General features: G+C 38.6%; 4 protein-coding genes and 1 pseudogene across 8 annotated transcripts; all 5 read right to left on the bottom strand.

Annotated features, from left to right (window-relative positions):
* Positions 1–35320: 35320 nt before the first annotated feature.
* LOC147164691 (histamine N-methyltransferase A-like) lies at positions 35321–39577 on the bottom strand. Its single transcript, XM_086091925.1, has 6 exons — positions 39387–39577; positions 37661–37713; positions 37383–37490; positions 36998–37119; positions 36708–36801; positions 35321–35814 (listed from the first exon to the last, which is right to left on the bottom strand). The coding sequence occupies exons 1-6, from the start codon at positions 39527–39529 to the stop codon at positions 35462–35464; spliced, it is 873 nt and encodes a 290-aa protein (XP_085948051.1). The 5' UTR covers positions 39530–39577; the 3' UTR covers positions 35321–35461.
* Positions 39578–40633: 1056 nt separating this feature from the next.
* LOC147164690 (histamine N-methyltransferase-like) lies at positions 40634–45360 on the bottom strand. 3 transcript variants are annotated; one of them, XM_086091922.1, is made up of 8 exons: positions 45346–45360; positions 43710–43810; positions 43492–43632; positions 42611–42663; positions 42249–42356; positions 41925–42046; positions 41643–41736; positions 40634–41177 (listed from the first exon to the last, which is right to left on the bottom strand). In XM_086091922.1, exons 3-8 carry the CDS (start codon positions 43626–43628, stop codon positions 40825–40827), a joined length of 867 nt encoding a protein of 288 aa, XP_085948048.1. In that variant the 5' UTR covers positions 43629–43632; positions 43710–43810; positions 45346–45360; the 3' UTR covers positions 40634–40824. The 3 variants fall into 3 exon arrangements, with proteins under 3 accessions (XP_085948048.1, XP_085948049.1, XP_085948047.1); XM_086091923.1 differs by lacking the exon at positions 45346–45360 and adding an exon at positions 43917–44112; XM_086091921.1 differs by lacking the exons at positions 43710–43810; positions 45346–45360 and having other exon boundaries at positions 43492–43643.
* Positions 44368–48507, bottom strand: LOC147164689 (histamine N-methyltransferase-like; annotated as a pseudogene). The gene is made up of 6 exons (XR_015096739.1): positions 48226–48507; positions 47867–47919; positions 47517–47624; positions 47218–47339; positions 46934–47027; positions 44368–45651 (listed from the first exon to the last, which is right to left on the bottom strand). The product of XR_015096739.1 is annotated as a histamine N-methyltransferase-like (transcript).
* A 137-nt stretch (positions 48508–48644) lies between these two features.
* On the bottom strand, positions 48645–54949 carry LOC147164688 (histamine N-methyltransferase-like). The gene is made up of 7 exons (XM_086091920.1): positions 54863–54949; positions 53707–53853; positions 53268–53320; positions 52576–52683; positions 51638–51768; positions 51412–51505; positions 48645–49601 (listed from the first exon to the last, which is right to left on the bottom strand). Exons 1-7 carry the CDS (start codon positions 54925–54927, stop codon positions 49240–49242), a joined length of 960 nt encoding a protein of 319 aa, XP_085948046.1. The 5' UTR covers positions 54928–54949; the 3' UTR covers positions 48645–49239.
* A 2822-nt stretch (positions 54950–57771) lies between these two features.
* On the bottom strand, positions 57772–211778 carry thsd7ba (thrombospondin, type I, domain containing 7Ba). 2 transcript variants are annotated; one of them, XM_086091736.1, is made up of 30 exons: positions 211663–211778; positions 207983–208123; positions 173494–173819; positions 169129–169305; positions 138496–139342; positions 136795–137043; positions 134684–134853; positions 129405–129563; positions 120631–120828; positions 115329–115520; positions 113454–113682; positions 108737–108852; positions 106467–106599; positions 104504–104607; positions 100343–100534; positions 96133–96399; positions 95672–95850; positions 80935–81068; positions 80252–80405; positions 75978–76122; positions 75033–75148; positions 73644–73761; positions 72262–72407; positions 71102–71270; positions 68360–68533; positions 66085–66180; positions 64265–64347; positions 62406–62595; positions 61588–61675; positions 57772–61286 (listed from the first exon to the last, which is right to left on the bottom strand). In XM_086091736.1, exons 4-30 carry the CDS (start codon positions 169286–169288, stop codon positions 61205–61207), a joined length of 4890 nt encoding a protein of 1629 aa, XP_085947862.1. In that variant the 5' UTR covers positions 169289–169305; positions 173494–173819; positions 207983–208123; positions 211663–211778; the 3' UTR covers positions 57772–61204. The 2 variants fall into 2 exon arrangements, with proteins under 2 accessions (XP_085947862.1, XP_085947861.1); XM_086091735.1 differs by lacking the exon at positions 211663–211778 and having other exon boundaries at positions 207983–208286.
* Positions 211779–213935: the final 2157 nt, after the last annotated feature.

The raw sequence follows: 213935 nt of genomic DNA, 5'->3' as shown, positions 1-213935 counted from the left end.
CCTTTCTCAACATGCGTTGTCCACCGTCACCAAAGGCTTGCCTCACGTCAAACCCTAATATGACTACAAAGAAGGTGCACATAGGCTACCCTCAGAAAAGTTCTTGACATACAATTAATACTAACGCACGTCTTAAAAAAAAGAAAATATTTTTTTTTTTATCAAAATAGTTATTTTTCATTCTAGAAAATATCTCAACTCAACTCAATTTTGTTTGGATAGCACTTTGAAAGGCATACAAAGTGCTTTACATAAAGTAAAGATCAGTTCTGCAGTCAAGACAGGTACAACAAAATGAGACAAAATAAATAAATAAATTAATGTAGTAAATAGGTAAAAAAATTAAATTAATAACACAAGAAGCAGATATGTACTGTATGTGTATTTGGCCTCTCAGTGAGAAAACCACAGCCAATTGACTCAACCAACAAACCAACACAATGTGACTGATACTAAATGCACAAACTCTGATTTCTTTTGTCTCACAATGCTGGACAGAAGGGAACATGGCCAGACATAAAAGGACAAAATATATCATGTTACAAAAGTTCTGTAATAAATGCTGTGAGTCAATAGTAACTGAAATTGTGGCATGGGAAGTAACAATTTGGAATGCATTTATGTAGTACAATGTAAAATAAACTTCAATCTGCGATGATTGTTCATTGTTGGTTGAAGTAGTGAGTTTTTATTATTTTGCACAATACTGGTCTGATTGCACCAATGTTTTTGATTGAACTATGCCAACTGTGCTGGGTTGTGGTGAGGATAGGGAAGCATCAATTGTTTTGACTCACCTTGGGCACTTGCAAGCCATGCTATACCACTTAATAATCAGTATGACTTGAAAAGAAAAATTGCATCACTCCTATGAAGAGGATAAAGTCCCACTGAAGTGGCATTCTGCATCTTGGTTTACTTCATAAGTGTCATGAGTATCCAAGAAGTAATTTATCAGTTTATCAACCAGTTGCCACGTGTCCTTGATTGCTCTGGATAAGACGTTTGGCACCTTGGAAGTGACAGCATGAGCAGCATGCACATCCCTGCTGACAAGTCTCACATGTGTGAAGAAATACTGTAAACAGAGAATGAAATACCTGTAGGGGGGAGGAGGGGGGTGGCGTCTAGACCATATCAAATTTGAGGCATCCCACAGGCGCATTGAAAGGTCAGCACTTACGCAGCATCAACAGCAACAGTTGCTAGCTGCAAGCTTGAGAAGGTTAACCAGATAAAACAATGATTCTCTACTGGCCTAAACTATCAGAACTGACCTACATCTACAACTTCAATTCAAATATTTGTTCCATCAGTTTATTCTTTTTATTTCATAGCATTTCTCTTGGTGAAACTGCGTCCAGTATGTGTATCTGGATGTTAGATTTTCCAAATGGCATTCATTTGTTCCAACCTCTCCTAAAAACCCAACAAACATTTTTTACAATGTGTTTTGTCAGAAATTTGGGTTGTGGCAAAAGTGGAGGACCAATGCAAAAAAAGCAGTGAGGCAAGGCTGAGTACAGGATGTATAAAGGATTTATTACAAAAAGCAAAAAACAAAAAGTACAACAGCCGAAATAAAATTACCGAATTAACAAAGACCAAAAAAGGTTCAAAGTAACAAAACATTCACCACTACAAGCTACATGGGAACTTGACATGACCGAAAATAGCGATTCATTCATCATGATTAATTCATTGTGACTCATCCTGGTGTGCAAAACTTGGCCACCAGGGTGCAGTGTAATAGATGACAGCCAAGATACAGCCAAAATCGAAGAAGACTTTTACATTGGGAATTTTTAGGCTTAATACAATTTTGGAACCTATCATCGAGTAAAAAAAAAGAAAAGAAAAAGATAATGATTTTTCTGTCCTGTACTTGGTTGGTCAGAGCAGAACAAATTCAACCAACAGAACATGTCTGTAGCACTCTGCACACAATAAAACAGTACATTCAATAATCAGCATTACAGGCGAGTATGAGGTATTTAATTAAAAGCTTGATGTTTTTGTCATGTTATTATATAAATATTGATTTTTAAATCCACCTTATGATGTCAGTGGCACAGTTAAGTCTTGTTATATTGCATTTTTGTAAAAATATTGATGGTTTTCTATGATTGCAACATGGTTGTGGTGGTATTAAGAGGTGTATTAAGTCAGGTAAGTCCCCAATGAGGGTAACAAATACACGGCCGTCACTTTATTTTATGCTGGCTGCAACATCCTGTAACCCTTCACGGTCTAATAAGCTCTAGTCTAATACAAGAACTAGCAAAAATTCAGAGTAGAAACAGTACTTCCTACTTGTGGTGTCATAGCTGTATTATACGGTGTACTGGTAAACATGTAGCGCCCCTTGTTTTTTGGGGGTGAATTAAGACCAGGGTTATTATAGTTTTGGAATTTTTTATTTTAGTTAGTTTTTATTTCGTTTTTTAAATTTAGTTTTAATTAGTTTTCAGGGTGTTTCTGTTAGTTTTTATTAGTTTTAGTTATTTCATAAATGCTTAGTTGTAGTTTAGTTTTAGTTAATTTCACTATTAGTTTTAGTTAGTTTTGTAAACATAAAATGTACTTTCAGTTAGTTTTCGTTTTTTTTTTTTTAAAGGATTTTCGTTTTTATTTCATTTCGTTAACAAAATTGTTTTTGGAATTTTTGTTTTTTCGTTCGTTTTAGTTAACTAAAATAACCTTGATTAAGACTTGTCATCTTGTGCTCAGTGTACCTAGACAGTCTAATTTATTTATTTATGGTGCTTGCCTCTCAAGTGTTCTCACTGTGATTAAGGCCCTAAATGTTAGAACGCCATTCCGGGTGTGTACCGTGTCTCTTATTAATTGTCAAGGTTTCGGATCCTGTCTTGATTTTAGATTGAACTAAGGACTCAAGGTGAATGTGTCAGAGCACACATTGATCCACTATTGCATGTGTTCACTTTTGTATGAAACGTGTCAAGACAACTCTTGATGTGATAGATGAAAACCCCAACTGTAGTTAATTCTCAGCCAGCCTTCGCATTGTCTTTCCGTGGGCCTCTCTGATGTTTCTCGTCTAAGGCAAACACAAAAGCGGCTCGGGTTAAGCCATTCACTGAGACACGACTCTATAATGGCTCCCTGTAGGCCTGTGATAACTAATTCCCCTTTAAATGGATGGACACAATTCTGTAGAATGAGCGATAAAGTTTCCTATGCTCCAATCAGTCTACATTCATACGCGCCCGCCTTGAATGTTTGTACAGTAATGAAGATAAACCCCTGAAAAACTGCGGGATTTTTTTTTTTTGATCTCGGTTACATATATTGCACATTTTGATACGGAAGCTCATATCAGGTATCGTAGAGATGATTCATTGACCTGTCTTGAAATGGAGGGGCTGGTAGATAAGACCACTAGACAAGAAGATTCAGGGATCCTTATCAGGGATTTGAATCTCTTTAATTTAAGGGCAAGGAGACTTTACTGCATATGTCAGCAGGCAAAATGCAAGACGGCTCAAGATCGTATTTTGAATGATTTTAATATCATCTATGAGGTACAGCTGGGCACCTCACACGCCTTTTAAAATCTGGAGGGGGAAAAAAAAATTCTTATTACTTTTGATACATTTGATACCAGAGGGAATAACTCTATGACCACAGTAGTGACATGAATCTATTTTAGTCTAATTAGTGGACCTTCAAATAGTATTAATGTTCTTCCTGGCAAGAATTCAATGGCCTTAGTGATGAAGACAGATAGAGACAGAAGTTATAAGGTAGGAGAAAAAGGCCACAGTGACAAGATGAGCCCCGCTGACCTTATCAGAACTTGGTCATCGTGAGGTTGAGAGCAAAATTGAGTGTGACATATAGTCTAACTCCTTCTCTCCCGGCTTTTGGAAATAAAGTCATAACATTGAACAAAAAAGTCATCTGAAAAGATTCCAATTAAGTCAGATTTGGATTTAAGTAATAAAATATATGGTAATTGCCAAATATGAAAAGTGGATGTATTTCAAAGAAGGGATTACAGAAGACCTGGATTTTTTTTTTTAATGTATTGCTCCATATTTTACCCTCACAGGACATTTGGTAACTTGATGTGACATATTTTATTCAACCTAAGTAAGGATAATCAATGCTAATTTGTACCTCAGTAAATCCATGTTAAGAACGCCTGTCAACCACGAGTTCAAAAATAAATCTGGGCCGTCATAATTACAGTGCATGGCATCTTGTTCGGCGCATTCATTGCAATCCAGGTCTATAGAGAGGCTGTCATTTCCACTGCTATGACCATTGAAGTTTGCCATAAAGGCACAATTTAAAAACATATGATTTGCTGTAGCTTTTTGTCTGATTCGAGTGCCTAAAGTATTTCCCCCCCTTGATTTAAAAAAAAAATGGAAACAGTAAAACGAGCTGAAGATTGCCGCCATTTTCCATTATTTATTTATTTTGTAGATTTTTTTTGTTTGTAGCGACGTAATGCCAATTTAGCTTAGCAAATGCCATCCATCCATTTAATTTCATATTCAGTTTGTCCCCCAATGAAGGCCTGTACCCTACCCAAATGATTCTTGGTAAGAGGCAGGGTATACCCTGGAGTAGTTGGCAGCCAGTCGCAATTATGGTCATACTGTATCAAGAATTTACACTCAAATTGGCACCTCTGGACCATTTAGAGCAGTGTTGTCCAAACTATGGCCCTCATGGGACCATTTGCGGCCCGCCATCTTTTTTATTTTCCAGCAGCCTACAGCATATTCTAAAAACTACATTCTACTACACTAGATATGAAAAGATACAATTTAACTATTCACAAGTAAAATTGTGATATTTCTCTTAATAACACTGCAGTGGTGTGAATAATGGAATATTCATTTTGAGATTTTGCCTTCTGCTCTGTGTCAATCTCCAAATTGTCAACCTACCATAATAATGATTTCAAAGTAACCTTTTAAAAAATAATCAGATTACGACAGATTGCTCTTGTTTTGGTTCGGAATATACTGTAAAGATGGGATTCGGCTGCTGTATACAGTGTTGAGTGCAGGGGCGGCCCCACTCTAATGAGATAGTTGCAGACCACTCCAATATTTTTTTTGAAAAAAAAAACAAAAAAAAAACATTTGCCTTAACATGTTTTATGATATAATATATAATAATATATAAATTGATTAACAGATTTTGATGTTTTTAATAAATTCCAAGGGGCCCTCGAATCCTTCAATTTGTCAGAGTTAAAAGTCTGGACATCCCTGATTTAGAGTTTTCAATTACCTTACTTGCATGTTTTTTTTTGGAAGGTTTATCACATCAAACAGTCAGAATAAAAATATCTGGGTTATTTGACCTATGTTTTTGATTGAAGCCCCCACACCTCTCGTGAAGGAAGTACAAACAAGTAAAATAGTAACCGACTCAAACAGCATATCCACAAATGCATCGTGATTGGTGTTGCAGTAAACACTGCCCCTGTTTGAATAAAATGTGACATGACAATTCAAATTGACGCTAACAAAATGTGTGCAATGAGCCAAATATCTCCCGCATACTCGTTGCTGCAAAATAAACAGTGAAAAGAGAGCAAAAAGCTTTTGTCTAATGAAACGCCAAATAAGATGAAATTGAACTTGGTTGCGGTTTTTTTTCCTTTAACTAAGTGATTCCCTTGTTTCCCTTCCAACCAATCTTTGAGTTTTTCCCTCCACAATGCTGACAGGGCTGATTGTGCAGCACGAAGCAGCTGCTCTGTTGCCAGCATGGCCACGGCCAATTATTGCCATTCTTCATAGCTCATCTCCACAGAGCAGTGAGCGAAACACACCGGATCCATTATTAATATGCCGCTTGCTATGAAAATGAGAGAGCAATTTAACCAACGTCCATCTTCTAAAGAGTTTGAGTCTTGAACATTATTATTATTATTATCAAAATAAAAGAAGAAACGATGAAGCCAATGTTTGTATTCTTGCTCGGGAGCAACAGCAATCCATTTTCTATGCTGCTTTACTGCTGCTGTTTAATAGTTTGATCCTATAATTAAGCCAAAACCATATCTGATAATAGTTAAGTTAAGTGCCTGGCTTTTTAAAAGAACTTATTAGGGTTATCAGGAAAATAATAAAGATAAAAAATTAATACAGTTTATTCAATGGAACTCTTGGAAAATTACTCCCCACCCCCTAAAACACCAAGTTGTTAAATTCATCGCAAAATGACGTTGCTATGAGCAACAGTACAGCCCTCACCTATTTGTAAACAATGAGGCACCTGTCATTTTTGAAGGGGGTGCAAACAGAGGTAAGAATAAGACATCAGCATTTGACGGCGACACAACTCATTTTCTCATGCAGCGGGCTGATGATAACCTGTCGTTCTTCTGGTCCGCTTCACAACCGCCAGGAGCCGCTTCTTTTTGACAAGCTCCTGTCTTCTCCAGCCTTTCATCTGCACGCCGCACAAAAGAGAGTTTAGAAGTCTTTTATCTGTGCCTGGGGCTACACTTCCTCGTCAAGAGAGAAATTCATCCAATTAAGCCTGTGGTACGACACTTATGAAGCGCCCAAAACAGGAAGGGGTCCAAATGTTTTTCAATATTTCACTCTGCATAATTTGTGAGTCACCAAAAGCTTAAAACTGTACTCTTGAACTCGGTTTTGTTGTTTTGCCGATGTGGATCTGGTTTTGTGGTCTGGAGGTTACTATGACGACAAATATAAACAGGGTATCGGCTGTTAATTGCCATTTTTGTAACGCTCCAACGATGCCGGCAGATATGATTTTTGAGTGGAAGCTTCAACGGGGAAATGTTACTTGAAATGCAAACAACTGCTTCTCTCTCTTGTATTCTCTCCTTGTACATCGCATTTGCAAAGCACATAGCGGTGCAGGAAGAGATACCCGGCATGGATGCATTACTGAGAGACTGTCCGTGAGCAATTGCTGATCCCAGGGAGCGATAAAGACAGCCGAGCTTTCTGAAGGCTGGGGGGAAAAAAAGTGGTTGGTGAGAGTCATGTATAGCACACAGACTAGGAAGGTCACCAGCTGCCAAGGAAGGGCCAGATGATCTCTACAACGCCCTCGACGTCTCCTCTTTTTACTGCCATGAACAACATTGGTCACATGCAGTGGAGTATTGGTGCAAGGAAAAACGTGCGATGGGCTCCAAAAGACATTGATCTTGGTCTATACCCATCACTGCATGTGGATTGATTGGAAGATAATCCTCCCTATCGCCACTTTTGCATATGGTCGTTTTAAGGACATGCTTATCTCTCGCTAGGCTAATTTCCCCACTCTGCTTGATAATCAGCATCCAGCGCATTTGCATGTGTGATCAAATCAAGAAGTTACATTTACTGAGGAGTTTTGGGACCTTTGAAGATCCTGTAAGGTGAATTCAGACATTTGTTTCTAAATAATGTTAGAATAAAAATGGTGAAAAACCTGCAAAGATTGAAAACTATATAGAATACAGTTGTGGAGAGAAAGCATTAAACTTCCACCATTTTAGTCTTCCTGATTATTTTGGGTGTGGCTAAAATGCACGAGATGCCCCTCTCCCCTACTATATCAGAACTTGAGTTTACATGCCGTCAATATTTGAATTAAGGTCTAAATTCCGTTTTTTGAAAGATTCAGAATAACCAGAATAGCTCGGACAGTATAATTATGCAAATAGACACCATTTCCACTTCGTATTTACTACCGTCGATAAAAGACATTCTTTTCATGTCACTCCCCACACTAATAAAGTAGTCGCTTTCCTCCTGCGTCGAACTTTGGCCATTTTTGTTTATTGTGTATTTCTTGAGGCAAAGGCAAACCAACGCCCCATTCATTTTTGATGACGAAGAATTTGGATTACAAAAACGGTATAACACAGGGGTCTTTTACATATTTGTGTTTTTGCACATTTACATGGCCTTTTAAAACCCAAATATTGGCAAAATGTGTGTTTTAAAAGGGTTTTGACTGCATGTATCTGTACTGTAAACGTATTCTCAGTCTTTGTTAACACTAACCCTTAGTAGGCCCAAGCCCGCTAGCTCTCAAGCTAGCTGGCGGCTAGCGCCGCGACAAGTGGCCACCTTACTATTATATATATATTTTAAATTATTATTATTATTATTTTTTAAATTATTATTATTATTATTATTATTATTATTATTATTATTATTATTATTATTATTATTATTATTATTATTATTATTATTATATTATCATTATTATATTATTAACATTATGTATATCAGTTAAGATTTGTTCTATAAAATGTATGTATGGTTAAAAAAAAGCTTTTATGAAGAAGAAGCTTCCACTGTAGTGCCTCAGCCCAAAAAATTTATTAATATTGATTGCGATTCCATTACCCTTTTTCATTTATTTTCTTGGAATGAGGAATAAAATCCAATTGGCGCTTTCATTTAATATTGCCACTTAGCAACCGCATTCCTAGCTGTGTTTAGTCACTCATTCCCCTCCCCTGTTCTGGGCAGGTGTGAGGCGGCCCTCTACAAATTACCCAACGTCCCGGGTAATTTCACTTTGATTAATGCAGATGCGTTCGTCTTGGCCCGCACGCCCCACCTACAGTCTATTTGGTATAAATTACGGAAGCTATTTTGTTGCACAAATCCAGCCCTCTCCAATAAGGTGCTGGCTCATGTGTCGACTGGGGCCTCCAAACTACCCCTTTGCCTGCAGGAACCACTAAAGCTTTTAATTGCCTTCTGTGCAAATGGTCCTTATGCACTTGATAAAGTATGTGGAAAGTCATGCACGGGTGGGCTGACTCGCTGCGTGAATGAGGCAGCATGCGAGAGGGAGGGAGAGAAGGACTATCCATGATATCACAATGATTAAGAGGATGTTGTTTGGTTAGCCTCCTTATACAAGACTACCTGCACAGCTAGTAGCCAGCACGGTGGCTTCCTTCCTGTGTACATTCACTACCAGACGAGTGGCTGATAACCCCCGAGTTAAGCGATAAACAATCAAAGTGCAACTTCAGTGGAAATGATTGCATTCTGTACTGTGCCAGAGAGATGCGGGCCATTATTAATGCGATTCTTGTCCTGACAATGCTATTTTCTAAAAGGTAATTGCAGATTCAGATCTCTGAGAGGGCCTGACTGAGAGTAAATGGCACCTCTTTAATTACGGTCTCCTCCACGTCTCCTCTATCGAGCCACGGAGATGTTTATCGCTCCACGGGATTGTGGGGAAAATGACTCTAATGGGAAATGACCAGTGTCTGGGAAGCTGACTCAGATTAGAAGCGACATTTCTAATTGATGGCTAAAGAAATCCCCGGCCGGATGACTGGGAAAAGTCACTTTGGTGAAAATGTAATTGGAGTGATTGGAGTTCTAACAAGAAGCGGTTTATAATCTCTCTTGATGTAAGCTTGTGTTAGCGCAGAGAGCAAGATGTAACAAAGCACAAATGAGAAATTCAGGTTATGATGACGAGATGAATGCTTTGCACTGTGGTACAAGGTGATGCGTGGAATATTTTATTTAAAAACAAATTCTTACCAGAAAATTATGCTTTTACTGTTAAATTACATTTATTTCAGCCTAGTAGCATAGAAAATGGATGGCTGGACCATCCTCCTCCATTATTTTCATTTTTACACTATACTCTAAATCAATCTCTATAGTCCCTCTCTTGTGGCTCCTTGTGTATCTCTAAAATGATTTTGTTTTTTTACATATTTTAATATTTAAATAAATATTCTTTAAATTAATTAATGATTTAGATTTAAAATAATAATAGTTAAATATTAAAAAATGCCAGAGTCCAAATTTTTAGGTTGAGAGGGGCAAAAGGTAGATGAAAAAGTTAAAATTATTACCTAAAAATGTCCAAAAAGTGACCATAAAAAGTCAAAAAATTTAATTACAAAAAAAAAGGCAAAAAAGAAAACATTTAAAAAGTTGTGTTTATTTATTATATATATTTTTTGTATTTGCTGTATTTCCCCATGCAGTAGGTATTAGTGTAGCAGCCCATGGTGATCTATGCACTCCTGTCTGCCATTGCTGGTTTGTGGATGTTCACAGCTGTTGCATCCATCAGTGCTTTCTGTCAGCGGTAACAAATTCGCTGCTCTTTTCCACCTGTCCGCTCATTAGTTGACATTCGGGCACTGGACAGCAAAATCTGTGAGGTACTCCAACTGATGTGAAATGTTGAAATGACAAAATAATAACCACATCTGTCTTGTGCACGGGGGTATTGACACAACATTACTGCTAGCAAATTGTTTGTGTGTTCCAAAGATACTTCAAGCTTATGACTTCTAAAACTCCTGACATTTGATGGCTGATGGGGTGCCACGCAAAATGGCACAGTTGGAAGTGGCAGCTGAGATTTGTGAAGAGAAGAAAGAACCGTTTACCGAGAGGGGATAACAGCAGCTCTTGTATTGAGAGAGCTAGCTTGATAGCAGTCCTTCCTTTGGAATAAATGTCGCAAAACTCCATAAAATGCAGAACACAAACTCTTTGATGCTTAATACTCATATTTTTTTTTCAGATTTTGATAGAATTCTACATTGAACAACCCATGTAGTTCATTCAATCATAACTGTACTGTAAATAGGCTAAAGGTTATATAAAGTCTAATGAGCATGATAGCTAGCCAAGGCTAACTGTGTGAATAAGATTCAAACAATGCAGCCTAATAAATTTTACTTCTATAAATACCACAGATTCATGGAAAACCGAAATACAGATTGACTGAAGAGCAAGAATTATGGATAAAGTCAACCCAAAAATGTTCTTTACAATAATACAACATTCTGAATAATATTGCGTTTGTGGAATATGAGTTAAGCAGCAAGGTCAACTCATTTTTATCCATTTCTTGGATGGCCATTTTTCCACTGGCTGTTGACGGAAAATGACCAATTACATGTTTTCTGAAGCTGTGCCGTGATTGGTCAACACCAAGCGGCAAACTGGCCGCCCTAAGATGGATAAAAACGGCTGAATTTTGCTGCTTTTCGGGTTGACTTCCTCTTTATGTAGATATATATAATGTAATTTTTTATATTCTAATAAATCTGATTGGTATTTTGATAGAAAGTCACTATCAGTTTAACTGGAAAGGTCTTTAATCCCCCCCCCCTATGTTATTAACTGATTCAAATGACATGTTTAGTGTGCATTAAATAATAAATGCAAATCACCTCTGAAAATACTTCATCCACTGCTAAAAATGGAATATGAAAACACTTTCACATGCAGCATAAAGAGTATACATACACGCACGCACGCAGTCAACTCAAACCTGCTCTCAAAGGTCAACATTCACATCTCATTCAGTAGCTATTTACTGACCTTGTCACCTACTTTGTATTGCATGTGGACAAATGAATTAAGATTCAAGGGCCCCGGTAATGGAAAAGTGTTTTAATTTCCCCCTGACATTAAGACATTGTGCCTCATAGGCATGCGGTGGCACATTACTCGGCGCCTGCTCCCTGGCGTCGCCGCTGCGCCCCCCGCGTTCCACTTAAACACTTCAATCACAGCAAAAGATCAAAGGAGCTGTTAAACTAATCAAGTGGAGACACAGGAGATGAAACTGCGCCTGGATTCACTGTTTTTCCTATTAGCACCCGGGCCCGCCACCTCTAACCCTATTAACCAAGTGGAACGTTCATGGAGGAGCTTTGGCGGCTCAATTGCCTGCAACGTATACAATGATCCTAAACAAATGGCCTTGTATCCTCTATGAGCTGCATTATTGAACATGGGGCAAAGATCCTCATGGGAGGGTTCTCAACAGCAACTCACTCCACCATACTGTGTAGTATATTTCCATTATTGCCGACATTCCCATTAGCACTGTTAAGTGTTTTAGTTTTGCAAGCACCCCAAATTGCGTTTTTCGGATTAAAACAACACTCCTATGAGGTTCTCATAGCGCATCATCTAAAAGCTGGATGGAAATAGGGCAATAAAGATGTGAAAAATATATGAGGATATTACATGAATAGCATTCTGATTCGTATCTCCTCCGTGGCAACAAGCTGAAAATATGTCATATATTCACTGCAAAAGAGGCCAAACTGAATTTGAAGCTGTGTGCTTTCCTTGTAAAACACTCCAAGGTTGAAGGAGTGTCGAAAGCGCTCCTTAAGAGTCCACACAGCAGCTTAATAACAGCCCCGCACACGGCGACTCTGCCACTTTCCAGTAGCTCTCAAAGGGCCGCTGTATTGGATAATAACTTGTTATCAAGTACCTTTAAAGCCAAGTGAGCTTTTGAAGGAGAGGTCACCGGGTGAACTCTTTTTTTTTATTTCTCCTCGAAGAAAACAATCACGTACATCTATCACATCTCATTCACTGTTAATTTACAAAAATAAAAAGTTTAATCAAGAGTTTAAAAGACAGGGGGGGGGGGGGGGTGATGTGTCGGCTTCTAGCAAGCCAAGTTGACTCCAGTTCAATCATGTCACGAGCTTCTGAGTATACTGTAATGTGCAATGTAATGAGGCAGGAAATGTGTATTTTATATGTCATTAATGAGCTAAATTTGATGACACATTTGAACCTTTTTGAGGGTTTCATCAAGCCTGTATTCATTTATCATTATATGAAGTGTACACTCCTATCTTGTGCAAACATACGACTTCATTTGGGTTAAACGCGCGGATGTAATGTAGTGGAAAAGAGGTTAATTTGACCGATCTTTACACGTCTCTAATTAAATGTAGGAGGCTAAATAAAGCAAACAATCAGTAAAATACTTGCTTTGCAAATATCTGCAGTTGAACTAACATGAACCAATTAATGGAGAAAGACAGAAACTCATTAGTTTAATGGGAATTGCTAAATGTATGGAGCTGTTTTGACACTATTATCCATTTGTTTGTTAAACATGACAGCATCAACAACGTGGACAAAAAATTTTTTTTGGGGGGGGGGGGGCATTCAAACATCAGCCAATTTGCAGCAGTTTTACACAAGCAACCACTGGCCTCATTATTTATTATATATACAGTGTAAATCTATACAATAACCTTGCCTTGCCCCTTGACTTGACTGTGTGAGTTCCTTTCACTGGGATTGCCGTTCACGCTGTACACGACTTGGCCACTTAGGGGCAGTGTGGTGTAGGTCATTGCATTGAGCTACATCTTGTAGTTTGATTAAGGAGTAAAAGAAGAAAGTAGCGATCGAGTTTCTTCAATAAAACTTGTTTTGTTTTTTTGCAGCGTAGGAATAGCATTGAGATACTTGTCCGGGTACATTCCTGTAACGTTTGTGAGTGAATACCGGTTGTTTTTAGGGATTTAAATACCGCGAGTAGCGTGCTAATTTTCGCTAGCGTGTTAATGCATTTTCCGTTGTCTATTAGCGTTGAGCTAACTATGTTGGGGAAAGACAACAAAACCAAGTGTGATTGATATTTGAGTGTGCTCTATGTGTAACTCTTCGTTTAGTTTTACAGTTAACTTCTGCTGGAATGTAAACATTGGACTGTTTTTGCGTGACTTTTAGCAGATTAACTCATTCACTGCCATTGACAGCTATGGACGTCAAAAATTCATTTGAACTATTTCTATTAGTTTAACATTTTTTCCCATTTTTGTTAACAAGAGTATGAAAACCTAGAATTTTTTTATTGTACATTTAGAACAATATAAAATGTGTAATTAATTGTGAGTTAACTAGTGAAGTCATGCGATTAATCATGATGACAAATTGTACTCACCTGACGCCCCAAATTTTGTATAATGTTTTCTTTTCTTTTTTAAATTCATTCATTGCCATTGACGGCTACAAACGTCAAAAATTAATTTAAACTATTTCTATTAGTTTAACATTTTAATCGTGAGTTAACTAGTGAAGTCTTGCGATTAATTACAATAAAAATATGCAATCGCCTGTCGCCCCTAATATTTAAAAATCTTCTTTTTTTTTTTAATTATGAATTTATGGCAGTGAATGAGTTAATATTATATTATATTAGAAGAAAGGTAACTTTCAATATGATTACAGAGGAGAAAATATAACTGGTGACGAAGCAAGGAAACTTTGTGGAGCCTTGTTTGGAGTCTCCCTCAGCCGCTCCTTTCACAGGGAAGTTAATGATGCTGGCAAGAAGATGAATCACCTCAAACAACACGCAGAGCAGCTCTGACAAGTGTGCACCGGCGAGTGTGACACCTGCAAGTAGCTGAAGAAAGACTAATAGTCATGTCAGCTGCTACCTGCAGGAGCTGAGCTATGTCTGCAGCAACAAACTGTACCCGCGAGACGTCGAGTCTTGTTGCCTGATGACAGTAATGCCGGCTGACATTTGAAATGGCCTCACAAAGTAATTAAAGGGGAAAATGTCTGTGTGGAGTAAATTTCATGTCATCTTAAAAATATATATATATAAATTAATGGTAACTTTTAACATTCATCCGATTTTGCAGAAGAGTGTCTGGCGAGGAAGGTTGCACAAAGAAAATATATTTTCGCACATCGTGTCTTTTAGTAAAGTGCAGACGGGTGACATGAGAGCGCTGCCATTTATCTTTGTCAGCCCCGCTGGGCAACCTTATCACACGCAAGAGTACAACATGGAACGTTATTACACATTTCATTAAAGTGTTCAGTGTGGGGATTAGTGAAGACGGCACCTTTGCACTGCACGGGTTACAGGTTGGAAATTAAAGTGTACACAACACGGTTCACAATTTCAACAACACTCTCAATATAACATGTTTACCAGGCCAAAAATAATTAATTTGTCACCTAAAGTCAGTTGGGATATGCTGGAAAATGCCATCCAGTCATCCGTTTTCTATAACGTTTGTCTTCAGTAGGCTTATCTCTGAGCTCACCTATGGTTAATTTAGAGTCTTTAATTAACCTAACCTATATGTTTTAGACAAACATTAAACACAAGAAAGTGAATACGAAAATCCACACAGCATGTTCAGAATTGTGATACGCTGGTACTTGTTCTCCCTTTGTGCTACTGGGGGTCACAAAATAAGCAGCTGGGGACAGCTTATAGCTCATAAACAGCTTAGAAGGCTTTGTAAAAATCAAGCTACTATCGTGTTAAGTGTCATTTTCAGACACTTTACGGGAGCCTCTTATCACACGTCGCAAGTAGGATATCGTGAAAAAAGTGATGTGCCTCATTTCATAGAAAATTGTTTTTTGAGGTTTTTTTTTATTATTAAAAAAAAACATTTGCATCTTTTGTAGGCACATAGTAAAAGTAAATGCCAAGTAAATATCTCAAATATTTTATTCTTGACTTTAGAACACCGGTGTCAAACATACGGCAGGCGGGCCAGAACCGGACCCTCAGGGGTCCCAATCTGGCCTAAAAGGGCAAAACACAAACTGCAGTTTTTCCACAATAATGAACTGTTGTTGCTAATTTTGTCCACTGGAGGGCGCACTGACAACTACTTCAATGACATTCGGACATTACTCAGGATTTGATGCAAAAATGTTGCACTCATTTTTCTTACGAAATGCCAGATTACGCTTGGAAAAAATAATAATAAAAATTATTTTTTTTCCTTCTCCAGAATGTACTTGTAATTTTTTTGCAAAGAAGAAAACAAGAAAACACAGATATACTGCTCCGGCCCACTTAAAATCTAATTTGGGTGAAAGTGAGTTTGCTTTAGAAATCAAGAAAATTCAAAACTTCAATGCTCTTCAGAAAATACTGATCGGCTGAAAATAACTTGACCGGCCCAATTTCTGATCACAAGATCATATTGGGACAACTCTAATTTAAATGCACGAGTAATCATTTTCGGCCAGGTGCACTGATTCCGTTTGAGAAGATATACGCGTTATCTGTCGATAATAAATCAGATTGTCACAGTCAAGAGAAAAATACGACATATTACTTTCCATCAATTGCATTTTCAAACGACCGATATCAGATTATAACTTCATTTTTATTAAACACATGAATCAACACGAATGTGCCAAATACATCCAAACAAGTACACATTTGTCAACCTTGAGCAATGACATGAATCAAATAGAAATATTAAACATGACATATACTTTTTATTTCGGCTTGGAGTGATTCTTCCCTCCCGAAAGTTGCAAAGTCAATACCTCTGCATTACTCCCTTGGCCACTTTCAGCAATCATTTTCTTTATTTAATGATCTGTGTACGTAGCATATTTAGACTATATTTAATGGTCTATGGCAGGAATGGGCAACTTTTGTTTTATCCTACCCCCGAGGGCCCGTCTGTGAAAATGCACACCCTACTTCCCCCAACAACACAAGAGAGACTATTTGTTTTATTGAAAAGCTAAAATATGTTTTCCGATATTTGACATTTTTTATTATTATTGATTGAAATGCATAACACTAGCAACAATACATTATATGAACGATTCATTAATGAACAAACTAAAAATGTTTGTGAACTTTTTTTGATGTCGTTTTGATTTGTGTTTCTGTTTACCGCGGGTGTATTATTTCGGTAGACATCATCAACATCAGGCTTCCACTGACAGGTTACATCGCTGAAAGGGTTTGTCAAATAGGAATTGTGAACCATAAAACCGCCGCCAAGGCCAAAACATTTGTTTTCTGTGAAAGTAAAATCAGTCAAGAGACATGATCTGGATGAAACCAGCTCGATCAATTGTCAAAAAAAATGGAAGAAGTTTCTTGAAATCACACAAATAACCCACGAAACAAACCCACACAAGTCACAACACAACTTTGTAGGTGGAGGACATAACATTATTTTAGAATAGTTCTAGGAATCATTTGTAAAATAGAACACTTTATTTGATCTTAATTACAGTTGGACAATTGACTCGAGTCGATGTTTCTTTCAGCCTCACACTGCTATAACTCCCTCGAAGCCACAACGGGTTAGCTGTGGGACCCATTTGTGTGTCTAGTGCGTGAATTACATCGGGAGTATGTAACGGGTCTAAGAGGAAAAGCAAGACTGTTAAGGGAAATTGTCCCTTGGAGAATGTAGTATATAATTATTATATTACAAAAGATGCTGGAAGACACAATGTGATCAATCCTGTGAATGATGTCACCTCTGCTATTGCTTCATGCGCCGAACGTCTTATTCACTTGACTTTTATATTGATCTGTGTGTGTTCCTTAATCACGTCATGTTTATAATGGAGGCAAATCTACTCTTGACACACAAATGAAACGTGTGAACGAGGGTGCCTATTCACATTTGACGCTTACGCTCTCTTGATACTAATAAGATTGATGACGCTGAAAGTCAGACAGTTAGTGTCATGTTGATTTAAACAGCGCTTGTACTCACATGTGGCTCATTTGTGACTTGTGTGTGTATTGTTACTGAGCTTGTAAAGCGCACTTGTGACTTCCTTCACATTCAACACCTTAGAACGCCATGAGAACGTATCAGATCCCATGCATGTTGATATAGCTTTACTGTACTCATTCAAAATGGGAGTTTACCACTCATCTGAATATATGACTGGATAGCCGATAGCCCAAACACGCCCGTGCAAGCCGTTGAAGCCACAGGGCGGCCATCTTGCTCCTCCCATCTCGCGAGCAGACTACTGTATAAACTATATGGTATACGTACAGATTTAGTGTTCACAATTTTTTTTAACAAGTTAAAAAAACAAAAACAAATAACAAGTGGACAGTGTGTGCTGCTTTGAAGACCCCCTTAGACAGTTATAATTCTTTAACAAAAAAATACAAAAGTTTCCTCCTGTAAACCTTACTAAGCATATAATTTATACATGTATTTAAGGCAAGTTGTAAAATGTCTGATTTGAACAAATTTAAAACATTATAAATCATGCTGTTTATACCAAGTACTGTCTAAAATGTTCTCCAATTTAGATACTGTAAATGTAAAGGATCGTATACTGAGAAACGTTTCTTGGGAGGAGCAATATGGCGGCCTCGCGGCTCCAAAAGTCTTGGCCAATCGGCTATCCAGTCATATATTCAGATCAGTGGAGTTAACCAAAGCTGTAATGTATTGTTGACTGTCAGTGAGAGATTGATAAACTAATGACTGATTGACAATTTGTTTTTGTATGCTATTGTTACATCATCATAATCTGAAATGCTAAGCAGTTGAAATAACTGTTTTGAATCACGGGGCGTGTGTTTGGTTTTGGCCATTGTATTGACATTTCAAAGCGATACCTAAACATAACAAACACTATAGGTACTACGTTTTCAAATGTCAGCTCATCTTTTAAAAATCACAAGACACCAGCGCAAATCCAACTACTGTATAATCAAATGAGCAACATGCACACCGTGTATGACCCCCCCCCCCCGAATCACCCTTAACTCTTTTACTGCCACACGTTATCCCAAAAATCTAATTGCTAGCTGGCGTCTATGTTTTTGTCATACCAGAACTAGAACTACTTCCTGTTTCTGTTTCTAAGAGTCATGGGAAATGTAGTCCTATGCTAGTAAATGCATGTGTACACACGGCGCTACCCGATATAACCTAGCATAATAGCGCTAAATCTATCAAATAAACATACGGTACAATTAGAAGGAACTATTTAACATACAATGCTTCACAAAAATAATGCGACTTCTAACCCGGAGCGTCTTCATGTATGAAAATATGTTCAAATAGACCAGCTCATTGATAGTGCACCTAATGATACGGTGCGGCCAATGGTACGAACAATACGGTAAACAATTATTTTTTCTTTACTGTGCTTTTAAATCTTTTTAGCTCAGTTTGTAACTGCTTTTAAAGTATACTTTTAGTTGTATTATTATTACAGGATGTGAAGCATGCATCTTTTAATTTTTTATTATTATTATTATTTTTTTTACAACACCTTAGGGACTGCCGAGGTACTATTGGTAAACGTCTAAACAATGTAAAATATTTTTATTTCTTATAATACTGCTTCCCCTTTTTTTGTTTTGTTAAAAATGAGCGTTAATCATGGGACTTTACAGTAATCTGCATTTCTGAGGTGTGAGGCAACAGGCCAAGTCACTCGTTGTCAGTTGCTTTCAATGATTTTGACATGACAACCCGGACTGTTTGATAAATGTTTTATAAGTGACTCAAGCCCCAAACTCAATAAAAGTCCACATGTATTAATATGAGAGAATGTCATTGCAGCGCAGAAATTCCTTTGTTCCCATCATCTTTTAAGGGGTCCATTATCAAAAGCAGTAAAACAAATTTGACAGTCTCGAGAGCGTCCTCTCTCTCTCCCCGGACTGTCGTAAAGTCCCCACGGGGATGTTGTGATGAACGATTCAAGGCCAGCTCTGGCCCAGGGATGCTTCACTGAACCATGCGTTTGATCTATCATCCGGCCTTCCCATATTAATGATGAGGTCACACTATTGAGGGTCACGGCATTGCTGATAAAAGCGCAAAGCTGGCTATTTGTTACGAGCTCATCTTGACTGATCGTAAGTCTTTTGATGAAGGGGGACATGATTTCACACCCCAGTGCTGTCACGCCTGAGACAAGTCCGCATGTTCCATATAATATAATGTGATTTGACGATCACGGTGAATGAGCCCTATCAAACTCAATGTGGAACTAAATGAAGTGGCTGTTATCACTCATAGGACAATCATTATGGACCAAACTGATAAAACATATTGTAGTCTATTAACTTTTTCCCGCTTATGCTTCAGAGGAGTTACCGTTGGAATGGCGAGAGCCACTAAACACATGGCACATGGCATAGATTAAGTACATTTGGGCCCTATGCCGACATTTACTTCATCTATTTTCTGCAATGCTTCCCCATACAAAAAAAAGTGCCTTTGTGGAAGTATCTCCAAAGTGGCACCACTTTGGTCTCTACAAAGGTAGAAGTCCAGAAATGATGGCTCTGTGGTGTGTAGATTGTACCTTATGAAAAGAAACCGGCTTCTACTGAAGCTTTCCTGACACTCAAGTAAGATTGTCAACAGCAGTTATGTACTATAACCGTCTACAATTACATGGGATATTTTCTGGGGACTGAAACCACTTTAGTACTTACATTCCAGCAATGCCGATCAATCTGCAAATGTGATGAATATTTCATTGTATCAAATCTTACTAAAAAAAACAACTGAAAATGTATATTTTCTTAAACATGGCATAATGAAGCGCTTTTTAGAGTAACAACTTAATACTACTGACATCTATTTTGAGTCTTGCCACACATTTTACCTAAATGTGGCCTGCAACACTGACTAGGCACTTCAGTTATGCAGTGTCTCAGACTGAACACTAGGGGGCACTATGTAAATGCAGTACATTCAGTACATTCAAGATGAAGAAGAAATAAGCGTTAAACAAGAATCTGCTTGGATAGGCTATATAAGGACGAATAAGAATGCCAGGTTAACTCTGTGTGCTAACTACAAAAAATAATGTGAGTAAAAAGAAATATAAGACGAGCACCAGTGCATTCCTATATTTTTCTATGCTAACCCTCTTAGGTAATAAATTATTTTCTTTTTCTTTGGCTATATGTTGAATCCTAATCTTAGCATGTTTTTGACAAGTAAACGGTCACTGGCAGATCCAGCAACAAGCACACTGATGAGTCTGCATCCCACATCTGTGTTAATACTCAAACATCAAAGCAATGTTTTCCCAACCTCTCAAGATGCTGACAAATGCCGCTAAATAGGATTCAAGCTCTTCTCAAGCTCTTCTCAACCACTTCAGTAGAAGCAGCTGTAAATGAGATTATGTTACTTTTGATCTAAGGCGATCATTTTTTCCCCAAGTTGTACTTTTTAAACAGTGGGTCACTATACTTTCACTGCATTTTAATAAACCCTCACCAGCCATTTCATTTGATCAACTTGATCTAATACAAGAGAAGAATCGGTCTATTTTTAATCCCTGCTTTTCTTTATTTAACAATATGTTTATTGTGTATTGCTTACGGTGGTACAATTGCATCATGAGAATTATTTTTTACCTAAGTAGAGAGAACATTTTTATACAGAGTAGTTGGAATTGTGTCTACCATTGTTCAGAGTAATATTACAAACAAATGAAATGACAAAAATCACATTTTGTTCTTATGCAGTAATGTAAGGCAACTAACTCGCTTTAATATCCTACCGTGGAAACCGTCTCACCTTCTCAGTGGTGCAGCTGTCATTTTTTTTTTCTTTCTTATTGTGCATCTTCATAGCCTTATCCAGCCAATTGCACCAAACTGACCCTCCTTTCTTTGTGCGCACAGTAAATGCGATCTTTTGGCTGAAATGAAAAATATAACAACTGGTCAGAACACATGCAAGCAACAGAATTATATCCAGATGATACCTTGAACAATTGTAATCTCATTAATTTACAAATAATAGCCATAGGCATCAATGTTTTTGTGAGTGTGACAGACTGAAGTGTTGCCAATGATGCCTGCAGGTATACAGGTTCCCCGCGGTTTTCACTTCGCTGACTCGCCAACATATGGCTTCCTCGTCACTCAATTTAAACTCACTCTGTTTCGTAATGAGCTTGTCCAACATAACGATGTCACCTATAGGAACAACAGCGACTCATGAGCCACAATGCATAAACTCGACTGAATGAAAAATGTTCAGTATCAACAATGACTAATTCATCACACTTATTTAACTGTACTTATCTGAATTTCAACATTAGATAACCCAAACATAGGAAGATGAGTTTTACAAATCAATACGGCTCAAGAGGTTTGACATTTTCGGTATCTTATGAGAATTTTGACGATCGACACTGACAAGAGTCAACGCAATACATGCAGCAAATTAAATCCTACTTTCTCAACTGATAAGGAATAAGTTGTGGACTGTTGTAAAAGGTCTGACAATATTGAGCTCTTCCACTGGATGATATAAAAGGTCAAACTCAGATAACAACTGTAGGTTTCACTATGTGTGCTAATGACAGGATGCTATTGCGGGTTCTGTAATGGCTTGCCGCGAACACCAGCAGATGCAATAAATGAAGCAGTGACGTGCCAATTGAGTACAAGCACTAAACAGGCTCTTTGCAATTTGTATTTGCAATTATCACTTTGATGTATGAGCCATTCAGTGCTCGGCAAGTTAGATGTGCTGTTCGTAAGTACTATCCACTGATCTGAATATATGACTGGATAGCTAGCCCATACACGCCCGTGCAAGCCGTTGAAGCGAAATGTCTGAAGTCCTCTTGTTTATGTTTAACAAATTTAAAACATCATCAATCTAAAAAGTACTGTCTCAAATGCTGTCCAATTTCGATACTTTAAATGTATTGGATCGTATGCCAAGAAACGTTTCTTGAGAGGAGCAAAATGGCGGCCTCGCGGCTTCAAAAGTCTTGGCCTATCGGCTATCCAGTCATATATTCAAATCAGTGGTACCATATGTGCCCTGACCTTTCACCGTTGTGAAGACATAAACAAAATTACAGAAAAGGATGAGCCAACAAATATAATCTAATTGTTAGGATGATATGAAGTGAGTGTTTGATCCAGTATCTTCAATTTATGAGTTTGTGTGTACTGTTATGAATGATGGCTGCAGCTCTCAAAGGAATTTATATATATATATATATATATATATATATATATATATATATATATATATATATATATATATATATATATATATATATATATATATATATATATATATATATATATAAATGGCAGACATATAAAGAACATTCAAAAAGTGTTTACATAAATTGTTTAATATTTTGTGTCTTGTCTAATCTAATCTAATGTTTTGGTAAATCCAAAATTAAGAACAGTACCCTTCCAATAAAAACCCTGAGTCTTCGATTACATTCAACAGTCTTCTGCACGTCCTGTTAATGTACGTGTGGAGCTAAATAAACAAAACTATATTTTTAACATGGTGTTTTCTCCTTTTATCATCCAAATTGTCCTTCAAAACACGGAGTACTCTCTCTTTAATTAGATCACATTTCCGCCATTCATTTGACATTGTAGACATGTGAAAACACACACATAGATGTGAATTTTTTTGGTTGTTTTTATGTTAATATTATGACCTTGGATAAAACTATAACCACTGGTTTGACGGTTAAAACGCGGTTCCTAGTTCCTTTGGACTGACTTGCTAGGAGGGTATATTATTCATGGCATCTTCTTTGTACTACAGCATAATCCTCATACATACTCAACCCCCACCTTTCCCATCTGCCATAATAAACCTTTCTCCATTGGGGTCTGCTGTGGTTCATTGAATGATCTTCAAACATCCGACCCATCACTGTCTGGGCTCCCGTTCTAGCGGCCATGTTCTGCTTCATTTGAGCCAACATCCGGCCAGAGAATCATCTAAGCTGCCCAGGCATTTTGTGCGCGTCTGGACGTCCTGGGCTCCTCTGTATTCATTAGCAGGCCAGTCACAGTGGTGCGATGAGGCATATCCTCTCAGGAGCCTGCAGGGACTGTCAGCAGAGTGACGGAGATGGATCGCAGGTGGACCGACGAGGAGACCTGCCATAGATTAACTCGTCTGCCAGCAGGGGGACTCCGGCGCCATTTGTTTTCGGCTCAACAGATAATTTTTCCAATTAACCTTTAAGTGCATTGCTTGATGTTGCATGCACAATGCGGAAAGAGCACCAGGTACCCGCCGGACCTTTCTTTTATTCTGGGATAATGGCAGAAAAAGAAATATACTCCTTCTGGTCTGTCTAATCCCAACTGTGTACACCGATTCAAATTATAATTCAGTTTTATGTTGTGTATGTTAGACCTTAACGATGCTGATGAGAATACACTGTATTTTTTTACAATATAATAATAATAATAATAATAATAATAATAATAATAATAATAATAATAATAATAATAATAATAATTCCCGTGTCATTCTGTGTCAAACTGGCCCCCATGGCAACTGAATGTCTCCTCTACAAATAAATCCAAAATGGCTATCCCAAGAAGATTTCCCCAAGCGTGAGGTAGTCCATGCCTTAGATTAAAGAAAAGTGTAATTCCATAGCCATCTGGTTCGGGAAAGGGAATTTAAACGCTTGCGAGGATGCCAACCCGACGCCACATCATAGAATGGGCTATTGCTTTCCAAATGACTCTGGGCTGTGTCCACTTTCTACTGTGCATTTTTGCAACAGCATCTTTTTTTCCTGTCTGCCCCCCCCTTCTCTTCCCAAAGTTTAAAAAGTAATCTATTTTTCTTTTCTTTTCTGAGCATGGGTGTCTTTGATAAGGAATCTAAACTAGGTCAAGGACTGCAAGTAAAGTCATTGAAGAGTAATTAAAGCACCCGGCAATGCTACAGTTCAAATTGTCTCCACCATGAGCTTTGGAGATAGAAATCCATTCAAGGATTTGGAGAACCATTGTCTCATTTCCCTCTTGAGTGAAATCTTTTCCTTGCTATTTTTTTTTCTCTCTGCCGAGTCTGTAATTAAGTGAGCAGAGTTGTTATCAAGCCACTGGAGAGACTTGGGGTGCAATGCCTGTTCAATGTTACAAAAGTGACAGCATGCTTGAGATGATACAAGCAAAAAAAAAAAAAAATAGAATAATGTAACAAATTCGCTAATCCTGAAAAATAACCACTATTTAATCAACTTTATTGTCATAGGCCACACCAAAATAGCAAATAATAATTTAACTGACAAAATTCCTTAAATCAAGTTTCCCATTGCAACATTTCATCAGTTGAGCTAAGCCGAACGTACCTTGAAAACGGGTAGCCGAGTGAAGCCGAGCAATGCCGAATGCTCACGTCAAACCGTGAATACATTTAAATTTTTCCACGATAATTTTCTTCGCCATGGACCCAAAGAAAGACAACAGTTCCAGTGAAAGCAAAGAAAAGCATACAGTGCTACGAACCACAGTGGAATTAGGAAGGAGATTATCACGCCGTTGTAACTACCGTGACTACTTCTGTAAATACTGGCACGAGGACCGCCCCCCCCCCTTTAGCTATTCAACAACGTGCCTGACGTTAAACAACGCACGCAAGGACCGCTTAGTAGTCTAACAATATGCCCAATGTAAAATACACAAACTCAGCACTGAACTAAAGCTAGCATTAACATAGCATTTATCATCCACTGATGCCATCACACCGCAACAAAAAAGGTAAGGTATTTTTTATTGTTTGAATACTGTACTGTACAGTAAATGTAAAAAAAAAAACCCCCCATAGAAATTAAGATAGGAATTTCATGTTTTTGGAGCTTGGGAACGGATTAATTGCATTTACATCATTTCCTATTGGAAATCTTTTTGGGGAGGTTGAACAATTCGGACCACTGTGTGTGTGTGTGTGTATGTATGTATGTATATATATATGACAAGAGTTCCTAGTAAGTGCTAAGAACTAAACTACGAAAAAGTATGCACACACATAGATTTGGACAATAATATGCAAACTAATATACGCACCAACGGGACTACCAGTGCCTTATGAAATGTCTAATCCCTTTCTGTAAGAAGAAGATATTTGGCAACCACCTTCATCCACTGTCACATTGTGCCTGTGGTTTTTTTGTTTCTTTCGCAGAGCCTCTGGCAGAGCATTTGAAGTTTTTAATCTGGTGCTCCAGAGACTAAGGTCACCTTACACTACCCGTCTTCCTCCCCACTTTTATTTGCTCTTCTGGCAACCTTGCTATTTCACACACTATTAAAAGAAATCTGCTAATGCAAGGAGTGGGGTCCTTGGCTCGTGGAATGGAAAATGATGGCATTTCTGAATGCTGTCTCTCTCGAAAAAAAAAGACCCCAGGCGTCTTGTGCAGGGTTTATGACCCAAAGATTAGTCACTTTTTGGAGCTGGATGTACTGCCCTGAGCTATTTCAGCCAGAAACTGATTTTCATATTGATGTGCGACGTTGAGCTTTCTCCAGTCCACATATTGGCTCATGCATCACCTGAAGTCTGCAGCTGTCAAGCCTCAGTGATAGCAAAAGTGAAGCAGACAATTCCTTTGTTAATAAATAAACAAGTGAGGCACTGCAGGTACATTATATTTGTTAGGCGCGAGGCATTTCGGCTACAGCCTCCACATTCCATTACCATTAACATTGCATGTTATTCAGTCTCAATCTGCTCCTGATTTACTTTCTCTAACCATTATTATGACATCGAGACTGTATGCATTACTTGCTATGTTATCAACAATGTAAGCTAATTATAGGGGAAAGGCTTTCTATAGACTGTTGCTTACCAGAAACATTTGGCTTCAATGAATAGGCAACTGTGGCAGTGTCTCAAGTATATTTGGTAGGGAGGGACAAACTGAAAACAATGGCAACGACATCAACACGTTGATTTACTTCATCATACTATCGTGATGTCTTTGACCTCGTCAAGAGTGGAAAAAAAGAACAGCCGGGGAATTACATGCGGCGGGGCTTTGCATGTATTACACAGGAAAAGACTAAGGAGAGATTATCCAAGGCCAGATGTGTCTCTCAAAGGAATTTTTTTAAATTTTTTATAAAGAATCACGCCGTCGTCCGCTAAGAAGCTGCCACATTCTACTCGTAGAAAGCAACTAGCAGCAGCAGGGCGTTGGTGCTCGGCTGTCTGCGCCGTCACTTCCACTGTCTCGGAATAAGCAAGATTTCAGGTTTAGGGCCTCTTTTAATGCCGTCATCCATCATACTTGAGACAACAACAACAACAAAAAAAAAAAAAGCACCAAGTTGACCGAGTGATGCTAATGCGTCATGAGAATGCTGTTCGCTCAGAGGCAAGCGTTTGTATAAGGGAACGGAGATGTGCACATTTGGCGGTATATATAAGCACTTAAGCCAAGGAAGAATATGTTACACATGACACAAAGGAGCACGACACCACCAATGTATTAACTATTACTCTCAGTGATTTCATACTAGGAGACCTTCACTAACTTTGACTGAATCTGATTAAAATAGGATTTTCTCTTGCGCGTGGGAGTGACTTACATACTAGTGGTGGGTAGAGTAGGCCTATACAAAATTGGAATATGGCTCAAGTAAAAAGCAGTCCGCCAATTAATTACTTGAATTGAGTCAATTGTCAATTTAATATTGCTCAACAATGTAACTGCTGTCAAACGATTACAATTCTATACTAATTTTCTATAGTTATTCGTGATTAATCTTTTTTTTTTCTACTACTGCATCTACTTTTTTTCTTCAAAGCTTGTAACAGATATTTACTTGAGTAAAATCTTGAAATTAATGCATTTAGAATCAGAAACTATTCTAATCGCTTTCTTTGATCCTTGAATAGAATACTTGTTCTGTAAAATACAACTTTTAAAACGATCAAAATGGCCTTTTTTTTTTGTTGCTGAAACAATTCTCCGAACTTCTAGCTTCCGGGTTTAGTTGTGCCCACAAGCAGCACACTTCAGAAGGATTGATTTGTGAGGCCCCGTGGAGGGAATTTGAGCAGGGAATTTTGCTCTCAGATGATAGGCCAAAGACGTACAAACAATATGCAATTTAAATTTGGCTCTGCAGGAGTGTGCAAATTACTTTAGAGTTCTCCAATAAGCATCAAGCAAGTAAAACAGAAAGCTTAAGGCCCATGTTTATTCATCTTCCCGCCAGTGACTCCTCCAAGTTTGGCTGCACACTGAGTTAACTTAGTTGTTGTTTTTTGCGAGTTTTTTTACGCTTTAATGGAAATTTAATTTACGGTAGAGGATTAGGGCCAGTGAAGAGAGAAAAAAAAGTTTGGCAAGATCCTCACTGTATTGTCAGAATTCTCACTTTAAAGTTAAAATTCTGACTTTATTTTCAGAATTCTGACTTTAAAGTGACAATTCTGACTTCTAATTCTCAGAATTCTCACTTTTAAAGTTAGAATAATAGTACCACTAATAGAGTCAGAATACTGACTTATAGTCAGAATTCTGAGAATAAAGTCAGAATTCTGACTTCAGAATCTGACTTCAAAGTCAGAATTCTGAGATTAAAATCAGAATCCTGAGAATAAAGTGAGAATCCCGCCAAACTTTTTTTTCTCTCTTCACTGGCTCTAATCCTCTTCCGTTTACGTTAATCTCCAGAGAGAACGCTTTAATTTTGACAGCCCTAAATAATATACAGCTTTAAATGATATAAAACAACAAAATAAGGCAAATTCTACTATTTTCCCCTGCCTCAAAACAGCACAGAAAGAGCATGGAAATAAAACTGAATTCCAATCAATATTCTGTATTCAATATAAGATATACACCATTTCTAACCACAGCTCCATGCTTTGGATCTGGCTAGGTACTACCTTAATGGAAGCATCTATCTAAGACAAAATTGCCATTGCCTCTGAAAAGGTAAAGTGTCAGTGAATATTTGTTGAGAAACATCCCAACACGACAGCGCTCAGGTCGTCCGAAGCCAGGACTCCGAGATACCAACACACTCATCTACAGTTTATATTGGATTTTCATGTCAGCACTTTTGGTGAGCTGGTAAAATATAATTGTCTCATCCTTTATGAAGCAGTGTTGAGGTGACAGCGCCCAGAGAAGCGTCATTACTCTGCTTTTTATTAGGGAGCGAGGACGGGACATTTTGTTGGTGATGAATAACGTCTCCCTGGCGCAACGTCACTGCGGTGGTTGTGTGCTCCGCTGAACGTGCATGGGTCATTGAGAATGAAATCAATTCCAAATGAAGAATTAGATCTGTTCACCATAATGGGTTTTATTTGACAGCCATCAATACCCGCATCGATTTGCAAGTCCAATTGAATCTTGTGAGACACAAATATCGGCAGAGCCCGGCAACAAATGTAAGGAAGGTGTAGAGCGGCAACTGTTAATCAATCATGATTTTCTTCAAACTGCTGCACAGGAGTACATTCAGATAAATGAGGCCAAGTATCTGAAATTTAAACCTCTTATATAATTTGTGTATAGTCTCCATTTGCTAATAATAGCAATCGAAAAATGAAACAGTGACTCATTATTTTGTCATTTGTTTTTAAATCAAAAAATCAAACAAATGCTTGATTGTAGGCTCGGAGCAATAAACAGGAAATAGAAAAACAATCAAAACTGAGTTTGATTTTAACTAAGTGGTCGTGACTTTGATAGTTGGTAACTAGCATCAGTAAAGATACAGAACGCTAGCTTGTTAGCTTCCACAATCAATCTGGACTCTGACCACAATCCACCAAATGATCACTTAGTCATATTATTAAATGGAGAATTGTGTATTGTTTAGAAGCGTTTACAACCTTTATTGAGCCAATAATGAGGCTATTTTAAGCTTAACACTGGTTTAGAGGAGCAAAATGTGTACTCTTTGGGAAGAAGCCATGACAACTGTCTTCACCGCTGTTTGTTTGTAGTCACATTGTTTTCAATTCATTCATATCCACATCGAATAGCATTCGACACAGTTAGTTGTATTCTTCTTTCGACCACTGTGCAATGATATGTGAGGAACTGTAAGTATATCTCAGTTGATTGTGGCGGCTAACAAGCTAACATATTTAAACTAATGCTCGTTACCAAAATTCCGGTTGGCGTGCCGTAAACCCAACCACGTAACTATGACAGAAATGTTAAATTCAGTAACATTCTGTTCTTTATTCACATTTGCCCCAAATATATATATATATATTTAAATAAAAAGACTAGAAGAAGAAAAGGACCAGGGGAATCTAATTGTGACTTATGAAGGCAGAGGGGTCACTCCCGAGAGTCACACTCAAAATAGAGCTCCAAAGTTTCCTTCTTAATTTCCTATGCACACTCAAGCCGATGCCCACGAGACAGAGGATATTTAAGATCCCGCGAATGAGACAGAAACAGCATTTAATAAAGGCAAAAGATGAGATACATGTAGATTAAAGTACTAAAGAATAATAAAGTCAGAGCAGAGCTGCAGGGAACTGTAAGGTCCTTATTTTCCTTTTCTCATAACGGGGATTAAGTACAAATATCCCCGCTGCGGGTATTAACTTGTGGCAGGATTGTTCTGTGTTATGATCACTTCTTAGCGCTGCTCTCTAACAGAACAGACAGAATCATCCTCAGTAATAAAGCGCAGTGGATAAACATCTGTAGCGTTCACTTGGTATGGAGTTTTTCAAATCCTTTGCCAATACTACGCTTTGTAAGCTACAAAGTGACCATTTTCGGTATTTTTCATTTGGCCAATTTCAAGCTCCAATGCGCTATAGATTTGTCGCTCTTCCACTGGAAATGCATCAGTAAATGTTTAAATGTTAACTTACATTTTTTGCAGAAGCTAATTTTCTTCTTGAAGCACCAGGTGACAACTGATCAAAATATAGTTTACCATTGGGACGATGGTAAACACACTTAATCGTAGAATACATTTGTTTCCAACTTTCCATACTTTTCTCAACATTAAATTAGCACAAATTTTGCTGATTAGTAACATGACAATCTCATCAGTTATGTGAATGATTATGAGCACATCAACTTACATGGCACTTGCTTCTTTCTATATTCATTTCCTTTTTTAAACGCATCTCGACGAGACTAAATGACAATCAAACCCGAAACGCACGTGAGGTGTAGGTCAACTTGACTGCATAGGAGAATCTTACCCTCTGGCAATTTCTCAGCTAACATAGAGGAAAATTTGGACAGCTTCTCATTCATTCACATTAGAAAATGGTATGAGTGGTAGAATCGCACACTGTTTGTTTCTTACACATTTAACCGTGTTATTTACCAATAAGGTGAATAATAGGTAAACCTGTTCAATATAATATAGTTCGATTTACACATTTGAAATGTTCCCATATTTCCTTTATGTTATTATTATTATTTAAATTCATCAATGTGAAGACACTGGATGTAACCTGATATGCAAATAAATAAATACATAAAATGCAGTGAGGTAAAAAGATGCATAAAACTCAAAATATAGAATATTAAGTTTTTTGTTGTTGTTTTTTTTTTAAACAATAACAGGCTGATTTCATCATATTTATTTATGAAATGTGTTGCTAGAAAAGCATCAGTGAACTTCAGGTTGCCCAACAGAAGTCACGCAGTGGTCCTGGGCCACGGATTCCAAAGTGTTAGGTTCATCAACAGTTGGAATGTTTTCTGAAATGTCATAGCTATAAATGACAAAATATGGTAAACATTTGTATTACACAAACTTAAAAATAAATAAATAAAAGAAAAACGAAAATATCTCAAGAACCTTATGTGCTGGGGAAAAAAAAGTAAAGGCTTTTAAAATCTAAAGATATTCATTTAGATCAGGGGTGTCAAACTCATTTTAATTCAGGGGCCACTTTCACCTAAGTTTGATCTCAAGTAGGCTGGACCAGTTTGTCAGTGGCCGAGGTCAAAATATATATATTTTTTTTAGGTACAAATAATTACACGTATATTCTGAAAATATTCCCATTAATTTTTTATTTTATTGCAGAATAATTAGAATGTTCTTGAGCGCACAATATTTGCATAAAAGTTCGAGCAACAGCCAAATTTCACAATGTCATTTAAGTGGTTGTCAGTTTTCCCTCGAGTGGACAAAATTAGCAACAACCCTTAATTTTAGTGAAAGCTGTAAGGCTGAATGAAAACCTGTGGAATTATTTGGAATGATATTGAATGATGTTGAATGATATTGAATGACATGGAATGATATACAATCACCTGAACAAGTTGAAATAGTTTGAATTCATTCAGAAATCTAAAAAGAGTTGAAGGAAGAAAAACAGCACAAAAATAAAAACTAAGTAGCAAGAAACAACTTGATTTTAGTGGAAATACTACACCTTGTGCTCTGTCCTCACGGGCCAGATTGAAATCCTTGACGGGCCAGTTCTGGCCCGCGGGCCGTATGTTTGACAACTCCTGATTTAGATGCATATCAAGCCATCTGTGACTAAAATTTGCTGTTGCACAGTATAATAATGCACTTTGACTATATGAGTAAAGTGACATATCAACTCAACTTAACGCCTCTCTTGCTAACATCATGCTGTTGAATGAATACTCTGGCTGAGAAAAAAAGCGACCTGTTTGGATTCATTCATTGTACAAGTGTACCTAATGTAATGACCAGACAGTATAGAGCGCCAACTGTGCTGACGTGAACCCCGAGGGTCAATTAGTGGTATTTTTGTGTGCGCGCCTGCCTGACGTATCGTTCGGCGTACTTCTGGTTCAATACGTGGCACGTTGAATAAAAACAGCTGCTTATCAGCGCAACTTGTCCACATTCATCCCCACGGGAGCAGTGGAGAGGATAGGACCAACAAGGCCTCGAACCACTAGATTAATGAGACAGACAAACAAAAAACGTGATTAGAGCCGAGTCCCCACTTTCCAACCCGTTCTGATTTGCGCTTAACCGGCTCAGATTGATTTAAACCGGCAAAGTGTACACCATCACCGACGGAAATATTCAACCCCGCACCTTACTGTATTCACTACAGTGCTGTTATCCAGCGGAATTAAATGGAGGAGAAGTCGTCAATCAAGCGGCCATATTGTGCTGGAGCGAGTCCGGTGGAGGACAGCTGCTATATAACAGCAGCTGCTAAACAGGACTAATTCTCCCGGATGAAATATGTCACAGAGGCCAGCCATTTACAGGACTGATATCAGAGCTATATTTCAAGGCCCCGGCCGCAGCCTCTGCCCATTAGAGGGTGTGTGATGTATTTTAGGGCCACTTTACGTGCTGCTGGGTCTCAGAGAGCGACTCTGACATGATAGCTGATAGAAGGAGACTCTTGGTCAGTGTGGCGAGGAGAGAAGCCATATTAAAGAAGATAAACATCTAAAGAGGGAATTTGGTCAAGCGCTGAATACCCTAAGCTCGGAAAAATACTCCGATGCCATCGACGGTTTGTCCTCCAAGATAAGTGGAGTCTAGGCAGTTTATGACAAATGTGCAGACAATAACCAAGTGGAGTGAAAAAGTTGAGAATGTTGATAACAAACATTTTTAAAGTAAAAACTTCAGCTTTTTTTTTTTTTTGTGGCTACAGAAATATTAAAGTAATACTTGACTAATTCAGCTATTTTCCACACTAAAAAGTCAATATTTTGTCTATAATGAATTTTATAATTATTTTTCATATACAGTTAATACCTCTAAAAATACATTTTACATCACAGGTGGTCAGAGCTCAGCTAACGACCAATCAAGACTCACCTGTTTTCTGGGTTTGGTCATGTAATGTCAGCAAACTGAGCCTTGATTGGACGTTACCTGTTTCCTAAGCACGCGTGATGTCATCTTCAGTTGACAGCAAGTGGCATCATGTGCTTTAATGGTATTAATTGTACATGGAAAATAATATTAGACAAAATATGATCTTCTTACTGCTGAAAATGACTAAATGAGTCAAGTATCCCTTTAACATCGATTATATTGGCTAAAGGTAGAGTTTGCGATGATAAAAAACAAACACTGTTTGTAATATGTGTTCAAACTGTATGAAGTCGACTATTATTAAATTGTTAAATGTTTTTTGGGAGAAAATAATCAGGTCATCAAGAAAGTTGATCACTTCTCATGTTTTAATAGAATGTACATTCAAATCAAACAAAAACAAACCGGTAACATTTCATTTGTAGCAATGCTCCATCATGAATAAGTCATGCTAGTAATGAGAGGAGGGAGGAGCGAAGGGAGGCTCCATTCAAATGTTGCTAGTGGCTTCAAAACTACACACTCCAGCTAAGCTAATTGATAGCATAGCAGCATATTTGCTGAATCACTTCCAACTCACTGACGGTGAGAGTGAACGGTTGTGAACGACTGGCGACCAGTCCAGGGAGTAGCGAAGTCAGCTAGCTAGCATAGGCTAAAGCTTCCCGCGACAGGATGTGATCTCACATGCGGCTCCAAGTGCGATTTTACACACATTGCACCAAAAATCACATCAAATAAACCTCCTCATAAAAAAATAATAATGATGACATTTGCTCATTAGGCTGAGCCGGAGGCTGAAGGTTCATCTGTGATTGCCGGCCAGATGGAGTGAAGCAGGTTGGCTTCTTTTCGGATGAAGAACTTCACCTAAAGGTGTCTCAAAATTAGCGTGCCGGCACGTTGGCAACATCTGACATGCTTGGTGAATATAGTTGGATTTCACACTTCATTATCATACAACAGGGACAATTTTAACAAAACAGCGTGCATGTAATAATAACACCATAGTTTGAGATGATCTTTGAAAATGTATTTATCCTCTCTGATAAGACGCGGTGTCGCATTGTTCTTGAAGAGAATTAGCGCCGGTGTGTTGAGGTTGATTATCTCAGTGACTAATGCTCTGTCACTTGGTGGCGTGCGAGGGCCCAGTGAGGACCTCCTTTAATGAAGCCTGAACAGGTGCTGAAAATCCACCGACATCGGCAGGGGATGGAGACGGGGGGGGGGGGGGGGGGGGGGGGGGTGCAGAGGGGAGTGCATGGACAAGAATTTCTGATGAATTTCAATTACTGATCTATTAAAGCTAATGAGGTAAATGAGCAGCCAGAACACATTTACTAGATAGCCTGAGACAAGACCTGAGTAGCTTGACATGTGTCCTGAGTGTATGGGCGTCGTCACATCATTACTAAAATGTTACCTTTCAAAGTCAGCCGTAAATATTAGCATATAAAACCTGTTTGGTTGTGTTGAATTTTAATGTTCATTTGTGTTTTTCTCTATTTGTTTTGTCTGTTGTCTGAATGTTAAGTCATTGTGCCCTCTGTTGGAGAATTTACGAAGCACACAGGTTTGGTTTGTGCCATTCTTGCACAAGCAGTGCCATCTGCTGGCGTTATAGTGTACACAACTTTTACAGCAGAAATACACTTCTGTTGAAATGCCAGTATTTTTTTTATACAAAATAAATTAGACAAAGGTAAAACATTACAAAACGTTTTCTTACCCCAAAAATAAAATAATAAAAAATAAATCTCTCTCTCTCTATAGATTTCAAGACAGGAAGTAAAAACAAACAAACTCTTATAACTGGGATGTGGTTGAATTGACTCCCATTTAGTTATTGTGGACATATTCCCAACTATAAAATGTGTCTAAAATCTCTCCCCCTCTCTTTTCTACCTCCCTCCCCCCCCCTCTCTCTCTCTCTCTCTCTCTCTCTCTCTCTCTCTTTTGAGTTGAGTTGTATAGGTTGTTGGAATGATTTATCTTGTATACATTTTCATCCTTATATAAAAAAAAAAATTAAAACTCTTTTTTAATCTACTGTATAACGTTACAAATGTGATCTTGTAATAAGGATTTTGTGCTGAAGTCACACTGTAAAAAAAAAAAAACACAAGTCATATTTGTTTTTACTTGCTTTATGAGACAGAAATCCGGATACACATAAAAGTACATTTCTACTTTAATGTGTGTAAAATGCATGTTAGTTTATCTTATTTTAGATTAGATTAAACACATTTTTTGAAAATTAATATTAAAGAAGGATTAAAGCACCTGGATCCGTTTTCTTAACTGAGCTGATTAACAATGCTGAGCACTCCAGAGGACGTACTCATACATGAACAAATATGCAACTCACATAACTGTTGAAATATACCTTGCCCTCTTTCTCAGTGCTACACTTGGTCCTGAGAAAGTTCAGCATGTCCGCTCTTATTTGCGGTGTGAACGACTGAGCGAAATCATCATTGCCGGTTAAGAAACGAAGCAGAAGTTGTCCAGTCTCGCTCTTTGGATCAAAACACTCGGTGATGTCAAAGGCGTTGGGGATGGAATGCTCTTCGTATTGCAGACCCAGAGTCTTCACGGAGGCCAGGACGTCTCCGGATGAGCGATACACGGGGATGCTCTCATTGCACAGTTGCTTTGAGAAAGTCCTCCACAGAAGATCCCAGCCATCACCGGCTGTGTAAACATGTATCAATTGATACCCCAATTGAAACCCCAAATTACAGTATAAGAAAGATTGCTTTTAGAGTAACAAGGACATTGTTAGTCCAATATAAAACGAAGCTGGACCTTTGATACATCTTTTAACTCATTCACTGCCATTGACAGCTATAGATGTCAAAAATTCATTTGGACTATTTCTATTAGTTTCACTTTTTTTCTTCCACTTTTGTTATCAAGAGTATGAAAACCTAGAAAAAAAAATATTGTACATTTAGAACAGATGTACAATTTGTGATTACTAGTGAAGTCATGTGATTAATTACAATTAAATATTTTAATTGCCTGATGGCCCTAATAAAAAAAAAAGATTATTAAAAATTAGGGGCGTCAGACGATTACATTTTTTAAATTGTAATTAATCGCATGACTTCAATAGTTAACTCGCGATTAATCACAAATATTATATCTGTTCTAAATGTACGATAAAAAAATTATAGGTTTTCATACTCATGTTTTTCGGCATTTAGCATACAGGTACATTTGGATGTATTTGCAAATACATTCTAATACATTTGCAAAAATGTTATATAAATATGTTGCAAAATGCAAATAATTTGCTTGTTGTTTCCATACAAGCGTGATTGACATATACCGAGTTGTTTGCCTCATTATTATTATTATTGATATTATTATTATTATTATTATTATGCCCAGCAACAAAGAAGACATGTGTTCATTCATGTCGATGCACCTGCTTGTGAGCTAAAATGTTGTTTAGCTGCGTATCTTTTTATCTATATGGTGGAGATATTGGAAGTAATGACACTGACAATTAAAAACAAATGTCGAACTACAAAAGGTTGACTGACAGTGACTTGACAGTTACTCAAAAAGGGCCCACTTACTTTTGACTACGGTGATCATAAGGCTGCCGTTCTTGTTCAGACAGCTGTGATAGAATTTGATGGTTTCTGTCAGGTTGTCAACGTAGTAAATCATCTGCAAAGCAAAAAAATTGGAAGGAATGTTTATTTCACAAAACAGCAGTTAAGATTGTAATCCCATTGGGATATGCTGTTATATTGAATAATTAAGAAGAAGTCACATAACATATTCTTTAAACTTAGTAAAATATTTCACATGCTAACCCCCCCCAAAGAACAATTTAACAAAAAATAGTTGATATTGATAATACCTGAATCATGTGAATGAAGTCATATTTCTTCACGTCTTTGACTTGCTTTCTGTAATCCTCACTTAGCATGACATGCCAAGTGAACGGAATCTTCTCGAGGTTATCAGTCTTTGCTACCAATGCTGAAACATAATAGGGAATATGAGACGATAACACGAGCTCGTGTGGACTTTTAACCGTGCACGCGCTTGAGAAGGTACAGTACAGTACTTACTCCATCTAAAACCTCAGAAAAAAAAAAAAAAAAAAAAAAAAATAAATAAAAAATAAAAAAAAAATAATAATAATAATAAAAAAAAATAATAATAAAAAAAAAATAAAAAAAAAAAAAATAAAAAAATAAATACAATAAAATAAATAAAACCTCAGTGCGTGTTGTCCGTACCTTTGAAGTTGGCCACCAATTCAGTGCTTCCCTCGACAACGTCAGTACTGATGGGAAGAGTGGGGCACACGGACTGCAGGAGAGAAAGCATCTGGACGTCCATCGTGCCTGCACCAAGTTAAAAATAAAAAATAAAAAATAAAAAAATAAATAAAAAGGAAAGTACAAAGTTGTCACCAAGCAATCGCAGGACATAATCAATAATAAGCATCACATTTACAGACGGGCAAATAAGAGCAGCCGCGAGTTGCATTTCACTCGTCACATGGGCTACGTACCTTCACCACTTCCCACACCGAGAACAGCCAGATTGCTTTTATCCACTGCGATTCTGCACCAACACACACACACACACAAAATAAAGCTCATGATGGAATGAACACACACATTGTCAAGTTACATAAGAACTACACAATTTTCTGACTACAGTATTTATCGATCAAATGAACAATAGAATGTACAGTAGAATAAATACTATACAAAAAATAATAAATGATAAAAAAGGAGTTCTTTTTAACCTGTATTTCTTGTACAAAAAAGTCCATTCAGATATGATGATTGAATTCAAATATGAAATCAAATCCACTTATAAAAAGCTGAACCAATATCAAATCAAATGAAACAATGTGATCATCAAAAATACATTTATTGTGTGAACTTTGACATCCGACAAGATGCCAAACAGGCAAAGAATTCTTGAGTCCTGTTTACAAACACAAAAATAACTACAGCTAATAGATTTTACCACAGGAAAAACAATGGAGAGAAAAAAAGTCATCTTTTGGTGAGGTAAGGCTTTCAACATAGTTTTTTTTTTTTTAATACTTAGTCATGAATTTCGCTCTTCGGTTTTCTTTTCTACTTAGTGTGTACAGGTCAGTAACTGACATTTGCCTTATTGCCGCCAAGTGGCAGAAAGCTTTATTGTAAACCGAGCAACTCATTGACAATTGTAACAGCTCCAACGCATTGAATTCATAACATATTCTTTTATGCAGCCCACTCGTCTGCACTCGCTGCATGGTTAAGAATCACTTATTTAGACATTTCAGGTACGACCTTATGGCCACCCCTATATGAGTCATGGTTTCACCCTGGCCACCCCAATTAATTTTTTTTGGGCTACGCCCCTGGTCCCAGTACGCATTCCCCTTAGGCTTTTCTGATAGTCATAATCAACTTCTGGAAAAACCACAAAGCACACATAGACTAACTGCCAATTAGTAATGAGGCAAACTTTGATGCAGCCCCGAAGGGCCTGCTGAGGGTGTGGCGCTGTTCTACTGTTTTACAACCAGGATGAAAAGAACACTTTGAATATGAATACTTAATCAATAATGCATCATACATGATATCATTTGCAATGTGTATTTTAACACAGACTCATTAACACTTTAAAACCAGACTCGAAAAAACACATAATTGGGTCCGCTTATTCACTTTAACATTGCCCATACCATTGACTATTTTTAATTATGCATTATGTTCTGTCATTTCATTGTAGGCGCCTATAAATTAAATAAATTCTTATTATTTTCCTTTTGAAATCTTAAAATCTTTAACATTGATTTTCTTTACTCATTTTGTTGGCACTGAAGTGAATGTCGTCAAACCCCAACATCATACATTTAAACAGAAATCATTTACTAAAGTTTGCACTCGGGTTTCCCCAAAATTGCGGTCAGTTTTTTACATTATGAGCTTTGAAAATTCCATACATTATTTTACTGCTCCTCAAGTTTGGCATAATGAATGCATAATAATACGTCCCCCCCCCCCCTCCCCCCCAACATTAGCTCATTTGCAAAATATCTTTTTATGACAACTCATGTTGTAGTTCCTTTTGGTAAGTTTGGGTCCCAGGAAGAAAGCTCATCTTTAAAGTGATGATAAACCTCCTTTAGACTAGTCAGCAAGAGACCCTAAATTCAGTCTGTTGCATTAAAGAGGCCGAATTCAGTAGATCTGTCAATCATCAATATTTATGAAAAGATGTTGTCGTACCTTTTGAACTCCCTTGGCAGGTACTCCAGGAGAAAACGGAAAACCGTTGCGTACTCGCCCGAATGTTGCAGATAGAACAGAAAACTTTGGACCTCACTGCCTTCATACGAGCTTTGGTGCGCCTTAGTCTCTTCTGCCATCATTCTGTAAAGTATGAAGGTAACAGTAACAATAGCAGTACAGCCCTGAAATCGAAAATATGACTTTGCTGGTCTGCTCTCTTGCAGTGCAATTAAATAGTCGCTAAATGTGTACATAGCCTACAGTATACTTTTATGCAAAAGGACAATCCGGTTTATAATTGAGTTATTTTGCTGAAACAACATATAAAGCATTTGATATTTTAATCTTCCATTAATGGAAAGATTTTGACGAGAAGTAACAAGACAAGCGTTTACTTTCACTTCAGAACACTCTAAAAATGGATTGGTTAAGAAAAAACTATCAATCTAGTAGGTTTTGCCCATGTTGACTTAATTAACCAATACATTGGTCAGACATTGAGCATTCCAAGTGGTTACGGGCGTACCAATTTTATTGGTTAGCCAAACAACCAATGAAAAAGGTTACAACAGAAAGTAAGTCTAGATAGATCACTTGGAAATATATTTATTGTATCAATTTATTGTATTCTAAATGTATTTATTAACTCATTCACTGCCCTTGACTATAGATGTCAAAAATTCATGTGAACTATTTCTATTAGTTTAACTTTTTTTTCCCATTTCTTTAAAATGTTATGAAAACCTAGATTTTTTTAATTGTACAATTACAACAGATATAAAATCATCATGTGATTAATTACGATTAAACAGCCCTTATTTTTAACATATTTTTTTAAATTAGGCCCGTCAGGCTATTATTTTTTATTGTAATGAATCATATAACTTCACTTGTTAACGATTAATCACAAATTTGATATCTGTTCTAAATGTATAATAATTATTTTTCTAGATTTTCATACTCTTGTTAGCAAAAGTAGATTTTTTTTTTAAACTAATAGAATAATATAGTATTTAAAAATGGAAATGTGTGTCTAAAAAAAAAAGTATGTTGTGATGATATTTTTGCCTACTGAGTTTTGTCAGTCATACATGGACACCAAATAATCATCAATGTATTTAATTTAATTAACATTTGGCAACACTTTGCAAGGTTAATACAGTTCAAGTCATCAGATTTATTTAGCTGGATATAAAAACTATTAGAAAAGTCACACTGCAAGGAAAAACAAGTACAAATACAAGTACATAAGACTTTTTTATTTTTATTTTTTTACTTGCTTTATGGGACACAGAAACCTGGATACACATAGAAATACATTTCTACTTTCAACCTTTAGTTTATTTGAGCCTATTTTAGATGAGTTTAGTTTTTTTTAAGCGCCAAGTCTTAAGTGAGCTGATTAACTTTTCTTTTTTTCTCAGCAAGTACTCAATCAAGCATGAACAAATATACAGCTCAAACAACTGTTGAAATATACCTTGCCCTCTTTCTCAGTGCTACACTTGGTCCTGAGAAAGTTCAGCATGTCCGCTCTTATTTGCGGTGTGAACGACCGAGAGAACTCATCGGTGGCGGTCATGAAACGAAGCAGACGTCGTCCAGTCTCGCTGTTTGGATCAAAGCACTCGGTGATGTCAAAGGTGTTGGGGATGGAATGCTCTTCGTATTGCAGACCCAGAGTCTTCACGGAGGCCAGGACGTCTCCGGATGAGCGATACGCGGGGATGCTCTCATTGCGCAGTTGCTTTGAGAAAGTCCTCCACAGAAGGTCCCAGCCATCACCGGCTGTGTAAATAGGAAGCCAAAATCATGCGCTGCAGAAATAATAATAAAACCATAAAAATTACGAATAAAACAATATTTACTTACTTAAATTTATCATTGGTTAATGCTAAAAATAAATAAATTATTAAAATGGTTTATGGGGGGGGGGGGTTTGTACGGAAACGTGGAACTTTCAATGTGAATGGCAAACTCGTTTGTATTCATATTTTGTAACATATGTAGCGTCTTTACCGACATTCAAACGTCTTTGCAAAGTTTTGCCCAGCAACAAGCGGCTGTACAAAGCAGAAAATCAAGTCATTCATGTTGATGCACCTGCTTGTGAGCTAAAACGTTCTCTCGTGTTTTTACTATGAACTCTGTGTATTTTTTGTCTATGTGTTGGAGATATTGGAAGTAATGACACTGACAATTAAAATCAAATGAAAAATTACACTTGACAGTTACTCAACAAGGCCTGCTTACCTTTTTCTGCGATGATCATAAGCCTGCCGTTCTTGTTCAGACAGCTGTGATAGAATTGGATGGTTTCTGTCAAGTTGTCAACGTAGTAAATCATCTGCAAAGCAAAAAAATTGGAAGGAATGTTTACAAAACAGCAGTCAAAATTGTAATCCCATTGGGACATGCTGTTATTATCGTATTAAATAATTAAGAGCTTAGTAAGATATTTCACTTTTGCTAAATCATGTGTTTTTTTCCCCCCCAGAGAACAATTTAACAATAAATAGCTGATATTGATAATACCTGAATCATGTGAATGAAGTCATATTTCTTCACATCTTTGACTTGCTTTCTGTAATCCTCACTTAGCATGACATGCCAAGTGAACGGAATCTTCTCGAGGTTATCAGTCTTTGCTACCAATGCTGAAATATAATATAGGCAGAATCCAACAGTCAACAAAGTTGCTGTTTATTTGAACAAGGTATATGAGACAATTACACAGAGGTTGTGTGGACTTTTAACTGTGCAACAATCTCTGAGTTTTCTGTGTAAACATGGCCGCCCAATTTAAAAATCGACAAATGACTCCATCTTTTCTAAAACCTCAATATTTGTCGTCCGTACCTTTAAAGTTAGCGACCAATTCAGTGCTTCCCTCGACAACGTCAGCACTGATGGGAAGAGTGGGGCACGCGGACTGCAGGAGCGAAAGCATCTGGACGTCCAGCTCGCCTGCGCCGAGGCAAGAAATAAGCTCCTCAATGTGAGATCGCGCATAGTTGCATACGAGGCGGCGAAGACGCCAGAATGTCATTTGTGAGTGGAAAAGTCGACCTCATGAGTCGCACTGGCGAACTTTAGCCGACTTTGGGCGAGATGCCAAATTGGTCACCAACCCATCGAAGGGCATAATAATAATAATAATAATAATAATAAGCATCATATTTACAGACAGCTGCATTTCACTCGTCACATGGGCTACGTACCTCCACCACTTCCCACACCGAGAAGAGCCAGATTGCTTTTATCCGCTGCAATTCTGCACCAACACACAGACACACACACAAAATATCATGAATGAATGAACATCCCGGTTTACGAATTTGAGAAACTTTTGTGAACCGAGGCAAAGTTTTCCAGAAATCATATCACTGTACAGCATTTTATTATTTTTTGTCGCACTGTGGGATGTGGCGGACATTTTGTGTGCATGTTTATAAAATTTTATTTATTCTTATTACTGTATTTTTTAAATAGTATTATTACAATAGTGCAGCTGGTAGATTTTGCTAAACCTATATGCACAACAAGATCACAAACATCAGTCGCATGTTTAGCTAATATTTCCACAGAAAACCACAAAGCGACTAACAGGTAATTAAGTCATTTGGGCAAACTACGATGCAACCTCGAGTGTACACAATGCTCCTTAGGAACCAAATCACACCAGCTTATATCATTAGCCTTGTGTATTTTCCTTTGTGAAATCTTATCTTTAACAACATTTTTTTGTACTACTCATTTTGTTGTCAATGAGTTTAATTTCTCCAAACACCAACTCCATACATTTAAAATGAAAGCAGTTACTTAAGTTTGAACCTGGGTTGTCCCAATGTTGTGGTCAGTTTTTAAAATTCAATTAAATTGAAATCAATTAATGATGTATTTTGGTAAGTTTGGGGTCCCAGGAAGGAAGTTCATCTTTATTTCGGATCTTATAGCCTATAAAGTTATGATAAACCTCCTTGAGACTAGTCCACAAGATACTCTAAACTTGCATTAGAGGTTGATTTGTTTTTGTTTTTAAACAGTAGACGTGTGAATAATCAATATTTAGGATCATCAATTCCAAAATACGTTTTAGTACCTTTTGAACTCCCCTGGCAGGTACTCCAGGAGAAAACGGAGAACAGCTGCGTGCTCGCCCGAATGTTGCAGATAGAACTGAAAACTTTGGACCTCACTGCCCTCATACATGCTTTGCTTATTGGTCTCCGCCGCCATAATTCTGGAATGCATGAAGATAACAGCAACAGTAGCAGTGCAGCCCTGAAATCGAAAATAGTACTTCGCTGATTTGTTTACCTGTCTGCGGTGTCGTACACAACAAGTTCTGTCAGCCAAGTCAAAACTTCGCGTGCCGTCCTCTATGGTCAATGCTTTTTAAACCGTGGCTAAACTGAGCACTACGGTAAAGTTCAAATAGGCGATTTCAAAATAAAACCTCAAATTTCATTTATCATGTTTTCAACCATAAATGAGGGCTATAATACATATATATCATATTTTTACCTTTAAACTTTAAGCTTGCTTTGCATTCAATTCTATAAAAGCGGAACAGTAAAACACAATTCAATAATTTTGACGTGCCGGTTAAATGGATTTGACCGTAAGGCTGAAAGTAAACAGCTGTTGCCTCACATCAACATTCAGACAAGCCCCCATGAGGTTTTGATGTGCAAGTGTAACTAACTTCATACACTTGCCAGAGTTGTGTAACCGAGTTTAACCGGATTTATACAGCAGTCCATTTCTGTCTTGTTAGCTAGAAAACAGTTGTGACAAATGTGGGAGTGTAATCGTGTAGCTCATTATTGTGACATTATGCAGACTATTAGGAATATTTGTTTTCCTTGTTTGTTCAAGCGGAAAAAACAACACTTTGGAGATCAAATGTGGGAAATCTGTCATATTTATTATGTGCAAAGTTCACAATGACATTTAGACATTAATGTTAGAGAAGCCTTCAATTTTAACCTTTGCCTTTTCAAAAGAAGAGACAAAATGGACTATTCCGAGTCAAGTTTAAAGACGAACTTCAACGACGTTGACGCATTTCACCTTTCTGAAAGTGACTTGACGTACAAAAGCGTTATTTTAGCAATAAACATCTCGGTCTGCGTAGTAATATTTAGACATAAGATATAAACTACGACAACGCTTAAACATTACAGGTTGTCAAGGCGCTATCCAAACCCGGAAAAAAACAAACCAAGAGGGCGCATTTTGAAGCGTGCCATTGGACAATAACCACAAATACGTCATTTTATGACGGACCCTGAGCATAGCTGCCCGCTCAGTTCGCCGGAGCCGGTAACCCACGAAAAATTAACCGATCAACACATAAAATGCAAGAGATAAGAGTATGGAGGTAAATATGGTGCAAAAGTAACTTGTACATTTTTTTTTATTGTACCTGTAGAAAAAAGTATACATTTGTATCTGTAAAAGTCGTAATTTGTATCTGTAAAAAAAATAAATTGTACCTGTAAAAAAATGTGGATCTGTAAAAACAAATTTGTACCTATAAAAGTCAAGATTTGTACCTGTAAAAAAAAAAAGTGTACCTGTACAAAAAAGTGTAACAAATCACAACTTTTACAGATACAAATGTACACTTTTTTTCTACAGGTCCAATTTTTTTTACAAGTTACTTTTGCAGCATATTTACCTCCATATAAGAGTGCCAACAATTTTTGTTTCATTTGTTGATAAATGAAGCTGATGTTAACAAAAAAAAAAAAGTCTAATGCACGAAATCGGCCCTCGGCCCACCGCTTATGTAGCTTCCACACGGCATCAAAAGAAAACATTCACCACCCCAAAAAAAAGAAGCGCTACACATGCACACAAAAAACAAAGAAGCGCCACCCAGTGGAGCGGTGCCACACGGTACTCAAGCATGAACAAATATATAGCTCAAGCAAACGTTGAAATATACCTTGCCCTCCTTCTCAGTGCTACACTTGCTCCTGATAAATTTCAGCATGTCAGCTCTTATTTGCGGTGTGAACGACAGAGAAATCATCGGTGGCGGTCATGAAACAAAGCAGACGTTGTCCAGTCTCGCTGTTTGGATCAAAGCACTCGGTGATGTCAAAGGTGTAGGAGCTGGAATGCTCCTCGTATTTCAGACCCAGAGTCTTCAGGGAGGCCAGGACGGCTCCAGATGAGTGATACTGGGTGGTGGTCCCATTGGTCAGCCACTTTGAGTAGGCCTTCCACAGAATGTCATAGCTACCGCCGGCTGTGTAAACATGAATTCTTTTGAACTTAAACTCAAAAATACAGCATGAGAAGGATTGCTTTTATTTGTTTAGTTAAGAGTAACAAGGACGTTGATAGTCCAACATAAAACAAAGCTGAACATTTGATACATTGTTTAATGTATTCATTATTGATTTCACACTGTGCATCTTATTGTCATCGAAGTTTGCAGTTGCGTAAAACTAAACTGCTGTTTTTAACTGTCATTTTTGAAACAAGTCTTTTTTTTGGAAAACATTGTACAGGTACTGTAGGATATACCTAACGTTTTGTCTAAATCGCAGTTCAAAGGTATGGAAGCATGGATCTGCCAAAATGGAGTCAACATTTTCGACTGGAAACCTCGTTTGGACATATTTATATACATTCGAACGTATTTGCAAGTAGGTTCAAACCTACATGCAAATAGGTACGTGCAAATGAACTTGCAGGCAAAATGCTAAAACAGAGCATTTTCTCCCATAATGTTACCGCAAGTCAATACCCCGTGGCATTATGGGGGGGGGGGGGGGGGGGGGGAAGCGCAGAACAGAAATCCTGCAATCCAAAAATAATAGCAAAAGCGTATAAACATGAACAAACAATATTTACTTAGTTAGTATTAGCATAATGGAAAACAAATTAAGCATGTGCAAACCATTACCCCGTGGTACATTTGGATATATTTGCCAATTGGAACATATTACGTGTTACATATTACTGCCGTCAGCCGAAACCTCATGAGTCACAATATGGATTTTATTTTGTATTTTTTTTTTAATCTATACTTTTGGTCAGCCCACATATGTGGGTGTCATTTTTACAAATGAATCTCCAATCTAAAGTCTTGAAAATGGCTTGTTCTCTTTGATGATGCAATGTCATTTTGGGGTCTCCTGAAAAGGGACGATTTTGGAGGTACGAGGTTTTGGCCCAACGCCAGCGATATGTTGCAATCAATAAATGCAAACAAGTTTGCCTGTCCAAATATTTTCTCCACATTGGCAGTTCTACTTTTCCGTACAAATGTGATTGACATATACCAATTTCTTCACATTATTATTATTATTATTATTATTATTATGCACAAGCGGCTCTGCAAAGCAGAAATTTGTTCATGTCGATGCACCTGCTTGTGAGCTAAAATGTTGTTTAGCTGCGCATCTTTTTGTCTCCGTGGTGGAGATATTGGAAGTAATGACACTGACAATTAAAAACAAATGTCAAACTACAAGAAGTTGACTGATAGCGATTGGACAGTCACTCAAAAAGGTCCCACTTACCTGCTCCTACGATGATCATAAGCCTGCCGTTCTTGTTCAGACAGCTGTGATAGAATTTGATGGTTTCTGTCAAGTTGTTAACGTAGTAAATCATCTGCAAAGCAAAAAAATTGGAAGGAATGTTTACAAAACAGCAGTTGAAATTGTAATCCCATTGGGATATGCTGCTATTATCGTATTAAAAAATTAAGAGCTTAGTAAGATATTTCACTTTTGCTAAATCATGTGTCCACCCCCCCCCCCCAGAGAACAATTTAACAATAAATAGCTGATATTGATAATACCTGAATCATGTGAATTAAGTCATATTTCTTCACATCTTTGACTTGCTTTCTGTAATCCTCACTTAGCATGACATGCCAAGTGAACGGAATCTTCTCGAGGTTATCAGTCTTTGCTACCAATGCTGAAATATAATATAGGAAGAATCCAACGGTCAACAAAGTTGCTGTTTATTTGAACAAGGTATATGAAACAATTACACAGAGGTTGTATGGACTTTTAACTGTGCAACATGGCCGCCCATTTAAAAATCGACAAATGACTCCATCTTTTCTGAAACCTCAGTATTTGTCGTCCGTACCTTTAAAGTTAGCGACCAATTCAGTGCTTCCCTCGACAACGTCAGCACTGATGGGAAGAGTGGGGAACGCGGACTGCAGGAGCGAAAGCATCTGGACGTCCAGCTCGCCTGCGCCGAGGCAAGAAATAAGCTCCTCAATGTGAGATCGCGCATAGTTGCATACGAGGCGGCGAAGACGCCAGAATGTCATTTGTGAGTGGAAAAGTCGACCTCATGAGTCGCACTGGCGAACTTTAGCCGACTTTGGGCGAGATGCCAAATTGGTCACCAACCCATCGAAGGGCATAATAATAACAATAAGCATCATGTTTACAGACAGCTGCATTTCACTCGTCACATGGGCTACGTACCTCCACCACTTCCCACACCGAGAACAGCCAGATTGCTTTTATCCGCTGCAATTCTGCACCAACGCACGCACACACGCACACGCACACACACACACACACACAAAGATTAAGAAACATTTCTCCAACCAACTCCATTCATCTAAATGAAAAGCAGTTACTAAATTTTGAACCAGGGTTGCCCAAAAGTTTGTCAAATTCAATTCACAGTTCATCTTTATCTTGGGTTTAAGTTATGATAAAAGCCCTTAAGACTCGTCCACCAGATACTTAAACTCCGTCAAATTATTTTAAAATGTAATTATGTGAATATTAATTGATAATTAGGAGTATCAATTACAGTACAGAAGACGTTTTAGTACCTTTTGAACTCCCTCGGCAGGTACTTCAAGAGAAAACGGAGAATATTTGCGTGCTCGCCAGAATGTTGCAGATAGAACTGAAAACTTTGGACCTCACTGCCTTCATACATGCTTTGCTTCTTGGTCTGCGCCGCCATCATTCTGTAAAGCAGGAAAATAACAGTAACAATAGCAGTACAGCACTGAAAATGAAAATATGACTTTGCTGATTTATTTACCCGTCTGCAGTGTCATACGCAACAAGTTTTGTCAGCCAAGTCGACTTTCCCTGTGTCGTCCGTTGCCTAACCGAGTTGACATTTCAACGAAAACGGAACATTAACTAGTCAAGTGTGCAGATCACTTGATGTAAAATGTAAATAGCCTGCAGGGCAGATTATTATATATATTTTTTGGACTAGTCACACAAGGACACCAAATAATCATCAATGTATTTAATTAAATTAACATTTTGCACAAAAAAAAAGAAAGAAAAAAGGTTGGAGTACATACAGGTCAAGTTATCAGCTTTTTACCGATATCAAAACAATTAGTAAACATTAAATAATTGACAATAGTGCAATCGATCAAAGCCTACATTTGACCTATTGACACAACATGAAGAGAACACGCAAACGAAAGGTTGATTCGAACCCGAACTGTAAGGTAGACGTGCAAAACAAAAGTACTGGACCCATCACTCACAATTAAGACAATGTTGTTGTTTTCCCTCTTTTTATATGTTCATGACAAATAAGAATGTTTCAATGTGACTCAAAATAATTATTGCTTGCACAATCAATAAATGTTTTACGATGGCACTTTGACCCTGGATTTCCCATTCTCATTCCAAATGAGAACAATTGTGTTCCACGGTTAATGATATAAAACAATTAGAAGCCGATTACAATTGCACAATATTAGGTACAATAAGTATTTAACTTGATGACTAGAAAAGGAACTTTTGCTGCTCAGGTTTCCTACCTGGAGAGCTTGAATCGTTATTTTTGCGTATTTTGCACACATACTGAATTTTTATCTGGGTGAATCAACAACGATCACTTCGAGGTTGTTGTTGAAGACAACTTTGCCGTCGGCCTCCAGAGAACAGGCCGGGTCTCGCAGTAACTTCACGACGTCGGCTCGGAGTTGCGGCGAGGCCGTTTGGCTGAAGTGATCCACCTCGGTGAGGAAGTCGAGCAGCAGCTCCCCGCTCTCGTCGCCCTCCGTGAAACACTCCGTGATGTCCATTTGGGAAGGCAGCACGTAGCTTTTGTACGGCACTCCCCCCGAGTCCAGGATGCTTTTGACATCTGCTGTGGTTATGCACTGACTTATTTCGCAGGCACAGATCTGACCTCTGAAGGTCCGCCACAGCTTTCCCCAACCGCTCTCACCTGAAAATCGACCAGACGATGTCTTTTATCTCATGTCTCATTCATCTTTTGATGTCTGGGTTGCAAACATTGGGGAAACTTCCCATGGGAATGAAATAGAAATGCATAAAAATCTCAGTAGGATACGGGCTGAATATCTAACTGAGCTGCGAGTGTTTGCGCACGTGACGGATGTTGGGTTTTCTTCAGGGTTCCTAAATGTTTGCTCAAAACGTTTTTCTCGTCACAAACAAGTGTAAACGTGTTCAATTGGCGACGACTCAGATTCTTGGTGGATGTCTGCCAAACATCGATGCGACCTTAAACAAACCCTGATGAAAAAAGCTGCTAGTGTTTGTGCACGTTTTGTCAGGGTTCTTAACTCATCTACTCCCAGCCATTTTCACTGAAGCAATCCCCTTTGCTCCCGGCTGCTTTACTCGATTTGGATTTTTCAAGGCCCACAGAATATTGTGGTCTATTGCTATAAAAACATGGAACCTACCAAAAAAGATTTGTTTCTTCTTTCATCAGGAAAAAATATATTCCTATCTCTTTCCGTTTTGCAGCAATTAGCATTAGAATATAGCACAATGCAATCATTATTCACAAATTTGTTTAAAACAGTGGGTGAAACAGCTTGTAGCAACATGGCCCTGGTTGATCTCTTATACTCTGATGCCACCTGCTGGCCGTTTTTGTAATAACTACTATTGCTCCATGCATTCTCTTCAGTTCGGAGGCTGCAGCAAAGCCTTCTGTATGCTCTAGCATAAAAAAAACATAAATATGTCTTTAGGAGCATGGTAATGTTTCAAATAGAACAAATGAGGATTCCAAAAGGTTGCAAACAGTTTTTCTTGTCATGAACATGTTAAAAATGTCTTTGCGTCAAGAAAAACTGTTTGCGCCTGTTCGAACTATTTGGAATATTTCCACAATTCCTAACCTTGACTTCCATGGAAAATTTCCGTAAAGAGTCCGGAAATTTACCGAAAACGTTCCCCCCCTTTGTAACCTAATGTCCGACCCAATATTTTTTATATGGATGCATTTACTACAAACAAACAACTGACAGTTTGGTGATTGTATTTTTATTTATTTATAATTTTGATGACTATAGTTTTGAGCTAACAAACTTAAAAGTTTTAGTCTTATAGATTATAGTTTAGAGCAGGGGCGGGCAAACTCGGTCCTCGAGGGACAGAGTCCTGCAGGTTTTGGAAGTGTCCCTCTTTCAACACAAGCTGATTCCAATCAATAGGATCATTATCAGGCTTATGCAGAACTAGCTGATCATTTATCAGCTGTGTTGGAGAAGGGAAACCTGCAGGACTCCGGCCCTCGAGGACCAAGTTTGCCCATCCCTGGTTTAGAGCTAACAAACCCACAACTCACCATCTCCAGAAATGAGAAGATTACAAAAGAAATAATGACAAATATTTTTGATATAGGACAAGGGCAGAAATCGGCTTTCTGAAAAATATTTTCATATTGTATTGCTGATGTCGGGCAGAATCCTTGCATATTCAAAAAGTGGAATATATATTATGCATCATTAAAAAGATCAAAAGTGTGAGTATTTTTTTTGTTTTCCTTTTCACATGTGAGGGCATTACAGTTTGTATATTGCAAAAAAAAATCAAAAATCAATAATGATCACTGAAAAATGTTGCAATATCGTGGGAGTACAAATGATGAACCCCAATATACTAGGGGAGTGCTGTAAATGAACCTTTCTACAAGAGTCTATATTATTGAGATAGCTAAGTCCTTTGTGTTATAACAGGCTGAAAAGGGACACAGAGAGAAGGGAAGAGGGATCCCTTACCAGACACCAGAATAATGAGAAGCTTCCCATTCTTGTCAAGGAGACTCCGGAAGAACCCGATGGTCGCTTCAACATCCTTGACATAATAGAGCATCTGTTGATTTCACCACACATCAATGAGCTTCACATTTGGATTCATGGAATGACATCACAGCACACGAACCGATTTTCCGATGGTGTAGCAGAAACCAAAGAACGGCAACTTCAGAATGTCCGCAGCACTCACCTGAATCATGTGAATGAAGTTAGCCTTCTTTGTCATCCCCTTTAACTTCCATTGCTCCTCAAACTCGGAGGCAGTCATCTTGTTCCACTTAAATGTGATGTAATCCAAATCGGACTTCTGTGACACCAACACTACATCAGCAGATGCAAAACGGACAGTTGAGAAAAACGATATTTTCACTTAGCACTTTTCGTAACGCTCACAATTAGATCATGGAAGGCAATTTGCATATAAATTTGAGCTTACGCCTTTGTAGAAATGAGATATTTAATGATAACGGTAATACCGTGATATTAACTCATTCACTGCCATTGACGGCTATAGACGTCAAAAATTCATTTGAACTATTTCTATTAGTTTAAATTTTTTTCCCACTTTTGTTGAAAACCTAGTATATTTTTTATTGTACATTTAGGACAGATATTAAATTTGTGATTAATCGCCTGTTAACTAGTCAAGTCATGCGATTAATTACAATTAAATAATTTTATATATATATATATATATATATATATATATATATTTTTTTTTCTTTAATTCACTCACTGCCGTTGACGGCTATAAACGTCAAAAATTAATTTGAACTATTTCTATTAGTTTAACATTTTTTCCCACTTTTGTTAACAAGGGTATGAAAACCTAGAATTGTTTTTATTGTACATTTAGACCAGGTATAAAAATTGTGATTAATCGTGAGTTAACTAGTGAAGTAATGCGATTATTACAATTGTAAAAAAATAATCGCCCCTAATTTTTAATAATCTTTTTTTTTTATGAATTTATGGCAGTGAATGGGTTAAAATGGCGGATGTGACATCATGTGCGCGCTGTGTACGTGAAGAAGGGAACATGCAGTTTATTTTTTCGGCCACAGACGGCAGTAGTGATTTGAAAGTCAATATTTTAACTGGCAACGTTATGAGAGAAAGCACAGCTACCTTTGTAGCTATGAAGCTGCTGGCTGCTGGGCTCTACCACCTCGTAGTCCATCATCACCCCAGGATGCTTCAGACGCAACTCAGAGAACATCTCCAGATCAATGCGACCTGCAGGCACCAGCCCCGTTTCATTTTCAAACACTCACGGAGGAACAAAACCATTGGAAATTTCATGGCAAAATTATGCAGCAACGGCTGAGAGACAAACGTAAATATTTCAAATTGCATATCCGTATGCATGTTAAAAATTGGTATCACGCTTCAGACCGAGAAATGCTTCGCAGCAGGATTTTCAGTTCATTTAACTTTTATTGTCCTTTAGAGCGTGTAACATCACCACAGCGGGTCGGGAGTAAATAGTGCAGGTAAATGAAAAGGATTGGCTTCCACATAAATACAAAGTAGCAGCACCACTTGAGAACTTAAAGTTGTGCTGCCGCGTAGTGAAAGAATGACCCGATCCGGTCTGTGACAGAGGTTAAAGATTTATCAGACAACTGAACAGATAAATAAAAACTCTTGGGAGTATTTTTTTAGTTTGTTGCTATGGCAATTAAGGACACAACAGTGTAGTTACTGATACAAGAATGTGTCCTCACCTTTGGTGACCGCAACAGAAGTTACTCAGTTATATAGCGTGTCATTAAATGTGAAGTTGTATCGACGATAAGAAAGCTAATGTGGTCTCTTACCGTCACCGCTTCCAACTCCAATAACATTCAAATGGGGCTTCCCGTTTCCAATGCTGTGGAGAGAGAACAATATAATAAAATAGCATTTTGTATCCAACCAAGCACATGTGATCTTATCATTAGAATGTCAAATATTGAGATCAATTATTTCTGTAACGTAGAATATCTTTCTGTAAAATTCATCATGGAATAACATTAGAGGCGCGTTTAAATATGACTATAATCCAAAACACAAATACAAAATAAAAAAAGAGCAATGATGATGACATGTCAAATCGGTAAAATTACCGAATGAACAATACTGAGCTCTCTTGTGAAAAATAAAAATAAATACAAAAATAATAATAAATAAATAAATATGACTATAAAGAGTAGTATTGGTCTCAATCCAACCTTCCACCACAATATTATTACTAAACAGGTGTGCGAGTTGGATTACCTGGCCACGATGTCCGGCAGGATATTGTGAATAAAGTCGTTCATACACTGATGTTCAGAGGAGCGCTCCAGGAAAAGATGGAAGGCCTTCTGGTACCGGTTGTCATCGTAAACCAGACTCCTCAGTGGAGATGTCATGATGCAATGTCTGGCAAAAATTATCAAAAACAAAATCAGTATCAACTCACCAACATTAAATTATATTTAAAAAAATCTACATATCGCTGTGATGTTGTGGAAGCTTTCTGTTATGAGATCTTATGCTGTAAAATGTGATGACAAATATGTCAGGAAAACATTATTTTTTTTTATTTGGGGTTAATCAGAGCTGCTATAAATGGTAGAAGGTATGTGCTGACTCAGATATCAGGTGTGCACACTTGTGCAACCACATTTTCTCTTTTTTTTTTATTCATTCGCCAAAGTTACAAACTACATTTGTGCTGTACAAAAAAAAAAGACTTGGTTTTATTTAATTTATATCACCATAACCTGGCATTTTAGCAGGGCATAGTGTGTTACATAGTTCATATGTATTATTATTTTATTTCTATTAGTATATATTGATTTTATTTGAATTATGGCGAACTCATTACACTTCACTGGCCCTATACATAATGCACTGTACATGAACTAGTATGTACTATATTGTACTCGTACATAAAAATATGAACTGTAATCCAATAAATCGACCTGTCAATTTATGTTCGTCGTGCGCATGTGCAGTGATGATCAAATCATGTAACTAGCAACATTACTTTCTCTGATTGTAGGATGTTATATTACTTCGGCGTTACTTTTCAGAACAACATGTATACAGTATTACAGTTTTATTAGTAGCTGGATTCAAGAGGAGTAAGAGAAAAATCACGCTTTGGCGATGACGTCACCATTTTCTGGTTTTGGACGATCAATCGTCAATTTGCGACCGGATTGGGTTTCTTGATCAATCCAGGCGAATCGAAATGTATTTCCCGTGTGTTAAAAGAATTTGGGGGGAAAATGCTTGCAATGCACAGGGCGGAAGTAGAATGAAAAAGGACCTAGTAAAGCACTTGTATGCAACATGCAGGTAGGTGAAAATGGCGTTATAGGTGCCATGCGTAGCACATTCCTGTTTGTTGAGATGAAATCACATTAAATATTAATGCACTTACTGTGTGGGGCTGTGTGCAGCAGTTCGTAGTCCAAGCGGGGAATGAATGTTCACTGATTGCAGCATGTTAAAAAAGAAAAAAAAGGAAAAAAAAGATCCTCCCACCTTTGACGCACTACTCAGGTTTCAGCGCTAGGGGGTGCTAGCTCCCCTTGGAAAAACAGCAGTGGCGACATACGGATATTTGCAGGACGGCTCAATTTCAGAAACACGAACACCCACTCAATATTTACTTGTTTGTTTGATTTAACATTTTATGGCTGGACAAAGACTGCCAAGACCCAACTATTTGTATTCAAGCAATGAAAACATACATTTGGCGGGTTCTTTAATATTTCAAATGATTGGATTGAAGCAATACATAAAACTGCAGATTGTTTAAAGTAAATGACATTTGCAAACAATCTAGATTAACCTCAACATCATGACCTTCTTACCGTCCTTCCGACCGTCTTATCAGGCTGTCCCTAAGTGGATACGGTATTTATCGTTTCAGTCACTTCTTCGTCTGTGGTTGGTTACTAAAGCAAACTGTAAGCAACAAGACGTCCCAGTGCTCATTAGTAGAAATAACTACATCCCCCTGACGACATTGTTTTAAAGCAATACAACATCAAGTAGATATACAATAATGAGCTGTCGCAATAAGCTGCTATACTGAAAAATGGAATTGCTATATTACAAATGAAGACAAATATAATGCATACAGTACATTGTTTCACAGTGTAAAGGTCAAGCCTGGGGAAGAAAGGAGTAATATTTCACAATATGTTGTGCCTTTTGCTACATTTGTAGAGCTTGTTATACCGTACTTTAATGCCAAATCAAGAATTAGGGCCCAGCACCCCAAAATAGATAGTTCGGTTAAGTCGCACATCCATGTAATAGGATTTGAATTCAGGACTTGAATTATGGAAAGAGGGTGTTTGTCAGATTCCCAAAGCCTGACCCTATTTGAGTTTGAAGACTACAGCAACTATGGGAGTTCTTTTCAAGCCAGCCTCTGTATTTTTTTTTCCTTTTAATGACCATGCCCAACAGCACAAGAAAGCTGTTTTTGAACCTCCCTTGTCTAGTCAGCGCCTCAACAATGTTTAACACACACTTTTTTTTTGGCCTTTCTCTGCTTTAAAACTTGTACTTGTCAGCAACCAGACCCTTAACTATGACACAAAAGCAGAACTGTGTTACAACACTTTTTCCTCCCTTTATTTGTGAAGTCCAGCCTGACTTTCAAAGTCTTTTTTTATTCATTACGAGGGCTTGCACAAGCTAATCTGTCAACCCTCATTATTGGATAACAGTATGCAAACATTTCGCTGACTAGTAATACAAAGCAATAAAAGTTTATTGTTGCCAATCCTAAGGTTGCAAGTCAGGACTAAGAAATAGCTTCTTTTTTGGGGGGTTTGGTTACCAACGTGGAGAAGTTGGCATCTCTTTTTGAAGAATTGATTGCCAATTCGGCCAATTGATCCCCATTGAGAGTCACAGGAAAAGACTCAAGGTTGACGAAAATTATTGTTGGCCTTTTCCCTCAATCGTCATTTTAGATTTTTCTCCTGGATGTTGGAGCCAAACTTATAACACTCACCTCCTTACTCTCATGTGCTTCGTATTCCTGATTAGGCCAGCCGAGGCTGTCTCCACGGCAACGAGATGAAGGCTTTGGTATGGGACAAATGACACCGATTTATGCAGAAACAAGAGAGGCTGACATTTGAGAGGTCCTGGGGTTCCTGTGGGACTGGATAAAAAGGTCACTGGAGCAAATGGGAGCGGGGTTATCTTCTTTTTTTTTCAAGGGCTGATATGAGGAAAAGGGGTCACATTGTTTTACACATGGAAAAAGTCAAGTATATGTATATAACTATGGGAGAAATTCAATGAATGGATGATTATGTAAATATCAGTATAATTAACTCATTCACTGCCATTGACGGCTATAGACGTAAAAAACTAACTATTTCTATTAGTTTAACTTTTTTTCCCCACTTTTGTTATCAAAAGTATGAAAACATAGAATTGTTTTTTGTATTAGAACAGATATAAAATTTGTGAATAATCATGAGTTCACTAGTGAAGTCATGCGATTAATTACGTTTAAAAATTGTAATCGCCTGACGCCCCTAATTTTTAATAATCTTTTCTTTAAAAAAAATTATTTAAAAAAATAAAAAAAATAAATGTATTGGTTTAAAAAAGAAAAGATTATTAAAAATTAGGGCCGATTAAAATTTGTAATCGTAATTAATCGCATGACTTCACTAGTTAACTCACGATTAATCACAAATGTTATATCTGTTCTAAATGTACCCAAAACAATTCTTGGTTTTCATACTCTTGTTAACAAAACTGGAAAAAAATAATTCAACTCATAAAAATTGTTAAAATGAATTTTTGACGTCTATAGCTGTCAATGAATGAGTTTAAAAAAACAAAAAAAACACTTGTTTGGATGCTTCCAGAAAAATATCTCTGCAACAATCCATAATGCATTATAACATAATGCTCACAGATGGACACTCTGCCATTGTCAAATTGTTCACGTATCGCCATGGAGACCCGCAAATATGCCCGCGGAGCCTCTAAAATGAAATTAATTTAACTTGACAAGATTAGCCCACAGCTTTGCCTCATATCAGATGGCCGCGACACAAGCATTTGAATTAAACCTTGGCTTAAACAAAAGTGACAGTTTAAATGAGTCAATTCGATATGACCGAAGATTTAAACACATTTCCCCACATCCGGCACAACATCGCGAGGGTGATCAGTATTCGCCATTCGCCCCCACCGTGAGAGCCACAAAGCCGATTACGATCACAGGTGTGGCCCTCAAAAACAAGCGGAAAGACAACGTGAGGCTTTTGTTTCACAGGGTTCCACGATTTATTTGCATTAGTGTTCAGATCTCCAATTACACACAATAGTAACACAAATAGCATGGGACTTGAAAACAATAAGGGGCTACTTTGGGGGGGGGGGGGGGCACAAGCCAATCCGTAGTCATCAAATTCCTAAATGAAATGTCAGCAAACCCGATTCGTTCACCGTCGTCGGAAATGATCCAAAGTTCACAGTTTGATCAAATTTATGACTGCATCTTTTTGAACTTGTTCCACGACTATTAAAACAGCACATTTTTCAAGGCCACTTGGAGCACTTTCTTTTTTCAGAACAGATCAAGCTTACCTGCACACAATCAGCTGCTGAAATACAATTGCTACAACGAGTAACAACCATAGGTGATAGTTATTGGTAATACATTCAGAAGGAGGTCAGATAACACCAGAGCAAATATTCAGATTGTGGAGGCAGGGGGGAAAAAAAGAGAGCGTACACTGTTGTCAGCTGCCTACTATTACTGCATACTCCACTCCGTCATATGAATAATGCACTAAGGGTTGCATGTGGAAATGGAGGCGTTGATCTTGATTCCAGGATCTATCAAGGTGACGGTCTGGTGTTAAATATATATATTTTTTTTATTTGCAGAAGCAAAAGGTGGATATAAGAATAAAAGGAGATATACTGAAAATAAATCACTTAATTTGTGCTTTCAAATATTTGGTTTTTATCGCCGCTCATGTCACCCGGCAGAGAAAACAGTCAATTACATGAAGCTGTTTCTGTCCTTGTTGTTGGTCACCTCTGTGCGTTTGCTTGTGAATGCGTGATGTAGAGTAAGATGCCTTGTTCTGATCAAATTCATTATTTGTATTTGATTGAAGATGAATGGACATTTGTATTTGGAAATGGACAGTTTTCATGATTTTGCTTTTATACATCAACACTTTCGTGCCTAGACAAAGTCTAGCGCCAAGTGCAGTCTGATTGTGCGCAATTAGAAAGTTGCATTTGAGCCGTTGTGGGAGTGAACACACTTGATTCCCGGCCAGTCGTAGCGGCTACATTCCCTTTAAATTCAGCGCAGCAGAGGAACAGGGTCTACAGAGTGGCGCACACCAAGTACCTTTATAAGGAACTGCAGGACCTCCATGTGCAGATGTAAAGTTAGCTGCTGGAGACTGCCTTCAAATCATGCACCTTTGTTGTTCAACAGTTGCATTTTTACAGGAAAATAATCATATTTAAAAAGTCAAAGCAATTTAATAGAACTTTGATACAAAATATACTTTGTATGTGATGATTTTATAAAAATTCCAATATTTTATTCAAGCAAATATCGGTGACAAGCTTCTTCAAAAATAGTAGTTAAAATATGCAATTAAGTGCGATTAATTACAGAAAATTTTGCGCAGCACAAATAATAATTTTTCAATTTCAATTAATTGATTTCTACAATGATTGAGTGTTCAGTGCAAATATCTGTTATAAGCTCTGTAAAAAAATTGTAGTTGAAATATGCAATTCATTGTGATTATTTACAAAACAATTTTCAATTAATTAGTTAAAAATTTTAAAACGCTTGACAGTACTAATACAAATAAAAACGTTTTAAATTTCAATTAATTGATTTCTATAATGATTCAGAGATTCAATGCAAATATCTTGTTACAAGTTTCGTAGAAAATAGTAGTTGAAATATGCGAATAATCGCAATTAATTTTTGAAAATTTTGCAATTAATTAGTTAAAAAAATGTAAATCACTTGCCAGCACTAATAACAGTAATAAAATGCTTGCAATGAATTTATTTCTACAATGATTCTGAGGGTTCAATGCACGGTGATGTCATACTTGTGAATGAAATACAATGATCATTTCACTAATGTACTACTGTCAGCTCATACTGACAGCTTGAACAAAAATGACAATAAGTGACTTATTTGGGGATTTGCAAGCAATTATTTGAATTAAATGACAAAAAGAGTCCTTGATGTGGATCCACATTCATCTGCCTTTCATTGCAGCTGAACAATGACTCAAAAGAAAAGAAAATGAAAACTTTTTGAAGGTTGAGAAATTGAATATTTGTCAATGCCCTGAATGCTGTCATTTCTTAACAGTAAATTATATTTCTGGAAGACCTCTCTTTAATAACTCATTCACTGCCATTGACGGCTATAGACGTCAAAAATTCATTTGAACTATTTCTATTAGTTAAATTTTTTTCCCCACTTTTGTTCACAAGAGTATGAAAACCTAAACATTTTTTATTGTACATTTAGAACCGATATAAAATTTGTGATTAATCGTGAGTTAACTAGTGAAGTCATACGATTAATTACAATTACAAATTTTAATCGCCTGACGCCCCAATTTTTTTAATAACGTTTTCTTTTTTTTCTTCATTCACTGCCATTGACGGCTATAAACGTCCCAAAAACATTTTAACAATTTCTATTTAAGATTTGTTTTCCACTTTTGTTCACAAGAGTATGAAAACATAGATTTTTTTTATCGTACATTTAGAACAGATATACAATTTGTGATTAATCGTGAGTTAACTAGTGAAGTCATGCGATTAATTACAATAAAAAAATAAAATAATCGCCTGTCGCCCCTAATTTAGAATAATCTTTATTTTTAATTTTTATGAATTTATGGCAATGAATGAGTTTAACGCAATTTGATTGTATAAAGGCAAAATCATGATCCATCGTGTTATCTCCCATCCAGCCTTAAGTGTGTGCGTATGCATTACCTTCATCTTCCTGACAATGTGTGTTTTGTATGTTGTCTCACTGAAACGTTCAACATGTTGACATTTCTTGGCTTCTGAGTGTCTAATGACGTTTGGGGGCGGATGCATCATGTTGTTGAACTCAAGGCAAGCCTGCATTTGGTTTCCACATCTACACAACATATGGCATCGTCAACAAAGAACAATCCAACAGCAACGACTTGCATAAACATTTCAAACACTAGAAAAGTCATTTCAAAGGAAAAGGAATAGTGATTCAGCACTAATGTAGTGCATAACGCTTTTTTTGTTGTTGTTTATTCTCAGAAAAAAAGGCTGTTTACACAAAAAAGTTGTGACATTTCCTTTTACAAATTCCCAACGAAAAGCGTCCCATGTTCGGTCTCTGCATGTCATGAATGTGGGATATGTCCAATAAGAGACGACGAGCGCAGCTCCGTTTGGTCCGTTCTCATTTTCAACACACACATACACGATAATAAAATAAAATACAAATGCTTCAGCTTTTACAAGCTCCGATGATTTCAGGTTTGCATCGCTGCGTCCATGTTGCGAGTTTGGCTTCTTGGCTCTTCTTTCGAGGAGCAATTTAGCATGTGAAAGTGTCGAACAGCAAAATGCTATTTGTGCGGCTCGACCGGAGCACCTTGGTCCGTTCATACCGCCTGTGGCGCCTGGAGAGTCCCCGGCCGAGAGGCAGAGCAGGGCGTCGGGATGAAGAATCCCAACGTGGTTACATATCTATGTCACCATCATAGGCCAGGGTCAAAGGCTTCTGTGGCGGAGGTGACGTCTTTGTGATTTTGGCTGGGTTACTGTAAAAAAAAAGAAAAAAAAAAAAGAAGCAAAACAAAAAACAAGATAAGCTTGACAGTGCGTCTGATTTGTTGCCTCAAGGCAGCCCGGCATGATATCAGTCTTTACGTAAACTTCCATTCTGTGATAGCAGCAGCACACTAGTGGCGAAATGTTGTGATGTGTATACAAGTCATCCTTTGACAGCATGAAGAACAGACGGTTGCGAATTTTCATGGCTTCTCAGCACTTTGCCTGTTTGCATGGACGGTGCATGCAGTGAATAAATTGCCGCTCTTGAGCAAATAATATGGTACGTACCAGACCAGGAATGAGAATGCAATAATGAAGAGTATTAAGATGAATCCGACGGCAGTCACGGCATAAACCCACAGCTTTACTCTTCCATCTGTGCAATGAAAGTCAACTTTTAGATATATGTATATTCACGCTTTGTGAGAAAACATTCACATATTATTTTCATCATTTAGAAATAAGCTCAGCCTCCATTAAAACTCTTTCACTGCCATTGACGGCTATAGATGTAAAAAATTCATTTGAACTATTTCTATTAGTTTCAATTTTTTTCCCACTTTTGTTAACAAGAGTATGGAAACCTAGAAAAAAATATTGTACATATAGAACAGATATACAATTTGTGATTAATTGTGAGTTAACTAGTGAAGTCATGCGATTAATTACGGAAAAAATTACGGCCCCAATTTTTAATAATCTTTTATTTAAAAAAAGAAGAAGAAGAAGAAAAAAAGAAAATATACATTTTTTAAATCATAATTAAATCGCATGACTTCACTAGTTAACCCATGATTAACCACAAATTTTATATCTGTTCTCAATGTACCATATTTTTTTCCCCTAGGTTTTCATACTCTTGTTAACAAAAGTGGGACATTTTTTAAAACTAATAGAAATGGCAGCGAATGAGTTTTAACACATCCTTCTGCCGTCTAATGGTTCAGCCATTTTTACAGCATATAATGATGAGCCCGGTGGAAACATCGCCCTACAATGAATTCCACTCCTGGCTTAGAGATTCTAACTCTATAAAGGCACCAGTCAAAAGTAATGATCTCGGGCACAACGGGTCAAAGCAGCACAGTTCATTTCCATTTCAGTACCGGGGCCAACGGGTCGTAAGGTCCACTCTGTGAGACGGTCTCGGGTCTGAGATGGTTTTAATCTTCCAGAGTTGGTTTTCACGTCAGCTTTCTTATTAGTGTCTACGCCAGGGGTTCGGGTACAGTAATCCAAGAAGCCGTGTGTGGTCATCACTTCGGTGTAACCCTTCTCACACCCACACACGCCGCTCTGCATGGAAAGGGAAGGCATGACACGCAGGCATTATTTAGCTAGCACAAGGCAACATATTAGTTCTTATACTACAGTTTTTCACAACCTATAGTGAGCCGAGGCATATGTGCATTTTCTTTCAGAAAAATTATATGGCACGTCACACCACACAAATGTCACAAAAAGGACTGCCACATTGAATTTTTCCATTTGGAGATTTTTTGTTTTGTTTTGGTAACCATCCTCTTATTTGAGTAAAACCTTAGCTATTCCTTTTTTGGGGGGTAATATGGCACAAACAAAAGTCTGATACTGGCAGGGATGGCAATCCCCTTCGCTCACGGCTGTTTTACTGGATTTTGACTCCTTTTGTAAACCCACAGAATATTGTGTTCTATTGCTACAAAAACATGGAACCTACCAAAAAAAGATTAAAGTCTCTTCTTTCATCAGTTTCAGTTTTGCAGCAATTAGCATTAGAATATAGCAACGTTTCTTCATTATTCACAAATCTATTTAGAATTGTGAGTGAATGAACTTTTTTTTCAACATGGGCCTGGTTGATCTCTTTTGCTCTGCTGCCACCTGCTGGCTATTTGTGTAATAACTACCATTTCGTCAACCGCTCTTTGCAGTTTAGAGGCTGCATCAAAGCCTTCTGTATGCTCTAGCATTAGGGAGAAAAAAAAAAGGGGAAAACGTATAAATATGTCTTTGGGACACTTAAAACATTTAAAATAGAACGTATTTATACATTTTTGGGAGCAGATGAGTTAATTAATCAAAAATAGATACATAAATAAATAAATACAATTTGTAAAAAATATTAATAGAAAATTAATAGATTTTTTAAAAACAATATTTATTTATACAAACTAAGGAGCCCCTTAAGTGACATGGAGGGGAAAAAAAAGAAGTGAAATATGTTTTCTCATTAGTTTTTCTCGTCCTGACGAGAAACTTTTCTATTTGGATGAGAAATTTCTCTCAGATACAACATCATGGTGATGAATTGCAAGTAAATGTCCTTATAATAAAGTCCCAGGTGAAAATATAACCAAACTAAAGTCCTGCCTTGTCATTTTCACTCAGAAATGCAAACCGGAATGTAGTTATAGGCTCTCCCATGCTAGCATGCATACTACTTTCTCATCTTAACGAGAACGTGTCTCAATTAAACCGCAAACTTCCTCATCCCAACGATAAAGTTCTCCATTCTTATGAGAAACGTTCTCATTCTAAGGAGAACTCATCCTGATGAGAAAGTATCTCGTTAGAATGAGAACATTTTCTCAACCTCATGAGAACCATATTTAAAGCGCACTGAAAAAAATCTCCATTTGAATGTCTTTTAAGTGAAGTCTGGTTCAGCATTGGATCTTCTCAGCGTCTTGTAGTGGCGCGAAGGTTACTGCGAGGGGCAGTAAAACTTCAAACTTTAGTCACGTCCCCTTGATTGCTTTTTGATTTGTATGCCTGCAGCTCCCTCGCCTTCTCCAGGTGTAGTCGCTTCCCTGGCATCCAGCCTGCATTTATTGGCATTAATATAATTATGCTTTATGGCCTGTTCTTAAAAACTCAAGATGTCATCATTCAAAGTCCATTTGAAAGGACCACGATGGCAAGAAAGTGGCAAGACGACAAGAATTGATCACACTTGCATGACGACGGTATTGTGGGATCTTACCGACGTGCAGTGTGAGAAGGGCTTGGTGCACGGCGGATGGCAGTGGCGGATCATGCTCGGTCTTTTCTGCGGGAAACACCCCCCTGGAGGCAAAAAAAAAAAAAGGTTTCACTTCGGTGCCTGCACTCATCGATCACTGAATTAATGTAGTGTCACCACTGATTAATGGGCTTAGTTGCCTATCAGGCTCCATGATCAATCTGTGAACATTTTAATTTCCAACATGGAAAATTACATGTCAAAATATCAAAGGGTGTTGGGCTTCCTCAGGAGAGGGAGGTGATTCCTCCTGGGCTCATATTTGCCAGAAACATTTCCTTTAAAGCGATAAGATCACATTCAGCTTCTATTTACAGCACGCAGAGTTCACCCTAAGCCTCCATTCCCACAGCAGCGCTACCTTTGTTCCATTTCTCTACGCCTGCTTTTCTTCCCACACATACAAATGCATGATTATATTTATATGGATTGAAAGTCTCCCAGCTCAGCCTCTGGCTTATTGATTACTTATGCTAAGAGTGAGAGAAGAAATCAATGAAGGCCGCACTGAGAATAGGCACATCAGATAAGGTGGTAAATTCGACTAGAGCACTATACTAAAATTCGTCTTCTCATGTGAGATGTGCGAGACGTGTTGGCACCGCGGGCCGTTATTTGCTACTATCAGCTAGTATTTTGAAATTAATGCCTTGGATTCTACCGGGGAGGATTAAATAATGTGTTTTGCTGAAAGATCCCACATACATTATCGTACAAAAGTTAAGTCGTAGGGTGGGTGATTTGAATTTAGATGCCAAATAGCCGTTAAAAACAAATGCCAAATCGGAATTTTCGGATTGGAGATCGAATGAATCATAGCTTGTTGTTGCGTGTACTCGTGCCACAAGTGTAATATATGAATTAAAACAACATTAAATTGTTAAGCAATCTGTCAGCCTTTGTCGTTAATTTGCTCTTTGTCTCTGATGGATTTCGCAAACTCGGACGCTGGACCGTAGCGACAAACCCTCTCGCAGGTTAGCTTACCGCTAGCTAGGTAGCTAGCTACTATGACAGACAACACGGATGGATTTAAAACTTTACCAAAAGGGAAAAAACACCCTCTATCTATCTATCTATCTATCTATCTATCTATCTATCTATCTATCTATCTATCTATCTATCTATCTATCTATCTATCTATCTATCTATCTATCATCCATCCATCTATCAATCAATCAATCGTCCATCCATCCATCTATCTAAAAGCAATACACTAAAATTGACCATATTTGCTCCCCGTTTACACCAAGAAGACTAGCCAGTCACATGACACCAGGGAGAGAATATTGCAAATTAGGCCCAATTGGGACATTTTCACTTAGAGGTGTAGTCACTTTTGTTGCCGTCGATGTCAACTTTAATGGCTGCGAGTTGAGTTATTTACACTGTCATATAAATTGCACACTGACTACTTTACATTGCGGTGACGTGTCATTCCTTCAATGTTTCCCATGAAAATATGTGATTAACCCTTCACAAAAACGTGCCACTTTTGTGAGACGCTGTACATTGTAAAAGATGTCACATCTTTTCCCAGTTGTCCCCTGGAAAACATTCTCGCATAAAACCTTGATCATGCATATTGATGCGCTTGCCGCTCACACCGCTTCACACCAGCGCGAGGTGCATAAAAACAGAACTAGGACACTTAAGTGTCTGCTGCATCCGCGCAGTCATCGCGCAAAGATATTCACATTTATGTGCAGCTCTGCATATTTCTATACCAACGCGGCTTCAAGACCCATCTGGGGCGGTAAGCTGACAGTGCACATGTTCACCTGTGACAATGACACCATCCGAGCGCTGACACCACACTGCTCTCTCATTATTGCTCCATCCTCCCGTCCTCCATTGGTAACTGTAGCATAAGCCTCCTGTAGCCGAAGCAGAGAGGCAGATGATGCTCATTAGCAGCTCGTATCGACCATCCAGCGCGGTTGTTAGGCTACGGTGGACATTTACCAGAGATGTACTACATTACACGGGAAGATGTCATGTGGGTGGAGGAAAAAGGGGTACCATTTACCACTTTGTGAGGATTACAGGAAATGGGATGGCTGGAATTGGTTGGAAGTGAATTAGAGAGAACCTTCTTCCTAAGTACATTTTTTGCTGGGAGGGAAAGTCTGGTGAACAAAACATTCCATTCAGACTTTTTCCATCAATAAAAAACAGGAATAAAGATCAGACTATTTAGATAAGACAAATTTGCTAAGACAGGAAGGTGGCATTAAATTAAATGCCAAGTACTTCGACGAATGGTTTTAAAAGTGGCTAATTAATGAGGGAGTAAGAAGCCTGTGGTTTATTCTGAATATCAAGGTATGAACGGAGGAAAGGGCAAGTCTATTTAATGAAACACACACAAAAAAAAACACTTTGAGATATGTGGTTAAACGAGGCCACCAAACTAAACTCATAGAAAATACAAGCTTGTGCACACAGTATATCTGGATCTGTAAAGTTAACTGGGCCAGGCAGTAACTTGATGCGTCATCCTCAATATTTCATAAAAATTGGATACGTGGTGGGACACTTATGACCTTTCCATGCTTTCCTGACCTTTTAATAATGGTGTGTAACACTCTTTCAATTTGACATTAATATGATAAACCATCATTATTACAATAACTGCATATCGAGACGTGCTCTATCAGTGTTTAACCTTTTTGCCTTAGTTTAGTCAAACCCACAAACAATAATTACAGTACATGAAGATGTGAGCTGTGTGTGTGTGGGGGGGGGGGGGGGGGGGGGACAATTGCAGCACAAATTAACGTTAGAGCTGTCAAACGATTACATTTTTTAAAATCAGATTAATCACTTTTTAGAATTTTGATTAATCACGATTAATCGCTTAATTAAAAAGGCTTTTTATCAACATTTTTTGCCCGCCAAATTTATAACCTACGTTAATACGTGATTATGCGATAATTTTTTGCAATGAATCAATGGGTTAACGGTTTACCTTTGAACAGCACTAATTTATTATTTATTAATTGTCCCACATGTAAGTAGAATACAAAAACTATGAATGAGCCAGTGGTGTAGTGTGGATGTGTAAAACAGGGTTGCTGGATGTGGTGGTTGCAAACTATAATAACAAATAATAAAATAAAATAGTTTTGGAATTTTAATTATAGTTAGGTTTAATTTTATTTTGAGTTTTTTTAATGTAGTTAGTTTTAATTAGTTTTCTAAACGGGTTTGCAATTTTTATTTATTTATTTATTTTAGTTTTAGTTTATTTTTATGAATTTAGGCGGTTTTAGTATTAGCTTTAGTTTTTTTGAAAATGTACTAGTTCGTTTTTAAGTTTTCATTAGGATTGTAAATGTAAAATGTAGTTTTGGTAGTTTTTGTTTCTTGTTTTGGTAGAATAATTTCTGTCTAATTTATTTATTAATTTATTTTTATTTTTATTTTAGCTATGTATTGAGTTTGTTTTTGTTAACTAAAACTGGATGCTTTGGAAGTATTTAGAACTGTTCTCTCGACAATTCATACTGAAGAAAAATCATGATGTTCCCACCACTGTGTAATTTGAGCTGTTTTATGCAAAACAGAGGGCAGTCAAATATCTTGACTACACTTGTAGATTCAAGCAATCACCCATTACATTTTGTTGACAAAGAAAGCATTTTTCTTATTCCGTTGCTTCTTTTAACAGTGTGCTGCAGCTTTTTGTGTTCACTCAATGGATTGAAAAACTTTCCATTTCTCTGCATGAATATCAAAAGGGAGATCATGGCACAGCAGTCACTGGCGTGACTTGCGTTCAGCCAATGTGGGTTTATTTCCCATTCAGTGCTGCGTGAATGTGAGCGTGAACGGTTTTCAGTTTTTATGTCTTGTGATTGACTGGCAACTGGTCCAAAATGTTGCCATTTTGGCTCCAGCTCACTGCAATCCTGGAAAGAATAAGCGGTTATAGAAAATTAATGGATATTTAATTGTCTATTATGTTTATTTTTGTAAAATATGGTTTTAAATCGATACTATCGAGCAGCGTTTTTGAAAGAAAAATGATCTGATCAAATGTTTTCCCAGCACCTTTACACGGCTGCGTCTCAAAGACTTGCTGTGGGCAGGTGTCCTGGTTCTCCGTAACTTGAATGATCACCGCTCTGGAGCGGGATTGACGTCCTGTGCTTTCAAAGCTCCGCCCCTCCACACAAGTCAATTGGCAAGAGCTCCAAGATGACCACTCAGCCAAATGGCAGTCTCCTGAAGACAGAAAAAAAAAATCACTGCCAAGTCAATAACGCAACACACACACACCTGTACTGGCAAGCGCTATTTCAGCGATCATTTTATTGGCGTTCCCCTGACAGTGTCTGGTACATTTAATCGAGAAAACTCCTTCTGCACATCTGTGACTGATACCAAAAGCGCAAACAAATTACTCACAGCCCAGTGGGTATTCAGAGATAATAGACCAACCACTGTCATATATTATAAAAACGTATAACTCGATAGCCAGTAGTAAAATGTGTCTCGCGAGGGAGCGCCAAATTTATTTGATTTGGGAAGACATTTTTAGCAGGGAAAAGTGGTTGATTTTTTTGGGGTCACGCTACAAATAGCACTTTTGCTTCCTGAAGGTCTTTGATGGGGTCATTTTTGGCAGTATAATAGATAAGTAAAACTGCACACACATTTGTGACTCCACATGTATTGATGAATTTCTATTTGAAGTGAGTAGCTATCAAGAACTCGCTGGAGTGGCTAACAAGAGCGGCTAGTGAGAGAAGCTAGCAAAAGCTAGCAAGAGCAACAAGCTGCGGGACTCAGCGACGACCACCTGCAGGCCCCAGCTGTGGAAGGTAAGCGGCGATCGACCCGCTGGGTCTGACACGAGCACCACCAGAGGCCAACTACGTGTGCGAAGTTCTTCTCCTTTGGCAAAGATGGCGGCGAAACATGTCAGCCTCCCACCATGGTGCGACCTATGCAATATGATTACGAGACTAGACCTACGATTATATAAAAAAATGCACGTTGATGTGATATAACTTTTTTTTTGTGTGCATATTATTGAAATTAATAGTCGCTTTTTTAAAATGAATGAAAATATTAGTTCACCACTAGATGGCACTAAATCCAACAGATGCAACTCAAACCACACTGAGTGACACTAACTCACCGCATGAATTGAATGTCATTAGCTTTTTTTTTCTTTTTATACAGAGCTCCTCATTCTCTCCATCTCATGATCATGACACACACTTTATGCTAACACATAATCTGTATCATACATTCGCATACAAGTGTTGAAGTGTCAGGTACCTGATAAACACATATGGTTTTCAATGTGTTGCCATTTCTCTCCCTCATAATAAACAGGAGAAGAAGTCTTTAAATCCATCCAACTACACATGCTACATTGTCAACACCTAAAATAACCAGCAAGTATTTAAAAATAATCGGGGATTTTGCATTCTTCGGCTGCACCATGGCTTTTAATTCAGTTCAAGTCGCACCTTTGTGCTCAATCTGACTGTACCAGCATTGTACGTTTTTTTCCAGTCATAGCTCATGTTGTCACGATGTAGTCAACAACACATCAATCTTGTGTGCTGTACCACTCAGTGTGTGCGTCTGTCACTCTTTTTACCCAGCATACTTAATAAGGTCAAGCATGGTATAGAAAGAACACATGCTATTTGTCATCCTCTGCAAGTAGGCTATGGCATCAGGAAACAGTGAGCTGGTTTATATAGCAAGTGAACCCCAGGTTCAATTCCCATGGCCAACTTAGGCATCAGCTTTCATCTTATTTATAGTACAATGTAGATATTCCCGGAGTTCACTTTTGGTGAATTGGTTGTAAAAATGTGCCATGGGAGAAGCCATGGTGTTACAGCAGTGACACACTTACTGCCTTGCACACATTTGAACAGCCTCTTCGCTGGCTGCAGCAGTTCTCACCAACTGACACACAATCACATCAAAAGCCCCTGATCCTGAGCTGAAGCTTGCGGCAGCAGTGTGTTGAGTGAGGAATTAAGGCAAACATCAGAGGCGCACTGCAAATTGTGCGTCTTCAGAGCAAACAAGAGACTCTGGGTCGGAAGCCGGTAGCCGGAACATCACCATAAATATACTATATGGGACACATACTTGCTCCTGTGGTATTGGAATGAACGAGGCAAATTCAGATTTTCTTTATTCATCCTATATGTTAGAATTTTGTGATATAAAAATAGCTTTGACAATAGACAATACAGCTCAACTACAGAGGAGGTTGAGAGATGACATGCTGCTCTGTATTCATTTTTGATCGTGCAAGAAGATAGCATGACAATATCCCACGTTCCCCCATAAAACAATGCTAACGTCGCACCTTTCTAATTGACCTTCTTACCCCTTTGGTAAGAAAGCGTTGTCGTACGCTGACTGCATCAGTAAATAATGCGGTTAGTTGAGCAAGCACGTGGAATCCAGAGGACACTTTTAGACATGGCCAGTTATAGATAAATGGCTAATTAGTTATTGTAGTAGTTTATTGACTTGGCAAAAGCATCTGTTTTCAGCAGCAGCGGAAATGTCAATGAGTTGGGGGGAGGTGATGGATTCCAGCAAATGAATGCACAAGTATTGACGATGTGGCATGTAAAGCAGGGAAATAATTATCGGTGTTACGAGTGCAGAATGAATGCATAATACATAATTCATACAGGCAAAAAATAATTACTGTAAAATGAGTGTGTTGCTGGAGAGCTCTTCATCGCTTGTGAATTATGTTGACGCATTTGAACGGCGAAAGAGTATTTGAAATAAGGGCAGCTTTACCTTGGCAGGGAACAAAGCAAGGCTGCGCCACATCCTGTTGGATTTCTTTCCTCAATTTGTCGCCACAAAGTTCCTCTGCCACTGGCAGAGGAGGAGACTCGGTCCAGTCGCCTTTGTGAACCACACACGACAGGTTTCTTCTCCGGACCCCCTGGCCGCAGTCTGCACCCTGCACAGGCACACATGCTTGTATAATTAGTGGTGGTTTCTAGTATGTGCAATTGCAAAACCCTCCATAAGAAAATGCTATGTGGAATGGTTTCATATTGGCATTATAACATGTAAACCATTGCCATTTGTATGGGACATTTGGGCACCCTTTGTAGAAGAGATGCAAGAGGAGATGATGGCTGAGCTGAAAAAACAACAACACATTCTTGGCCCTAATAAACAGGAAACTTCTTTTCAGAGCAAACTACATTTGAAAGTGAAACTATGGGCTTTATTTTTGTAACAGGCACACGTGCATGCAGCAGGTGCATTTCCATTTTCGTGCCGGGGCAAGTTTGTTTTACGCACATCTGACAATGAGGTGACAGAAAGTAGACTAGACTTTCGACCAGGTGAAACCAGGTCTAAGTTGGGACGTAAGTGTTGTACTGCGATTTTGGGTGGATTGGATTGAAGTGCAGGAAGTCAGATTCTGCGCTCCGTTTATATACGTGTGTGGTGGATGTCATCATTTCTAAATATGACAACACTATCTTATCTATCCATCCATCCGGAATGAGAGGAGCTGCTTTGATTGGCTGTGTTCACTCCCACTATGGCGCTAATTTCTAACTGTGCCTATCTACGAAAATACCAAAAGAAATGTGTACATATGTACAATATGTACAAAAATGAGAATCTTACATTAGACTTACAGTCTTAGTCTGTGTTTTTGATAGGATTATTAATTCTGGGTAAATAAATGGGATTTCTTCTTTTAGTTATTTTTGAAAATTTGGCAAGGAAAATGTCAAAACCACCAGGTGCCTAATTTTGAAAGAAATGTAAAAAAGCAGAAGAGAAACAAGTAAGGATTCAGGTAACATAACTTCATTGTGTTGTTATTCTATACGGAATTCAAACTAGCAGTTGAAGCTCCTAAATGTTCTACAGTTAATTTTGGAGTTGAACCAACTTCAAATGTGAACTTTTTTTTAAGACAGTCATACCTCTATGGTGCAGGGGGACCAGTCGCTGAGCAGCCACATGTAGCAAGGCCTTATGGGACACGCCTTTGTCTGGATGAGCTGGTTTGGACAAGGCCGACCTCCCTCGTGAGCCTCCCGCAAGGTTCTCCGAGTACGCACAGACTGCCCTGCGCAACACAACACATCACACAGCATTCCACAGTAGAATTATTCCTCTAGTCTGCTTCTGTTAACACGGCAAACTGATAAACAATTAAAAAGTCGCGTTCACGCGCTAAAATAGCTCACACACAGCGAGCGGCGTGAAATGGGCGTCTAAAATTGATATAATGCATATTCAGAAGAAAGAAGGCAGCTGTGCCCACGTTTTCCCTCACGACACATTTTGCCAGAGACAAAGAGGAATTAGTTCAACAGCACTTTTCCTCTGTTTCATCATTAATGCTCATGTCTAGCAGTCTCCTAACACAAGTGTTTCGTGCGAGGGACTCATTAATAATTTGTGAGCGTAAAAGTTTGGGAAATGGCTGAAAAGAAAGCAGTGGCCCAAGAGGGTTTGCTAGTTAGAGAACAGTTCAGTATCTGAGCAGGACCTTCATCAGTGGTGGGGTCAAGACAGAAAAAAAAAAAGTGGTTGTTAGCGCCGCAAGTTCTCAAAAACAGAAGAGACAAGCGCTCCAATGGCATCCTGATCATCACACCCTGAAAGAGAGATGACACAAATCCCTCGTCGAGGCCGACAGATTGGCCGGAAGCGGCGGCCGAGTCGCGAGACGGACTTGACAGCCTCAGCTGCGGCATGCTTGGCCGGGAACCTCTCCGAGCGAGTGGAGGCAAGAGCAACCAATGTCAAATTAAAATTAATGAACTTAGGAAGATGCAAGTGAGTCTTTCCAATTAAAAGAATAACAAGGTTTCTCTCCTGCAGAGCGGCTTTACGAAGCCCTGGCAAACCATGCATGGATCCAGGTTAAAATCATTACCTTTTGGTTAATGCATGAGCTTATAACACATCTCTTTCAAAGGAAGCCACAGGTTGGTGATCTCTAATTGCATTTTTGAAACCACCCTGCAAGAATCTGATATATATTTTATTTAGTCGCGCTGAAATATTAAAAGCGCTTATCCTGTTATGGCTCAGGTGAGCTCTATAAACCTGAGATGCAATCAACCTGCTGTTCTCTCACTATGACCTCTGGAAGCAAATTTGTAGGTGACAGTTAAAAATGGGATACACGGTGCCATATTGCAAAAACTCCCTCTGTCTTTTAATTGTTTCCATTTTAACACATTAAAATCTATTCATGCAGGATGCTGGGGAATACCCGAGTTGAGGAGATAATGAAGCCTTGCAAATGTAATCAGTTACTGGGTTAAGTTTTTATTTATTTATTTATTTTTACCTTGACTGCCGCAGGTATGCGAACATCGTCCCCACGGCGACCAATCTGAGAGGACACAGCTGACCGGACAGTCGACCACGCAGTTCTCCACCAACGTCCAGTCCTTGACCAGTCCAAGCTGTACAACAAAAGGGCAATAAGCACCGAACTCTGCTACCAATTAAACATTTTAATACACTTTTTTTTTGTAAAATATACATTTCAAACTTTCCATTGAGGCTCATAAATCCTTTCATTTTTGATGCTGCACAATGCATGAAAAATGAACAGTGCATTTGGGACCAAGAGCCGTTTGCAATTTATTTTAAACACACCACTGAGAAAAGCAGAGGCTGCTGCAGATAATTTAGCTTGAGACCAAATTGCCTTATGAAACATAAATAGATGCAATATATATAAATTATTGAAAGCCCGAGCACCCTGTTTGTTTGAAACAAAAGGGGGGGGGGGGGGGGTATCAATTTTGCTAACACTGATCTTCACGTGAATTGAATGTGAATGTACCCAGTGGGCAGTTTTATGCAGTCCGTTATCCATTTTCTATAGCGCTTTTCCATATTCGGGCCGTGGATAGACATGGGCCGGCCGGTATTAGATTCTGATGGTATGATGATCGTGAGCAAAAATGAACAGCTTGAAAATGACCTTTAAAAAAATAAATAAAAAAATGCTAAATAAAACTAGCATTTATTTACATTGAACAATGTATTTTATTTTTAAACAAAATATAGAATACTTGGTACCGTGTTAAGTTTAAATAAATAAATGTTAACATTGGTCTGTTTTAATTCTTCAAAATAAGCTAGTGTCCCGTCCCATAACTGGTGCGCTATTTTTAGAAAAGGCCCATGGGCAACTCATGTGGTCCTTGGGGCTAACTAGCACCCACTGGCATGTTTTTTTTTTTTTGCACTTTAATCTGAGAGAAAATACATTTTGTTTCTGATGTCTTACGCCCTCTGAAGAAGGAGAAAAACAAGTTAATTGGTGGCAATTAACTTAAAAAAAACAGAGACGTCCCCTCAAAAATTAAAAGAAGCGCTCATAACCGATGATAGCCAGTATTAAAGGTTATTGAAATTGAAATATTGACTTTTTTTTTACCATGCTAATCCAATCAAACCAGTAATCGGCCCATGCTTAGTTGTGGATGAGCTGGATCTTATCCATGCTTTGGGCAAGAAGTGGAGGGAACTCCCTGGATGGGAATCCAGCCAATCGCAGGGCACAGATAAACAAACAAATAATCAGACATGAACATTTTCAAAACGTGTGAGTACTCGTAGAAACCTCCACAAGCTCAAAGTGTGACAGTATGATTAAGTTAAAATGACAATTTTCATATCGGATTGAATAACATGTCATTAAGAATGACATGTTAAAGGTTACCTGCTCACACTTTTGCAAGTCCACAATCTTTCCATCACTTTGGACGCAGTCGAGAAGCCGTTGCCTGGCACCTCCACCACAGATGGCATTTTCGCTCAGCCGACATGTACTCCATTCTGCGGTATACACACACACACTTTAAATAGATGTCTACACAAAAGCATGTGCAGAAAAAAAAACTGTCCAAGACAACCTTTAGCTTTATGTTTTAGCAATGCTGTATGACTACAATGTCTCAGCATTGACATTCAGCCAGGTTGAACAGTTACTATGCCTGCAAATATTTTCATTCACCCAGGTCACCGTTTTCTCAGGGCAGCGAGTCCATCAAAGCAGAACTGCTGGTTGTCTAGTCATTCTCAAGTGGTCGGTTTCTTAATGTCTATAGAAGTGGGTCGCTACTTGCCGACAATATGAAGATGCGGGTCCCTTGGTGACAACAGTTGGCAACCACTGAGCTTAGAAGATGTTTCGTCTCTCATCCGAGCTCATTAGCTTCATGCACAAGCTTAAATAGAACAGCTGTAACCTCAGCGCTTGGTGTGGAAACAAAATCATTTATCCTTGAAGTTGGAGGCACGCCACGGCCACAAATGGTATCACTCTTTTGGGATGCAACACAACAGTCGTTAAGCTCATTGGAGAGCGGCCTCTGCCGGCCAATGACGGTTGTTTGGGCGGAATCACTCTCTTGAATATTCTATTCAGCTGTAACCATGGTCATGGGGGTTATTTGTTAGAGGCTAAATATTGAATCTTGGGATTAAAGTACTGTTAATTGAATTGAAAATACGAGATACTAGAGTGCGATATGTTTTGTCTCTCAATGTCATTAATGATAACTTTTGTACAATACTGTAAATTACCGCTATTTATATAAAAAAAGTTAAAACATTAAATATGTCCTGTACACTTAGCACAGTTGTACAAATAAAATCTTCCTACCTGAGACTTGGTACTGGTAAGTGAAGCAGGTGCTGTTGAGGGTACAACTTTCCGACTGCACCATTTCTGGGCAGGCTGCGCTTCCCAGGGCATGGAGGCGGAGGATATGTCTGCTCCTGTTTCTCTCAGAGCCTCGGTCACATTGCTGCATGTGCGGAGCACAAACAAACACATGACATTACGACAGCACTTGACTTACATTTTATGCTATTCTTTGTTTTCGGTATCCAGCATGTCAGATGGAAATGCTGCACTTTCTGGCTGTTTCAATGATACTACTACTACTACTAATAATAATAATAATAACAGCAACAATAACTAAAATGTATACATCAATCATTGCTCAAACACATTTAAACTGACTCACAATGTCTATGGGTTAAACAGACATGTTAAATAACATTGGTGAAAATGCTATACTGTATATAGACCAATTGTTTGAATAAAAAAATAAATAAATAAATAAATAAAAAATAATAATAATAATAAAAAATATATATATATAATTCTAAAAAGCTAATTAACTTCAGTGATATTAAGTCAAAGTTGACTACTCCCCAGTTGGATTTAGTTTGACACGGTTCAGTCCAGCGCTTCCGATCCAAAAATACAAAAACTTTCACACAAAAGAACGTCACATGATCATTCTAAACACGTCAGGCCTGCCACACACTGAAACTAACGGACCTGTCACATGGTATATAGAGTTCGCCAAATGCTTCATTAGCGGTTGACCATTTCAAAATTACATTAAATACACATGACCTTTCACATTAAAAATATATATTTGTGCTCCAAGCCTAAGCGAGTTGCTGTTGCTATATAGTACAGGCGCACTATCTCCTTACTGTTGCCTGTTTTGTCTTTGTAGTCATCCACCTCTTCCTTGACAATCACACCATGTTTTTATGGTTCAATGAAAAAATAAATACAATATACTGCACGTGAGCCTCACTACCCAATGCAGGGTCACTTTTTTTCTTCTTTTTGTAGATGTGTGTTGCTCAACCACTTGGTTCTGTTATTCTTATCTCATTGGACAACTTCAGTCACCCGTGGCCGACTTACTCTGTGCGATGGGCCTTACATGATTTAAAATATATATATTTCGCTATGTTAATAATCTCTTTTGTAATTTCAAATGTAACTGATGCTTGACTGTGAGGCCTCTGCTGAGCCCCGTTTTAATGAGGTAACTCTTGTTATATGCTCTTACATAGGTGAAGAATAAAGAGGATTGTGCAAAAAAGAAATACTGTTGGTCTTTTTTTCTGCGGACTGTTTTTCAAGAGCAAAAGCTAGCATGATGGCAATGAGCAACCCATTAAAAGTAGCACTACAAACCCGTTACCAATAAACGAAGTGACTACGGTATATGAAATGCTGAATATGGCAGACCTGCTCGGCAAGTCTTTCTCGGGAGAGTGGCAGGAAAAAGAAAGCGTCTTTGCTTCCAGCTTTATTCGCCCCTGTGGTCCTGATTCATCAGAACATGCACTTCAATCAATGTCACTTCCTAATGAGGCTCATCACTGGGAGGCTCATTAATCAACAGCGGTTTTCACACCAACTGTCACTGAAACACACAAATCTATTTGTACATGACAACGCCACGTCCTCCAATCTGGCTTTTGTTGTTGACAGATTACGAGCTTTCAAAGAATAGGCCTGCTCACGCAGTTTCTGAATAACATAGAATGATTAAAGTCAAGTTTCGTACAATTAGGCTGCAATATAAACAGCGCCCTGTTAAAGTAGCATCACTCTCAGACACAAATCTACATTTAGCTCATTCTATGGCCTGAATTCAGACAAAAATGAATAGGGAATGATAGAAAAAAAAGTGCAATTACGTTAAAAGTGTGAGCTATACTAAACCAAAACTACCAGAGCAAAGATTGAACCCTATTTTACTGAACAAAAATCTAAACACTTTTTTTTTCCTGCAGTTTTGCGCTAAACTCAAACGTCCAACGCCTAGTTCTGTCAAAATGTGTTCACAAACACATCTATTTGTGAGCACTTCTCATTTGCCAGGATAACGCATCAACCTGAAGATTGCTGATTAGACAGCATGATTATTTCACTTTGACAGATTTGTGAACAATATTTGAGAGAAATAAAACTTTTGTTTTGTTTTAATAGAAAAAGTTAAACACATTAAAAAACTGTGTTGTGCTTATATTTTTGTTTAGTATGTGTTCATTGGTAAAGTATTATACCAATACCAAGACAAGAAGCAGCAGGATTGGAGAATGTGGAGTAAGGAAGTTGGCATATTTGTTGAGTTTATTGCCCCATCAACCAAGATAGCACATTTAGCCGAAGCGACCGCCGTTTTCTCCCACAAACAAAAACATGCGAGACACGCGGAGCGACGCAATATTTCTTGTTCGGTCTGAACCTAGCATAAAAATTGTTGCGTAACGCCACGTCCTCTTGATATTGTTGAAGCCTCGCAGCATGATGTCGCCTGAAGAATAAAAGTCGGACAAAAATTTGTAAAAAAAAAAAAGTTACGTTTCAGTAAGCCAGTATTGTTGAAAATCGATAGCTGCCATGCTTCGTTGTAGAAGGATGTCCGTCAGCCTGAAGCTATATTTGTGTGCAGATTCATTTCCACCTATTACACAGTCTTGTCAGCTCTTTCATTTTTTTTTTATTGCATCATTCTCAGCTCTTAGACCTTTGAAATCAAGTTTGGGAAGATGATGTAACCGCAGTCGTTAGTTTTTGTTAAATAAAGCCTTCTCTTGTCGGTGGCTCGGCGCGAGCGCGGACTTTGATGACACGATTCGTGGCTGCAAATCAATGAGAGTAAATTAGCACTATTTTTTGTGAATTGAACGATTGAACAGGATTATGGGGAACTTTGTGTAAAAAAAAAACCCAACAACCTAAATGTTAAATAAACGTACAGTATACATAAGAATTTGTTTCCATCCCGGCACTTTCTGTAACCTTCTGGTTTAGGAACAACTGAATACTTGGACAGCTGGGACCCAGATATTGAACACACACACACACACACACACGCACGCAACAAAAACAAGGAAGTCAGAAGAGGTAGGCATTACAATTACAAAACTGTTGCCTTGCTCATTCAGACCACATCTAACACACTCGACAGCTGGCGAAGACACGGGCCAGGAGAGGAGCTAACCACAGTTTGAGTTTCAAACAAAAACAAACACAAAGGAAAACAGTCAAAAAATGAGTCAAAAGTCCAATCACCAACGCCTACATTGGGAAATGCTGTTAATCTTGAACTCATTACATAGCCTATAATGGTCGGCTTCTACCAAGGCTCCATGGTGGTATAATATTCCACAGCTAAACAGAACACATTGTACACATTCGCACCAGTAAGTGCAAGCCTTAATGCGCAATATGCAATGGCTTGAAATGTTAATTTCATTCCAGACACCCAGAGAGGAGAGCGTGATCTAATTCTATAGCATATTATATTGCAAACATTTCCCTGATGTCTAATTAGAATGTAAATGCGTTGTTCAGCTTTTTTATTTGATTGTACATAATTACCCTATTACAAAAGATCCAGCTAAAACAAACTCAATATGTAATTATTTGGGGGACAAAGTGCAGCTTACTATTATTTTATTTGATCATTATATCAGGAGAGCTGTCATTTTTTACTTTCAATACAAATACTGTATATTATAAATCAGATACCTAAACAAAACAAACAAACAAAACAGCTAATGCTTATTTCCAGTCCATTAAGTTGACTTACACAACATCTGTATTTGTGACGATGACGATCATGCAATATGGTTCATATGATATTCTCTACCAAGCAAACTGCAACGTCTCATCCCTCAGAAGTACTTTAACTCATTCACAGCCATTGACGGCTATAGACGTCAAGAGTTCATTTGAACTATTTCTATTAGTTTATATATTTTTTCCACTTTTGTTAACAAGAGTATGAAAACCTAGGGGGAACAAATGGTACATTTAGAACAGATATAAAATTTGTGGTTAATCATGAGTTAACTAGTGAAGTCATGCGATTAATTATGCTAACAAAAATTCATCTCTCGATTAATCACAAATTTTATATCTGTTCTAAATGTACAATAAAAATAATTTTAGGTGTTCATACACTTGTTAACAAAAGTGGGGAAAAAATGTGAAACTAATAGAAATAGTTCAAATATTTTTTTTTTTACGTCTATAGCCGTCAATGGCAGTGAATGAGTTAATATGCATATGTAGCATATACGTGTATGTATTCCATTCTGGTTTCTTACCCATGGACAGTTGCTCCAGGGTTCCCAGGGCGACATGACACAGTCGTTGTGGCAGGCCAGAAAGCAAACTTGGGCTCTGGGTGGCATTTCCTCTTGATCACACTGACTGTCCTCCACAGTGCTGACCTCCCCACTTGTTCCCTTCTTCACACACCTGGCAGAGCAGCAGATGTAGAAATATTACGATAGTCTCCCACGGTACTCCTAACTAGCTCTTTCTGGAATACATCTACAAATTGCTCTCCATAATATAAAGGAGGTTTTTCATTGGCTCTCAGGTTCAGTTAGATCTTTCAGAGATCAGTTTGTAAAGCAAACGCAAAACATCCAATGCGCATGTACGGCTTTAATGAGTGTTTTCTTGAATTAGTGTCAACCTACTCATTCATTGAAGCACTTTTTTTGTTGAGATTTTAGGATATCTGAAACAAATGAATTAGATTTACATTAGAACCTAGCCTTGTTAAGGGTGCATAGTCCAATAAATAAAATCCGTGCATATAGTCACAGTGGATCAACACTTAACTGCTTTGCCTATTTTAAGTACCACTCATTAGAAGGCAGCTGTTTGCGCTGAATGTTCTCTCTTGGCACAGTGAGCGCCAGGACCCGAGCCAATCCAAGCAACCCCCTGGTGGGTGTTGCCATTCCAACACTCTGCCAAGGCTCACTCGTTCACTGACCTGATCTTGCGGCTTTGGACTCCCTCCCCGCAGGATGGCGAGTCGCCCAGCGTGTTGATGGTGCAAATGGACCAGGGCTCAATCCGCCACTTGTATTTGCTGCATTCACTGTGGCACGGCACTGCTTCGTTTACCTGCGCACACACAAGGACAAAGACAATGGAGTATGCGGTGTAGCACTGAAATCCTTTCTTGAAAATGGTTGCTGTCCTGTGAAAAAAACACTTATGTCCATTTTTGACATTTTTACATTTGAGGGTTGAAACTAAATGCAAACATCCCAAAAACATAAAAACAAAACAAAAAAATGGACATGAGTGTTTTTCACAGGACAGGGACGTCCTTTAAACCGGTAACACTTTTTCAGGATTTATATTGCTCTAAACTTTAATTAACCATTTTACACTGTGCCAGAATTATTTAACAACACTATGGGAGTAGAGAGTTAACAGTGGGAGCGGTAACAACGCTGGAACTCTGATGTAACAGTAAACTTAACACATCTTGGATTGTTTGCCAATAAAACATGAACAAAACATTATTCAATAAAAAAAAGAAAAGGTACATTTAACAGTAACACTTAGCACTCCCAGAAGTCATTGCGGCACATCAAGTGGGCGGAGCTTACTTTGATTAACTCTCTGCAGAGTTGGTTTAACACTAAATAAATAAACGCTGTTGAATTACTCCAACACTGACCTCAATCAGAGTTTAAAATCAACACTGGCATATTTAACACCAACATTTTAACGCTCTGATTTTTGCTGTTAATGTACATACTGTATATAACAGTCTTAGATTCTCAAAACACAAAATGTAAAACTTTGGACTGAAAATGAACACATATTACATTATCTGCAAAAATGTGCATGATCAGTTGTGAGGAAGAAAAAAAAAAGACCCACCTGAAAATGTAATAAATCCACAATAATGTAATAAGGTATTCAATTATCTGTAAAAATGTTACTACAATATAAGTCAGGATTATTTATTACATTATTGGTGAAATGATCACGTTTTATTACATTTTTGATCAAGAGCAAATTTTCAGGTGTTATTACTTTTTCAGGAAAGGGGACACCCATAAGATATAATCAAAGTCAACTCCCCCTTGAGAAAGGAGCAATTCCTGGATGGAATATACAAAATGATAGGCTTGTTTACTCCATTGAGATCAATAATAACCACACTCTCGCATTGCGATAAGGTTAGGTAGGTTTCAAGCTTCATAAAGAGGGCCTGAATGCAGATGAACGTGTAATAGAATATAGAGTAAGCCCATCCTACAAGCGTATAGGAAAACATTTAGCTCGCTCATGGGTGAATTTAGAGAATGAGAGCGCTACTGCGGTGTGTTAAATGAATGATCACGGTAAAAAGCACCGCAGGTGAGGGAGAATGTTGTCTATTCACTTTCAAGTCGACTGAGACAGCAAGTCAGGGACGTTGGCGTAACAGACAGAAGAGCCGGCGCCATGCTGCTGTAAACACGTTTACGCTCTAACCGTGTAATAGTCGGCTGCAGTGGAAGGTAGACTCCAGAGAACAATTTGTGGCAAAGGCTATATGACAAGCTGTAGTAGGTGTGTGTGTGTGTTTGTATGTGTGTGTAAAGTAGAGAGGGGATGACTGTTGAGCATTGCTTCCCCCTCCAGGCTGCACAGATGCCCATTATGCACCCTCATCATCGCCCATCTGTCCCTGCAGATGCCCATGCTGTGTAAACTGGCAAATAGGCTTCACATGCTTGCTCCAACACTTCTGTGGCAGCACATCGTTCCACGGTGTCACCAAGAAAAGAATGACTTTCAGTAATGCGAGTATTGTTGACCATTACCATTTATTTAGTGTGAAATCACGTCAACCGCACGGGCAGTACCACAATAACAGACGGAGCAGAATCCTATAGAATATGTTCCCAAGTAGATCTGGCATGACACATTTATAATGATTTTTCACTGTCGATGGAAGAGGAACATATGGAGTCCGGTCTGTGTTCATTTTCTCTTTTACACGCTATTGAAATGACGTACATTCTTCAGATAAGCAATACACGAATAACATAAAGCACTTAAGTCACTTGAAGCTCACCCCGGAATGCTTTACCGGCTATTCACAAGCGATCAAAGCGCTGCAATTCTTTAGAAATGTCAGACTGACTCCCTCCAGTGGAAAAGCAGGCGGAGTATTACCCAAACGGACGCCACATAAATCCATTCCAGCCGACTAGCAGCCCGCCCTCTGTGACGAAACTATTGTTCTTTCAAAAGACAGCGCGGGGTCACAGGAGCATGTGCGAGTTGGACAGATCTTGCATGCACTTTGTCTTCATTAGCTAAAGCAAAGTTTAAGTACAGAGTGAATGGAACTGACCTGAGCCTGCGTGGATGTCCGTATTAGCAGTGCATGACAAGCCACAGGTTGGGAAGGGAAGAGAAAAACAATGATATGAGCATTAGTTTACTAGTTTACAGAGATGTAGAATTTTGCCTCAAGTTCAATTGATGTCACATAAAAAAAAAAAATACTACTAATGGTCAAAAGTTTTTTAGCACCCTAATTATTTTTTTAATTGAAAGTTAAGAATTTCAAATCCGACGAATAGCTTGAAAAGTAGTGAACTGCCAGAGGTACCTGAAAAATGGTATGCATTTAAAAACGATACAAAAAGGCACATTCTCCAGACTTAAACTCCATCGAGGTGGTTTGGGATGAACTACAAGACAGAAGAGTAAAAGCAAAGCAACCGACATGTTACATCACTTACGGACACTTCTGCAACATAGATAGGAAGAACTTATTGAACAATATTTGATTTTCATTGTAGAAAGAATGCCACAAGTGTTGAAGCCTTGTTTTGTGCCGGGATTAGTTCAAGGTACGTTCAGCAACAGTTTTAATGGTTGCAAACAGTTTTTCTTGTCGCCATGAAATTTTGAACACGTTCAAAACTTCCTTGCGAAGAGAAAAACTTCACAACCATAAAAGCTGTTGCTGAACGTCTGGCGAACGTCTTTGTGACCATTTGCGACTTCGAACGAACACTGGCAAAAAAAATAAATAATAAAAATCAACATTTGCTCCCTACGTGGTTCAGTTTTAGTTTCGAAGTAGCTCTGTAGTAATGTGAACTGCATGATTTTTTTTAAATGGTAAAAATGAGGGTGTTCCAAAACGTTTGACCGGTAAAGTACACTAGCAGCTCGATTTATATGTCATATTTGAAATTCCCATTTGAAACTGAGGGGGGACGTGTGGACAAGCAGGACACAGGTTTGTTTTGCATTTTATCATTCAGAGAGCCATTTTTATGATTTATGTAATTATGTGGGCCGTTTATTTATGACTTGCTCATATAAGAGAGGCAACATATCGAAAATATCTGTTGCAAACTGCCTCAGCGTAAACTCCATTTAATATGGATGGAATCACCTCACACATTGCATTTATTCTACGCCAGCATGAATGGTAAATGGAAAGACAGCTACCGAGAATAAGAACTGTCCCTCTAAGTGATCTTATCTCCAACTATTTGTTACTTCAATTGCATTGCCCTTCAATTGCCATTTTGTATGCCCTTGCCTTTAAAAGGAAAAGTGAAAGATCATTTCTCTAAAAAAGGCACTTCATTGTTTCCCAAGGAATCATTCAACTACAGCAATTGTGATGATTCCGCCTAGGAAATGAGAAAATGCCACGTGTTCATCTGGCAAGGCTTTTGAAGACCATGGCACGCCGGCACCTAACGGGTGTGAAGTGAAACATGCAGGTATGTTTAATGTGGCGCCGCTAAGCAGCTAACGAGCCTGCAAACTGTCAAACAAAGCTCTTTTTTCCCAGTCAATATTTGTTTGGTGTGTTTTTTTTTTCTTTCAGCAGCTGGCTGGAAAGACTAGATAAAAAGGCACCATACTAAGGTGGTAAATATTTAAAAAAAATTACTACAATGACTTCCATACATAATATATGATGGATCATGCTTGAGTTTTTAATGAGGGTTAAGAATGACTGAGCGCTCATTTACTACGATTCAAGCAATCTTGGATAAAGTGTGAAGATGACTTTTAAGCTGCTGCAGTTGGTTGCAGCAGCTGGGCAATGGGCTGAGCACTCGGCTAAACTCGGAGAAATTAATTTATGTGAAGACGGTCAAGCCAGAATGCATGAGCATATGTTTTTCGAGTGACTGTGTGCACTGTATATAAACAAGGTCATTAAAAATGAAACTGTTGATGGATGCCTCAACTAAATGAAAATTGACGACAATGAGCTAATAGTGCAAATATTATTTTGCATGTTAACCCGTACCAAAAACAAACAAACAAACCGAACTCCAATTAAAGTTACGTTTTTTCATATTTAATAATTAATGCATGAATACACATTTGTGATGGACTGCGAGTTGGAAACTATCAGACGTCACAAGAAATCCTGGGGTGGCATGACTGGAGATGAAAGACCTCAGGACATGAACCACAGAATGGAGACACTGGACATGAGGGATGAGTGATGTGACACAGGGTGATGCCATATAGGACATGACACACAAAGGACAAGAGACATTTTTCAAACTCTGTTCTAATGTGAGTGTTACCCCACTCGTTAGAGGTCAAAGGGCGAAGTCAGTAATTGGCTAGGTCAGGTATACATACAGAATACTATAATGCTCTAAGAGGGATTACTATTCTACTTAACTTTACTTTGCTCATTGAATCTTCTGACTCCAAAATGTTACTTACTTCAACTATGCAATTAGCAAAACCGTCTTCCCTTAGGGGCAAAAATAATGTACAACTGAGTGCTGTTGTGGTGACATTTTATTGTTTCGCATCGCCTGTGAGTAAATCCTAATGCAAATTTCCGGTTGGATAATCAGTGTTCACTTTGTAGTGACAGGTGGCATATGTCATGTCGGATCCCAATAAACTGCACTTGCTTGCTTGCTTGTTTGTGCGGTTCACTTGGTCAAATGTGAACGTTATCATCCGAGCCGCCCTTGTGTGCACCCAAGAACAAAAGTGCGGTTTGGGTCACTTCTCAAGAGGACACTTGAGGCTGAACTGCATTAAATTGACAGAAAATCTGAAACATCCTAACAGGAAAACCCTGTTCAGTTATAGTAAGTGATGTGTTGTTGGAGCTTTTTGCTCTGTTGTGTGTGTTAATGGAAATAAAATGTCTACATAACCCTAATTCAAATGCCAATTTTTTTTTACATAAAAAACGAGACCAAGATAAAAAAAAATTAAAAATCCAGTGGGCAAAGGGATGAATAACACCAGAACAAGCAAATTTATTTTCAGATGTATAATTGTTTTATGACAATAAGAGCATTGTACACTAGAAAATAGAAATGAGACAATTTCAGTTTCAGACCTTGACCAACGTTGAACAATAACAATCCCGTCATAACATTGCAGCACGTACAATAACACCAAGAGTGCAATCACACCGCAACTACTTTTGTGTCTTCTTCTGTGCCCAAAGCCCCAACCCTTCCACAAAAAAAGATTAACTGCTTAGTGGAGATCCCAACAGAGACCCTTGCTCAACTTCCAGCTAACGTCTATTGTCAAGTGAAAACTGAAAACATGCTTCAATCAAGAAAAGCCCTTGGGGATATTCTTTGGTATGGTATTTGCTCCCAAAAACCTATATAAAAATATATATATTTTAAATATTGCCATGGTCCCAAAAAGGTATTTATGGTTTTTTTTTTTTTTATGCTAAAGCATTCAGAAGGTTTTGATGCAGCCTCTGACCTGGAGGTCGCTTAAAACAATGGTAGTTATTACAAAAAACGGCCAGCAGGTGGCAGCGGAGTATAAGAGCTCAAACAGGGTCAGCTCTTATCCCCAGTGTTTTAACAAGTTTGTGAATAATGATGAAACTTAGCTATATTCTAATTCTAATTGCGGCCAAATGGAAACAGATAGAAATCTACTTTTTTTCCCCTGATGAAAGAAGAGACACTAATCTTTCTTTTGGTAGGTTCCGTGTTTTTATAGCAATAGAACACAATATTCTGTGGGCCTTGCAAAATCTGTCAAAATCTAGTAAAACAGTTGGGAGCGAAGGGGGTTGCTTCAGCGAAAATGGCTGGTAGTGAATGAATTAAAGAAATAGTACTGATAAAAAAATTCAAGTTTATCTCTTCAGGTACTACTATTGTTTGCGATTTTACAGCTTTTGGCAGAAAAATATGCAACTAAATCTACAGCTGGCACATCTTTCTCATACTGAGAAGGTTTTGATTGAAGCTTGACAAGATGGATTTGTGAGACCACACGGAGACCCGCTGAACCATCTTGCCAAGACAGATTTCATATTGATGGAGGGGCTCGAAAAATGTTTGCATATTAGCATATGAATACATCGTTACAAGTTTAATTTATAATCTATATGCCCATCGGAGGACAGAAATTACTTGACTGCCCGGATCATAAAAAGTTCAGTCCTGGCTGGACTGTGTAAATCATTTTGAGAAAAAAAAAAAGGTTTCTATCTATTTAACAACTCATTGCTTGCCGTAGATGTTTCTGATTGTCAAACGAAATCTGACCATTTACTGCCACCGAATTATGTCATTTACATTGTATTTATGTTTTTTTAACTGTAACCCATGAAATGAGTTATTTTTTTTAAAAGGAACCTTTTTCTACAGAATTGGGTCAACATGACTTTTAACCGTCTTTTTTTCTGGCGAAAAAAAGAGTGTCTACTTTTTGTTATGGAAGGTTTGCTGCTTATATTGTCACAGAGCACTTCTTATATTCTGTGGGTCAATCAATAGGCTCTCAAACAGCTGCAAATGCAGGCAACCTCTGCTTGGAAAACGGCTGGCAGTCAGTGAGTTTTTAATGAAATAGACAGCTTTGATAATGTAGCCCTTATTGAGTAAAGTAATCATATTTGATGATAGTTTGGTAAATGGTAAATGTAAAGTGTTCACTTCAAGCCAGTAGAAACTTAATTTAGTTTTTTGATTCCTCTCAGTCTTTTTTTTTCCTTTTGCATTTTTGAAATTATTATTATTTAGAGCACTTCTGCCTTGACTTCCAGCTTCCCAAACAATTGGGTTCTCAACCTTGCCAAACTGTAGCAGGATTGGCCAAATAGGGCAGTTCTAAGACAATTAAAAATCAGAACCCCGCCGAGATTGACCTGCGTATCAGCCCGTGTTTAGCTCTTTGTGCTTCAGTCTGTTCTCGTGAATCAGCCTCAGAGAATAAAACAATACAATGATTGCTATTGCTTTCATGACTTGTTTTAATTTCATGGGAGCAAACTTGCTCTGAGGCTTCCTGGCATCCACGTTTTATCAATAGAAAGCCTTGACAGAACATGAAAACCGTGTCACACCTTGAACAGAACGTGAGAAATGGGAAGGACGCTATTATGGGTCAGGAGGGAACACACAGGCATCCAAGGTAGAGCGCCACCCAGGGTTAATTATTATGTATAATGTGACAAAATTCAGCAAGATCTAGCAACATTTGAATATGAAGACTAAAATGTCCAAACTTCCAAAGCGCTTCAGTTTGCAGGCAAATAGGACTAGCATGGCCGCAGGGAACATTGTGTAAATGTAGCTTGGCATTTCATTGAGAGCAAAGGAAACTTGCTGTTAAAGATAAGTGCTCAGCCCTTCAAGTCTCTGTCAACATCTGATTTCACCTAAAAATAGACTACACTGTTATCAAGGAACTAAGGCTTTAGTCACAAGTGATGTCGACTTTCGCACAACAGCTCACCTTTTGAGATCTTTTACTCTTTTAATTTATGAATCCAATTGTAATCTTATTGACTTGAGTTGCATTTTATGCATGCAAAAGGGCTATAAAAATAAAGTTTAAGTTGATGTATAAAGCAGCACTGTATATAACACCGTTTATCATTACCGTAGCACCCGTATATAATTATTATAAAATAATGTTTTTATTTTACAGTGTTGAAAGTATATGGTGGTGGTGACTAATAGTCACATACTGGTACTTGATATACAGATAATGAATACAATACACTGCAAAATGTACATGTTGTTGCTCCCTTAACCATGAATACTACCTATAGTTGGGCTACCGGCTACATTTTACAGCAAAACATTCTCACTCACATTGCTTTTTTTTTTTCTTGATAAATCCAAAATATAGTCATGATTAATGAATGATTCGGAAAATGTAGCCCTACTTTGGAATGACTTTCTGTTTACAGTTATAAGTCACAAGATTTGGCTGCCAACAACACAGATGATTTTAGATGAGGTTGAAATAGACTGAGGGTCTTCAATACAATGTTTTGCTTTTACTTGTATACAACTGGCATATGCCCTGTCACTACCATGGGTAAACTCATGTCACAATATTGTCATCAGTAAGCTACTTGCCAACTCTTGGGTGGCCAACACAGTTTAAGAAGAGCACTTTAGCAAAAAGCAAGGTCTCAGAGGGTGCACATATTCCAACTCCAGTTGGTTACACCAACTTACAGCAGTCATATCAAAAATGCAGAAAGACTGACAAGTACTCAACTGAGCTTCATTGAGACATTTCTGATTCTCTGAGCTGAAATTCTGCGTTCATGTAAACCAACGGTTTCATCACATGTCTGGGAGGCTCGCTCCGGTGGAGATCTGCCGTTGTGAGGGCTGCTGAATTCTCTCTCACAAAGGACGTATGGTTTTGGACCGTGCCCAGTTTGGATGATCCACCATTTATGCATTTCTTTGCTCACAGTTTGATGTCACATTCAAAACCCACAGAGAGAAAAAAAAAAAGGCCTTGTTGGTCAAACATCTTCTGACTTCTGATTTTCATGGTATATTGCAGTGCAATCACGTGACTCAATAATTACATTATTTAACCATCAAATACTATATTCCCCTGTGAAATGAACCATTTTCTAATTTGTTACTTATTACCAGGACACAGTTGAAATGCATTAGCACTATGTTCCACAAGCATTTAATCCCTGCGACGAGAAGCAAACAATCAGACCAGCTACACTATCTAGCTCGTAGTTTGAGTAATAATCTCTGATTAAATGCAAATTCACCACGTGTATTTATGAAGACACCTGCAGACCCAAGTACTTTAATCTTCCTTCTTTTCACAGTTTAGAATACTGATCAAACAATGTGAGAGTAAAGTACCAATGTAGGACAAATGATGGCAAATTTGATGGGAGGTAGTTGTGGCCTCATGCTGGGAAAAAACCCCAATTAATTTCTTGCTTTGGAACTCCAATGCAGTTTCTGCATTCTCTGAAAATTACAATACAGTAATTATGTGTTTAATTTTGTGTTGTAACGGCACAATATAAAACTTGAAACTGGGAAAACAACAGTGGCGCAAATTCAATTTTTAGATTTTAACAAAAAATCATCTTTTCAATTTGATTAACCCAAGGATGGGCAACTTAAATGCTGGACGGTGGGCAGTGGGGTTACATAGGATCGTTAAATATGGGCAAAATACGTGCAAAAATATATCTGCTCTTAATATATATATTTTTTAAATAATACATTGCTCGATGCACGTATAAAATATCCACTATTAAAAAAACAAAGCATTTGAAGAAAAAAAAAAGTCGACCTCTGCATACTTATGTTTCAGCACCCGGCAATTGGCATTTTCGCAGATAATTTTTTTTCTGTATTTTTTGTTTTATATTTTGGGTAGTTTCAGTTTTGTCTCCCCAGTTAGCATTTTTGAAGCTTCTTTTGGGTTTGTTTAAATTTTATTACATTTTTTAATTCAAGCAAAATGCCACATGTGGCCCACGGGCCGCCAGTTGCCCATCCCTACTAAGCGCTACTCACTTTATGTAAATTTTACACTGACGGATAACACTTTCCCACTATGACTCTCAAACTGGCCACAGCATTTGGAGCAGATGGTTTCCTGAATAACAACCAATCAGACACCTTGATAGTTGTGTCACCCAGTTCACACAAGCAAAGCTACAGTATAGCAACCATGCCCCAATTGTCGTATGGAGCAAAATTAGTTTCTTTCAGAAATACATGTAATTTCAGCAATTCAATGTGTAAGCACTAAGCACTCCTGAAAGGTACTTATCTATGCACCTGACAGGCTGGAATATGTTTATGACCTTCAGAAGAGTATACAATAAGCCTGTCTGTATAATCGCATATGTCTGATTAATTCAAAGGATGAAATAATTAAAAAAAAGACACAATTCTTAATGCTTTCATCTTGACATCCACTTAACATTCTCTCACGACTCAAAAGTTTCCTGCTGCTTTGGCTCCTTCAGCTCCACACATCAAGACATTTTACCTCACACCCAAACAGAGACCTACCACAAAGTCACCGTGGACAAACAAGACTCAAAATGGCCTGATCATTAAAAGGTTGAAAGAAGACAACCAGCTGAATTATAAATTAGTCAAACTGCATTGGATGTGCACTCACTCCTCATTACAGGTGATGCTTTGCCAAAAATATCTATCACCCAGACAACAACAGACTACACAGGTTTACATACTCCGCAGTTCAATATTTGCGTTTTATTAAATTTCACATGTGAGCCTCAAGTCAAAGCCAAAGAAAAATTTCCCATATGTATTGAGCTGCAGGTACAAAAACCACCATTGGTTGACATACGCTATGAAGAAAATCTACTTTACAACAGCCAGTTAAAGAAACCAAATGACAAGTTGAACCCAGCTGTGATTGCCTCATTTATGATGTAGGAGCTGTCATCAGCCTCAATAGAGAATGATCAAAAAGTCATGTCCTATTTTTATTTAATACTGCAAAACAGTAAGATGTGATTACAAGGCGAATTTCACAATATACGAGCAGTTGATGATTCCAACAAAACAGGGCACAAAGAAGCTCGACAACCCCCAGGCAAATGCCATAACAAACTACGTCAGCACACTGCGCCACAACAGCAGGTGATGCAGTAAGATGAATATGATAATTAGCTCCACCAGACTGGCGCTTAAGATGTTTTAATGACAATAAGTATGTTCGTCAACTATGAAGCACAGTGTTATGCATGTGTATCATCAGAAAAAATGCTAAATAAAAAGTGTATACCAATTTAGTGCGTGAGAAATAATCCAGACCCACACACAATAGGTGGAAGTCCATGTGAGTGACCATATTAATAAAGCCTGAACCATGAAATAAATGAGAGAAAATTGTGATTCTTTGTAAATAGAGTATGTATTGGTCCTTTTGAACAAACAAACAAAAAAACAAAGAAATGTCTTATATTTACAGTAATTTTTGGACTATAAGGCGCACCTGACTATATAACATTGGGGAATACTCGAGTTTGTTACACATATAAGCCGCACCCGACATTAAGCCGCAGGTATTTTAATGTTACCACAATGGTTTATAACGGTTCCCGCTCCTTTCTTTTCCATAATGAGGGTGCAAATTGTCTCTCTCGTTCTGTCTCTCCTACTGGTATGTTTTGCGCTGCCTGACGCCACCTTGTGATCCTAAGAATAAGCACACCTTTGTATTAGCCGCAGGGTTGAATGCAAGTGAAAAAAGTAGCGGCTTATAGTCCAGAAATTACTGTAATATGATACGCTTGGCGTTATACAGTAGGGTTAAATGACTTGTTTCATGACTTACCCCTCCTACTTAAACGTAAAAGTATTACTTGGCACAAGTTTCTCACTCTCCTGCTGGCACAGTGAAATAAGAAACATAGTGTGCTAGCTCAATGCTAACATAATATAGGAAATGTCATAAAAGGCAAATACTGTAAATACTCCTAAAAAAATACATCTTAAAAATCTGCAGTATACTGTAGATATGGTGTGATGAATGAACTGCGACATAGGCGGAACACTATGCATGTACACAAATCAAACCAACTGACAATATTGGGCATTTGTATTCGTATGACTAAATATATGCATACTGTACACACACCCACACACAAACATTTGCCAAGTGTAACTTGTTTCCTTCCATCAGATTGTATAGGATCAATGAATATGTAAAAAAAAAAAAAAATCATTCCAAAAGTTGAGCAGCTGAACAAACTTTCTCTTGGGCTGGTAAATGCTCATTGCCAATGGACTGGAGGCTTTAAGAGCACACATTATGCACACTAATTTCCATACGGGCGCACGACAGGCTCTCGCACACTACAGGTACTCATAAAATTGCTCACATTTCATAAGCTTCCATTTCTATTCAGCGCACTCGCCCTTAACACACACACAGTGCACAATGAAGCCATATATATATATATATTTCTGCTCCTTCTATATGTTCAGACTTCAGAGAACCGTTATGAAGGGTTTATATTTACCGTTGTAAGCACATAACGCTTAATTATTATTATTTTTTAAGAATTATATGTCTGTTTCGAAAGGGAACAGATGTAGTGACCTTACAGCAGTAGCTCTTAACTTTTTTTTCCTTTAGTGCAAACATTAAACTCATTCATTAATTCCAATCTTACAGCGATCCAACTTATGCTACAACTTATATATATATATATATCCCAAATTCCCAATTATTAACATAGTCAATGTGTTAACTCTTGATCTACTCTTACTGTAAAGTGGTACTTCGATTCTAAACTCAATCAACAAACTCTGTGATTTCCCCCTTGACCTGCTCTACCCACCAACACATCCGAACAGTAAATGTGGAGGTGACACATTGAGTCTCTCCCCATCACTTTTGCTCAGTCAAGCATGGGATGATAAAATGAAATGCTCTGTAGTGTAAATTTCATCTCTGTCAAGCCAGTCTCCTTTAGCCCTGATGGAGAGGAAACATCTGCTGGTGTGAATTTGACCATATTTGGTCCAGAGTTCAGTTGATACGGATGAGGGAGGGGGGGGGGGGGGAGGATATTTATGATTTACATATCACAAGTATGGCACTCGTAAAATAAAAAATAAATAAAAAGAAGGTATTTCCAACTTTCCATACATGCAAATGCAATTGGAACACTACAAGTTGTAGTCCAAATCAACAATCAATTTTGTCATTCCTGATTTTTTTTTTTTTTACTTATAAAACTAAATATTAGTTCAGAATTTTGAACTTGATTCACTTTCACCGTGATTCCATACATATTCCGTAAAACTAAGTACAACAGGGATTAATTTACTAAGCCAGACTAGTGCTTACAATACATTAGCTTTTTAGCCACAACTGTGACAGATGTAACTAAGCTTTACGAGGACCCATTTGGTAACATTAACAGCAAACCCAGCTGTAACCCTAGAATAAATCTGTGAGGGCCTTGGCAACAACGGGCACCAGTTTAAGTGGCCAGGGTTATTTCAGGGCATTACAACCGGGGCCGTAAAGACCTTGTTAGCGGGTACTTAACCATCTGTACACAAATCTCCTCTTGCGAGTCGCGCCTCATCTCCATACTGACCTCAGCAAACTACAGTGTCCTTTCAAAAGCATTGAAGCATAATGGCAGCATTCATAAAACACATCTCCCCTTTAAACCGTGACCTACTAAGACATGTACAGTTCAAAACCACAAGTAACACCGAACAGAGGTGGGCAAACTTGTGTGCCCAAGGGCTGCACTGGATTTTTTAAATGAACAGATGGGCCCGGTCATTGGCAAATATGATCCTGTTTTTATGTCAAGGAGAGTTGAGGATGTAGAAGTGAAAGTCCCACAAGCTGCATTCATGTGACACCGTCAACATTCAGAGAGCATCCAGAAGCTTTTTACGACATCGCACCAATTTTCCTACAGCATATGAGAACAGGGCTTATCCGCAAATGTGCAGTGCATATGCCATTAGCGCAATTTGACTTCCAGTGGAGCCATGCAAATTACATGTGTAATGGTGGTGAACATGAGTGGACTGTAAGTGCAAATTGCCCTCATTTGCATTCAATAAAAGATATACAGAACCTTGTGGATGGGTGAAGGGTTAACTATTCTTTCCACATCTCCATAAAATTTGAAATGCATTATTCAACTGCCTATTGAACAAGATGACTCACAATGGTTGGAACAATGCTAGCAGTTAAGAACAAACTAACTGCTGGTTTTTTTGTGCTTCACGCCTACCATCCACACCGACTACGTTTAAATGCAGTCCATAACCCTTTCAAAACACAAATACTGGCAATAAGTAAATTGACCACCATCCAAGAAGTTAAAAATGTTTTTTTTTATTAAAAATATATTTGAAAAGATAAAATAAAACGTTTTGCGACCAGATATACCGCATGTAATTTTAGTTGATCGTCACTTTGTGGATCGTGAGGCTAGAGGAGACGTAGTAACAGGACTGAGAACCCCCCACCCAAGCCCGCCGGTGTCCACCCACCCAAATAGATTTTAAATCTGTGACGTCAGGAAAGTATGTTTTCCGACTGTCCGTGAAGTGCACATGAATGTGATTGGCGCGTATGCAGTCAAGATGGTGACCACCGAGTCAAATTCAAGTGATTTCGAAGCTGAAGAGATATTGTATGTTTTGCTACTACGCCTATAAAGATGACTGAGGGACTACCTGTATATCGTAATGTTTTACCGTAGAAAGTTAGAAGCATGAATGGCGCCTATTTGCATAATGATGTTGTCCGTGCGTCGCTGTTTAGATTGGGATATGTATAGGGGAGTAACTCTGTCCATTTACATGTAAACGGTTTATCGCAAATGTTTCAAAAAGCGTAATTTTGACTTTAACCCGGCATTGACTGCATGTAAACGTAGTCAAGATTGTCTGCAGTGGTGTTGATCGTACCTGGTTCTTCAGATCCAGTTTGGGGCATGGACGGCCCCCGTTAAACGCCTTCTCCCTCAGCCACTTGGATCTGACCTTCAGCCCGCCGCCACATGACGAACTGCAGGCCGACCACGCCGACCAGTCACTGAGCTTGCAGTCTAGGGGGCACGGGATGTGGCACACCTCCACCATGTAGCCTGTGAATGGAACATTGGCAGACAGGAGACAGAGGTCGGACTCGCACTTGGGTGACAGCTTCATTACGGGTCACATGAATAATTTCCCACATTGGCCTGCGCTCTGCCACACTTGCTCGCTGTGACCAAGAAGTAATTATCAGGCTAATGAGTGTTTTTCTGCACAACCGTGCCAGCGCGGAGACACTTTCCCTGGGTTTTTTACAACTGACTCTTACTCTTACACAAACTATATTTTGTATGCAGTCTTGTATCCAAGGACTGTCGTCCGTCAATCCTTACCGGCGTCCGTGCACAGCGTAGGCTCAACCAGACGTCCTTGTTGATCAATGCAGGCCACAGCTCTGGAGCGTAGACCTTGACCACATTCCTTCACTTCCTGGTGGCTCATCCAACTGTGCAGCGACCCCGCAGTGGAATGTTCAGGGAGGATGCAATCAGACCAGTTCCCAAAAGGTTGGGACAAGAGCTCCTCACAGGGACAAGTCTCTTTCTCTTCCAGAGGGTACAGCGCCTCATTCAGGCATTGTTCCTTCTTTTTACTGCGACCTGATGGATGATAGCGTGATGAAAAAGATGAACAGTTATATAGGCTCGAGCTTGTTTCCTCACAAATTGGATAGGAGGTTGAGAAGGACATAATCAATGAATCATTCACTTTACAAGAAGCATTAAAGCTTGGGCTTAGTTCTCCCACGACACACGTACATTACTGTATATAAATTGTACATACTTTGTTCATTTATAACATTTTTGACAGACTGTGCTTTTCATTGTAACTTCTTATATTATTGGGAATAACCAAACACGTAAGTCATTAAGGCTATTCTTTTGCATACTGCATAACATAAGAGTCAATTTTGTGTCATTTAAATTGCAGGAAAAAAATGGAAGAAGTAAGTGCGAAATTTACTTTGAACCCTTTTGGAGGCATAGCAAACAAATGCTGATAATGTCCATATTGAAAGCAATGATGCTCCAAAAATATACTTTTATATCGATATTTTCAGTGTATAGTGTATTCTTCATTTGCATTCATTATTAGTCTACAAAGAGCGTTTGTTGTTAAATTTGTACTTTATGAACATGACTTTTTTTTCTTTTTCTATCTTTTTTCATATCATCACTTTCACTTACAGGATTTTACTATAATCATGATCCCATAGGCTTTCGAAATATTGGATTACATCTCGTTTACAAAAAGTTGGACTCATTTGAAATAATCTACATCTCACGGGGCTGAGTTGCAGGTAGATGAAATGAGGCTAACAATTAAATATAACACAATCAAAAATAAACAGTTGATGACAAGGAATTTTTTGTCATAGTTGGCAACACTTTCATTTTCTGCATTTCAACACACAAATGAAAGGAAATACAACAAGAGTAATTCTATGAAACTTCCATCCTGTCCTAAAATGTCCTAAATTCAAAACTGACAAAAGAGATTATTCTCGACAGAGTTGATACCCTAATATATCATTACGCAAATCACAGTTAGTCGTGATGGGTTTAAACGTTTCATTCTTTTTGCAGAAGTAAAATAATGCTTTTTATGAAACGGCATATTACAGTATCGTCTATCTCCTTCCTCTTAAATACCATCTGCTCTGTCTGAAACACAATCATTTCAATGCAACTACTCTCTAAAAGTTAGATAATTGTTGAGCCAAGCTGTCGATGCAAATACACTACTCACAAAAAATTACATACAACGGGCTTTTGGGTAACATTTCAGGATGAATCTAAAATGTGCTATACGCATTCCAGCAGAACTTAAGACCTTCTCAAAACTTTTGAGTACACATATCCAACTGCTCAATGTTGCAGTACTTTTTGTGCAACTTTAAGTTCTATAACAAGCACCTAAATGACGCGTTTGATATATGATTGGACCAACACATTTCCTAGTACAGTTAGAATTGGTATGCAGCCCTTTTCATTATGCTGTTCACATTTTGTCAGCATTAGAGCAAGACATCGCCTACCTATTCTATTGATCAACAACATCTCGCCATTGTGAGGCTTTAAACATGAAGCAGAACTGATATTTCTGTCACAAGTTGAAGGGTTTCAAGGTGGAGTACAGCAAAAAGCTGAATGATCCAAGTGCAGGCAAGCAGAAAGGCAAGGACTGCAGAAGTCTCAAAATACAATTATTTTCCAAAACAAAAAGGCAAATTAAGCCTTTTTCACACTGCACTTAGCACTCAAGTCATTCATTGTGTATGTGGTGAAGGCCAGGGACCACGGAATGATGAGATGCGGTAAAAGGACTTCTTCCACGACGGCAAGACGTCTTGAATTGGAAAATCTTCTCTTCAATGGCAGAGGCGGCGTGAGTGACATCAGACAAGCTCCTCCAATTGCAGAGGAGCTGGAGGAGTGATTTAGTGTTATTTTGGGAGACTTATTTAAGTATTATTATTATTATTATTATTATTATATTATTCCTCTGCTGCTCGTGTTTTCATCCTCCTTGAAATGAGCAAAATCAGGGACTTCTTTTGCAACAATGAAAGATATATCTTATGGAGGTGTGGTCTAACCAGCGGTAAAATCTCAGTTTTTACTTCCTGGTAGGTTGCTACATCAGTACAGTTTTTCCTCCAAATTTTTAACTTCCAAATATGAGCGTTGCCGCACGACTTTTGGTATTGAGCGAGCACAGTGTGAAAAGAGTTTTAGTGTCTCATCAGCAGGTTGCAACAAAGATACAGATAGACTGGAAAAAAACAGAAAGGTATAGAAGTCGAGGTCTATGAAAATGAAGAAGCAAAAACCAAACAGCTGTTTTGAATTTTGCCATTTAGCTCCTTGTAAGAGAACACAAGGCTGTGCAAAAAGCACTATCACTAGTTGGTAAAGAGTGTACTTGGCTCAAGAGCTCAACTCCACCCATTTACACCATGAACGGCTCTATTATGTTTTACAACACAGATGCAGCAGTCTTCGACACCGTTGACTTTATGCTGTAGTTTTGCCAACTTCAGCATTAATACAATCAATAGCCATTGTTACATTGGCTCAGTAAAACATTCATACTCACTCAGTTGACAGTTATTGTACAATAGAGCAACTCTATCTGCCTTACCACGGAATATGTCCACATCCATATAACAGTGTGTAGTAGTAAAATCCATCTGCTGTAATATAGGTGTCTAATAAATTTCATCTTCTCTCCACATTCTTTCCTAGTCCCTTATGTAAATTAATGTCATAAAATAGCCTTACAGTGGAGCAAAAACAGGCATGAAATTGCGCCATAAAATTTATGCAAATGCATTAAAAAAACATTACTTCTATAAAGATGCACTAAATGTGACTTTGTGATTGATCATCTTACTTGAAGATGAAGCAGTTCAGAGTCATGTTCAAAGGAACCAAACTGGAGGTTGGGTACACACACTGGCCATGAATGCACCAGTCAATTAAACAATCAGCCTTTCACTTTCAAACAGAAGATTGACATGTTGACATGGTTGTTCAGCGATGGATACATTTATCAGACCAGCAGGCTGTTATTGACTTTTCTTCACTCCAATCACCAAATTGCTAAGGAGTGACAGCACATTCACAGAAAGCAAGCGGACGCTTTGCTTTACTGATGCATGACAGAAGCTTTGAGACATCTATTATTTGGTGTCAACCTAATTGTACTGTAGGTACTCTCAGAGGATCAATCAGTCTAAAGATATGCTGTTATTTGCCACTGAAGCAACAGTTTACTTTTCAAGGAAAACGTCAATCAGGGGCGACATGGCTTAAGTGGAAGAGTCTCCCAACCCGAAAGTTGTGGGTTCGAGTCTAAGACCTTGTGACAATGTTGAAGTGTACTTGAGCAAGATACTGAACTTCCGGTTGCTACTGCTTCATCAGTTGGTGAATGAGGTGACAGTTTTTAAGCACGGTAGGATTGACATTCTCTGCATTCAAATTGTCATAGCTTATATAATCACTGTGTACTGTGTATTCACATCCATAGAACGAAATGTCTGCTATTAAAAAAAAAGTAACCATTTCACAATCGGACGATTTTTAGAATGGCTTTCCTGACAATGACCTTGAAGTCTCACAATTGAATGAAGAAATAAAGTCATGACATTTAAGTAGATAGAATGGCCCCTAAACCGTGACACATGTATACAGCCCTCAGGGACGACCTACCACTGAACTCGGGCCCATTTGAATGAGTTGGGTTCGAAGAGCATTATGGAAAGAGACAGGGTGTGTTTACTACGGCCCCTGTGGCACCGGCTCAAATATTCATGAAGACAAATAGTATCCAGCCTGCTCTGCAAACACAGCATGTAAATTCAAATTCGGCCATCTGTGTTGAAATCAGGGATTACATGCTATGTAGGACCCAATTTAGACCCGAGACTACTGGGAGAGTCACAATTAAGTCACACAACTAGACAGATATAAGAGGGAGTTAACATTTTTCATACTTCAATTCAGTCCAACCTGCTTTCAAAGGTGACGCTCTTACCTGCAAGTGAGCGCTTGCGACTTTGGAAGCTGCCACATCCTGCGCACTCGGAGAACTTGGACCAAGTTGTTAGAGTGCAGTCATCCCTGCACGCCACTCGACAAGCTCGGGTCTGAGCAGGCAAAGGACCAGCCCAGCGCATGCACTCTGTCAGGTTGGCCGCCTCGTCGTTCTCCTCAGCACAACTGAGTCCTGCCGATATGGAGTAGGAGAGGAACCGATCACATTTGACAGAACCTTATGTAATTCGTTTATCGCCACTTGAGTCTCTAGCGTCTACCATTTATCGTCACTCATGGCTTTTCTGCTTGCTACGTCTTGAAATATTCATACAAGTTGGGACCACAGGATTCACTGCGAGGAACAAGGGCAGCCGGCAAAATGTTAACTATGATACGAGTGTGTGGAAATATTTTTCCAAAAGTGAAGCGGTTAGCACGGTCACTTAAAATATGCAAAATATGCAAGTTGATCCTCAACTGGATGCTGATCGCAAATGCACAGATCATTTGAATTTGAATATGATGTGTACTTAAGGATTTTCAGCCTGCATGCGCACCTGCGCACCACTCACGCGCACCACTTTCTATAGTCCAGATAATGTACCCATCAATCCCATCCAAGCATCTCTGATCAAATTCTGTTTTTGTCGAACAGATTCACCGGCGTCTCATCGTCCAGGTCAAAGGCTATGTTTACAAGAATTGTAATAGGCTTAATCATATTAATGCAAAACACTGAATATGATTGGGAGGATGCCAAGGAAATATTAGATACACAAGTCAGTGGTATAGTATAGTAAATTGTAAATAAATTAAGACATGCAATATATATCTGGAGCTAAATGTTCATACAGTAAAAACCTTTTACTGTATGTTATCTTGATATTAACAAGCATGTTAACGATAGGGATATCGATCTCCATAGAGAGCTGTGTCATTTAGTCAGAAAAGGGAAATCAAGCTTTCCTAAGGCATCATACAGCAACTTATTAACATGAATGGATGAAACCGTTTAGGTGTACAGTACTGTATATATTTTAAGAGTAAGTCACAAACAAAAAAATACATGGATGCGAATAAGGTTTAGGTCAACTGTGGATCAATAAGGAAAAAAATCATAGCTACACAGGGTATTACAGGAAGAACCTCATTAGTATGCACATTTATGCAGCGAGGTACGCTGCAATCTAATCATCGGCTTGACTGAGGAAATCCGTGTGAAAGGAAATCATCTGAAATCTTACCACGTGGTTTGTAGATAAGGCACACTTCAAAACATCAACAGAGTAAAGAGAAATAGCCAGCTCTTATTTCTATTTTATTAAAATTTTTGACATTAATGGTCTCTATAAAAATATATTTTGTAAACATGGATTAATGGTGATAAGGCATGTGTCCGCAGAGCAAATGTGGGGTGCTTATCTGGGCCACAATGACTCCATTGCATTAGACATACATGATGAATTCAATAATTCATTGCAGGAAAGAAAATAATGATTATTATTCATTATTATTATTATTATTATACCTGCACCATTCAAAAACATTCAGAAATAATTGTATAAGGGTGACATGTCAATGTTATTCTTTAACTTAACTATTTAATGTAACATGTGGCTGCTATCAACTGTACATTTTCAATGGTGAGAATTGAATAAACACATGTTCAAAAACAATTGAGACGTTAATGATGTTGCTTTTTCACCAAATTATCATGACTGTGGGATTATTCATATGTGAACATTTAGATTTACTGCCTTCCACTTGACCTTGTCTTTTCCATGATGCAGTACCGTACCAGTCATTAGCCCACTCTCTCAACCCCAAAGTCCTTTTGTTGGCAGATTCCAGTGCTGGAAAAAAAACGGAACCCTCAACTCCATTTTTAATGGAATTTGTTCAGCCTCAGGGTTGCCAAAGTCCACATGTGTGGTATTTCACATCATCTCACCCGGACAGGGATCATCTTTAATTATACATAAATTCAGAAAGGTGATCAATTTGGAGGAATTGCTGAAAGGACACTTTTTGGAAAGGCTCACACTCCACAGTTTCCTCACGTTATAGAAAATGGGGAAGAATCATATGGAACGACTATTTTTAATGAAGATTTTTTTTTTCTATTTATAGTCTATCAGCCAAAGCCAGAACCAGTTACATTCTCCATCATAATGTGTAATAATAATGGCTATTCTATCTAAATTAAGTCCCATTAAATTTCATCTTCATGTTAATTCAACCATACCACATTGTGAACTATGTACTGTAATAAACGGTCATCAGTGTGGACTACGAAATCTCTTGTCATAGATGAAACAGACTTATAGTCTACTCTAGTATACATATAAAAGAAAATCAATGCGGTGGCCCTGTTGAGAGATGCATATATATACGTGGCGGCCATGTTAGTAGAGGCGACTGCCCCATGGAAGATAATTGAAAGCGTGGACATTAGCTTAGCATCGCCATAAGCACGCAGCTCAAAAGGGGTGTAACAAAATCTGAATTGAAAAATCCGTTTTGATTAAAAATATGCGAGCGCATTGAGTCAAACCGAATTGAATCGTTCCACTTTGAAATACATTGAGATAAGTATCGAATCGTCTTTTATTCGAGAGATATATCATTCAAGTAATGGAATCGTAATCCCACTAAATCATTCCACCTGAGAATGAACTATTCTTGAATCATATTGCCCCCCATGTATCAATACATCTATTAAAATGTATTTTTATTCAGGTGCTAGTCATGAGCACAAAGCTCTTATCAATGGCATCTATTTGTAATGGGGGTGAAAAAAACCGTTCAATTATTTATATACTATAATTTGTATTATACCGGGCATTTTTAGGCTACAAAAAAGTCAACAACAAAAAAAACTATTTTGTACTATATTGATTTCACAAAAAAGTAATTGTAGCGGACAAACAGACGACCCCAATTCAATCATAAACTTGAGGTTTCACTATTACAAAATCAACAGTACGTTAAAAGTAATGTATTCAACAATGATAAGAAGCGTAACCTTTGGCATAAATGAATTGTGAGGAATAACTGTTATATCATTTCATAGTATGAATACCCTTTATACAGCCTACTATACACCATTATGCATTTTATTTTCATAGCATATGACTTTTTAATTCTATCGGAGCAGCCCTACACTCAGTTATATTATTTTTTATATGCCTGGTAAATTCTAATTTGGCTCCAAGTATCTGAAATGTCACAGGTATTTAAACAGACATTTTTAATCATATTGAAAAGGTGAATGACTAAAGGTCGAGGAGGATTGCTTTACACCTGGTGATGCTTCATTCCTCTTTCCTTACTGGAAATGATCGCATAGATTCACTTGAGAAATGTCGATCAATTATGAGGTTAAGTGGAAGAGAGCAGCGACGGCAGCCGAAAAAAAGTTCTTAAAGCCTCAGACAGCGACTGGAATCGTCGTTAGTGTAATTGTCGGCCCATTTCTTAGTGAGTCCACAATTACACCATTAATGACATTAACTATAGGACGAAAATAAGTAGTGGTTGTCATTTTGACAACTCGATCTTCAGAAAACTGCGGCATACTTGAAGCGCTTTGGTGCACAAAAGTGTCTGGCTGAATGACAAAGGGTTCATGGCTCACATTTGAAGGTCACAATTAGTTCCGCACAATCAAAGTATAATTTGTGTATAATGAAAACATTTATTTTAGTGGTAAATTAAGTCATTTTTAATGCATATATCGAAAGGTGGAGTACAAATCTATGTTTGACCAAAATTAGAGTGTATTTATAAATCTGATTTGCTTAAATTCATTTATAATAGCCTGCATGAGTGTTTTTTTTTTTTTTTTTTGCTACAAAGGCTGTTATCTCATGGTATGTAATGTGCCTGTGGCCGTCCGGCTTGCTCCATTAATAAGGAACCAGTGGCGTGATGAGATCGTCAGGACAACAGACCGAAAGATTCATCTTAGTACACTCCCAGGACAAATTGCCTCTGTGTTTTATGGCTCCATCAGTTGTTTGTTAAAGGAGCCGTTATGAAAGGGCCGTTAGGACTCATTAAATAAAGACAGTTAACTAGATGGAAGCTTAAAATGGGCTAACGAATGCTGAAAGACAAATACTTGTGGAATAAAAAAAATAAATAAAAAAAGACTCGCCTCTTGTTTCTAACCCATTTCCACAGGATTCTGCTGATCGAGATAAGCTACGTTGGACAGAATCGGGAACCAAGGTACAAGCGTGCCACTTGTGTATCCTCCACCTTAATGGAAAAACAACAAAACAAAGACATGAGGATTACTGCTGGCTTGTAAACCCTCAAGCAAAATCACAGGCGTTCAACATTTTGTTGGCTTAGAATTGATTATCTGGGCCCATTTTTCTCCCCCATGCAGAAAACATGAGCAAGACAATAACACCAGGCGTAAAAAGGGAAAGCTTTCTCAAATGTATTCTGTGTCAACAAAATTGCCATGTGGTATACACTTCTGAATTTGTGAACACTGCAGGAAATAAGTAAACACAAAACCTCTGTGCCATGTTTAAATGATTTTTCATTTTGTTGTGCTTTCAATTTTTACATGAGAATCATTTACCTTTTTGTTGGTTCACAATTGATCTGGGCCACTTGTTGCCAACATGCCAAACACGAATAAGACACAAAATAAATCTTCCTACGTTGCTGGAAGTAAAACACAAAATATAGTCTTTGCTCAAATGACTTTTCAAATTTGCTTGTGTTGTCCTAATAGAGGTTGAACCAATTAGTCGACTTAACCACACAGTACGTTTGCATGTAGTCAAAAACCCGTTTGAAACCCAAATGTCGGCAATATTCGTGTTTTGAAAGGCCGTGTAAAAACAAAACAAACAAATATACTCTTAACCGGGTTTACTTTATTCTGTCTACTCAGACATGTAAACGGGTTATTACGAATCTTTAAAGGTGCATTGTGCCGTTTAAAAAGGTCATGTTAAAGCTTTTTTCTACATCATGCATGCTCCACCAACGCCCAGATGAGTATGAAGAGCCCTGACTGTTTTACTCTGACTGCATCTATCAGCTTTTATCTTCCCTTTATAGTAGAGTGTGCAGACCCGCACACGCCACAGTTTATTTGGGGAGGGGAGGGGAGAGGTGGAGGGTGACGTTCATGCACGTCCCCGCGGAGTAGCGGACATGTGGCGTGCACTTAGGATCGTGCACGTACTCGCACGCGCACCATGAACGAGACTGACACAGATGCTGCAGTTAGGCTTTGGGCCAGAGGTGGCAGTCGCGAGTAAAATAGTGACAAACTGCACAAAGATCCTTTAAGTAACCAGAATTTTTACCTTAATGGGGTATATGCCACGGAGGAGGCGGGACTTCCGACTTCCGGGTTTCACACAGCGCTGTTTCCGTTTCCTGTTTGCGACGTGTGGGCCGCTTCCCAGTGCTTGCGCTTCCGTCCGAAGCATTCAGAGCGATGAGACGTTAGGAGTTTGGGGGAGGGGGGGGGGGGGCGCAGGGGTGGGGGTGCGAGTGTTGGAACGTGGCCAGAAGTAGCTGGAAACGGCGCTTGATGTGTGAAACCCTGAAGTCGGAAGTCCGTACCCCATAGTGTCGACATATTGTAAAAGTAGTCACTGACAATGACAGAGCTTGAAGTCGATTTATCACCAATCATGTGTTTTGACATTAACGATATGGACGCCTCACCAAGGTTACTTTAGTTAATGAGAACTATGAAAATAACTCAAATTTAAATTTTCAACCAAACCCTAACTAGTCTAAACACAGCATTCTGATTAATATTGTGTTTGTGGAATATGAATCCAGACGGTTTTATCCATCTCAGGCGGCGGCCATTTTGCCACTTGCTGTCGACTTAAAATGATATCACAGTTGCTATGGCTCAGGTAACGACCAATCACGGCTCACCTGGTCTCTGAACCTGAACTGTGATTGGTTGTGAATGTGTTCAACTCATTTTATATCTAGGAATAAAATGCGGCAAGTTCAAAACACATTATACCATAATTGAAAATCACACAATTTTCTTTTTATAAAATGCTATTTACCATCAGCCGTATTCGGTCCTGCTTACTCATAGATAGGAAGCAAGAAAATTGGTTTACCTGTAAATTGGACATGCTGGAAGTGATTCACACTCCCTCTCTTCATAAAGAGTGTCGGGGCACTCTTGACCTCCATTAGCAGACTTTTGAATGATAGTGCGGTACCGAGACTGTGTGGCAGAGGTGGAATTCTCTGTTGGAAATAAAAAATAATAATTTTTAAACGGTCTGACACTGGAAAAATTCAAACCTTATTGTGTTGAGAAAACATCAAACTTAAAAGTTACATTTAGTCAAAAATCATAATGAGTACTTGAAAGTTAGTCCTCCCCATTTTCATTGATCAATCAATCATTTGCACAATGTGCAACCTTTGGAATTATAACGAGAATAATTTTGAAATAAGTCAACCACATTCTTTAAATGTACAAAAAAAAAGAAAGAGCTCACGGACAATAGAGAAGAACTCAGCGCCATTTTTGACGGATTCACACTATATTTTGTCATCCAAACGGCACTTTATCGACTCACTTTTCGACGCAACCCCAAATTATCTTGTTGAATACCTGAACAGCATCCTTTTTCCAATGGCAATGTTTGTACTTTGCAATAGAAGTCACTTTCTGAAGGGAAAAAAATAATTACATTGTGTTTGCATGTGTTTTCCTATTCCTCCCCATTTTCAGAGTCAAAACTTTTGAGTGCATGTCTCGAAATCAAGTCGTGTCAAAGCTGATGAGATAATGATTAGTGTGCCTGTGTATGGCTATAATTTTCTGCAACACACAGCCCTTAATTTCTGGACATACGACATTGTAATGACCACAGACTAATCACCTCACATTAAAAATGGTAAAATGAAATGTGACTGCATCATCAGCGGACCAATGAGCCACAGAATATTTATAAAGATGAGTTGCTGGCGCTGGCGCAATTGTTTTGATTATTTATTTTTCCTGGAAGAATTTTTTTTTCCTCTCGGAATGCGTGAGCCAATGTAATATATTTTATATTAGTGAGAAAAAAATTAATGGAGCATGAGGCACAGTAATCTTTTAGACTTTTGAACATTTAAATATCAATTTTTAAACTTGAGAAGCTATATTAGGTTGGATTTTCACTATATGGTTCAGAAACAGTGGTGCCTTGAGATACAAGTGAGTTTTTTTATTTTATTTTATTTTTTTAGATATGAGCTACATTCGCTGTTCGGATCGACATTGGCCACAGGAATCCAAATCAACTTGAATGGGTTACACAATGTATTTTTGCCGAAAAATACATCATAGTTCAACAAATGAAAAATTCAATTTGATCAAAATGGTAAATGGAGTGCACTTATATAGCGCTTTATCATCATGATCAAAGCCATATTCACTTATCTCATTCAAACACCTGTTGATGCATAGTAACAATACAAAGGTTAACCTTTTTAGTTTAAAATAAGCTCCAGGATCCCGAGCTGTATCCAAGCCAATGGCAGAACAGAGGATGTTTTTTTCTCTTTGGTCCCATTTTAAATCTATCTATGCTGCTAATAACCTCATCCTAGTTAATCCTAAACTAGTTTGTCTCAATGTCCGGCATTCAAGTTAGCTAACTCCCTTTTGTTTGTTGCTAGCACAGCGTTAGCCAGCCAACAGCGAGGCGTTAGCCCGCCAAATATTCCTGTTACTAGCACATTAGCTAACCAACAGCGAGGCGTTAGCCGTCGGGTCAAATAAAACCTATAAAAAAAATTCTAATGTAGGAAATTATATAGTGCTATTTTTTCCTGAAAACTAAAACATGTTTTTTGGTGTTTTTTTTTTTTTTCCATTGTCAATGCCATTGCTATTCATCCCAGTTGGGAAAAATGATATGCGAATGTTTGGCCAGGTCGTCTTTGCAAATAAAGTTCTCAACTGTCCTACCTGGTTAAATAAAGGTGAAACACATTTAAGGTCTGGGATTGAATTAAACTCATCTCAAGGCACCAATGTATGAGTCTTAGAATCATAACAAACAGGAAAAAACACACACAAAAATCAAATATCCTTTGATCAAAACAAACACGAATACAAATGTGATGTGAATTTGACGTCAGTCAACGTGACGGCAGCATTAACTATGAAAACTACCCTGAAACTGATGTCATAAAAATGCCACCTGATGACACGTCTGCCCACACACAGCAAATGTGCAGTGCACACAATCACACAAAAAAACAAAAAGGAAGCAGCGGTAAATCAAAAACTACAGCAAAAGTTGACATTTTCCACACAAAATTGTATGTGTAAACACAATCTTACAATTCTAGAAGAGGTTCAGTAATGTACTTTCAAGGCTACCTGGCATGCAGTTTGATGGGCAGGCCGTCCATTCACTGAAGGGTGTCACAATGCAGTCTTTCATGCAGGGAAGAACACAGGGCCGGATCGTTTGTGGACGAGCAGAATCTGGGCATCTACACGCACACACAAACAGTGGTCTTATATTGTACTCATCCCTCAGGCGATGAGTGATAAATGTCCCGAGTCTTGCTGGTAACGGGACAGTGCAGTGAAACAGGTGCCCTGTCCTTGACATCACGCACGTCCCCACAGGAAACATGATTGATTATTTGTCCTGCTGCGTGTACGAGACCAGGCAAAATGTAGACAGATAATAAGAAATAAAATGAAATAAAAATACAGTTGTCTCACACATGCCTTTAAGCAGAGGAGTTTTTGGACCACGCCAAAGAAATAATACAATAAACCAGTTGTAGCATTAAGATAAACAGTCATTTTATAAGCAAAGCTTTTAGGAATATGAAATAAGTGTAATTTTTAATGGAAACATTTTGGTCCGACTTCTTTAGCATCAAGGTGTTCAAGAGAACGAAAAGAGGAAAGAAGTAAGGGTAGGAACAGATGGAGGCCTATGTTACCTTAATTGGGAAAATGTAAGTACCTTTTAATTTTGGTATTGTATGTTTAGTTGTTTTTTTTTCCAGTCAGGCCCAAATACTCCCTTGTAAGTTGCCACTGAACATTAAAAAGGAAATGAGAAAAAGTCACTGTAAAGAAAACCTAGCAAGAATATAAAATTAATCTTAAAAAACACTCTCTCTACAAGTGAGTACTATATAGTACTCAGTCTTTGTATAAACAATTCTCTTCAAACACATCGGGTTTACAGATCTTAAAAAAAACAAAAAAAAACAATTAGAGATAATTAGTTTAACACTACTGTGTTTTAGAATGGAAAACATGCTTAAATTGCCAGACAAAGCTTTGCCTTTTATTTATTTATTTATTTATTTTTTGTACGTTTAAAAAATATATATATATGTATACAGTATATATATTATTAATAGTCAATATGTATAAGTTTGGCGTAAGAAAATGAGTGGGTGGAACAAAAATGGTCTGATTGGCTAATCAATCAATCCATCCATCCATCCATCCATCCATCCATCCATCCATCAATTGTCTAAAGCGCTTGTCCTCATTAGTGTCACGGGTGAGCTGAAGCACGTCTCAAGCACGTCTCAGCTGACTTTGGACGAGAGGCAATGTACACATTAGACTGGTCAACAAGCATTCACACTCATATTAATGCCACCATACTGCCTAATGAAATATTTATGATCTCGACTCCATTTAGTCACAAGTTGACTCATGAAATCTGGGCCAGTTTAGTTGAACACAAAGTATATACCGGTGCTGTATTCTGTTGCATGAAAGCAACCAGTGGATATTGGGGTTAATTACCTTCTGCCATCTAACACTAAAGTATTTAATTGTTCTGACTGTCACTATACGTTAATAGCAAAGATAGATTTGTAATTCACGTTTTTTCCCCTGACAAATTAGGTGAATTTGATGATCTCTCAAGCACACGAGTTAGGAATCACTGGCTTAATTATCCCAATAGCATCCTAATGAGGTGATAAAATGCCAATGTGTCATTGGTGGAATCTAATACCTCCCTAAGGAAAGCTTCAGTGGTCATCAATATGGCCATTTGATTAATTATATAAATGCAATCCAAACAGTTATGGCAAGTTTGACTAATGCTTAATAAACATGATTGCCCGACAGTATTGCGAAAGTGTGTTTGCTTGTTTACAAGCATAGAGTCAGCAGTCCACTATTTGCAACAATAAGACCCGAGGGACTCCCGCAGCAAAAATCAATTCAAGTTCACAACATGCCTGCTAATTAAACCTGACAAAAGGAAGCCTATGCAAACTATTCACCAACAAGGACACTTTTAAAAGCACATCACTAACGTTTAATCAAAGTCTTAATGGCAAATCATTGTACTGTGCATTCCCTCTGTTTAAGCTTGTGTCACAAATTTATGACAGGCCGCTGGCAGTGTTTTGTCAATTCTGCAATTTTGTATAATAAATAATTCACAGGGCTGTGTACAGTAAATCATACGCTTTGATGTCTTCATCCACCAGGAGCGACACACACATTTCTCTCACACATGCACCAGGGGCAGACCTCCCCGCCCCACTAAGTCGCTTTACCCGACCGAGCAACCGAGATCCAGGTCTCACTTGAGACTCGGCGTGGTGCCACATTCCGCCAGTAGCAGAAAGTCAGCAGGCGCACAAGAACCTGATCAAAGTACACCCGAGTACAAGGAGCATGCAACTTCCCTTCCTCAATTTGATCCTCCTTCCCTCTTTGCAGTGGCGCATGCCAAAGGGCACAGCAATGCAACTGGGCAGCTGTAGAATATTGTCAGCTACTGAGAACTACTGTATAAAACTGCGATGTGGAACACGTATTCCAATGCATGAAAACTGTAAAAGAATGGACAAATTGAATGCATTTATTTTTTTTTTTTAATGTATATCACAGTTTCGTGGTTTTGGCCATTATATTTTTTCGATATAAACCCCTCGTTATACCCTCAGTCGGTGGCCATTTGGCTTGGCTTTGGAGAATAGCTACGCACAAATATTACCGCTGACCAAAGATTAACGCTTGTTGCTGGAGAGGTGCCAGTTTACTCTCCAAGCACAGCCAAAGTGCTTTCAACTGAAGCCCCAACTGCTCGGGGCGTTCATTTGTGCATGCCCGAAGGATGCCGGATTTCTGTCCAAGTGTATCGCACGTGTTGAATATAAAACAGTGTAACAATTGAATTTCCCCTTAGGAGGGCTAACAAAGGGCATGTCCCACAGACATTTGTGAAAATGTGTGATGAAAATTACCACCATTGAACAACAAGGCAAAATATTCTTCGTTGTGGCTGACAGCCAATTGCTATTGTTGGCTTCTTGAAATGTTATGACAATTGTGCATACAAGTATAAAATAATCAAAGAAATACACTAGAGGCAAACACAATTGAAGATTCTTTAAACTGAGAACCGTGTAATATTCATATTTTTTAAGGGTTAAAACATAAGTCGCCCATCCCCTACTTTATAAGAACTTGAGCACCATTAGTGTAGTTATAGGATACTCCGCTTAATATGGTCACTTTAGAGCGCCTCATAGCTGGCTGCAAATGTGCGCATATCACGCAGAGAAAGTTTCAAGAGCAAGGACAGTATTAATTAATTAATTTATTTTAAAGTTAGATTTGAAAAGCAGTGTGTGAATCGGGACTTTGAGCTGGTGCGGCTGCTTTAGAGCGCCTCGTTGTCCACTCAGTGTGATTTTTTAGGTTTTTAGTGGATATATTTTCATGGTTCAAATAAATAGTAAGCAAAAGAAAGATGCTAGCTTAAGTGGCATCCATTTTTCAGTTCTGACAGTTGGGCAGACGTAGTTTCAGTGCAGTTCATGATTTAAAACCAATTTTTTTTTTACTTGGCAATATTTTTTAAATCATTTAAATTTGGCCAGGTTGTTAACAACACTCTTTGTAGAGTGTCGAATTCCGAATATTTTTATTTTCACTTGACAGAGCTGGTAGGGAGATCCACCAACTCAGTGTGAAAGAGCAACAACCATGAACCACCAGATGTTTCTGTCTTAAGATTCCCATCATCAAATATTAAAAAGAGGCACCAACTTCTTACATGAGAGCAATTTCTAAATATGAAGGGGGTTGGAGTCCTATATTTCAAATTAACAGATTTACTCTGAATTTAATTATTGATCAAATGAAGTGAATAGTTTATCTAAAACAGGGAAATAAATGATCTGTAGTTTAGATGGACCCAACAACAGTCAGGTTTAAGCAGACGATAATTCCATTGTTTTAATATAGCCTGTATAAATAATCCAACAACAAAAAGCAATGCATTAACAGTGATTAATGAATAGTGATGAGTAGCGACCGCCTGCTCTGCTAAAGGACAACCTGTTGCCACATTGTCGACTTTTGTTACAACCTCTATATTTGTGTGTGAGACAGGACAAGGGTAAGCCTTCTATAATTCAGTTTAGAGCACTGTCAATAATATATGGAGCTAAGGAAGAGCAAAATGCTATGAATTATTTATGCATCTTTCTGGTGCCGGCATTAGCATTGTTAAAATAACAGCGTTTGGAATTGTGTTGTATAGACCAGCAACAATGGTCAAAGATAAAGTTAAACAAGATCACATAGAACAAAAAAGGCAAATATACAAAAGTCAAGGAATTCAATTTCACAACTCCTGTGGGAATGTTCTAAAATTGAAATTCTAAGAACGAAACGGATATGCTAAATATCTCAAATGAGCAAAAATTTATCTTTTTGTCCTCACATAATTTACCATTTCACTTGGGTTCCACAATCTAATACTTCAAACTTGAAACTAAAACCCCCAAAAAATAATCAGCGAAAAAAAAAAGAAGAAGAGATTAAATTCCCCAAAGCATGTGCTGGATTTTGACGAACTATTTCTTTGTTTTCTGATTTGTATGTTTCCATTTTTGTTATATTTTTTGAATTATCTTTATTTTGCAATTAAAACATGCAGACCACTTTACAATAACCAGTACAAGATAACAATTTATTTAATAATCCTATTTTAAACAAAATTCCAAAATCTTAACTGTGACATGTAAAATACAACAAATACTGCATACGAAACAATAGAACAGAAAGAAGAAGTTGTACAACATACCTTTTGCTCACAGCGGTTCCTCCATTCATCTTCATGCAAGTGACTTTACGAATTTGAACTCCCATAGTGCAGGTAGCGGTTCTATTCCAGAAGTTGGTTCGGTTGTGATCCATAGTATCGTTGATGCAGGGCCCCCACGTGGAAGCCTCCCAATAGAACACCAGGCAAGGATGGTCATTGCAAACTCTCCACTCCTCCAAAGCTGGAGCGCTTGGACACGCTTTCCCCTCTGGGCCAAACAAACATATACACAAGTTGCTTTACTACACACAAAGTAAATTAATTTCAAGGCCAGCTAAACTACTGACTTGCACATCGGGTCCAGATGAGGTCCAGTGTTTTCTTGATATACAAGTTGAATCCGCTATGTGACCATAATCGTAGCTCAAATCATCTTTCTCCATTGAAATGAATGGAAATGACAATCTGTTCCAGCTTCCACCCAAAAAAAACACAACTAAAACTAAACACTAACAAACAATTGTAAATGTGTTTTACTCAGGAGAATAACAATCTATAAGACTGTACTTTATGAAAATTACTGAGAAATAATCAGTTTGAAAATCATGATTAAATAATTGTGACTCATTCTGGTGTGCATGACATGACCACCGGGGGGGGGGGGGGGGGGGGGGGGGGGGAATACGGTTGTGAAGATACAAACCAAGAAGACTTTCACAACTAAGCCTACTGTATGTGCTAGTCAGTGTCACATATTTTACATGTATGCTTGTTTGCTGAGAATTTTTTTTCCTCTTAAAGGGTTATAATACTGTGACTACTGATGCAATTGATGCCCATTTTGCATTGTGTTAGGATTAAGCAAGAGGAAGGTAAAGTTGTGTGATTTAAATAGACAACGTGTAATTGTGTTTATTTTTAACTTAGTAAATATCAACTAAGAGTAGCAATAAATAACTTCAAGCCACTTTTTTGAAGAACTGTTCATTACCTGCCAAACAGTTGCTTGTTGTTCCACCATATAGCGCTTGGATCTAAAAATATTTAAAAATAGATGTCTTGTATCATAAAAAATTCAAATCTTGGGGCAACGCTGCATGTATTTTCGCTTAGCATATACCTTAGGTTGTTGACTGACATTATTGCATAATTGTCAGGGATGGATACAAAATACTTAAACAATAAAAAAAACTTGTATTTATTTTTTTCAAATCTGAATGAGAAAATCCCGTTTTGATGTTATAATATGCCTGTTTTTTTTACGTTTCCCAACCACTGCAGGTCTTCAGAGTCATAATGTCACAGCTTAAAAAATGTTTTCTGGATATTCCGAACATTTTGACACAATTAAATGTTCCTTCCATCCATTTAAAATATTCACTACACTCAGGAGCCTGAATTTGTCAGCTGTCTGCTAGTCACTCAGTCCATCGATATTCCAGTTCATTCATTTCGTGGAACTTCTTTCTCAGAAAAACGACACCATTGCCTGTTTAAGCGATCAATACTGAAGCAGCCGCCGATGTGTTTTTTTTGTGTGCCCTTGACACTTCACATCTTGGGAACATGCGGTTACCTGTGTGGCCCCGGCAAAGGGACCAACCGTTACAATGGAGTCCAGCAATTAGCCCTACTGTAAGGAAAGTGGAGGATCCAGACAGGGCCATATTATCACAGCGAGAATTTCACTCATGACAGAATGTCAGACGCATTCCCAGTGGGTTTTTGGCTCCACCAGCCAGTGACACATTTAACATTTTCAGCAGCATCTCAAGGTGTCGTTAGGGCTAAGCGGTGAAGGTTTAGGGGACAAAATGTTCACCTCAAAGCTTGTTGCTGACAGATGGACAGTATTGGAAAAAGTATGCAGAAGTCTGGCAGAAAATCTAATCATGCCTAGGTGAGCAGCATTACCTTTCCCTGGGAGGGCCAACACGGTGCGTGTGCGACTTTGCCGACCCTCTGCAGTTTTTGCGGCACAACTGTGTGAGCAGGGAGACCAGGAGGACCAGACGCTAACAACGCAGTCGGCAGGACAAGCCGCCTCGCAGGGTGCCTGGTTCGGTGGTGGGTCTTCTGAACAGTAATTCATTGGCACGTCCTCACCTGGGCAGAAGTATATGAGTTGAATATGTCGCATGAACTGCGTAATTTGGATCCAAATGCAGACAAGACGCGGAAGTTGGGAAGCAGAGTCTTTACTTTTCTATACAAAAAATACAAAGTAACGACAGAGAGTTGGATTCAGATGGCCTCGAAGAGAACACTTGATGGAGAAACTTGACTAAGAGTTCGGGACTGGATACATAGAAGAAAACTTGCAAGGAAGTGTATGGATATAAAACCTTGATGTGCTGATGTCATTCAGTAACTCTCGCTAGGGCAATAAACAAGTCTGTATGACAGAAAAAATGCCTATATGACAAAATAAGAGTGTGTAATATATATCAATAGCAACTGCATAACATCTAACATAATCATTATCACAAGGGACATAGCAACTGCATAAAAACTACAAAATAAGAGTGACTAGGCAATACAAATACATTGCCATCATAAGAGAAATAGCAACTGCATTCAGACTACAAAATAAAAGTGACTAGATAAAAACTGAGGGACATCGTCATCATTAGAGACATAGAAACTCACATAGCAGCTCCAAAATAAGAGTGAGTAGACAAAAAAAAAGGGTGACAAATATATTGTCATCATTAAATAGCAACTGCATAGCAAATACAAAATAAGAGTGACTAGACAAAAACAGAGGGACTAACTAATACATCATCATCATCATAAGGGACATAGCAACTGCACAACAGCTACAAAATATGAGTGACTAGACAAAAAAAAAACTGTGACAGATGCATCATCATCGTAATAAGAGACATAGCAACTGCATAGCAACTGAAAAGAACATCATCATAACAACACAATGACCGAACCCAAAACACAGTCACAACAGCATAAAAATCAAATGGCCACCCTTTAACTTCTGGGATCATTCTTACAATATGAAATGAAAAGAAATATTGAAATGTTGTTTAAGATCTGATCTACTGAAATAGTCTTTATTCTAATCCAAAGACTAATGAGTGTGCTGATGTTCTGCAGTGTGTCCTTCTTCCTTTATCTTCCACGAATAGAATATTAATAACTGCTGCCAGTAAACTCTTGGCCATGAAAAAGAAAATGGCGACTCATTTTCACAATACAGCATTTTTCCCAAAAGTATCCACATTTTTTTTTTTTTAAAGATCCTTATATCAGATCTATTCAAGAGTGAAGCCATCCCAATAACATGAGCCATCATGGGACGTACTTTCACACAAAGCCGCATCATTATCTGATTTGAATTCTTCAAAAAACATCATAGAAAATGGTTTTACAATAACAACCCAAGGGCAGATTTGACACCAATTTGTTGTTTTATTTCCTCGGTGCAAGAGAAGAACAGTTTAGAGAACAAATGCGGGGATCACTTCATTACAAAGATATGGAAGACTCCTTTGGGGATTTTGGAAACCTTTTGTCCATAAAGCGACACTGATCTCACTACGGCCACTAAAATAGCTGCGGTGTTTACAGTGGAGCCATTAGTCTACTGAAGGCATTGATAAAAATCCCACCGGTGACATTGGGCCAAAGGCTTATGGCAATTATATACGGAACAACAACGTCTGACCAGTTTAGAATTGATTTTATTGTGGCTAGTTTCACAACTACCAAATAAAATATGTCAGCTCATAGTGAAAACAACAGTGGATTGCTTGAGGCTTATTATAGGACTTTGCATGTAGGTATGTTAATTTGCTAAATAAATGACCCAATAATGCCTTTATGTGGAATTGACGTGCATACAAATAAACACCCCACTAATATGCAAACATCGAGTCACAACTTTTGTGTGCGCGTCTGTGAAAGACAGAGACAACATGGGTGGAAGAACTCTGCAAATAGATGGCTGCCCTGAGGTCCTTTTGAAATATTCATACAGGGAATGGTAGTTGTGGCTTTTTCTCAGATAATACCGCTGCTACCCCGCCTGCCTATTGAAATGATTTTTGTTCTGCTCGCCCACCGACCGATAAATCTTTTAACCGAGGTAGTTATGGATAATCCTCTCACCTTTGCCTGAAAGCCAATAAACACATCCAATCCTCTCAGATGGCCTTTAGACAACGCTATATAAAAACAAGGCACTTTAAAATGAACTGTGGTTACTATCAAAAGGGTTCACAGAAAATCTATCAAGAATAACAATTTGGATTTTTTTTTGAGCTGGGCTTTATACTGGCACTGTCAGACCTGTATGACAATTTTCACAAGTTGCATGATTGTTACAAACTGGTCCAAAAGAGAGTTAGCTCAGGCACATGATAAAAAGCATTCAGTTGGATTGGGCTCAAAAGGAACACATTCCTGTTAAATGTCTATGTATTTGTATGACCAATTAAACGAGAAGGAGCTTGATCAAGTAGGCTTAGGGTGATCAGCAAAATCAAAATCAGAGCCACACAACTCATATCGGGCATGTAAACTAGCGCACAAAACATCCAGTAATGATAAACTCGCTGAGATTTGAGACAATGAAGGTGTCAGTACTTGAATTGGTGAGTAATCAGTAGTAGTCAACAAAGAGGCTTTGATGATCTGCGGTACAGCGAGGACAATGTCTCGTATGTGGAGTGGATTCAATTGACAGCTGGCGAGGCCAAGAGAATAGATGAGACACAATGTAATTAGGAGTATGTTCAGATTGTAAATCGCTATGATTGAGGCATTCTCCCGTCAAGTATCCCGGAATAACCCTGAAATGACTGTCTTGGCTGGTGCACAGAATCAATTTGAAGTCTGTGCCGTGAAACGGTGGATGCTTTTGAAATGAACACTGTTTAGTAAACAATACAAGTAGAGATTTAGTTGACAGAGAAGATTCTGATGGTTGAGCAAGCCAATGTAGTTTTGATTAAGTAAAGGCTGATCATTGCAAGAAGGTAGGGTCTGACTAATATGGATGTTGTTCTTTTAAATATTGATTCTGATATTTGGCAAAACACAATTACATTTCAATAACTGACTTATTTTTTAAAACTACACATTACATTTTGTAGAGTATGTTTTACTCCACACAGAGTAAAATTTACACTTGGAAGAGAGTAAAATATTACTTAAAGTATTTGTAATGTGTATGTACAAGAGAATTGGCCTATCAGACAAAAATCGAGTAAAGTTTTTTCACTCACAAATTTGAGAGGGATTTTTTTGGTACAGTTTACTAGTTTATTAAAAAAAAAAAAAAGTAAGTTACACAAGTGTTGAGGAACAAACTCACGACCTTCAGTTTGGGAGACTGCCACTCTACCACCTGAGCTATGCCACTCCTACTGTTTGCTATATCCAAAAGGTATTTTTTAAACAAGCTAGTGAAATTTAGTCAAAATCTAATTTACTTAGAATTTCTGAGAGTAAAATATTTAATAGGTTTTCACATGGGATAGGCAAATTCCATCGTACACAGTAAACATACTATATTTTACTATCTACTAAGAGTAAATTTTACTCTGTTTAGAGTGGGACCAAATAGACTTTGTTTAGAGTTAAATGTAATCTATAAAATTTATTGTGAAAAAAAATCTGCAAAAAAAATGTTTTTTAGGGGAATGTTTGTCTTATGTTGTAATGAGTAAAAAAAAAAAAAAAATACGGGCAAAATATCTGCTAAAGAAGAAAGAAAAATATTTTACAAAAGGTATATTTATTATAAGCATATGTCACTTGACAAAGACAAATTTAGATTTTCCACAATGACACAACACACAAACTTTACGGTTTCCATCATTGTAATTTATGACTTTATTGTTTTTGCAACCTATAGGCTATATAATATATTCTATTAATCACTATTATTATTATTATTATTATTGTTTTTATATATAATTGCACAAGGACATCTGTAAAGTCGTTCACCTTTGGATTAGCCTATGTTGTAAAAATGTTACAATAAACAGTGGCAAAGTTTGACCCTGCAAAAGATATGTTGGTTGTTTTGGAAATGGGAAATCTTTTCACAAATCAGAACAAACAGTAGTTCAACGAGCATCCCAGAATTCAATGTGTTCGGCCTTAGCACTTTCACTATTTGAAAAGAAAATGTAAAAAAAATATGGTAATATGTTGTGAAAGCTCCTAAGGGTGGGTGGGGGGTGGGTGGGGGGGCACCAGAGTTTCCCATTAGAGTGCGATTGTTATGGTGCCCTGACTAAGCGGAAAATGGAGGTGCTGGGTGAGCCCTAGTTGTTGTAATAATGCTGTTGCAAAGGAGATAATTTAACTTGCACTCATGGTCAAAAGCTTTGGTAAGAATTAAGAATATCTTGGGTGAGGAAGTCGAGTCAAGCAAGGTGTCAGCCGAGGTGATTCAGCCAACTAATTAGAATGCCTCACTGGTCCTTTATCTTATCCATTTTCCATTATTACACTGACTTGGCTCTGAGGTGGCCCTGACGCTGTGTGGGAGCAATTCATTGCACCTGGAGGGTCTCACAAGTCAATCAAAAGTGCACCGGCGATCAACATGTCAACATTCTGTCACAAGAATTCGACAGCAGCTAATTTCATTCTTTTTTTTCCTCATATCCTCCACGATGCCTTGCCTGTCAGCCTGTCGAAACGTATTAGAATCTGTAAGTGGGTGATGTAGGACAATTAGTTAGCGGATGGGCAACTAATGAAGGAAAGAACGGAGGATGGGAGGAATTAAGGATGGAGAGAAGGAAGCAAGGATACAGAGTTTCCAACCTTTTGAATCTTTTCTGTGGCTCTGTATGCAGTGATTGCCACTTGATGAATAATTAATGGTATCACATTATACATTTATTACAACATTGCACAAAATATGACTTGTGCAAACTCTAGTTTAATTGTGTTTTTAAAAAAAGAATGATTCATTTTTAATTGAGCTCATGCATTAAAAAAAAGACATCTACATTTTGCTACACAGTATACTTATCTTTCTTAATTGTTAACAAGATCAATACCTAACGGAAAATACACCCTAATTAGAGCAAAATATATGTAATAACAATTGGTGCTCATTAGATCATTAAACATGGAGCCAAGTTGTGAGCAGCCCCATCAAAATGTTACCATGGAAATCAAACAACAACAACTCCCCTAATTAATGTCATCATTTTAGAGCTAAAGGAAGAAATCGTACCTTCAGCACTGATACACTTCACACTTTGGACCACAGTTCCAGGACCACAGGTGCTTTTGGAGGGTGTACATTTGCCTTGCTGAACTTGCCACAGGTAGCAGACAGGGTCCTCGCAGGGAATGGAGTCTACCAGATGACGGCAGACATCCGGCGAACTGCTGGATGCCCACAACACCTCTCTCCTCCTTTGTATGAAACCTGACAGAAAAGACCAAAGGAGAAAGTTGTAATACATTAAAAGCATATCCTCCCACATGCTTTAGAAACTCTTAACTATTTCACTCCCATCCATTTTCACTGAAGCAACCCCTTTCACTCCCGGCTATTTTACTTGATTTTGCAAGGCCCACAAAATATTGTGTTCTATGGCCATAAAAACAAGAAAGATTAGAGTCTCTTTTTTTCATCAGATCAGGAAAGAAAGAAAAAAAAGCATATTTGTATCTGTTTCCGTTTTGTAGCAATGAACATTAATTAAAAAAAACGTATGAATACGTTTTGGGGACCATGGCAATATTTAAAAGAGAATGTTTTTATATGTTTTGAGGAGCAAATGAGTTAACGAGTTCAGACTTTCTTATCCTGGCTCAGCTCCATTTGTCTGTGGTTTGATGAGACAAAGAATGAGTTCTTGGCCATTAACCAGACATTGATTGATTGATTGATTGATTGATTGGCTGGCAGAATACATCTTGGACAATAAAGATATCAAAGGGGCGACTTCAGGACATGAGTGGCCCAGCCAGCCAGAGTATAAATTTAAATCAGATTGATCATCTCTGGAGAGATCTGAAAATCGCCCTTGCACTGACGTTTCACATCCAACATGATGGAGCTTGAAAGGTTCAGATTAAAAAAAAAAAATAATAATCTTTAACATTACTGTTAAAAATGCATTTCCAATATGGCAAAACCAGTTGTCATTTTTTTTTTGTTAAGCAGGGTTATTGGCGTCACTGAACGTAACTTGTAATCTAATTAGTTACTTTTAAAGTCAAGTAATCAGCAAAGTAACTATGTTACTTTTTCAAAGTAACTATGTTACTTTTTCAAAGTAACTGTGGCAACACTAGGCTTGGCACACTCGGTCACTTGCCGGCCATCTCAAATAGTACTTTGTGGTACAAGGTCCAAAAAAACGTTAGGATGATTGCAAATACACCCCCGCACAGGTCATAATAGTGTACTATTTTTCCTCTTTCTGCTTTGTGTAGTAACATCGACATTCGACAAGAACATTCGCTCTTAATGCCTACTAGATATGGAGTTTGGGGGGGGAAAAAAGCATAAAAACAAGAACCTCGCCTCTTTAACCCATTTCCAAATTAGCAGAGAGATAGAGGGCAAGTGGAAGAAGGAATGAGCAAAGTGGTGACGCTTTAGGCAACTGGATGGTGTCAGTGATTGGGGTCACATTACAACATTACACTTCGAGTCTCGCTAAAATGTAACGGCTATTAATTGTTTTAAAATGGGTTTGCCTGGTGAGGTACGCTGGATCTCAGGAACAAAATGTGGGCACGGCGGACAGACAACAATAAATATCATTGTACCTCAGGGGTACAGCGGACAGCATTATCGGATACTTTATTTCTAAAGTTCTCATTATGGAAAGCAAATTCCGAATAAATCCCTTTTTGTCCATTGAACTAGATGTACAGCGGATAAAAAAAGAAGAAGATGTAAACACACGTTAAAAAAAACGAGGTTTTTCTGATCTTAAAAAAATGACCACGATTTTTCCAGGTTGCACAAGTATGCACACCCTCTTCTATTTGGGATAAGGCCGTGTTTAAAAGTGACCAATCACATTCACACCCTTGTTAAATGGGACTCAGCACACAACTGTCACCATTGAGAGTGCCTCTGATTTAGCCCAAATTAAGTTCAGATGTTCTAGTTGGCTTTTCTTGACGCGTGTTTGCGTTCTAACATGAACCTGAAGGTTTTGTGCTATTTAGAACGTCTCATATTTGCGTCCACCTTGTCTAAATCCCCAGCTCCAACTGAAATCAAATCTGAGCATGATGCAAACATACATTTTACATTTATGGCAAAAAGTTTAACCTTATTTTCACGGGACCATAACAAAACACGTGGGAAAGTGTGCCAGCCAGCTCAGCTTTTATTAGGAAAAAATAGCTAGTCATCAGTTTTGTCGCGCTTTTATGACAGTTTCCATGCATGAAGGTGTCTTGTCTCCTTTTTGTGTGTATGCCAAGAAACAGACATGAAACATAATGTACTGCAAAAGCATAGTGGGTTAGGTCTTTCTATAGAAATGTGTCAGATAGTGCAACTTTTATTTAACCTTTATTTAAAAAATACCCCAGTGAAGTCTTTCAAAGGAGTCCTGGCCAAGGGGAACTAATAAACGTAAAATAGTTACATAATGAACACAAAATTTGACAAACACCATATGAAAAAAACAAGTGCATATTGTGTAATTTGTCTCAATAACTTTCATTTTGGATTTAAAAGGGTTTAAGAAATTAGACCAGTTAGCTTTCATCCATTTTGTATATTCCATGCATAAGGAGTAGTGTAAACAAAAGCTCTCTTATCCAACTCCGTACAAGCATAAGGGACTGAAAACAACAAATAATCTAATGACCAAAGAGAACAGGATTTTTCAGAGTAATTAAGGCACAATTATATAAAGGTAGTAAGTAGTCCCAATATCGCCTTATAAATAAAAGTGTGCCAGTGACTGGCCCTTCGAGTGGCCAGACCAGGCCATCCTACTTGAGACATCTTAAAGTTAGTAATGAACCTCAAAGAAGCGTGATAAACAATATCAATCATCCAAAGACATTTTACAGCAGCTTTCATATATAAAATATCCCCATAATTCAACACTTATAAAAATGTTGCAGCAACAAGACAGGAAGAACACAGCTTGTTTTGAAAATAAAAACCCACTTTCAGCCTCAGCTTTTTCACAAGATCTTCTATATGTAGCTTGAAAGTGAGTGAGTTATCAAATGAGACACCATTTTTCATCGCCCTCGAGAGTGGACACAGTGGGAATCATTTGAGGCCACTTTTTATAGTTAGAAAACAACATGAGCTTTGTTTTATCAGTGTTGAAAATCTGTTTTAAGTGAATTAACGACTACAAAAGCTTTCCGCAGAGATTCGACTGCTTGAAAAAGATTTGATCCATAGCAAGAAATGCACATTTCTATCAGCCACATTTAGACCTAGCGGTAAGTATAAATGACAAAAAAATCAAACCCAATACAGAGCCCTGTGGCACTCCCCAGAGCATGTACCATCATATTTAACGCACTGAGACCTATGGCTTCTGACATCATGTACCCTCTGCTTTTGAGTTGTTATATGATCACCTTCTGAAAAATATCACACACATGAGTAAATAAATGATACAAATTTTGAATTATGTAATACATTTTTTTTTTACACCATTATTATCAAGGATCACCCTCACCTCATAACTCAGGAACTTGCCTTTTTGAGTTTGTAATCAAAGTAATTGTATTTTAAATTAAATAAACACACACTTTGCTGAATGGTTTACTCAAAAATAACTAACTTTAGTAATGAACTATTGGGGGTTTCCAATTCCTTGATGACAAAGAGAAATGTTGGCGATTAAATAATGTAAACTTGGCTCTGACCACCTCCCTGGGGCATTTTCCACAACACCGGAGCAGCAGCCACATTCATCTTCAGCTATACTCATTTTAACAAAGCCCTGACATTTGGCACAAAGGTCCTACGTTATTTCCTTGTGTGATTTCACATGTGGAACATCTAATCTCCAGGAGGGTCAGAGCCTCCACAATACATCCTCCAACAATCTACTAATATGACCCACTGGTTCAGGAGGCTGATCCGAGTTGTACTGTCCATAAGGTTGCTTAGTGTGGATCGATTGCAGTAATGCCCGCTGCACTTGCTGCTGCTGAAATCCACACCACGGGAAAAAGAAGACAACAATTTTGACATGGGTGTAACGAAGAGATGTTAATAATTGATATGCCTCTTGGTCATGCTGGTTATTTCAGGCAGGTGAGCCGCAGCACTGTGTGAAGATACAGCACTCCTGTCAGCCCTGTGACCTCAAGTAAAAATAATTACAGAAGCGCTATTAAATAAACCCCATAGTTAAATGCATTTACATCACATCACAGTCAAATCTGATAAGCAGGGAGAGTCGGGTAAAACATGAAAAGTATTTACTGCAGGGCAAATTCACAAAAAGTACGCAGCTGACACAGCATTGATATCTTTAGTTTTTTTGCTGGAGACTAGGATCACTTTGATTTAGGCTTGATGTTACGTCTACGTAAAAAGGGATTTGCATGACTACAAGACAATTGTGGGCAATCAAATGCTGTCAGAAAGTCAGTAGAATTTAAATCAATGAATGAAGTGTTAGCATGTTAAATTCTTTGTCAATCTGGTTGTTAGCCAACAGTCTACTTTTTGTGGTTCTTGTAGAGAGACAGTGTTGCAATTATGATTCTTAGCGTGGCTTCTCACTGTTTGGGACTATTGTGATATCATACAGAGGATATTAAAAATGTGGTTTGTAAAGATTTGATTTATTCCTGGCTACAGTTTACCAAGTCAAAATAGAGTCATTTACGGCACAGTGCTTTACCTGCCTGAATTTGATGCAGACCGCATGGGTTCAGTTCCCACTCAGTGATGATGTAAATGTACGTGTAAATAATTAGGTGTCAACTGAGATAGATTACAGCTCCCTGTGACCTTGAAGCAGGATAAGCGGTATAGATAATGGATGGAGGGGTAGTTTGTGTCTGGAGGAACGGCTAAAATGCATCGAAAAAATAAGTCCTTAAATTACCCCATACATACCAGTTGATGTTTCGGTAGTGTTAGAGTAGACAATATTAAGTATTGTACTCTTTGCGTGTTCAATTAACTGAATGGTGAGATCCTGGTGAAGAAGTCCCTTTGCAAAGGTAAATAATTATCAGAAGCTTCTGATGACAAAAGGCTGACGACACTGAAGCCGTGTTCTATCAGGTTCTGTGTCAGGCTCTCCGTCACATCCTTATTTATTAAAAAGTGGGCGAATACGAAATGTCTCCACCCATCAGCCCACAGTACATTTGGTTACAACTCAGTGAATACAAGAGAATCTGTTCCCATGGGTATAAATCAGATTAGAAAAAAACAATAATAATAAGCCTGTGACTCCCTTCTTCCGACCGGCAGAGACCGGCCCTCCCATTAAAGATAGCAAATGTACAAACCCGTTGCCCTTTCTCTCATGAAAGTAACACAGATAAGAATACAATTCTATTCATTGAGCCATACTGCTATAACTAAATCCAAAACGGCTAAAATATAAATTAAAACTAAAAAAACAATGTTAATAACTCATCATTAGTAACGTGTTAAATTTGCAGTGGTTAAACTGCTAGCAACATTTTAATGTAGCCTCATTTCACGAATCCGTCCCCCTCCTTGATTCTCTGACCAAAGTCATACCTCTGCAGCGCGAGCAATAATAAGCTGGTATTAGCACACAAGTTGGCGTTAGCCACAGCTGCCGATATATTCCTAATGTTGTTTTACTATAACACTAAGGACTCTAATTCCATAACTGGTGTAAATATGCGCAGAGGCATGTTTGTTTATGGTGTATTTAAAAAAAAAAAAAAAGTGGGCTTTACTCCGTTGTGGGCTTGAACACAGCCAAATGTATTTGCTGCCAATCAAAGTGGCTCCTCTAATTCCCTTAAGGCTCTTCTGTCTCTGATTGGTTGCTTCTCCTCAGGTGTGATCGTTTCTTAAAATTCTAATGTTGGAACAAAACGGGGCCAGAGAGGGCACTTTTTTTTTTACACACACACACACACACACACACACACACACACACACACACACACACACACACACACACACACACACACACACACACACACACACACACACACACACACACACACACACACACACACACACACACACACACACACACACACACACACCATTTCACCCATGTTCTACGGTGAGGTTATAATGACAGTTTTTTGGGAAATTGCAATCTCCTCCTTTGGTCCCCCGTTGCATTCACACCAAAACCAAAAAGGCGATCCGGAATGCTACCTTCGCAAGTTTTTTGGAACGATTGCCGCTCATTTATGCATTCGCGCACACCGGAGAGGAGGAGGCGTGTCCCTTGGTGAACGACTGTAGAGCACTTTAAGAGTCAACAAAAAGAGAGCACTGCCGACTACTTCCACTTCTTTCCTGGGCACCATTTTCTTTTTTTTTTTGAGGTATGTGATAGCACTTGCGCTTTTTTAGTGGCAATCCGGCATGGATGATAAACACTGCTGCTACCTCGGTACAGTTCAACAGCAAGTAAATACACTTTCCAGCAGTTGTATGCTTCTTCCTTGCTCACCATTCGGTCCCGGTTGGCCGTGTTGTTGCGCTCAGGGTGACAACAGACAGAACGCATTTTGAAACGTTGGCGAACGTGCCGGATTTTCGTCACGAATGTGCGGATTTCGCTGAGCCGCACCACGTCCTAGCGCTCCAAACGCGTCCTCCGCACCGCACCGCGAACGCAGCATTAGTCTTTACCAAGTGATCAATCAAAAGGGTGCAACATTCCAAGAACCTCAAGCAAAATATATTGAATGCATTTCACAGCAGGGCTCACTTTTTTTGGGATATTATATTGGTTTCATTCATGCGCTCTGGGTCTACTAAAGCCTAAATACAATGTGTCACGAGAGAAGGATGTGCAAAACAGCAGATGCTGCGTCTTCTACCCCTTGAAATATATTAATGACACTGTCTGGGAGACGAGCTGCCGCGGTCCCATGGAGACCCGTGTGGGCACTGACCTGAACAGTCCACACTTCAGTCGTTCCCTGGGGGGCTTTCATGCACATTTACGCACGACAGCGATGAGGTCGTGCTGCCCTTTTAGCAGAGCGCTAACACACCGACAGCTTTGGCACACGAACACATACGTGAGGTGTAGCTCACACTGAATGCCAAGCCTGTCTTGAAGGCTGTGACACACCTGTTCACCTGCTCGCAAAGGCAGCGAGACAGCACCATCCTGCTGAAGGCTTGTGCATGCCAGCCAAGTGCACACATACACACACACACACACACACACTCGGAAGGAATCTTATCCATCTCTTGCAACCTCCTGGGGATGGAGAGCCGAGTCACCGGCGTGCTCTCTTTCTGGTTTTCATCAGTCATGGCTTGTTCGAGGGTTGCTTTTTTTTTTTTTTTTTTCATGGCAGACTTCTTCTCAGCCAGTCACTTATCGACCAGAAAAAAGTACGGTGATACAAACGCACATTATCCCGCCCTTTCTGCTAATCTAGCATTCTTATCTACTCTGCTTGCTGCATTACCACGGTTATAGCTATTGTTTAGACATTGAAAACATAGCACGCCTCTCAAATGAAATAATTTGTATGCGGAGCAGCTCTCAGGTTTGTTTAAATCTTGTTGAGTACGCTGAAAGTACTCCGCTCAGTTAGCGTGAGCAGCTGGTTGTAAATATATAACATGGCAATCTGTCGTGAAACTCGGCGGTAAATAGATATCTTCCTACTGCGTGCTAATTTCCACATCGTGCCCATCTGTACAATTATCAATTTCAACTCATATGAACTACTTATTGAATGAGGTTTTGTTTTTGTTTTCTCCCAGCTCTTATCGCATCCAATATAGGGTAAATACATTTTATTGCGAATGTGACTTTAACTCATTTGCAATAATGTATCACGTATCTGATGGTGGAGTAAAGAAACACACCAATGATTAAATTGATGAAAAAGCAAGGTTAGTGTTTTTTAGAAAATTACCAGTAGGCTACTATCACTCAACTCGAGTAGTCATGGACACCGATCCCAAGTACTGATACCACTAGTACTTTTGTTAGATAAATGTTCTCCCAATTTTTTTTTAAAGAAAGACCTATATATCCCAATATAGCATTGTTCTTTAAAATTGCATGAAAATAATGGCAATTTTCTATATTTCTAATTTCTGATCGCAAAACAGTGAGGTGGCAAGCACCTTGAAATAAGGCCGGGAATCAGCCCGATACCAATTGGCACTCGCCCATGCCTAGTCCAAAGGCAGACAAATGTATGGATAGTTCCAAACTTTCACTAAATTCATGTAAAATAGAAATACAAGAATATTGTAAAAGTAAAACTCTAAAATAGTGGTAACAGTAAAAAAGTTAAGACATGAACAGTCAAAAGTTAAAAAATTCAATAAAAAGTTAATTGCGTCTAAATCTTTTCAACCAAACAAACAAGAAAATAAGAAAATGTGAAAATTGTAAATGTGATCTTTGTTTGTAGTACGATAGTATGATTCCAAGACAGCCAAGTTGAACACATTCGGTGAATGCTTCTTGTTTGGAGAAATTCGATTTACAAAGGGAGGAAATGAAAGAAAGAACGAAAGAAAGAAAGAAAGAAAGAAAGAAAAAAGAAAGAAAGAAAATAAAGAAGAAAAAAAAGAAAAAAAGAAAGAAAGAAAGATAGAAAGAACGAAAGAAAGAAAAAAGAAAGAAAGAAAAAGAAAAAAGAAAGAAAGAAAGAACGAACAAAAGAGAGAAAGAACGAAAGAAAAAAGAAAGAACGAAAGAAAAAAGAAAGAAAATAAAGAAAAAAAAGAAAGAAAGAAAGAAAGAAAAAAAGAAAGATAGAAAGAAAGAAAGAAAATACTTATCAATTACCATACATGACGATGGCTATTTGTCCACCTTTTTCATAATCCAATACCTTTCTTTCCTTGTGGATCTTTGCAGCTGTCATGTATGCAGGCACCCCAGGGTGACCAGTGTGAGAGCAGGCAGCGGTGCTGGCAGGCAATGAAGCAGTTCTTGACGGCCAAGGGAGCTTCTTGACCCGCACACAAACTGGCAGTCACAGGCCTGGACACTGTGCAAACACAAAAGACGCAGCAGGTTTAAGCAAAGCATTCACGCGAAGCAATGAGTGCTTTTATCACGCCGCTTGTGAGGATATAGCGTAACACCTGTTTCTGCTGTTGCGTGCCTGCGAAAGGTTAAAACGGAATGAATGTGATTTTGTTTTAATTGGGACTAGCTGCCAGTTTATGAGGAAAAGTTGTTTAGCTACAAGTGCGGTGACATCTGTTATTACTGTACGATGCCTGTGTGTCTGTCTCCAAGGAGACAGACTGGTTTTCATCAGTCTTGGGGAAGGTTGTAGCATCGGTACAGAAGAAGAACCAGTATTAAAATTCAGAATATATTCCAGCATTTTTTCAAGTGGAGATTTCTCCAGCCAGAGTTGGGTGACCAGACGTCCCCTTTCCTCTAGATCAGGGGTGTCAAACTCATATTAGCTCAAGGGCCGCATGGAGGAAAACATTACTATTAATTATATTAAATATATTGAATATATTATTATTAAGTGGGATGGATCGGAAAAATAAATAAAAAATTTTAAAAAAGGTATGCAACTTAAAAAATTGCCGTCAATTATATGCAGATTTTCGCTATTTGTGGGCCAGCCCTAAATTACGGAGCTCGACTGTAATCATGTAGTTCCAAAAAATAACACAAATGCAAATTGGACGCGGCAACACTTTGCCTTTGCCTGTATGAGTTCCGAACGTGTTAAAGCTACCTGTTTTATATATTGTTCCCAGAATGCATTGTGTGACGCAGTTAATGAAGTTATAAGGGAGTTAATCCTTGTCATATGTATTTGTGCTTCTCGTAATTTAATTTGAGTCATATTTAACACGTTTATGTCGATCTATTTTTTAAACAAACCGTAACTTCAGGTTGTGTGTAAAATAATGACATCCAGGACGATTCCGTGTACAAATTGCATTGCTCATCTGAGGACTGCTTGTGTAATTACAATTTTTTATATGTTTTGGTTGTGGCCGGGTGATTAATTGGTCTGACATTACAATTTTTTTTTTTTACTTTCCAAAATCGTTTCAAGCAGGTGGCAAACATGATTCATGGGATCCATGGTTTATGATAGCAGTGATAGATGACATTTGTTTGTTTTATATTAATGTTTTTTTTCCATAAAAGTACTGTACACTGAAAAAATGGGGAGTAATATTTACTAGAAAAAAGCCTAGTAAAGGTTGATGTACTCAAAAATTCTAAGTCAATTTTACAAGGTGTTTAACTAGAATTACTGATGTGAAAAAACTAATTTTTTTCAAGTAAATATCAATCCCCATGTATTTACTGTCAATATAACTTTTATAATATGTTACATACGAGGACTTTGTGAACAGTCAAAAATATTACCTATATTTTTTCGTGTTAATTTTCTTTTGAATATATTAACATAGGTAAACAGAGTTGTCGATATTTGCTGAATGTAACTATTAAAGTAACTCGTAATCTAACTTACCGGTAGTTGCTTTTAAAATCAAGTAATTAGTAAAGTAACTAAGCTACTTTTTTAGCATAACTGTGTGTAACTGGATGTTATTTGTCGACAAAAAAAATCATAAACATCAGTTGCAGAGTGTAGGATAATTCTTGACAACAAAGTGACAATATTTTCTCCCTGCCCACAATACAGGAGTTTTTATTTAATCTAATATTCCAGTTTGATGCACTTCCACACATCAATGAATATCGCATTTCCATTTAAATGAGAGCCCAAAGAGAGATTCAGCAAATGTCCTTCCTGCATAATGTTTTCTTGCCCTGAGTCATTTTTACATGGTGTTTGATCTTCTGTGTAGAAATAACATGCATGCTTAAACACGTGGATAAAGTGCATATTACACATTTAGCGGCTTTGTTCCCTTAACTGCGGGTCACAATTACGGGGCCGTGGACATCCAACAGCAGCAAATTGTTTTCCGAATAAGTCGCGCAAGAGAAGCGTTCCGCATTGAAGGCAGAAGCCGCATCGGTTTACATCACCTGAAGCCGTGCCAGGGTTGTAAACACAGCAGCTTACGTATTGATCTTTGTCCCACACCGCAGACCACAAAGTGCTTCGTTGATATACTACATACCGGGGGTGGGGGGGGGGGGGGATCCTCCGACCTCCAAGCGCTTCGGTTATGATATGGAACGACGCTACTAGAATGTATCTTTATCTTCCAATTGGACATGTTGACTTGCCACCAATCGAGCGGAAATTGCAGGGCAAGTTTCTCAAATTCAAAATAATCAAAATTTATCAGAGGATATAACCCAGCGGGAACGTTTTGGAATGAGAGTGGACCTGCTCCTATTTCAAATCAATTTGCTCCAGAAAAAAATAATGTGAAAAGAAATAAAGGATTTCATCGTCAAATTATCACCAGGGAGAATTTCACTGTAGAGGAAGTAACATTGACAAAAAAAATAATAAAAAAAAATAACAGTGCAATCTTAATATATTAAAATACTTTTTGTTACTCCTAACTTTAATGATAAACAACAGAGTCCCATTGCAGATGCACTTCATGTGTAATTTTCATAAACATAAACTCTTCCGTGATCATGCATGTGCTTCAAAAGACTCATAACTCAAATCATCTTTCAATCCGTTCCAGCTCCCGCAAAAAACACGGTGCAGTTAACCCCCCTCCGCCGTATGCTATTTTGCAGTTTTATTTTGTACAGTTTCTAATTCTATTTTGTTCTAACGCCCATTTAATTTGGATGTAATTTCACTGTCATCCACTAGATGACAGCAAACTGTTTAGTTTGACACAGTGTAGATTTGAAAGAAGAGGAATAAAAACAGGAAGTACTTCACCAGCCTTTTTTTTTTTGCTTAAGATTATTGAATGTCTCGTACTATTCCATCCTGATTTTTTTTTTGCCTAGAGAAAGCTACACTGCACTGTAGGTTCATTTGATAATGTCCATCTTTGGCCATTATTATTGACGTATATTGTCTGACGATTAGTTAATTTGGTAGTCCGCAAAAAAAAAATATATATATTTTTTTTTAACGGTTAACACATGTAGGGATCAGTACACTGTTACAGTATATGTACAATATTTTTGTGTGATGAAGTGTAGGCGAGTCTGATAGCCGAGGGGAAGAAGCTGTTAATGTGGTGGGAAGTTGTAGTCCAAATGGACCGTAGCCTCCTGCCTGAGGGGAGAGGGGTGAACAGGCTATGCCCATGGTGATTCGGGATCATTAATCCGACCTGAACGCCCCCCGTTGGGACCTAGAAACGGACAGGTGAGATCTTACAGTCCGACCACCTTCTCAGAAGCACGCACAGTGTGCATCAACATCTTGGTTGGCAGCGTGAGTTTGAGACGAACATCCTCTAATGTGTAGGTGTCAAAGTTCGGTCCTCGAGGACTAGAGCGCATGTTTTAGAGATTTCCCTCTTCCAATACACCTGATTCAATGATCAGGATTGTTAACAGGCTCCTGCAGAGCTTGCTGATTAGATGATCATTTGATTCAGCAGTGTTGGAGGAGGAAATCTACAGGAGCTGGAGGAGTCTGTGAGGGTGACAGGTTGCCGTGAGGCTGTGACTTTCCTGAAGTCCACCATCATCTCCTTTAACTCATTCACTCACAGACATTTTCACTGAAGCAATCCCCTTTGCTCCCGGCTGCTTTACTGGATTTGGATTTTTCAAGGCCCACAGAATATTGTGTTCTATTGCTACAAAAACATGGAACCTACCAAAAGAAAGATTAGAGTCTCTTCTTTCATCAAGAATAAAAAGTATATTTCTATCTGTTTTGCAGCAATTAGCATTAGAATATAGCTAAGTTTCATCATTATTCACAAATTTGCTTAGACCTGTGGGTAGGTAAATCAGCTTGTTTTCAACATAGCCCTGGTTGATCTCTTATACTTTACTGCCACCTGCTGGCCGTTTTTGTAATAACTACCATTGCTTCAACCGTTTTGTGCAGTTGAGAAGCTGCATCAAAGCCTTCTGTATGTGCTAGCATAATAAAACATACAAAACATATTAATACGTCTTTGGGACACTTAAACATTTCATTCTTATTATTATTTTAGAAAATCTGGGTCATTTTCCGAATTGTGCAACATTTTGAGCATTGGAATGTTGAGGTTCCTCTGTAATGTCAATTGAGGAAACAACTATATTGATGGTTGGTCAATTTTTCAAATTATTGTGAAAGTGTTGAAAATGGCATGATGCAATGATAATGGCTCAACAAAGGGTCTCTTTACTTGCTGGCAACCTACTCTATTCTACTAATTCAGCACTGTTAAAGGCACTAAACATGATCGTCTAATAGCATTGTGATAATTTGGCGTGTAATGACTACAATGGCTCTCTTGACATGAACATATTTTTAACCTAAATAATGTTTCCGCTGGTTAGGGCAGAATTGCTTGCCAGCATGAATATGTCAAGGTGTTGAATGGTACTGTTTGTTGTTGAACTATATTCACCAATGTTTCCATTTTCCCTTCAAACATGCATCATCACACCTTTGCCCGTGTGAATAATTGTTTCAGTGTCTTGCTAAATTGTTTTCAGAGCTTTATTGTCTCGCCGGGCCACTAGCTTGGCCTTAGATGTTTTATTCTCCTCACAAACATGCTCCCTGAAGACTGCTGTTTTTACAACAGCTTATCCAGTGAGGACAGAGTGACACTTTAAACTGCTGTGGAAGCAACGTTTGTACAAGATTTGTCAGGCTTTCCTCATCCCCTACATGAACAACTGACACCACGTTGCCATAAAACACTTTCAAATTGATGACAACTACTTAGTGTTGTGGTTTAAATGCTTACAGTGTCAGCTCTGTGCATTTGCTGTATGGCGTAAACAACAAGGCGAACGTCTCACCGCCATTTATCTATTTTCACACCACACTGGTGTGTTCCGTCTCTCAATGCGGATTAAGTTTTAAATGAAACTGCTTCGCCAAATAGTAAGGAGCTCCCAGGAGAGTCTACTGTAGTTGAAGATAAGCTTTGATATACTTTGAACAAGCTTAAGCTTCACCATCACTGCTCGCTCTTTATTCTTCATGCCTGCACGGCCACGATGTCTTTGTACTTCTCAAAGCGAAGCGCAGCTGTGATGACGGTGGTTTTCTCTTACCCTCCTTCCTGTGATGTGGAGTTGAGTCATCAGGAACTTGAACACAGTAGGTCTTTCTGGTCTGCACCCCCCCTCCGCAGAGACTACTGATGTTCGCCAGACGCCGGTCCAGCTTGCTCAGTAAAGGGGAAACCAAGCATTCATCCCAGTCAGTGGTCCTCCATCCATACCTGAAAGGGACCAGAGTATCTCACTCCTTATTGAAAAATAAGAAGATACAATGAAACAGCAGAGGCCCCAGAATTGAATCCTGTGGAACACCATAAGTTCCGTTATACATTTGTACACATATTGTTCATATACAATCTGCCATTTTTTTTTTTTTGGGTCGACTTAGTATGAAAGGATTACAATAATCGAGAGATCACACGACTTGCCATTGCAATTGCCACAAGTCGACTACTGAGCGCACCAAATTCCCTGCAGCACAGATAAGCCAAGCAATGAAGCATGATCACCTGCAGCCAATGATGGCCAAGCGGGGCAAATCATCATGAATGATTTGAGTCAGGTGTGTGTCTTGACCTCCACCAAACCCCTGAGACTGACTCACTGAACTCCTGGGGTTTACTCGAACCCAGGTCTAGAGAGTGTCTGACTTCCTGTTACTGTTAGTGATGTTCAATACCTTAGCATTTTGATACCGAGTAAGAATAATGATGTTTTTCCGATTTGAACTCATAGCTATTTGTTGAAGCATGTATTTAATTAATTGCTAATTCCATAGCCGCATTTATTAACATCAACAACTCTAACAGCAACGGTGCCCAGTTGAACGCTTTTCTTCCTCTGTACCGGCAGACCTCAGAGACGCCTGAAGCCTCTTGTGTCCGTCTTATCATAAATGCCTCGTATTGTGAGCTGTGGTTTAACCTGCGGGGTTTCACAAGGTTACACTTGTTTTGCCACAGCTCCTGTCCACAAACGGCATCTTGCCTGTTTGTAGAGCTGAAATACAGTAGCTCCACAAATGACTCCATTTACACTCGGCAATTTGTCTACGTCTGAAACCCGAATCATTTTGAAAAGATCTCTAAACTATATCTAAATTATTGATTCTTTGATTTGAGATTGGCTTTAGAGCATAATTATATGGTATCAGAGGAATCAATATTTCAGTATCAAGCCTGTCAGCCCAATAGTTTGCAATTTCAAAAGCCAATGTTTTTTGTTGGCCAATGTTTAATTCCAATTACACTCATACTAAAATGAGGCTGCTAAGCAAAAGTTCAGCATTCAAGCAATTATTGTATGTTGATAACACTGTGACTGATAGTTAAATTTCTACTTTTAATTCCATTTCTCTTATGAAGTTGTATCATGAATTACAAAGGATTTGTGTTGTCTGAGCCATTTTAATAGTGCCTTTGGAAGAGACATTACAATTTTCATCAGATAATAAGAGAGTGCTGTCTTAACCTAATTAAATGGTTGGTGTTCTACCAATGTCTATTTGTATTAAAAAAAATTAACACTGTTTGTAACAGGGGGGGGGGGGGGGGGGTTGAAAAAGGACAAAAAATGCAAATCAGTGAGAGGAAGGTTGCATAACCTCTAAACAAATGATCAGTCTTTGTCATGAAAAGTGCACTGGAGCAAAAAGCAATAACATTTGAGGAGTTCTTCAAAACAATGGCCCTAAGTAATCTATCAGATGCTTCTTATTTTCTGTAATGAGTTTTTCCCTAATTATGTGAATCCTCCACTTTTATATAGCAAATAAAACAAGATATTCCGGCAGGGAAACAAAGCTGACTACATTATTTACCGAATGTAATTACCTTTCATCTAACGTTACCGTACAACCCGAAAAATTGTGGCAGGCCCTGTGGACCACAGACCCTTTAACTGCTGCAGGAGTTTCTATTAAATTAAATTAAAGTCAATACTTAAGGTAGAGGGACAAATTAAATGAACAGCAACATCATGAATATCTGCAGCCTTTGGGTATACTCTCGTAATCATTCTGCTTAGAAAGCTTGGGAAATCAGAATGAATTTTGAGTGAGCTTGAAATAGCGTGTATAGATTAAATATGAGCCCAGCTTTTCGTTCTGAGGATAGCGAGCGAGTGAGTGAGTAATGATCAGAAACATGTCTCCAAAGAAATACCTCGGACAGTTTGGAAGCAAATCCCCGATAATGTTGCAAGCTTCTTTCTCCTCAAGGACGGGACATTGTTTCCCGCCGCTCAGCGGGATCTGTGCCACGACTCGTGACCGCAGACGGTAACCAGGAGATAGGTCGGTGGACCGGCAGGTCTTGGAGCAGGGGCTCCACGATAACCAATCAGAAGTGTGACAGTCTCTGGGCATCACGCATGCTTGGTAGGTCACGGGCGAGTTGTACTTGGTGCAGAGGCTGCAGGTTGAAAAGAAAGGGGATGCAGAAAATTAAGCTAAAAATTGTGACACATTATGAAAACTACACATCATAACACTACCAGAGGTCAAGTAGGTACTAGTAGTATCTTCCTTAACGTCCTTTAAAATCTTCTAAAAATCTTAAACTGCCCTTATATATTTTTGGGGAGATGAATTACAGAGGTTGACATGAAATTCGTTTTTTGCGCAAATGCCGAGTCGATCAATATGAAACAAGCGGATTAGTCATGTAATTACCGCTTCTATTGTTCAATTTAGACTGCGAAATTAGGTTGCTTATTAAGATGGGGCTACAATCCTGATTTAATTTGTTAATTAGGATGTAATTAGGAAAACAGAATGAAACTGAGCTCAGTTGGGAAATCTCCATTCACCCCAGTTTAACCAGTCTCACACATAAACGCAACAAAAGAGTCAAATATAGAGGTTTAAAAAAATATGCAAATAATTTATTCCATCATGACACGCCTGGTAGATGTGGAGAACATCAGAAAAAAAAAATGTGCATGTGTGTGTGTCTTCTATTCTTATCAAAAATCCAAATACCAAAGTGAGTTCAAACAGCAGGGACAGGAGAGGAGCAGTACTTGACATTTAGCCCAAAAGTGCTTTGCCGCAATGTTAATGTGGTCAAACACCATCTATTACAGCACATTTTCACATTGAAAAAAGACCAGCCAATAACAGAATCACTCAATTCTAGTATGCACAATGGCATGGTGGGATCACGCAAGGGGTGATCACTGATTTGCCGCTTTGTACAATGGCATTGCAATATAAATAGGACGTCCTTGACCACTAGGCTTACCAAGTTTTCTGGGGGAAACCCTGATAACTCTACAAGAAACTCCTATTTTAAGATAAATGGTGGCACTACACATGTAGACAAACAATATAACAATACAACCAGGCATATATTTATCATCTCCAAAAATATATGATGTCTAAAAAGCACCTTTGTGTACTACTACTGTATATCCATACGTCTGTATTAAGAAAATGGATGGATGAATGGATGTATTATACTGCCCCAAGTGGCCAAGGTAGGCAGACCAGAAGGAGCAGCACAATAGTGATTGAAATGAAACAAAAAAGTATAATTCCATAATAATAATTATAACGGCAACAATAATAATAATAGTTAAATAATTCTATTTAATTCTTTATATGATAGTTAATTACTTATGTTTGGATAAAGTACAATATTATGATATTATTTGTATAGGCTTGAACCAACGAGTAGCCTTTCCATTAATTTCAATGGCTAAAATGATTTGAGATAAGTGTTTTGTGTTAAACATGTCTGAACTTGTATTTTCTTTTGATTGTATACTGGTTTCTGACAACAAGTACTCTTTGACATTTGCAACCTGTGTCCCCCATTCTAATTTGATTATTACAGTTACATGTTCCCATTTTCTTAGCTTACCTCAGCATTGCATTTTCCCCATCACTGCGCGTGCAGCGAGTTTGCCGTGTCTGGTATCCCACCTCCAGCTCCCAGGACACGGGGTACTTGCGATGATGCCGATGGTCATGATGATGTTGACGATAGTGAGAGGCGTGTCTGTGTAACATGACTGTATTGTTCTCCTTGTGATTGCTGAAATCCACAGTGGTCCGACCGTTTAATAGAGTGTCTTTATGATGGGGGAGCCTGCACTCGCTCCAGGCTCCTACTTTAAGGCTATACTGGTACTCGTCCTCCCCAGCAGGGCAGCCAACAGAGCCAGAACAAGTCCTGGTTTCAGTCAAATTAGAGCAGCTTGCGCCACCGTACATCGGCGTGGTCAGAACATGTCGAGTCCGATGCTGCAGGCCAGTGCCACATGTCCTACTACACCCCGACCACGAGGTGAAGTCCGAAACGACGCAGTCCTGCGGGCAGGGGATGAGACATGCCTGCTCCACTGGTGGTCTCTGGGAAAAGAAGTCACATATCCTTGAAGTGACTGTGGTGCGGTTGGACGTGCGCACACACTGCACTTTGCGTCTCTGGAGTCCATGCTGTGCGGTAATGCACTCTGTGGTCCGCAGCTTGAGCTCATTGGAAAAAAAAGGGACGAGAACACAGCCCTCCCAGGCGGACAGCTCCCACTCAAAGAGGTCCTGGTGCCAGTCACACACCTTGAAGCAATGCCGCCGACTCTCGGGTTTGTCCATGTGGTTGCAGTGAGAGTGGTGGGTGGTCCAGCCCTCCCTGTGGACACACCATACCATCCTGGTCTGAACCCCGCCGGAACCACAGTCTTCCCCCATACAATGACCCCACTGGCCTGGAGAGGAGACACCAAACAAGGACATTTTCATTATAAGCGAAAGTCTAAACAGGGTGATTTAAATTGCGGTTATATGCCAGTTTGCAATCAAATACAACTGAAGGCCAATCACTTAACCTCCATGATTGCTTTATTCATGAACAGAGGAAGGATGGAAGCAAAAGCAATCAAGCCAGTGGCAAATCAATGTATAGAAATAAAGTGCAAGTTTCTTATCACAAAGGATGAATTCTCTTAGTTGCTCAATTCCAAACTGGTAATTTACTCGAGGCCTTGTGATTCCTGACCAGAAGGTCTTGTAACTCTCAGGTAAATGGTCAACTGTTTGAGAAGTGTTATAAGACATAGCCTGACTGTGTAGAAGCCAGATATGATGTCAAAGTCAAGATGTTTTTTTAAGACGCGTGAAAAATAAGAGTATGTGTTAAAAATGGATGGCTGTAATGCTTTTTTGTAATGTTTGTTTGGGAAGACTCTTAACATACAAAAATACAAAGTAACAACAAAGAGCAGGGCTGGATTCTGATGGCCTCAAAGAAAAAAACTTGATGAACAACCTTGAGTGGATGTACTGACAAAAGTGTCATACAGCAAGTCTCGTTAGGGCAATGCACAATTCTATATGACAGAATAAAGGCCTCTATGACAAAATAAGAGCAATGAGACAAACTAAGAGTGACCAGTACAGGACTACAGCAACTGCAAAGCAACTGACCATTCACATCTACGGGTAATTTAGCATCCTCAATTAATCTAAGAAACAAGCTTTTGGAGTGGAAAAAAAAAAGGCTAGCACAAGCCAACGGAGGCCAAAGACTGGATTCAAACCCCCAACTTCAGAACTGTGAGGTGGTACGCGGCGTGTTTCTAGTATGTTGAAAGCGCTCTATAAATAAAGATGACTTGACTAGATAGTCTGCTCCAAGGTAATACTGATTATACAGTATAAAAACTAAAATACTCAGAGTGATCAAAATAATAATAATGGATGGGTAAAAGGATTAACGAGTATGTCATAATTACAATTTACAACTAAGAAATCATATACATGACCATGTTGATACAGTTTATACTGCAAATTGTGTGTATCAAATAAACGTGATTAATGAATGTGAATGCTCTGTTCAGATTGTTTTTGTGAATTGATATGTTTGATTTTCTGTCAATGGGCATAATCACGGGATTCTCGTGTCGGCTAGTTGTTGTTGTTTTGTTGTTGAATGAAGGCTTTATTTCTGGGCCAATCACCAACAAGACAACACTGCTTTGAAACTGCTGTTTTATGCTTAAGGGAGCAATATTTAAAATTGCTGAATTATTTCATAGTTCATTGGAGCATTTGATTGAGTTCGTTTGTCTTGACTTTGTAATGTTCATTTGAAGCCGTGTTTATGGGATCTTTTCAACTTACACCCTCTCTTTATTCTTATTTTTGAGAAAGATGTTCAACAAAATTCCAATAAATTATGTATTTATTGATTGTTAAATGTATGACTCATTCAACCACAGTAGATGCAATCATTTTCTGCAAAATTAATTAGTTATATAAGCCAAAAATAGGGAAAAGCCAATTTAAAAGTTGGGCAAGTAAATAAGACATAGAACTATGACTTATGATGGCTTTAATGTGAATAGTAAACCAATGACGTGATGATATCGTGAGCTTTGTGTAAACCACGGTTATTACAGTTAACGGAAAAAGAAGGAAAAAAACTCAACTAAAATTGAGAAAAATGTAATAAATAAAAATGAGTATGCTTTAAATGAATGATAAAATACATTTGATGTTTGTAAGAATAATTCAAATTAGCTATAATTATAGCTATAATTAAATATAGTCAATTAAGTTCATGCATGAGCTGTCATGTGTTAATTTAAATAAAGTATTACTGTATGGGCGTACAGAGAATTGTACTATATTACACAATACTTACACTTTAACCTTAAATTTGACAAATACTTTCAATATGAAAAAAAGTAATACAAAATCGAATTTAATTTTAATAAAATTAAAACTAGTAAACATTAACAAACCCACTCTACTGAATAAAAAAAAAGTCAAAACAAAATAAACATATGAAAAATCAAAAACTATTAAAACCCTGCTGTAAACATGTCATTTTTTCTCCTACTTGTCATCAAGAAGTAAAAAAACAAAAAAAAAACTGAACGTGCAGTTCATAATGTAATATTATTCTTAAACAGAGCGAAAATCACCCATACAATTTTCATGTGTTTCAAAGTAAGCGTTAAACAGCAAGACTTTGATTGCCAGGAAAGCGCGTTCTAGTGGTCACTGATGGCGTCCCACACTTTTAACACAGTCATTTTGAAACGCTGCCAGGATGGGTACGCATGATTTATGGAAGTGTGATTAGTAGTGATTCCGCTGCCAGGGGAAGCAGTGAACACACGCATTAGCTCGCGCCTAAGCTCTGAATAATCTCTCACTCGATCTGTCAGCATCAGCACGCGTCCATCTCTTAGGAATGAACAAGTTGGCCTCGGTTCCATCGTTCATACAACACTTAGGTGCCATGCATACACTTTTCGACTTTCTTAGTATGGAGCTATGGTCTGTCTGCGGTCCCCTTGGGTCCCCCTCTACTGTATTATCTACTATTCCATGAATGTCCTGGAATAAGATCGCAGCACTGCCTAATGTTACGGACTGTCCATATATTGTTAGGGAAATCACTGAACTCATTTGTCCCGCCCGTAAAACTGATTGTTACCGATCCAACATTAGCATCAGTATGGATCAAAAATTAGAAAAAGACTTGGAAGATAAAATTAAACAACTGACGGATGAGTACGCAATAAACCCAAATAACCAAATATGGACTGACTTACAAAATACAAAAATACAGTTAGACGATATGTTAACTAAAAAGACAGAGTTTATAATACAACAATTGAGATACAACAACTTTGAATATAATAACAAATCAGGTAAATTTCTTGCAAACCAACTTCAACGTAATCGGGAAAAATCGCTTATAACGGCTATTAAAGGTACAACTGGTGAATGTACACAATCACCAGAAGAAATTAATCAAATTTTTTATAATTATTATCACAATTTATACTCAGAAACTAATAAACCTAACCCAGAGCATATTGAGGCATTCCTCAGTAGCTTAAGTATACCTCAGGTAACTACTGAATATAAAGATATGTTAGATGCACCACTTACTATAAACGAGTTGTACAGTGCTCTAGATAGTATGCCAAATGGCAAAGCACCCGGCCCTGATGGTTATCCGGCTATATTTCTAAAGCACTTCTGGTCAATGCTTGCTCCACTATTCTTAAGAGTAGTAACAGAAATTAAAACTAATGGTCACATACGCCCACACATGAATACAGCAGCAATTAAACTTTTATTAAAGCCAGAAAAAGACCCCACCCTTCCATCAAGTTACCGTCCGATTTCACTAATTAACACTGATATTAAAATTATCACTAAGGCTTTTACATCTAGATTAGAAACAGTAATCCCGACAATCATTCATAGCGACCAAACAGGCTTTATTAAAGAGCGTCACTCTACTAATAATATTAGAAGGCTCTTTAACCTTATTAGTATGTCACAGCGGCATGATAAAAAGGCAGTTATTATATCATTGGATGCAGAAAAAGCTTTTGATAAAGTTAACTGGTCCTTCCTCTTTGCTGTTTTAAATAAATTTGGCTTTGGGAAGTCATTTATTCACTGGGTGTCAGTATTATATGATTCTCCTAAAGCTACTGTTACTACTAATGGGATTATATCTAAGAGTTTTACTCTACAGAGAGGCACAAGACAGGGATGCCCACTGTCGCCTTTATTATTTGCAATATTTATTGAACCGCTTGCATTAGCCATACGCCAGGAAAGAATGATTCAAGGAATTCACTCTGGGGTAACAGAACATAAAATTAATCTATATGCCGATGATATTTTACTTTATTTAGAAAAGCCTGCTATTTCATTAGGGGAAGTATTTAACTTAATAACTAAATTCTCACAGTTATCAGACTATTCTATTAACTGGACAAAATCAACACTTCTACCTATTACAGAAAATTCATGGAACCCTGCAAGCCAGGACCCATACTACTCATTTCCTATAGGTAATTTAAAATACTTAGGCATAAAAATCTCACCTAAATTAACTGATTTAGTTCATTTAAATTTCACTCCACTTCTGGATAGCATTTATAGTGACTTGGAGCGCTGGAATAATCTTCCTATTTCTCTAATAGGACGAATAGCCACTATTAAAATGAAAGTTTTACCCAAAATAAACTATTTTTTCTCAATGATTCCATTTAAACCTACGGCTAACTGGTTCCAGTTGTTGGACTCAGCCGTTACAAAATTTTACTGGAAAAAAAAAAAAGCAAAGATTAGTCTATCTACTCTTCAGAAAAATAAATCCAAAGGAGGTCTAGAGGCACCAAATTTTATGCACTATTATATAGCCAACCAGCTACAATATATTATTTTATGGGCACAACCCAATAGAGATACTAACTGTTGGCTGGAACTAGAACAGAAGGATTGTAATAACCTCAGACTCCTAGATTTACTCTTTATTACAACATCGATTAAGCGCCATAACTGCTTTAAAAATCCAATGATTTCCGCCACCCTGACTGCCTGGTGGAAGGCACTAGAAATGACAAAAGCCAAAGTGGAGCCCAGCGGGCTTTCTCCCCTATGGCATAACCCCGACTTTCAAATTAACAACCAATCGTTTTATTTGAATGTGTGGGAGCAGAAAGGAATTACACATCTCCACCATCTCTTCTCAGATAATATGTTTATATCATATACATCCTTGCTCCAAAAATATAAAATAAAAAACGGAAACTTTTTACATTATTTGCAAGTTAAAAGTATGATAAAGAAACAAATTCCAACACTCCAGGGTACGCTCCAACCGCCTGTTTTAGCTAAAGATATTACCAAGCTTTCTCCAACAACAACAAAAAAACTCTCAAAAATATATAAGTTACTTTCATATACTGATAAAACGTCTTTACCCATCTCAAAATGGGAAACAGACTTGTCTATAGCTCCGGAATCTGTCTTTTGGATTCAAGTTTGTGAAAATGTTTTTAAAATGACAAAACACACAAATTTACAACTTATCCAATATAAAATTATTCACAGAACATACATTACTCAATATATGATGAAGACAATGGGACTCTCAGACTCCGACATTTGTCTCCAGTGTTTACAAAACACTACAGACACTTATTTTCATGCTTTATGGTTATGTACTCCGGTTATGTGTTTCTGGACTAAAGTCTTAGAAAAACTTTCCGCTGTCTTGGACTGTAGGATACCGTTTTCTCCAAACTTGTGTTTGCTAGGTGACTTAACAACAATTGACTTACCACATAAACAATTTCAATCTATACTTGTAGCCCTTACTATCGCAAAAAAAACAATTCTTGTTAACTGGAAAAATAAACAAACTTTGAATATCGACCAATGGTCTAACCTCCTCATAAATCATATTTTAATGGAAAAAATATCTGCCTCAAATAAAAACCAAATGTCAAAATTTAAAGAAACATGGTCTACGTATATAGAATTTTTTAACCTAAACTTGGATTTTAATTCTGCCTGTTAGCGAGAGCCACAGCAGCGTTATAACTGGCATTGATGTTTCTGTATTAGGCAATTTGTAACTAATGGTTGTGTTTCCATAGTCAGGAACCCGGCTGCTGCCAGCGGGATCGAGCGGATTCACCTCCGATGGGCACCAGGGGTTGATATTCGGATTCACGGCATGCCAGTGGGTTAATTCTGTGGGTGCTGTCCCCCCTGGCGGGGAGTGGGCGGGTCTGCCCCTCTGTTGGCTGCTGGGTGGCGGCTGCGTCTTGGCCGTTCCCTGGGTCTCTTGGGGGGTGCTGCGTTGCGGGGCTTTCCCTGGTGTCGGGGGCGGCGCCGTTCCGGCGCGGTCCGTCGCTCTGGGCCCGGCGACGCGGTTCGGGGCCTGTGGGCCGCCGGGGTGCCCGGTGGTTCCCTCTCCCCTCCCCCTTCCTCCCCCTTGCTGCCTCTCCCTCCTCGCCTCTCCCCGCCCGTCCTCCGCCTCCCTGTCCCCTCTCCCTCGTCGCCCTTCCTCCTCCTCTCCCCCTCTCCTTGCGTCCCTGCCGCTGCCCCCTGCCCTTCTTGTCGTCCCCTTCCCTCCTCCCTTCCCCTTCCCCGGTACGCCTTCCTTCCCCTCCCCTGGGCCGGGGGCTCCATCCATGGCCCGGGTCTCGGTGCTATGGGGGCCGGCGGGGGTGGCTGGGGTTTGGTGTCGTGCCCGCCCCGCTCCGGTGGGCGTCCTGACACCTCGGGCGGGACCCAGTATCCGGGGGGCGAGCCCTATCGCCCCGCCGGACGGGTCCCATATGCCCGCCGGGGTCCTGGTGGGGTGGGTGGGGGCTTGGTGGGCCGGTGCGCCTCCTGCCCCCGCCCGGTTGGGGGGGGCCCCGCTGGTCACACCTCTTAACTCACTACACTAGGTTTGCACAATACACTTTTATAGACATATAGGGCACATAACACACTTTGGGGGGTGGGGTAGGGTGGAAACACCGTCTTCACCCTACAACTCCCCTCCAATTTTAATACACCACACAACTTGTGGGTGGGGGGGGGGCTTGGGGGCTTGTGGGGGTGCCATCGGTTGGGGGCCGCAGTATAGAGCAGTGCTGCGGTCCCCTGTCCGTGTCGCCACCCCCCCCCCCCCCCCCGCCCTATCTATTTTTTTTAATGCACCACATACACTCAGCAACATGCTTGGGTGGCGGGTGGATCGGAGCGTGGGAATATCATTTCCATCGGCTCCGGTTCACCTGCTCCTAATTTTAATGCACCACACACACACACTTGTATATACACTGGGTGGGGTCACATTCACGGTTTAGGGGTAGAGTTCGCCAGTCCGCGAGCTGGCGGACTCAGTAACAGGGGTTAATTTTCACAAAGAACGCTGGGGTGACGACCGGGGCCTTCCCCCGCTGGGCCTGGGGTTCGGGGGTGTCGGCCGCCCTCCGGTGCCCCCATCTCCCCCTTCTGCCCCCGGTGTTCCGTCCTTCCACACGGCGGGGGGTGGGGTGGGCGCGGCTGCCCTCTCCGCTCCGCTGTCCGGCCCCTCTTCGGCGCCGGTGCCTGGGTGCGGGTGGTCCCCGGGGGCTGGGGGTCGGGGGTTGGGGGGCTGCCGGTTGGTCGGGGTGGGGTCGGGGGGGGGGGCGGCTTTGTTGGGGGGGGGCGGTGGTGGGGGTTGCGGGGTGGGGGGGTGCTGGGGGTGGGGGGTGTCTGGGGGATTGGGGGCATGGGGGCGGCTGGGGCTGGGTTGGGGTGGGTGGCGGGGGGTGGATGGGGGGCGGGGGGTGGTGGGGGGGCGGGGGTTGGGGGCCGGTGGGGTGCCTGGTGGGCCTGCAGTGCCCCGTCCTGCTGCGTTGGGCCGGGGGCGCGGGCCGTGTTGGGGCGGGGGGCGCTCCTGCTCCTGGGTTTGCTCTCCGGCCGGTGGCCCTGGTGGGGCCCGGGGGTCGTCCTTTGGCGCTGCCGCGGCCTGGGGGGCCCTGGGGTGTTGCGCTTGCTCTGTTCCGGCGGGGGTCGACGGCTCCCCTCTTTGGTGGAGATTTTCATGCATGCCAGATCCACCACACCAGCATCTACCGAAACTCAGACACAATCTGTTTCCTCCTCAGGTTATTGAATCGGTGGAGGCTGGTGTCTCGGATCTCACGCGGCTTCGTCTGTCCTTCCTTCCTTTTCTCGGTCTCTCCGTTGGTCTCTTGAGGCCTCCCTGACTTTATGTTTTTTGGATTTGTTGGGGTCTGGATGTTTCTTGGGCTGGGGAGGAGTTCTGGTGGGGGGTGTCTGGTCGGTGCTGGATTTCACCTTCCTTGGTTTTCTTCGGTCCCCTCGGGTCTCCTGGTGTTCGATTTAGGTGAACGGTATAAGATTTTTTTTTCTAATAGGTTTTCTGGTGAGCTAACAAACACACGCACGCACGCACGCACACACACATACTCACCCACACACACAAAAAAAAAAAAAAAAAAAAAAAAAAAAAAAAAAAAAAAAAAAGTATGTATGTATGTATGTATATATGTATATATATGTGTATATATATATATATATATATTTAAAAAAAAAAAAAAAAAAAAAAAAAAAAAAAAAAAAAGAGCAATGATGATGACATTTCCGAATGAACAATACTGAGCTCTTAAAAAAAAAAAAAAAAAAAAAAGCATCAGTATGGCGCTGCGCCGGGCCACCAAGACAGTGGACAGTACACATTTCATAAATGAATGCAAAGATATTAACATTCATTGCCATTGACATGTATACTTTAGTATAATTATGTTTTTTTTTCAATGGGGATGGATTGGGGAGCGTCTAATTCTGTTCCACTGTAAACTTTAAACTTGGAAACAATTTTTCTGATGCACTGAATTTTGTGGACCAACCATTCCTCTACTGCTGATTATAAAAGAAGGGGAAATGCAGAAAAGAGAGAGTCTATTATTTTATTTAGTAGATTCGGTATATACATACAATCATTGAACACAATACCGTGTGTGTATTGAAAATGGCAAAATGCTCTAAAATTAAAAATTACCGTCCGTAAATTACCGAGCCGTATTTTTGCTCCAGTATGTCCCTGCACTACAATGCTATAAAATTTAAAAAAATGGGGGGGGGGGGGGAATTATCTTGAAATTATCGTCTTTGGCGGCACTCATTTGGATTTTACTAAACGTTATTAAACGTTTTTGGCGGTCAAAGAGTTAATATCAAATAGAAAGTATAATTAGATTCAAAGACTATTCTGAAAACTCTCTTTGATCCTTGCTAAAACTGTTCAACAAAACGATCAAAAGTGACCCAGCTTTACAAGCATCTTTCTTATATTGTTCTCATCCAAAGAATTCTCAAAACTTTTTGCTTACAGTTTTAGTTCAGCTCACGACTTTGGCTTTGTAAAGTGCACAAATAACTTTAGATTTCACTGACAAGCATCACGCGGCTTGAAAGTAAAAAAAAAAAAAAGGAAATTCAGACAAATTGCAATGGAATGAATTTCTGTAGGTTGGCATCTCCGAGATTGATAAGAGGCCAATTACACCACAATACTTAAAAATGAGATACATTTAAAAATCCAAGTAACTTGAGTGAGCCAGAATTTTTTATTTATTTTTTTCCCAGCAGCCTTCACTTGAAGTCAGACAAAAGATAGCAATAACAAGCTACTCAAAAGCGTTCTACTGTGCCCCGGGAGCTCACAGATGGATACAAATTGGGAGCAAACAAGAGCAATACACTATCTCATCAAAAGCAGCAGGCAGCAGTCAGTCAAAAAAAAGAAAAAGAAAAAGAACTGAGCACAGTGGAATCACTTTCCTCTCTGGTCCATTTAATTACATTCGTTAAAAGACTCTGGTCCCTTTAATTGCATTTGGTAAAAGCTGCACTGGGCAAGTTCAGTACAAATTTACTGGACATTTGGGTGCACAATTGTTCACCCTGTGTGCAGTTTAGAAGCTATTAATGTCCAAATGTTTGTTTGTAATGTAATATATCATTCAAATTTATTGGTTACATGTTTAAGCCTTAGTTTATGTTTACATTTACATCTGCCAACATTTAACGGCGTAATTGATCAAGAAACTGAATATGAATTTTTATTTGCGTAATTTTGCCTTAACCATTTTGAGCCTATGAGACTTTTGATCCCCCCCCCCCCAAAAAAAAAAGACATTTCCTAGGGTAAGATTTGAGTTTCACAGTGCAGAGCAGCTGATCCTCCCCAATCATTGCTCCAATGTACCATAGAGTTCACTTAAACTGCCAGTGAAGTCTTTTCCAAAAAAATTATTTTATTTTATATTTCTTACCGTCCTTATCTGTGTGCTTGCTAAAATTGGGTTATGCAGTGGCGATAAAAATACAGCAGGAGGGCTGTCATTACTCTTTGTCATCCTGCCCAACACCTTTCACACTTGAACATTCTTCATTTGAATAAACACACTTTCAAATACTTCCTGAGATGACATACTGTCACTCACACAAAATAAAATCCCGTCTTACCTATAGCAGCGTTTGATGTTGTTTATCTTGGCAAAACATATGTTCATCAATGCAAGATTGAACAGGTGATTAACTACAGAGGGATGACAAATAATTCTTAGGATTAAAAATAGGAGTCAGACTTTATGGAGGAGTAGAACGTAATTTCCTCTCGCGTTCATTTCACTCACTGACAGCTTTCCCAGCATCCATCTTCTACCTCCCATCTTGAGTTAAGTTGGACTGTTTATAGTGTGCGCCACAACACTTTTTAATTAAATGGTACCTGTGCCACCTGGCCACATTATGCATCGACATCCCCCGTGCCACGCTTCCATCACTTGGCATTTATGAGTAGTGTGACACGTCTTCAGTTACACCGTTTATATATGCAGAAAATCCTCACATTATCATTAGGTACTCAATCAATCGCTAAAAGGTCCGACTTAAATGCGATGGGAGGAACTAGAAAAGTGATGAAATTAATTAGAAAAAAAATTGCCAGAGGTCAAGTAAATGAAGTTCTAAAATTGTCTTTTTCTTTCTCCTCACATACTTCCGCGTATTCCCTTGTTTTACCTTGGTAAAGTCAACAGATCGAATGTGACTTCCACATACTACGGCAATGAATTCCATACCCCCAGGCTGCTTTTCTATATGCTTGTGGACCCAGCGGACTGTTGTTGAGATTCAGCATTCATCCTTACAGCATAAGTGCCAGCTCTACTTGCATGCTAAACAATAACCACAAAGCCCACGACGGTAAGACGAGACGAGAGAGGAAACGCATGTTGCTGGCCGATGCAATCCTAATTTTAGCTAACAACAGTGCTGTAAGTCAAGCTTCTGCTTTATCCAAACCAATTACTACTTTCCTCCCATTTAAGGAAATGTGAAGAGACTAAAGATGGTTGAATTCATTACGTGTCGACACTGTGCAACTGAAACGCAGCCCCAACAACCTTCTCTAATCTGATGAAGAGCGTCATTTAAGGATATCAGCATTAAGAGTTAGGCATTTCTAAGGAGTTTTTGTAGACTGTTGAGCGTGCCGGTCGATATGTTTTCTAAAAAGTGAATATGAGGCTTGGTACAACATATGATGTAGTAAAAGGTGTTATATAAGTGCACTCAATTTATCATTATGATCAAATTAGATTTTTTTGGACTATGATATGTTTTCGGTAATTAGTACCCTATACATATTAGAGACAGACTGATGTGTTTTTTTTCCAGGGCCGACACCAATTCTTTCGAGTCAAAGTGACTGATAAGCGATTTTTTGAGCTGATATTCAATTTCAGTCAAACGGAAAAAATATTGGTGTCCAAAAAATTTTAAATACAAATTTCAACTCCTAACTTTGTGGCGATGTTTAAAATAATATTTTAGCGAACAACTTTTCAGATTTGCAAAATGTAGATTTTTTAAATTTATTTATATATTTTAAATCTTTGACAATCATCGAAAATAAAAATATTTTTAAAATTCTAACAAAAACTCCCAGTGTCATCAGTATGTCTACTAAATGAAAACTTAAACAAGTAAATATCATAGCGACTTACAGTTTTCTACAGTAAATAAGTTTTTCCCAAATTTCTGAATAACTGAAATGGTAAATTATGTTATATTTGTTTTACTTTCAAACAAAAACAAAAGATGTAGAGAGTTCCTAGGGTCGATCAGCAGCATCTCTTATAAAGTTAACTGAAAATCTAAATAAATAGTTCCCTGAGGTCAACACGGTTTTAAATGGCTGTATTATCGACCGTCAGATCGGCATTCAACTGATAAATACCGCAATATGAGTTTTGGGCCATGTCACTAAGCCATACAGACATCAAACCGGTGGAACAACGTCCAATAACAACTGTCAAGAAGCAATGCTCATATTTGTGCAACGTGTTCTCACTACAGCCCCAGTACCAAACAAAATACTGTCCAACAGTGTTAGATTACTGCCTCACTTCCACTGACCGGCGCACCATTTGTCATCATGAGCCAACACACCGGTGGCAAAATAACAAGATGACAGCCAGCAAAGGTGCACCGAGCTGTAGCAGAGAGTTTGTGTGTGTGTGTGTGTGTGTGTGTGTGTGTGTGTGTGTCCTTTTAAACACTGTGCTCTGATAAAAATGATAAAATGAAAATAAGGGTTAAATCTGGGAAATCCATGTTTACTTCTTACAATAACTGGTCTCCGGAGGCCCGTTAGTTAATCTAACAAACAGCCAATGTATTTCCCTTCAGGTTCTTCTCCCCATATACAGTACATGTAGATCCAACTTTGATTTCAAGGTGGGAAAAAAACCCCGCAGGGTTTGCCGGAATCAATGTGTTTATGCTTTAGTCTGTAACGCTTTAAGACATGGTGACTCGAGCCGCGGGAAGCAGTAAAAGCTGTGCGATAGCTTTGTGGTGATCTGAATCTTTTTCCGTGCAATTGCTTGTCTTATGTGGATCCCTCAAGTCCCCGCAGCAGCCTGTGCCGAGGTGACAAGTAATTGGATAGGATGTCATTCACTCCTCTTTCTCGCTGCCGTTCACTGACCTGGGATTTCTCTCCTATACGCACAGGACCAGAACTAATGGCCATATCTTCTAACCTGCAGAAGGGCCCAGGTGTTTGGATGATGATACGGGCCATTGGGGCCATGGCGGGACAAAGTGACCATTGTGAGATATCAGATGGCTGCTTTGCTCTCCAGCTAAGAAGTTGTTGTTTTTTTAGCAACTATGTAACAGCTAGAAAATGGTTTAACATGGTGAACTTGAACATAAAAACATGACATAAATGGCAACAAGGGATTCTTTAAACGGAATTCTCAACGAGGCAGATGTTGGTAGGTGCGGCGACAGACCCCGCTGCGGAATAAGTGGGTTCGATTTGTATTTGATCTATCCTTCCGGTATGGTGCATGTTTGCCTTGACATTCCGTCATGGTTGCACATGTGCTCTCATCTGTTCAGAGAATTTCCCTGAGCTCCTCTCAGAAGTAGGATAATGTTCCGCTTTGTTTCACCTCTAATACACTGTGAGAGCACTTCCAGCTATGTTACATATCAACTTGGCAAGTACTTGGTCCTCAAGTACTGACAAGTGAATCAACTGAAGAGTACAGCTTTTTCAGCATTGATGTTAATTTACTGCTACTCTGCCTTTCACCACGAAAACTATCTAAATCAGGGGTGTTCGATTTGTTTTTTTACTGATAGTCGCATCTGGAAAATTTGACATTCTTCACCTTAAGTGTATCAAACACACTAAAAGCAATCCATCAGTTGAGGTAAATATGTATATGCTAACTTAGCCATTAAATAGAGATCAAGTGAAGTAAGAAAAAGAGTCATAGTTGGCTTTTACCGTATTTTCTGGACTATAGGGCGCACCTGACTAAGCTGCGCTAGCTAAATTTGTGGAATACTCGAGTTTGTTACACATATAAGTGTTTTAACGTTATTGCACACGGTTCCCGCTATTTTCTTTTCCATAATGAGGGCGCAATTCGTCTCGCTATTGTTCTGTCTCTCCTACTGTATTTGGGCTCACTTGGTTTGTTTTGCTCTGCCTGACGCTCTTGCGCTTCCTTTATAGGCTCTGATGGATAAGCCGCACCTTTGTATTACTCGCAGGGTCGAATGCAAGTGAAAAAAGTAGCGGCTTATCGTCCAGAAATTACTGTAACCGTTTATTAAAGGGGACAAACAGTAAAACACATACATAAAAAATGTAAACACTCGCAAGGAGGACAATAGGCCAAAATTCACATCTGATGTTGCTCAAATCGGCCATGCCCTTTAACTCATTCACTGTCAGCCATTTTCAAAGCAGAGTTCCCTATATTGCCAGGTGTTTTACAGCCTTCTGATGAATCTTTCAAGACCCAGAGAATACTGAGTAGGTCCTCTTCAACCTGTTTCTGTTCAGTAGTAATCAGCATTAAAACATGATTTCACCAAAAACATTTTCTGACCAACAAGCGGAAAAAATGAGTTTCCGCCTCCATCATAATAGTATTTATAGCAGTTTACAAACTGAATTTCAAAGCGTATGTTTAAAAATGCAGTCAAAAACCATTTTAAAGCTCAAATATTCCCAATATTTGAGTTTTGAAAGGCCATGTAAACACGCGCAAAAGAACCCAAATATGCTCGAATAAGACCCCTGCGTTACCCCTTTTGTAACCAAAATTATTTTTCATATAAACGTATATATGTGTATATAAATCCGTGCTTCTGGGGTGCAACCCACTGGAAACACTCAAGGAGAGGTAAACAAACATGACGACAGCAAAAAAAAAAGACACGTTTGGAAGGAGCGTGGAAGAAACAGACTACTTTATTCAGCGGGGTGAGTGACATAAATATAATGTCATTTATTGAACGTAGAAAGGTAAAAAGCGGAAATGACGCGTAATGGCGTTGCCCGTGCATCGCACTTTCCAACAGGATATTCCAATTGAGCACACATGACCATGTATACAGGAGGAACTCTCCACTCAAGCATATAAACAGGTTTTCCTGAATGTTTCAGAAACCGGAATTTTGACCTTAACCCGAATATTGACTGCATGCAAACAGATAAGGTGGGCGAGACCCTCATCCATGATGCCTACCTGATGAAAACCGTACTTGACGTATACTGTACATCTGTTGGGCTAGAGCCCTATAAAAACTATATATATATATATATATATATATATATATATATATATATATATATATATATATATATAAAACTATATGAACAGATTTCATAATCGCAGCTGAGTGTTTACTTGGAGAAATATTTCACATACTGAACCCGCACAAGATACGGAAAGTGGCACAAATGATCGTGAGTCACACGATTTGCTGCCATAATTGGATTATCATTATTCATCAGGGAGTTATGAATAGACATTAATGGCAGGCTGCTGTGCACAACAATGGCTGTCCCTGTCGCTGTCCCTGCTCCGAGGGTTGACAGAGCAAAGTTTGCCGGATGAGTGGCCGGCTGGAGGCCAGAAGTGTACATGCAAGCCATTGGGTTTATTACAAGGAAAGCAAAGTCATGTTCAGATATAGTATGTGCTTTTGCCGTTTTTCATTCCACAGACCCAAACAAAGTGAGTTGAGAGTTGTCAACATTCAGTCAATAGCAATATGTTCGGACACTTTAAATCCTTTTTATCTTTCAGAATTATAGGAAAAGACAAGAAGCTAATGGAATGTTTGGGAAATATGATATAAACTGGAGGTTTCCCGACAGAATCAATGATGTTCTCTTTATAACTGTATTTATCTTGAGAGCTAATATTTAAAAAAAAAAATGTTTTACTTTGTGCTTTGATGGCATGAAATCAATGATTGGATTTTCTCTGAACAAGTTCTGCGACATAGCACTGCCAAGGCAGTCTCAACTCCAGTTTATTACCTTTGCTAAGCGTGAAAGTGGAAATGTGGTACCTCACGTGCATAGCAAGAAACCATCACATTTTGGATGATATCGTATGTTGATATCGTATGTTGATATCGTGTGATGTTATGTGACTTATGTCCCATATGAGGATATTGAATGATGATGATGATGTGTTGGAGCCACTCTTAGTTTGTCTAGTCGTATGCAGTTACTATGTCCCTTATGATGATAATGTGATAATGTTGCCAGTTGTATTAGTATTAGTCGCTCTTTGTCTTGTTACTCCTCTTTTATTGTTTAGGGCTTTATTCTGCCATGTAGAATTGTGTATTGCCCTAGAAAGTGTTAATGAATGACACTTTTTTTATCAGTATGGAAAGGTTTCCTCTCCCTTTCCTTTTGCTGTGTGTGTCGACACCATCTTAACATTTATAGCACACATTTTATGTTTGTTTCATTTTTAAGAGCTTACTTTTACCCTAACTTGACAGTGCATTCATATTTCTTTCTTTATGAATACGCTTTAATTTCTTATTTTCATTTTTTTCTGTCTGTTTCATTCCTGTGATCTTTTTGGATTTCCCATAGAATTAGCACACATCTAATACTTATCGCATCTCTATTGTGCCATTGTGTTTTATGTCCTTGTGCACCAACTCCCACGAGTCAGCATAGTCCATTGACTTTTTTTCATTGAACAGACCGTTCCTGACTTTCAACACATCTTATTTAGCAGTGTGCTGCCACACTGATTTACAAGTCTTTGAATGTTCAAGGCCCATTAGAATATCACATCAACAGTAGTCTGCATTTCCAGCCAAAGATCAGAATTAAAGTCCGCAACCAACAGAGCAGGAAGTTTTATGTGTTGGAGGGCTCATTGACTAGGACCTTCTACAGCATCACGTACATTCTCTGGCTGAGGCCTTGTGCGACCAAATCAATCAGTCTGAGAGCATGATCCTGGATCAAGAAAAGACCCCCCAGCACCCCTTGAGCGAAACCCAGCAGCACCAGTTTCCCAACACTGCCTGCTTATTAAGTACTGTATCTTTCCTCGAGTTACAATGTATTGAAATGCAGCCTTGTCAGCTCATCCTGGAAATATGCAGCTCAACTTTTTTTCAACAGAATCAAGGCTTAAAAGGCATAGTTCAGAGGGAACGTCACTTTGCTGAGATATAAAATAAAAAATGGAACATTTGTTGGCAAATTCTGAAACAATCTACCAATGGAATCTCTCAGGGTCTCAGATGCTGATCGAGAAATGGATATTTAATAAATCTGTTCCACTTGAAACTTGTACACTCAAAAATTCCTTATGAACTGTACAGGCACAGGCGCATCTTTACCTTTTTAACCGTTATAGTTTGTAGCATATGAATGCTAACCATTTTGTTAGTGGCTTTTACCATAAGACTGTATTTTACTCATAGATTGTATTTGTAATGCACAAGTCCTATGTTTAAAACTAAACAAAAATTGTTTCGGAAACTAAAAAGGTGTCAGCACACAACTAGTTAAAAATCGCAACACACTTGGAGTACAAAAAAAAGGCTTAAAAGCTCATAAGCATTTAAAAAAAAAAAAGGCTTTGAGTTCCTTTTTGAAGGTCTTCAAACTTAAATCAAACTTACTGTATTATATGCAGTATTAAGCAGACAAACAAAGCAAACATGGTGGAGCAGCATTTAGCTGTTGTGCTACATGCAAACGGAATAAATTGCCAACAGAAATGACTCAACCCTGGCTGACTTCATACTTTTAAATCCAGGTTACCCCCGCACCCTAATACCTTAAGTTGTTTTATTAAGCATGTCAATGTTGCCATGTACATTCCTTTAGTAATATTAACAAGCTACTTCAGTTCTCTTTGCTTTGCGAATGTTTTCAGCTGTCGCTTTGTAAAATGCTTGCAGGTGATGTACTTGGCTGTGTAAAGCACATTGGAGTTGCCTTGCGTATGAAATGTGCTATAAATATATAAATAATGTTGGCTGGCAAAGCGAGGTTTTGATTTTCCGAGTATTTCTCAAAACTCAGTGAACTGTTTATTTTGTATGTGAATCTTGCGGCCAACAATCTGACTATTAAGTCTACAATGTTTCTCAGCGCTTTATTCTCATTTAAAAGCACTGTATGAGGTGGCAGCCATTTTATCGCACGTTCCAGATGAGCTGCTCCGGGAGGCAAGTTGTCTTTGCCTAAATAAATCCAGATTATGAAATTAAAAAGCACCCCAGTAAAAAGTGTAGCTGCCTGTCAGTATTAGCGCTACTTTATAATGTGTAACAAGTTGATTATGTATACTCAACGCTACATTTGCCGTTTGATAAGTGACACGGTGATCGTTCCAAATGTAAACACAGTGCATCCGCGGCAAGCACTTACAGTATATCTGGCCGGATAATTCTGCCACTCGGCATTTCTTCCGTCAGTGTTCCGCCTCCCTCTCGGATATCCTCTCCCTTGACTTGACTGTTTCAGCACAGCAAACGATCAAAGGATAGAATAAAGCAAGCACCAGGATCAGTAACACTATGCATCCTAAATATGACTCATATGGGAGTTTGCGAATAAAATCCATTTTGTTTCACCTCCTGGTCTCTCCGGTGTGGTTCCCACTGGGTCAAATACACGGTAAACAGCAGGCTATTTTAACGGGTCTCTATAGATGCTGCTGTTCAAACACGGAGAACATCATTAGCATTCCTTTCCTCCTCACAGTGCGTATGACTCAGTTAAGACATCTCACAAAATTTTTACAGAGATCTTTGAAATGGCACAACCACCCCTAGGAGAAATACCATGCTATTAATTATCAAACTCAGGAGGGAAGAGTGGGAGAAATAACATGCACATTGACATAAGAAATATTACCAGTTGCTAACCTATTTACTTCCAACACAAGTCTGCTGTTGGGGGTGGAAGCGCTTGCGCTGACAAAGACAGAGCACTCCAGCATGGCGGAGTGACTTCTGAACAAAACCACTCCATTAAGGGAAATGAACATGAAAGGTTTGAGGTTGTTTTACTGCTTGAATTTTAGATCTTACAATGGGCACCCAGTGGCGTCTCAGGCTGGCTCAGACCTTCATGTATTGTTTAGAAAAGCCACGCTTGTGTCACTTTCATCAACCGCCCATGCTTGGTTTACGCCAAATCAGGCAAACAAAACAAAACAAAACAAACAAACAAACAAACAAAGAAAAGTATTTCTATTGAATTTGCACTTTTTAAATACAGTGGTACCTCGGAGTTTGAACATAATTCGTTCCTGCGAAGTGTTCAAAGTCCGAATTGTTCAACCTCCGAAAAAATGTTTCCCATAGGAAATAATGTAAATGCAATTAATCCGCTCCCAAGATCCAAAAACAGAAAATTCCCATTTTAATTTCTATTTATGTTTTTTACAGTATTTGAACAATAAAACAAAATATTTTACCTTTTTTGTTGTGGTGTGATGGCATCAGTGGATGATAAATGCTATGTTAATGCTAGCTTTAGTTCAGTGCGGAGTTTGTGTATTTTACATCGGGCATAATGTTAGACTACTAAGCGGTCCTTGCGTGTTGTTTAACATCAGGCATGTTGCTGAATAGCTAAGGGGGGTCCTCGTGCCAGTATTTACAGAAGTAGTCACGGTAGTTACAACGGCGCGATAATCTCCTTCCTAATTCCACTGTGGTTCGTAGCACTGTATGCTTTTCTTTGCTGCCACTGGCACTGTTGTCTTTTTTTGGGCCCATGGCGAGGGAAATTTGTGGAAAATTCAAAATGCACTCGTGAGTATGGAGCACCTCCGGGAGTATTCACGATCTGACTGGAAATGAGCACTGCATCGTCTCAACTACCGCAACGTGAGCATTCGGCATTGCTCCGTTTCACTCGGCTACCCGTTTTCAAGGTACGTTCGGCTTAGCTGGCTTTGCTTGGGTGTTCAAACTCTGACAATGAGTTGAAACTCCGAGGCATCAGATTTTTTGGTTGAAGTCCGATTTGTATGAGTTCCGAGACGTTCGAACTCCGAGGTTTCACTGTAACTAGGATTAAAATTGGAAGAGAAGTCTGATAAATGAGCAAAAATCTTATTCAAGCCTAATTGAGTTTGTGGTTTTGCTCCAAAGAATAGCCAGGATTTTCAATTAATTCCAGACAGCCATGAAATATTTTTACTGCATTTTTATGTGGCTGACCTTCACAGAGACATGCATAAGACACATGTCCAAGGGCAACACCATGCAACTCAACACTCCATTGTCCCAATTCTTGAAAAAGACATCAAACTTGACATTCTGATTAATATTACAGTTGTGGAATATCAGTTATGAAGCAAAATCCAGCCGTTTTTATCCATCTCAGAAGGCAGCCATTTTGCCACCTGCTGTCGACTGAAGATGACATCACATTTGCTCAGTCAGGCAACGACCAATCACAGCTCACCTGTTTTCTAAAGTCGCCAGCGAACGACCAATCACAGCTCACCTGATTTCTGAAGCTGAGCTGTGATTGTGTCTAACCTGAGACCTGAGCAACTGTAACGTCATCTTCAGGAAACAGCAAGTGGCAAAATGGCCGCCTTCTGATATTGATAAAAACTGCTGGATTTTGCTGCTCAACTCATATTCTGCTAACACAATATTAAAGGGATACTTGACTTATTGAGCCATTTTCAGCAGTAAAAAGTTAATATATTGTCAAGAATGAATTTGATAACTTAATTATTTTTTATGTAGAATTAATATCTTTAAAAACAAAATTTTCCACTTGTTATTGACTGAAGATGTCATCACCTGTGCCGACCTGTCATGGCTCAGTTTGCTGATCAAACCCAGAAAACAGGTGAGCCATGATTGGTCATTACCTACTTCCTCAGCACAGATGATGCCATCTTCAGTTGACAGCAAGTGGGAAAAAAATAGTTTTATAAGTATTAGTCGTATGCAAAAAATAATGTCATTATGAAATTCATTCTAGACAAAATACTAACTTTTTACTGCTGAAAATGAGTCAAGTATTCCTTTAACCAGAATACCGTATTTAGACTAGTGGGGCTGTATTACTGTCAATAAATATATTTTTGGGGGGGTGGTTGACTTTGCCACTCTTTGTGATGAGTCAAAACTAGAAGGCTTATTTATTTTCACTTTACAAGGATTTTGCATGAACAAATGTGCTTCGTATACATTTTCACACAAGACGGATGTTATCCAAGTTTGAGTTATTGCTCCATTTTGGGACCACTTGCTTGAAATTTGACAGAATAACAGAAGAATGAAGAACAACGCTGCAAGGTTACGCCCCCTCAGATGCTCCCTTTTGATGCTCAATTTGTGAGGTTAAACACAAAATGATAGTTTCCACCCACCCACACAGCCAGCCGCCTCACCTCTGCACAGCCTTATTGCCTGCCTGCGAATGTGCCTTTGTGGAGATAAATTAAAGTGTTCAATGCACCAAAAAGCCGATTTAATTAAAACAGAAATGTGCAGTTCATCACACAGTTGACACCCACCCACCAAAAAGAGATCATAGGTGAAGCTCAACGCACTTCAGTGGCTTGATGGCAATAAAGCTTTCATTGCATCATTCTCTAAATGTTGCGGGCACACCATTTAGCATTCATGCCTGTCTGTAGAAGTTAAAAATCGTTATATGGTGAAGTCAATTTTTAACTCCGCCGTCAAAGCTCGAAAGACTTTGTTCTGTGCCGACTTACAATGAAGTGCAACAAAGAGAAAAGGACAAGGTCATTAGTGAATATGCTGCCATTTTTGCTCACAGTGAAGTCAATAAAACAAGTTTTAAATTAGTACTGAAACAAAAAGGTTATCTGAAAAATGAAAAGCAGGAATAAACAGCAAATAGCTTTATGCCAAAAAATCATTCATTCCGTCATTTTATTCTCATTTTTACTTTTTGTTCAGTAAACGATTCTTTGTATTTTTGAAATTAATACAAACTCAAAACACGTTTTCAGTGTAGCAAAATAGTGGTCTTATTGCTATACTGGCTTATTTGGCCAGTATTTTTTTTCTCAGTTTTTATTTATTTATACATAGTTACATTGTTAGTTTTTATTCCATTACACACACTTATTCAAATGTATCTAATCATACTATTTTCACTCATTATTGTCGAAAACACATCCGGACTTTCAATCTTGAGGTGACACAATGCTGCACGGTTCCCGCAGAGTAGTGAAATGGTGGAACTTTTATGATACTTCTCAGACAGTAAGTGTCCAAGGGAGTTAGTACATTTGTTCTCAAACTAATTTTAACCTTTTAAACGGGTTAATATTGCGTAAGAATAACAGACGACTGCAAATAGTATGGATTTGAGAAAAATAATGACACCCTTCCAAATGCAATTTTACTGCAAAGATGTTTGGTCAAGCAAAGAAACACAGGATAAAATATGCAAAACAAGCCACCCACCATATTTTCTATAATGTGAGCAAAAGAAACACTAGGATGCACCTTGCGCTCACAGGCCCCCCCCCTGCTCAAATTGGCCAGTACTTCTTCGCCATGCCTTTTAGAAATTACTGTCAACGGGCCCAACCGCTTGCGTCAAAGCACAGCATCAAATTTGCATAAGTGTCGCTAAGTAAGCGCTGACAGTGGGCTGTTTTGACATGTTGTTGTGCATGCCCTGAAAGAAATAAGCTTTCGGTTGTTGTGTCGTCTGCTGCTACTGAAGCATTTCAAGATGGAACACTAAGTGCCGCAAGCACGGCTTAATCCAGGTTGTGAAAAATCCCCTCTCAGACCCTTTTAATTATTATAATAAGATACCTTATTTTATAAGTAGAACAGCATTGAAAGTAGTGGGGCTACTTTTAACAAGCAAGGGATTTGAAAGTAAAGACAAAGAATAATTGTCCTATTCTTTTTAACCATGCCATTTTGGAGAGCAGAGAGCTCAACTAAAATGAGTTGAGCGGATGTTTGTTGTTGTTTTTAGTTTAGTACCATGTCCACAGACCTTGCGGCATTGCAGATTCGATTTGCAAACAAAGCCGTCTGTCTTTAGTTTCTTGTCCATGCTTTTCCACCAAATATGCAGCAAATAATATTGTAAAACCCCAAAAAATGTAAAACATTTAAAACACTTAAAGCGTCACTTTAACCTAATTTGACATTCTTCCAACTTTCTTCACACAAGAGTCATTCGGCCATATGACCTTCCCTCCTCAGCAACATCCATAAAGATTCTTCTGCATGGATATTTTTTATTTGCAACATAAAGATCAGCTATTTTTGCCCCATGGCCTTGTGTTCCTCCTGCTTCCGATCCAACAACTAAAATCTAACAGCATCACGATATGACTCTGTGAGAATACAGTCTGGAAATTGAGGTTCTAAGAGCAAGAAATTCATTGGTTTGGGATATTTGTTATGTTGACAGTTTATTTCTATAACCCCTCCAATTTCCTCACAGAGGGCAAAAACTAATTCAACCGGAGTGCTCAAAAGCTTCTGGGGAAGCCCATCTTTATCAGCTAAAAAAGGTTGGTCAGTGCAGCCTTAAATGTAAGTGGAGTTTTGTGAATAGTGCGCTATTTAGAAAAGATCACTCGACTAAAATATTTGCCATTCCATCTAGTCAGAAAAGAAGAAACATTTTCAAAAAATGTCAACTTGTTCGCATTTAAAGGAACCTGCTGGATTATTTTGGTTGCCTCAATCATTTCTGTTATACAACCCGAACAAGGGTTAAAGCTCCACAAATGCCAAAAAGAAAACATTTTTAAAAATCTGTCACATTAGTTGAAACTTGAGTGATGAATAGATGCCCTTCTAACATCATGTGCTTTTGAAACGACTTCTATAATCCTATTCAGAATTGTGGTTAGTCAAAGAACAAGAACATTAATTATTTGCTGTTGAATAAAAATTGCATCGTAAGGAAGGCTAAACAAGAGAACTATACTTGAATAGGAAGTATGATGATTTTTAATTCTGGTGTTGTTGCCCGACTAGCTTTCCAAAATCTAACAACTTCACCATTGCGGACGATATTGTGCCAACAAAGAGTTCGAAATCTATTGGGATAAAGCGGATTTTCAGCTTTTAAAGCATTTTTTCCTGCTTTACAGGTCAGCTTGTTAGCTGTCAGATCTTTCCAATGTCATAATTTTCTGTGATGCCCTTTCGCTTTGGCAAGGAAGCAAAATTCCCTCAAGAGTTTGTTTTTCTCTCGATGAAGCACATGCTGCATTTGGATGGAGCGTACAACTCGTGTGCTCAGTGCAAAATAGTTCAGACTTTTGAAAACAATTATGTCACTTACACCATCAAAGCTCAAACACACACAGAGACAACAAGGCTAAGGCGCTATTACGCAACATCTTTTGTATAAGACATGATGCATATATAATTATGATGATGATATACAGTGTAAGACATGATTGTTTCGCATTAGGCATTACTAATAGCATGGATTAAAAAAAAAAAGTGGACAAACCCCTGTTCTAATGTCAGGTCTTTGTGATGTTGAAAAAAATTAAATCAAATCATTCACACACACAAAAAAATGCTACCACTAATGTAAACTGTAAAGCATTATACGGGTAACTTGTGTTTTTTTGTTTTTTTCCAAAAGGGAAAGTAAAAATAGACAACTAAAATAATCTGGTTGCACAATTGTGCACACCCTATTCCCACTCATGTTACAGTTAGGGTGTGTACACTTGTGCAAAGATGAAAACATATATAATAATACATTTAATTTGACAGATTTTAGGTCAAATTAATGTTAGACAGAGTTTTTGAAATGATTTATCTTGGTCTCATTTTCTTTACATTTATTAGAACAGATGTGTAGACTTTTTATATTCACTGTATAGCTATAACATCATAATTGCGCTGCAGCTGGCCGATAGTGTTCCACTTAGTTCCTTTATGTGGTGTAACGAGCATTCGAAACTGGGTGCCAATTGTAAAAATGCAATGCGATTTTGATATGGTGGATCACTGCTCTACATGGCCCCAGTGCAAGTGGACTGTAAAAACTACATAAACTAATTGCAACCAGAATGAACTTTTCTCAATGAGCTTCTGATACTTGGTGTAGGTCAAGATGCTCAGTTTTGATTAAGAGAGTTAGAGATTTATTGATTACCTCTGCCAAGGAGTTCAAATTGTCTTATCTCTAGGCCACCACTTAAGATACTAAAACTGTATAGTTTCTGAAAATATTCTGTTGCATATTGGTAGGCTTGATGAATAGAATATGGTAATTATTGTCATCAAAAAATGTACTTTAACCACTTAAAGTCAGTCACATTTGTGGATGTGTTATTGTATGTATATGACACCGGAGTTCCATCTTCCAAGACATTCCGGTATAAAAGCCGATCTACGACACGGCACTTCTAGATGAAACATTCAGGTGATCCGAAGGACGAAGTGGTTAAATCTGTCATTGATAACAAGATGTTTTATAGCTGATATCCGCGTTTGAGCATGCAAGGCTGTTTGGAGTTTAAATGTTTGCAATACACACTCATCATCATAAAAAATTTCATTTGGAGATGTTCACTGCACGCATCTTAAAATGTCAAAATACAGATATCACAGTGGCAAAACAAAGAATAAATAACACATTGAAGCCACTTATCGGCCCCACTTTTACTGAAAATGGGATTATGAAGCATTTTATCAATCTCATTCTGAACAGTGAATCTTTACTGTAGCATTAAAATTGTGTCAACGTGTTAACATCCTTTTATCATTTTATTTTATATGTATTAATGGATTGGGAAAAACAAGAACACATAGTAGCACCAAAAAAATAAAAGACAAATTCCAATGTGTAGCCACAAAGTGAGAAAAAAGCAGACCCAGTTGGAGGAGGTTAGGGGGGGTGATGTAAGTCTCTGATTAATGTTATAACGAATGCCGAGTTGGACTATATTTGCCGTGATCCTCAAAATATTACCGTCTGCAACTTTGGTTGGTACAAGACAGCACAACCTCCCCTAAGAGAACAAAGCTCTAGAATCAATTTCATGTGGTTGTAGTTTATCATACCTAAATGTTTACACTTTGTTTTCCGTTTATAGACGTGCAATTTTGGGACAAATGCTCATATTTGAGTGTTTGTGGAATGCTTTGGAAATATATAAAAAATGTAAATTATGTTAAAATTATTCCTTATTAAATGTATTTGAATGACATTAAATAAAATAGAACTTGGGTGAGAAGCTCGGTCATCCAGCAGGGACTCCTCCACGTTGAAAGGAGCCAGTTGAGGTGGCTCGGGCATCTGGTTCGAATGCCTCCTGTACGCCTCCCTGGAGAGGTGTTCCGGGAATGTCCCACCGGCGGGATGCCCCGGGGACGACCCAGGCATGCTGGAGAGACGATGTCTCTCGGCTGGTCCGGAGGAGCTGGTTGAAGTGGCTGGGGAGAGGGAAGTCTGGGCTTCCTTCCTAAAGCTGCTGCCCCCGCGACCCCGGATAAGCGGTAGTGGATGGATGGATGGATGGATGGATGGACAGTTAGAGACTGAGTTCAGAGGGATTTGAACTACAGACCATTTAGTCACACGACGATCCAGTTGTACTAAGCCACCATAGCAGCATCAAACACCTGAGAATAATGAAGAGTGATATGTAAGAGAGTGGAATGCTGGCTGTCTGTCCAAAGAAAATGAATGTAAAAATGTTCATGTAGTTTATGTGTAGAATAGATCAACAACACCACGGTTGGCCTGAATTTTTTGAATATATTGAAATTTGAATGGTATAAATTAGATGTATCATGTGGGAGTACAAACGGGACAAAAAGCAGGTAAAAGAATAAAGAATAAGAATAATATAAGTGTTAAGCCCCTTAATTGTTGTTGCATCATTACTGCCAGGCAAGCTTGTTCCTTTTTTTTTTTTAAACAATGTTATCATTAAGAACATGATTCACTATAAAAATAACAGCTGACAGGACATTCATGAGATATTGTTCAGCGTATACAGTGACACAACCTATTTAAATCCAACTATTCCATTCGTTTCTTCCTCCTCCACATATCACAGGGAAAAAGCCATTTGTAAAGCAGCCAGCGCATTGTCATGGAAGGCTCTAAGCTCCCCTCAGCTCATTGTATTGCCGTACTCATCTTTGATTTCAGCTTTTGAAGGCACGCTACTATAAAGCCAGACTTTGAAATGAAAGCTTTATATTATTGCCCGACTGTATCACTGCTGAAATTAGTTTATTTTCCCCTCCTTACACTTTGGCCCTGTAAAATTCCTAAATAATCTGTCAAGAAATGAGCCTCTTCTCATTATGAAAATCATTTATTGATTTCTCAATATTTTGAAAATGATTGCTCCTTCACTGGCTGTTACAAGTAAAAGTCGCCACATCATTTACAATGATGTAAAAAGTGTTTAATTTGATCCCACAGCTGACAAAAACATTCCAATGATACCGTTCACTAAATTGTGTTGTGCACTAGAGTCGACCAAAGTTATCACTTTAGCCCTCCTGTAGTTTTTGTCTGAATGTAAAAAAAGAAATAAATAAATAGATAAATAAATGTATAAAATTGTTGGACAATATCTGCACTTAAAGGCCATCTGCCATTTATTCAGTCTTTTAAAGTGTTTCAAGACAAATGCCAACTTTTCTATATACAGCTTAAGATACTTACACAACGGTGGTACTAAAATGAAATCAAGAAAATAGGCTACACAGTGAACTACAATATTATCAGCGATGAAAAAAATATATTATTTTTTTCTTGAGGCAGCTACCACAAAATTGTTCTCATATTTAATTTGATTGAAAAACCTTTTCACTGGGGGAAAATATAGAGCCTTGCCCCGGAGGGCGATAAATCCCAAGAGTCCACTCAGCACCTTACAGTCCATGCACATTTAATAGAGGAAGTCAGGGTCAAATATAACATGTGATCAGAAGGTGGATGGGACTTTTCATATCAATAGGTCACTGTGTCCTTGAGCAAGACTGCTTCTTTAGCATCTTTGTCTGAAAGTGACTGTGAGCGAGCAGTGCAACACTGAAGAGCCGTAATGGAAATGCACGCTTTAACCTTCACCCATTCAACTGTTCCTAGGCTAAGCCATGTTCAATTTTCAGTGGAGGTGAAGAGGGGAAATTATATGTACGGTCTCTCGCAGTGCAAATGCAACCATAGACAGTAAGCGATAATATAAAATGTGGCGTGGGATTACATTCTTAAAACTGCTGGGTCAAAAGTAACCCAAATTAGGTGAAATTGCCAATCTAACATTGGGTCCAAAAAGGACTGAGTCAATGCTGGGTTATTTATACCCAGCACATTGTGTTGAAGATTTGATTTTGATCCAACAAGGGGTAAAAAAAGAGCTACCAAAAATGGGTTACCAGGTTATCAGTATAGCTGTGGTTATAGTCCAAAGTCAGCTGTGTTAGCCACTGAGCCATCGAGCCATGAATGTAACATTAAATTAACTCCAAATTCAAGGAGAAAAAAATGGTGACCAGCTTCAGCACTTCAGCCCGTTTAAATCCAATCTCCAACTCAATCTCCTGGGTCAAAATAATTAATCCAGCCTTCCGTAAAATGTACTCAGTCTGAGCGGAATCTAGTGCTTTCTCATCATCGCGTCACATTTATATCTTGTAACATCGTTCTATTGTCTTTTTGTCATTTTACTACATATCAACAAGTAAATTTGTCAAGGATATGAATAATCTTGGTTTTAACTGTACATTAATGCAAGTCTTTTGGGAAATAATTGGAAAATGACTTAAAATGGGTGGGCTTATAACTGTCAAGAGACTTTCTTTGCACAATAATTGAATAATTATGCCATTAGCCACAGTGTTTCAGAGCTATATTCTGCTCTCCATGGTGCTGATGAAGGTCAAGCTTAAATGGATCCAGCTCTGTTTGACTCCCAGCAACTCACAAAAGATTCACCCCACATTGCTTGTGGCCTAGATAGACTCACTTAATAGTGTGGTTCTGCATAACTCAGGGTAGAGACTTCTTAAAATTAAATGTTAAATTATAGCGAAAGTTCCCAGCCCAATAATTTATGTTTAAGACCACATTTTGGACTGATGGCTACTGGACATGACAGAACCTTTTTTTTTTGCCATGTTCTCACTGTGTTTAGGATTTTTCTCCGGTTACATCTTAGTTGCCCAAATCATGATACGAAGACCTACTAAAATGTCACGTTTTTTATCCAAAGACATATCCAACTATCTGTTATGAACGTTTAAATTGTTTATGGAGCAGTACAAGCATTTCATTTGGCACTGAACAGAATATCATTTGGATATTATTCCAATATATCGTTTTTAGTGTGAACACCTAAATGATCGTCAGCCAACTAACAACCTTCGACTAATTCATGCATCATGCTTCAACAATTGATCCCTTTTCCCTTGGAGTCGAACACTTCAGGGTGACACATTCTGAGTCCCAAGTTTGAGATGTTCTTTACAGGGTCTCAAATAACAAGACCTAAGCCAGCAGTGACTCACAAACACTTCAGAAACTCACCCGGGATATTTCTTAATTTCCGTCCCTTTTGAACATACGTTCTTTCAAGTGAAATTAATCAGCCTCTTTATCACTTAGGCAGTGTCATTACCCAGACACAAAGTGTGAAGTGAGTGTACTAATGGCCCAGCAAGTGGCGGCCTTTTGTCTGGGAAAGCCACATATTCTACCTCAAGCTGCTTTGCAATTACATTTTCAATTGAATTTGTGAAGTGAGCTAAAGATGACATGTGAGATAAATTGTTTTTTTAAAGGTAGAAACTTATGCCATGGAGGTTATGCTTTTTGACAAGGTCCCAAACACGTTCAAATGTATGGCAATAACACATCTTACAAAAAAACAACATATAGAAAACCCCATCACAGCAACGCCATTTGGGTATTATGTAGAAAAATTGAGCTGCCTTGGTCGAGGCGCTCACTTTCCAAATGTTGTCTCTTCAACACGCATTAGTGTAACAGTCCAAGCCCAGCATGTAACCACTAAGACAGATGTTATTTCTGGGCCTACAGTGTGATGATGAGCAGTTATGATGAACACGTCCCCTGCCACCACTGTGGCACTACTGCTCCCACTAGGATAAGCCTGCTCAATACAACAATTCAATCAAAACCGGAGTGCAGAACTTTCAGAGAAATTCTCTCATCCCATTGAAAGAAATATGATCAGTTGATCGATTCTTCCTCGACTAGCGCTGCACCGAATTATTAGTGATGAGATCGGACGATTCACCAGAAATCAAGGCGATTTTAGCGATAAGCCCTTAACAAACAATGTAAATTCTTTACCTGTTTTCCACGAGAACTGATGATCCATATGAAACACTATATCTGATCGGACATGGATGAGTAAGAACGACCAGAGGACGAAGAAACAGAGGTAGTTCCCAGTCCCCCGTGTCCAGGCAATGACCCCAAAGGCATCCTTTAAAGTCATAGTCCAGCCCATTGCTTCCTCTCTTACTCCTGGGGGGGGGAAGACAGAAAAGTCATCAGTAATTCACTTAAGGCGCAACAGAAGGAGGTGCACATTGCGGGGCTTCTCCCTCTCCCTCATCTTCCAACACTTTTACGTCGTTGATTCATGAATCCTAACATACTGGTTTGACATATGGCCTGCTCTTCCTTTGTTAAAAACCACCATAAATAATTAGTCAAGGCCTCTCAATGTACAATACAAGTGGAAAGGTGTTGAGGAGACTTAAATCATGGTGTAATAGAAGGGATGTGTGCCTTTTTTATTGCAGCTTATTTATTGCTCTCGGCTACTACATGGATTTTGGTCCTTATAGTGTTAAGAGGGATTAGTCCAAGATTCACAGGACTTCAATTGTGTTCCACTGACCGATATGACAACAGAATTTAATCCGTATGACCCCAAATTACTTAAACATTTTTTAATTTAATTATAGCATTTGAAAATTAATTATTTGTTAAAAATGTATACACTTGTGCATTATGACTTATTTGTTGGTTGGTTGGCTTGTAAATTAATAAGATTACACTGAAACCAAAAGATTTCTGGATGTCAAGGGTTGCAAGAGATCAGGGCAGGGAACGATACAAAACATCTCCTTTAGAGGGACCAGACGTCCCGTATGACCGGGACAGTTTCATTTTTTAGCCTTGGGTGGACTTCGCCAACCCTATTGTTTTGCCCCAATATTATGTAGGTCCCATCCCAGTGTCCTTTTTTTCTTCTTTTTTTTTGCCATGTGCATGTTAATCACACAGTTGTCATTCATATGATAAACCCATTAAAATGGAATTTAACTGCTAAATTCCGTCCTATTTACTTCCAAATCACCGTTTGTTTTCGTTACACCGGAACGAGAACTACTTCCTGCTTCTGTGGCTAGGAATCATAGGAAATGTTGTCCTACTGCTGCGGTCATTGGTGGTCATTAGAGCCAACGCAAGCTGAGCTTTTCTGGCGGTATGTTTCTAATGCGGGGCCGATGTGAGGTAACTACACAGCCTGCTTCCAACAGGTGCCGAGGTGAGTGCATTGAACTTGTTTAGCGCTGTTGAACAGTTAACCAAGAAAGCGTTTAGCATTAGCTAAAGTAACGAGCCACCAAAAAGGATTCCTAGCTAGCTATCGAGTTAGCTATACAGATAGATAGATAGATAGATAGATAGATAGATAGATAGATAGATAGATAGATAGATAGATAGATAGATAGATAGATAGATAGATAGATAGATAGATAGATAGATAGATAGATAGATAGATAGATAGATAGATAGATAGATAGATAGATATTCTGATTGATCTGATCTTGATAGCTAGCTAGGGAGAGAGAGAAAGAGACATGTCTCAAAAATCCTGAGTGGAAAAAAAAAGCACTGTTTAGGATAGACTGCATGGCCTTGATGGAGGTCTGTACTCCACTGAGTGCCATTATAGACATAAACATAAACATTGATGACATTAAACATGTATAATGTCACTGTTGGGAGAACTCTTCTATGCCGACATCCTGTCAACTTCATATTTTCTCACAAATCTATACTATACTATTGCTCAGTCCCCCCTCTGTTATCTTTACACGTTATCGACCAATCTAAAGCGTTAAAAATGGATTGCTATCTTTGACGATGCAATGGTAATGTCTCAACAAATGCAGTTTTTTTTTTAAAGTTTCCTGAAAAATGATGGTTCTAAAATAAGATTTGGCTCAACGCCAGTGATACCTAATTAAACGGCTGAAGAGTGTTCCCACAGTCATGTGTGATAAGCATCCCGTCCCGATTTAAAGAGCTACATATGGTGTGACTGAAGAAAAGAAAACAAAAAAACGGAATATGCGCTTAATTTGACTCAGGTAAGCGAAATTGGATGCTTGTTAAGTTGTGTTTAATGAGGAGTCTGTGAGAGTACAGATGGCTTGTTGCCCAGATGTGAGTTTCCAGATGACGGCTTGACAGACTGTTCAATTTTCCTTTGAATTTGATATGACATTATGCAGTCTGAGCTATCATTGGCCTTGTATGCCTTTAAAATGGATGTAAACAAAGGATTTTGATGTTTGTATGATCTTATTTTGTATTACAAATTAAGCAATTCCTCATTTTAAATCCATGGGAGAGTAGTTTTAGGATATTTGTCTATTTTAGTAGTTGATGACTGGTGGCTAAGGGAATATATTTTGTTGAATGAGTTTGGCACCACCATAACAACACACCAATATGCAGTACATCCAACTAATGTAGATTGTCGGTTCAATGACAAGCTGCATATTTCAATGCTCTGACCTCTACCAAAAAAAAAAAAAAAAAGAGCAAATCTTGACCCGGTTAATATTTCAATATATTTCAAGGGGACAGATGTATGAGATAACCATAGGGGCACGGTTTATAGGATAAATCAAAATCTTGCTTTTCTTTAAGCCTCCTATTTTGGAGCACTTACGCAATTCAAGCTTGGGCTGCTGCCGTCTGCCTTCCTGTCAGTATCAACACGGAATACAGGCTATCATGAAAATCTGTGAAAAGAAAAGCTCTTAACTGCTAAATATCTGGGTCAATGGAACCGTGCCAAGCACTCAGTAGCTCCAGAAAACCTGGCATGGCTCAGATGCTGCAGTGCCTCCTGTTAGATACTCCATGATCTGATGGAATGCAATCTGCCTGGCTGTCTCCTGCGGTACTTGTTTGTGGCTCACTCGCTAGATTTGGCGTACACATCTTGGATCTATCATAAGAGGACAGATGAGCAATGCTTGACCGAATTCTCCCTAACAGGTGGTCTCGGTAATGGATGTTTGATTCAACTATTATAATGAATGGGAAAGGCTAATTTGATAAGAAAGGACTCCGAGCAATCACCAACCTCTTTAAGTTATCCAAAGAGACGGTTATATCTGATGTGACAAATCTTTTTGGTCTTTGTCTTTTTATTGGAAAAACTGCCCTCTGCCATTTAGACATCATTTAGCTCATTTGGGGCCTTCAAATTTGAAGGAATGATCTTTACAGCCTTAAAAATGCAATGCAAAATACTGCACTCTGATTCAATGTTCTTGGTAGATATACTGTTAGTCACCGGCCTGCCATGCCAAAATTGACTGCCAATGTAAGTTTTGTGTTAAGTGCACCATGCATTTTTGCAATATATTCTAGTTTTGGAATGAAAATAAAATCGTATTTAAATATTTTGATTGGAAATGGCTTTTGAAATGGTGATTGCCATGTTGTTTCTTTGCGTGCATAGCAGTAAATGTTTGTTTTTACTTGTGCCATTAAACAACCTGAGCAAAGCCCACCTTATAACATTTGTTATTTTGCCAGTTTACGAAATTACATTGCAAATGGTCTTCTATGGCGTGCTGGAAGTCATCAATTCTTCCACAGCAGCTGGAAGTGGAATACTCCTCTCAAATGAAGAAAGGAGCAAAAGTAAAGGAAAAAAAGATTACAATTGATTTTTTTTTGTTTGTTTGTTTGTTTTCCCCCAAATGCAGACACTAATAATCGTTGTTCGGATACGTCCGGGTGATTCAAGTCAAACCAGTTTCGTCCGAAAAGTTGCTATGCTTGGATTAAAGCTGTTAAAAGACCATTTCTACCCAACATCACTTATTTTTTTTACTTTTTTGATGTGTTTGCTTCAAAGACAATTTCAGATAGCAGACTGTGAGCTACTGGCATTGTGCTTTTGGAAGCTCTGATCTTTCCCCTCAAACTATCCCGATCTGCTTGCTTTTCTCGCATTACTGCATTTTGTTGTCTCTAGCCAAGAGACAGCAAAATGATACAGAGTAAGTTGTTATTGAGCAAAAAGGAATCAACAGCCCTTTAAAGTCTGGAAAGGTGTTAGAATAAAAAAAAAGACACAAAAAACAACCAAACAAGCACAAGCACCCATCTTTAACTATTTTACTTATAGCTCAAACACTGCTTTAATTTCAGCAAATAGATTTTACATTGGACTGAAAGTAGCGGGCACATCGGCCAGTGGATGCCTGCCTGGAGACCAAACTAATCGGCATGTAATTGTTGACTTTAATGTTTGTACACCTCCCTGTTGTCCCTGCCCAATGTCACTTACAGTTGGGCATTGCTGTGTTAAATGTACAGAAAGTAATATCAGCTATTAGTCACTTAAAAGGCCTACGTGACCTGCAATTCGTAAATAGATAATCAAAGTACCTGATCAAGATGATTGCCAGTCATCCCTTTGGGCAATGTTGTTGGTTCAGTCAGAGAGCAGCCCTTGTGTGGCTTTCCCTAGCAAGGTAGAGGAGGCCTCCAAAGACGTTAAGTCTGACAGGCGGAGTAAATCAAATGTATCAGGTCCTCCAACTCCAGCACCATGCAGTGGCTTAATCCTGTGAGTCAATGTGTCGAGGGCCGGGATGGTGTCACACCTCCAGCTGCACCTACTACTATTAAGCCCCTGGCGTCGGATCTGTCAAGTATCCACCCGCTGATGTTGCTGCCGAGTTGGGCACTGGAGTCAGCAAAGAGACGGAGGTCTGGAGGTTGGGAAGAGACAAACCACACAGATTGATAAATATCTGAATCTGCACATATGACCAAGTTTATAGAAGAATTCATTACATTTCTATCCATCAATGTTCTAGATGGATTTGATTTCCACTTAATTATGGAGGCAGGTGAGGTGAAGTCTAGCCCAGCCGACTTTGGACGAGAGGCCAGACACACCTTGGACTGTTACCAACCTGTCCGATTTTGACAGTGATCATCAAAGAGAAGAATGCAGTCTTACAGCTCATCCAAAGGAAAGTGATTCTATCAACACCGACTGCCCTTGTTTCCCATCAAGTCTCGTTAGCTTCATTTTAAGCACAGCTCACAAGTTTCACTCTGTCATTGACCTTCCTTTCCCTCCTCCTGAAAGCCCCAAGATCTCAGTCGCCTCGACTTTATTTCCCTCGGTGTTTTGATGCTTTAGTTCCACTCAACCTTCAATAAGCTTGGCTCTGCAGGAACAACTCTCTTCTGACAACACAGTACATAAACCTCAAATGCCACAAAGGCTCTGAGCCATATTAATTAGACATGCAAATATCTGCCTTTATTAACACTGCAAACGTCTAGTCTAGATTTGATTATTGGTTTTGTTTAGCGCTGCTGCCTCACGTTAATAAGGTTTGGTTGCAGTCTGCATAGGAATCGTTGTTGGTTTAGGATTTTTGCATTTTCATCTGGTGAAAACATGTGAAGTTCTCTGTCAATGATAACTTGCCTGGAACTGATGATGTGACAAAGGTTTTCTGTCTCCGTCTCGTTTCAGTATTTGCGACAGCTGTACTTTCCAATAAAAAGAAGATTAATTCAGTTGCGTCTGGGAAACTGATCTGATGTCACATGTCTAAAGCATTGATACATCAGTCAAAGAGTAAGATGCTAACAAGCATGGACCTGATTTACTAAAGGTTTGCACATGCAAAACTGTACTAGAGCTGGTACAATGGAAAAGTGGCTTTATTATTCTAAGCCCTAAATGTTGTAAAAGTAGACTTGTGATTTAAAAGGTGAAGCCACACAGCATCCCGATTGTGTTCCGATCAATATAAAACAAACTGGACCTTGTAAGTTGTCTGACTTTGCAAGTGACTCACTGCAGCAGAACAATGATTACATTAAACCTTGAATCATATTAATATGTATCAGTTATTTCTGGCCATCACTCCTTAAATCTGATCGGTATACTTGTGAAAACCCACTGGGTATCCATCGCTCGCACACTATCAGGACATCTCACTTGGAGCCTCAACTAACCAGAAACAACAAATTGTACCTCATGGAATCTCATATTGCCTGATTTTAACATTGGAAATGCATCAGTAAGCAATGTGATGGGGCGAGTAGCGATCATGTAGTAGAAAATGGGTTTATGTGTCAGCCTGTGATTGAGTGGTGATCAAATTGTGGAGCAAAATCTTGGCGTGACAGACGCTCTCAATGGTATTACTGATATATTGATAAGAATGCCCATTGAGCCATTTTGTACAGTCTATTTTCTGAGAATGTATTATTTACGTTGAAAATAAAAGTGTAGCTGCAAAAAAAATATTGCTTTAAACAACTCGCAGTTTAAAAAGTCAGTGATTGTTTGGGCCTATAAAAAGATTCAATTCAAGAGCTAGCTCGCTCGATGTGGTGTTGTAATAGCAGGTCATTCCACTGCTCAACTCCAGGACACTAATTTCACCCTCAATTGTTACAGACTGACATTCGCCACATCTTTCTCAGAAACGACCATTTTGGATAACTTTAATTTTTTTGGGTGGCATCTGAAGAAGAGGCATATCTCTGCACTGCCAGCAAACAGTCGGACATACGAGGCGACTGCTCTTGAAGCAAGGGTTGTGAACTCAATCAGCCACTTGTTTATCCTTGTGGCATGGAAGTACTTTGGTTCGTTCCGATTGCCTCCCTTTGCGGTGGTATGCCTAGATAGGCAAGCCAATGGGGTCAAAGCATTGATAACAGCAGGAGCGTATTTTTTTTACTTAGTCCTGACCTCACGGCCTCCAGCTTGGTACCACTATATGACCAAATAATATAACTACACAAGCTTGGAGCATATATTGCTCACAAGTTTGTCTTTTCTAGGCTGCATTATACATCTCATTTACAGCAAATCTCAGAAAAAAAACAAACACGAGCACACACAATGTCTTCCTAAAGATCAACACAGCGATTACAATGATTGCCCAAAAAATAAGATGCATGATTGCTCAGAAAAGTCTGATAAACTGATTTTGCTTGATTAAATATAATTACATAAAAATGCTCCAAGCTTGTTGCAGTTGTTATTTTTAAGTGCTCCTCAAAACAGCACTGCAAGTCATTTATTTAGTAAAATATGCTTCCAAGCTATTAAGTTTCTTGTGGTCTCTCTTTATTTTTAGATTGACTTGGGTTGGACTCATTTGATTAGCAGACTGGGATGGACATCTTCAGAGAATTGCATTGATTAATTATAAAGTAAATGTAATGAGGCTGACTTCGTTTGAAAAAGGCAAATGTGTGTGTACTCCAGAAAGTCTTAATTGAATTAGAAACATTTTATATGATTGGACATTTTTACTTTGGCAAAGTCTAAACTAATATGTCCAACTTTTCTCCCTGAATGACTGGCAAATAATATGGCCATGCATCAACAACTATCATACTTATCATCTCTCTATATTTTAACGATATTTACTCACTTTCCTCCTTCAACAAAAATCTTTAGCTATCTTTCAGATAATAAAAAAAAAAAGCCTCATTGCAGTGTTATGCTAACCTAATCAATCTAACTAAAAACATGTCTCACACAGTAAATATTGTATCCAAGACATGAAAAGGGCTCTCTGAAAATGTAAAAGAGTCAATAAAAACACAAAAGCTGCCAAATGATGAGCTCCATTGGTGTAAACATGCCTGATAAGAAAAAGATTAGTCTCGGAGGAATAACATAGACGAAGCTGAGGTTGCTGGAGGTGAAAGGACATTTCTTATCTGTCTTTTCCGGAATGCTAATTGGTTGTGTATTTCAGGAAATTAATCATCAGAGGAGGTAGGGGATGAGGGGACTACCGTGGATCCCGATGAGAAGTTATAGCAAAATGTGAGAACTGACTTTGAAGCACAAACAGACAAAAGGAAATGTCTCTGAAATCATTCCACAAAAGGACAAATGATAGGGTTAGAGTGGCTGAAAGAGAAACAAACCATTCCTGGATAATCGGATTTGTTGTGTGTGGCTGTTCCGCCCGCCTGGCCTCACAACCCCCGCCTCCCTTCATTAAAAAAAATATATAATCAATGCAGAACTGGCTATAATCCTGGTGCCGCCGTCCCTTTTTCAATTGAAAGCAACGTCTTGTGGGACCGGGATATGCAGGTGAGCGTATCTGAGTCCTGACTATAGAGGACCCGGAGGGAATTGTTGCACTGCGAGGGAGCCATCACAGTGAACGAGAGGGTGGCGTGACGGCGTCAGGATTAATTTTGAGAGTCGGGTAGCTGAGGCAGGCTGATAACATGGGTCAGTGGCTGCACAGACACCTGGACTCCGCATGCTCCTCTAGAAAGCGGCTTTAATGTACTGTGAGCCATGTGGTCCCAAGAATTTGGCGACATGTGTCAGAGGAAGATCAGCTAATTGATGATGGACAAAGCAAGACAGGCGAACAAAAGAGCAGGGAAAAACAAGAGAGAAAATGTGAGCCTGGCTCGTACGATAAGCAATTTATTTTTTATTTATTTTTTTAAACAATGCTGTGTGCTCGACTCATCATTACCAGTAGGTATGAATGTAACTGATCCTGATTTTTCGTGCCGACACAAGCCTCGATGCATTTGTGAATTTGGTTCATCTCTCTATGTCATGCTGGGCGTATACCAAGGGAATTTCCCTTTGACCTGCGCCCAGCACACCAAACAATTTGGTGGCTGTACGTAGACTAAAGTCTGCTAGAACTAGGTCTAATTATTGGCACAGGTAGTGTAATGTGACTTTTGTGAATTTGATCAAGGTGCAGGCAGACAGATTCTCTATGGTGGATGTCATCGTATTTCATTGGAGAAATCAATTCTTTGAACGCATTATTATTACCATCTTTATTATATATATTTTTATCCCACTGGCAGCGGCACAGCTAAGAAATCTCGAATATTTTTTTTACACTTGAAACTTTACCTACATAACTACAATTGGGAAGAATTTAAAATGTACCTCAGATCCACATGCTAGCCGTCAGAGTAGATTATAGTGTATTGGTTGTGTGAGAGCATTTCCCACTATGCTATGCAAAATGTGCCATGTGATAGACTGTCACTGAGTGAACCTAGCAGATGGTAAAAATTACAGCTCTTTAAGGTGTTTCAATTTTGTATGAACATGGTTGGCAAATCTTTCAAAAATGTGTAAAGAAACAAGAACTCCTACAAAAAGCAAATCAATAAAAAAAAAAAGTAGGAAGGCTCCAGCTACCTAGTGACTCTAAACAGCATTAACATTTAAACCGGACTGATGGCGATAGGAAGACATTTCTGAGCGTTTGTAACCAGGCCTACAAATGCACCAAAAATGAAATCCATTCTCAATGAATGTCAATTTATTTTGAATCCAGATGTGATGAATTACGACCACAATTACGGTGATGATCCAATTTTGTGATGGCATCATCCTGTACAATATGCTTTAAAACATCCTCATCAGAGTGAAGTGTGCCCATTTGTTTTCCATCAAGTCACAATTCTAAAATTTACATTAATCAGAAAACCTAATGATTATTTTTGCCATTCTCTCAGTTTCAAATGTCAGAACATTGTGTTCACTGTTCATTGACCTTTTCCAAACCATTAACACAGCCAGCAGCGCTAATAACCAAATTTCTATCTCACAATGCGCTATCTGCAGATTCAAAACAATGAGCCAGTTACGATACAACGTTGTGCTTAATTGCGTGCTAAAATATGTGTTTGTGACATTATCAGTCTAGGAATAGTGGTTAGATGAAATGAAAGCGCGACGGAGGGAGAGCAGATGGTGCGCGTCAAAGATGTAGCCATCTCTCAGGGCTATTTCAGCAACTGCCTTATTGGAGGTCTTAAGCAAAGCCATTCCACGCATGCAAATTATTCGCTTTTTAAGCCTTTCAAGGCAACAATTCTACCAAATGGGCATAAACACAAACACACAAGTGGTTAAAAGACTTCAGATTTTTCATAGTAAAGGCTAATGTGAGGATTTGATGACATCATTGCCAAAACGCATACTTGGCGACCGATCGACCTGAAGCTATAACCACCATTGTAGTACTAAAGAATGCTGAAGTCGACTAGTTGGTTCAACCCATAGAATGCACATATACACACACACACTGTGCTTGAACCCTACTCATATTTTCAAAGGTGTGGTAAACGTTGTGCTTTTGGATAATTTAAGGGTTGAGTGCAATAGAGAGAGGGTGCCAGACAGGGCGTGATGCTCGATATGTGGACATTGGGATTATCAGAGTGAAAGGGAAACAGAGGCGAGAGGACAAGGGGAGACTTGTTCAGCATTTGTTAGTAGAAATAATGCTTCCATTTTGAGAAAAGGCACTCAAACGGGTGACTTCCTTTATTGATTGAAGGGTGTTCCAGGGTCTAAGCCCTAACCTTGTATTGATTCAGTTCAGTTGCAAGCATGGGAAGGGAATAATGTGCTTTTAGATAATGCTGGGAACTTAATCTGACTCCTGTCCTATTTATTTTTTTTTTGTTTCATTAGTATACTGTGCTTAAAATGTATTTTTGTATGCATGATTAAATGCTAAATGAAATCCATTAAAAGGTAAATTAATTGTGGTGTCAAGTAAGCATCAAATATAATGTCTGACATGCACCTGAGAGGCAGAGAGGTGTTTTGTAAACAAAGCAGCTCAACAGTCAGATAAGTGATGTCCCGCACAATTGTGGATGCTGATGAGCTCGAAGTGAAGATGATGGGATGCAATTCGTCACTCACTCTGAGGTGTTTTATCTAAAGTGCTGCGAGACAGACACACACTGAGAAAATGTGCCTCTCCTTCAGCTTGTTATGAAGGCGCAGTTTTGGCAGCTCCAATTCAGGGCCATGTGAAAATGTCATAATTTGATGAGAAGTGTCACTGCTAATTGCGAGCTGTAAAGGAATACAGTACGCATTATTTGGGAAGATGATAATGACATGTTGAGGCACTGTCAAATTATTTGTTTACATCTATCACTAATTCGTTAAACTTTAGACAACGTTCCCAGGGTCAGAAATGTGTGTAAAAAAATACATTTAATTTGTCATCTAGGTATAATGTTTTGTTGTTGTTGTAGGCATAGCTTGCTAGCTGACTGCACGGTGTAATGGTAGAAATGGTTCAAGTTATTGTGTGAATGCTCCAAGCATTCACTCTTATGTTATCACTGATCATGAATGGATGAATTAATGAATTAATGGTTTATTTTGACTTTATACATAACACAGAAACAAAAACACAAACATCCTTTCAAATCATCTCACTTTTTGTTCTTTCAACTCCACATACAACATCCGATTTATGCCGTTCAAATTTCAACATGCTCCAAAAATTCACACCTCCTGGGACATTATTTTTCTCATTTAACATACTTACTATTTTAGCACAATTTAACACCTAATAAAAAAAATAAATCCTTTACTTTCAATGTCAGCATTCCACTCCCTTAAATGTCACTCATCATCATTTCCAGGTGCACCCATTATATTTAATGTTATTTCAAATTATATATTTTTTCAATATCATTCCATATTTTAATATAATAATGCATTCATATATTAGTATTCAGCTTTCAGCATTCACACGCAATTTCTCTAGAAGTTGCACGTCACGTTATTATGGCAATTGTGCCAGACAACCACTGATGGAAGATGGTGCGCAGTACTTTTAAAGTGGGGGGATGTCTGAATCATGGCCCGCCCAAAAAAAAAATAGTACTGAAATGATGAAAAAGGAAAAAAGTGAAAAAGAGGTACAAATGCTTTTCCCACCCATCTCCATCCTTCATTTTCTGTCCAGTTGACACCATGTCCTCCAAAGTTGAATCTATGTTTATTTGTTATCACCCCCTCATTTTCCAGAAAGAAAATTTGAGTCTAACACATTTAATTGAAGACTCCAAAGGGATTTTAAAATTTCAAATATTTGACTTTGTCTTTCCAACAACAATGGGGAAAAAAACAATCATGGCATAGAAACATTCATTGACTGTTTAAAGAGAGTGCAGCAAGACAAGTTTGTTTTTCGTCTTCGTGTTTGTGTTGCCATTTCCATATAAAAGACGACTCAGTCACTGGCTGACTTTCTCTCATTGGTTGCCATTATATAGTTCTGAGCTCCTTACTTGAGAAATGACAAGCTATCCAATTTATTTCAGGCCAACCTGAGTGTAGGTGAGTGGAAGAAACGTAAAAAAATGTCATGCAATAATACTGTAGTTAACTGGCTGCCGGTTGGGTTTTGAGCTTCTTGAACACAGCATTGTATTGCTTTTGTTTTCTCATATGTTCTTCAGTTGCTTGTAGTAGAATAATATTTTTGTAATTTTCCATTGACTTGTGCTACTTTTGGGCGTGTAAGAGCTTTATTAAAAGTTCCTCACCACCGGTTCATTTCTGCTAGTTACCCCTCAGTGCACAGAACAATCTTTTTCCCTTTTCCTCTAAAGCCTCGGTTAAAGAAGAAATTAAATGGATGAAGTTCATTCTAAAGTCATTAAAAGCGTTTCAATTCTAAGAAAGAAAGTGATAAGGAGCAGAACACTCCAGCCTGCTGACGAATCACAATTCAATGGTCCCTTTGTGTTAATACTGATTTGAAGGTCCTCTGTTGACATAAATAAGACTACTTCAATTATGATGATTTTATAAGTTACTTATGACTACTCAGACATCCAGTTTCTATGGTGCTTGTCCTCATTCGCGGGTGAGCTGGAGCCAATGCCAGCTCCAATTATGAGCATTTATCTGAAACTGGTGTAAAGATAGAGTACTGTATGTCATATATATATATATATATATATATATATATATATATATATATATATATATATATATATATATATATATATATATATATATATATATATATATATATATATATATATATATATATATATATATATATATATATATATATATATATATATATATATATATATATATATATATATTAGTTTTCACCATTATAAACTCTAATGCACATATAATACTAGTACTGCTACTAAAAAAAATGTGGCTCAAGGACATCACCAATGTTTTTTTTTATTTTTTATTATTATTAAGTTTAGACTGGAATACGTTAGTCATTCATCATGAGTTCCATGTGGAATACTGTACTGCTAACAGTATTTGTATGTCACAGCCTATGAGTGTTTTTCTTTTTTGTAGTCATCTTGTGTGGGCCTTAAGAACAGATAAGCAATTTTGAACCACAGTTTGCGTTATCAAAAAAACATTGAATATCAAATACGATAATCAACCACCGAGATGGTCCCAAAAACCTGAACTGGGATCACCTAAATCGATGGAATATCTGTGCTATTTAGAGCGCAGCAGCTAGCTAGTAACAAGCTTAGGCTGGCTACTAGTGCGCCTAAACATATTGCCAAGTTTCTCCCAAGTTGGTAATCATCGCCTTCATGGCAGGCATATAAAAGACATTTCTGACAAGTATCCGTGATAACGAGATGACGAGAAAAGACAGACAATCCATAAGATAGACTCAGCTAGCATATGTAACATTGAATTAAGTGCTCGGGTGATCGAGGACACTTTTAAGTTGAAGCGCAGAATAGCAGGCAAATTACCGGTAATAGTGTCTGGACTCTGAAGAATTTTTTTTTTTTGTACTTTCGTTTCAGTGTACATAAGCCAAGAAGAGTTGCCTTTAAGGTCAAAAGTATATTAATATATAATAAAATAATTCTATCAGTAATGTTATTTGTTTGTTTCCACAATAGAAATCAGAGTTTTAGTAAACTGCTCAGCAAAGATAAGAATATATATTTCATGCCTTGCAAAAAAAAGCATTGGGGTGTGTACATGTCTACAATGTAACAAAGAATGCTTTGTTGACCAGTAGTTAGTCTATTCTATGATTATTATCGTAATTGGTGACATGTCCGAAAATATATAAGAATAGAAGAAAGAGGAAAGAAAATAGCACAGACCAGGAGTCAAGGGTGCAGCGCAGTGATCCCACAAAGGCTGACCCAAAACAGGAGAACTAAATAGAGTGAGAATAATTGCAGCGATGAGACACAGCTGGATAGAGTGTTTGGGCAGGCAATTATTCAAAGGTCTGGTCAGAGAACGAGTAGCAACAAATTAGTAGTAAGTAATGAAATCCATTTCTAAAATGAACAGTCGAGAACCTAACTTTATTTTTCAAATAAAGTTCCAAGTATTAATAATACATTTTGGCAATATTTCTTATTCCTCTCTCTCTTTTCTCCTTCTTGTGAGTCATCCACCAAACCGAGCCACAGCATACCTCATTAAAGCCACTATGTAGAGAGGGAACAGCATATAAAGATGTTATCAGCTGGTTCAATATTGATTGAGACCACCCTGATGAGTCTCAAACTGTTTAACTTGGATTCTGATCATCAACATTTTACAATTCTTGCCTTTCATTTCATAAAAAAAAGAAGACCGTTTTATAGCCTAAATAACCTCCCCACCCACACACCCCACCCACAAAATAAATAAATAAATAGGTGAATCTGTGGGTGCCAAATATTGAATATGCGGGATCCAATGTTTAGATTCTATTTATAAGTGTTGAGAGCATTCATTGACTTGGTTGCTGTCATTTGTGGCCATGTCATTGTTGCTTAACAAATGGATGTTTACGCCTATCGATTTGTATGAGCAATTGTGTCTTATAAATTAAACTTAACAACTGTAAGGCAGGCTCGGATCAAAAATGCAAAGGAGGGTGGGGTGGATCAATAGTGTGCCAGAATTGGTATAATAATTTGATCCAACACTGATTGAAAACTGATTGATTTGGCCTTCAAAGCAGTCCAACTGCTTATCTAAAATATACCGCGTAAGGCATTCAACAGAACTAAGCCACATTATTTTTTAGAGGAGATGTGTTCATTTTCATAAAACTTTCAACTGTGTCTTCTACAAAAGACACATTTTCTCTGTACTGTTTCATTGCAATCCCCCCATCCCCGGAGCAGGCAAGAGGATTTGTACTTCATTTGTATGAGATTTCTGCCATCAGTCTGGTGCAGACATGAATACTGTCTTTTTATCCCAAGGACAAACAGAAGAGACATTTCAGGCAGATGATTAAACTGAAATGTATCTTGTCTAATCTATTTATATCCAATATACAAGATTCAGTGATCGTCTTTAAACACAAAGAGGAGAGACGTACCATATGACTGTGGTTTGTGTAGTTCAGAAACTACATAATAGTTTCACTTTCAAACAGAGGAATGTTATTTAATCATAGCTGCGTCAAGTCTTACTTAAAGATCAAGAAAGAAAAAAAAAGATATAATTTTTGCCAGCAAATGCTGTCATCAAGGTTTTTGTTTGTTTGTTGGGAGTTAAAGGTCTGTGGCAAACAAAAAAACAACAACTGGACATGTTTATTGAACATGTCAGTGTGGCACCTTTAAATGCGCCACTGTATCATACAACAGCATCAGATGAGCCTTGAAAAGTATAAACGCACACATTCGCCATCTACATCTACACTACACAATCTCATTTAACTTCAACCAGCGCACCCGTCGCAACATCAATATTTCACAAGATGTGCTTTAACAGTGCAGCCCCAGCAACATTTCATGAGAGCAACACCTCATGGTATGCTTCGGCAAGGAGACAAAATGAATCCACTAGCGAAATAACGCCTGCAATAAAAAGGTACCAACCTTAATATTGATGTCATTTTTCAACTCCCAAAACTGACAGCAATGACCTGAATGTACTGTACCCCTCAAAAGTATTGGAACGGCAAGGTTAATTCCTGTTTCTGAGGGTTTCTCCCTTCAGGCCCCTTTTTTCAGGACAGCATGCTTTGAGTTATGGATGCTTTTAAATGGGATTTTATTTGGATTCACAAATTTCACAGAAATCAAATTAAACCAGGTGTACTCAAATGTTTGTGGTAAATGACTGGCTAGAATGTTACACCCTTCCCTGCAATATTTGGTAGCCCACTGAGAGCTGAAGGAACAGCTGTTGGGTCCACATGTTGGTAATTCAATGAAATTCTCAGACAGGACGAAGAGTGAAGGAAAAAATAAAACTGATCCCGCAGTCAAACGCATCGAAACACAAGGGGACACAACATACCGACTCAGTGTGAGAGCCATGATCTGGACCCTATGGGGCTTTTTACAGCATTTAAGTGCTCGCTGTAAATATCACTGATCATTGCCAAATGGGTAATTCAATTTCATGTTCAACAAAATCTAATTTGTGGCTCCTTTATCGCCTAATTGATACACTTAGTTTGAATTACTCTAGACACTCGTTTCATTTTCTTTGCCCCTTTTAAAAATCATAAATGCACAAAAGCACAGGTTGAACACACAAACTCTGACAACTATGCTTGCTTCGTATTGGTTTTCCAAACCAAAATTGACAATATCGAGAACAACCACAACCACCACGGCCAACCATTATCCCGCCACCCAGAGTGGGGGAATCCAGGTCCAGAAAGTAAAAACCCTGAAAATGTTGGCTTTAGGCACTGGTGCTTCTACTTGACGTGTAGAGACAAGCTTGTTTACCTGCCAGTTGAGTAGATGCACCTGTGGCTAAAGCCAATCTGTGGCAGGGTTTTTACTTTATGGACCTGGATTTTCCAACCATTTTTTTAGTTTCCCCAGACACTATTTTCCTCATCATTCCCTTATCTCTCAACCTTGCTTCCGTCACAACCACTGAAACCAACGTTGAATCTCCAAACAACTTCAAACTTATGACTATTCTCTAAACTACTAACACGACCATCTCTCTACCAATGAACAGCGCTTTACAATCCAGTCAATCTCAACAATGAAACAGCTCTCCTCTGGCGCCAACAACCTTAAAACCCGTATCCTACCGAGAGGTGAACATTTGCAACGCTAGTGAATGTTGATTTCACATCAGACAAGAAAGACCATTAAGACTGTTTAGAGAACATTTAAGAAATGCTGCGACCTTGAACAAACCCTGACGTCAAATCAACATTCGTTAGCGTCCCAAGTGTTCTCCCCTCAATGGGAGACGGGCTTAACCTCCTAGCCACTGCTAACTGCAATAAAATCACTGGCATAGGTCCAATCATATCTTGACAGACATAACTAAGTCAATATCTATAGTCACCCCATTGTCCCTCTCGGCCAAGGTATCCCCCAAAGTTTAGTCATGGCACCCTCGTATTCTTCCAGTGTCTACCCACTTAGATAATCTGCTTTGCTTCGCCAGTGATGTCCTCCACACTCAACTCTGTCAAACTTCATCTCAGGAGGAAAATCCTGCCTTTAAGTCAAGTTCCTCAAACTAAACTGGGTTGGAGCTGGACAACCACAGCTTCACCTTCAAAACTGATGGCTCCAAAAGGTCATACAGGTCAAATTATTTTCAGCAGAACCTCCTCCTTAACCAGCATGTCAAACACCTTACAATGATTGCCTTTTAGGTCAGAGACGTAAGATCATTGCCCGCCTCCACCAATCTCTCTCCTCCCCAGGCTGCAAACATCATACACACCTTCACGTTCTGTCTGGACTCCTGCCGCAGTCTCTACTGTCTCCCTTCAAAAAACATAAAAAAGAATAAAGCTCCAATTCAACCAGAACTCTGCTGTATACTTTCTCGCAGGGATCCATGATCCCCTGGCTCCTCATCCCTCAGAGGATCAATTTCAAAATCATTTTCACCTAAAAAGCACTCTAACGTGGCCCCACCCAACCTGATTGAGCTTCTCCATCAACACACCCCCACTCACACCCGCTCCTGTCTCCTCCCATCAGGCCCAAGCACAAATCTTTCCGAGGACGGGGCCTCCCACCCTTTGGAACTCACACATCCATGACTCTTCATTTCGCTCCACTTTAATAAAAATAAAAAAAAAGCACTCAAGACTCATCTATTTACCACTTTCAAAGACAGTTTCTTCTGTGCCCCCTTTTAAAAAGAAACTTTCCATCAACCTGTATAGTGTCTTTGGGAGTCCACTATTAACCCGGAAACAGGCCCCTGACAAAGACTAAAGAACCCAGAAACTACTTCTGGTGTGGTACCCACCACTGAGCCGTCAATGATTACCATTATTACAATGAAATGTCTCATTATTCTGCAAACTTGCACCATTGATGTTGATATTTTAGCTAATTAAACGGACAACGTTCACTGTGCATCACCTTCTCAAAAGTGTGCACCGCGCTGAGGCAATTAAGACTGTAAGAAACCCCAAACATGTTTTAAGTCATAAATGCTTTTAATGGGTTTAGGTAATTGGATTTGCAAAAATGAAATTAAACCTGAAGGAGTACCATTTGAGTGAGATATATGACATGTAATGTACAATCCTCTGCTGCAATTATTACTTCGAGGTGGGTTGTATTTAGATTCTGACAGGAGCAGTGCATCAGCAGAAAGCTGTGTCTGACCTTCCCTGCTGTTGAGCGCATTACACTTCAATTAACGACAACGGCCTGCTGAGAGCAGAAGGAGCAGCTGCTGGGTCCACATGGTGGTAATTCGATGAAAGTCTCAGACAGGGGGCAAAGCGAGGAAAAACTTGAGCCACAATCAAACACACCGATGCACAAGGGGGCACAACACACCAGCTCTATGTGCCTTAAAACCAAGGAGTGAGAGCCTTGACCTGAACAGCATGGAGCTTTCCCAGCATGCAAGAGCTAGTTACAAATATTCCTGATATTTGCCAAATGGGTCATTCAATTCCATGTGCAGCAAAATCTAATTTAAGCCGCTTTCCTCACTTTATTGATATGTTTATGATAAATTATTATAGGAGGTTCATTTCAGTTTTATTTGCCCCTTTTAAAATTGCAAATGTGCCATCTAAACATTTTACAGATTTTAGTTGCATGATAAAGTTTCATGAGAGGGACAAAATATTAAGACCACCTTTCAGCGTGACCAAATGTACAACCACAAAAACGATTAAATGAACATATTAATGTTAAATGAATGCCTCTGGAGTCCCTGATGTTATTGTGGTTTATTCGCCTGACTTCCTTGTAGGCAGTTCAGTTCCCTCTCAGTGATGCGAGTGCGAATGGTTGTTTCTGTAGGCGCTTTTCCATTTCAGGTTCCAGAACGCCCTGGTCACTTTCACTTCATGAGTGTGTGCTATTTTGTGTTCAACTTTCACATCAAATTTCAATGAAATATATTTATGTTTGTGGTCGTACCATGCCCAAAATGTTGAAAAACTCATGGGGTATGAATGCTTTTTTCAAGCCGCTGTACATATGAAATTGTAAATTTGGTCAAGTAACCTATTGTTATATAACGATTTGGTGGGTGGACAGTTGTCTCTCGCTCTAATAAAACCAGGAAATGGGCATGTACAGTGGAGTTTCTTGCCGCATCGCTAAAGAAATGCTTCTAAACTGTCGGCCAATCAGACGGCAGTGGCATCACGTCCATGCTCGACCTACTTTCTAAAGCCAGGTTAGAAAATGTTTTAAGGGAAATTTCCATTGAGGGGGGCCAAAAAACAGTAATAGAAAAGCGGCCACACAGGGCGGAACCAGGCAGTTTAGGGGTAGAACCGGTACAATGAAAACGGGTCATATGCTGTATGTGCCCAGTGATTGTCTGGTAGGTTCTGTTTGGTCGCAATGTGATAACACCCTTTGTCTCCCTGTCAGAAGAGCCATACATGCTTCATGATAAATGGATTGACAGAATAATTGTTTAAAAAAAAAATGTTTATAGCTGTAAATAAATAAAAAAAGATGAATTTCTTTTTCAACATGTTCTGCACAAATCTTATTCATTAAACAGAAAAATAATAAGTTGACCTAACATTGTCATACCATTTTAAAGATGAATGGAGTCTACCTTACTAGAGAGAGAATAATAGTGAGTTGTGTGTATTTAAGAAAAATAATTCCTCCAGCAGTACAAAATGTCCTGTCATGTATAGAAAATTATTCTCTAAATTGACCTCTATTAAAACAGATATTCAATACTGTACATTGTTAAGTCGTGTGAAAAATGAAAGCTGAAAGCTGATAATTAAAAGCAAGGTTGTTTTTTCCCCCCCACACACACAATAGACACCCATCTGTCACATAATGTTTTTGTTTTTTTTGCACCACCCATGTTGTGAAAAAAGTCACCTTGAAACTTTGAGCGTGTGACGCAAAACCCAATCCTGACAACATCATTAACATGAAAAATGTGCAACGATACATTTGTGCCAACAAGATTAAAGCCCCTAACAATGCCCAGACCTTATCAGAAAACTTTACCAGCAGTGTAATTACATGGGCACCAGCCAGCCTTCAACAGCACCGTTGGCCTGATTGGATCTCACCTTGACTTGACCTACTTGACCCCAGGCAACTGAAACAACTCACCTACATCAAGACAAGAAACAATGCATTAGTTAATCAGCTGATAAAGACTTCAGATAAAAATGTCCTGATCCTATTACACTTTGAAATAACTCCTTTTTATTGTTCCCGCTGCAAAGGATGGAGCTTCCTGTAGGACATGGTGATCATTTTTTATGTTGCAAATTCTTTTTAAAAACGTTGCAGGACAGAACAGGAGCAAGAGTGAGATCATACAATTTTAGCATTGTTATACTAATATGCTATAATATTGTGTCATTGTAACCGTGACCAAAGCTGATGATCCAGAAAAAGTTGTTGCAATACAGGAAGTACAGTATTTTAGAAATCCCCGTCACTTTCATTTTCAGTAGTAACTCACGTTATAATGGAGTTGATTATCAACTCAAGAAATGCAAACTGTCATAATGAATCTTTTTGCGCCTACATTCTGAAAAGCACGAGAGAGTGAGCATGCTGCTTGTTTATAGAATTGACATACAGGTGACTGAGCTCCAGAGGATTTTCGAGCATCTGACGCATCTAAATGTCAACAATCAAAACAATTGAGTATTTACTTTCTCTATTGTAACATTTAAATAAGCACATTTGAATGGGCAAACAGAGGCTCGGAGTAGCATCTGTTAAACATGGACTGTGTTCTGAATGAGGCGGTCCTCAAACCATGCACACGGCGCCATTGTGCTCCAATATCGTATTGAGTCAGTAAGGGTCATATCTGTGTGAAACCAATCATCATTGATGGGCTTTTTTTCCCCCTTTGAAATCCTTCGTACTGACATGTTATGGGAATCTTTATCATTTTTTGTGCCCTAAGGTTGTAATTCTAGGAACCAATTATTGGATCCCCATGAGCTTTGTTAGGCCCCTGTGTTACTCACCACCTGGAGCACTGTGTGGGTTACTTTGGACATCAGCACCCCAATGACCTTATAGTCAAGTTCCCTGGAAAACTTCATCGTGCAGTTCTTAAACTTTCCTCAACAAGTACTGTGTATGGCAACATCCTTCCAGCAACCACTTATCATTTCTGACATGCATTCTAAAATGCAGTTGGGAGTAGTAAAATATAGATGTGGCGAAATTAAATAAAATGCATGACTAAACTACATACAGCCATGAAAAAAAAATAATAACATGCCACTCTTGTTCCTTCAATTTCCTGTTCATTTGAAATAGTTCACAGTAGTACAGCTAAAAGGTACATTTGTTTGGACAAATACATCAATGACGACAAAAACAGCTGATATAAGAGTTGAATTTAAGAGCTGATTGAGACGTTTTCCAAAGGGTTTCTTGATAATAACCAGTCACTTCACAAATTCTTACCCAAATAGCTTTCACATTGAACAGCCAAAAACGGTGCTTTTAGTTGAGTCCTTCCATGTTTTCTTTTGTGACAGTTAACCACTTGATACACTTAGTGGCACCAGACATTAAAACGACCAAGAAATTGTAGAAAACATGGTGGTCTCTTATTTTTTTCCTCCTTGGTTGTATATGAGAATATGACTCAAAGGGGAATTTGCAATTTGACATATTACTACTACTACTAGCCCCCAAAAGTAACGCAGAATTACCAACATTAATGCTGAACAGGTACGTTTATCATCTCTTTTTTATTTTTAATTACCTAAACATAAAAAAAAAGAAAAAGAAACTCGTATGCCTGTTGACCTAAATTTATGCCCCGGCTCAGGCACTGGTTGAACGGTGGTAATTGTTTTTAAAAGCCATACTTTATTAATGGCAATTATTATGGCTACATAATATGCTCATCATTGAAAAGAGTGTGTTTATTCTACTTTCCTATGCATTGTTTATGGGTTCTATAGTTACGGTATTGCGATGGTTTAATTTAATTAATAACATGTTCTTCATTGTTTAGGCTTTTTAATCTAATGTTATGCAACCTTTCATAATATCACCTCATTTATCCGTTCAAACAATGACGCTGTTGCCATGGAGCATTTGCCAAGGAAATTAACATGTCGTTCACATTTCGATGATGCCGCATCAGGATCAACCTGGGCTTCACTCTACCACCTGCATTAAGCTGATACTATTAAAAAGTGTCAATCAAAGTGGCAAAGGCCTAGGTGTGTAATTTACAGCCTGCCACCGAACCATTTATTTGTTTCATCAACACACTCTTAACTCAAAACATGTCTCTCAAATCAATTGAAATGCCACTAATCCACTTGAGCCATAGCAACACAAACGAAGAAGAGTTTCACAACTACTGTACGTGGCTCAGTACATTTAAATAATGTTAGCAATAGTAATATTAGTTATATTATGGGGGGAGAGAGATAGAGAGAGACTATTTGCTACGGCATGGCTTTTAAACTGAATTAAAATTACGTAGTGGAAACAAAAAAAAAGTCTACCTTGTTTTTGATCTAACGATTAAAAAAAAAAAAAACGGCAGTGTTGTGTCTCCTTGCAATCAATAACAAGCTAACCCCTTAACGTATTGTTAATAAGAGTTTAGAGCGTGATCATATCCATTCAGCAGACTGACACACGAGCCAATATTGTCTGTCAGCTTGCAGATAGTAATTGATATTCATTTCAGTTATTATGACGATCCATAACTCAGTCTGATACATTCAGTAAATATGTTCCTATAAATTTGAAGAACTAATAAATGAGTCAAGTGTATAACTTGCTCGTCACATTAAATGCCAGTGGTCTCTCTAGCCAATTATAGTGAACCTAAACCACAATCAATAGACTCGCTAATCTAAATTCACATACCATCTGTAGCTTCTACACGCCTGTCTGAATGTTCCCTGGCTCTGGTAAGACAGTGATTAAAATCAGCCAATACTCGAAGACAGCAACACAAAAAAATAATGATTTCCTGCTACACTTTGGCCACCTCTCACTGCAATTGAAAGATAAGCACTTGAAAGAGCTGTACCCAAATAATGCACTTTTTTTTAATGAAAAAAAAAAATGGGCCTGCTTAAAAACTGAGAAATGTGAAAATAATGTGAAGGTTCGATCTATAATAAATGTTGAGTGAATACTCCAACATAACGCCATGCTGCGTGCATCAAATCAGAATGGTGCATTTGCGCAGTGGCCATTATTACATTGAGCCTAACTGCCTGAACATTTCACATCTGACTTTGTAACCAAGCAACACCCCTTGGGATACATTCATGTCAATTATGAATAAATCAGTAGTTCCTTTTGATCATGGGAATAATTAAAACATTCAAATCCATATAGTCAAAGTGGTGTAATTCAGTGCCGGTTGGCATAAAGCTGTCTGGCGCAGTTCATAAGGTGTAGCTGAAAAACAAATATTTGCCCAAAAGTATTATTGGTACATTTCCCTACAGAGCTACTGGGAATTCCATCAATCCATTTTCTAAAGCACTTTAAGGTCGAAGGTGACCTGGAGCCTATCCCAGCTGACTTCGAACAAGAGGTCAGTCAATCCGAATTCACATATAGAAAGCAATTATTTACACTCACGTTCACACCCATGGGCAATTCAGAGTATTCAATTTACTAAATAAGCATGTGGATGAAGAGGAAACTACCAGGAAGTACTCGGAGATTCCACACAAAATCATTGCAAGGGATATATATATGCCTTTCCTGACTAAATGGCCCTACTGGGAATTGTTTTTCCAATAGAACACCAATGTGGCCAGAGAACCATTTGCTAAAACATAGGTGGTGTTTGTAATATGATCACTGTGAAAATGGAATCCATTAGGTAGATAATAGCCATGTGCGAAATAATCCGATTTGTCCACAATCTTGTTATGTTGTGTCAGGGAAATTTGACAGTGACAGAGTAAAAAAAAAAATACAAAAATAAAATTAAAATAAAAGCCCAAATCATGTTACGGTGTAGTCAGAACTGATTAGTGTGAAAACTACTTTGTAGTGTGCAAAGTACAGTCTAATGCAATGTGTAATTTTCTTTTGTCAGGTTAATCCTATCGTAACATAATCCCTCGCATAAATAAGCAAAACCCAACATAAACTGTTTTCAGCAAGACAAGATTCTAAACTAATAGGTCGCCTTTTTGTACGTTTCATAATTCTGAAATTGCGTGCTTCTTTCTTGTTATATGCCTACTGTATGGAACTATTGTCATCAAGCTCAAATAGACAACACTGTCTTTTTTTTTAAATCTGTCTGTGCCTCATTCGAATCCGCCAAAATCGCATTACACCACAATTTAGACCTGGTTTTACCTAGTCTAATATGAACACTGTCACCAAATTGCAAGATGCCAGCGAGGCGTAGCATGTCTACCAAATTCTACAATCAGACTGTTGGAATATGGGCATATTATTACTTATATTTTTAATAGCAGTCCATGATGTGTCTCTAAAACGTTGATTATTGATCACTTCAATCACCGTTCTGCAGAATTAACAATCGGCCACCAAAATTGTTTACATAAAACAGACTTTGGGCGGGTTGCTGTGCTCACTTGTACAATTTTTTTTTTTTATTATCGAGGGCAAAAAAAAAGTAAACGGCAGAAGATCCAAATAATTAGTTTGAGCAAGAAGCAAGTCCTCCCCATCAGACTATGCAATTCATGGAACCCTGACCCAGTATGCACGGGTCAATTCGCCTTCAGTGATCAGTCAACTTGACCACAACACAGACTACAAAAGGCATTCACGATGGGGGGGAAAAGGTGCTCTCCTCTCTCAATTGCTTGCGGAGATGACAGCCCAGGATCCTGAAATTGTGTTCTTGCTGAACATTGGAAGATAAAAATTGACAAAATGCTAAAAGCCTTTGTGAGCCTTTTATTTGGTTTTCTTTTTGAAGAAACAAACAAACACGCAATTGGATGCGTTTGGGGATAATTTAGTAACATAATATAGACTTTGAGAATAATAGATAAATAATAATAATAAAAATTTCTAACAATGCTAAACTAGACTTCTCCCAGCACGAAAATGAAGATGTATCCGGTTTTACCCTAAGCACAGTCTTCGTTCCGTCACCAAATTGCCAGATGCGCCCGGGGCATGGCAGCTCTGCCCACCGGAACCCAGTGAAGCCTAACACGGTCCCAAACACAGTAGACTAGACTTGCCCCGGCGTGGAAATGACGATGTGCCCGTTCTTACGCCGAGTGCACGAGCGCCTGTCTACGAAAATGGAGTCCAATATTTGTCTTTGACACTCTAAGAACTTAAATACATACATAACCAGGGTTCCCCTGAGTGCTTTATTAGCCTTTTTTTGCCCCCCTTCCTCCCCGTCAGGCTAAGCATCCAGCCCCCCCACCGTCAACGGAAAAATAAGTGTGCACTGCCTTCCCCGCTGATGAACGTCTAATATGACTCTGAGGGTCGTCCGCAACCTGTTGGCGAATATTTTCCCAGGCCAAATTTTCTTCCCAATCTGTACCAGACCACCAGACTTGGGCAAGCCCTGTATATATGGTGTATATAGAATAACACCATTTTTAAAAAGGCTGATTTTGGAAATGCGGGACATTATGTGCAAAGAGCCCATTGCAGATACATGCTGTAATTTGCCTCGTTTAGTAAGTGTTACTTTTCAAAGGTTCTTCCACCTACAGTATTTAATACGCCAAATCCACAAACATTCTGACCTGGCACTTGGCCATGTGTTACTAGGGCCTGGCTTTGAGCCAGGACATTCAGCGACAACACGAGCAACCAGCCAGCTCCAGCTATTATCCAATTGTCTGAAAGCACACAGTCTGTCCTAATTGGATGGAAACAAGCTGAGAAACGGTATATAATGGCACTGGAAATGAGGATGGAGAAAGAAGTCACCTACGGCTCCAGGTTGGAGCATAATGAAATAATTAACCGCCATGGGATCCCCTCCTGTGGTGCGCCAGGCGCAGAAGTCGGGAGTGTTTTCAAATTGGCAACATTTGTACGGAGTAAGGAATAGACGCAAGTAAGACTTGGCACGCTGATTCCTATACACCTGCTGTTAGGACATACAGGGAAAATGTGCCTTTATTGAAATGTCATGAGCCTTTCACCCCTTGACTGCCCATCACGACAGAATGATCGTTGATCTGGCATCCGTATCCAAAAGCGGCAGAAGGTTTCGTTGCACACGAAACATCCAAATATCCTCCATTTGAAGATTCAAAGTAGCTGTGTCTTTCAGTTCTGCTTTCTGAGGAGGCAGGTTGCCAAGACTTTACTGAAATAGTTCTTTCTCAACTTTGTGCTGCTGAATTTAACTCACAAAATAATCTTCCACTGACTCCTACTGGATGGGTACCAAATGTATAACATTTTCACACTTGACATGTTTACATTGAAAAGTCCGGTCCCCTGAACCAACATCTTGCGGTATACATTTTAATGTGGGGATGTCAGAGTTGTTCAATGGATAAGATAACATGCTAGCTACAGTATATTGTATGTTTGCATTTGAGTTTGGAGTTTTAATTCCTCTTTTTTTTTCTTCTTTTTTTGAGAGCTCAGTATTCATTCGGTAATTTTACCGATTCGACATGTCATCATCATTGCTCTCTTTTTTTTAAATTTTATTTTATAATTTTTATTTTGTATGTGCATGAGTATGTGCATATGCGTGTGTATGTGTGTGTGCGTGCGTGTGAGTGTGTACTCATTAGTTCACCTAAAACCTATTAAAAATCCCATACCGTTTACCTAAACCAAATACTTCAGAATCCAGCTAGAGTCGTGAGGTTGTCAGGAGACCCGAGGAAGGATCAAAGAAAAGAAAGGAAAGTGAAATCCAGCACCGACCAGACATTACCTTTCACCAACCCCAGGAACATCTAAATTCCAACAAAATTAGGAAGTTTTAATTTCTAAGTCTGCTGTAACATGCAACCCGGCAACAACTTGACTTCTCTTTTTGTGACCCCGATCCCAGTAATTCGATTCCTAGGAGTTGTTTGTTTGCTTGCCTGATGATTTTGCTTAATTCTTATACATCTACAAAGTGAAGAAAAATCAGTTATGAAGCATCAGTGTAATCCTGCAACTAACAAACGAAACAAACAAAATCAAGGTTTAATAAGTGTTTTCGCTAAATTAGCATTTTTGTGGCTCATCAAAGCACAATGAATAGCAAAATTGAGAACCAACCGCCAAGACATCCCCAAAAGCTTCACTTGGCTAGATGCTCGTGCGTTCTCTACCACGGGTGGTTGGAGGTCGAGGAAAGCTCGATGCTACTTAAGCCACACCATCTAGCCAGCATCAAGCTTCGACTAACTACTAATTTGGCTAAACATGTTGTGGAGTCGCTCCGAAGTCAGTAACCATCATCTCTGTGGTGGCAAATAAGCTACCCTTCTGACATGCATCATTTTCACGAAGGAATGATAAAGAAAGTTGGAGAAACCATGCTAGTTGCTAAGCTAACCCAAGAATGACATGTAATTGGGATAACAGTAACTGCTTGGTTGATCAAGTTCAGTTTTCGCGGAAGTCTGGTTGGAACTGCCTTAAAGCAACGAACATCGAAGTATCTGGACTCTGGAGAGAAACTCATACTCGCTAAACAGAATCAGAACCGGTAATTATTTAAGTTCCGTTACAGTTTACATCCGCCAGGAGGAGTGGCATATAAGGTTAAATATTTTATAATATTGTACAAAATATCCATAATACCAGCCATGTGATTTTTTTTTCACAATTTTGATTTTGACTTTAGCACATAAATGTTCTTTAAATTACTACTTACTTCTTTTTTAAAGTCAATTTAGCTTTGCTTCAAGACAAGAAAATAGTTTGCTGCTCTACAAATGATTTATTATATAAAAAAAGATAATCAGATTGATCCACAAAATTAAAGAGGTGTGCTTCAAATGAAGTCATTGATTCTCAAAACTGCACCGCAAAAAGAAGAAAAAAAAAGTACAATTCGAGTCTTGAATGTTAATCAAAACTATATCCCTTGAGACCCATGGAGAACACAGAACAGCAAAAACAACACTAATTAGAAAGTCAACAGTTGGTTATTACTTTAGCTACAGTGAATTTCACTACATTAAATACTCAAATTATATAGAATGTTTTTTCCAATGTCATTAAATGTGAGGGTTGTTGAAAAGCATTTAGCTGTACATGGGTGTTTGTTTACATAAAATGTGGATGTCAATTCAGCTTAAATGAGTAATTAGCTAATCATGGCGGGAACACATCAGAGAATTCTCGTATGCATACTTGCATTTGTAGTATAGCATTACAGAAAAAATTAAATCAATGTATCCAAAATCTTTTTGATTATGCCAATTAATGTTGAGCACTGAACTGACATATGGCTGAGAACAAGAAAAAGAAGTTTCACTTGAGAAGAAAAAAGAGAAACAACTTTGGTATACTTTGACATTTCTTGTGTTCTGTTAAAAAGAGAAAATCATGTTAGAAGACCAACTTCAAACCCTTTTTTTTTTAAACACCTGTCATGAATGGGTAAGCCAAAGAGATAAACGATCAGAATATGAGAATATTATATATGTTTTTATTTAACAGCCTTGATCCATTTCTGAATGCTGCAATAATACATGAGCTTTAAATATTCATTAAAATACCTACAAGGATTTGCAGAAGCGAGATAGTAACTTACTGCCAAGTGGTCAGTATTCAAAAAGAGCTTTAAAATGTAAAATCCCATTTGTGGCGTCTTATCACAGCAAGTCCGACAAGGAGCGATAGTTGCATTGAAAAGTGAATCACTTTAAATAACGTGTTTCTTCAAAAGGCGACTTCGCCGGGATGACACGCTCTCGACTTTACCAAATCAGACTGCACTTTTAATGTACTGTTATTTATGGCATGCAATCATGTAAAATATCCTCTGTTTCTAAATGTATAGAACACAAAAAGGTGGTTGCTGAATTTCAAAGCGGTGCATTAAGCCCGCCCCGACCGACTGCAGCTGCACATTTCCATGACATCAAAAGCTGGAACTGTATATTTTTGCCAGAGGTCATGTGTTCTCTTCAGGTGAACTACTCCTTTCTTTTCTCATTAGATGTAATTACTGCTGACATCTAAAAGACAGCAGGAGAATAACAAAAAGGAAAATGTCAACGGAAGAAGGAGATCTGGATGGGCAACTAGAAAAAAAAAAAGAGAGCCACCATCGGGGGGGGAAAGCGTAACACTAATTCTATTACTGGAGGGAAGATTTAGTGAATATAGCCAGTGATCCAGAGTTAATAGGGGTGATGGAAGAAGGAGATCTAAGCAAAAGGCCAGCAAGCTGACAGTCCTGTGCCTGGGATTTGCGACAGCCTCTTCAAGTGCCTTGCATCTGACTAACTCCCAAAGAATAACCCACGTGGCCAGATGGAAGGAGCGACAGACAAATAAGGCGGCTGCTTGACAAGGACCCCCGAGATAAGGCATGCTGAAGCCGTACTTTTGTATTCCGAGAGGGGCAGGGCGGTTATTGTAATTGAAAACTGCTTGGGTGCGGGAGGTCAACAAATTCAAAAGGCTGACAAACGTGCTTGTGTTCCAAAAGCGGGCGCCACTATTCTTTTGTCTAAATAATGACTGGAAACTATTGTTGTTATTTATTTATTTAAAATCAATAATAGAGGTACATACAGAAGGGAACATCTCCCATTTATTCATGGTTCAGGTTCATATTGTTCTGAATATTAAACCAACATATCAAATGTTCTTTCTTTCAGAAAGATATAGGCTAGTACTTGCTATATGTGAAGTGGCAAGTGCAATCTACACCTGTCTGTCAGAGCTACAAGAGCCGTATCAAATATTATGCACCAAAAGAACACCATACAGTGGCAGTGCTAAGCATAAGAGCCAGGATTTTCCTCCCAGCTGGAACTAGAACCCCCAAAAAAGGAGAGAGAGAGAGAAAAAAAAATCACTTTTTGTCATATCTATTAACTGTCAGTGTGACCTGACAGTAGTACATGCGGAAAATGATCTGTGAAAAATTCAGCCCTCTCTAGCCCCATCTTCGCACCTCTAATAAGATTTTTTTTTTTTAAACCACTGCACTTGAAGAAAAACAACCAATAAGGCACGGAAGGTGTGACTGATGAGGTGTCAATCCCTGATGCAAAAAAACGTGTTTAACAACTGGGCATAAAAGTAGCAAACAGAAGCAGAGCAAACGGAAATAGACAGGTTGGAGTTGCCTTTAAGAGGCGGAGCTAAATCAGGCATCTGGACTTTGGAGGATTTTGAAAATGACCTGTATCATCTTCTCCCTCCTCTCCCAGTTAAAACCACTTAACAAGCACATGTGCAAAACAAAGCAACATTCAATCAGTATTTATACATTTTTTAAATTAACCTAACCTGACACACATTTCTTGGGAAAGGTGACTCCAGGTGATGAATCATGCTCCCAAAATGTTAGCTTGAAACCACATTGGGGTTTCAGTATTCTGGTCATGCCACCGATGAAGAGGATGTCACAACAAATCCATGCTGACACTTCCCTCCCCCTAAAAAAGAACATTTTAGGAAAGCAGTGCATTCCCTTTCATCCAGAGCATTTCATCTGTCAACAACAAAACGCGTCACAATATTGCTCAATGTAGCAAGCATTTTGCATTATGATGAAAATGCATAATAAAAATGCACTCCATTCCGTATTTTACCAAACACAAGCTCGCTAAGATTGTTGGCATTTGGATTGTGGAGAAATCCACGGGACATGCCCTACTTAATATTAAGATCACGTGCATTTAAAAAACCCCAATTAAAACATAATAAAGGTTTTTATTAGAATAACTGTTTAAGTTATCACAGATGAAGTAATGCAACGCTTCAGTGCCGTTCTTTGCTTCTGCCAAGCCGGGCTGGGTCTCCCAAATATGAATATGAATTAAAAGCTCATATAAGCAGCACCATGAGGGAAATGTAACCTGTACCACTCACTCACACACACACACACACACACACACACACACGACACACTCACGTTGCCTCCTCTTGCTCTATTCACGCTGCAAGCAAGTTGATATCAGCAGAGAGCCCCGAGTGGAATTTAATATTAAATACCTTTTTTGCAGAAAGATGATTTTTTATTTTTTTTTTTAGCCCCAAGGTAATCATTTTTCAGTTTACTTTTGAGGGGTTGTTTGTAGTCTATAAACGAATCATAATTTAAGAGAACAGTGCGAATCCATGTAATTTTGGTGCTGCTAATAAACAAGGTCATCCAGAATCAGCCAAGCAGCAGTCAAAAGAATATGCATATGTAATTTGATTAATAGAGGTTTTCAAGGAATGTTTACGCTATTAGAAAACATTATCAAAGTTAAATTGAGTGAAAATGATTATCAGAATGCTCTCTCTTTAATGATTGCATGGGTGATAGGAAACTATTCAAGGGTATAATGGCCTTTTGTATAATGGCATTTGCTCATGTGGGCTGACTGCAGACAGAAAAATGCAAACAACGGCATAATTATGACTCGGAAATGTTCAAAAGTTTCTAGCTTATTTGGAATTGTAACTTTATAAATATATATATATATATATATATATATATATATATATATATATATATATATGCGTTTTTTGGGGAATACATTTTCAGGTTTATTCATTTATTCCCGGGCATTTCAATTGCTGTCAATTATACACGGGTTTTTGCTATTAGTGGGCCAGGCCAGACCCTATCTCCTGTGAATGCAGCGGTTGACTGTAGAGTAAATTTTAAAAGTTCTTAGGTCGATATATTGCTCTATCATTTGATTGAATCAGTGATTGGTTAGCTTTTCTATCAAAACTCGCTGATCAGGCCAAAAATCCTGATTGTGTACTGCAGTGAACATACAGCCAAGTCATTCGAGTGTTCAGCAAAGTCGTTCGTTATTCGAACGCACTGCAAAGTTGTTGTTAGAACGTAATGCAAAGTCATTCAAACGTCATTATAAAGTCATTCAAACATATTGGTAAAGTTGCTCAAATGTATTAAAGTCACTTAAACGTATTGATAAAGTTGTTCCAACGTTAGGGATGGGTACCTTTCACATTTGAACCAGTACTGTTCCAATATTCAGTACTTGGGAATCGATACCGGTACTCAACGGTACCAATTTTTGGTAATTTTGTACTCTCTCTTTTTATTTATTTTTTATTCGTTAAATTGTATTTATTAATTTTGGTGGTAGTACATGTTCATCATTGTTTAATAGTAAAATCTTAAAAAAAAAATAATTAACAATTACCTTTCAATATATAAAGTTTGACAAATAAAAAATAAAATACAATTTCATTGAAATTAACCAGTAAAAATAAAGATTTAAGATTTTACAATTACTGAAGTATAATTAATAAACATAATTTAATATTACAAAAAACAAAGCGTGAATCAAAGTTCTGTGCAATGAACAACAGTAAATAGTAAATCTATAAATGAATAATAAGTGATGTTATCTTGTGCAGTTGTTTTTCAAGAACGTAAATCCTGCAGCGCTATGAGCTCGAAGTTTTAACCCACAATAGACTCAAATATAAATAAATAAAAATGACAGTTGGAAGAGGACATGACATGAACAAAGAGAATAATGGGTTCAAATTAATTATTTGAATGTACCCGATGTGGTCTGTAATGCTCGCTACATTTTGCCCACAATCTTTTGCTAACTTAAATATGGTCACCAGTAGTATATCCAAATTTTAATGTCTATACACCTTAACGATGGTGAAGCCGTTTGCCTTCCAGCATGATTCAATCGGAGGGGGAAGACGTGGGCGGGCTCCTCATACAGCGAGGACGCCGCCGACAACTCCCTCTCAGGCGTGCATTGTCAGAATGCACCCGTACTTCAGAAACTGTATTTTTTTGGCTTGGTGCCGCAAAAATCTCGCTCGTTTCCAAAACCCGAAAATCTCTTCCACTCCCGCGCCGTCACAACTTTGAAAGACGTGCTTCAGAACCGAAACATGGCACTGTTTGATTTTACGTGAATCGGTGCTCGGAAGGACCGACCCAAGTCGAACATATTTGTAACACTTAGGTTAAATGCTAAAGACGTTGCATTTTTTCCCTTAATGCCACGAAGCATTGACTTATGCATGTGCAATTGTGGCTTTGCCTCGTGACATTACGAGAAATACCCCATGGATTTTAGCATTTGGCTAAAGTTTTACCAGCTGCCCCAAAAGGGGCAGTGGTTTCAAATCTTAATAGAAGCCGGCAATGGACACATCTGTTGCAAGAGGAAGTTCTTTGAACAGATTCGCTGCCATATGCAGTGTGTTAGCAAAGACATACTGTGCTCTACTATACAAAATGCAATATAATCTCCTTTCCTTGGCTCCCGCTAATGTGGCCAGATAGCTTTATAAAAAGATTAATCTGCACATAAAGTCTCACACACTAGTACAATTTCTCCAAGCGGCTGTGGAAATTAAATCACACTAGACAAACATTTAATTTCTGGGAAGCTAATGCCCATATTCCATCGTTATTTGTAGGGGGTGGGGACTTCTTAGACAGATCACCGGTAATTCCAATGCTGTTACTGTTCGTGGTTTGTATGGTGGACTGTGAAGCACCGAAGTGCAGGGAGCCAAGGCGCGCAGGTGTCTTAGTCAGGAGTCTATGGAGGCACTAGGACTGGCCCGTTTGTTGGAGAACCATAACGCCAAGCACTATGGGCTTTACCGGGCCATTCAGAGAAACGACCAAAATCAGAGTCCTAACGCCGGATGCCGAGACGAGGCATGAGGCCTGAATGGCTGCTGCAGGAATTGTGCGACCAGTTGAAATAGGATCACGCATAGGTCATTTTCTATTTGTGTGTTTGACTGTTTGGCCCATTCAATTGCTCCATTGTGTTTCACTTCACTCGAGCGGCAAGATATTTGAAGCTCAGACCGAGCAACAGAGCAAAAATAATGGACCAAGCGACGGCTTATAAATACAAAACCTCCTAAGGTGGTGCACTCATAAGGTACCCCTGTAATAATTATCATAATAAGCTCAACTCAAAGAGTCTTTTGATTGACATTGAATAGAAGAGTAATAGAAAAAAAATGTCAAAACCAGGAAGTAAGAAAACTAATTACTGTCAGATTCACACCAAAGCTGACTTTGTCCCAGATTTTCCTGTGTCAATGTCTGAAAGGTTCCACACAGAATTGAGGGGATGAAGCCGACCCAGCAATTTGCTGGGTAGTATCAGAAAACATGTCAGAGACCCACCACTCACTTTGCTCACACTATGCTATTGAAAGCAATTGTCGCAGTTTGATTCCGTCTCGGTATTAATCCTCCAGAAATGGTGTCCTGTGTGAAAGGCACAGACTATTAAATATTGAATCTTTTTAACTCATTTGCTCCCAAAAACGTATAAAAATGTTCTATTTGAAATATTGTGATGGTCCCAAAAACATATTTATACGTTCTTTTTTAAATGTTTTTTTTTTCGCATGCTAGCGCATACAGCAGACTTTGATGCAGCCTCTGACCTGAAGAGGTCGCTTAAAGCAATGGTAATGATTACAAAAACAGCCAGCAGGTGGCAGCAGAGTATAGGTTCATGTTGCAACAAGCTCTTTTCCAAAGCGTTTTCAACAGATTTGTGAATAATGATGAAACTTAGCTAAATTTGAATGCCAATTGCTGCAAATGTACTTTTTTTCAGGATGAATGAAGAGACTGATCTTTATTTTGGTAGTTTCCATGTTTTTTTTATAGCAATAGAACATGATAGTCTGTGGGCCTTGCAAAATCAGTCAAAACCCAGTAAAACAGCAGGGAGCAAAGGGGGGTTGCTTCAGTGAAAATATGGGAGTGAATGAGTTAAAAGTCTCTGATTCACCAGTGTTGCTGTCATGCAATGATCCATGGTAGTGGTCCTCAACATGTTTGCGCCATGGTCCGGTTTCACATAAAGCAATATTTTGATGGACCAGCATAGAAACAAATCGTCAAAATTACAATGCACCATTACACTGAATGTAATTAGTGAGAGCTCTGTGCTTCTCTTTAATAAGCACGATCAGAATGTAATGGGAGACAATGAAGTACCGTCTTCAGAAAGACATGATGTTTGAAACGGAAGCAAGGAACTCAGTGATTTTTATTATTTAATTTTTTTTTTGGGGAGGGGGGCGGTTTGAGACAGTTGCCACATATTAAAAGAGTGTGAGAATCACTTACAGTGATAATTCCATATTTGAAGTAGGACTGCTAAGCTTGTCTCTGAAATGCAGATTTATTTTTCTTGATACTCTTTTTCTGTCTCACCATTTGACCAAAGAAGCTTTTCAAAGATGTTTGTGTTTTTATTCATTTTCAGCTTTTTTTGCTACCAAACCACATGCCCTGAACGTGTACAGAGGCACATGCGGATGCTCCTGGTTTTTATTTTTTAGTAAAGCTTCTTTCAGACTGATGATCAAGTCCAGAAAGTAAAAACAGTGGCAAAGATTGACTTTAGCCACGGATGCTTCTACTCACCTGGCAGGTAAATGAGCTTGTCTTCACCGTTTAAGTAGAAGCACCTGCGGCTAAAGTTAACCTGTAGCAGGGTTTTTACTAACCCTGGATTCCCTATGAAAAGTGGCCTTGCAGTTGAGGACAACTGATCGTGGCGTTACTTTTCAAAAAGTCGTATATTAATTGTAAACTCACATTTTTTTGGTCACAACGCCGCTACTCTAATTTTCCAATTCAAGGCGCCTTCCCATTGCGGCATAAGTCCTCTTCCCGTGCCGCCCGCCAATGCTGTGCCCTGCTAAACAGTGTGAAAAGGGCATTACCTTGCTCTAGTGTTGTGTCATTTGAGAACAATTGTTTTGATTGGCAACATTCCATGAACCGATGGGTATGTCCACTCAAAGTAAAGTTGCATCTCTCGCTGGTAACCGTACAATTGTCTGTGAACGCGATACAGAGTGAACATGAACCAAAGGGCTGATTCATGTCAAGTCAGAGAATGAATCTTTCAAACGAATCTTTTAAATAAACTGATTCTGGTGATTCAATACAGTGAAAAGCTCTGCTGTAAGAGTAACACACAGCCTGAAGTAGTTTGATACAGCCACAGTATTCAATCAATAATCAAGCTGGGATGCAATTAGTAACGTGGAAGGGTTGTGAGATTCACGTCAGATCAATCGAACATCGAGGCGGGCTACTCATTCGAGTGATTCACAACCCAACAGTTTGTCCCACGCTGAGCCTGAATTCATGCCGTCTATCTTCTTTATATGAAGCATTCAAGGTTGGAAATATGCATCTGTCAAACGTCCCCCATTACCCTGGCTGCCTGTCACACCTGGGGCAGCTCACAACCAGCCAGAAAAAAAAAGACAGAGTGGAGCTGTCAGCATGAGAACCCTCAGCGGACTGAAAAGGCACCAGCTTTCCCCGTCTCTCCGGCTCTAATTTCCTCAAAACTCTGATATTTTTCTGGGTCCCTTGCTGAGTGCTGGGTTAATGACAAAGACTGCAACGGGCGAGTAGCTGAGACGGCTCCCTTTCCCTCAAAGAGACGATTGTTTTATTTATTGCAATGAGACAGTTTCGAGTATGTCGCATATCCATCTGTGGAAGCTGAGTGCTGTTGAAGGATGGTGTGTGTGTGGGATACAAAAAGAAATGCTGGGTTTGGGACAACCACAATATATCCCACTAATAAGGGAGTGGAGTTGATCTATCTACAGGGGAAGATGGTACAATATCAACACTATCTCTTTTATAAAAAAAAATAAAAAAAAATAAAAAAAAAAAAAAAGCATTCCGTCAGTATGGTAAGAAACTTTCATCCGTCAGTGTAATCGTCACTAACTGGGTCAAGTACGTAAGTCAGCCCGTCACTTAAGGACGACTATTTTGTTGCTAATTGACGGACTGATGAAATTTCCAACTATGTCAATCGGTCCTAAAATAGTGTAGACAAAGTGATGAGGTGTAGTGTGGTTAAAATAAAATAAAAGACTGACGATTTCAGTTTTGTTCGGATTGAAGAAATGACGATAACGGAAGAGGAAATAGAAATGAATCGAAATACTATTTCCACCCATGAGATTTAACATCCCATGGCAAACTACAAGAACGGTAGACCAACGACTCGGAAACCAATGTATATTGGTACAAAATAACAACCAGTGAGTTTTTACAAGTTTCTTGTGCAGTGGGCGTTGTATCATCATCCAAGCTATAACACTGTGGTAAAAAATGTGTTCACTGGAAGTTAAGTAAAGAAAATACTTCAATCCAGATTATTCCATTGTCTGCTTTTTGTCTCACCTCAACAACCGTCTTTTAACATCACAAAGCTATTTCTCTCATTTCTGCCCGCAGTCTAAAAGAGCACTATAAAGTCTGTCATGAATGAAATATAAGAGCACCGCTGTATTACTTATGAGACTTAATGTAACTTTGCTCTCAGCCATTTGCAGGTTTCATTTTCATGCATCAGTGTGTATTAGTATACGGAAGCCAGGGGAACATTACAAGAGCGTGGTTTCACAGATTCGTTATCAGCAAAGACCACCTTTAATCAAACCAATAATGTTCACATTAATCATTATTGCAAAAACTATCTTCCAGGGTCTCCCAGATAAATTGGAGGCATTACAGCCGGCGGACTGGCCCACCAAGACCACATTAGTCAAGTGACACCGTGAATTTCGTGGAGGATTTTGAGGATTCCAGATGCCCTGTTTTTCATTTAAACGTGACTAAGTTTAAATGACTTTTAATGAGAAGCATAATAGGAGAAATGCAAATTGAAGTTATTCCAAAATCCAAATCCTATCACCAACCGTTTTGATAAATGCTGAATAGCAATGTCACCTCTGTCATGGCCTAACCTTTCCCTGTGTCACACAACAGTGGACTTCTAATCATCTAATCATCCTGTTTCTCAAACCGGAAGAGTTAATGTTCCGTGCAGACCGATTTACACTCGGTGTCATTTTGACTGCACACGTGTCTCCTCTGCTCCCCCCCCCCCCCCACCTCTTTATTTTCACCAGTTCTCCCTAGTGCCATTTACAATCCAGAGATGAGCCATTCAAATGTGCACAGAGGAAAGTCAAATTGTGCACCATGCAGACTGTGCACGGTTTTATCTCTGGATAAATGAATGTAAAGTCACATTGAATTAAAGTAGGCTTCGTTTCTAACTTCATAGCTTTTTCTTCTTCTTTTTTTTGCCAGCGTAAGATATGTTTTCAAATGGCAAGAGTCCACTCAACACCTGCTGATCAAGCTCTCACAAGTCAGAAGTCCCTTCCATGCAGCAGCTTTGATGATGCTGATTTACAGCATGTTACTGTCCGTCCTTCCTACAATTCTGAAGGCACTTCTCATCCTCCCCTCTCATACAATTCAAACAAGATTGCTGCAGTTGTCATCGCCGCACTTCATAAGCCATACTCGGACCCTCCACCAAAGGAATGAAACAACTTACCTCGCACTGTCCCTCAGAGCTTAACATCAAATTCATCACAGCAAAACAGCGCAGAGCAACACAGAGAAATCAATTTGTGCACACTGGCCAGTGAGCAATGAGCTTTCTAGTGTTGCGCCACCTCAGCGCAAAGTGAATAAATCACAAAAAGGTCTTACCTGGGCTCTTGGTGATGCCGCTGTTGCTGCTGCTGTTTGTAACAGATCATATCTCTGCAAGTGGGACAGCATCCGAGAAGGAGAGGATGGAGAGGAGGCAAGGAGAGCGAGAGGGAGGGAGGGAAGGAGCAGGAGGAGCTGCTGAAAAAGAGAGAAAGAAAGTGTCAGTGGGCAACAAGACAGAAAAAAAGAGAGCGAGAAAGGAGAGAGCAGTGGCAGTAATGCTCTCACACAGCGCTGCGTTACACTGAAAAGGATGTACTGGCTCGAGGAGGTGCTACTACTCAGCCAAATGACATCTGCGTCTCTCTCCAAACCATTGGCTAAGAGGAATGATTTCCTAATATGCTATCCTTGCTGTGTCCAAGTGAAAACACCCCCTCTCCCTTTCCACGGAGTATATGCATAAATGCAAGTAGTCTTTATGCAGCCTTCAAAGAGCTTTGCCGCCCCTCCCTTTTTCTACTCACTGCTATTCTCTTTAGCTCTTTGCTCTCTAAAGTTGTCCCTAATGTACATTCGTTTTTCTTAATTGTTGCAAGATCAGTTCTTTTCTTCTATTTTCCCCACTCAAAAAGAGTAATTTGTGGAATTCAGTAATGGTTAATTATATATAAATATTTTTTTGCCGACTAGTCTAGTGTACCCAGTCTCATCAAAAGTCAAATGGGATCAGCTCCAACTCACCTGCAACCCTAATGAGAAAAGCGCATAGATTAAGATACTGAACTTCATCTGTCGTATATCTATTTGAATGTTCATATCGCTGGCGTTGGGATGAAACCTTGTACCGCCAAAATGGTCACTTTTTAGGAGACCCCAAAAATGGCATGTTTGTAAAACCATTAAACATTCCATCCTTAAAGAGAGTCAATTTCAATCATTAGTTTGGAAAATGTGTAAAAAGAACACCCACGTGTGTGGAATGGAATGATCGATAGCACAGATTTTTGTTTGTATTTTTTATATGAATTTTACCAAATTGTGACTTATGAGATTTGGACCTGATGCCAGCTCGATGTGTTGCTAAATATTAGTAAAGTAAGTCATATTTGTATAAATGCTGAAATGCCGAATGACAAAAAACAAACGATAATGAATGAGGTGGAATGCTGTTGAAATGTGAATGTATGTTGAATGCTATTGAATGATACGGAATGATATTGAATGATATCCCCAACTCGAACCCATTACCTAGAAATGAGTGGGTAATTTTGTTGGTGAAACATTTGCAATGTAAAAGGTGAAGAATGTGGAATTGTTTTCTATGTGGGAATTTGGGTAATGATGCAACTTGATCACAGGGTGATTTAATAAATGTCCCATTCAAAATAAATGTGGATTTTTGGGGTGCAAAATATTGAATTGTGGGAAAACTGTGAAAGTTAGGAATGAGAAAAATAATAGCTCGTGAAGTGTGAATTTTTTAAATAGGTTTAAGTTAGAATGTTTTAAATCGGTCGAGAAATGTAGAAGCAGTAGTGCAGCAAAAAAAATGGTGGAATATAAAAATAAAGGCAGAATAACATCAAATTGTAATCAAAATATTGTCATGTAAATGGGAAACACTGCCACCATCCAATTTTGTTGATTAATTTCTGTTTGTCTTTTTCCTGTATTTTTTTTTTACTTCATTCGTTCATTCATTCATTCAACTTGATTTCCTGCCCTTCTGTGTTTTCCGCTGCCGTTATTCCTTGGTGTAACCACAAAAGTTTAACCTGACAACAGAACACATTACTGATCAGTCAGAGGCCATGGACAAAATTGTTCTAGCCTGCTGCTCGACTGCAAACGTCCTCGTATTGCTATGTGTGTGGGTGGGCATTTCTCTAGTGAAAAGGTTTTTGAAAAAGTGAACCCTTATGTGAAAAGAAAATTAATTGCAGACACATTATTCATTCAATGCTTGTGAGATTAATAACCAGATCTAATGGCGCTTGGCAGTCAGCACACGAAGATACCAAGGTTTGCATAAGGAAAGAGTGATCTAATATGATTTTTTCCTAGTGATGTGTGCTTATATGCAGTATCAGCCTTAACTAGCTAGCTAGGATAATCAGCGATCATATTCAGCAACGTGAGCTTTTAGATAATTTTGTGTTTTGTTTACGTCCTTCTGAAAGCATACCGGTGCACTCAAAGTCACATACTGATGGTGGACACTGTCACTCAGGTGTCACAGCACTCATCAGGAGCCATTATGGGGTCACTGCTCAGCTGAAGGACACTTGAATGTAGTCTGAGGCAGGGACAGAATTAAAATCCTTCTTCTCAAACTACTGAATCATTCCCCAACCAGGGTTTTCTCATTTATATTAGCAACACACATAATTATCATACATAAGTTTGTGGAGAATAGCTGGGCGGTAGTGTTGTGACTTTGTTTTGGGTTGGCTCATGGGGTCATCGTGTTGTTATGGTCCTCTATTTTTCCTGTGTGATTGTGAGGTTGCCAGTTTCTATGCAGTTGCTATACTACTGTATCACTCTTATTTTGTCATATAGGCCTTTATTCTGTCATATAGAATTGAGCATTGACATTTTTGTCAGTATGTCAAGGTCTCTCAGCATCCAGCTCGCTCAAGGTTCTAAGTCAAAGTTTCTCCGTCAAGTATTTTCTTCAAGTGAAAATAAATAAATAAATAAATATGTACACTTGATTGATAGATCGATTGTCTCATAGTGACCTATCTTCACCCCCAACCCACCAAAAGTACTGTAGGTCTTCATATACAATTATAAAATCACATTTTACAGCATTTACATTTACTGACACCAGCATGCACACGCGTCAAAACACAGGTAAACAACCCAGGTATGACCTGAAAGCATTGGGCAGTGACAGCACACCAGCAAACATATTAAACATTAAATACTGTTTATTTTGGCCGGAAGGTAGGTAACCTCAAGATTGCTCTGTTTCTGTTGACAGCATTGTTTTTGCTTTAATATACTTTATTAATTTTCACTTTAGTTTAACTGCTTATTAGATGTGCCTGAATAAGTCATTGATAACTGCATTTTAGTGACACCAATATGATCAAGATTTCAGTAAAACGGGCCTGAACAAAAACAATTACGGTCACAGCATAGAAACATCATATGCCCAACAATGAACCAAGGAAGTAACTAAATTCCCCTCAGACTAATGACACACAGGTTAGCAGAAAACATGGGGGAATGAGCATTTTCATAATGTTTGTAAACAATTGGCACAAAGGTACTTCTAGGTGGCAGAATGCTGACCTGAATGGAAAACAATGACAAAATTATGTTCTTGGGGTTGCACCAACAGATATTTTCTAAAAGGTTTAGTTTCTTCTCGATTTAATTCCTAACAATCACAGTGAATCCATCGAAATTGCTAGCTAATGTCAGTGCTACCTTTTCACCGTAAAAAAAAAAAAAAAAAAGAGCACGCCTGCGCCATTAGTCTGAGCAACAGAAAAGTCAGTTAATTAGCCAGTCCCTCAGTGGTCCTGTTTAACTATGTCTGCATTTCCACCACCACATCAATTTTTGGTCAATGTACCCGTTGAATTGTAAATTGCAGCTGGCATTGGGTCTCCCTTTCAAGCAGTTTACTTCACATAGCATCTTATTTTCAACTGACACTTGGCACATTCAAACGAACTGCTATAGAGAAGAAGGCTGAAATCATCATTGAGGCCACTTACCTTGTTTTTTTTTTTGTTTGTTTTTTTCTCAACCGCTCTGCCTTGGTCATATAACGTGTAAGTTTTTTTGTTTTTTTTACTGGTGGAAGGTTCTGTCTTCTTCCACCCAAATGTATGTGTGGTGTCATGGCGAAAAGGTCTATGCTACAAGCACGGACCTACATTTAAATGGACTGTCAATGCTGCTACTCTCCGGTGGGAGAAGTGAAGCCACTGGCGGCCATCTTACATTGCCATTCACTAAGGCCGCCTAACTTGAATACTGTACTTTGATTTCTCCGCTGCGTTTTCACGTACACATATAGTTGTACCAATAAGTCTGGGAGAAGTACTAGGTACATTTAATTTCTAAGAAAAAGACTAAATTTTCTCGTCTTATGTACTGTATATCTCTGGGTGATACGCAAACATACGTCTGCATAATGTTGTCAGAACCATCAACAATCAAGTGAAAGTAAAACCCATCAGGGATTATTATTTTATTTTTTAATGTATTTTATTTTATTTTATTTTTATTTTTTATTTTTATTTTTTAAATCGCTGCGAAATGTAAACCTAACCTCTCTGAGTCACAATTCAAAAATACTGAGATAAATGAATGGTCAATCATGTAAACTGTAAAATTTACTCTTTGCGAGGCTCTTATGACTCCATACAGGGATCCTAGCATAAAACACGCACTGCGTTTCCAGCAGAAAAAAAATTACGGAAGTTGTCAGTGAAAGTGGCAACGAAAGATGGCTGCCCTCTGGCTTCAGCCAGACAAATGGGAGGAACTTCCAGGCAACAGGTGAAACTAATGAACTCATCTCAAACAAGCCAAGTGAGACAAATAAAAAGACACAGCCACACATCCGATTTGTATCAAATTTCTACCCACGCGATCAAGGCCTAATTCCAATCTGTCAAAGATATAAAGGCTATGTATTAAGCCTTTATATCTTTGCCAGATTTATAGTGGTGTGTTGTTTTACAATTTACACAGATTAAACATTTTATTTGGCTTCCTTAGTTAACTGTGGAGTTAATTAAATTAAATTAATAGCTGACAAGTGTCATATCATTGAACTGCTTGTAATTTGGGTTGATAGAACCAACCAATTTTAGATTAGAGGATTAGAGATTAGCAAAGACATAAATATATAAATAGCGTGTGGTGAATGTCTGGTTTCTTGGCTTTCCGAAGCTACAGGAACAAGACTGATGGGTTGAGGTTTTGGGGTGTGAGCGGATACTTTTGCATATTCATTAAGAAGTAAAACCAGATCAATCAAAGAAAGGTGCTTCCAGAAGTTTCTTCATGATTCGAATGCAAGCCATGAGAGACATCCAAATTCAAAGCCGTTCTCATTTGGCGAGTTGAAAAATGAAATCTGTTTTGCAAATGAAATTTAATGTGGGCATTTTTACAGCTACATATTGTAGTGTATTAGGCAAAGGTGTTCATTACCCGTCTGTACAATAATTGCTGCTAATTACAAACACTGTTTCTCACGACAAGTGTATCTTATAATGGTGTTTGCTACTGCGTCCCGTGCACCAAATGTGTCTGATATTTGTAAATAAATAGGCGTACATGTGGGGAATAATTAACAAGCTCTCCCTTGGAGCTGCAAATAGATGTCAAGCCAGTGCAGAAAATACAAAATGACAGATAATATATTTTTTGGACAAAGTTGACACTAAACAGCATTGTTAGCATAAACGCCAGCAGTGTTGCCACCTTAATTCCAAAAATGTTTTCCTGTAGAGCTAGTCTTCACTCGTGCATACAGCAAAAATAACCGCAAACGCTGCTGCAACGAGGAGAGCCGAGCCAACTCAGCAAGCAGTAAGCATAAACACCCCAGTTGATTATTTTTCATGGAGCAACAGCAATCAGAAGAACAAACAGGCGACAATATGATGTTGTCAACAACATCCACAAGCAGTGTCAAATAATGAAATGAAGCAATAAAAGAGCCCGTACTGAATAGAAACATCACTATAACAGGAAAATTGATTGTTCCAGTTAAAAAAATAATAATACTTAAGTGGTCATATTTTCGTCACCTAAATTAAGTCAAAAGTCTTTGCTGCCACTTCAGTGAAGCAAAAAAGCTATTTGTCCTCACGACATCTGCAAGAAATCCCCGACGATTAAATGAACACATGAGCAGCAAAGCACTGCGCATATTGCTGTTTAATATGCATTTGAAAACAAAGACTTTGTGCCAATTATACAGCGGCTTAGAAACACCGCATACCTAAGCCAACAAACCGCTAGACACAGA

The sequence above is a fragment of the Leptonotus elevatus genome, chromosome 12 (genome assembly GCF_054856555.1).
Source record: "Leptonotus elevatus isolate MCC_2025b chromosome 12, RoL_Lele_1.0, whole genome shotgun sequence".
NCBI lineage: Eukaryota > Metazoa > Chordata > Actinopteri > Syngnathiformes > Syngnathidae > Leptonotus > Leptonotus elevatus.
The sequence above is the reverse complement of the archived record's forward strand: the minus strand, read 5'-3'. Positions and strand labels throughout refer to the sequence as shown.

Excerpts from the sequence above, each read along its gene's own strand:
- LOC147164691 (XM_086091925.1), bottom strand. The coding sequence starts at position 39,529 with ATGATGGCAGAAGAGACTAAGGCGCACCAAAGCTCGTATGAAGGCAGT. Across the intron at positions 37,120-37,382 it reads ATTGGTGGCCAACTTCAAAG|CATTGGTAGCAAAGACTGAT; the intron begins GTACGGACAACA and ends ATTATGTTTCAG. Across the intron at positions 36,802-36,997 it reads ACTTCATTCACATGATTCAG|ATGATTTACTACGTTGACAA; the intron begins GTATTATCAATA and ends TTTGCTTTGCAG.
- LOC147164690 (XM_086091921.1), bottom strand. The coding sequence starts at position 43,643 with ATGCATTCCAGAATTATGGCGGCGGAGACCAATAAGCAAAGCATGTAT. Across the intron at positions 42,047-42,248 it reads ATTGGTCGCTAACTTTAAAG|CATTGGTAGCAAAGACTGAT; the intron begins GTACGGACGACA and ends ATTATATTTCAG. Across the intron at positions 41,737-41,924 it reads ACTTCATTCACATGATTCAG|ATGATTTACTACGTTGACAA; the intron begins GTATTATCAATA and ends TTTGCTTTGCAG.
- LOC147164688 (XM_086091920.1), bottom strand. The coding sequence starts at position 54,927 with ATGCTGCAATCAGTGAACATTCATTCCCCGCTTGGACTACGAACTGCT. Across the intron at positions 53,854-54,862 it reads GCTGCACACAGCCCCACACA|ACATTGCATCATGACATCTC; the intron begins GTAAGTGCATTA and ends AATTTTTGCCAG. Across the intron at positions 49,602-51,411 it reads TCTCATTATTCTGGTGTCTG|GTGAGAGCGGTTGGGGAAAG; the intron begins GTAAGGGATCCC and ends GTCGATTTTCAG.
- thsd7ba (XM_086091736.1), bottom strand. The coding sequence starts at position 169,288 with ATGGGCTGGACTATGACTTTAAAGGATGCCTTTGGGGTCATTGCCTGG. Across the intron at positions 129,564-134,683 it reads TCCACATCACAGGAAGGAGG|TGTCCAGGCCTGTGACTGCC; the intron begins GTAAGAGAAAAC and ends GTGTTTGCACAG. Across the intron at positions 72,408-73,643 it reads GCATACCTGCGGCAGTCAAG|GGCAGTCTGTGCGTACTCGG; the intron begins GTAAAAATAAAT and ends TGTGTTGCGCAG.